The 284,863-nt window shown below is 49.1% G+C and overlaps 2 protein-coding genes and 4 pseudogenes across 2 annotated transcripts; 3 read left to right on the top strand and 3 right to left on the bottom strand.

Moving 5' to 3' along the window:
• Positions 1–44,235: 44,235 nt before the first annotated feature.
• On the bottom strand, positions 44,236–49,045 carry LOC127576555 (zinc finger protein 420-like; annotated as a pseudogene).
• Positions 49,046–49,549: 504 nt separating this feature from the next.
• On the top strand, positions 49,550–71,443 carry LOC127576614 (zinc finger protein 850-like; annotated as a pseudogene).
• Positions 60,041–62,102, bottom strand: LOC127576552 (zinc finger protein 420-like). Its single transcript, XM_052027090.1, has one exon. The coding sequence runs from the start codon at positions 61,823–61,825 to the stop codon at positions 60,275–60,277; it is 1,551 nt and encodes a 516-aa protein (XP_051883050.1). The 5' UTR covers positions 61,826–62,102; the 3' UTR covers positions 60,041–60,274.
• Positions 71,444–81,664: 10,221 nt separating the features above from the next.
• Positions 81,665–241,285, bottom strand: LOC127576405 (uncharacterized). The gene is made up of 36 exons (XM_052026915.1): positions 241,229–241,285; positions 234,419–234,585; positions 233,734–233,954; positions 228,605–228,868; positions 227,277–227,591; positions 207,646–207,960; positions 204,049–204,363; positions 202,722–203,036; positions 194,765–195,079; positions 180,796–181,110; positions 179,468–179,782; positions 156,267–156,322; positions 154,065–154,323; positions 151,485–151,799; positions 144,383–144,709; positions 142,659–142,973; positions 137,494–137,808; positions 135,768–136,082; positions 130,194–130,508; positions 128,860–129,174; positions 127,536–127,850; positions 126,199–126,513; positions 124,502–124,816; positions 122,871–123,185; positions 120,364–120,678; positions 117,017–117,331; positions 113,268–113,582; positions 112,219–112,533; positions 110,582–110,896; positions 106,211–106,525; positions 102,791–103,105; positions 99,912–100,226; positions 91,429–91,743; positions 87,322–87,366; positions 83,530–83,630; positions 81,665–83,203 (listed from the first exon to the last, which is right to left on the bottom strand). Exons 1-36 carry the CDS (start codon positions 241,283–241,285, stop codon positions 83,123–83,125), a joined length of 9,768 nt encoding a protein of 3,255 aa, XP_051882875.1. The 3' UTR covers positions 81,665–83,122.
• A 19,325-nt stretch (positions 241,286–260,610) lies between these two features.
• On the top strand, positions 260,611–273,403 carry LOC127576559 (zinc finger protein 229-like; annotated as a pseudogene).
• An 8,528-nt stretch (positions 273,404–281,931) lies between these two features.
• The window catches only part of LOC127576404 (zinc finger protein 850-like), a 41,335-nt pseudogene continuing 38,403 nt past the window's right edge, over positions 281,932–284,863 (top strand).

Here is a 284,863-nt window from a genome sequence, read left to right as displayed (position 1 = left end):
CGGTCAGTGTACAGATATCCCCCCGTGGGAGAGGGACTGAGGGACACCGGTGTACAGATTATCCCCCCGTGGGAGAGGGACTGAGGGACACCGGTCAGTGAACAGATATCCCCCCGTGGGAGAGGGACTGAGGGACACCGGTGTACAGATTATCCCCCCGAGGGAGAGGGACTGAGGGACACCGGTGAGTCCAGATATCCCCCTGAAGGAGAAGGACTGAGACACACCGGTCAGTGTACAGATATCCCCCTGAAGGAGAAGGATTGATACAGGCAGTTAGCAAAAGAGACTGAAATGACAAAATGAATCACCACATAATCTTGCTGCACCCATAGAATCAATGTGAAGCAGAGATTCCCGGGTGGAAGGAGGCCGAAACCAGGCCAGGAATATTCTCTCTCAGAGACCTGACAACAGGAGTTTCAGCTCTCAGTACTGGGCAGGTCTCCCCTCACCACTGTGAGAAAGTTCTTTGATCTGTGTCAGCCGGTGAGAGGAGCAAGACCTTGGATGCAAGGAGTTCAGGAACGGGAGCCAAACACCAGGAGAAACAGTTGTGCCTGGAAACGGGAGGCTGCTCAGTCAGCTGGGCAGCCAAGTGCTGTGGGCGGGTCAGTAACGACAGGAAACTCCAGGGAGAGATCGTCTGTGGAGCAGAGTCTGTTTGTGTCAAAATTACCCACCCTGGTGATGGCAGCACCGTGTGTCCCAAATCTGGTATCCTCACTCAGATATAAACTGCACTGTTTGAATTACAAATCAAACCAGAGCTCCCCTCCCCACCCCCGCTCACGGTGACTCAGCAGCTTTCATGACTTCAGGATAAACACAGTGTTTCTTGCAGACAATGCAGTACTTTTTGAAGTGGAGTCACTGTTGTCACAGAGGGAAGGTGGGACCCAAATTACACAGAGCAAACTCCCTGAAACATGAAATAAAGAGAGCAGACATTCTGTGTCATTGATGCTGGTTGAGGGATCAATGTTGGGGTGGTGAGTGGAGAACATGCAACTGAAAGGACAGACCTGTGAAAGGCAGCACCTCCCTCAGTGCTGCACCAGCAGGGCCAGCCTGTGACAGGGGCTGCAGTGGGACCTCAACCCACAACCAGTGTGACACAAAACTGACAGTGGTCCCACTGACCAAGGAGACAGTGATACAGGCAAGAACAACATGAGTGTCAGCAATGGTTCCCAGGATATCTCACTGCTACATCATCAGGTCTCACAGTGGGACAAGTCCATACAGGGCAGTGGGAGCTAGAAGAAATCGATGCAGGAGGGCGGCATTCGGCCCCTCTCACCTGCTCTATCATTCAATAAGATCATAGCTTCTATTTTAACTCAGTGTCACTCTCCTGCATTAAAACCATACCTCTTGAATCATTCAAGTCTAAAAATCGATTGGCTTGAAAGGCCATTCCTTCCTAATGATGCCTCACCTGTATGTTAACTTCAGTGATTCACGGACGAGGGACCCAGATCCCTCTGAACAACACCACCTTTCAGTCTCTCACTGTGTGAACAATAATATGGCTTTTTTTTTAACCAAGGTGGATGACTTCCCACTTTCTCACATTATATTCCATCTGCCACGTCTGGATCCATTCAGCTTTCAAGTCTGTCTCCTGAAGCCTCACTGCTCACTGCTCACAGTCCACACTGACTCCACCGTTTTATCGATCAATCCCCTCCCTTCTCCCTCATGTCTCTGTCCGATCTCCCCTTAAATCCATCTCTGTCATTCACTTCCGCACCTCCTGTGTAGCAAGTTCCACAATCTCATCACTCTCAGGGCCAGAACGGTCTTCAGCATTCCCTGTTACATTTCTTGCTGACTGTCTGATGTTGATTCACCAGTCAGGAGAACGAGTTCCCACTTCACTTCTTGAGCCTGCTCTGCCATTCCGTGTGATCACAGCTGATCTGACGATAACCTCAACCTGACATTCCCACCTGCCCTCAGTTACCTTTCAACGTTTGCTTTTCAGGAAACCATCTCCCTCTACCTGAAAACATATTCAAAGACTCTGCTTCCCCTGCGCTGCAAGGAAGACAGTTCCAAAGACTCATAACTCTCCAGGAGGAACATATTCAACTCATCTCGGTCTGAAAGGGCGGCCCCTTATTTTTAAACAGTGATACCTCGATTCTTCCACAGGAAGAAACACCCTCTTCACATCCACTCTCTCAAGACCTCTCAGGATGGTCTATGTTTCAATCAATTGATCCCACTGGCATGGCTCAGTCCTTGATGTATGGGTTTACCACAATGCTGTCAGGGAGAGTTCTAGGATTTTGACCCAGCGATGGTGGAGGAACAGTGATGTGTGGTGGATGGTTTGGAGGGGAACTTCCAGGTGGTGGTGTTCCCCCAGCTAAGGAGTCTTGGTGAGTTGCTGCAGTGCATCCTGTAGACGGTAGAAACTGCTGCTACTGTACATCAGTGAATGGTTGTGGATGGGGTGCCTATCGAGCAGGCTGCTATATCCTCTATGGTGTCGAGTGTTGTTGAAGCTGCACTAATCCAGCAAGCGGAGAGTTTTCCATCACACACCTGACTTCAGCCCTAGAGATGGTGGTCAGGCTTTGGGGAGTTAGGAGGTGAGTGACTTGTCACAAGATTCCTCGCCTCTGACCTGCTCTTACAGCCACTTTGTGTATCTGGCAACTCCAGTTCAGTTTCTGGTCAATGGTAACCCCCAGGATATTGATGATGGGGAATTCAGTGATGGTAATGCCACTGAATGCCAGGGGTGACAGCTGGATTTTCTCTTGTTGGATATCATCATGGCCTGGCATTGGATGGCATGAATGTTACTTGCCACCTATCAGCCCAGGCCTGGATCTTGTCCAGATCTTTCTGCATCTGTACGTGGACTGCTTCATTACATGGGGAAAGATGGAAAAACAGGGTTGTTGCAGTCAGAAAGTTTAATTTCCCCAATATTGAATGGGACTCCCTTTGTGCAAGTGGCTTAGATGGGGCAGAATTTGTTCGGTGCATCCATTTGGGCTTCTTGTAACAGGATGCAGATAGTCCAAACAGGGAAGGGGCCAGACCAGACCTTGTATTGGGAAATGAGCCTGGCCAGGTGATCAGACTTCCAGTGGAGCAGCATTTTGGGAACAATGATCATAACTTCGTAAGTTTTATGATAGTTGTGGATGAGGATAAGACTGGACCTCGGGGGAAAGTGCTAAATTGGGTGAGGGTTAATTACAACATGATTAGACAGGAACTGGGGAGAGGAGATTGGGAACAACTGTTATTGGGTAAATCCACATTTGACATGAAGGAGCATGTTAAAGACAAGCAGGTTAGAACTCAGGACCAGCGTGCTCCTGTGAAGAAGATCGGGATGGCAAGGTTTGGTAACCTTGGATAACAAGAAATGTTGTAAATTTAGTCACAAAGAAAAAGTAAGCACATATGTAAGCTTTTGGAAGCTGAAACTGGACAAGGGCTTGAGGAAGCAGGAAAGTCAGGAGAGCAAAAAGGGGCCATGAGACAGAACACAGAACTGTCGAACATAGAACAGTGCAGCACAGTACGGGCCCTTCAGCCCACGATGTTGTGTTGACTCATATAAACCTACTCCATGATCAATCTAACCCTTCCCTCCTACACAGCCCATAACCCTCCATTTTTCTTACATCCATATGCCTATTCAAGAGTGTTTTAAATGTCCCTATTGTGTTAGCCTCTACCACCACCCCTGCCAGTGCGTTCCAGGCACCCACCACTCTCTGTGTAAAAAAAAACCTACTTCTGACATCTCCCCTAAACTTTCTTCCACTCACCTTAAACGAATGTCCTCTGGTATTGGCCATTGTTGCCCTGGAAAAACGGTGCTGGCTGTCCACTCTATCTATGCCCCTCATAATCTTATACACCTCTATCAAGTCACCCCTCATCCTCCGTCACTCCAAAGAGAAAAGCCCGAGCTCGCTCAACCATTCCTCATGATATGTTCTCTAATCCAGGCAGCATCCTGGTACATCTCTTCTGCACCCTCTCTAAAGCTTCCATATCCTTCTTGTAATGAGGAGACCAGACCTGAACAAAATATTCCAAGTGTGGTCTGACCAGAGCTTTATAGAGCTACAACATTACCTTGCGGCTCTTGAACACAATCCCCCAACTAATGAAGGCCAGCACACCACACACCTTCTTAACCACCCTATCAAATTGCTCAGCAATCTTGAGGGATCTATAGACTTGGACCCCAAGATCCCTCTGTTCCTCCACACCGCAAAGAATCCTGCCATTAACCTTGTACTCTGCCTTCAAGTTCGATCTTCCAAAGTGTATCACTTCACACTTTTCCAGATTAAACTCCATCTGCCACTTCTCCGCCCAAATCTGCATCCTGTCGATATCCTGTTATAACCCATGACAACCTTCTGCACTATACACAACACCTCCAACCTTCCTGTCATCTGCAAACTTACTAACCCACCTGTCTAATTCCTCATACAAGCCATTTATAAAAGTCACAAAGAGCAGGGGTCCCAGAACGGATCCCTGTGGAACACCACTAGTCACTGACCCCCAGGCAGAATTCGCTCCATCTACTGCCACCCTCTGCCTCTGTGAGCAAGCTAATTCCAAATCCACGGAGCCAGGTTCCATGGATCCCATGCCTCATGACTTCCTGGATGAGCCTACCATGGGGAACGTTGTCAAATGCCTAAAATCTATACACACCACCACTCTACCGTCATCAATTTCCTTTGTCACCTCTTTGATAAACTCAGCGAGGCTCATGGGGCTTGACCTGCCCCTCACAAAGCTATGCTGACTATCCCTAATAACACTATGTTTCTCCAAACACTCGTAAATGCTATCCCAAAGAATCCTCTCCAATTGTTTGCCCTCCACTGACATAAGACTCGCTAGTCTGTAATTCCCAGCATTATCCCTATTACCTTTCTGGAACAACATCTGCCATCGTCCAATCCTCTGGTACCACTCCTGTGGCCAGGGAGGACGCAAAGTTCATCGTCAATGCCCCAGCAATCTTTTCCCTTGCTTGCCGTAGTAACTTGGGGTATATTTTTTTACGAATCGGGAATAGTGGGGCAAGACTGCGCAGGCGTGTGATGTCAGCGGGTAGCGCGCGAACAGTTTAAAAAGACAGCCATATCCAGCGGGTAGTGTTCTGAGTGGGCAGCAGAGTGAGAGGTAGCAGAGTGATTGGGCTTTGGCACAATGGGCTTAGGTGGTAACAGGGTGAGGCATGGTAGGTGCTAATTGAGGAAAGGAAGTAGTATGACTGCGGTTTTCTGTGTTCTGTGTCAGATGCGGGAGGTCCTGGAGTCTCCCAGCCTCCAGGACGGCTGCATCTGCACCCGGTGTGTCGAGCTGCAGCTCCTGAGAGACCGTGTTAGGGAACTGGAGAGGCAGCTCGATGACCTTCGTCTGGTCAGAGAGAATGAGGAGGTGATAGAAAGGAGTTATAGACAGGTGGTCACACCAGGGCCACGGGAGGCAGGCAAGTGGATCAGAGAGAGGAAGGTGAAGAGTCAGGTACCAGAGTACACCTGTGGCTATGCTCCTTGATAATAAGTGCTGCTGCTTGAGTACTGTTGGGGGAGACTGCCTACCTGGGGAAAGAAACAGTGGCAGTGCCTCTGGCACAAGAGTCCGGCCCTGTGGCTCAGAAGGGTAGGGGAAGTAAGAGAAGGGGGCAGAAGTGATAGGGGACTCTATAGTTAGGGGGTCAGATAGGCGATTCTGTGGACGTGAGCGAGAATCCCGGATGGTATGTTGCCTCCCAGGTGCCAGGGTCTGGGATGTCACTGATCGGGTCCACAGAATTCTTGAGCGGGAGGGAACGCAGCCAGAAGTTGTGGTACATGTTGGTACCAACGACATAGGTAGGAAGGAGGAAGAGGTCCTGAAAAGTGAGTTTAGGGAGCTAGGCAGAAGGCTGAAGAACAGGACCTCAAGAGTAGCAATCTCAGGATTGCTGCCAGTGCCATGTGATAATGAAGGTAAGAATAGGAGCATATGGCAGATGAATGTGTGGCTGAGGAGTTGGTGCAGGGGAAAGTTTAGGTTTTTGGATCATTGGGATCTCTTCTGGGGAAGGTGGGACCTGTACAGAGTGGATGCATTACACCTGAATTCGAGGGGGACCAATATCCTTGGAGGCAGGTTTGCTAGTGTGGTTCAGGAGGGTTTAAACTAGTTTGCAAGGGGCATGGGAACTGGAGGGATAGGTCAGTGGAAAAAGTGCATGGAGTAAAGTCAGATCTAACATACAGAGAGGCTTTGAGGAAGATAAGAGTTATCTTTATTAGTCACGTGTACATCAAAACACACAGTGAAATACATCTTTTTGCGTAGAGTGTTCTGCGGGCAGCCCACAAGTGTCGCCACGCTTCTGGCGCCAACATAGCATGCCCACAACTTCCTAACCTGTATGTCTTTGGAATGTGGGAGGAAACCAGAGCACCCAGAGGAAACCCACACAGACACGGGGAGAATGTACAAACTCCTTACAGATAGTGGCCAGATTTGAGCCCAGGTCGCTGGCGCTGTAAAGCATTACGCTAACCGCTACACTACCATGTGAGAAGCAGAGTATAGGGATAAAAGTAGTAAGGTAGATGGGCTAAAGTGCATTTACTTAAATGCAAGAAGTATCAGGAATAAGGGTGATGAACTGGGATAAGTACTTGGGACTATGATATTGTGGCTGTTGCAGAGACTTGGCTGTCACCAGGGCAGGAATGGATACTGAATATTCCCGGATTTCAGTATTTTAAAAGGGATAGGGAGAGGGGGAGAAGAGGAGGAGGGGTGGCGATACTGGTCAGGGATACTATTACAGCTGCAGAAAGGGCTGATAATGTAGCAGTATCCTCTCTATAGTCAGTATGGGTGGAAGTTAGGAACAAGAAAGGAGCAGTTACTCTACTGGGAGTATTCTATAGGCCCCCTGGTAGCAGCAAGGATACTGAGGAGCAGATTGGGAGGCAGATTTTGGAAAGGTGCAAAAATAAAAGGGTTGTTATCATGGGAGACTTCAACTTCCCAAATATTGATTGGCACCTGCTTAGTACCAAAAGTTTAGACGGGAAAGAGTTTGTAAAGTGTGTCCAGGATGGATTCCTGTCACAGTATGTTGACAGGCCGACTAGAGGTAATGCCATATTAGATCTAGTATTAGGTAATGAACCGGGTCAGGTTACAGATCTCTCAGAGGGTGAGCATTTGGGGGACAGTGACCACTGCTCCATAACCTTAACATTGTCATGGGCAAGGACAGGAGCAAAGAGGACAGGAAGGTATTTAATTGGGGAAGGGCAAATTATGAGGCTATAAGGCTCGAACTTGCGAGTGTAAATTGGGATGTCATTTTTGAAGGGAAATATACCTATGGAGATGTGGATGTTGTTCAGGGATCTCTTGCAGGATGTTAGGGATAAATTTGTCCCAGTGAGGCAGAGAAAGAATGGCAGGGTGAATGAACCATGGTTGACAAGAGAGGTGGAACATCTAGTTAGGAGGAACATCCAGTTAGGAGGAAGAAGGCAGCATACATAAGGTGTAGGCAGCAAGGATTAGATAGGGCTCTTGAGAGTAGCAAGGAAGGAACTTAAGGGGCTGAGGAGAGCAAGAAGGAGACATGAAAAAGGCCTTGGCAATTAGGGTTAAGGAAAACCCCAAGGCATTTTTCACTTATGTGAAGAGCAAAAGGATGACGAGCGTAAAGGTAGGACCGACTAGAGACATGGGAAGATGTGCCTGGAAGCTGTGGAAGTGGGTGAGGTCCTCAATGAATACTTCTCTTCAGTATTCACCAAGGAGAGGGACATTGATGACGCTGAGGACAGTGTTGGTAAGGTTAATGTTCTAGAGCATGTGCATATCAAGAAAGAGGATGTGTTGGAGCTGTTAGAAAATATTAGGACAGATAATTCCCTGGGGCCTGACGGAATATTCCCCAGGCTGCTCCGCGAGGTGAGGCAGGAGATTGCTGAGCCTTTGGCTAGGATATTTGAGTCATTGTCCATGGGAATGGTACCGGAGGATTGGAGGGTGGAAAATGTTGTCCCCTTATTCAAAAAAGGTAGTAGGGATAGTCCAGGGAATTATAGACCAGTGAGCCTTACGTCTGTGGTGGGCAAGCTGTTGGAAAGGATTCTTAGAGATAGGATCTATGGGCATTTAGAGAATCATGGTCTGATCAGGGACACCCAGCATGGCTTTGTGAAGGACAGATCGTCTCACAAGCCTGATAGTGTTCTTTGAGGAGGTGACCAGGCAGATTGATGAGGGTAGTGCAGTAGATGTGGTCAACATGGATTTTAGTAAGGCATTTGACAAGGTTCCACATGGTAGGCTTCTTCAGAAGGTCATGGGATCCAGGGAAGCTTGGCAATGTGGATTTAGAATTGTTTTGCCTGTAGAAAGCAAAGGGTCATGGTGGAGGGAGTGCATTCAGATTGGAGGGCTGCGACTAGCGGTGTCCCACAAGGATCGGTTCTGGGACCTCTGCTTTTCGTGATTTTTATTAATGACTTGGATGAGGGGGTAGAAGGGTGGGTTGGCAAGTTTGCAGATGACACAAAGGTTGGTGGTGTTGTGAATAGTATGGAGGATTGTCGAAGATTGCAGAGGGACATTGATAGGATGCAGAGCTGGGCTGAGAAGTGGCAGATGGAGTTCAATCTGGAGAAGTGTGAGGTGGTACACTTTGGAAGGACAAACTCCAAGGCAGAGTACAAAGTTAATGGCAGGATTTTGGATAGCGTGGAGGAGCAGAGGGACCTGGGGGTTCATATCCACAGATCCCTGAAAGTTTCCTCACAGTTGGATAGGGTAGTTAAGAAAGCTTATGGGGTGTTAGCATTTATACGTCGTGGGATCGAGTTTAAGAGCCACGATGTAATGATGCAGCTCTACAAAACTCTGGTTAGACCACACTTAGAGTACTGTGTCCAGTTCTGGTCGCCTCATTATAGGAAGTATGTGGAAGCATTGGAAAGGGTGCAGAGGAGATTTACCAGGATGCTGCCTGGTTTAGAGAGTATGCATTATGAGAAGAGACTAAGGGAGCTAGAGCTTTACTCTTTGGAGAGGAGGAGGATGAGAGGAGACATGATAGAGGTGTAAAAAATATTAAAAGGAATAGAATAGACAGCCAGCGCCTCTTTCTCAGGGCACCAATGCTCAATACAAGAGGGCATGGCTTTAAAGTAATGGGTGGGAAGTTCAAGGGAGATATCAGAGGAAGGTTTTTTACCCAGAGAGTGATTGGGGCATTGAATGCGCTGCCTGGGGTGCTGGTAGAGGCAGGTACATTGGTCAAATTCAAGAGATTGCTAGACCAGCATATGGAGGAACTTAAAATAGAGGGACACGTGGGAGGAAGGGGTTAGTTAGTCTCAGGTGAGGTTTAAAGATCAGCACGACATTATGGGCCAAAGGGCCTGTATTGTGCTGTACTGTCGTATGAGCTGTTATGATATCCTGTCTGGCTCTGGGGATTTATCTATCCTTCTGTAAAAATGTGCTTGGCAAGTGGGATTAAGAAAAATCCCAAGGTATTTTATACATTTATTATAAACAAGAGGGTTGCTGTGGAAAGGGTAGGTCCACTCAAGGACAAAGGAGGGAATTTACACCTGTAGCCAGAGGAAGATGGTGAGATACTAAGTGAATAATTCACATCAGTATTCACCAAGAAGGACAGAGATGATTGTGACATCGGAGGAGTATGTTGATATTCTGGGGCATTTTGATATTCAGAGTGAGGAGGTGCTAGGGCTCTTGAATGTCATTTAGGTGGATAAGTTCTCAACACTGGTGTCCCACAAGACTGTGTCCTCAACCCTCTGCTCTACTCCCTATATACTCATGACTGTGTGGCCAGATTCTCCTCCAACTCTATCTACAAGTTTGCAGATGATACCACCGTAGTGGGCCGTATCTCAAATAATAGTGAGTCGGAGTGAAGTAAGGAGATAGAGAGCTTAGTGACATGGTGTCATGACAATAACCTTTCCCTCAATGTCAGCAAAACAAAAGAGCTGGTCATTGACTTCAGGAAAGGGGGCAGTGTACATCCACCTGTCTACATCAATGGTGCGGAGGTCGAGAGGGTTGACCTCAAGTTCCTTGGAGTGAACATCACCAATAGTCTGTCCTGGTCCAACCACGTAGACGCCATGGCCATGAAAGTTCACAGCATCTCTGCTTTCTCAGGAGGCGAAAAAATCTTGGCATGTCCACTTTCACACTCACCAACTTTTATCAATGCACCATTGAAAGCATATCTATCCCATAGGATGTATATCTGGATGCATCATGGCTTGGTATGGCAACTGCTCTTCCCGGATCTGCAAGAAACTGCAGAGAGATGTGGACATAGCCCAGCACATCATGGTTACCAGCCTCCCCTCCATGGACTCTGTCTATACTTCTCACTGCCTTGATGAAGCAGCCAGCACAATCAAAGACTACACCTACCCAGGTCATTCTCTCTTCTCACATCAGGCAGAAGATACAGGAGCCTGAGGGCACATATCACCAGGCTCAAGGGCAGCTTCTACCCCACTGTTATAAGACTATTGTTTGGTTCCCTTATATGATGAGATGGACTCTTGACCTCACAATCTACCTTGTTATGACCTTGCACCTTATTGTCCACCTGCACTGCACTTCCCTGTAGCTGTTACATTTTACTCTGTATTCTGTTATTCTTTTTACCCTGTACTACCTCAATGCACTGTGTAATGAATTGATCTGTACGAACAGTATGCAAGACAAGTTTTTTACTGTACCTCGGTACAAGTGACAATAATACACCAATACCAATAAGTCCACTGGGCCTGATGGAATCTATCCAAGGGTACCAAGGGAGGAGATTGCTTGTGCCTTGGCCAAGATCTTTGTATCCTCTTTAGCCACAGGAGAATAGCTAATGTTGTTCCTTCTTTTAAGAAGGGCAATCAGGACAATCCAAGAAATTACATACCTGTGAGCTTATATCAGTGGTACGGAAATTATTGAAGAAGATTCTTAGTAATGGGATTTACTCACATCTGGAAAAGCAAGGCTTTGTGCAGGGAAGGTCTTGTCTCCCAAACATGATTGAGTTGTTTGAGGAGGTAATGAACATGATGGAAAAGGGTCGGGCAGTGGATATTGTCCATTTGGCATTTGACAAGATCCCTCATGGTCAGCTGATCTCAAAGATCATGGGATCCACAGTGCCTTGGAAGGTTAAATTCAAACCTGGTTTGGTCATAGAAGACCGAAGGTAATGGTGGAGGGATTTTATTCCGATTGGAGGTCTGTGACCAGTGGTATTCTGCAAGGATCAGTGCTGGGTCCGTTGATATTTGGAATATGTATTAATGAGTTGGTGAAAACTCTCAGTAGTCTGATTACTAAGTTCACAGAGAACACAATAAATGGTGGAATAATGAGGAAGGTCACCAAAGGATACAGCAGGATAGAGATCAGTTGGAAATTTGGGCGGAGAAATGACAGATGGAGTTTAACCCAGACCAATGGGAGGTGGTTCATTTTGGGAGATAAAATGCAAGAGGAAAGCACATCGTAAATGGCAGCACCCCCTTTGGGGCATTGAGATACAGCGGGGTCCTGGGCTGCAAGTCATTTGCCTGCTGAAAGTGGCAACTGAAGTGGATCGGATGGTAAAGAAAGTGGATAAGATGGTCCAGCATGGTTGCCTTCAGCAGTTGGGGCACTGAGTATAAAAGTTGGGAAGTCATGTTGCAGCTGTTTAAAACTTTGGTTCGGCCACATTTGCAGCACTGTGTGCAGTTCTGGTTGCTGCATTACAGGAAGGATGTGGAGGCTTTGGAGAGGGTGCAGAAGAGTTTAAAGGAGCTTTACGAGGCAAGATTGTGGTAGGTGCCTGGAACATGCTGCCAGGGGAATTGATAGAAGCAAATATGACAGCAACAGTTAAGAAGCATTCAGATCCACAATGACTTGGGAGGTTGAATTCAAAATAGGTTTTGAATTTAGACCCAGTGGGCCTAAGGTCTCGTGCCTGTGCTGCACTGTTCTATGTTCTCTGTAAGGCCTAGCAGGCAACATGAAAGGATAGATTCCACAGTAAGGGAGAGTGCACATGGAATGTGGAAGGAAATTAAATGGCTGGGTTGAGACTAGGACAGTGTAGGAGTCCACAGGCTGTGGAAGGAGATTTTCCAGGGTCTTGCTGTGAAGATTTCTGATAAGAAGGCAGTAAAAATGTGGACCTGGAAAGTGTGGGCTGTTTTCCATAACTCAGGAGTCACCTCTCAGCAGAGCCAGAGGTCAATGATGAAATTCACCATTGTCTGCAATGCACCAGCAGAGAGTTGGATTGATCAAGGAAAAGAGGGATTTCAAAATCTAACACAAAACTCTTGGTTTCTTGGGCTGGAGTGATCTCTGCCCTCCTGTATGTTTCTGAGATCTGGACTACCTTCATCACGCACTGAGTTTTTGTTCAATTTTGGGATCTGGGCATTGCTGGCAAGGCCAGCATTAATTGTCCATCCATAGATATCCTGGAGGTGGTGGCGAGCAGTCTTATTGAACTACTGCAGTTCTTCTGGTGAAAGTTCTCTCACAGTGCTGTTGGGCAGGGAATTCCAGGATTTAGACCCAGTGATGATGAAGCACTGATAAGATATTTCCAAGTCTGGTTCATGTCTGACTTGGAGGTGGTGATGTTCCATGCACCTTTCTCCTTGCTGATTCTGCTGTCTCTTGTTGGCGAGGCCCATTGCTTGGCACTTTTGTGGTGTGAATGTTGCTTGCTAATTGCTCATCCTGAATGCTGTCCAGATCTTGGTGCACACAGGGCAACTCATTCAAATGCTGCTTTCTTGCCAAAGGCTCAGTCTGACCTCATCTCTGGAATTCAGCTCTTTGATCCATGCTTGGTCCAAGGCTGTGTCAAGGTGAAGAACCAAGTGATCCTGGCAAAGGCTGAACTGGTCACTGATGATTAGGTTATTTGCTGAGGAAGTGCCACTTGCCAAAACTTTACCAAAGATGGAGTAGGCTGGTTGGACACTAATTAGCTGATTAAATTTGTCCTGTTTTTTGAGAATGAGGCACACATGGGCAATTTTTCACATTATTGCTGAGATGTCAGTGATGTATCTGTACTGGAACAGGTTAGCTGGAATATCCAGATCAATGGGATCGGGTCAGAACACAAAGTTCCTTTTTGCAGCATAATTAAGCACCACCTTTAATCTGAGCCAATCTCTGTTTTCTTCCCAACTGAATCCAATATTTTGGTTTGGTTGAAGGCAGTTTTGTGTTGTTTCTCTCCAAAGGACAGATGTTCTCCTTGCTTGCATGAAGCACGTGTCTTCATCCCATTCTCCCTTCAGACTCTCAATCCTGTTCATCAGTCCTGTTTTCGGTAACACAAGAATTGTTTCTTGGTGTTGGTCCCGAAATCAGAAACATATTTCCATACCTCAAGTAGCTGCTTATTCTCTTTAGTAAGTCTGTTCCCTCTGGGAGGCCCCCGGTTCAGATTAAGTCAAGCTGCCATCTCTTACAGGAAGTCTGAGAAGAAAATAGCCCCCAGATCACGGCACAGTTTCACACACCTGTCAACAATGAAAATATGAAACGCATTTCTGGTAGGTCGACAGCTGCACACAGAGATTCTGTTCAAATGTGTCCCATGCATCGAGTGTCAGAAGGAGGTTGTTCAGCCCTCCAATCTATTCCCACTGATGCTGACCTGCATCTGAGCTCCATTTACTCATCTTGGCTCCACATCCTTTAATAAATCCAACAAAATTCTATCAATGTAGAAATTTTCAACTGACTCCAGCCTTGACAGTTTTGCAGGGAGAGTTCCAGATTTTCAGTGTCCTGAACATCCTGGCTCTGGAATCCACAAGAGAGATAACAGATTCTCTCTGTTAGTCTTCTGCACTCTTCAATAACTTTAAACTCCTCAATTACACCAGCCTTCAATTTTCCCACACTTCAGGGAACATAAGACCAGACCTAATATTCTCACTGTTTGAGTCCCAGTGCCACTTTACTGGCACTGGGCCACACCCCCCTCCAAGGACAGCACATTGTCCTGAGGGGTGATGCCCAGAATCACAGCCAGTGCTCCAGATGTGGTCTAATCAGAGCTCTACACCATCTACTCTGTGTAATGTCCACCCCTTGGTATCCCTGTGTTCCCCACTAACTGATGCGCGTTGGGACCTTTGGTTTAAATTCATCTATAGGATTAATCAAATCCCAAACCTGCCAGTGGTCTCGCAACACAAAGCAAACCTTCCACCTTTCCTTGTGTCCGATGGGATTGGTCATTCCCTTATGGAATCTGTCAGTTAGTTGAGTGACTCAACAAACAACTACCTCTGTTACTGTGACTGTGGGCAGTTTCCCTCCTTATGCTTCTCGTCACAGATGAAACCTTTCAGACAAACCTGTCTACAGCTACCATGACAGGTTGTTTAAAACTATCTAGGCTGATGGCTGCAAGATAAAATTCTCACAGCTGACTGCCCCCTTCCAGCTGCCACTGCCTCTATCTCCCATTCTGAACTGAGACATGAGAGTGAAGGCAGAAGTTACCCGAGCCTGACGATCTGACATACCAGACCGCAGGTCACAGGTCTGGGCGCCAACTGCTGCCGCTGGGAAACAGCAGCTCCTGAGAGAGAATTTGGGAGTGGGTGATGGAGAGAAAAATGAAGGGAAAAAAAAGAGGAGAATATGCAGAGAGAGTGAAGAGCACAAGAGATGTGAAGTGGGAGAGAATGGAAAGGGGGAGGAAGAGAGGAGGCGGTGACAGAGGGGAAAGAGGAAATGAGAGAAAAATGAGGTGAATACACGAAGACCTGCGGAAGGTAGGAGAGAGAAAAGACTCAGGAAAATATAGAGAAGAGGGTGGAGGAGGAAAGGGAAGAGAGGGAAAGGAAGGAGAAAGATGAGAAGGAAAGTGGTGACTGAATGTATGATGGAGGGGGGGGGGAGAGTGAGCGCAAGATACAATGGAAGTCTGTGATAAAGCAGCACGACATCTCTGGGGCAAACAGTCCAGATTCAGCTCCTTTGATGCAAAGCTTGGTCTGTTTGATTCTCTGCACACTCTCTGGCAAAATGACTCCTCTTTTTCTCTCCTCCCTCTCTTTTCTCCCTACTCTCTCCTCTCCTTCCCTCAGACTTCACCCTATTTTCTCTCCTCCGCCCCCATTCTCCTTTCCGTTCCCTCAGACTCTTCCCGATCCTTCAAGAGGAAATTGTTTTCCTTTTAAACTCTTAAAAAAATTACCAGTACTGTATTCCATTGTTTCACAATGCAATTAAAACTGCAATTCTCCCAATAATCCTTTTAATTAATTCCACGTCACAATTAATGATTTCAATTATTCAGCAACCCAAATTATGTTATTAGTGAAATATGTTGATTGTTTTATGCTGTATCGATATAATGTGAACAATTAATACAGCAACTGATTAAATGCTTTGCAGGTTTCATTTTATGAACAAGGTTCTGAATATGTTTTCATTTCCGCACCATAAATTTACATTATTACCTTTCAACTGATGGATACATTTCTTAAGATCACTAAACATCCCTCACTGGTTTGAAAGCTCTCGTATACGTATTAAGATCAAAAGGGTTGACAGGTGTGTTCATATGATTGACCACACCATCTTTATCCAGTGTCCCCTGGTATGGGTCACCCCTTGCCTGGCTCCCTTCTTACCTATCCAGTCATAGCCAGGGTTCTGCTGCAGTGGCTCCCCTCCCACCTCTACATGGTTCCCTCTGCAGCCCCCAAGGCCCTGTTCTTGGCTCCCATCCATTTTTCATCCACAAGCATCCTCTCAATGAAATAATTTGAAGACATTACATCAGATTCTTACTTACCTTGTCAATATCCAAATCCACCTCATCGTCACCCGTTAACCCCATTTCTTTCAGCTTGTCCAGCTGATAGTTTCCAGGAGCATCTCAAACTAGAGATGTAGAGAAGTAGACAAATCCCTTTGGTCTAAAGCTAATGACCAGTCCTCTGGTCACAGCCCCTTCTGCCAGAGTTACAGTTTCAGCGTCAAAATGCCTCAGATGACTGAATAGTCCAGAGACTTCCTTCACACTCTCTGTAGTAAGGGAAATAATCTCAGCCTCTCCGCATACATCACCCCCAATTCCATTGTCTTCAGACCCACCACAATGTCTGTTCCCCAGGCACTGATTCCACCTCCATTCCCGTTATCTCTGGCTGCACCAGATTGCTCACAGTTTCAGCCTCCCACCTGAAATGCAGCTGACCTTCCAACCACAATCTCACTCCATCACAGTGACCAATCTTCACCTCCATAACACTACACATCTCTGCTCCTTTCTCTTCTTATATGGTAATTATACCATTACCCATGCTTACGTTGCCTCCAGACCCAACTACTCCAAAGGATTTTCAATCTGCCTCGTACTTTCTATTGATTTTATTTTGGCTCCAAAAGAACCAATGACTCTTCCCATAATTGAAATCCTCATATTGAGACCTAACTTTTCCATCCATGACCCAACTGCTGGCTCTGGAACTACCTCCAGCCCTACAACAATTCTGTGTTCTACCAGTGCTGATCTCTTGTGCACCCATCAATAGTAGCAGTTTTTCTGTCAACAACTGCTTCACTAGTTGAGGTTTGTTGTTGGGATGAGTAGTCCTGCTCTGATGAATAGTTCATCTACAACCGAGAAGTTCTCACAAAGACAAAAATCAGAATGGGTTCCCTTGACACTGCGATATCAAAACCTCTGCATGCACGTGGTTGGATAATCTCATGGCTTAGGGGTGGGGGATTCGTGGGTCTCAAACTAGTTTAACCAAGACTTCACAAGATCACAAGACAAGGGAGCAGAAATGGGGTGGGAAAGAAAAAAAAACTATTCTAATCCCATTTTCCAGCCTTATCCCCATATCCCTTGATACCCTGACTATTTAGATATCTGTCTATCTCCTCCTTGAACACCCCCACTGATCTGGCCTCCACTGCTGTGCGTGGCAAGGAGTTCCACAATTTCACCACCCTCTGGGTAAAGAAATTTCTCCTCATCTCTGTCTTGAAACTGTACCCTCTAATTCTAAGATTGTGCCCTCTGGTCCTGGACTCGCCCACCAAGGGAAACAGCCTAGCCACATCTACTCTATCCTTTCTTGTCAACATTTTAAATGTTGCTACGAGGTCCCCTCTCATCCTTCTGTACTCCAGTGAGTACAGTCCAAGAGCCGACAAACGCTCATCATACGTAAGCCCTTTCATTCCCGGAATCATTCTCGTAAATCTCCTCTGAACCCTCTCCAACGTCAGCACATCCTTCCTAAGATGTGGGGCCCAAAACTGCACACAGTATTCCAAATGAGGCCTCACTAGTGCCCCGTACAGCCTCATCAACACTTCCTTACTTTTATACACTATACCTCTCGAGATGAATGCCAACATAGCATTCGCTTTCTTAACCACCGATCCAACCTGGTGGTTAACTTTTAAGGTATCTTGTACGAGTACCCCCAAGTCCCTTTGTACTATCGTACTTTCAATCTTCTCTCCTTCTAGATAATAATCTACCCACTTATTTCTGCTTCCAAAGTGTACAACTGCACATTTCTCAACATTGAATCTCATCTGCCATTTCCTTGCCCATTCTCCTAAACTGTCTAGGTCCCTCTGCATCCTTTCTATTTCCTCTATGCTCCCTACTCCTCCACTTATCTTGGCGTCATTCGCAAACTTAGCCACACAACCATTTATTCCATCATCCAAATCATTGATGTACAAGGTAAAAAGGAGCGGTCCCAACACCGACCCCTGCGGCACACCACTAGTAACAGGTAACCAACCAGAACAAGATCCTTTTATTTCCATTCTTTGCTTCCTGCCAACCAGCCAATGCTCCACCCATTCTGTTATCCTACCCATAATTCCATGACCTCTCATCTTATTAATCAGTCTCTTGTGAGGCACCTTATCGAAGGCCTTTTGAAAGTCTAAATACACAACGTCTACCGCCTCTCCCTTATCCACCCTACCTGTAATTTCTTCAAAAAACTCCAATAGGTTGGTCAGACAGGACCTCCCCTTCACAAAACCATGTTGACTAGGTCCAATCTTGCCTTGTGCCTCTAGGTATTCGGTAACCTCCTCCTTGAGGATAGATTCCAATAACTTTCCCACCACTGACGTCAGACTAATAGGTCTGTAATTTCCTTTGTGCTGCCTCCCACCTTTCTTATACAACGGAACTACATTCACTACCCTCCAGTCCTCCGGAACCATGCCAGAATCTATCGATTCCTGGAAAATAATCGCCAATGCCTCCGCCATCTCTACAGCCACCTCCTTCAGAACCCGGGGATGCACCTCATCCGGTCCGGGAGACTTATCAGTCTTAAGCCCCTTTAGTTTTCCTAGCACCTTCTCCCTAGTAATCTCAACTGAACTCAGTTCCAATTCGTGAGACTCCTGACTAACCGGCACATTGCTTATGTCCTCCACGGTGAAGACCGATGCAAAATATTCATTCAATTCCCTTGCCATCTCACTATCGTCCATTATAATACCTCCTGCACCATTATCAATTGGTCCTATATCAACCCATGTCTCTCTTTTACTCCTTATGTATTTAAAAAAACTCTTAGTATCCTTTCGAATGTTATCCGCCAACTTCCTTTCATAATTCATCTTTTCTTTCCTAATGACCTTCTTAGTTTCTCTCTGCAGGTTTTTAAAAGCTTCCCAGTCTTCTGTTTTCCCACTAATTTTTGCTTCTTTGTACGCTGCCCCTTTTGCTTTTATTTTAGCCTTCACCTCTCTCGTTATCCACATTTGTGCCTTTTTTCCATTCAAAGCCTTCTTTTTTTCTTGGAATATATCTATCCTGCATTTTCCTTATTTCCTGTAGAAATTCCTTCCATTTTCTCCTCTGCTGTCCCTCCAGCCAGCTTACTCTTCCAATCAATTAGGGCCAACTCCTCTCTCATACCATTGTAATTTCCTTTGTTCGACTGAAATATTGATACACCAGTTATCAGCTTCTCCTTCTCAAACTTGAAACTGAACTCAATCATATTGTGATCACTGGTTCCCAGTGGTTCCTTTACCTTTAGTTCCCTAATCACCTCCGGTTCATTACACAGCACCCAATCCAAAACAGCCGATCCCCTGGTGGGCTCTTCAACAAGTTGCTCTAGAAAAACGTCCCTTAGACATTCCACAAACTTCCTCTCCTGAGTACTACTGCCATTCTGGTTTCCCCAGTCCACCTTCATGTTAAAATCCCCCATAATTATCTTCACATTGTCACTCTGGCATGCTTTTTCTATCTCAAACTGCAACTTATCGTCCACTTGCTGACTGCTATTAGGGGGCCTATATATGACTGCTACTATTGTTCTTTTACCCTTGCTATTTCTTAGCTCCACCCACAAGGATTCCACCTCCTCGGACCCAATATCCTTCCTTTCTATTGATTTTATATCATTACTAACCATCATGGCCACACCTCCCCCTCTGCCTACCCGCCTATCCTTCCTATACACTGTGTACCCCTGGACATTCAGTTCCCAATCACATCCATCATAAAGCCATGACTCGGTGATTGCCACAATGTCGTATTTATTAACCTGTAGTTGTGCCACTAGGTCATCTACTTTATTCCTAATGCTACGTGCATTTAAATATAGTACGTTTAGTCCGGTATCTGCTATTAATTTTGTTGTACTTCTATTGTTCAGCAGATTATCCTGGCTTTCCACCTGTCTATCCTTCTTACCATCTTCACTACATACTATCTTAGACATGTTCCTATATACCTCATCCCCTATCCTAACATTCTGTATCCTAACATCCTGACTTGTTGTACTTCTATTATTCAGCAAATTATCCTGACTTCTCACCTGCCTGTCCTTCTTGCCATCCTCATTGGACTTGTTTCTATAAACTTCCTCCCTTACCTTAGCATCTTGTAACCTAACATCCTGGTTTCCATCCCCCTGCCAGATCAGTTTAAACCCTCCCCTACAACTAAATTAAACATTCCCGCCAGGATGGAGACACAAGAGACTGCAGATACTAGAAATCCGAAGTAGTACATAATGGAGTTGGAGGAACTCAAAGTGGGTCAGGCAGCATCAATGGAGGGAAATGGACAGTCAATGTTTTGGGTCTTGGTGGTGTTGGACTTGGCGATCCCACTGGTGTTGGTTTATTATTGTCACTTGTACTGAGATACAGTGAAAAAATGTGTCTTGCATACCAAGCGTACAGGTCAATTCATTACACAGTGCGGTTACATTGAGTTAGTACAGAGTGCATTGTGGTAGTACAGGTAAAAACAATAACAGTACAAGTGAAGTGTCACAGCTACAGAGAAAGTGCAGTGCAGGGAGACAATAAGGTGCAAGGTCACAACAAGGTAGATCGCGAGGTCAGAGTCCATCGCATTGTATAAGGGAACCATTCAATCGTCTTATCACAGTGGGATAGAAGCTGTCCCTAAGCCTGGTGGTATGTGCCCTCAGGATCATTGAACGTGAAGGGTAGACAATTAGACTCACTTGTTGGAGATTGTCATTGTGTGGCAGTTTTGTGGTTCAAATGTTACTTGCCACTTAATATTCTAGAATAGAAGTGTTAGATACCATTCTATATCCAGACAGAATGGAACATGTTCTTAGGAGCAGAAGGAGCCGTGGACATTGAACATAATTGAGTTGTAAAATAATCATAAGTGAGAAGGATTTTTGTTCCTTCAGCACAGTGTTAACTGACACAATTTAGCCACATGGGTAAATTACTTTCACAATACGTTTTTTTTATTCACTGGGAGTTAGACTTAGTCTCTTTTTTTGACCTCATTCCCAACTATAGCTGTTATCTACAATGATTTGGACATCAGCAGTGTCTGGAGACAGGTCCCAATCTCAGTTTGCTCATCTGTGTTTCCAGACTGCCTGCAGAGCAAAGGCAAAGTGCTTTTTGCAGCAGAATTAGTGGTCGCATTTATACCCACAATCCCCAGGGCTACAGAAACGGTCCCAGCAAAACAGTCATTCACCAGCCGAGGCCTGGAGTATACCTTTGGCCTGGCCTGCAGAGAAAGCAGCAAAGTCAAAAAATCTGCAGCTACCGGAAATCTGAAATAAAAATAGAAAATGCTGGACATGGGTCAGACAGATCATGCTTCAGGTTGGAAACCCTTTGTCAGAACTGAGAAAGTGAGAAAACAAGTTTTAAATTGCAGAAAAGATGGGGAAGGGATAAATACACCATTAAACCCACAGGAAGTGGGAACAGGAGTAGAACAGTCAGCGTCTCAAGCCTGCTCTGCCATTCAGCAGGATCATGGCTGACTTTCCTGCTCTGTCCCCATAACCCTTCATTCCCCTACGGATTAGGGATCTATCCCAACCTGAAATATACCCAAGGACTCTGCCACACAATTCTCTGTAGCAAGATGTTGCAAAGACTCAAGCTTCTGAGAGAAGAAATTCCTCTTGTCTCACTTTTAAATGGGCAGTAGTAAATTTCTCTTTCATAAGGCTATGCTAACTCTGCTCAATAAGTTTTGATTTTTCAAACAATCAGTCAGATAAAAGGGCAGTCTCCAAACTAAAACATTAATTCTATTTCTCTTTCCTCAGATGCTGCCTGACCTGCTGAATTGTCCAGCAGTTTCTGGCACAGACCTGAGTTTTTACCTACAGCTGAATTTCACCACTGTAACATCACCTGACTACCACCGGCCCTGTTTATCTGCTGCTGAAAGCATCCTCTCTGCCCCTTGTTCATCCAGACATTTTTTTAGAGCATTACAGCACAGTACAGGCCCTTCCTGGCCCACAATGTTATGCCTACGCTTTATCCTACTCTAAGATCTATCTAACTCTTCCCTCCCACATAGCCTTCCATTGTTCTATCATTCTAGCCCATTTTTCTCTGAAAATTAAAATTTTCTAAATGCAAATAAAAAAATCTGCAGATGCTAGAAATCAGGAAAAAAGACACGAAATTGCCTGAAAAAACTCACCAATTCAGGATGTATCTGAGGAAAGAGAAACAGTTAATCTCAACACCAGAGACTGCAGATGCTGGAATCTAGAGCAGCAAACAATCTGCTGGAGGAACTCAGCAGGTCGAGCAGCATCTGTGGGGAAATAAATTGTTGACATTTTGGGTTAATACTTCAGGCCAAAGATTCTGTGCCTTCCCTATATTGAAGTACTGTCTGCCTTCTCAATGGATAACATGTGAGAGGGTGGTGCCAGGTCATTGCCCGAATACCTCTCTGGAACTGTGAACAGACCATGTTCAAGGCGACCAGTCTTACGTTACGTTTAACCCACGTTGGGCAGATGTTGCGCATTTTATCTTCCTTCCACCTGTTGCAGCGCAGATCCTGTCCAACCCTCACCCTCTCCACACGGGCTCCCAGCCACTGGGGGGAGGTGGGGAGTGCAGAGAGATCCCTCCCAGCTGAGGGGATCAGCCCCTCCCGGACCAGACTGCCCAGCTCCCACCTCCGCCTCCGGGCTGGGGGACATCATGTCATCGGCCGCCGGGCACCGCTCACTGTTCCCTTCCCTCATTCTCCCTCCCTCATTCTGTCCTCAACCCCTCCCCATTCCCCCAAACTCTGCCCCTTCCCCCCAATTCCTCGTCCCCATTCCCCCCTCTCCCCGCTCAATCTCCACTCCCCTCATTCCCCCTCCCACGTTTCCCCTCCCCTATTCTCCCCATCCCTCATTTCCCCACTCCATTCCCCCTCTTCTTCCCCATTTCCCCCTCCCACCTCCTCCCTCATTCCCCCTCCCTGTCCTCCCTGCTCCCTCCCTCCCCTCCTCCCTCATTCCCCTCCATTCCACTTCCCTCATTCCCCCTCCTACCTCCTCCCCTACCCCCTCCCCAATTCCCCAGCCCCTCAATCCCCCACCCCTCCCCTTCTCCCCCTCCCCCCTCCCCCTCCCCCCTCATAGTTAACAACAGCACATCCCTTCCTGATTAACAACGCATTCTATGCGCATTTTGGACAGAAGGGAAGTGGATTGTCATCATCCACTCTGACAGCCACCAATGCAGCTGAACCTGTGATCACAGTGGAGGACGTAAGTTCAGTCTTCCGGAGAGTGAACATGAGGAAAGCACCTGGTACAGATGGTGTCCCTGGCCGTGTGCTCAGATCTTGTGCTGATCAGCTGGCAGAAGTATTTGCGGACATATTCAACCTCCCCCTGCTTCAATCTCAGGTTCCCACCTGTTTTAAGAAGACCACTATCATCCCGATACTGAAGGAAAGCAAGGTATCATGCCTCAATGACTACCAACCAGTGGCTCTGACATCCAGCATCATGAAGTGCTTTGAGAGCTTGGTCGTGGCATGCATCAACTCCAGCCTCCCAGACAACCTGGACCCACTGCAATTCGCCTATTGCCAAAACAGGTCTACAGCGGATGCCATCTCCCTGGCCCTACACTCAGCTCTGGAGCATCTGGACAGTAAAGACACCTACGTTAGACTTCTGTTTATTGACTACAACTCTGCCTTCAATACAATAATCCCAAGCAAGCTTGTCACCAAACTCCGAGACCTAGGACTCAACACCTCCCTCTGCAACTGGTCCTTGATTCTCTAACAAACAGACCGCAATCAGTGAGGAAAGGCAGCAATACCTCCGGCACAATTATTCTCAACACTGGTGCCCCACAAGGCTGCATCCTCAGCGCCCGACTCTACTCCCTATACACTCATGACTGTGTGGCCAGATTCTGCTCTAACGCCAGCTACAAGTTTGCAGATGATACCACCGTTGCAGGCCGTATCTCAAACAGCGATGAGGCAGAGTCCAGGAAGGAGATAGAGAGCTTTGTGGAATGGTGTCATGGCAACAACCTTTCCCTCCTCAATGTCAACAAAATGAAAGAGCTGGTCATTGACTTCAGGAAAAGGAGCGGTGTTCATGCACCTGTCTGCATCAATGGTGCTGAGGTCCAGAGGTTTGAGAGCTTCAAGATCCTGGGAGTGAACATCACCAATAGCCTGTCCTGGTCAAATCACATCGACGCCATGGCCAAGAAAGCTCACCAGTGCCTCTACTTCCTCAGGAGGCTAAAGAAATTTGGCATGTCCCCTTTGACACTCACCTTTTATTGATGCACCATAGAAGGCATCCTATCCAGATGCAACACTGCTTGGTACGGCAACTGCTCTGCAGAGGACCACAAGAAACTGCAGAGAGTTGTGGACACAGCCCAGCGCATCACGGACACTGGCCTCCGCTCCTTGGACTCTGTCTTTACCTCTCGCTGCCTTGGTGAAGCAGCCAGCATAATCGAAGACCCACCCACCCGGGTCATTCCTTCTTCTCTCCTCTCCCATCGGGTGGAAGATACAGGAGCGTGAGGGCATGTACCACCAGGCTCAAGGACAGCTTCTACCCCACTGTGATAAGACTATAGAACGGTTCCCTGATACGATAAGATGAACTCTGACCACACGACCTACCTTGTTGTGACCTTGCATCTTATTGCACTGCACTTCCTCTCCCTCCTCCCCCCACCCCCCTCCCCATCCCCTCTCTCCCTCCTCCCCTCTCTCCCTCCTCCCCCTCCCTCCCTCCCTCTCCATCCCGCTCCCTCCCCCCTCTCTCCCCCTAACTCCCACTCCCCTTCCCCCTCTCCTCTGCCCTCCCCCTTCTGCCTTACCCCTTCCATCCCCCCTTCCCCCAGCCCTCCCCTCCTCTCTCTGCCCTCCCCCTTCCCTCTCAACTCCTCTCCCCTCTGCCCTCCCCCTGCTCCACCTCCCCCCCCCCTCCCCTCCAGATCTGGGTCCCGGGCCTTGAGCAAAATCTGACGCAGGGCCCGACATGATTTCCCCCTCTGCCGGGACTGCTGCTGCCTGCCCCGCTGTGCTCAGCCACTTGTCCCTCCTGCTCTGGGATTGTCCTGTTTTAATGCAGATGGGAGGTGCGGTTCTGCGGCGGGAGGAGCTGGTTCTGGGTTCCCAATGGAGGAGCCTTCAGTCGAGCTGGGTGAATGGAGTTTTCAGTTGTGCAGGGAGAGGAGGGTGGAGCGGGGGCAAAGGCGATGTCTCTGCCCGGGGGAAGGGCCACAGCGTTGCCGCCTGGTCGGGTGTTCGATCCAGCAGCCGGGAGAGCATTGGGAGAGAGAGGGGGAGACAGAGAGAGAGAGAGAAAACAAAGGAGATCTTGCAGCGCCAAAACGCTGGCACTGCCTTGGATTACTTTGCAAAAATATTTAAACCTTGTGTTCACTGGTCCCAGAGCCATCTCCTCGTTACTCTGCACACAAAACGATCTTTTTTATACTCTCCACTCCTCAGAAGCACTTCTCCCGTCAATATGTGAAGCTAAACCCGCCCCCGATCTCCGGAATCATTCGTATGTGTCCCCGAACATAAATTCCCAACTCTGCGTCCACTTGTGAGGTCCAAGCTGAGTGAATCTTGTTAAAAGGAGCTACTTACAAACAGTGAATGTCTCGGCACTGCATTGGGGCATTCGGCTTGGTATTTTGGTATTGGTTTATTATTGTAACTTATACCGAGGTACAGTGAAAAACCTGTCTTGCATACCGTTGGTACAGGTCAATTCATTACACAGTGCAGTTACATTGAGTTAGTACAGAGTGCATTGAGGTAGTACAGGTAAAAACAATAACAGTACAGAGTAAAGTGTCACAGCTACAGAGAAAGTGCAGTGCAATGAGGTTCAAGGTCACAACAAGGTAGATCTTGAGGTCAGAGTCCATCTTATGTGAGGGAACAATTCAATAGTCTCATCACAGTGGGGTAGTAGCTGTCCTTGAGCCTGGTGGTATGTGCCCTCAGGCTCCTGTATCTTCTGCCCGATGGGACAGGAGAGAAGAGAGAATGACCTGGGTGGGTGGGGTCTTTGATTATGCTGGCTGCTTCACCAAAGCAGCCAAGGAGTCCAAGGAGGGGAGGCTGGTGTCCGTGATGCGCTGGGTTGTGTCCACAACTCTCTGCAGTTTCTTGCGGTCCTGGGCAGAGCAATTGTCATACCAAGCCATGATGCATCCGGATAGGATGCTTTCTATGGTGCATCAATAAAAGTTGGTGAGTTTCATAGGGGTTATGCCAAATTTCTTTAGCCTCCTGAGGAAGTAGAGGCACTGATGAGGTTTCTTAGAACCATAGAAGAACCATAGAAAAACTACAGCGCAGAAAACAGGCCATTCGGCCCTTCTAGTCTGTGCCGAAACATTATTTGGCTAGTCCCATTTACCTGCCCCCAGTCCATACCCCTCCAGACCTCTCTCGTCCATGTATCTATCCAATTTACTCTTAAAAGTTAAGAGCGAGCCCGCATTTACCACATCAGATGGCAGCCCATTCCACACTCCCACCACTCTTTGAGTGAAGAAGTTCCCTCTGATGTTCCCCCTAAACCTTTCCCCTTCCACCCTAAAGTCATGTCCTCTCATACTTATCTCTCCGAATCTAGGTGGAAAGAGCCTACTTGCATTAACCCTGTCTATGCCCCTCATCATTTTATAAACCTCTGTCATATCTCCCCTCATTCTTCTCAACTCCAAGGAATAAAGTCCTAACATGCTCAATCTTTCCTTATAACTCAAATCCTGAAGACCCGGCAACATTCTTGTAAATCTCCTCTGCACTCTTTCAATCTTACTGACATCCTTCCTGTAGTTCGGTGACCAGAACTACACACAATATTCTAAATTTGGTCAAACCAATGACTTATACAACCTCACCAAAACATTCCAACTCCTATACTCAATACTTTGATTTATAAATGCCAGGATTCCAAAAGCCTTTTTTACAACCCTGTCTACCTGTGACTTTACTTTCAAGGAATTATGTATCTGAACTCCCAGATCCCTTTGTTCCTCCGCACTCCTCAGTGCCCTACCATTTACTGTGTATGTCCTCCCTTGATTTGTCCTTCCAAAATGCAATACCTCACACTTGTCTGCATTAAATTCCATCTGCCATTTTCTGGAACATTTTTCCATTTGGTCCAGATCCCTCTGCAAGCTTTGAAAGCCTTCCTCACTGTCCACTACACCTCCAGTCTTATTGTCATCCGCAAACTTACTAATTCAATTTACCACATTATCGTCTAGATCATTGATATATATAACAAACAACAATGGCCCCAACACAGATCCCTGAGGCACACCACTAGTCACAGGCCTCCAATCTGAGAAACGACCATCCACAACCACTCTCTGTCTTCTCCCACTCAGCCAATTTCGAATCCAGTTTACAACCTTTCCATGGATACCCATTGACTGAACCTTCTGAACTAATCTCCCATGTGGGACCTTGTCAAACGCCTTACTAAAGTCCATGTAGACAACATCCACAGCCTTACCTTCATCTAGTTTCTTAGTGACCTCCTCAAAAAACTCCACAAGGTTCATTAAACACGATCTACCACGCACAAAGCCATGCTGACTATCCTTAATCAACCCTTGGCTGTCCAAATACTTATATGTCCTATCTCTCACAACACCTTCCAATAATTTACCCACTACTGATGTCAGGCTCACTGGCCTGTAATTACCCGGTTTACTCTTCGAGCCTTTCTTAAACAATGGAACAACATGAGCTATCCTCCAGTCCTCTGGCACTGCACCCATGGCTAAGGATATTTTAAATATATCTGCCAGGGCCCCCGCAATTTCTACACTAGTCTCTCTCAAGGTCCGAGGAAATATCTTGTCAGGCCCTGGGGATTTATCTATTCGCTGTAAAGCATCAAGTACCTCCTCCTTTTTAATCTCTATATGTTCCATGACACTAGTGCTTGTTTCCCTTCCTTCCATATCCACGATGCCAGTTTCCTGAGTAAATACTGATGCAGAAAAACTGTTTAAGACCTCCCCCATCTCCTGAGGCTCCATGCATATACGACCACTCTGATCTTCTAGGGGACCAATTCTGTCTCTTACTATCCTTTTGCTCTTAATAGACCTGTAGAAACCCTTTGGGTTTACCTTCACATTATCTGCCAAAGCAGCCTCATGTCTTTTTTTTCCTTCCTGATTTCATTTTTTAGTATTTTCTTACATTTCCTGTGCTCTTCAAGTACCTCATCCGTTCCTAGTTGCCTATACCTGCTATACACCTCTCTCTTTTTCTTAACCAGTTCACCAATATCCCTTGAAAACCAAGGTTCCCTATGCTTGTTACCCTTGCCTTTAATCCTAACGGGAACATACAAACTCTGCACTCTCAAAATTTCATCTTTGAAGGCTTTCCATTTACTGAGCACATCCTTGCCAGAAAATAACTTATTCCAATCCACCCTACCTAGATCCTTTCTCATTTCCACAAAATTGGCCTTTCTCCGATTTAGAACCTCCACTCGAGGACCAGACCTATCCTTATCCATAATTATCTTGAAGCTAATTTCATTATGGTCACTGGACCCAAAATGCTCACCTACACATACTTCTGTCACCTGACCTGCCTGGTTCCCTAATAGGAGATCAAGTATTGCCTTCTCTCTCGTTGGTACCTCTATATATTGATTTAGAAAACTTTCCTGAACACATTTGACAAATTCCAAGCCATCCAACCCTTTCGCAGTGTAGGAGTCCCAGTCAATATGTGGAAAGTTAAAATCCCCAACTATTACAACTTTCTGTTTCTTACATCAGTCTGCTATCTCCCTACAGATTTGTTCCTCCAATTCTCTCTGACTATTGGGTGGTCTATAATACAACCCTATTAGTGTGGCCACGCCTTTCCTGTTCCTCAGCTCCACCCATATGGCCTCTGTAGATGAGCCCTCTGGGCTGTCCTATCTACGCACAGCCGTGATCTGTTCCCTGACCAGTAATGCCACTCCTCCCACTTTCATCCCTCCCCCTCTATCACGTCAGAAACAACGGAAGCCTGGAACATTAAGCTGCCAGTCCTGCCCCTCCTGCAACCATGTCTCACTAATAGCAATAACATCGTAATCCCACGTGCCAATCCACGCCCTAAACTCATCCGCTTTACCTACAATACTCCTTGCATTGAAATAGATGCACCTGAGAACATTACTATCATGTACAAACCTTTGATTTCTGTCCATACCTGCAGACCTCGCATGATAATTTTCCTCCTCACTTTCTACTCTAACACTCTGGTTCCCCTCCCTCTGCAAATCTAGCTTAAACCCACCGGAGCAGCACTAGCAAACCTACCTGCAAGTATGTTAGTCCTTCTTCAGACCGGAGCAGCACTAGCAAACCTACCTGCAAGTATGTTAGTCCCTCTTCAGACCAATTCTGTCTCTTACTATCCTTTTGCTCTTAATAGACCTGTAGAAACCCTTTGGGTTTACCTTCACATTATCTGCCAAAGCAGCCTCATGTCTTTTTTTTCCCTTCCTGATTTCCTTTTTTAATATTTTCTTACATTTCCTATACTCTTCAAGTACCTCATCCGTTCCTCATCCTCATCCTTCGGAACAGATCCCACCTTCCCTGGAACAAAGCCCAATTATCTAGAAACCTGAAGCCCTCCCTCCTGCACCAACTCCTTAGCCACGTATTTAGCTGCATGATCCTCCTATTTCTAGCCTCACTAGCACGTGGCACTGGTAGCAATCCTGAGATTGCAACCTTGGAGGTCCTGTCCTTCAACTTTGCACCTAATTCCCTAAACACTCTTTGCAGGACTTCTTCCTTCTTCCTATCCATGTCATTGGTCCCAACATGGACCACGACATCTGGCAGCTCACCCTCCCTCCTGAGAATATCAAGAACTCGATCTGAGATATCACAGACCCTGGCACCAGGGAGGCAACAGACCATCCGGGATTCTCGATCTATCCCACAGAATCTCCTATCTGTCCCCCTAACTATTGAATCCCCTATCACTACTGCTCTCCTCTTTTCCCTCCCTCCTATCTGAGTTGAGGGTCCCACCTCGGTGCTGGAGACTCGACCACTACAACTTGTCCCTGGTAAGTCGTCCCCACCAGCAGTATCCAGAACGGTATACTTATTGTTGATGGGAACGGCCACAGGGGTGCTCTGCTCCTTCTGTCTAATCCCCTTCGCTTTCCTAACTGTCACCCAGCTACCTGCCCCCTGACTTTTAGGTGTAACTATCTCCCTGAAACTCCTATCTATGTCTGCCTCTACCTCCCGAATGATCCGCAGTTCATCCAGCTCCAGCTCCAGTTCCCTAACATGGTTTGCCAGGAACTGCAGCTGGATGCACCTTGTGCAGATGTAGTCATCAGGGACAAGCGTGCTGTCCCTAACTTCCCACATACTGCATTCGGAGCACACAACTGCCCTAGCTGCTGCCTTCATTACCCAATCTGACTTTAATTAGCTTAAAGGAACTTACCGGCCTTACCTCTCAGGGTGCTAGCTCTTCCTCAGCCTCTGCTCACCGAAGCCTCTTGAGCCAAAGCCTCAAGGCTCCACTCCTACCCTGAGGTACTCACACACTGGCCGCTCCTCTAATTACCCCTCCTGATATTCTACTTAAATATTTATCACAGATAACAGGTAACCTTACCTTTGCCTACCTACCAGCTACTCAGCTGCCTTACCCCTTTTCGCCAAAGCCCCTTGAGCCAAAGCCCAGAACACTCTGCTCCCACTCACTCCGCTGCCCGCTCCAACGCTGCCCGCTCTATAGGCAGTTGGCTTTTTAAACTGCCGGCGCCGCGCCTGCGCAGTCCAGCCCCCACTCGACCACTAAAACCTTTTAAAACACTTATAAAAAATAAAAAATGCTAACCCTAGTAAATTCTAACCCTATTAAAAACTAAGCCTTATACTTAGTATAAGTATATCTGCTTATCTGCTTATCTGCTCCAAAGTGAAGCCCACGAAGCCTCCGTTTTTTCTCTTGGCTGTGGCGTCTATGTGATTTGACCAGGACAGGCTATTGGTGATGTTCACTCCCAGGAACTAGAAGCTCTCAACTCTCTCGACCTCATCACTTTTGATGTAGACATGTGCATCTACACCACCCCCTTTCCTGAAGTCAATGACCAGCTCTTTTGTTGACATTGAGGAAAAGGTTGTTGTCATGACACCATTCCACTAAGCTCTCTATCTCCTTCTTGTACTCCGCCTCATCGCTGTTTGAGATACGGCCTGCAACGGTGGTATCATCTGCAAACTTGTAGATGGAGTCAGAGTAGAATCTGGCCACACAGTCATGAGTCTGGCCACACAGTTAGAACAGAAGGCTAAGGACGCAGCCTTGTGGGGCACCAGTATTGAGAATAATCATGCCGGAGGTATTGCTGCCTATCCTCACTGACTGCAGTCTGTTTGTTAGAAAGTCAAGGATCCAGTTGCAGAGGGAGGTGTTGAGTCCTAGGTCTCGGAGTTTGGTGACAAGCTTGCTTGGGATTATTGTATTGAAGGCAGAGCTGTAGTCAATAAACAAAAGTCTAACATAGGTGTCTTTACTGTCCAGATGCTCCAGAGCTGAGTGTAGGGCCAGGGAGATGGCATCCGCTGTAGACCTGTTTGGTCGATAGGCAAATTGCAGTGGGTCCAGGTTGTCTGGGAGGCTGGAGTTGATGTATGCCATGACCAACCTCTCAAAGCACTTCATGATGGTGGATGTCAGAGCCACTGGTTGGTAGCCATTGAGGCACGTTACCTTGCTTTTCTTCGGTACTGGGATGATAGTGTCTTCTTAAAACAGGTGGGAACCTGAGATTGAAGCAGGGAGAGGTTGGATATGTCTGCAAATACTTCTGCCAGCTGATCAGCAGAACAGCTGAGCACACGGCCAGGGACACCACCTGGGCCAGGTGCTACCTCGTGTTCACTCTCCAGAAGACTGTGTCCTCCACTGTGATCACAGGTTCAGCTGCATTGGAGGCTGTCAGGATGGATGGTGACAATCCACTTCCCTTCAGTTCAAGACGCGCAAAGAATGCATTAAGTTCAGAAGGAATGGATGTGCTGTTGTTAGCTATGCAGCCCGACTTCGTCTTGTAGCCTGTTATGGCATGTAAGCCCTGCCATAACTGACGGCTGGTCAGGGACTCTATTTTGAGTCGGTATTGCCTCTTGGTATCCCTGATAGATTTCCAAAGGTCATACCTCGATTTCTTGTACAGATCAGGATCACCAGATCTGTGTGCAGCAGCAAATAAAAGTTCTTATTTTTCTTAAGAATGAGTGAAATAGAGGCTTCATAAAAAGATTGTGTTAACCTACCCAAATTAAAAGAGTCTGAAAAAACAGAACATAAATGAGGTACAAGCAAAGAGGAAAAGGCCTTATAAAATTCTCCAGGAAATCTCAGGACCCGGAGTCTTTCCAGAGTGTAAATATTGTACAACCTCGGTGATTTCCTCATGTGTAACAGATTGATCCAACTGTTTTTGGTTATCGATAGAAAGTGCAGGAACATTTAATTGGTCAAAGAAATTATTCATTACAGTGTCATCTTTAGGAAAATTAGAACTATAAAGCTTAGAATAGCATTTTCTAAAAGTATCATTTATTTCTAAAAGATCAGTTGTCCACTCACCATTGGTTTTGCAAATTTCTTTAATTTGCCGTCTAGCTTTGGAGGTTTTTAATTGGTTAGCCAGTAATTTACCTGTTTTATCTCCATGAATATGAAATTGACTTTTATCTTTTAACAGTTGACTTTCAATTAGATATGATAAAAGAAGATCATATTTAGTTTTAATTTCAACTCACCTTTTATATAAAGCTGGATCTAGATCCAAAGCTGAATGGCAGAGCAGGCTTGAGACGCGGAATGTTCTGTTCCTGTTCCCACTTCCTGTGGTTTTAATGGTGTATTTATCCCTTCCCCATCTTTTCTGCAATTTAAAACTTGTTTTCTCACTTCCTCGGTTCTGACAAGGGGTTTCCAACCTGAAACATTATTTGTTTCGCTTCCCATAGATGCTGTCTGACCCATGTCCAGCATTTTCGATTTTTTTTTCAGATTTCCGGCACCTGCAGATTTTTTGATTTTGCTGCTTTCTCTGCCGGCCTGGCCCAAGGTGTACTCCAGGCCTCGGCTGGTGAATGACTGTTTTGCTGGGACCGTTTCTGGAGCCCTGGGGATTGTAGGTATAAATGCGACCATTGATTCTGCTGCAAAAAAACACTTTGCCTTTGTTCTGCAGGCAGTCTGGAAACACAGATGAGCAAACAAAGATTGGGACCGATCTCCAGACACTGCTGATGTCCAAATCATTGTAGGTAACAGCTATGGTTGGGACTGAGGTCAAAAAAGGGACTAAGTCCAACTCCCAGTGAATATGAAAAAACATATATTACGAAAGTATTTTACCCATGTGGCTAAATTGTGTCAGTTAACACTGTGTTGAAGAAACAAAAATCCTTCTCACTTATGGTTATTTTACAACTTAATAATGTTCAATGTCCTCTGGTGCTGGCTCCTTCTGCCACTGAGAACATGTTCTATTCTGTCTGGATATAGAATGGTACCTAACACTTCTATTCTGGAATATTAAGTGGCAAATAACATTTGGACCACAAAACTGCCACACAATGACAATCTCCAACAAGTGAGTCTAATCGTCTACCCTTCACGTGCAATGATCCTGAGGGCACGTACCACCAGGCTCAAGGTGATAAGACAATTGAACGGTTCCCTTATACAATGAGATGGACTCTGACCTCATGATCTACCTTGTTGTGACCTTGCACCTTATTGTCTTCCTGCACTGCACTTTCTCTGTAGCTGTGACACCTTACTCTGTACTGTTATTGTTTTGCCTGTACTACCTCAATGGACTCTGTACTAACTCAATGTAACTGCACTGTGTAATGAATTAACCTGTACGGTCAGTATACAGGACATGTTTTTCACTGTACCTCAGTACAAGTGAGAATAATAAACCAATACCAATACAGTCGCCAAGTCCAACACCACCAAGAGCCAAAACATTCACTGTCCATTTCCCTCCATAGATGCTGCCTGACCCACTTTGAGTTCCTCCAGCTCTCTTATGTATTGCTTCAGATTTCCAGCATCTGCAGTCTCTTGTGTCTCCATCTGCAGAAAGAGGGAATGTTTTGGCTTTGATACCCCTTTTAACAGTGAAAGACAGAAAACACATTGAATTTCAGTGGCAGAGTAGGTGAGGGAGGCAACGGGTAGAACAAAGGGAAGTGGCAGAAATGGCCCATTCTGATTATAGATGGAAAGACAACCAGAGATGTTGATGCCAGTCTGGATGCTGCAATGTTCCCAGATGGAAGATGACATTGTTCCTCAAGCTTGTGTTTGTCATTATTATAACAGCTTGCTACAGAGACTAAAATCTTAGCTGAAATACTGTCCTGGACCTGTTGATGACTTTTATAAATTTCCTTTACAGGATACCACAAGCAGAGGATTTGTTTATGGGAATCTCAAACACAACATCAGCAAATGGACACTGGGGAGATGACATTCACCTGCTGTGAGTGTGAGAAGGGATTCACTTAATCATTCCAGTTGCTGATGCGCCAACAAATTCACAGAGAAGAGGCCATGTATCTGTACTGAGTGTGGGAAGGGCTTCCTTCAGTCAACCCTCCTGCTGACACACCGGCGTGTTCAAACTGGGGAGCAGCTGTTCTCCTCCTCAACGTTTGGGGAACGATTCACTCTGTCATCCAGCCTGATGAGGCACCAGCGGGTTAACACTGGGGAGAGGCCGTACATCTGCCCCGAGTGTGGGAAGGGATTCACTCGATCATCCTGTTTGCTAGAACACCAGCGAGTTCACACTAGGGAGAAGCCGTTCTCCTGCTCAACATGTGGGAAAGTATTCACTCTGTTATTCAGCCTGATGATACACCAGTGAGCTCACACTGGGGAGAGGCCATACACCTGCTCCGAGTGCAGGAAGGGATTCACTCAGTCATACTGCTTGCTGGAACAGCAGAGAGTTCACACTGGGGAGAAGCCATACACCTGCTCTGAGTTTGGGAAGGGATTCACTCAGTCGACCGATTTGCTGACGCACCAGAGAGTTCACACTGGGCAGAGACTGTTCATCCGCTCCGAGTGTGGGAAAGGATTCACTTGGTCGTCCCATTTGCTGAAACACCAGAGAGTTCACACCAGGGAGAGGCCGTACACCTGCTCCGAGTATGCGAAGGGATTCACTCAGTTGACGCATTTGCTGACACACCAGAGACTTCACACCGGGGAGAGGCCATTCATCTGCTCGACGTGCGGGAAGGGATTCCATCAGTCATCCAACGATGACACACCAGCGAGTTCACACTAGGGAGAGGCCCTTTGCCTGCCCTACATGTGGGAAGGGATACACTACATCATCCAGTCTGCTGAAGTACCAGTGAGTTCACACTGGGCAGAGGCCATTCACCTGCTCTGAGTGCGGGAAAGGATTCCCTTGGTCATTTAACCTGCTGCAACACCAGCGAATTCACACTGCAGAGAAAGATTAAACATGCTGTACGCTCAATATACAACCATCACTGCTACTGAAATCTAGCGCAAATTCACTCGTGTTGCAGATGTGCATGGGGTCGGCTTTTGTCGACACTGCTGATCTCGCCCAGGATTGAACCCTGGTCATTGGGCACGGTTGATTTTCTTTTGTAATCTCTTTAACTGAGTTAGAGTTCAATGTTCTGGATCTCTGATTAACATAAAGCAGTTCTGTTGGACTCACATTATCTCAGGCCCTTCCTGTCTCCGCAGTGCACACAATGAACAGTAGAAAGAGAGGCCATTCAGCCCATCTGGTGCCTTCCAGTGTTTCTGCTCCACACCAGCCTCCTCCCATCTCACCCAGTATGAATATTCAGAGGAATAGAGAGAGGCAGCACAGAAATGGGCCCTTTGACTCACTGAGTCTGCACTGACTATGCACAAGGCAGGGAAATTGCTGGACGTGGCATCAGTCAGGGGTCACTCATCTGAGATGCTGAAGAATGTCTTCCCTTGAGAACTGAGCATCTCTGGAATTCTCGGTGCCAGAGACTTGCAGAGACGGAGTTATTCAGTACATTCACGGTGGAGATGCACAAACATCTGAATGACAAGGGAGTTGCAGAGTGTGGGGAAAGAAGGGGAAAATGGTGTCTGAGGCCAGGGTCGGATCAGTGTGATCTTGGGTAATGGAGCGGCTGAAGTGGCCGACACTTCTGCTCCTGTTTCTTGTGGTTGTTCTGTTGTTGTTTTTGAGTATTACAACCTTATCAAGACTCAGGTCAGTCAAACTTGGTTTCCCTTTCATAATCATCTCTCTCTCTCCATTTCTATTATTAGACGACAAGATATCTTTATTAGTCACATGTACATTGAAACACAGTGAAATGCATCTTTTGCGCAGAGTGTTCTGGGGGCGGCCCACAAGTGTCACCACGCTTCCGGCACCAACATAGCATTGCCCACAACTTCCTAACCCGTACATCTTTGGAATGTGGGAGGTAACCGGAGCACCCAGAGGAAACCCATGCATACACATGCATAAACTCCTTGCAGACAGCGGCCGGAATTGAACCCGGGTCGCTGGCGCTGTAATAGCGTTACGCTAACCACTACATAGGTACCTTTAAGATTTTCCATTTGACTGATCTTACACTAACTGGCCTACAGTCATGTTTTCTCTTTCCCTCCTCAAATACTGGGGTGACACTTGCTGCCTTCCAAACTGTGGGAAATGTTCTCAAATCTGCAGAATGTTGGAAGATGACAAAACTGTTCGTCCACTGTTTCCCTCAGCACCTCATTCACACCCTGAGGACCCAGGTTATCAGGTCTGAATTTATCACCTTTACATTCCTATTAATTCCTCCAGATCTCATATTTTACTTATGATAATTTCATTGAGTTCCTCATTCAGTCTGGACCTGTCGTATTTCTGTGAGGCATTCTATGTCTTCTGTGAAGACAGACGGAAAATATTTGGTTAACTTCCCCGCCATTTCCTTACACATCAATATAATTTCTCCTGCGTCTCTGTAAGGGACCAACATTAACCTGAGCTCAGCTCTTTGTACACACATAGGGAAGCTCTTAGAATCTATTTTTATGTTTCTTGTCAGACAACTCTCATATTCCACTTTCCCTTTCTTTATCAATGCCTTGGCCCCCCTTTGCTGAAATCTAAAATTTTTCTAATCTGCAGGTTTACTGTGGTATCTTGGCAAAATTTTAAGCCTTTCCTTTTCTCTAACACTCTTTAACTTCTCTTGTTATTGACCACTTTTCCTTGTATTTTTTTTGCCTGTAAAGAATATATATTACATTTAAAGAATTAAAACTTAGTTTACATGTTGTCCCTGCTTGTTTGCCATCATGTCCTTTAATCTTGTTTCCCAAATTTTGCCCCTGGCTTCAGCAGTTAGATTTACGATTGTAGTTTCAGATTGAACTCAATCCCTTCCGAATTTTTATCAATCTGTCATAAAAACACCTTAACCACCAGATCACCAATTAACCCTCTCTCATAACGAAGTAAAGAATGTAAAATAACGTCCTCTCATTCGTTTCCCAACACACTGGTCTAGAAAACTATTTATTATAGACTTTATGAATCCATCCCTCACACTGTTGCTGTGATTTGCCGCGGCCCATCTATGGAGTCAGAGAGTTAGAAAGCACGGAAACAGGTCCTTTCACCCACCAAGTCCAAGCCGATCAAGATGCTCCCATTTGCCAGCATTTGGCCCAGAGCATTCTAAACCTTTCCAATCCATGGACCCATCCAACTGTCTTTTAACAGTTGTTACTGTACCTGGCTCAAGCACTTCCTCTGGCAGCTGATTCCACACAGATACCACCCTTTGTGGAAACAAAAAAAAGTTGCCCCTCAAGTTCCTGTTAAATCTTTCCCCTCTCATCTTAAACCCATGCCCTCTGGTTCTGGATTCCCCAACTCTGCAGAGGGGGGGGGGGGGGATGGTGGGGGTGGGGGGAAGACTGAGTGCAATCACCCTACCTATGCCCCTCATGATTTTATAAGATCTATGAGATCTCATAAAATCTCTATACCACCTATATAAGATCTTAAAACACCTCTATAAGATAATGCTCTAAGGAATAAAGTCCTGGCCTGTCCACAGTCCTCAGCCCACTGACTCAGCTGATAAAGATTCCCTTGTAATTTTTGATGACCTTCTTTATTGTCCACTCCAGCACCTACTTTCGTGTCATCTGTAAACTTACTCACCGTGCCCTGTGCTGTCGTATCCAAATCGTTGATGTAGATGACAAACAACAATGGGCCCAGCACCAAGCCCTGAGGCGCACCACGGGTCACGGGCCTCCAGTCCGAGAAACAACCTTCCACCATCACCCTCTGCTTTCTACCATCGAGCCAATTGTGTATCCAATGAGCCAGCTCTCCCTGGATCCCATGCCATCTAACTTTCCAGAGCAGCCTGCCATGTGGAACCTTCTCAAAGGCCTTACTGAAGTCCATATAAACCACATCTACCATCCTGGCCTCATCAACTTTCTTGGTCACATCATCAAAAAACTCAATCAGGTTCGTAAGACATGATCTCCCGTGCACAAAGCCGTGTGGAAATCCCCAAATCAACCCTGGAGACATAAGAGATTCTGCAGATGCTGGAATCTGGAGCGACACACACACACACCAAATGCTGGAGGAACTCAGCAGGTCAGGCAGCATCTGGGGAGGGAAATAAACAGTCGACGTTTCGGGTCGAGACCCTTCTTCAGGACTCAACCTGAAACGTGGACTGTTTATTTCCCTCCAGGGATGCTGCCTGACCTGCCGAGTTCCTCCAGCATTTGGTGTGTGTTGTCCCTAATCAATCCCTGTCTGTTCAGATGGACGTGTATCTGATCCCTCAGAATCCTTTCCAGTAACTTGCCTATCACAGATGTTAGACTTACTGGTCTGTAGTTCCCAGGTTTCTCTTTCCCACCCTTCTTAAATAAATACACCACATTCACTATCCTCCAGTCTACCAGTGCCTCACCTGTGGCTAACGATGATGCAAATATCTCAGCCAGGCCTCCCCCAACTTCTTCTCAAGCCTCCCACAGTGTTCTTGGATATACCTGGTCAGGCCCTGGAGATTTGTCAACCTTCATACCTTTTAAGACATCCAGCACCTCCTCTACTTTCATGTGGACTATCCCCAAGACCTCCCTATTTACTTTTCCTAGTTCTAAAGATTTCATGTCTTTCTCCACGGTTAACAACAGAGGAGAAATATTCATGAAGGACCTTGCCTATCTTCTGCAGCTCCACATAAAGATGTCCCTTTGGTCTTTGGGGGCTATATTCTCTCCAGTTAACTCTTTTCCCTTTTGTATAAAATCGCTTTGGATTCTCCTCAATCGTCTCTGCCCAAGCATCTCATGCCTCCTTTTTGCCCTCCTGATTTCCTTCCTGAGTACACTCCTGCATCCGCTATACTCCTCCAGGGATTCGCTTGATCTCAGCTTCCCGTACCTGACTCAAGTTGCCTCCTTTTTCCTGGACAGGGCCTTGTCATCCAGGGTTGCCTACTCCTACCAGCCTTACCCTTCACTCTAATAGGAACATGCAGACCTTGAGCTCCCAGTATCTCACCTTTCAAAGCCTCGCACTTGCCTGTGGTCTCTTTGCTTGCTAACAGCCAACTCTAATCAACCTTTGCAAGGTCCTGTCTCATACCGTCAAAATTCGCCCTGCCCCAATTTAGAACTTGAGCCTGTGGACCAGTTCTGTCCCTTTTCATGACTAGTTTAAAACTAACAGAACTATGGTCACTGGTGCCAAAGTGCTCCCCCACTGTCACCTCAGTCACCTGCCCTGCCCTATTCCCCAAGAGTAGGTCAAGCTTGTTACTAACCAACACCAGACTGGCTTGCTTTTCCTCTCTATTTACAGCCACTTCCTGTTCCCCATGTGACCCTTTGCATTGCCTACTGGGAACTGTAATTCTTTATTATAACTACAAAATAACACATAATAACACAGATGCATCACAGCTTAGTATGGCAATTGCTCTGCCCAGAACCACAAGAAACGGCAGAGGGTTGTGGACACAGCCCAGAGCGTCACAGAAACCAGCGTCCCCTCCTTGGACTCTGTCTTTACTTCTCGCTGCCTTGGTGAAGCAGCCAGCATAATCAGAGACCCCAACCACCCGGGTCATTCTCTCTCCTCTCCCATCAGGTAGAAGATACAGGAGCCTGACAGCACATACCACCAGGCTTAAGGACAGCTTCTATCCCACTGTGAAAAGACTACTGAACAGTTCCCTTATACAATGAGATGGACTCTTGACCTCACAATCTACCTTATTATGACCTTGCACCTTAATGTCCACCTGCAATGCACTTTCCTGTAGCTGTGACACTTTACTCTGCATTCTGTATTGTTTTACCCTTGTCCTACCTCAATGTATTGTGTAATGAATTAGCCTGGTCTGGAAGGCTGCAACGTGCCCAGAGGGAAGAGGTGGTGCTGTTCCTCAGGCTGGTGTCAGTTCTCGTTGTTACAGTGCAGGGGGTGGGGGTCGGGGTGGGGATGGGAGGGAGAATTAAAGTGACAGGTAACCGGGAGCTCAGGGTCTCTCCTGCGGACTGAACGCAGGTTGACCACAGAGCGGTGACCCAACCTGTGTTCGGTTCCTCCGTTGTAGAGGAGGCCACACTGTGAGCGCCCAGTGCAGTGAGTGGATTGGAAGAAGTGTAAGTGAATCGTGAATAAGAGGAAAAGGGCTTCCAGACCCCATATTAAGTTCAAGGCTCAGTAACTCATTCCCTCCGTTTGTATCAGAACTGGTCACTTCTGCTGTCGCTCATCTACCTGTAACATTGGAGAAACAAAAGACAGCAGATGCTGGAATCTGGATGAAAAACACGATGATGCTGGAGGAACTCAGCAGGCCAGGCAGCATCCGTGGAGAAAAGCAGGCGGTCAACGTTTCAGGGTCAGGACCCTTCTTCAGGACTGAAGATAGGAAAAGGGGAAGCCCAATATAGAGAATAGGTCCCTTTAGGCATCAATGCTGTCATCCGTGTGTGGAACCACAAGAGGGTCGAGATCTTAAGTAAATATTTCTCATCCATATTTGCACAGAGAAGGTCATGCAAGCTAAGGAATTAAGGGATACGAGTAGTGATATCTTGGGACATATCGTCATTACAAAAGAGGAGGTGCTGGCAGTCTGAAAGCATATTAGGGTGGACAAATCTTCAGGTCCTGACCAATTGCATCCCAAGACCTTGCAGGAAGAATAGGAAAGAAATTCCATGTGCCCTGGCAGAGTTATTCGCATCTTCCTTAGCCAGGGGTGAGATACCAGAAGTCTGGAGGGTGTGCCTTTATTTAAGAAGGGCTGCAAGGACAAGCCAGGGAACCACAGGCCAGTGAACCTAACATCACTGGTGGGAAATAACTGGAGGGGATACTGAGCGACAGGACCTACCAGCGTGTGGAAAGGCAAGGGCCGCTAAGGGACAGTCAGCACGGCTTTGTGAATGGGAAATCATGTCTCACAACCATCACAGTGTTTTTCATGACAGACGGAGGACTGTGCCGGGCTGCCGTGTGGGGAGCAGGTGCAGTCTGGGACTTTGGCAGTTGCAGACATGATAAGAATACAGATGCTGGAATCTGCCACAAAAAGACTGCTGGAGGAACTCGGCAGATCGAGCAGCATCTGTGGAGGCAGAGGGATGATTGGTGTTTCGGGTCAAGATACTGCATCAGGACTGAGTGTAGAGGGAAGACAGCCGGCATAAAGAGGTGAGAGGGAGGGGGGAGGCAGAGGTTGGGAGGTGGAACCAGGTGAGGTGGGAGATGATGGGCAGGTGGAGGCAGATGGGTTGGGGGTTGGGGGGAGGCAGAAGGTAGAGACATCGGCTGGAGCTGATGTGGAACCAGATAAGGGAGGGAACGTGAGCAGGTGGCAGCAGCTGGGGCAGGGGTAAGTAGACAGAGGCAGAGAGATGACAAGTGAAAGCTGGGAAGGGAGGAAGGATGATGAGCAGATGGAATCAGGGGCGGGAGGGGAACGGATCTCGGGAATGGGCGGTGGGGGAAAGAGGGAGGAGGAAAAGGTGAACAAAAGGAGAATCTGGGAGGAGTGGGAAAGGAACGAGAGTTGGTCGCCTGAAACTGTCAAATTCAACGTCCGTACCTTTGGGCTGTAGGCTCACCAAGTGGAATACAAAGTGCCCTTTTTCTAGTTTGTGTTTGGCCTCACCATGGCAGTGGAGAAGGCCGAGGACAAACAGGTCGGTGTGGAAATGAGGAGGGGAATTGAAATGAGCTGGAACCGGAAGCTCGAGGTGGCACATCATCCTTCACCATTTCTGCGTCAGGATCCCAGCACCAGTCACATCTTCCCCTCTTCCTCCACTTTCTTCCAAAGGACCACTCTCGGTGGTGGAGCAGCCGTCCAAAACTAGAGGCTCAATGTGAAAGGAGAAAGATTTCAAAATGATTGGATAGGGTGGAAGCTGAGGGAATGTTTCTTATGGGGGAAGAATCCAAATTTTCAGGAGCATGGTTTTGGGCTAAGGGGTCACCTGTTGGCGATGAGGAAGATTCAGTCACTTTTCTATCAATCAGAGAGACAGGGTGAGAGAAGCATCAACAAAATACATTGCAGTCACTGCCAGTTTTGAAAGCATCTCCTTATACTCTGATCACCAGGCACCAATCTCAGAAGGGCAGAATCTTTACCCATCCTGACTTGGGAGTGGTTCCTCAGTTATTGTATTCAGGACAGAAATCAATGAAGTTTGTTTGAGGTGGTGAATGGGGGAATCAGGTTGGACAATGAATGAGGCGCAGGATCTGGCAGGACACTCTTGTATTGCAGTGACTCAGTTGTGTGACATTCAGCCCATTGAGAACAGCCCCTTGTTGAAAAGAGCTGGGAGTAGCATGGTAGTGTAGCCATTAGCGTAAAGCTATTATAGCGCCAGTGATCCAGGTTCAATTCAGGCCGCTGTCTGTCAGGGGTTTGTACATTCTCCCTGTGTCTGCGTGGGTTTCCTCCGGGTGCTCCGATTTCCTCCCACATTCCAAAGACGTGTGGGTTGGGAAGTTGTGGGTGTACAATGTTGCCGCTGCAAGCGTGGAGACACTTGCGCGCTGCCCCAAGAACACTCTACGCAAAAGATGCATTTCACTGTGTGTTTTGATGTACATGTGACTGATAAAGATATCTTAAATCTTTACAAAAAAGTAGAGTTCAACACCATTACTTTCTCCCCGAGGCTCGATGGATAGGGAATGTCACAGAAAGACACATCACAGAAACAGGCCTACAGAGTCCACAACTCCACATTAATCTGACATTAATCCTTTTTTTAAGATTCTCCCGACATTCTTGTCAACTCTCCCCAACATTTTCCTACTCACCAAGGGCAATTTGCAGCAGCCAATTGACCTACCAACCAGCATGTCTTTGGGACATGGGAGGAAACTGGAGCTCCTGGAAGAAATTCCCAGTCACAGGGAGAACCCCCACACAGTCAGTACCCAAGATCTGGATTGAACCTGGGCTCCTGTCACTGCAAGGTAGCAGCTCTATTAGCTGTGCTGCTCTAATATCTGGGACAAGACCCCTGCTGAGCTCTTGTCTTTGCCAGCAATCTGCTGAAAGTCCTGCAGGAAATTCCATGGGAAGCTCTTCACCCACACAGTTCAACAATGTGGAACGTGTCACCACACGGAGGGATGGAGGTGAACGACAGCAATGCATTGAATGGGAAGCCGAATGAGCACGGAGCTCGTAGAGCTGCTGCCTCACGTTGACAATGTTCAATCCTGACCTCGGGTGTTGACTGTGTGGAGCTTGCACCTTCTCCCTGTGGCTGTGTGGGTTTCCTTCCATATCCCAAGAGGTGTGGGCTGAAATGTTATTAAAGTGCTGGAAATTGTCCCAGATGTGTGGGTGATTAGTGGAATCTGCTGGTGGTGGGGGTGAAGCAGGGTGTGGTCAATGCAAATGTTGACAGAATTTTAAAAATGTATTAATGTAGGATCAGAGTAAATGACTGGTTGACAATCAGTGCAGACTCAGTGAGTCAAAGGGCCCACTTCTGTGCTGCATCTCTCTACTCCTCTGAATATTCATACTGGGTGAGATGGGAGGAGGCTGGTGTGGAGCAGAAACATTGGAAGGCACCAGATGGGCTGAGTGGCCTCTCTTTCTACTGTTCATTGTGTGCATTGCAGAGACAGGAAGGGCCTTAGATAAAGTGTTTCAAACTTATCTGCTTTACTTTAATCAGAGATCCAGAACATTCACTCAGTTAAGGATATTACAAAAGAAAATCAATTGTGCCCAATGACAAGGGTTCAATCCTGGGTGAGATCCGCAACATCAACAGAATCTGATCCCCATGAACACCTCCAGCACTTGTGAATTTGTGCTCAATTTCAGAAGCAGTGATGGTTTGAAACTGAGCATAGAATATGGTTAATCTTTCTCCGCAGTGTGAATTCGCTGGTGTTTCAGCAGCTGAGATGACGAAGGGAATCCCTTCCCGCACTCAGAGCAGGTGAAAGGCCTCTCCCCGGTGTGAACTCGCTGGTGCATCATCAGGTTGGAAGAGTGAGTAAATCCTTTCCCACACTCGGAGCAGGTGTGCGGCTTCTCCCCAGTGTGAACTCTTTGGTGCGTTACCAGGTTAGATAACACTGTGAATCCCTTCCCGCACTCGGAGCAGGTGTACGGCCTCTCCCCTGTGTGACCTCGCTGGTGCGTCATCAGGCCAGATAACCGAGTGAATCCTTTTCCACACTCGGAGCAAGTGTATGGCTTCTCCCCGGTGTGAACTCTCTGATGTGTTATCAGGTTAGATAACACAGTGAATACCTTCCCGCACTCGGAGCAGGTGTACGGCTTCTCCCCAGTGTGAACACGCTGGTGATTCTTCAGGCTGGATAACACAGTGAATCCTTTCCCACACGTTGAGCAGGAGAACGGCCTCTCCCCAGTGTGACCTCGCTGGTGCGTCATCAGATTGGATAACTGAGTGAATTCTTTCCCACACTCAGAGCAGGTGTACGGCTTCTCCCCGGTGTGAACTCTCTGGTGCCTTATCAGGTTAGATGACACAGTGAATCCCTTACCGCACTCAGAGCAGGTGTACGGCCTCTCCCCAGTGTGACCTCGCTGGTGCGTTATCAGGTTAGATAACACAGTGAATCCCTTTCCGCACTCGGAGCAGGTGTACGGCTTCTCCCCGGTATGAACTCTCTGGTGTGTCAGCAAATCGAACGACCGAGTGTATCCCTTCCCACACTCGGAGCAGGTGTACGGCCTCTCCCCGGTGTGACCTCGCTGGTGCGTTATCAGGTTAGATAACACAGTGAATCCCTTCCCGCACTCGGAGCAGGTGTACGGCTTCTCCCCAGTGTGAACTCTCTGGTGATTCTTCAGGCTGGATAACACAGTGAAGCATTTCCCACATGTGGAGCAGGAGAACGGCCTCTCCCCGGTGTGACCTCGCTGGTACGTCATCAGGCCGGAAAACTGAGTGAATCCTTTCCCACACTCAGAGCAGGTGTACGGCCTCTCCCCAGTGTGAACTCGCTGGTGTGCTCAGGTTGAATAACCAAGTGAATCCTTTCCCACACGTTGAGCAGGAGAACAGCCTCTCCCCAGTGTGAACTCACTGATGCATTATCAGGCCAGATGACTGACTGAATCCTTTCCCACACTCGAAGCAGGTGTACGGCCTCTCCCCGGTGTGAACTCTCATGTGTTGTCAGGTTGGAGAACAGAGTGAATCCTTTCCCGCACGTTGAGCAGGAGAATGGCCGCTCCCCAGTGTGAACTCGCTGGTGTGCCTGCAAGTGGGTTGACTGAAGGAAGCCCTTCCCACACTCAGTGCAGATACACGGCCTCTTCTTTGTGAATTTGTTGGTGCATCAGCAACTGGAATGACCGAGTGACTCCCTTCCCACACTCAGAGCAGGAGAGCGGCCTCTCCCTAGTGTGAATTCGCTGATGTTGTGTTTGAGATTCCCATAAACAAGTCCTCTGCTTGTTGTACCCTGTAAAAGAAATTTACAGAAGTCATCAATAGGTACAGGACAGTATTTCATCTGAGATTTTAGTCTCTGTAGTGAGCTGTTATAATAATGACAAACACAAGCTTGAGGAACAACGTCATCTTCCATCTGGGAACATTGCAGCATCCAGACTGGCATCAAAATCTCTGGTTGTCTTTCCATCTATAATCAGAATGGGCCATTTCTGCCACTTCCTTTTGTTCTACCCGTTGCCTCCCTCACCTACTCTGCCACTGAAATTCAATGTGTTTTCTGTCTTTCACTGTTAAAAGGGGTATCAAAGCCAAAACATTCCCTCTTTCTGCAGATGGAGACACAAGAGACTGCAGATGCTGCAAATCTGAAGCAATACATTAGGGAGCTGGAGGAACACAAAGTGGGTCAGGCAACATCTCTGGAGCGAAATGGACAGTCAATGATTTGGGTCTTGATGGTGTTGGTCTTGGCGATTGTATTGGTTTATGATTGTCACTTGTACTGAGATATAGTGAGAAATGTGTCTTGCATATGATCGTACAGGTCAATTTATTACACAGTGCAGTTACATTGAGTTAGTACTGACTGCATTGAGGTAGTGCAGGTAAAAACAGTAACAGTACAAGTGAAGTGTCACAGCTACAGAGGAAGTGCAGTGCAATAAGGTGCAAGGTCACAAGATAGATCCTGAGGTCAGAGTCCATCTCATTATATCAGGGAACCGTTCAGTAGTCTGATCAGCGTGGGATAGAAGCTGTCCTTGAGCCTGGTGGTACGTGCCCTCAGGATCATTGAACGTGAAGGGTAGATGGTTAGACTCAATTGTTGGAGATTGTCATTGTGTGGCAGTTTTGTGGTCCAAATGTTATTTGTCACTTAATATTCCAGAATAGAAGTGTTAGATACCATTCTCTATCCAGACCAAATAGAACATGTTCTCAGTAGAAAAAGGAGACAGCAGCAGAGGACATTGAACATTGTTGAGTTGTAAAATAACCATAAGTGAGAACGATTTTTGTTTCTTCAACACAGTGTTAACTGACACAATTTCGCCACATAGGTAAATTACTTTCACAATACATGTTTTTTCTATTCACTCGGAGTTGGACTTCGTCCCTTTTTTGACCTCAGTCCCAACTATAGCTGTTACCTGCAATGATTTGGACATCAGCACTGTCTGGAGACCGGTCCCAATCTCAGTTTGCTCGTCTGTGTTTCCAGACTGCCTGCAGAGCAAAGGCAAAGTGCTTTTTGCAGCAGAATCAATGGCCGCATTTGTACCCGCAATCCCCAGGGCTCCAGAAATGGTCTCAGCAAAAGAGTCATTCACCAGCCTGGAGTACACCTTGGGCCGGGCTGGCAGAGAAAGCAGCAAAACCAACAAATCTGCAGGTGCCCGAAATCAGAAATAAAATTAGAAAATGGTGGACACGGGTCAGACAGCATCTGTGGGAAGAGAAACAAATAATGTTTCAGGTTGGAAACCCTTTGTCAGAAGCGAGAAAGTGAGAAAACAAGTTTTAAATTGCAGAAAAGATGGGGAAGGGATAAATACACCATTAAACCCACAGGAAGTGGGAACAGGAGTAGAACATTCAGCATCTCAAGCCTGCTCTGCCATTCAGCAGGATCATGGCTGACTTTCCTGCCCTGTCCCAAGAACCCTTGATTCCCCTACTGATTAGGAACCTATCCCAACTTGAAATATCCCCAAGGACTCTGCCACACAGTTCTCTGTCGCAAGACGTTGCGAAGACTCAAGCTTCTGAGAGAAGAAATTCCTCATCTCACTTTTAAATGGACACCACTAAATTTCTCTTTCATGAGGCTATGCTAACTCTGCTCAATGTTATGACTTTTCAAACAATCGATCAGATAAAAGTGTAGTCTCCAAACTAAAACATTAACTCTATTTCTCTTTCCACAGATGCTGCCTGACCTGCTGAATTGGCCAGCAGCTTCTGGTTTTACTTCAGATTCTGGCATCTGCAATCTCTTTCAGAACAGGGTAAAGAGAACATTTTTGATTGAGAATGCCTCAGCAACCCTGGCCTCACCCTTAGTTTACAAACCTGTCAGTGATCGAGATGAATGAGGGCAGGTAGAGAGAGAGAAATCAAACACAAAGAGATATTTTATTAACTGTGAAACACATGCTGCAGCTGTTGCTGGAACCACAGGCCTCGGCAACAGTTCTGGCCCACATTTTGCAGCGTGAACATTGCCTTGTCTCCAACTGCCTTTGTTAGTCTATTCACCAGAAAGGTCGATAAAACATAAGAGCGAGGCTGGGGTTGCCTAAATGAAGCCAATCAGAGATGCTCCTTTTTCCCTCATCTATCCCTCCCTCCCAACCCCCCATAACTCCCTCCCTTCCATCTATCCCTTCCTCCCAAATCCATCCCTCCCCAATCTAACCTTCCTCCCCTCAATCTATTCCTCTCCCACCCCAACATATCCCTCCATCCCTCACCCCAACCTATCCCCCGCACCCCCAACCCTCCCTCAACCCCCATCCCCCCCTCCCTCAACCCCCATCCCCATCCCTCCTTCAACCCCCATCCCTCCCTCCCTCCTTCACCCCCTATCCATCCCTCCCCCCTCCCATCCCTCCCCCCTCCCTCACCTCCCATCCCTCCCCCCCTCCCTCACCTCCCATCCCTCCCCCCCTCCCTCACCTCCCATCCCTCCCTCACCTCCCCCCCTCCCTCACCTCCCATCCCTCCCCCACCCAAACCTCTCTGCAAGTTCCTTTTGCTCTCTCCCAGGTCTAACGGAAGGGTCTCGGACTTGAAAACTTCCCTGTTTCTCTTTCCACAGACGCTGCCCTCACCTGCTGAGGGCTTCCCGCACTCACTGGGTTTGCTTTGATTTCAAGCAGGAAAGTGCCCGGGTCCCCCGTGTGGAGCGGGAGGGGGAAGGGGAGGGAAGGGCCGGGACTGCTCAGTGTGGCCGCCCGCAGTGATCCTGCAGCCCGCACGGATTCTTACCCCAACCGTGGGCCGGACCCCGGACTCGACCAAACTTCCTGGTCCAAGGTGGCGCGCAAATGACGTCACCTACATTGCGCGCCTGCGCTGTGGGGGTCGCTCACTGCAGCCAGAGCGCTTTCTCGGCCGCGGTGGCTCTTGGGTAAATTCGGCTGCCATGCGAACCAACCTGAACAGTGCCTTTAAATAGCTTCGTTCTCCACCGCAAATCATTCTGCCGACAATAACTGTGTGATGAGGGTGGGGACGGGACAGTGACCGTTGGGGGGCGGGTTGATGGGGGGCGAGGATGGGATCAATTGGGAGGAATGGAAGGATAGTTTGGGTGGGAAGGGATAGATGGGGGTTGGGGTCAAGGATAGATGAGGGGGACAAAGGTACATCTCTGATTGGCTTCACAGGCAACCCTTGCCTCGCTCTGCGAGGATCTCTTACGCAGCCGCAGAGGCGCGGCTTCGGTGTGGATGTGCGCAGGCGCAGTTGAGGCCGGGAAGCGGGGTGTGCAGGCGCAGTGACGCTGTTGTCCGCCGGGGGCCCGGTGAGTGGGGACCGGAGTGGGGTCCGGTCCGTTCCGGTCCAGTCCAGTCCAGTCCCGTAGGGGCTGATCCCCTCGGCTGGGAGGGATCTCTCTGCTCTCCCCACCTCCCCCCCAGTGGTTGGGAACCCGTGTGGGGAGGGTGAGGTTTGGACACCCCCGGTCCCTTCACCTCTCCCCCTGGTCAATGACAGGGTCCGCGCTGCAACAGCTGGAAGGAAGATAAAGTGCGCAACATCTGCCCAACGTGGGTTAAACGTAACGTGTGACTGGTCGCCCTGAACGTGGTCTGTCCACAGTTCCAGAGGGGTATTCGGGCAATGACCTGGCACCACCCTCTCACATGTTATTCATTGAGAAGGCAGACAGTACTTCAATATAGGGAAGGCAGAGGCTCTTTGGCCTGAAGTATTAACCCAAAACGTCGACAATTTCTTTCCCCACAGATGCTGCTCGACCTGCTGAATTCCTCCAGCAGGTTGTTTGCTGCTCCAGATTCCAGCGTCTTCAGTCTCTGGTGTCGAGATTAACTCTGTTTCTCTTTCCTCAGATGCTGCCTGAATTGGTGAGTTTTTCCCAGCAATTTCGTGTTTTTTTTTCCTGATTTCTAGCAGAATTTTTTATTTGCATTTATAAAATTTTAATTTTCAGGGGAAAATGGGCTAGAATGATAAAAAAAAATGGAAGGCTATGTGGGAGGGAAGGGTTAGATAGATCTTAGAGCAGGATAAAATGGAGGCTGAACATCGTGGGCCGAAGGGCCTGTACTGTGCTGTAATGTTCAAAAGAAAACACATCTGGATGAACGAGGGGCATAAATGATGCTTTCAGCAGCAGATAAACTGGGCTGGTGGTAGTCAGGTGATGTTACGGTGGTGAAATTCAGCCATAGGTAAAAACTCAGGTCTGTGCCAGACACAACATCAAGGCTGCGAACGGTCAGGCTCAGCTTCAGACGGTCTCCTGGGAATGGGACATCACCTGACTACCACCGGCCCAGCTGAGTGGTGGGGACCAAAGACACCGGCTTCAGGCTTCACACGGTTCACTTGCAGAACATTTCCGTGCGTTAAACATTGGGTGTTGGCTGAGCACTGTGATATATCTGGGACACCAGAGACATTGGAGAGGTAGAGCTGAATGTCATCAGCAGACACATGGAGCCTGATATTGTGTCTCCTGATGAGATAACTCAGGGACATCGTTTGTAAATCAGAGGATAGATCTCTGGAGCTTTCCGTGCACAGACTGACAACAGTGTTTCCTTCGTCACACGGTTATTGTCGGCAGAATGATTTGCAGTCGAGAATGAAGCTATTTAAAGGCGCTGTTTGGGTTGGTTTGTATGGCAGCCGAATTTACCCAAGAGCCACCACGGCCGAGAAAGAGCTCTGGCTGCAGTGAGCGAACCCACAGAACAGGCGTGCAGTGGAGGTGATGTCATTTGTGCACCACCTTGGACCAGGAATTTTTGTGGGTGTCGGCAGCAGGCAGGAGGGGAGCGCTGCAGCGTGGGTTTCATCAGGTCCGGGGTCTGGCCCACGGTTGGGGTAAGAATCTGTGCGGGCTGCAGGATCACTGCAGGCGGCCACACTGAGCAGTCCTGGCCTTTCTGTCCCCTTCCCCCTCCTGCTCCACACGTGGGATCCGGGCACTTTTCTGCTCTAAATCAAAGAAAACCCAGTGAATGTGGGAAGCCCTCAGCAGGTCAGGCAGCCTCTGTGGTAAGAGAAATAGAGTTAATGTTTTAGTTTGGACTGACCTTTTATCTAATTGATTGTTTGAAAAATCGTAACTTACTGAACAGAGTTCGCATAGCCTTGTGAAAGAGAAATTTACTAGTGCCCATTTAAAAGTGAGACGAGGAATTTCTTTTCTCAGAAGCTTGAGTCTTTGCAACATCTTGCAACAGAGAACTGTGTGGCAGTGTCCTTGGGTATATAACGGTATGCAGGACAGGTTTTTCACTGTACCTCGGTACAATCAACAATAATAAACCAATACCAGTACAATCACCAAGTCCAACACCATCAAAACCCAAAACATTGACTGTCCATTTCCCTCCATAAATGCTGCCTGACCTACTTTGAGTTCCTCCAGCTCCCTTATGTATTGCTTCAGATTTCCAGCATCTGCAGTCTCAGGTGTCTCCATCTGCAGAAAGAGTGGGTTTGATACCCCTTTTAACAGTGAAAGACAGAAAACACATTGAATTTGAGTGGCAGAGCAGGTGAGGGAGGCAACGGGTAGAACAAAGGGAAGTGGCAGAAATGGCCCATTCTGATTATAGATGGAAAGACAACCAGAGATTTTGATGCCAGTCTGGATGCTGCAATGTTCCCAGATGGAAGATGACGTTGTTCCTCAAGCTTGTGTTTGTCATTATTATAGCAGCTTGCTACAGAGACTAAAATCTCAGCTGAAATACTGTCCTGTACCTATTGATGACTTATGTAAATTTCTTTTACAGGATACAAGAAGCAGACGATTTGTTCATGTGAATCTCAAACACAACATCAGCGAATTCACACTGGGGAGAAGCCGTTCACCTGCTCTGAGTGTGGGAAGGGATTGTCTCAGTTAACTAGCCTGATGACGCACCAGCAAGTTCATGCCGGGAAAAGGCAATACACCTGCTCGGAGTGCGGGAAGGGCTTTGCTCTGTCGTGCAATTTGCTGACGCACCAGCGAGTTCACACTGGGGAGAGACCGTTCTCCTGCCCAACGTGTGGGAAAGCGTTCACTGTGTTATCCAGCCTAATGAGGCACCAGCGACTTCACACTGGGGAGAGGCCATTCTCCTGCTCAACATGTGGGAAACAATTCACTCAGTTATCCGGCCTGATGACCCACCAGCGAGTTCACACGGGGGAGAGGCCGTACACCTGCTCTGAGTGCGGGAAGGGATTCACTCAGTCGTCCGGTTTGCGGACACACCAGCGAGTTCACACTGGGGAGAAGCCGTACACCTGCTCCGAGTGTGCAAAGGGATTCACTCAGTTGTCCGGTTTGCTGACACACCAGCGAGTTCACACTGGGGAGACGCCATTCAACTGCTCCGAGTGCGGGAAGGGATTCACTCAGTCATCCCATTTGCTGAAACACCAGCGAGTTCACACCGGGGAGAGGCCATTCATCTGCTCGACATGTGGGAAGGGATTCACTCGGTCGTCCGATTTGCTGACACACCAGAGAGTTCACACTGGGGAGAGGCCATTCAACTGCCCTGAGTGTGGGAAGGGATTCACTCAGTCGTCTGAGCTGCTGATACACCAGCGGGTTCACACTGGGGAGACGCCGTACACCTGCTCCGAGTGCGGGAAGGGATTCACTCAGTCAACCCATTTGTTGATGCACCAGAGAGTTCACACTGGGGAGAGGCCGTTCATCTGCTCAACGTGTGGGAAGGGATTCACTGTTTCGTCCAATTTGGTGAGACACCAGCGGGTTCACACCGGGGAGAGGCCGTACACCTGCTCCGAGTGTGGGAAGGGATTCACTCGGTCGTCCTATTTGCTGACACACCAGCAAGTTCACACTGGGGAGAAGCCGTACACCTGCTCTGAGTGCGAGAAGGGATTCACTCAGTTGTCCCATTTGCTGACACACCAGCGAGTTCACGCCAGGGAGACGCCCTTTGCCTGCCCTACATGTGGGAAGGGATACACTACGTCATCCAGTCTGGTGATGCACCAGCGAGTTCACACCAGGGAGAGGCCGTTCACCTGCTCTGAGTGCAGGAAGGGATTCACTCGTTCATCTGACCTTCTGAAACACCAGCAAATTCACACTGTGGAGAAAGATTAAACATGCTGTCTGCTCAATATACAACCATCACTGTTGCTGAAATCTGGCGCAAATTCACAAGTGTTATAGGTGTTCACGGGGTCGGATTCTGTCGACGCTGCTGGTCTCACCCAGGATTGAACCCTGGTCATTGGGCACAGTTGATTTTCTTTTGTAATCTCTTTAACTGAGAGTAAAATGTTCTGGATCTGTGATTTTAAAATAAAGCAGTTCAGTTTGAAACACTTTATCAAAGGCCCTTCCTGTCTCTGCAATGCACACAATGAACAGTAGAAAGAGATGCCAGTCAGCCCATCTGGTGCCTTCTAGTGTTTCTGCTCCACACCAACCTCCTCCCATTTCATCCAGTGTGAATACTCAGACTAATCTCAGTATTGGCTTATTATTGTCACTTGTACCAAGGTACAGTGAACAACTTGTCTTGCATTCCGATTGTACAGGTCAATTCATTACACAGTGCAGTTACATTGGGTTAGTACAGAGTGCATTGAGGTAGTACAGGTAAAAACAATAACAGAATACAGAGTAAAGTGTCACAGCTACAGAGAAAGTGCAGTGCAATAAGGTGCAAGGTCACAACAAGGTAGATTGTGAGATCAGAGTCCATCTCATCGTTCAATAGTCTTATCGCAGTGGGATTGAAGCTGTCCTTAAGTCTGGTAGTACGTGCCTTCAGGCTCCTGTATCTTCTGCCTGATGGAAGAGGAGAGAAGAGAGAATGACCTGGGTGGGTGGGCTCTTTGATTATGAGTGACTGCCAGTGAACAGATTTGGAAGACCTGGAGTGGATTCTGCTGTCTTGTGAGGTAAGTTGTTGCTTCCACACAGGTTTAAGTGTCCTGAGGAGGATTCAGCTGCCTCAGCAGGTAAGTGGGTCGTCTAAGGGGTCCTCGGTGTCTGGACTCTGCCCCGGGTGCTCTGTAGGGTCGGCCTTCCAATCCGGTGGGGTCCTGGCGTTGTTCCCCAGATGGTTGAGCCTCGCGTCAGGTCAGGCCTCTCGCTGGGTCAGGCCTCAGAACTTGTCCTCCACAAGTCGGGTCTTGGCGTCGAGCGCTCTGGAAGGTCGGGTCTCGGCGTTGAGTGCTCCGGTGGGGTCTGGGAGTCAGGTCTCGGCAACGGGGGCTCTGTGGGGACGTCTCCTCGCCCTGCGGAGGCTTCCATATGGATGGAGCCCGTCCTAGGCAGTGTTGGTCGTTTCCCTCTGGGTCCGGGAGTCGGGTCCGCTTCATAATCGTTCCTGGAGGTCAGAAGATCGCCAGCCCTGTCAGAAGATTTAAAAGGACATTATCAGTAATAGTTAGTGACATAGAGTTTAAATTTCAAAGTGTAGAACGATTATAGTGAGGGTAATGAGTAGATCTGTAGAGAGCAGCTTGCAACGAGTCTCCATACTATGGCGCCACACTGCTTATAGAGAGATGCAGCACAGAAATGGGCCCTTTGACTCACTGAGTCTGCACTGATTATCAACCAGTCATTTACTCTGATCCTACATTAATACATCTTTAAAATTCTCTCCATATTTGCATTGACCACACCCTGCTTCACCCCCACCACCAGCAGATTCTACTAATCACCCACACATTGGGGACAATTTACAGTACTTTAATAACCTTTCAGCCCACACCTCTTGGGACGTGGGAGGAAACCCACACAGTCACAGGGAGAAGGTGCAAACTCCGTGCAGTCAACACCCCAGGTTGGGATTGAACCTGGTCAACCCAGGATGTTGGAATGTGAGGCAGCAGCTCTACGAGCCCTGTGCTCCTTCGGCTTCCCATTCAATGCATTCCTGTCTCTCCGTGTGGTGACACATTCCACGTTGTTGGACTCTGTGGGTGAAGACCTTCCCCCAGAATTTCCTGCGGACTTTTGCTGTTGAGCGATCCTCCACCTGTGGATGTGCACGGCAGGAATACGCACCGGCTCCCAGTTTAGCGACACCCTTCAGCGTGGTGATTAGTTGCAACACTCTTGCTCCTGGAGTACAAACGCTAACGATTACATCCCACACTGTACTCAGTCCTCGTTACCCACTGATCTGTGCCCTGAGAGGGCCTGAGTGGGATCCATAATTTTGGTTATTTGTGTGGAATCTAATCCGCTGTCCCTCATGGATAACGAGGACTAGGTGTACCTGAAAAAAGACATCCCTTTGGGATGCCTGTTGCTATGATTGGAACCTGGCACAAGTGCCAAATCTTGCAGCAATGCTCTTGCAACACTGCTGCTCATGCAGCAATAAATCACCCCACAGTTGCTATGGAGAGGCTGCCGGGGGCGCTGACGTTGAACAGGCTGGCTGAGTGGTGTGGCCCCTTGTCGCTGAGATGCGGGGTGTGGGCCACAGCTGGTGAGTCCAGCCCTTGCCAGGGACTAGCAGCACCTGCTCCATGTGTCGACAGACCCAACTGGATCTCACTGGTGTCCCTCGCCAACCTTCACAACTCCCCAGCCCGGGGATTTCTCAATGGTAACGAGCGCAAAGGCCCGCAGACCTCAGCAGTGGGTCACACTGGAGCACCACGTCCCAATGCTGTGTGGCTGCAACACTCAACCCAGCCCATTCAACACCAGCCCCATGGGCAGCATCTCAACACTGAGCCATTGTAACCCAAGGGTCCTTGACTTGAAATGTTAACCCTGCTTCCCTTTCCACAGATGCTCAGTGCTTCAGGCATTTTGTTTGACAGAAAATGCGAGAAATACTATTTTCATTTACCTTTGAATTTCCTGTCACATCTCTCTCAGCAATGCCAACCTTGAAGAAATTCTCCTCTGCTCTCTGGCAGTATTTCTGTCCGTCTCTTTTGCCCGTTCTGGTGAGAAAATGTAGAGAGAAAATAGAGAGATTACGAAATCCAAATGTTCCCCGATGGAACCCACACGACACCTCAATCACTGATGATCTCTACTCCTTTGTTCCGAAGTATCTGCCACCCTGAAAGGCATTCGAGACATGGCCGTCCATACAAATACCTGTTTCCCTCTACAGGTTAACGACAAAGTGGACTCCACCAGATGACTCCAAAAATCCATCCGTGGATTGTAGTGACAGACACGGTCATTGTTCTTCATCCATTGATACAGAGACCAGCAGGCAGGGTGTCTCTCTCCCCCTCTCTCTTTTCTGACATTTCTCTGACTGCCCGACCGAGCATCAAACATCAGCATGTTGTTATCTTCTGTTGTTGTCGTAATCACGTCACACACACACACGCACACAACTGTACTATGTCTTAAGGGGACATTCACCAAGTAGTAACCTAATCTGTAACATCGATCATCTACCTGTAACATTGGAGAAACAAAGGACGGCAGATGCTGGAATCTGGATGAAAAACACAATGATGCTGGAGGAACTAAGCAGGCCAGGCAGCATCCGTGGAGAAAAGCAGGCATTCAACGTTTCGGGGTCAGGACCCTTCTTCGGGACTGAAGATAGGAAAAGGGGAAGCCCAATATAGGGTAACTAAGGAGAGAATATGTCCTTTTAGGCATCAATGCTGTCATCTGTGTGTGGAACAAAAAGAGAGGGGCGAGAACTTAAGTGAGTATTTCTCATCTGTATTTCAACAGAAAAGGTCATGCAAGCTAAGGAATTAAGGGATACGAGTAGTGATGTCTTGGGACATATCGTCATTATAAAAGAGGAGGTGCTGGCAGTCTGAAAGCATATTAGGGTGAACAAATCTCCAGGGCCTGAACAATTGCATCCCAAGACCTTGCAGGAAGAATAGGAAAGAAATTCCATGGGCCTTGGCAGAGTTATTTGCATCTTCCTTAACCGGGGTGAGATACCAGAAGTCTGGAGGGTGTGCCTTTATTTAAGAAGGGCTGCAAGGACAAGACAGGGAACCACAGGCCAGTGAACCTAACTAACATCAGTGGTGGGAAATTACTGGAGGGGATTCTGAGGGACAGAACCTACCAGTGTGTGGAAAGGCAAGGACTTCTAAGGGACAGTCAGCACGGCTTTGTGAATGGGAAATCGTGTATCACAAACATCACAGTGTTTTCCATCACAGGTAGAGGACTGTGCCGGGCTGCCGTGTGGGGAGCAGGTGCAGTCTGGCTCTTTGGCAGTTGCAGACACGATAAGACTGCAGATGCTGGAATCTGCCGCAGAAAGCCTGCTGGAGGAACTCGGCAGATCGAGCAGCATCTGTGGAGGCAGAGGGATGATTGGTGTTTCGGGTGAAGATACTGCATCAGGACTGAGCGTAGAGGGAAGACAGCCGGCATAAAGAGGTGAGAGGGAGGGGGGAGGCAGAGGTTGGGAGGTGGAACCAGGTGAGGTGGGAGATGTTGGGCAGGTGGAGGCAGATGGGTTGGGGGTTGGGGGGAGGCAGAAGGTAGAGACATCGGCTGGAGCTGATGTGGAACCAGATAAGGGAGGGAACGTGAGCAGGTGGCAGCAGCTGGGGCAGGGGTAAGTAGACAGAGGCAGAGAGATGACAAGTGAAAGCTGGGAAGGGAGGAAGGATGATGAGCAGATGGAATCAGGGGCGGGAGGGGAACGGATCTCGGGAATGGGCGGTGGGGGAAAGAGGGAGGAGGAAAAGGTGAACAAAAGGAGAATCTGGGAGGAGTGGGAAAGGAACGAGAGTTGGTCGCCTGAAACTGTCAAATTCAACGTCCGTACCTTTGGGCTGTAGGCTCGCTAAGTGGAATACAAAGTGCCGTTTATCTAGTTTGTGTTTGGCCTCACCATGGCAGTGGAGAAGGCCGAGGACAAACAGGTCGGTGTGGAAATGAGGAGGGGAATTGAAATGAGCTGGAACCGGAAGCTCGAGGTGGCACATCATCCTTCACCATTTCTGCGTCAGGATCCCAGCACCAGTCACATCTTCCCCTCTTCCTCCACTTTCTTCCAAAGGACCACTCTCAGTGGTGGAGCAGCCGTCCAAAACTAGAGGCTCAAGGAGAAAGGAGAAAGATTTAAAAAGGATTGGATCGGGTGGCAGCTGAGGGAATGTTTCTCATGGGGGAGGAATCCAAATTTTCAGCGGCATGGTTTTGGGCTGAGGGGTCACCTGTTGGCGATAAGGAAGATTCTGTAACTTTTCTATCGATCAGAGAGACAGGGTGAGAGAAGCATCTACAAAATACATTGCAGTCATTCCCAGTTTTGAAAGCGTCTCCTTAAACTCTGATCATTGTACTCAGGACAGAATTCAGACATGTCCCTTCAAAAATGTCATCCCAATTCAATCTCACAAGTTCTAGCCTTATAGCCTCATAATTTGTCCTTCCCCAATTAAATATTTTCTTGTCCCCTTTGCTCTAATCCTTGTCCATGACAATACTAAAGGATAGGGAGCAGTGGTCACTGTCCCCCAAATGCTCACCCACTAAGAGATCTGTAACCTTACCCTCTTCATTACCTAATACTAGATATAAAATGGCTTTCCCTTTAGTCGGACTGTCAGCATACTGTGACAGGAATCCATCCTGGACACACTTAACAAACTCTGCCCCATCTAAACCTGTGTTTGTGTGGGTTTCCTCCGGGTGCTCCGGTTTCCTCCCACATTCCAAAGACGTACGGGTTGGGAAGTTGTGGGCGTTCTATGTTGGCACCGGAAGCGTGGCGACACTTGTGGGCTGCCCCCAGAACACTCTACGCAAAAGATGCATTTCACTGTGTGTTTCGATGTACATGTGACTAATAAAGATATCTTAAATCTTTAAAAAAAAGTAGAGTTTTTTCACCCCGAGGCTTGATGGACGGGGAATGTCACAGAAAGATACAGCACAGAAACAGGCCGACACAGTCCACAACTCCACACTGATCCCACATTAATCCTTTTTTTAAAATTCTCCCGACATTCTTGTCAACTCTCCCCAACTTCTCCCACTCATCAAGGGCAATTTACAGCAGCCAATTCACTTACCAACCAGCATGTCTTTGGGACGTGGGAGGAAACTGGAGCTCCTGGAAGAAATTCCCAGTCACAGGGAGAACCCCCACACAGCCTGTACCCAAGATCTGGATTGAACCTGGGCTCCTGTCACTGCAAGGTAGCAGCTCTATTAGCTGTGCTGCTCTAATATCTGGGACAAGACCCCTGCTGAGCTCTTGTCTTTGCCAGCAATCTGCTGAAAGTCCTGCAGGAAATTCCGGGGGAAGCTCTTCACCCACAGAGTTCAACAATGTGGAACGTGTCACCACACGGAGGGATGGAGGTGAACGACAGCAATGCATTGAATGGGAAGCCGAATGAGCACAGAGCTCGTAGAGCTGCTGCCTCACGTTGACAATGTTCAATCCCGACCTCGGGTGTTGACTGTGTGGAGTTTGCACCTTCTCCCTGTGACTGTGTGGGTTTCCTCCCACGTTCCAAGAGGTGTGGGCTGAAAGGTTGTTAAAGTACTGGAAATTGTCCCTAATGTGTGGGTGATCAGTAGAATCTGCTGGTGGTGGGGGTGAAGCAGGGTGTGGTCAATGCAAATGTGGGCAGAATTTTTAAAAGGTATTAATGTAGGATCAGAGTAAATGACTGGTTGATAATCAGTGCAGACTCAGTGAGTCAAAGGGCCCATTTCTGTGCTGCATCTCTCTATTTCTCTGAATATTCACACTGGGTGAGATGGGAGGAGGCTGGTGTGGAGCAGAAACACTGGAAGGCACCAGACAGGCTGAGTGGCCTCTCTTTCTACTGTTCATTGTGTGCATTGCAGAGACAGGAAGGGCCTCCAATTAGGTGTTTCAAACAGAACTGCTTTATTTTAATCAGAGATCCAGAACATTGAACTCAGTGAAAGAGATCACAAAAGAAAATCATCTGTGCCCAATGACCAGGGTTCAATCCTGGGCGAGATCAGCAGCATCGACAGAATCCGACCCCTGTGAACACCTGCAACACTTGTGAATTTGCGCTAGACTTCAGTAGCAGTGATGGTTGTATATTGAGCATACAGCATGTTTAATCTTTCTCCACAGTGTGAATTCGCTGGTGTTGCAGCAGCTCAGATGACCAAGGGAATCCCTTCCCACACACAGAGCAGGTGAACGGCCTCTCCCTGGTGTGAACTCGCTGGTGCGTCACCAGACTGCGTGATGTGGTGTATCCCTTCCCACATGTAGGGCAGGAAAAGGGCCTCTCCACAGTGTGAACTCGCTGGTGTGTCAGCAAACGGGATGACTGAGTGAATCCCTTCCCACACTCGGAGCAGGTGTATGGCTTCTCCCTGGTGTGAACTCGCTGGTGTGCCTGCAAGTGGGATGACTGAGCAAAGCCCTTCCCACACTCCGAGCAGGAGAACAGCCACTCCCCGGTGTGAACTCTCTGGTGTATCAGCAAATAGGACGACCGAGTGAATCCCTTCCCACACTCGGAACAGGTGTACGGCTTCTCCCCGGTGTGAACTCGCTGGTGTTTCATCAGGTTGGATATCTGAGTGAATCCTTTTCCACACATTGAGCAGGAGAATGGCCTCTCCCCAGTGTGAACTCTCTGGTGCGTCATGAGGTTGGATAACTGAGTGAATCCATTCCCACACTCAGAGCAGGTGTATGGCTTCTCCCCGGTGTGAACTCGCTTGTGTGTCATCAGGCTGGATAACACAGTGAATCCCTTCCCACACTCGGAGCAGGTGTACGGCTTCTCCCCGGTGTGAACTCGCCGGTGTATCAGCAAATAGGACGACCGAGTGAATCCCTTCCCGCACTCGGAGCAGGTGAACGGCTTCTCCCCGGTATGAACCCGCTGGTGTGTCATCAGGCTGGATAACCGAGTGAATCCCTTCGCACACTCGGAGCAGGTGTACGGCTTCTCCCCAGTGTGAACTCGTTGGTGCGTCATCAGGCTGGTTGACTGAGTGAATCCTTTCCCACACGTTGAGCAGGAGAACGGCCACTCCCCAGTGTGAACTCTCTGGTGTGTTAGCAAATGTGACAGCAGACTGAATCCCTTCCCGCACTTGGAGCAGGTGCACGGCCTCTCCCCAGTGTGAACTTGCTGGTGTCTCAACAAATGCGACGACTGAGTGAATCCCTTCCCACACTCGCAGCAGGTGTATGGCTTCTCGCCGGTGTGAACTCGCTGGTGTATCTTCAGGCTGGATAACTCAGTGAATCCCTTCCCACACATTGAGCAGGAGAATGGTCTCTCCCTAGTGTGAACTCGCTGATGGGTCATCAGGATGGATAACTGAGTGAATCCTTTCCCACACGTTGAGCAGGAGAATGGCCTTTCTCCAGTGTGAACTCTCTGGTGCCTCATCAGGTTGGATAACTGAGTGAATCCTTTCCCACATGTTGAGCAGGAGAATGGCCTCTCCCCAGTGTGAACTCGCTGGTGTGACTTCAGGCTGGATAACTCAGTGAATCCCTTCCCACACATTGAGCAGGAGAACGGTCTCTCCCCAGTATGAACTCGCTGGTGCCTCAGCAAACTGGTTGACTGAGCAAAGCCCTTCCCACATTCTGAGCAGGAGTATGGCCTTTCTCCGGCATGAACTCGCTGATGCATCATCAGGCTGGATAAATGAGCGAATCCCTGACCATACGTTGAGCAGGAGAACGGCCGCTCCCCAGTGTGAACACGCCAGTGTGTCAGCGGGTGGATTGACAGAAGGAAGCCCTTCCCACACTCAGTGCAGATACACAGCCTCTTCTCCGTGAATTTGTTGGTGCATCATCAACTGGAATGATCGAGTGAATCCCTTCCCACACTCAGAGCAGGTGAATGGCCTCTCCCCAGTGTGAATTTGCTGATGTTGTGTTTGAGATTCGCTTGAACAAATCCTCTGCTTGTTACGTCCTGTAAAAGAAATTTACAAAAGTTATCAATAGGTTCAGGACAGTATTTCAGCTGAGATTTTAGTCTAGTTCTACCCGTTGCCTCCCTCACCTACTCTGCCACTGAAATTCAATGTGTTTTCTGTCTTTCACTGTTAAAAGGGGTATCAAACCCAAAACATTCCCTCTTTCTGCAGATGGAGATACAAGCAACTGCAGATGCTGGAAATCTGAAGCAATACTAGTGACAATAATAAACCAATACCAATTTCCCCTCCCTCATTCATTGCCCCCTTCTGCCCATCCCCTCCCCCTCATTTACCCCTCATGACTCCCTCCACCCACATTAACCCCTCCTCCCCCTCCAACTCATTACCGCCTCCTGCCCCCTCGTTCCCCCTCCCAATCCCTGAACACAAGATGGACTCTTGACTTCACAATCTATCTCGTTTTGGCCTTGGACCTTATTGTCTGCCTGCACTGCACTTTCTCTGTAACTGTAACACTTTATTCTGTTATTATTTGCCCTTGTACTTCCTCAATGCACTGATGTGATGAAATGACCCATATGGATGGTCTGCAAAACAAAGTTTTTCACTGCCCATCGGTACATGTGACAATAATAAACCAATTTACCTGCTGTCCAGAAATCTATCGATCTTAATATGGGGCTGGAGGAGGTGGTGGAGATGTTGGGGGTGAGGATGGGGAAGGAACCACAGAACAACGGGTCTTTTAATACTGAGTGTCTGTAGCTGAGCCCAGTGTGGGTCAGCACACTCGGGGATGGGGCCGGTGCTAGTGGAATGTAGGGATGTGTCTTGGAGCCAAATAATCTTCTGGCAGCAGGTGTTAGCGGGGAGCCCAGAGGGGATGGGGTTGAAATGTTGGGCAGTGAGCCCAGGGCAGGACACAGTGAAGGGAGGGGGTAATGAGGTGTTGGAGGGGGGAGGAGGGGTTAATGTGGGTGGAGGGAATAATGAGGGGGGAATGAGGGAGGGGGAATGAGGGAGGGGGGAATGAGGGGGAGGGGATGGGCGGGAGGGGCAATGAATGAGGGGGAGGGGGAGCAGGGGAGGGAAAGGGGGAGGGGTGGGGAGCGGGGAATGATGGTGGGGAATTGGGGAGGGGGCGGGTGGAATGAGGGAGGAGGTGGGAGGGGATTGAGGGAAGTGGAATAGCGGGGAATGGAGGAGATGAGGGGCGGGGAGAGGGACAACAGAGAGACCCCGGGCCCCGGGGACACAGTTCCCTGGAGGCGGCCACACAGGTCGGCGGGGCGGGGAAGGCGGGCGGGCGGCGCGCTGGGCGCCGGGGACCAGGGGAGGGAGCTGGGACCGGGGTCCCGGGGAGCTCAGCCCACCGACCGGGGGCAGGACGGCCGCTGGGTCGGGCCGGGGCCGGGGGGAGGGGCGGCCCCTCCCCGGGGTTGCTCGGCAACGCCCGGCTCTGTGACGCAGGCGCGGTGCCGCGGCCGGGGGGGCGGGTGTGCGCAGGCGCACTGGGATGGCGGCGGCGCGGTCGATGTGGGTGACCCGGGGCCCGGCGGTCCGGGCGGGGTAATGGGGGAGGTTGGGGGGGGGGAAGGGGCAAGGGTGGGGGCACCGAGGGGCAGTGGGAGGGGGGAGGAGGCGGGAATGAGGTGTTGGAGGGGGGGGTTAATGTGGATTGAGGGAGGGAGGGTAATGAGGAGGGGGGGGAGGGGAGGGGGGAGGGGGGAAGGAGGGGGGAAGGAGGGGGGGAGGGGAGGGGGGAAGGAGGGGGGGAGGGGAGGGGGAGGGGGAAGGGAGGGGGGGGAGGGGGAGGGGAGGGGGGAAGGAGGGGGGGAGGGGAGGGGGGAAGGAGGGGGGGAGGGGAGGGGAGGGGGGAAGGAGGGGGGGGAGGGGAGGGGAGGGGGAAGGAGGGGGGGAGGGAGGGGGAAGGAGGGGGGGAGGGGAGGGGGGAAGGAGGGGGGAGGGAGGGGGAGGGGGGGGAGGGGGGGGAGGGGAGGGGGAAGGAGGGGGGGAGGGGAGGGGGGAAGGAGGGGGGGAGGGGAGGGGGGAAGGAGGGGGGGAGGGAGGGGGGAAGGAGGGGGGAGGGAGGGAGGGGGGAGGGAAGGAGGGGGGGGAGGGGAAGGAGGGGGGAGGGAGTGGGGAAGGAGGGGGGAGGGGAGGGGGGAAGGAGGGGGGGAGGGGAGGGGGGAAGGAGGGGGGAGGGGAGGGGGGAAGGAGGGGGGGAGGGGAGGGGGAGGGGAAGGAGGGGGGAGTGGGGAAGGAGGGGGGAGGGGAGGGGGAAGGATGGGAGGGGGGGAGGGGAGGGGAGGGGGGAAGGAGGGGAGGGGGAGGGGAGGGGGGAAGGAGGGGGGGAGGGAGGGGGAAGGAGGGGGGGGAGGGAGGGGGGAAGGAGGGGGGGAGGGAGGGGGGAAGGAGGGGAGGGAGGGGGGAAGGAGGGGGAGGGAGGGGGGAAGGAGGGGGGGAGGGAGGGGGGAAGGAGGGGAGGGAGGGGGGAAGGGGGGGGAGTGGGGAAGGAGGGGGGAGGGGAGGGGGGGAGGGGAGGGGAGGGGAGGGAGGGGGGAAGGAGGGGGGAGGGAGGGGGGAAGGAGGGGGGGAGGGAGGGGGGAAGGAGGGGAGGGAGGGGGGAAGGGGGGGGAGTGGGGAAGGAGGGGGGAGGGGAGGGGGGGAGGGGAGGGGAGGGGGGGAAGGAGGGGGGAAGGAGGGGGGGAGGGAGGGGGGCAGGAGGGGGGAAGGAGGGGGGGAGGGAGGGGGGAAGGAGGGGGGGGAGGGGAGGGGGGAAGGAGGGGACGGGACGGGGAAGGAGGGGACGGGACGGGGAAGGAGGGGGGGGAGGGGAGGGGGGAAGGAGGGGGGGGAGGGGAGGGGAGGGGGGGAGGGGAGGGGGAAGGAGGGGGGGAGGGGAGGGGGGAAGGAGGGGAGGGGAGGGGGGAAGGAGGGGAGGGGAGGGGGGAAGGAGGGGGGGGAGGGGAGGGGGGAAGGAGGGGGGGGAGGGAGGGGGAAGGAGGGGGAAGGAGGGAGGGGAGGGAGGGGGGAGGGGAGGGGGGGGGGAGGGAGGGGAGGGGGGGGGAGGGAGGGGAGGGGGAGGGGGAGGGAGGAGGGGAGGGGGAGGGAGGGGAGGGAGGAGGGGAGGGAGTGGGAGGAGGGGAGGGAGGGGGGAGGAGGGGGGGGAGGAGGAGGGGGAGGGGAGGAGGGATGGGGAGAGGGGGAGGGAGGGGATGGGGAGGGGGGGAGGGAGGGGATGGGGAGGGGGGGAGGGAGGGGATGGGGAGGGGGGGAGGGAGGGGAGGGAGAGGGGGGGGAGGGGAGGGGGAGGGGGGGGAGGGAGGGGAGGGGGAGGGGGAATGAGGGGGAGGGGGGAGGAGCAGGGAATGATGGTGGGGAATGGGGGAGGGGGCAGGGGGAATGAGGGAAGTGGAATGGAGGGGATGGGGGAGGGGGAATGAGGGGGAGGTGGGACGGGGAATGGGGAAGAGGAGGGGGGATGGAGTGGGGAAACAGGTGGAGGGGATGTGCAGGAGGGGGTAAGGAAGGAAGGGGAGAATCGGCAAGTCCAACACCACCAAGACTCAAAACATTGACTGTCCATTTCCCTCCATAGATGCTGCCTGACCCACTTTGAGTTCCTCCAGCTCCCTTATGTATTGCTTCAGATTTCCAGCATCTGCAGTCTCTTGTGTCTCCATCTGCAGAAGGAGGTAATGTTTTGGGTTTGATACCCCTTTTAACAGTGAAAGACAGAAAACACATTGAATTTCAGTGGCAGAGTAGGTGAGGGAGGCAACGGGTAGAACAAAGGGAAGTGGCAGAAATGGCCCATTCTGATTATCGATGGAAAGACAACCAGAGATTTTGATGCCAGTCTGGATGCTGCAATGTTCCCAGATGGAAGATGACGTTGTTCCTCAAGCTTGTGTTTGTCATTATTATAACAGCTCGCTACAGACACTAAAATCTCAGCTGAAATACTGTCCTGTACCTATTGATGACTTTTGTAAATTTCTCTTGCAGGATTAAACAAGCAGAGTATTTATTTATGGGAATCTCAAACACAGCATCATCAAATTGACACCGGGGAGAGGCCGTTCACCTGCTCTGAGTGTGGGAAGGGAGTAACTGGGTCATTCCAGTTACTGATGCACCAACAAATTCACAGAGAAGAGGCCGTGTATCTGCACTGAGTGTGGGAAGGGCTTCCTTCAGTCAACCCACCTGCTGACACACCGGCGTGTTCAAACTGGGGAGCGGCCGTTCTGCTCAACGTGTGGTAAGGGATTGTCTCAGTTCTCCAGCTTGATGACGCACCAGCGAGTTCATGCCGGGGAAAGGCCATTCTCCTGCTCAGAGTGTGGGAAGGGCTTTGCTCAGTCATCCAACTTGCAGGCACACCAGCGAGTTCACACGGGGGAGAGGCCGTTCTCCTGCTCAACATGTGGGAAAGGATTCAGTCAGTTATCCAGCCTGATGAGACACCAGCGGGTTCACACTGGGGAGAGGCCGTTCTCCTGCTCAACGTGTGGGAAAGGATTCAGTCAGTTATCCAGCCTGATGATCCACCAGCGGGTTCACACTGGGGAGAGGCCATTCTCCTGCTCAACGTGTAGTAAAGGATTCACTCATTTATCCAACCTGATGAGACACCAGCGAGTTCACACTGGGGAGAGGCCGTTCTCCTGCTCAACGTGTGGGAAGGGATTCACTCAGTTATCCAGCCTGACGACGCATCAGCGGGTTCACACTGGGGAGAGGCCGTTCTCTTGCTCAACCTGTGGAAAAGAATTTACTCAGTTATCCAGCCTGATGATACACCAGCGAATTCACACTGGGGAGAGGCCGTACACCTGCTCCGAGTGCGGGAAGGGATTCACTCGGTCATCCCATTTGCTGACGCACCAGAGAGTTCACACTGGGGAGAAGCCGTATACCTGCTCTGTCTGCGGGAAGGGATTCACTCGGTTGTCCAATTTGCTGACACACCAGATAGTTCACACTGGGGAGAGGCCATTCATCTGCTCGACGTGCGGGAAGGGATTCACTCAATTTTCCAGCTTGATGATACACCAGCGAGTTCACACTGGGGAGAGGCCGTTCTCCTGCTCAACGTGCGGGAAGGGATTCACTCAGTTATCCAGCCTGATGAAGCACCAGCGAGTTCATACTGGGGAGAGGCCATTCTCCTGCTCAACGTGTGGGAAAGGATTCACTCAGTTATCGAACCTGATGAGACACCAGCGAGTTCACACAGGGGAGAGGCTGTTCTCCTGCTCAGCGTATGGGAAAAGACGTATTCAGTTATCCAGCCTGATGAAACACCAGCGAGTTCACACTGGGGAGAGGCCGTACACCTGCTCCGAGTGCGGGAAGGGATTCACTCGGTCGTCCAGTTTGCTGACGCACCAGAGAGTTCACACTGGGGAAAGGCCATTCTCCTGCTTGGAGTGTGGGAAGGGCTTTGCTCAGTCATCCCACTTGCAGGTGCACCAGCGAATTCACACTGGGGAAAGACCGTTCTGCTCAACGTGTGGGAAAGGACTCACTACGTCATCCAGTCTGGTGATATACCAGCGAGTTCAAACTGGGGAGAGGCCATTTACCTGCTCTGAGTGCGGGAAGGGATTCCCTTAGTCATCTTACCTGCTGAAACACCAGCAGATTCACACTGCGGAGAAAGATTAAACATGCTGTATGCTCAATATACAACCATCACTGCTGCTGAAATCTAGAGCAAATTCACAAGTGTTGCAGCTGTTCACGGGGGTCGGATTCTGTCAACGCTGTTGATCTCGCCCAGGATTGAACCCTGGTCATTGGGCACAGTTGATTTTCTTTGTTGTGTCTATTAGTGTGGAGTTGTGGACTGTGTCGGCCTGTTTCTGTGCTGTATCTTTCTGTGACATTCCCCATCCGTCAAGCCTCGGGGAGAAAGTAATGGTGTTTAACTCTTTATTCGTCACATGTACATCGAAACACAGTGAAATGCATCTTTTGTGTAGAGTTTTCTGGGGCAGCCCGCAAGTGTTTCCACGCTTCTGGCACCAACACAGCATGCCCACAACTTCCCAACCCGTACGTCTTTGGAATGTGGGAGGAAACGCACGCAGACACGGGGAGAACGTAAAAACTCCTTGCTGATGGCGGCTGGAATTGAACCCGGGTCGCTGGCGCTGTAATAGCGTCACGCTAACTGCTACATTACTGTGCTACTCCCAGCTGTTCTCAATGGGCTGAATGTCACACAGTTGAGTCACTGTAATACAGGACTGTCCTGACAGATCCTGTGCCTCATTCATTGTCCTACCTGATTCCCCCATTCACCACCTCAAACAAACTTCATTGATTTCTGTCCTAAATACAGTAACTGAGGAACCGCTCCCAAGTCAGGTTGGGGAAAGATTCTACCCTTTTGAGATTGGTGCCTGGTGATCAGAGTTTAAGGAGATGCTTTCAAAACTGGCAGTGACTGCAATGCATTTTGTAGATGCTTCTCTCACCCTGTCTCTCTGATTGATAAAAAAGTGACAGAATCTTCCTTATCGTCAACAGGTGACCCCTCAGCCCAAAACCATGCTGCTGAAAATTTGGATTCTTCCCCCATGAGAAACATTCCCTCAGCTGCCACCCGATCCAATCCTTTTTAAATCTTTCTCCTTGAGCCTCTAGTTTTGGACGGCTGCTCCACCACTGAGAGTGGTCCTTTGGAAGAAAGTGGAGGAAGAGGGGAAGATGTGACTGGTACTGGGATCCTGACGCAGAAATGGTGAAGGATGATGTGCCACCTCGAGCTTCCGGTTCCAGCTCATTTCAATTCCCCTCCTCATTTCCACACCGACCTGTTTGTCCTCGGCCTTCTCCACTGCCATGGTGAGGCCAAACACAAACTAGAAAAGCGGCACTTTGTATTCCACTTGGTGAGCCTACAGCCCAAAGGTACGGACGTTGAATTTGACAGTTTCAGGCGACCAACTCTCGTTCCTTTCCCACTCCTCCCAGATTCTCCTTTTGTTCACCTTTTCCTCCTCCCTCTTTCCCCCACCGCCCATTCCCGAGATCCGTTCCCCTCCCGCCCCTGATTCCATCTGCTCATCATCCTTCCTCCCTTCCCAGCTTTCACTTGTCATCTCTCTGCCTCTGTCTACTTACCCCTGCCCCAGCTGCTGCCACCTGCTCACGTTCCCTCCCTTATCTGGTTCCACATCAGCTCCAGCCGATGTCTCTACCTTCTGCCTCCCCCCAACCCCCAACCCATCTGCCTCCACCTGCCCATCATCTCCCACCTCACCTGGTTCCACCTCCCAACCTCTGCCTCCCCCCTCCCTCTCACCTCTTTATGCCGGCTGTCTTCCCTCTACGCTCAGTCCTGATGCAGTATCTTCACCCGAAACACCAATCATTCCTCTGCCTCCACAGATGCTGCTCGATCTGCCGAGTTCCTCCAGCAGTCTTTTCTCGGCAGATTCCAGCATCTGCAGTCTTATCGTGTCTGCAACTGCCAAAGAGCCAGACTGCGCCTGCTCCCCACACGGCAGCCCGGCACAGTCCTCCTCCTGTGATGAAAAACACTGTGACGTTTGTGAGACACGATTTCCCATTCACAAAGCCGTGCTGACTGTCCCTTAGCAGTCCTTGCCTTTCCACACGCTGGTAGGTCCTGTCGCTCAGAATCCCCTCCAGTAATTTCCCACCACTGATGTTAGGTTCACTGGCCTGTGGTTCCCTGGCTTGTCCTTGCAGCCCTTCTGAAATAAAGGCACACCCTCCAGACTTCTGATATCTCAGCCCTGGCTAAGGAAGATGCAAATAACTGCCAGGGCCCATGGAATTTCTTTCCTATTCTTCCTGCAAGGTCTTGGTCAGGCCCTGGAGATTTGTCCATCCGAATATGCTTTCAGACTGCCAGCACCTCCTCTTTTGTAATGACGATATGTCCCAAGACATCACTACTTGCATGCCTTAATTCCTTAGCTTGCATGACCTCTCTGTGCAAATACAGATGAGAAATATTCATTTAAGATCTCGCCCCTCTTGTGGTTCCACACACAGATGACTATTGATGCCTAAAGGGACCTGTTCTCTCCCTAGTTACCCTATATTGGGCTTCCCCTTTTCCTATCTTCAGTCCTGAACACAGCCCTGACCCCGAAACGTTGACCGCCTGCTTTTCTCCACGGATGCTGCTTGGCCTGCTGAGTTCCTCCAGCATCATCGTGTTTTTCATCCAGATTCCAGCATCTGCCGTCCTTTGTTTCTCCAATGTTACAGGTAGATGATCGACAGCAGAAGTGACCATTTCTGATACAAACAGAGGGAATGAGTTACCGAGCATTGAATTTAATATGGGGTCTGGAAACCCTTTTCCTCTTATTCACGATTCACTTGCACTTCTTCCCATCCACTCACTGCATTGGGTGCTTACAGTGTGGCCTCGTCTGCACCAGAGGAATCGAACACAGTTTGGATCACCGCTTCGTGGGGAACCTGCGTTCAGTCCGCAGGAGAGACCCTGAGCTCCCAGTTACCTGTCACTTTAATTCTCCCTCCCACGCCCACCCCGACCCCCACCCCTTGCACTGTTGCAACGAGGACTGACACCATCTTGAGGAACAGCACCTCCTCTTCCCTCTGGGCACATTGCAGCCTTCCAGACCCGGGACAAATTTCTACAGATGTGTGTTGGATAGCATTCTGACTGGTTGCATCACCGCCTGGTACAGAGGCTCCAATGCACAAGATCGCAAGAGGCTGCAGAGGGTTGTAGACTCAGCCAGCTCCATCACGGGCACAACCCTCCCCACCATCAAGGACATCTTGAAGAGGCGGTGCCTCAAGAAGGCAGCATCCATCATTAAGAAGCCTCACCACCCGGGACATGCCCTCTTCTCATCACTACCATTGGGGAGGAGGTCCAGGAGCCTGAAGACCCACACTCAGCCATTCAGGAACAGCTTCTTCCCCTCCGCCATCAGATTTCTGTACAGTCCATGAACCCATGTGAGGGAGTAAACGGTTAAGAAATTGTGACTGTACATATAACTAATGGAAAAATACCATGCATGCATTCCCGACTCAGGACTAGGTGGTGATTACTGTGTGTGGGACTTGATGTAAGCCAATTATATTAAACAATAAGTGTGAGGTTTGTCGTGAACAATAAGTGTGAGGTTTGTTGTAAACAATGAGTGTGATGGTTGTCTTTTATCTTAGGTTCCCCAGTTGTAATCGGTGTAGTCGCATTGTTTAAGTGTGTGACAAGGACTGTAGAAATTACTGTCTGTCCCTCTGTATTGTGGAGACCTCTGATAAAGACACTAACTGAGAGTCAGGAGAATTCTCCCTGGCAGTATACTGCTAATAAATGCATTTTAATGGAATGAATTTGTGGCACTGTGTGATTTTTTTGCAGCAGGCAGGAGTGGGAACTTAAAATTGGGATGACAATTTGGCGAGCCAGCCGGGTGTCCAAGACGTCTCAGAAACGGTGTGAGCGATCAACAGGGATAACGACTACCTGAAAAGGAAGGGCCCACAAGGTACGATTCACCTTGATCCCTCTCAGGGAGTCGGACACCTGATCGATCCCTTCGCTTGTCGAATATCCTCTGACGGACTCCTTGCGAACCTGTCGGAGTGCCACAGGTAATGGGAGGTTCGAGTCCTCGGAGTAATAACGGTAAGGGGTTTGAGTCGCCAGTTTGGGTTTGAGTCCCTGGTTAGTTTTGCATTTGTGGTTTGAGTCCCCAGTTTTGGGTTTTAAGGTGAATTTCAAGGTTTTGAGTTTTAAGTTTTGAGATCGGTTCTCTAGTGCTACCACCCTGCCTCAGACTGGTTCTTAAGAGGGGAAATCCCCCACGGGAAGGTCAGGAACCTGAAGTGGGTGAAGGAAAGAAACCAATCTTATAGATAATTGTAGCAATTTGTACCGTACAGTCGAAAAATGGGGCAAACTCTCTGGGTCCAATACCCCACTATCTAAATTATGTAAAGACGACCCAAAAAATGAGAATAACCAGTAAATTATCGGCATGCCTCAGTAAGAAATTGGGAAATGAAATATGGGCATTAGGTGGAATTTGGGATGTGGATAAGTGCCTAAAGGCAGAAAAGGTGATTTGGGAGCGCAATACAGGGGGAGAAATGGAAAATATTAATGTCAACTTGGAGAAAAATGGCCGAAGACCTAACAAATAGATCTAAACAGAGTGGTTGGGAACATAAGGCACGTAGAAGGGGGATTAGTGTATGTGATGAAAAAGGAAATCCCAAGAGTTGGGAAGTTCTGAAGTCTCAGTGCAGAGACCACAATGCTGAGAGGAACAGAAGGGTGAGGGAAGATGTAGATCAGAAGAATAAGGAAAAAACGTAGGAATAAAAATGTCAGGAGGTACCTCCACTTTATCCTTATTTTCTCTAAGTGGAGGTACCTCCCGACATGTCTGGTGTGCCCCTGTTGTTCCAAAGTAATGATACGGATGAAAATGAGGATTGGATGGTCCGACCCACAGCCCCTACCTACCCCCCCAGTTTCACTGCCACCCCCATATAATCTAACTAGTCCGCGAACCGTTCCGCTCTCACCACCAGCGACTGCTAACCAAATCCTTCCCCCAGGGCAAGTCCATGGCCCTATTGCATCCTGAACTAGAAATCAGCTTAGACAGAGAAAGCCATCCTCCTCCCTGATAAATTGGCCATCATTAAATGCTCAGCTCACCTCTCAGATGCCTCCATAGTAACACAGGGCAATAAACAGGGCAGACACAGAGGCTAAATTGGCAGCACACCAGGGAACTAATATCGTTTCGACTGTGGAAAAACAGGCAGTTGCTTGTAAGCCAACAATAACGCAGGGCACTCCAGACATGGTCACTGTGCAGCACTTACAGGGGGATGCCCCTGACTCAGAAAAACAAGTATGGAAGGCGCAGGGGTGTACACATTCTGCGCCACACGGCCTCTGGACTACTCCAGTCGGTCAAGTATGTATACCTGATTCCTTGTTACCAATGCTTATTGACTGCCTGCATTCTGACACCCACCTTGGCAAGGAGGGAATGAGTAACATTTTACTACGTACCTGGCGGCACCCCGGATTGGAGGAAGCAGCACAAGGCAAAATACGATCGTGTTTAATATGCCAGCAAACCAATGCTGGGAAAGGGGTGAAGTGCACCCCAGGCAAAACCCCCTTGCCAGGGGGTCCTTTTGAATGTATACAACTTGATTTTATTGAATTACTGCGTGTACATTGTTACAAGTACTGTCTCATTATTGTTGATGTATTTAGTAGGTGGACTGAAGCTTTTCCAACCACCAACAATAAGGCCTCAACGGTGGTGAAGTTATTGCTTACAGAGATCATACCAAGGTTTGGGGGTACCCCAACAGATAAGTTCAGACAATGGTCCCCACTTCATAGGGAGAATAAATAAGGAATTGTGCGAGGAACTTCATATCGAACAACAGTTCCATTGCACCTACCACCCTCAGCCAAGTATAGTAGAATGAGCTAATGGCACCCTGAAGAATAAATTAACTAACCTAGTATCAGAGACAGGTCTAAATTGGCTGAAGGTTCTTCCCTTAGCATTATACCACATGAGAATTACCCCCCACTCGGCCACTGGGGTGGTGGCTGCCGAAATTGTCTATGGACGTCCGGGAAGAACCCCATGGGACGCTGACACCCAGCCCCCCCACTAACATCATGGGGGATGAACTACAAAGGTATTACAGACAGCTTACATCCTCTTTAAAGTTTCTTCATTCACAGGTGGAGAGTGCCTTTAAACCACTGGAAGGACAGGATGCGGAGTTGCCTGACCTGGAAACTGGAGATTTGGTACTGATAAGAGATTTGGAATGCCCTAAATTGGGAACTCAGTGGAAAGGCCCCTCCAGATACTACTCCAAACTCCCACAGCTGTGTAAGTACAGGGCCAGGAACACTGGATTCATCTGAGTGACTGCAAACGATGGCCACCGGAAGGAAAATGATGTTTCTTAGATTTGGACTTCTTACCATTACTGGTACTCTTGCATTGGCATTAGAAGAAAATTTGTTTTACAAAGCACATATGCAACTACATGGAAATCGCACCGTTTGCTACCCCCTGGCAGAATCAGTGGAAGGTCTTTTTGTAGCCACACCAAGTTGGAGCCCCAGGTCTCTCTTAAAATACGAATATTCAGAAACAAAGTGTATTGGGCAGAAGGGAACTTACGGGAGGGTGTTGCCAGGTAAATATTTGCAAAGAACGATAACAGATCCTAGCAGCACAACTAACCACCAGTCCTTCCCCCACTGCTTCACCGGTAAAGGATAGGGTTGTGGGATAGCGATTGTACAGCACACGATATCATGTGCCACCACCACTTGTACAGAGAGAATATGTGAATTTAGGGGAGGATGGTTTAGGTATGAGTGTGCCACCACCAGGTGTATTAAATTACTTGCAGGGGAGCAATGGGTTTGTGGGGAAGGGAACGGAACCCATGTGAAATTGTCTGATGTCTCTTTGGAATGGCTAACCAGGGAAAATTATCTGAAAAATCATGGAAGGAATATTGCTGGAATCTCTTGGTATTCTCAGATGCCCAGTCCACAGCAAACGGGTAATGTAACCTGTTACTGGGCCAAGGAGAGGTACGTGTTCCTTTTCAATGGTACTTATACTACTGCCAGCCCCCACTCTGCCAGCCTGGTTTGCAATAGAAACGATTTGGCCGGTCACGGTCCCCTGTCCCCAGAAGGCTCATGTCCGACGAAGACTCGTGGCGCAGTCAGTAAGTGGAGTTCTGTGAAGAATGGAGGGATCCTGTTACAATGGCCTCCCCCCTATCGTCGTTAAGCTATGGGCTTCTGAGTACTCTCTCTCTTGGGGGGGGGGGGGGGGGGGTGTGGTTCGGCAGGAACTATAGCCACAAAAAAAAAGGAACTACCTTATTTGTGGACTGACCGTGCTAGGAAACAGTACCATAAAGGGCCTGGAGGCAGTGAACCAGGAACTGGCGGAGCTTCAACTTTATGCCCAGCAGACCCAGTATGCTGTGGACTACCAGTTGGCTCAGCAAGGAGGAGTATGTGCCATAGTAGGGGACAAATGTGTCACCAATGTTAGGAATGAGTACTACAACATTTCCCATGCCATTCAGGACATTCAGAAGCAAGTAGATAGATAGCTTTAGGCAGGGACTTGCAGGAGGGGTGGTTTGGGTGGGGTGGCTACTAGGAGGATCATGGACATTATACCTGCTGCATGGAGCAGTAGGGCTAATCGTTATTATAGTAGGCTGTGTGGTGCTGGCCTGTTTAAATACCTGTTGCAAGGTCTTTATTAATAAGCTCTTGGCCCTGTTCTCAGCGCCTCTCTAGTTTATCATGATATGATAACAGGAGGGAATGAGGAAGTGAAGGGTTAAGAAATTGTGACTGTACATATAACTAACGAAAAAATACCACGCAGGCAAACCCCTGACTCAGGATGAGGTGGTAATTACTGTGTTCAGCACTTGATTGCCAGCCAATTATACTAAACAATAAGGGTGATGGTTGTATTAAACAGTAGGTGTGAGGTTTGTCCAAAACAATGAGTGTGATACCTGTCTTTGAATCTCTTGATTGTAAATCAATTATACTGAACAATGAAGGCGATGTCTGTCTTTGAATTTCAGGAGCCTGATCGAAACTTGTGGAGCCACATTCATTAAGTGTGTGTGACCAGGACGGTATAAATTGATGTCTGCCCCTCTGTATTGTGCAGACCTCTGATAAAGACTCTACATGAGAGGCAGGAGAATTCTTCCTGGCAGTATACTGCTAATAAACGTGGTTTAGCAGAATTAATCTGTGGCACAGTGTGATTTTTGCAGCTGTCACAAAATCAGCAACAAAAGAAACACACTGAGCATGATTCAGTGTTAAAAACTATTTTATTAATCACTACTATTGATAATACGTAAAATAAAAGTAAAAATGTTAGTATGTTAGAATTCAAGAATGTTAAACCTCGAACGTTAACCCCAAACTAAACTCGTCGTGTGTGTGTGTGACAAAGTCCAAAACTCCCAGTTCCTGAATGGTTCTTAAAGTTCAGTTCCGCAAGCCATAAGGTGAAACATGAGCAAGGGCTTCTTCAACAACTACCGTTGTCTGAAGATAAGATGTAGATGTAGAAAAACATAGAGAGAGTACATACGAAATCCAAATGTTCCACGATGGAACCCAAACGACACTTCAGTGTTTACTCGGTAGTGACTTCCTCACCCCGAAAAGCATCCGAAATACCTGTTTCCTTCTACAGGTCAGCAACAAAGTGAACTCCACCGGATTACTTCCAACTTCCATACATGGATTTCAGTGGCAAACACAGTTATTGTTTCTCATCCATCGATAGAGAAAACAAGCAGGCTGGTGTCTCTCCCTTCTCTCTCTCTCTCCTTCTTCTTCTAACTTCTTCAACAACGTCATTACGTCCTTTATCTTCTATTGACGTAAGCACGCCCCACACACACATACACACACACTCTCTAAAAGGGACTTTCACTGAGTCCGTAACACCTCCCACCTAAAAAAAAATTTTCCCAAGAAAATTTTAACCGCGCATACAGTTAGTAATGTTAATAATTATCATGCTACACAACTACAGACTATCAGATTAGTACAGATACATGTTTCCCATTTAACATCGGGAAAGACAATCAGCAATCACATTATCTTTGCCTTTAATGTGAGTTATCATGAGATCAAACTCTTGCAAAATTAAACTCCAGTTTAACAGCCTTCTGTTCTTGTTTTTGACTCGGCTCAGAAACACCAATGGGTTATGATCTGTATACACAGTCAATGGTTTCTGAGCGGTGCAAACATATACACTGAAATGTTGCAAGGCTAAAACAAGCGACAGTAATTCTTTCTCTATGGTGGAATAATTCTTTTGATGCTCATTAAATTTCTTTGAAAAGTAAGCTACAGGATGGTCAATATCATCAAGGTCACCCTTCTGCAACAACACAGCTCCTGCAGCTTCATCACTGGCATCTACTGCTAATGAAAATGGCTTTTCAAAGTCAGGTGTTCTGAGCACAGGATGGTAGCATAAAATGGCTTTCAGCTTCTCAAATGCTTCTTGACAAGAATCTGTCCAAACAAACTTTACTCCCTTCTTCAGAAGATTAGTTAGGGGAAGAGCAATATCAGCAAAATTTTTACAAAATTTTCGGTAATATCCAACCATTCCCAAAAATCTTCTAACAGTCCTCGTACCTGTGGGAATAGGGAACTCAGATATTGCTTGAACTTTTGCCTGAACAGGAGCTTGCTTGCCTTGACCTACAACATAACCAAGATACGTCACAGTGGCATGGCCAAATTCACTTTTAGCCAAGTTAACTGTAAGGTTAGCCTTGGAAAGTCTTTCAAACAACCTTTCTAACGCAGAGATGTGATCTTCCCAAGTATCATTCCCAGTCACTAAGTCGTCAATGTAGGCATCTGTATGTTTTAACCCATGAATCACTGAATTAATCATTCTTTGAAATGTTGCCGGAGCATTTTTCATTCCAAATGGTAAAACATTGTATTCATACAATCCAGAAGGGGTTACAAAGGCTGAAATCTCCCTTCCTCTATCTGTTAATGGAACACACCAGTACCCTTTTAATAGGTCAATCTTTGTAAGAAATTTTGCCTTTCCCACTCTGTCTATGCAATCATCCACCCTAGGAATAGGGTAAGCATCCGACTTTGTTACAGCATTCACTTTCCTGTAATCTGTGCAAAATCTAACAGTTCCATCAGGTTTAGGTACAATAACACAGGGCGAACTCCAATTTGAAGTAGAATGTCTAATAATATCATTTTCCAACATGTATTTTATTTCCTGATCAACAAGTTTACTTTTTTCCACATTCATTCGATATGGGTGTTGTTTGATTGGTTTTGCATCCCCAACATCAACATCATGGGTAATTATCGATGTTCTGTTTGGAACATCTGGGAACAGATTTTTAAATTTTAAAATTAATTCTCTCATCTGTTGTTTTTGTGAAACTTGTAAATGGTCCAACTTCGTTTCAAGGTTCTCCAGGATATTTTGGTTTTTCAGTTTCGATGGAACAATATTTGGTCTAAATTGGCCTTCCTCAACATCAACATCAGGCATTCTAGAAACAACCTTTACATCATCCACCAAGGCCACAACTGAATCCCTCTCATAATAAGGTTTTAGCATGTTTACATGACAGAGTTGTGTTTTCTTGCGTCTATCTGGTGTTTTGATTATATATGTTAGATCAGTCACTCGAGATTCAATAACATAGGGTCCAGAAAAACGAGCTTGCAAGGGATTATTTTGGCTAGGGAAAAATACCAACACCTTTTGCCCCACTGCGAATGTCCTAGGCCGAGCACGTCTATCAAAATATGTCTTCATTCTTATCTGGCTTGTTTTCAAATTCTCTCTCGCTAGCTGGCAGACTCTCTCCAACCGAGTTTTAAATTTTTGGACATAGTCCAACAGACTCAAGTGAACTTCCTCATTAACCCATTGCTCTCTCAACAACTCCAAAGGTCCTCTCACCCGATGTCCAAACACAAGCTCAAACGGACTAAATCCTATTGACTCCTGGATCGATTCTCTAACGGCAAACAAAAGTAAATGGATACCTTCGTCCCAATCCTTGGTGTTTTCAAAGCAATAAGTCTTCAGCATATTTTTGAGAGTAGAATGAAATCTCTCCAGAGCTCCTTGAGATTCTGGGTGATATGCAGATGATACAATCTGCTTTGCTCCCAGCTTATAGACTATTTGTTGAAAAATTTTTGACATAAAATTACTACCTTGATCAGATTGGATTTCTTTTGGCAAACCAAACAAGGTAAAAAATTTTACAAGAGCCTTTGACACCGTCTTGGCCTTAATATTTCTAAGGGATATTGCCTCTGGAAATCTAGAAGTGGCACACATGATGGTTAACAAATACTGATTTCCAGTCTTAGACTTTGGTAAGGGGCCAACACAGTCCACAATCACCTTCGAAAAGGGCTCCTCAAAAGCAGGAATTGGTTTCAATGGAGCCACAGGGGGTTTTTGATTTGGTTTACCTACCATCTGACATGTGTGGCAGGTTCGACAAAACATCACCACATCTTTTCTCAAACCCGGCCAATAGAATTGTTTCAAGATCTTCCCTACAGTTTTATTCACACCAAAATGACCACCCAAAGGCATACTATGGGCCAGGTTTAAAATCTCATCCCTATAAACTTTTGGAACAACAACCTGATGAATAACTTCCCATTCCTCAGTAACAGGAACATGAGGAGGTCTCCATTTCCTCATTAACACTCCATTTTTGACATAGTATCCAGTTGGCACTTTTTCAATCTCCTCACATGAGAGTGCTTTTTCTTTCAATTCTGTCAACTCAGGGTCCTTTGTCTGTTCCACCATAAAATCCTTCCTGGACAAAGACAAATCTTTAAATTCAGGCTCACTATAAGGATGTTGATCCTCCAGTGAAGACAGAAAAGTCTCAGATAAGGCATCATAATTTTCTTCCTGTTTAGGACTGTCACAAGGAACTACATCAGACTGCACCGGACTGTCTGTCTTGGCTAATTCTCTAGCTCTAGCTCGAGTCACCGCACATGATGGGTAAACATCTGGATCATCCTCAGACTCATCAATCCTTGGTTTGGTTGTTAACCGTACCACAGGATCACTTTCTCCATCTGCAAGGTCATTTCCCAATAACAAAGAAACTCCTTCCACTGGCAAACTAGGTCTTATCCCTATCTCGACTGGTCCTTCTACGAACTTTGACTTTAAAATCACCCTGTGAAAAGGGACAGACATGGTCTCACCTGTAACGCCTCGTACTAGATTTACTTCACCAGTGTCACTTTCTTCACCAAAATTTAAAACACTGTCCAGCAAGAGAGATTGACTAGCCCCAGTATCTCTAAGAATTTTCACTGGCACCTGGGGTGACTCATCATTCAGTGAAACAAAACCCTCTGATACATACGAACGGAATTCTTTTCTCACCTCCTCCAACTTTTCCGCTTTTCCCTCTTGCAAGGACTGATCTTTAACAGCATCTCCTAAACCTTTTTGATTTTTAATTGCCTGAAAGCAAGCATTGGGCCCAGCTTCCTTCTTTTTCTTCAAAAGGGCACAATTAGATATCACGTGGCCAGGTTTCCTACAGTAATAACAAGTACGCTCAACAGGTTTCTCCAGCCCTGGCTTCTTTTCATCCTTTCCTTTTTTTGATTACCTCCCAACTTAATCTCCAGTTTCCCTGGATTGTCTTTGTAACTCCTTTGAAAGGTTTTAGGTTGTCCCCATTTGGATTTATGGGTTAAAGCATAATCATCTGCCAACCTAGCAGTTTCTTGTAAAGTTTCCACTGCCTTTTCATTTAAATATGTTGTTAATTCAGCTGGAACACATCTTTTAAAGTCTTCCACTAGTATCAATTCTGTCAATTTATCATAATCCCCATCTACATTTTTAGCCAGGCACCATCGTTCAAAACATATTCTCTTTCCATTGGCAAATTCCATATAAGTCTGATCTGCAGATTTCCTCAAGTCTCTGAATTTTTGTCTATAAGCCTCAGGGACCAATTCATAGGCCTTCAATATAGCTTGTTTTACCTTGGTATAATCAGCTGCATCCTCAGCAGACAAAGCAGAATAAGCTTTTTGAGCTTTACCTTTAATCACACTCTGTACCATAAGAGCCCATCCTTTCCTTGGCCAGTTTGAACTCACAGCAACCTTTTCAAAATGTTGGAAATACTGATCAACCTGATCTTCTTCAAACGGAGGGACTAATCGAACCTCCCTGCTGGCTGAAAAACCATCTTCAGAATCAGATTCCAAACTCCTACGCTTCATTTGTAACTCATGCTGCCTCTGTTTTTCCTTCTCCTCTGCCTCAAACTTTAACCGAATTAGTTCCCGTTCCCGTTCAGCCTCTAACTTCATCTGAGTTAGCTTTTGTTCGGCCTCTAACTTTAACTGGGTTTGATCTCGTTCAGCGTCTAATCTCTTTTCCTCTTGTTCGGCCTCTAATTTCTTCTGTTCTCGTTCAGCCTCTATCTTTAACTGGGTTTGCTCTCGTTCAGCCTCTATCTTTGCCAGCTGCACCTGTGCCTCAGAAATTGCTATTTCACTGCCAGGAAACTGTTTTAACACTTCCTTCTCAAACACCTTCTTTTCCACATAATGGCCAGCTATCAGTCTCTGAATATCTGCCTTTCTCATAGACTGCTTTACTTCTGTAAGGTTTAGCCTTGTAGCAATCTTTATCAAATCATCCTTTTTCGCCACCTCCAATCCCTTTTGGGTTGGTGACTCCAAAAATGCCTTAATATCCATTGCTGCTGGTTTCCACACACACAAGCCAATTAAAAGGAATTTATCAGACCTCCCTCAACAATCTTTGGATTGAATCCCGAACAAATCTCGTCAATCTGGGGTACAATCCCAGACGACACTCGTTAACCTTGGGAACTATCCCGGACGAGCCCCCAATTTTGTCACAAAATCAGCAACAAAAGAAACACACTGAGCATGATTCAGTGTTAAAAACTATTTTATTAATCACTACTATTGATAATACGTAAAATAAAAGTAAAAATGTTAGTATGTTAGAATTCAAGAATGTTAAACCTCAAACGTTAACCCCAAAACTAAACTCTTCGTGTGTGTGTGTGACAAAGTCCAAAACTCCCAGTTCCTGAATGGTTTTTAAAGTTCAGTTCCGCAAGCCATAAGGTGAAACATGAGCAAGGGCTTCTTCAACAACCACCGTTGTCTGAAGATAAGATGTAGATGTAGAAAAACATAGAGAGAGTACATACGAAATCCAAATGTTCCACGATGGAACCCAAACGACACTTCAGTGTTTACTCGGTAGTGACTTCCTCACCCCGAAAAGCATCCGAACCGTGGTCGTCCACACACAAATACCTGTTTCCTTCTACAGGTCAGCAACAAAGTGAACTCCACCGGATTACTTCCAACTTCCATACATGGATTTCAGTGGCAAACACAGTTATTGTTTCTCATCCATCGATAGAGAAAACAAGCAGGCTGGTGTCTCTCTCCCTTCTCTCTCTCTCTTTCTTCTTCTAACTTCTTCAACAACGTCATTACGTCCTTTATCTTCTATTGACGTAAGCACGCCCCACACACACATACACACACACTCTCTAAAAGGGACTTTCACTGAGTCCGTAACACAGCAGGCAGGAGTGGGAACTTAAAATGGGGATAACACCCGGGGAGTCTGTTAATGTTCGCAGGGGATCCCCGAGGAATGTGTTAATGTTTACAGGGGGTCCCTGGAGTGTGTGTTAATAATTTCAGGGGTTCCTGGGAGTGTGTTACTGTTACAGGGGTCCCTGAGGAGTGTGTTAATGTTTACAGAGGGTCCGAGGGAGTGTGTTAAAATTCACAGGGGGTCCACAGGGATGTTTTAATATCTGCAGAGGGACCCCGGAGTTGTATTAATATTTACGGGCGGTCCCCGGGGAGTGTGTTACTGTTCACAGGGGTCCCCGGGGAGTGTGTTAATATTTACAGGGGGTCCCTGGGGTGTAATATCTACAGGGGGTCTGCGGCAGTGTTTACATTCTCGGTGAGTCTGTCAGTCCTGCTGTGGATTCGGTTTCCCGTTCTCTCCCGTTACCCTCCACATCCACCCGCGCTCCATAACCACCCCGTGATTTCGCTGTGAATGTGCACTCCTGCTGATGTCGGGAGGACCACAATATATCGTGCAGATGATCTCTGGACAGACGAAGCCTTGGTAAATGACTCTGCGGGTGTTTGCCCTCAGGCTGCAGATAAATTGGACATTATTAAACTTTATTTGTTTGATGTTTATTTCCAAGTTGCTGTTTGCTGCACATTTAGTGTCACCTGTAGCTCAGCACAGGTCTGTCGCTGTGTAACGCCGGGGTACAGTGTGTGTGTCTCTGTGACGCAGGGGGCAGATGGTTCCCACAGTCCCACGGAGATCGGCTTCCACTCACACACCTCTCTTCCGTTGTGGGTTGATGTTGACGTTGAGGACACTGTTTCCCGGGATGGAGGAGAGCAGGGATTTAATCTGTGGATGGGGAAGGAAGGAGGGGGGGGGGGGGGAAGGAAGGGGGGGGGGGGAGGAGGGAGGGGGGGAGCAGAAATATTTACACTTTAATATTGGACTGGTCACATCTCAGCTTCAAGACCAATACATCTCGGGTATCTGGGGGTACTGGGAGGGAGAGAGAGAGACACACACATACACATTGAGAGAGAGAGAGAGAGAGAGAGAGAGAGGAACTGAGAGTGGGTGACGGTGTCAGTGACCAATCGATAACACTCAGTCCGTCCCCAGTACCTCACGGGTAGAGAGAGTGGGTCACGGTGTCAGGGGCCGATGAGTTTACTCACCAGCTTTTCCAAAGCCCTTGTGATTTCAATATCGGCCGGACAAAGTTCGCTGCCAATCAAGGTAAACTCGACTATTCCAGCAACCCGTGTTCTCTGGAGATCTGTGTGAAGGGGAAGAGAGTTGATGTACAAGCAGCAAAGACGAGAAGCCTGGACTGTGGGCTCTGGACACGGGCAGTGACCCTGAGAGTCTCCGCACCTCTGATGATCTTTGGCTCCTTCAGGCCTTCACTCTCCATTGCCCCCGTGCTCATCGCCTCCGATCAGCCCTGGACTGCTTTCCCTGCCCACCGACTCCTCAGGTAAATCCCCGGCCTCATCCCCCCACTCCCCCTCCCCTCCGCGTCCCTTTGAATCCCCTGCCACAGCCGCCACGCTCGGCGCCAACCTCCCGGCCCCTGTGCTGCAGGACTCCGGTTTGATCTGCCTGCTCCACAACGTGCGGTTGTGTGAGCCCGCTGAGGGTTTACACGGCTGCAACACCACTTCCTGACTTTCGTGCCCCGTCCCCGACCGATGAAGGCAAGTGTGCCCGATTGGTGACCCATAGAACATCGAACACTACAGCACAGCACAGGCCCTTCGGCCCACAATGTTGTGCCGACATTTTATCCTGTTCTAAGATCTATCTAACCCTTCCCTCCCACAGAGCCCCCCATTTCTCTATCAGTCATGTGTGTATCTAAGAGTCTCTCAAATGTCCCTAATGTATCTGCTCCCACAACCTCTGCCGGCAGTGCGTTCCACGCAGCCACCGCTCTCTGTGTAAAAAACTTACCCCTGACATCCCTCTTACACCTTCCTCCAATCACCTTAAAATTATGTCCCCTCGTGTTAGCCGTTGTCACCCTGGGAAAAAGTCTCTGTCCACTCGATCTATGCCTCTTATCATCTTGTTCACCTCTATCAATTCACCTCTCATCCTCCTCTTCTCCAAAGAGAAAAGCCCAAGCTCACTCAACCTATCCTCATGACATGCTTTCCAATCCAGGCAGCGTCTTGGTAAATCTCCTCTGCACCCTCTCTAAAGCTTCCACATCCTTCCCATAATGAGGCGACCAGAACTGAACACAATACTCCAAGTGTGGTCTGACCAGAGTTCTATAAAGCTGCAACATCACCTCATGGCTCTTGAACTCAGCACCCTGACTAATGAAGGCCGACACTCCATACACCTTCTTAACAACCCTGCCGACCTCGCTGGGGTCCCAGCACTGATCCCCAATGACGTCAGGCTAACTGGTCCACAAACCCCTCAATTTTCTCTGATGGGGAACAGATCCGAATGCAGAACAGGACGAGGCCCTTTGGCCCACCCAGTCTGTGCTGATGACGAACCAATCAGACAAATCCCATCCGCCTGCACCCGATCCAGATCCCTGCAATACCTGCCTGTTCACGTGTCTGTCTAAATGTCTTTTAAGCACACACAGGAGCCTGAGGGCACGTACCACCAGGCTCAAGGACAGCTTCTATCCCACGGTGATAAGACTACTGAACGGTTCCCTTATATGATGAGATGGACTCTGACCTCACGATCTACTTTCTTGTGACCTTGCACCTTATTGTTTGCCTGCACTGCACTTTCTCTGCAGCTGTGACACTTTACTCTGCATTCTGTTATTGTTTTTACCCTGTACTACCTCAATGCACTGTGTAATGAATTGATCTGTATGAACAATATGCAAGACAAGTTTTTCACTGGACCTCAGTACAAGTGACAATAATAAACCAGATAAGATATCTTTGTTAGTCACATGTACATCGAAACACACAGTGAAATGCATCTTTTGTGTAGAGTGTTCTGGGGGCAGCCCACAAGTGTCGCTACACTTCCGGGACCAACGTAGCATGCCTACAACTTCCCAACCCGTACATCTTTGGAATGTGGGAGGAAACCCACGCATACACACGGGGAGAACATACAAACTCCTTACAGACAGTGGCCGGAATTGAAACTGGGTCACTGGCTAACCGCTACGCTACCAATACCAACAGACACAAAACTGGACGAACTCAGTGGGACAGGCAGCACCTTCGGAGGGAAATGGACAGTCGATGTTTCGGGTCGAGACCCTTCATCGCAATCCTGAGATTACAACCCTGGAAGTCCTGCTTCAGAACGTAGATTACAGCACAGTACAGGCCCTTTGGCCACGATGTTGTGCCGACGTTTTATCCTGCTCTAAGATCTATCTCACCCTTCCCTCCCACATACCCCTCAGGCATGGTAGTGTAGCGGTTGGCGTGATGCTATTACAGCACCAGCGCCCCGGGTTCAATTCCAGCCGCTGTCTGCAAGGAGTTTGTGTGTTCTCCCCGTGTGTCTGCGTGGGTTTCCTCCGGGTGCTCCGGTTTAATAGAACATAGAACAGTACAGTACAAAACAGGCCCTTTGGCGCACAATGTTGTACCAACCTTTACACTTCACCTAAGACTATCTAACCCCTTCCTCCCACATATCCCTCTATTTTAAATTCCTCCATATGCTTATCTAGCAATCTTTTGAAGTTGCCCAATGTACCTGCCTCCACCACCGCCCCAGGCAGCGCATTCCATGCCCCAACCACTCTCTGGGTAAAAAAACTCCCTTGAACCTCCCACCCATTAACTTAAAGCCATTCCCTCTTGTATTGAGCATTGGTGCCCTGGGAAAGAGGCGCTGGCTGTCCACTCTATCTATTCCTCTTCACATTTTGTACACCTCTATCATGTTTCCTCTCATCCTCCTCCTCTCCAAAGAGTAAAGGCCTAGTTCCCTTAGTCTCTCCTCATAATGCATACTCTCGAAACCAGGTGTACAGGTTGGGAAGTTGTGGGCAATGCTACGTTGGTGCTGGAAGCGTGACGACACTTGCGGGCTGCCCCCAGAACACTCTACGCAAAAGATGCATTTCACTGTGTGTTTTGATGTACATTTGACTGATAAAAAAGATATCTGATCTGATATCGTATCTGTTTTCACTGAGGCACCGCTGTGTAAAAAATAACTTGACCTGAACATCTCCTTTAAACTTTCCCCTCTCACAAGCCCACGCCTTCTCGAATTTGACATTTAGCAGTTAGCATAACGCTATTACAGTGGCAGCAACACAGTTTCAATTCCGGCCACTGTCTGTAAGGAGTTTGTACATTCTCCCCGTGTGTCTGCGTGGGTTTCCTCCGGGTGCGCCAGTTTCTTCCCACATTCCAAAGACGTACGGGTTGGGAAGTTGTGGGCGTGCTGTGTTGGCGCCGGAAGCGTGGCGACACTTGTGGGCTGCCCCCCCAGAACACTCTACACAAAAGATGCATTTCACTGTGTGCTTCGACGTACATGTGACTAATAAAGAGATCTTATCTATGCCTCTCGTAATCTTATAAACATCTATCAGCCTCCGCCACTCCAGAGAGAACAACCCAAGTCTGTCCGACCTCTCTTCACAGCTGATGCCTTCCAATCCAGGCAGACTCTTTTCCCCCAAGCCTCCACATCCCTCCTGTAACAGGGCGACCAGAGTTGCAGCCAAATCTCCAGACGTGGCCTGACCCAACTTCGATGCCTCCAGATTTTTGTACTCAACGCCCCCACCAATGGGGGCAGGCGTGTTGACTCGCGAACAGCTGGGGTTCCCGCCGCTCATCCAATCCCCACCAGTGTCAGGGTCACCGGCCGATAAATCCCTGGTCGGTACCGCGCAGGGGAAACGGTCAGCAGGCTCGAGAGGCACCCACCCCTCCCCTTCTCTTTGGTTTTCTGACTTGGTCTTTGTGCGCCCCCCCCCCCCCCCCCCCACCCCTCCCCGCACTCACCTTGATCCATGAGACAGGTTTTCCCAGATTTGTTTCTGCTGCGCCCTGGAAATAAAGAGGGAGAAGTTGTAAGAGCGTCCACAGCCTGCCTCGCCGCAAGGTCCTGGGCCCCGCCCCACCCCCGGCACAGCTCGAGGGACAGCGCCTCCCCTCCTGACAGGCTTCGCTGCAGCCCACACCACTCAATGCACCGAGCCGGCGGTTTCAGATAACCTGCCCCTCCAGTTTGCGTCGGAACTGGCCAGACCCGAGGGAAGGTCAGCAGCCTGTAATATTAACTCTGTGTTTTTCTCTCTCTCCCCCATGGACGCTGCCCAACCTGTGGGGACTTCCCAGCAATCTCTTTTACTTCAGGTTTCCGGCCACTGCCGGATTTCGTGCCCCAGGGTTCTGGCCCTCTCCTCAGCTCCCTCGCACGCACCTCCCTCAGACACAAGCCTCCACTGCCTTCCCCCGCTTCCCCCCCCCCACTTCCCCTCCTCCCATTACCCTTTCCTCCCTCCTCTGACCTCAGACTGGTCATTGACTTCAGGAAAGGGGGCGGTGTACACGCACCCATCTACACCAACGGTGCTGAGGTCAAGAGGGTTGAGAGCTTCAAGTTCCTGGGAGTGAACATCACCAACAGCCTGTCCTGGTCAAATCACGTGGATGCGACGGCCAAGAAAGCTCACCAGCGCCTCTACTTCCTCAGGAGGCTGAAGAAATTTGGCATGTCCCCTTTGACACTCACCAACTTTTATCGATGGACCATAGAAAGCATCCTACCCGGATGCATCATGGCAACTGCTCTGTCCAGGACCGCAAGAAGCCGCAAAGAGTCGTGGACATAGCCCAGCGCATCACGGACACCAGCCTCCCCTCCTTGGACTGTCTTTACCTCTCGCTGCCTTGGTGAAGCAGCCAGCATAATCAAAGACCCCACCCACCCGGGTCATTCTCTCTTCTCTCCTCTCCCATCGGGCAGAAGATACAGGAGCCTGAGGGCACGTACCACCAGGCTCAAGGACAGCTTCTATCCCACTGTGGGAAGACTATTGAACGGTTCCCTTATACAATGAGATGGACTGACCTCATGATCTACCTTGTTGTGACCTTGCACCTTATTGCACTGCACTTTCTCTGTAGCTGTGACACTTTACTCTGTACTGTTATTGTTTTTACCTGTACAACCTCAATGCACTTTGTAATGAATTGACCTGTACGAACGGTTAGCAAGACAAGTTTTTCACTGGACCTCGGTACAAGTGACAATAATAAACCAATACAAATAAACTATCAGAATGAGCATCCCCTTATTTCTAAGTCCCACCCATACAGCCTCACTGGACGACCCCCAAGTACTGCAGTGATGTTCTCCCCAATCAGAAACGCAGCCCCCACCCCCCTCTCCTACCTCCTGTTCCATCACGTCTGCAGCACCTGTACCCCAGGATGTCGAGCAGCCAGTCCTAACCCTCCCTCCACCACGTTTCGGCTATGACCACGATATCCCAGTCCCCCATGTCCTGAGTCCCTCTGCCTTACCTGACTGGCTTCTTGCCTTTGAGCAGTTTAGTCTATCGGACCTTCCTGGTTCCCTGCCCAGCCCCTGCCTGTCCTCTCCACTGAACTTGCTCGCTTTAACATTTATATTTGTCTCAGCTTTCCCAACTGCTTTGGGTCGCACCCCTATGCCAGACTAGTTCAAACCCTCCTGAGCGAATCTCCCCGCCAGGATATTGGTTCCCCTCCAGTTCGGGTGCGACCCGTCTGTCTTGTACGGGTCCCACCTGCCCTGGAAGAGAGCCCAATGATCCACAAACCTGAAGCCCTCCCTCCTGCACCAGCTCCTTCGCCACGCATTGAACTGCACCACCTTCCTATTTCCTGCCTCGCCAGCTCGTGACATGGGGAGTAATCCTGAGATTAAGTAAGCCTGTGATGCTGCTGCAAGTAAGTTTTTGCATTGCACCCAGGCACACACGGACTTGTGTGTGTGACAAACTTGACGTCGAGATTACAACCCTGGAGGTCCTGTTTTACAATCTGTCTAAAGAGTGCAAATAGGATTTACAAGAATGTTGCCAGGACTTGAGGAACTGAGTTATCAGGAGAGGTTGGACAGGCTGGGACTTTATGCCCCAGGGTTGGGAAATCAAGAACTAGAGGGCACAGGTTTAAGGTCAGAGGGGAGAGATTTAATGGCGACTTGAGGGGCAATTTTTTTTTACACACACAAAGGGTGGTGTCTATGTGGAACGAGCTACTAGAGGAAGTGGCTGAGGCAGCTACAACAACAACTTTTAAAAGACAGTCAGGTACGTGGACAGGAATGGTTTAGAGGGATACGGGCCAAACGCAGGCAACTGGGACCAGCTTGGATGGGACATCTTGGTCGGCACGGACCGGTTGGGCCAAAGGGCCTATCTCCGTGCTATAACTGTCTGAATTTTCTTTGCAGGACCTCACCTCCCTTCCTATGTTGTTAGTAGCGATATGGACCACAACCTCTGCCTGCTCACCCACCCTCCTTTGGCCTGACCATAGAGCCAATACAGCGGGGATACAGGCCCCTCGGCCTGACCAGTCCATGCCGACCATGGTGCCCACCAAGCTAGTCCCAATTTCCTGCGTTCGGCCCATCTCCCTCCAGGCCCCGCCCCTCCATGTATCTGTCTGAGTGCTCCTTCGATGATGCTGTTGTACCCGCCTCACCCACTTCCTCTGGCAGCTCGTTCCACACACTCACCACCCCCGCGTGAAAAAGTTGCCCCTCAGGTCCCTTTCCCCTCTCACCCTAACCCTGTGCCCCCCTAGTGTTGGACTCCCTCAACCTGGGGAAAAGACTGTTACCGTCCACCTTATCTATGCCCCTCGTAATTTTAAACACTTCTATAAGGTCTCCCCTCGTTCTCCTATGCTCCAAGTTCCAAGGAACAATGACCAACCTCTCCCTGTAACTTGGGCCCTCTGGTGCTGGTAACATCCTCCCTCTGCACTCCTTCCAGTTTAACCATGTCGTTCTTATAACAGGGTGACCAAAAACTGTACACAGAACTGCAGCCTATCCAGATGCATCGTGGCTTGGTCCGGCAACTGCTCTGCCCGGGACCGCAAGAAACCGCAGAGAGCTGTGAACACAGCCCAGTGCATCATGGAAACCAGCCTCCCCTCTGTGGTTTCGTCGACACTTCTCACAGCCTCAGTGAAGCAGCCAGCGCAATCAAAGACCCCACCCACCGGGGTCATTCTCTCTTCTCCCCTCTCCTATCAGGCAGAAGATACAGGAGCCTGAGGGCACGTACCACCAGGTTCAAGGACAGCTTCTATCACACAGTGATAAGACTATTGAATGGTTCCCTTATACGATGAGATGGACTCTGACCTCATGATCTACCTTGTTGTGACCTTGCACTTTATTGTCCACCTGCACTGCACTTTCTCTGTAGCTGTGATACTTTACCCTGTTTTCTGTTGCTGTTTTTACCCTGTACTACCTCAGTGCACCCTATATTACCTCAATGTAACTGCACTGTGTAATGAATTGACCTGTTCGATTGGTATGCAAGACAAGTTTTTCACTGTACCTCGGTGCAAGTGACAATAATAAACCAATTCCAATACCAGGTGCGGCCTCAGCAATGACTTGAATACTCTTGCTCCTGATCTAGCTGTGGAATGTCACGGGATTCTCCTCCTGCCAGGGAATATTTCGTGGTCCCCTTTTCGTTCTCCTGAAAGGCACTTGGATGGGTACATGGATAGGAGAGGTGTAGAGGGAAATGGGACTAGCTTAGACGGGCATCTTGGTCGGCATGAACCAGTTGGGCCAAAGGTCCTGGTTCCGTGCTCCACGTCTCTGATTGTTTAAGCTCTCTCTTACACCCTCTGCACTCCTCGAGAGCCCACACCCGCCACGCGCTTCCTCAATATCCCACCTGAACAGACCTTGAATATCCTTTGTCGTGCAAGGTTCCCTGTAAGGAGGATCACTCCGGATCATCCGGATGGCAGGCCTTGTGCTGGGGAAACTGGCTCAGACCGTCACTGTTTGAGAACCGTGCAGACACAAGCTGGAGGTCGAACCCACCCACCCAAGGGGGTGACAGCCCCACCCACACTCACCTGTACAGGAGACTCCAGCGTCCTCTCTGTGTGTGCAGTTGTTCACCCCCAATGGGCTGGCAGGGCACTGGTCGAGGGCAGGCTCTGTCCCGTTACACTTCACCTCATCCAGCCAGATGTCCCTAGTGCCCTCTCCGTAGGAGGCATCTCCTGTCACTGACCGGGCCGTCCCACAGTTCAACACCCTGCAGACCACATTCCCATCATTCGTGTCCCAGCTCCTGCCGCAGACGGTGCCCCAGGTGGAGTTGTGATAGACCTCGACTCTCCCAGAGCACGTGTTGTTCCCCTTCACCAGCCGGACGGGCACTGGGCCTGCAACAGAGGAGGGTTCCCGGTTAGTGCCACCCTGGGATTATGCCTGTCTCTTTCTTTCTTTTTCAATCTTTTTATTAGTTTTCAAATTAATACAGATTAATCTATCAATGTTTATACATGTAATACAAAGAGATCGGGAGAACAATCATGACATGGATAATCATAAAGAACAATAGAGTATAAAAAAAATCTGTAGATCCAACGATCTCTTAGTGAATGAATATAATAGAAAAGAAAAAGATTTATTATAGAATATAAAAAAGAAAAAAACCCAAAACAATAAGAAAAATTATAAACAATATATCAAACCAAACTAAGCTAAAGAAAAAAAAATTCAAAAAAAAACCTGAACTAAAATTTCTCAATAGAAACAGAGCAATATTATGTCATCAACTCTGTTCCTCTAAATTGAAAGGTTATTACAAGGGGATCTATATCATGTGAAAATATTGAATAAATGGACTCCAAACTTCCTCAAATTTAAGTGAAGGATCAACAGTACCACTCCCAATTTTTTCCAAGTTTAAACATGATATAGTTTGAGATAACCATTGAAAAGTAGTAGGGGGTCTTGGATCCTTCCATTTAAGCAAAATGGATCGTTTGGCCATTAATGTAACAAAGGCAATCATACGGTTAGCGGAGGCACATAGATGGCCAGATTCTATCCTTGGTAAACCAAAAATTGCAGTGATAGGATGAGGTTGTAAATCAATCTTCAATACATTTGAAATAATGTTAAAAATATATTTCCAATATTTTTCCAAGTGAGGACAAGACCAAAACATATGTGTCAGAGAAGCCACATTCGATTTACATCTGTCACATATAGGATTTATATGTTGATAAAAACGAGCTAGCTTATCTTTTGACATATGGGTCCTGTGAACTACCTTAAACTGTATCAAACAGTGTCTGGCACACATTGAAGATGTATTAACTAAATGAAGAATTTTCTTCCAAGTCTCTGTAGGTAAAGATGTCTGGAGTTCACTTTCCCATTTATTCTTAATTTTGTCCTGTGGTTCTGAACAAATTTTCATAATTAAATCATAAATTATTGCTATCAAGCCTTTCTGACAAGGATTAAAACCAAAAATTTTTTCCATAATTTCAGTTTTGTAAGGTGTGGAAAAAGAGGGTATAGTAGCTTTTAAAAAATTTCTAATTTGCAAATATCGAAAAAAGTGTGATCTAGGCAAATTGTATTTGTTAGACAATTGTTCAAAAGATGAAAAACAGTTATCAATGAACAAATCACGAAAACATACTATTCCCTTCGTTTTCCATATGGAAAAAGCTGAGTCAACTCTGGATGGATAAAAGAAAAAATTAGATTGAATGGGACTTGATAGATTAAATTTATTCAATCCAAAAGATTTACTAAATTGAAACCATATTCGTATTGTATGTTTAACAATTGGGTTAATCATATGTTTACTTAATTTGGTAAGTGCAGAAGGGAGTGGAGCTCCTAAAATAGAAACTAATGAAAATTCAAGTACTGATTGGGATTCAAGGTGTACCCATTTGGGGCATTGAATTACATCTGAATCTTGTGTCCAAAAAATTAAATATCTAATATTGATTGCCCAATAATATAATCTAAAGTTAGGTAAGGCCATACCACCATCCTTTTTTAGTTTTTGTAAATATTTCTTACTTAGCCTGGGGTTTTTAATCTGCCAAATATATGAAAGAATTTTAGAATCAATAGTGTGACAAGAAGATTTTGGAACAAAAGTTGGAATCGCTTGAAATAAATATAAAAATTTTGGTAAAATAGTCACCTTAACTGCATTAATTCGGCCAACCAATGATAGAGACAGTGGGGACCATTTAGTAAATAATTGTTTAACATGGTCAATTAAAGGCAGTAGATTAGCTTTAAATAAGTCCTTATGTCTCTTAGTAATTTTAACACCTAAATACATAAAATAGCTACCAATCTAAAAGATTGGTATAAATTGGAATTTGCATATTTAATGGAAAAAGTTCACCTGTTTTCCACCGGAGTAACCAACACGTTATTGGCCCCTCCTCATGGTGCAGAGGCAGGAGGAGGCCGCTGCGCAAGAGCCCACCAACAAAACCCGGCAGCCCCACAAAGCTCGGCTCCCACCATCGTCAAACGGCACGGAAGCAGGCCCTTCGGTCCAACTGGTCCACGTTGACCTGAGCTCATCCCGTTTGCCCCATATCCCCCAAAACCTTTCCTATCCCCGTCCAAATGTGTTTCGCATTCAGTTCTGGCCACCCCGTTACAGGGAGGGCGCGGGGGGGGGGGGGGGCTTCGGAGAGGGTGCAGGCAGCGTCCCGGTGAACTTACCTCTTCTCACCTTAAATGCATGCCCTCTATATTAGACATTTCGACCCTGGGGGGAGAAAGATCCCGGCTGTCTACTCCATCTCTGCCTCTCGTCATCTTACAAACCTCTATCGGGACTCCCCTCAGCCTCCGACGCTCCAGAGAAAACAACCCAAGTCTGTCCGACCTCTCCTGGAGTGCGTCACGGAAACCAGCCTCCCCTCTGTGGTTCCATCTACACTTCCCACTGCCTCGGTGAAGCAGACCTCACCCACTGGGGTCATTCTCTCTTCTCCCCTCTCCTATCAGGCATTTAAGGTGAGAGGGAAAGTTCACAGGAGATGTGCGGGGCAAGTTTTTTTTTTACACAGAAAGCAGTGGGTGCCTGGAATGTGCTGCCAGGGGTGGGGGTGGAGGCAGATATGATAGAGGCCTTCAAGAGGTTCTTAGATAAGCAATAGAGGGATACGGACAAGGGAGTAGTTGGACACGATCACTAGTTTAATTGGTTCAGCACAACATCGTGGGCTGAAGGGCCTGTTCCTGTGCTGTACTGTTCTTTGTTCTAAGTGTATCCACCTGGACCACTTCCTTTGGCAGCTCGTTCCATATCCCCACCACCCTCTGTGTGAAGAAGTTGCCCCTCAGGTCCCCCTTTAAATCTTTTCCCCTCTCACCTTAAACCTGCGCCCTCTAGTTTCAGACTCCCCTACCCTGAGGCATAAAAGACCATCCACCTTATCTGTGCCCCTCATGGTTTTATAAACCTCTAAAGGTCCCCCCCTCAGCCTCCTTCGCTCCGGGGAAAACAGTCCTGGCCTGTCCGGTCTCTCCTTATGACTCGAGCCCTCTGATCTCAGAGTCTACTGTCACCCAACTCCCAGTGGGCACGTGCATCCTCCAGGCTGGCAGAGGAGTGGCAGACGCAATTTAATACACAGAGCTTGGAAGTAACAGGACACGAGGGGATGCGGACAGGCCAGTCAACAGGGCAGTGAAGAGGCAGCTGAGCCTTAGTACAGGCAGTCCCCAGGTTATGAAAGGGTTCCCGTTCCTGGGAAATGTTCGTAACCCCGAAGTGGGAAATGAACAAATAGAATCAAATACAAAAGCCAGGATGTAATGCTGAGCCTTTATAAGGCGTTGGTCAGGCAGTGACTGGGGTTGTGCCAGTCGGTTCAAGAACCGAATGGTTGAAGGGAAGTCGCTGTTCCTGAACCTGGGGGTGTGGGACTTCAGGCTTCTGCACCTCCTGCTTGATGGGAGCTGCAAGAAGATGGCACGGCCCAGATGGTGGGGGGATCTTTGATGATGGATGTTGCCTTCTTGAGGCAGCGCCTCCTGTAGATACCACCGATGGTGGGGGAGGGATGTGCCCGTGATGTACTGGGGCAGAGTCCACTGCTCTCTGCAGCCCCTTGCGTTCCTGCGCGTTCCAGCTGCCCTCCCAGACCGTGACGCAACCGGTCAGGCCACTTCCAACAGCACGCCTGCAGAAGTTTGTTGGAGCGTTCGGTGACGAGCTGAACCTCCTTAACCTTCTAAGGAAGGAAAGACGTTGACGCGCCTTCCTTGTGATTCCATCTATGTGCTGGGCCCAGGACAGGTCGTCTGATATGTTAATGCCCAGGAGTTTAAAGGTGCTGACCCTCCCCACTGCCAATCCCCCAGTGTAGACTAGTGCAACACTCAGGGAAAAACATAAAGTAATCATAAATTATACAAGAAAGAACAATTAGAAGGATAAAAAATTCCTTCGCAGTGCAAAGTGGTCCCAGTGTTGCTGTACTGAGGGAGTGATTAGGGTTGTGCCGGTCGTTCAAGAACTGACTCTCCTGTGGATTCCACCGACGGTGGGGAGGGATGTATTGGGCCAAGTCCACTGCAGTCCCACAGCAGCCAGCTCATCCATCTCCAGCCCACCAGTCTCCCAGATGCTCACTCGCATGTACGGGGCCGTCCACAAGTCGGGCGCTTGTAACCCAGGGAGGGCCAGGATGGGGAACTGCAAGGTTTCCCTACCTCTACCCATCCTTTACAACGATACCGTGTGTGGTAAAATTCAGATTAAGCAGGAGAGGGTGCGGGAAAGATTCACGGGGACGTCACTGGGACTGGAGGGCTTGAGTTACAAGGAGATGCTGGACAGGCTGGGACTGTTTTCCCCGGAGTGAAGGAGGCTGAAGGGTGACCTGATAGAGGTTTATAAAAACGAGGGGCGTAGGGAAGGTGGGTGGTCACTGTCTCTCTCACCCCAGGGTAGGAGTTCAAGGTTTAAGGTGACAGGGAGGAGGTTTAGAGGAGATCAAAGGGGTCAATCTTTCACACAAAGTAGCTGGGATCTGGAACGAGCTGCCAGAGGAGGCGGTGGAGGCAGGGACAGGAACGATATTGAAACGCCATCTGGACAGGTACTGGAATGAGCAGGGCAGAGAGGGATGTGCCGGCAAGTGAGCAGGGGGCCGAAGGGCCTGTTTGCATGCTGTACTTCTCTGTTGCTTGATAGCTGGAACACAGACCAGTAACAGCACAGGAACAGGCCCTTCGGCCCACCATGTCTGTGCAGACCCTGATGCCAATCTAACTAATACAATGTTGTGCCCAACTAATTAAGCTAATGGCACCTAATTACACTATCCCTTCTGCCTGCACATGGTCCATCTCCCTCCATTCCCTGCACATCCATGTGTCCGTCTAACAGCCTCCTAAACCCCTCTATCGTACCTGCCTCCACCCCCACCCCTGGCAGCACATTCCAGGCACCCACCGCTCTCTGTGTAAAAAAATTTGCCCCGCACATCTCCTGTGGACATTCCTCCTCTCACCTTAAACACACGCCCTCAGGTATCAGATATTTCAACCCTGGGGGAGGGGTGGAAGACATCGGCTGTCTACTCTAATCTATGCCTCTCGTAATCTTATAAACCTCTGTCAGGTCTCCCCTCCGCCTCCGCCGCTCCAGAGAAAACAACCCAAGTCTGTCCACCACCTCCTTGTTGCACGTGCACTCTAATCCAGGCAGCATGCTGGTGAACCTCTCCTGCACCCTCTCCAAAGCCCCCCACACCCTTCCTGTAATGGGGCGACCAGAACTGAATGCAATACTCCAGATGTGGCACAACAAGGGTTTCATAAAGCTGTGATGTAACTTCCTGACTCTTGAACTCAGTGCCTTGACTAATAAAGGCTGACGTACCTTTACCTCCCTGTCGACCTGTGCGGCCACTTTCAGGAAGCTGTGGGCTTGGACCCCAAGATCCCTCTGTACGTCAATGCTGTTGAGGGTCCTGCCATTAACAGTCCCCTGTCCCTGCACATTTGACCTCCCAAAGTGCAACTCCTCCCTCTCCACCATCAGGAGTATCCACAGGAGGCGCTGCCTCAAGAAGGCAACTTCCATCAAAGATCCCTCCACCTCCCAGGCCGTGCCATCTTCTCGCAGCTCCCATCGGGCAGGAGGTACAGAAGTACTTGTGCATATGGCAGTAAACTCGACTTTGACTTCACACTTGGCCACATTAAACTCCAACTTCCTTTGGGTAGGAAAGCAGTAAAGGACACAGGACTAATGCAGACAAGTGGGATTAGGACCGATGCACACCACAGTCGGCGTGGATGGGGTGAGCCATGAGGCCCGTCTCTGTGTGGTACCTTCTGTGACCAACTCCAGGGCACTTTTTTTGCCCTGCTCGGTTCAACGCTCCGCAAAAGTCTGCCAACCTGACCCCCGACACTCCCCGGGCCCCCGATATTCCCCGGGACCCCAATGACTCCCAACGTTCCCTGGGGCCCCGATACTCCCCGAGCCCCCGATGTCCCCCAGGCCCCCAATGACCCCTGACGCTCCCCGGGGCCCCGATACTCCCCGAGCCCCCGACGATCCCCGGGCCCCCGACGACCCCCGACACTCCCCGGGCTCCTGACGTTCCCACGGTGTCGAGGGAGCGTCCCTGTCAGGAGGAACTGCCTCCCTCGGGGCCTCTGAAGACCTCAGAGCCGCAGGCGAAGGGTAAAGCTTCCAAACGTGCAGAGGAGGCGCAGAGATCTCAGGCGTGAAGAGAAGGTGTGAGGTGGGCTGACAGGAGTGGAGGAAGCAGTTGGATGGAGACAACTGGGGAGCGATAACGCTTCGGTGGGAAGAACGGAGACAAGGTCAGGTTCGAGAGGGTGGACGGGGCAGTGCAGGCAGGACTGTTTGAGGGTGGGGCCGGTGACCTACCAGAGACCGCCAGCTTTGCAAAAGAAACGGCAAAAGAAACGTTCAGAACCAGGGGGTGTAATTCCCCCTCCTCTTCCCCCGTCAGGCAGAAGATACAAAAGCCTGAGAGCAGGCACCACCAGGCTCGAGGACAGCTTCTGTCCTGCTGAGGTCAGACTCTTGAACAGAGCTCTTGTACACTAAAGATGAACTCTTGATCTCCGAATCTACCTCATCATGGCCCTTGCACCTTATTTGTCTACCTGCACTGCACTTTCTCTGTAATGAAACACTATACTCTGCGTTCTACACCACTTGGTTTACCACTTTAAACATTGAATGTTTACCACTTTAAACATTGGTAAGTTACCATTTTAAACAGTGGTAAACAGTTTTCTTTTTACCACTTCAACGTACTTCTGTCTGGCCTGATCTGACTGGAAAGCAGGCAAACAAAAGCTTTTCAATGTATCTCAGTGCACGTGACAGTAATAAACCAATACCAATAGTGCCAACACATATAACTCTGATTTAAACTTTCCCCCTCTCACATTGAACCCATACCCTCTAGTATTTCACATTTACACCCTGGGAAAAAAACTCTGTCTACCCTGTCTGTGCCTCCCATAATTTCATAAACCTCGAGCAGGTCTCCCCTCAACCTCTGCCACTCCAGAGAAAACAACACAAGTCTGTCCAACCTCTCCTGACAGCTAATACTCTCTAATCCGGGCAGCATCCTGGTGAACCGCTCCTGAAGCTTCTCCAAAGCCTCCACACCCTTCCTGTAACGGGGGCAACCAGCCCAATCCCCAAATCTGTATAAAACTTTGGTGAGGCCGCACTTGGAGTATTGTGACCCCATTACAGGAAGGGTGTGGGGGCTTTGGAGAGGGTGCAGGAGAGGTTCACCAGGACGCTGCCCAGATTGGAATGTATTAGTTTAATTTAATTAGTTCGGCACAACATTGTGGGCCGAAGGGCCTCGATCCTGTGGCGTACTGTTTCATGTTCGATGGAGTATTGTGTGCAGTTCTGGTCGCCCCCGTTACAGGAAGGGTGTGGGGGCTTTGGAGAGGGTGCAGGAGAGGTTCACCAGGACGCTGCCCAGATTGGAATGTATTAGTTTAATTTAATTAGTTCGGCACAACATTGTGGGCCGAAGGGCCTCGATCCTGTGGCGTACTGTTTCATGTTCGATGGAGTATTGTGTGCAGTTCTGGTCGCCCCCGTTACAGGAAGGGTGTGGGGGCTTTGGAGAGGGTGCAGTAGAGGTTCACCGGAATGCTGCCTGGATTAGAGAGTATTCGCTGTCAGGAGAGGTTGGACAGACTTGGGTTGTTTTCTCCAGAGCAGCGGAGGCTGAAAGAAGACCTGATCGAGGTTTATGAAATTATGGGAGGCACAGACTGGTAGACAGTCAGAGTTTTTTCCCTGGGGTGTAAACGTGAAATTCTGGAGTTCAATGCGACAAGGGGAAAGTTTAAATGAAATCTACAAGGCAAGTTTTTGTTTATATACGGAGTGGTGGGTACCTGGAAAACACTGACAAAACAAGGTGCTCAGACTGGAAGTCAGAGAGGTGTAAACATATGCCCGAGGATTCAGTTTAACGCTCGCACTTGAAGGGAGAACCCTCGTTGCCCCTCCCACACTCACCTGTGCAGAAGACTCCAGCGTCCTCTCCGTGTGTGCAGTTGTTCACCCCCCATGGGCTGGCAGGGCACTGGTCCAGGGCAGGCTCTGTCCCGTTACACTTCACCCCATCCAGCCAGATGTCCCCAGTGCCCTCTCCGTAGAAAGCACCTATTCTCAATGACCAGGCCTTCCCACAGTTCAACGCCCTGCAGACCATGTCCGCCGCATTCATATCCCAGCTCCTGCCGCAGACGGTGCCCCAGGTGGAGTTATGATAGACCTCGACTCTCCCGGAGCACATGTTGGTCCCCTTCACCAGCCGGACGGGCACTGGGCCTGCAACAGAGGCGGGAAGGTGGTTAAAATTAGGCTCAAGTTACCGACAGGTGCCGAGAGTGAAGGGAGAGAAGGATTAGACTGTGCGATGTGAAATGGTGCCGGGAGTGAGGGGGGAGTGGGGTTAGACTGAGTGGGACTTTAATGGTCGAGGGAAGGAACACAGAACACAGAACAGTACAGCACAGAAACAGGCCCTTCGGCCCACCATGTCTGTGCCGACCGTGATGCCAATCTAACCAATCCCATCTGCCTGCACATGGTCTGAATCCCTCCATTCCGAGCCTGTTCCCGTGTCTGTCTAAACACCTCTTATACGTTGCTATTGTATCTGCTTCCTCCACCTCCCCTGGAAGCTCGTTCCAGGCACCCACCACTCTCTTGCCTCATAAATCCCCTTTAAACATTCCCCCTCTCACCTTAAACCCATGCCCCCTGGTATTTCACATTTGTACCCAGGTAAAAGGACTCTGACTGCCCACCCTATCCATGCATCTCGTAATTTAATAAGCTACTATCGGGTTTCCCATCTGCCTCTGACATCTCAGAGAAAACAACCCAGGTTCATTCCATTTCTGCAGCAAGTTAATACTCTTTAGTCCAGGCAACATCCCAGTAAACCTCGTTCAAACCCTCTCCAAAGCTTCCACATCCCAGACTCGAACTATACACTCCTGTACTCTCAGGAGTTGGGATGTTATGCTGCAGTTTTACAAGACGTTGGTGAGGCTGCACTTGGAATATTGTAGAAAGCGACCTGCATCTCAACTCCCCCTCGCACACCATCAGATATGTCAGTCCTCAGCCTCCTCCACTGCCGGGAGAATTCCAAGTGCAAACTGGAGGAGCAGCACTTCGTTTTCCGTCTTGGAACCTTGCAGCCTAAGAGCATGAACACTCAATTCTCCCACTTTAAGTAATCCCCTCAAACCCACCACACACCCCCCCAACATGCTTCTTCCCTTTCCTAGCCAATCTCTGTTTTTTCTACCCACCCCCCTCCTTTTTCCCTCCTTACCTTTGACCCATCCCCTGGTGGATCTGCTCTCCCCTCCTCCCCCGCACCTGTCTATCACTGTCTCTTACCTGCATCTACCTATCACCACCCTGTGCCCACCCTGCCTCCCCTCCTTTGTCCACCTATCACTGCTCTGCTTTTCCCTCCTATGCTGTTTATCAGGCTTCCCCCTTTCCCCATCTTCAGTCCTGAAGAAGGGTCCTGACCCGAAACGTTGACCGCCTGCTTTTCTCCACAGATGCTGCCCGGCCTGCTGAGTTCCTCCAGCATCATCGTGTTTTTCATCTAGATTCCAGCATCTATTCTCAAACCATATCATGTTTAAACTTGGAAAAAATTAGGAGTGGTACTGTTGATCCTTCACTTAAATTTGAGGAAGTTTAGAGTCCATTTATTCAATATTTTCACATGATATAGATCCCCTTATAATAACCTTTCAATTTAGAGGAACGGAGTTGACGACATAATATTGCTCTATTTCTATTGAGAAATTTTAGTCCAGGTTTTTTTTTGTTTTTTTTTAAATTTAAAAAAAAATTTTTTTTTTCTTTAGCTTAGTTTGGTTTGATATATTGTTTATAATTTTTCTTATTGTTTTGGGGATTTTTTTTCTTTCTTTTATATTTTGTAATAAATCTTTTTCCTTTATATTATATTCATTCACTAACAGATCGTTGAATCTACAGATTTTTTTTATACTTTATTGTTCTTTATGATTATCCATGTCATGATTGTTCTCCTGGTCTCTTTGTATTACATGTATAAACATTGATATATTAATCTGTATTAATTTGAAAACTAATAAAAAGATTGAAAAAGAAAAGATTCCAGCATCTACAGTCCTTTGTTTCGCAAGGAATATGCAAGTTGTTGATCATTTAATGGCGGCGGGATTGCCCAGAGCGCACTGCAGGGGGGGAGTCCACCCTACCTCCTGAACTCAGCGGGTTGGGCAGCATCTACAGAGGGAAATAAACAGTCGACATTCCGGGCCAAGACCCTTCTTCGGGACTGGAAAGGAAGAGGGAAGGGGGTCGGATGCGGGCAGATAGGATAAGCGCAGCTAAGTCTCGTGGTCAGCGCGACAGGGTTGGGTCAGAGGGACCGTTTCTGTGCCGTACAACTCTGTGACTACCTGATCATCGTTAATATCAACGCAGGATTTAACGGTCTGTAGACTGCTTATTTACGGAAGATGGTTCAAAAGTCTATCATTGGCTGCATTATTGTTACGGATCCTCAAGGCACCATCCTTGGAATAAGAACTGGTGGCATAACAGAGTCACAAAAGAGCAAATTTGACCTCCCAGAGTCACTTGTCCAGGTTAAACTCCATCTGCCACTTCTCTGCCCAAATATCCAACTGATCCTTATCTTATTATATCCTTTCACAACCTATCCACAATTCCACCAATCTTCGTGTCATCTGAAAGCAGTTTCTGGGAAAGTGCTCAACAACCACTGAAACATAAGTTTAAGGTTAAAATCCCTGACCCCAGTGCGGAAACCCACTCACCGAGGGGGTAACAGCCCCACCCACACTCACCTGTGCAGGAGACTCCAGCGTCATCACCATGTGTGCAGTTGTTCACCCCCCATGGGCTGGCAGGGCACTGGTCGAGGGCAGGCTCTGTCCCATTACACTTCACCCCATCCAGCCAGATGTTCCCAGTTCCCTCTCCGTAGGAGGCATCTCTTGTTACTGACCGGGCTGTCCCACAGTTCAACGCCCTGCAGGTCACGTCCGCTGCATTCATATCCCAGCTCCTGCCGCAGATGGTGCCCCAGGTGGAGTTGTGATAGACCTCGACTCTCCCGGAGCACATGTTGTTCCCCTTCACCAGCCGGACCGGCACTGGGCCTGCAACAGAGGCGGGAAGGTGGTTAAAATTAGGGTCACGTTATCACCAGGTGCCAAGAGTGATGGGAGAGAAGGATTAGACTGTGCAACGTGAAATGGTGCCGGGAGTGAGGGGGGAGTGGGGTTAGACTGGGTGGGATGTTAATGGTCGAGGAAAGGAGTGTGGAACATGGAACACTGCAGCACAGGAACAGGCCCTTCGGCCCACCACAGCTGTGCAGACCGTGATGCCAATCTAACTATTCCCATCTGCCCACAGAGGGTCCACATCCCTCCATTCCCAGCCTGTTCATGTGTCTGTCCAACACCTGTTGTAGTCTAACATTGCTATCGTACTTTCCATCAACGTTGCTTCCACCATCTCCTCTGGCAGCACGTTCCAGGCACCTACCGCTCACCTTGTCAAAAAGTTTGCCTTCAACTTTTCCCTTCTCACCTCAGTTGCTCTCAGATGGAGTGACATTTAGGTGTCAAAATTGTTCTGTGTATGCCGAGGTTTACCATGGGTGATGGAGCAGTGAAACAGCCTGTAGCCAGTACCCTGGTTCCAACATGGCTTCAGCACATTACGGAAACCAGCCTCCCCTCCGTGGACTCTGTCCACACTTCCCGCTGCCTCAGGAAAGCAGCCGGCATAATCAAAGACCCCAGCCACCGCGGACATTCTCTATTCTCCCCCCTCCCATCGGGCAGAAGATACAAAACCTGAAAGCACATACCACCAGGCTCAAGGACAGCTTCTACTCCGCTGTTATAAGACTATTGAACGACAAGATGGACTCTTGACCTCACAATCTACCTCGTCATGGCCCTTGCACTTTACTGTCTGCCTGCACTGCACTTTCTCTGTAGCTGTAACACTTGATTCTGCAATCTGTTATTGTTTTCTCTTGTACTACCTCGATGTACTGAAGTAATGAAATGATCTGTATAAGTGGCATGCAAAACAAAGTTTTTTTTAACTGTACCTTGGTACATGTGACCAATTTACCAACTTAAATTTGGGGATGTGAACTCAGCAGGATAACCGGTTTGGTTTGCATGGTCTTTGTGAATTTTAAGAAAAAAGTCTCACAGCTGCAGTGAGCGGACTGATTGTGATCTCTGGTGCTGTCTGTATTGACTTTACATGTTCTTTCGGTGACTGCATGGATCTCCTCTGGTGCCTCTGGTCTTCTTCCAAATTCCAAAGACCAGCCGGTTGTTATGCGGGATGGTTACTGTAGGTTGTTGGAATTGGCAGATTGGTTCATTATTGTCACTTGCACTGAGGTCTGGCAAAAAACTTTGTTTTGCATGCCATCCGTACAGATCATTTCACCGCATCAGTACATCAAGGAGGTTCAAGGGAAAACAACAACAGAATATTTGTCCAGCAATTGATTATGGGATCGTGTGCACAGACTGATGACCAGTGTTTCCCATCATTACAGATGACGCCAAGATTGGTGTCTCGTGGATGATGCAGCTTGTCCAAGGTTACAGCAGGATATTGATTAACTGGGGAAGTGGGCAAAGGAATGGTACATACAATTCAAAGTTGAGTTTATTGTCACACACACAAGTCCACGTGTGCACAGGTGCAATAAAAACCTGACTTGCAGCAGCAGCACAGGCACATGGCAACAGATACGCAATGTTCACAAGAAAAATATAAATTAGACATAAATTATACACAATTTTTACAAGAAAGAACAATTAGAACAAAAAAAAAGTCCACTGTAGTGCAAAGTGGTCCCAGTGTTGCTGTACTGAGGGAGTGATTAGGGTTGCGCCGGTCAGTTCAAGAACCGAATGGTTGAAGGGGAAGTCGCTGTTCCTGAACCTGGCGCTGTGGGGACTTCAGGCTTCTGTACCTCCTGCTGTGAGAAGAGGTTTCCTCTGGAGTGTTGGAGGCTGAGGGGCAACCCAGTGGAAATTTGTACAATTTTGAGAGGCATCCATAGGGTAGGCAGTCAGAGTCCTTTCCCTCAAGTAATATCATATTACTACCGATGGTGCAATTTAATTTGGACAAGGGTGAAGTCATGTATTTTGAGAAGTTAAACCACAGCAGTGCATACACAGTGAACGGCAGGGCCCTGGGGAGTGTAGAACAGAGAGATCTGGGGGGTACTAGTACATAGTTCCTTGAAAGAAGCCGCACGTACACAGTGATGAAGAAGGCGGATGGTGTGCTTGCCTTCATCGGCCGAGGCGTTGAGTGCAAGAGTTGGCACGTTGTGTTGCAGTTGTACAAAACATGAGTTAGGCTGGACTGGGAGTATTGTCTGCAGTTCTGGTCACCACACTACAGGAAAGATGTGATTAAGCTCAAGAGGGTGCAGCAAGCATGGTTAGTGTGGCAGTTAGCGTAACGCTATTACAGCGCCAGAGACCCGGGTTCAATACCAGCCACTGTCTGCCAGGAGTTTCTACATTCTCCCCGTGTGTCTGCGTGAGTTTCCTCCAGGTGCTCTGGTTCCCTCCCACATTCTAAAGACGTACGGGTTTGGAAGTTGGGGGCGTGATATGTTGGAGCCAGAAGCATGGCGACACTTGCGGGCTGCCCCCAGAACACTCTACGCGAAAGATGTATTTCACTGTGTGTTTCGACATACATGTGACTAATAAAGGTATCTCTGTCCATCTCTAAAAAAGATTCATGAAAATGTTGCCTGGATTGCAGAACTTGAGTTACAAGAATAAAGATAAGATGAGAGATCTTAATTAGTCACATGTACATCGAAAAACACAGTGAAATACATCTTTTGCGTAAAGTGTTCTGGGGGCAGCCCGCAAGGGTCCCCACGCTTCCGGCACCAACATAGCACGCCCACAACTTCCTAACCCATACATCTTTGGAAAGCTGGAGGAAACCAGAGCACCCGGAGGAAACCCATGCAGACACACTAGGAGAACGTACAAATTTCTTACAGACAGTGGCCGGAATCGAACCCGGGTCGCTAGCGATGTAATAGCTTTACACTAATGATTGGATGGGCTGATTTTTCTGGAACAATGCAGACGGACATGACAGGGGATGTAAAAATATGAGAGGCAGAGATAGGGTAGATACCTAGCATCTGTTTCAGCCGAGGGGGTAATAGCCCCACCCTCACTCACCTGTGCAGGAGACTCCAGCGTCCTCTCTGTGTGTGCAATTGTTCACCCCCCATGGGCTGGCAGGGCACTGGTCGAGGGCAGGCTCTGTCCCGTTACACTTCACCCCATCCAGCCAGATGTTCCCAGTGCCCTCTCCATAGGAGGCATCTCTTGTTACTGACCGGGCCGTCCCACAGTTCAACAACCTGCAGACCACGTCTGCCGCATTCGTGTCCCAGCTCCTGCCGCAGACGGTGCCCCAGGTGGAGTTGTGATAGACCTCGACTCTCCCGGAGCACATGTTGTTCCCCTTCACCAGCCGGACCGGCACCGGGCCTGGAACAGTGGCAGGAATACAGTTAAAATTAGACATGTAGATCCTCCCTCTCTCAGAATTCCCTCCAATACCTTACCCACCACTGACATTTAGGTCAGCGGTCACTAGTTCCCAAGCTTTTCCATGATAGCCAAAATACTAGCAAACCAACCAGTTTTACACCACCTCACCTGTGGTATCGACAATACAAATATCCCCACAAGGGCCCCTACAAGTTCTTACCTTGCCTCCTGCAGTGACCAAGGATACACTTGATCAGGTCATGCCAAATTTCTTTAGCCTCCTGAGGAAGTAGAGGCACTGGTGAGCTTACTTGGCCATGGCATCTCCGTGGTTGGACCAGGATTGGCTATTGGTGATGTTCACTCAAGGAACTTGAAGCTCTCAACCCTCTCGACCTCAGCACCATTGAGGAAGACAGGTGCTTGTACACAGCCCCTGTCCTGAAGTCAATCACCAGCTCTTTTTTTTGCTTACATTGTGGGAACGGTTGTTGTCATGGCACCACATCACTAAGCTCTCTATCTCCTTCCTGTACTCTGACACATCATTATTTGAGATACCGCCTACAACGGTGGTATCATAAATGTATTTTAAACTTTCCCACATTCCCACCTTAAATCTGTACCCTCTCGTACTGGACATTTCCATCCAGGGGTAAAAAAAATTGAACGTTTACCCCATTGATGCCTCTCATAATTTGATCTACTTATACCGACTGGTTCTTCAGCCACCGCTGCTCCAGTGACAACACACCAGTGCTGTCCAACCTCTCCTTTAGCTGATACACTCCAATCCAGACAACATCCCGGTGAACCACTTCTGCACCCTCTCCAAAGCCCTCCACATCTTTCCAGAAGTGCAGTAATCAGAACTGCACACAATACTGCAAACGTGGCCCAACGAAAAGTTCATTGAGCTGCCCGTGACACCGTGACTCAAGGCCCCCAAACAATGAGGGCACACAGAACAAATGTCTTCCTTAACAACCCTACACTCTTGTGTTGGCATTTTCAGGGAGCTGTGGACTTCACGTCCCCTGGATCCGTTCTGAGAGACCAAGATCCCTCTGTACATCAGTGCTCCTTAGGGTCCTGCCATATGCTGTGAACTTTCCTCTCGAACTTGACCTCTCCAAATGCAACACCTCACATTGATGCAGATTAATCTCCATCTGCCACATCTTCACCCAGATATCCAACTCATCGATATCCTGCTGGAGACATTCACACCCTTCCTCACTGTCCACAACTCAACCAACTTACATGTATTCTTCAGTTTGTGGGCAAGTAGAAGCAGAAGTTTGAGGTTAAAATCACTGACACCACCGTGGACACCAACTCACAGGAGGGCTTAACAACCTCTCCCACAATCACCTGTGCAGAAGACTCCAGCGTCATCACTGTGTGTGCAGTTGTTCACCCCCCATGGGCTGGCAGGACACTGGTCAAGGGCAGGCTCTGTCCCGTTACACTTCACTCCATCCAGCCAGATGTCCCCAGTACCCTCTCCGTAGGATGCATCTGCTGTCACTGACTGGGCCGTCCCACAGTTCAACACCCTGCAGACCACGTCCGCCGCATTCGTGTCCCAGCTCCTGCCGCAGACGGTGCCCCAGGTGGAGTTGTGATAGACCTCGACTCTCCCAGAGCACATGTTGTTCCCCTTCACCAGCCGGACCGGCACCGGGCCTGCAACAGAGGCGGGAAGGTGGTTAAAATTAGGCTTTAGTTATCACCAGGTGCTGAGAGTGATGGAAGAGAAGGATTAGACCGACATGAAATGGTGCCGGGAGTGAGGGGGGGAGTGGGGTTAGACTGGGTGGGATATTAATGGTCGGGGGAAGGAACACAGAACACAGAACAGTACAGCACAGGAACAGGCCCTTCGGCCCACCATGTCTGTGCGGACCGTGATTTAAACCTAACCAATCCCACCAACCTACACATGATCCATATCCCACTATCCCTGCCTGTTCCTGTGTCTGTCGAAATGCCTCTCACATGTTGCTGTTGTAACTGCTGCCGCCACCACCCCTGGGATCACATTCTTGGCACGTGCCATCCTCTGTGTACAAAAACTGCGCAACTAATCCCAGCTGCCTGCATCGAGTCGGTAGCCGTCAATGCCCTGCCTGTTCCTTGCCTCTTAAACCTTTCTACCGAATCTCCTTCCTCCCACTCCCCCTGCAGTGGGCTCCAGGCACCTACCACTCTCTGACTGAAAAGAAATTGTCTCTCATCTTGCATCTATGCCCCATTGTAGTCGATCTTTCTACCCTGTGAAAAAGACTGATTATAACCCAAGCTGTACCTGTCGTAGTTTTACACACTTCCATCAGATCCCTGCTCAGCTTCCAACGTTCCAGAGAACATCATCCATGTTTGTCCAAACTCTCCTTGCAGCTAATACTCTCCAATCCAGGCAACATCCTGGCGAACCTCTTCTGCACCCTATCCAAAGCCTGCGCACCCTTCCAGAAGTACGGCGACCAGGACTGCACACAACACTCCAAATGTGGCCGAACTAAAATTTTATACAGGTGCTCATGACATCCTCACTTTTATACTCAGTGCCCCCAACCAATGAAGGACAAGCATGCCATACGCCTTCTTTAACTCCCTATCCTCTTGAGTTGCCACATGCTGGGAGCTATGGACATGGGGTTTCTCTGGATCTCTCTTGAGAGACCAAAATCCTTTGTACTTCGACGTTACTTTGGGATCAGCCATTTACTGTAAACTTTCCTCTTGCCCTTGACCTCTCAAAACACAACACCTCACACTTGTCCTGGTTCAACTCCATCTGCCCAAAGGTCAGACTGATATATATCCTGCTGTATCCTTTCACAACTCTCCTCACTATCCACAACTTCGCCAATTTTGATATTGTCTTCAAACAGTTTCACGGCAAGTACTCAACAACCAAAAGCACACAAGGATTAGGTTAAAGCCCTGATCCCAACACTGAAACTGACTCACCCGAGGGAGTAACAACCCCTCCCACACTCACCTGTGCAGGAGACTCCAGCGTCCTCTCCGTGTGTGCAGTTGTTCACCCCCCATGGGCTGGCAGGGCACTGGTCCAGGGCAGGCTCTGTCCCGTTACACTTCACCCCATCCACCCAGATGTCCCCAGTGCCCTCTCCGTAGGAGGCATCTCTTGTTACTGACTGGGCCGCCCCACAGCTCAACGCCCTGCAGACCACGTCCGCCGCATTCGTGTCCCAGCTCCTGCCGCAGACGGTGCCCCAGGTGGAGTTGTGATAGACCTCGACTCTCCCGGAGCACATGTTGTTCCCCTTCACCAGCCGGACCGGCACCGGGCCTGGAACAGGAATGAGGTTAAATTTAGGCATGTAGATCCTGCCTCTCAGAATCCCCTCAAATACCTTACATTAAGGTCACCGGTCTCCAGTGACAACAAACCAGGTGTGTCCAACCTCTCCTTTAGCTAATACACTCCAATCCAGGTAACATCCCGGTGAACCACTCCTGCACCCTCTACAAAGCTCCCACATCCTCCCAGATGTGTGGCGACCAGAACTGCACACAATACTCCAAAAGTGGCTGAATTAAAATTTCATCCAGCTGCCTGTGAGATGCTGACTTCAGTACTCAAGGCCCCCAAACAATGAAGGCACACAGAACAAATTTCTTCCTTAACACCCCTACACTCTTTTGTTGGCATTTTCAGGGAGCTGTGGACTTCAGGTCCCCTGGATCCGTTCTGAGGAAGTGAGATCCCTCTGTACATTAGTGCTCCTTATGGTCCTGCCATATGCTGTGAACTTTCCTATCAAACTTGACCTCTCCAAATGCAACATCTCACATTGATGCAGATTAATCTTCATCTGCCACATCTTCACCCAGATGTCCAACTCATCGATATCCTGCTGGAGACATTCACACCCTTCCTCACTGTCCACAACTCAACCAACTTACATGTATTCTTCAGTTTGTGGGCAAGGAGGAGCAGAAGTTTGAGGTTAAAATCACTGACACCACTGTGGACACCAACTCACAGGAGGGCTGAACAACCCCTCCCACACTCACCTGTGCAGGAGACTCCAGCGTCCTCTCCATGCGTGCAGTTGTTCACCCCCCATGGGCTGGCAGGGCACTGGTCAAGGGCAGTCTCTGTCCCGTTACACTTCACCCCATCCAGCCAGATGTCCCCAGTACCCTCTCCATAGGAGGCATCTCTTGTCACTGACCGGGCCATCCCACAGTTCAACGCCCTGCAGACCACGTCCGCAGCATTCCTATCCCAGCTCCTGCCGCAGACGGTGCCCCACGTGGAGTTGTGATAGACCTCGACTCTCCCGGAGCACATGTTGTTCCCCTTCACCAGCCGGACAGGCACCGGACCTGCAACAGAGGCGGGAAGGTAGTTAAAATTAGGCTTTAGTTATCACAAAGTGCCAAGACTGATGGGAGAGAAGGATTAGACTGTGCGACGTGAAATGGTGCCGGGAGTGAGGGGGGTGGGGTTAGACTGGGTGGGATATTAATGGTCGGGGGAAGGAACACAGAACACAGAACAGTACAGCACAGGAACAGGCCCTTCGGCCCACCATGTCTGTGCGGACCGTGATGCCAACCTAACCAATCCCACCAACCTACACGTGATCCATATCCCACTATCCCTGCCTGTTGCTGTGTCTGTCGAAATGCCTCTCACATGTTGCTGTTGTAACTGCTGCCACCACCACCCCTGGGATCGCATTCTTGGCACGTGCCATCCTCTGTGTACAAAAACTGCGCAACTAATCCCAGCTGCCTGCATCGAGTCGGTAGCCGTCTATGCCCTGCCTGTTCCTTGCCTCTTAAACCTTTCTACCAAATCTCCTTCCTCCCACACCCCCTGCAGTGGTCTCCAGGCACCTACCACTCTCTAACTGAAAAGAAATTGTCTCTCATCTTGCATCTATGCCCCATTGTAGTCGATCTTTCCACCCTGTGAAAAAGACTCATTATAACCCAAGCTGTACCTGTCGTAGTTTTACACACTTCCATCAGATCCCTGCTCAGCTTCCAACGTTCCAGAGAACATCATCCATGTTTGTCCAAACTCTCCTTGCAGCTAATACTCTCCAATCCAGGCAACATCCTGGTGAACCTCTTCTGCACCCTATCCAAAGCCTGCGCACCCTTCCAGAAGTACGGCGACCAGGACTGCACACAACACTCCAAATGTGGCCGAACTAAAATTTTATACAGGTGCTCATGACATCCTCACTTTTATACTCAGTGCCCCCAACCAATGAAGGACAAGCATGCCATACGCCTTCTTTAACTCCCTATCCTCTTGAGTTGCCACATGCTGGGAGCTATGGACATGGGGTTTCTCTGGATCTCACCTAAGGGACCAAAATCCTTTGTACTTCAACGTCACTTTGGGATCTGCCATTTACTGTAAACTTTCCTCTTGCCCTTGACCTCTCAAAACACAACACCTCACACTTGTCCTGGTTCAACTCCATCTGCCCAAAGGTCGGACTGATATATATCCTGCTGTATCCTTTCACAACTCTCCTCACTATCCACAACTTCGCCAATTTTGATATTGTCTTCAAACAGTTTCATGGCAAGTACTCAACAACCAAAAGCACACAAGGATTAGGTTAAAGCCCTGATCCCAACACTGAAACTGACTCACCCGAGGGGGTAACAACCCCTCCCACACTCACCTGTGCAGGAGACTCCAGCGTCCTCTCCGTGTGTGCAGTTGTTCACCCCCCATGGGCTGGCAGGGCACTGGTCCAGGGCAGGCTCTGTCCCGTTACACTTCACCACATCCAGCCAGATGTTCCCAGTGCCCTCTCCGTAGGAGGCATCTCTTGTTACTGACTGGGCCGCCCCACAGTTCAACGCCTTGCAGACCACATCTGCTGCATTCGTGTCCCAGCTCCTGCCGCAGACGGTGCCCCAGGTGGAGTTGTGATAGACCTCGACTCTCCCGGAGCACATGTTGTTCCCCTTCACCAGCCGGACAGGTACCGGGCCTGGAACAGAGGCAGGAATGAGGTTAAAATTTGGCATGTAGATCCTGTCTCGCAGAACCCCTTCCAATACCTTACATTAAGGTCACCAGTCTCCAGTGACAACAAACCAGGTCTATCCAACCTCTCCTTTAGCTAATACACTTCAATCCAGGCAACATCCCAGTGAACCACTTCTGCACCCTCTCCCAAGCCCCCCACATCCTTCCAGAAGTGCGGTGACCAGAACTGCCACAATACTCCAAAAGTGGCTGAATTAAAATTTCATCCAGCTACCCGTGAGATGCTGACTTCAGTACTCAAGGCCCCCAAACAATGAAGGTACACAGAACAAATGTCTTCCTTAACACCCCTACACTCTTTTGTTGGCATTTTCAGGGAGCTGTGGACTTCACGTCCCCTGGATCCATTCTGAGGGAGTGAGATCCGTCTGTACATCAGTGCTGCTTAGGGTCCTGCCACATGCTGCGAACTTTCCTCTCGAACTTGACCTCTCCAAATGCAACACCTCACATTGATGCAGATAAATCTCCATCTGCCACATCTTCACCCAGACATCCAACTGATCGATATCCTGTTGGAGACATTCACACCCTTCCTCATTGTCCACAACTCAACCACCTTTCATGCATTCTTCAGTTTGTGGGCAAGTAGAAGCAGAAGTTTAAGGTAAAAATCACTGACCCCACCGTGGACACCAACCCACAGGAGGGCTTAACAACCCCACCCACACTCACCTGTGCAGGAGACTCCAGCGTCCTCTCCGTGTGTACAGTTGTTCACCCCCCATGGGCTGGCAGGGCACTGGTTGAGGGCAGTCTCTGTCCCGTTACACTTCACCCCATCCAGCCAGATGTCCCCAGTGCCCTCTCCGTAGGAGGCATCTCTTGTCACTGACCGGGCCGTCCCACAGTTCAATGCCCTGCAGGCCACGTCCGCCGCATTCATATCCCAGCTCCTGCCGCAGACGGTGCCCCAGGCAGAGTTGTGATAGACCTCGACTCTCCCGGAGCACATGTTGTTCCCCTTCACCAGCCGGACCGGCACCGGGCCTGCAACAGAGGTGGGAAGGTAGGTATAATTAGGCTTTAGTTATCACAAGGTGCCGAGAGTGATGGGAGAGAAGGATTAGACTGTGAGACGTGAAATGGTGCCGGGAGTGAGGGGGGAGTGGGGTTAGACTGGGTGGGATATTAATGGTCGAGGAAAGGAGTGTGGAACATGGAACACTGCAGCACAGGAACAGGCCCTTTGGCCCACCACAGCTGTGCAGACCGTGATGCCAATCTAACAAATCCCATCTGCCCACAGAGGGTCCATATCCCTCCATTCCCAGCCTGTTCATGTGTCTGTCCAACACCTGTTGTAGTCCAACATTGCTATCGTACTTTCCATCAACGTTGCTTCCACCATCTCCTCTGGCAGCGCGTTCCAGGCACCTACCACTCACCGTGTCAAAAAGTTTGCCTTCAACTTTTCCCTTCTCACCTCAGTTGCTCTCAGATGGAGTGACAGGTGTCAAAATTGTTCTGTGTATGCCGAGGTTTACCGTGGGTGGTGGAGCAGTGAAACAGCCTGTAGCCAGTACCCTGGTTCCAACATGGCTTCAGCACATCACGGAAACCAGACTCCCTTCTGCGGACTCTGTCCACACTTCCCACTGCCTCGGGAAAGCAGCCGGCATAATCAAAGACCCCAGCCACCGCGGACATTCTTCCTTCTCCCCCCTCCCATCGGGCAGAAGATACAAAACCTGAAAGCACGTATCACCAGGCTCAAGGACAGCTTCTACTCCGCTGTTATAAGACTATTGAACGATAAGATGGACTCTTGACCTCACAATCTACCTCGTCGTGGCCCTTGAACTTTACTGTCTGCCTGCACTGCACTTTCTCTGTAGCTGTAACACTTGATTCTGCAATCTGTTATTGTTTTCTCTTGTACTACCTCGATGTACTGATGTAATGAAATGATCTGTATGGATGGCATGCAAAACAAAGTTTTTTTTAAACTGTTCTTTGTTACATGTGAGCAATTTACGAACTAAAAGTTGAGGATATGAACTCAGCAGGATAATGGGTTTGGTTTGCATGGTCTTTGTGAATCTTAAGAAAATGGTCTCACAGCTGCAGGGAGCTGACTGATTGTGATCTCTGGTGCTGTCTGTATTGACTTTACACGTTCTTTCGGTGACTGCATGGGTCTCCGCTGGTGCCTCTGGTTTTCTTCCAAATCCCAAAGACCAGCCGATTGTTATGCAGGATGATTACTGTAGGTTATTGGAATTGGCAGATTGGTTCATTATTGTCACGTGCACCGAGGTCTGGTAAAAAAAAACTTTGTTTTGCATGCCATCCATACAGATCATTTCATTCCATCAGTACATCAAGGTAGTACAAGGGAAAACAATAACAGAATGCAGAATAAAGTGTCACAGCTACAGAGAAAGTGCAGTGCAGGCAGACAATAAGGTCGATGGGCCGCAACGAGTTAGATTGTGAGGTCAAGACTCCATCTTATCATTCAATAGATTTATAACAGCGGGGTAGAAGCTTTCAGGCTTTTGTATCTTCTGCCCGATGGCAGGGGGGAGAATAGAGAATGCCCAGGGTGGGTGGGGTCTTTGATTATGCCGGCTGCTTTACCGAGGCAGCGGGAAGTGTAGACAGAGTCCACAGAGGGGAGGCTGGTTTCCGTGAGGTGCTGAGCTGTGTCCACAACTCTCTGCAGTTTCTTGAGGTCCTGGGCATAGCAGTTACCATACCAAGCCGTGATGGATCCGGATAGGATGCTTTCTGTGGTTCATTGATAAAAGTTGGTGAGTGTCAAAGGGGACATGCCAAATTTCTTTAGCCTCCTGAAGAAGGAGAGTTGCTGGTGAGCTTTTTTGGCCGTGACATCTATATGGTTGGACTAGTACAGGCTGTTGGTGATGTTCACTCCTAGAAACTTAAACATTACTGAAAAATATTTATCCAGCAATTGATTATGGAATCGTGTGTACAGATTGACGACCAGTGTTTCCCTTCATTACAGATGACGCCAAGATTGGTGTCTCGTGGATGGTGCAGCTTGTCCAAGGTTACAGCAGGATATTGATTAAATGGGGAAGTGGGCAAAGGAATGGTAGAGAGAATTCAAAGTCAAAGTTGAGTTTATTGTCACACACACAAGTTCACGTGTGCACAGGTGCAATAAAAACCTGACTTGCAGCAGCAGCAGCACAGGCACATAGCAACAGATACGCAACATTCACAAGAAAAACATAAATTAGACATAGATTATACACAATTTTTACAAGAAAGAACAATTAGAACAAAAAAAAAGTCCACTATAGTGCAAAGTGGTCCCAGTGTTGCTGTACTGATGGAGTGATTAGGGTTGCACCGGTCGCTTCAAGAACCGAATGGTTGAAGGGGAAGTCGCTGTTCCTGAACCTGGTGCTGTGGGGACTTCAGGCTTCTGTACCTCTTGCTGTGAGAATAAGTTTTCTCTGGAGCGTTGGAGGGTGAGGGGGCGACCCGATGGAAATCTGTGCAATTTGGAGAGGCATTGAAAGGGTCGGCAGTCAGAGTCCTATCCCTCAGGGCGGAAATATCACCTTTGCTGAGAGACGTTGCCTTCCTGAGGCAGTGCCTCCTGTAGTTACTACCGATGGTGCAATTTAATTCGGTCAAGTGTGAAGTGATGTATTTTGAGAAGGTAAACCACGGCAGTGCATACACAGTGAATGGCAGGGCCCTGGGGAGTGTTGAACAGAGTGATCTGGGGGTACAAGTACATAGTTCCTTGAAAGTAGCTGCACGTATACAGTGACGAAGAAGGCGGATGGTGTGCTTGCCTTCATCGGCCGAGGCGTTGAGTGCAAGAGTCGAGACCTTGTGTTGCAGTTGTACAAAACATGAGTTAGGCTGGACTGGGAGTATTGTCTGCAGTTCTGGTCACCACACTGCAGGAAAGATGTCATTAAGCTCAAGAGGGTGCAGCAAGCATGGTTAGTGTGGCAGTTAGCGTAACGCTATTACAGCGCCAGCAACCCGGGTTCAATTCCAGCCGCCGTCTATAAGGAGTTTTTACATTCTCCCTGTGTATCTGTGTGGGTTTCCTCCGGGTTCTCCGGTTTCCTCCCACATTTGAAAGACGTACGGATTAGGAAGTTGTGGGCATGCTATGTTGGCGCCGGAAGCGTGGCAACACTTGCGAGCTGCCCCCAGAACACACTACCCGAAAGACGCATTTCACTGTGTTTCGACGTACATGTGACTAATAAAGGTATCTCTCTCCATCTACAAAAGGATTCAGAAGGATGTAGCCTGGATTGGAGGGCTTGAGTTACAAGGAGAGATTGGATGGGCTGATTTTCCCGTGGGACAAAGCAAGCTGAAAGGTGACATGACAGGGGTATGTAAAAATATGAGAGGCAGCGATAGGGGAGATACCTAGTATCTGTTTCAGCCGAGGGGGTAACAGCCCCACCCACACTCACCTGTGCAGGAAACTCCAGCGTCCTCTCCGTGTGTGCAGTTGTTCACCCCCCATGGGCTGGCAGGGCACTGGTTGAGGGCAGTCTCTGTCCCGTTACACTTCACCCCATCCAGCCAGATGTCCCCAGTGCCCTCTCCATAGGAGGCATCTCTTGTCACTGACCGGGCCGTCCCACAGTTCAACGCCCTGCAGACCACGTCCGCCGCATTCGTATCCCAGCTCCTGCCACAGACGGTGCCCCAGGTGGAGTTGTGATAGACCTCGACTCTCCCGGAGCACATGTTGTTCCCCTTCACCAGCCGGACGGGCACCGGGCCTGCAACAGAGGCAGGAATGAGGTTAAAATTAGGCTCAAGTTATCATCAGGTGCCGAGAGTGATGGGAGAGAAGGATTAGACTGTGCAATGTGAAATAGTGCCGGGAGTGACGGGGAGTGGGGTTAGACTGGGTGGGATATTAATGGTCGAGGAAAGGAGTGTGGAACATGGAACACTGCAGCACAGGAACAGGCCCTTCGGCCCACCACAGCTGTGCAGACCGTGATGTCAATCTAACTAATCCCATCTGCCCACAGAGGGTCCATATCCCTCCATTCCCAGCCTGTTCATGTGTCTGTCCAACACCTGTTGTAGTCCAACATTGCTATCGTACTTTCCATCAACGTTGCTTCCACCATCTCCTCTGGCAGCGCGTTCCAGGCACTTACCACTCACCGTGTCAAAAAGTTTGCCTTCAACTTTTCCCTTCTCACCTCAGTTGCTCTCAGATGGAGTGACATTTAGGTGTCAAAATTGTTCTGTGTATGCCAAGGTTTACCGTGGGTGATGGAGCAGTGAAACAGCCTGTAGCCAGTACCCTGGTTCCAACATGGCTTCAGCACATCACAGAAACCAGACTCCCTTCTGTGGATTCTGTTCACACTTCCCGCTGCCTCGGGAAAGCAGCCGGCATAATCAAAGACCCCAGCCACCGCGGACATTCTTCCTTCTCCCCCCTCCCAGCGGGCAGAAGATACAAAACCTGAAAGCACGTATCACCAAGCTCAAGGACAGCTTCTATCCCGCTGTTATAAGACTATTGAATGATAAGATGGACTCTTGACCTCACAATCTACCTCGTTGTGGCCCTTGCACTTTACTGTCTGCCTGCACTGCACTTTCTCTGTAGCTGTAACACTTTATTCTGCATTCTGTTATTGTTTTGTGGGTTGGGTCTTTGATTATGCTGGCTGCTTTACCGAGGCAGCGGGAAGTGTAGACAGAGTCCACGGAGGGGAGGCTGGTGTCCGTGACGTGCTCCACTGTGTCCACAACTCTCTGCAGTTTCTTTCGATCCCTGGCAGAGCAGTTGCTGTACCAAGCTGTAATGCATTCGGATAGGATGCCTTCTATGGTGCAGTGATTAAAATTGATGATGGTCATAGAGGACATGCTGAATTTCTTTAGCCTCCTGAAGAAGTAAAGGTGCTGGTGAGCTTTCTTGGCCGTGGCGTCTATATGGTTGGACCAGGACAGCCTATTGGTGATGTTCACTCCTAGAAACTTGAAACATTACTGAAAAATATTTATCCAGCAACTGATTATGGGATTGTGTGCACAGATTGACGACCAGTGTTTCCCTTCATTACAGATGACGCCAAGATTGGTGTCTCGTGGATGGTGCAGCTTGTCCAAGGTTACAGCAGGATATTGATTAAATGGGGAAGTGGGCAACGGAATGGTAGAGAGAATTCAAAGTCAAAGTTGAGTTTATTGTTCACAACACACAAGTTCACGTGTGCACAGGTGCAATAAAAACCTGACTTGCAGCAGCAGCAGCACAGGCACATAGCAACAGATACGCAACATTCACAAGAAAAACATAAATTAGACATAAATTATACACAATTTTTACAAGAAAGAACAATTAGAACAAAAAAAAAGTCCACTATAGTGCAAAGTGGTCCCAGTGTTGCTTGTACTGATGGAGTGATTAGGGTTTGCACCCGGTCGCTTCAAGAACCGAATGGTTGAAGGGGAAGTCGCTGTTCCTGAACCTGGTGCTGTGGGGACTTCAGGCTTCTGTACCTCCTGCCATGAGAAGAGGTTTTCTCTGGAGCGTTGCAGGCTGAGGGGGCGACCCGATAGGAGTAGGTACAATTTTCAGAGGCATCCATAGGGTCGGCAGTAGGAGTCCTTTCCCCCAGGGTGGAAATATCATCTTTGGTGATAGACATTGCCTTCCTGAGGCAGCGTCTCCTGTGGTTACTACCGATAGTGCAATTTAATTTGGACAAGTGTGTAGTGATATATTTTGAGAAGGTAAACCACGGCAGTGCATTAACAGTGAAGGCAGGGCCCTGGGGAGTGTTGAACAGAGAGATCTGGGGGCACAAGTACATAGTTCCTTGAAAGTAGCCGCACATACACAGTGATGAAGAAGGCGGATGGTACGCTTGACTTCAATGGCCAAGGCATTGAGGTGCAAGAAGTTGGTATGTGTTGTTGCAGTTGTACAAAACAAGAGTTAGGCTGGACTGGGAGTATTGTCTGTAGTTCTGGTCACCACACTACAGGAAAGATGTGATTAAGCTCAAGGGGGTGCAGCAAGCATGGTTAGTGCAGCGCCATTACAGCGCCAGTGACACGGATTCAATTCCGGCCGCTGTCTGTGGGAGTTTGTACGTTCTCCCCGTGCGTCTGCGTGGGTTTCCTCCAGATTCTCCGGTTTCCTCGCACATCCTAAACACATACGGGTTAGGAGGTTGTGGGCATGCTACGTTGGTGTCGGAAGCGTGGCGACACTTGCGGGCTGCACCCAGAACACTCTACACGAAAATGCACTTCACTGTGTGTTTCGATGCACATGTGACGAATAAAGGTATCTCTCTCCATCTCTAAAAAGATTCAGAAGGATGTTGCCTAGATTGGAGAGCTTGAGTTACAAGAATAAATATAAGATAAGAAATCTTAATTAGAGACATATACAGGGAAACACACAGTGAAATGCACCTTTTTGTGTAGAATGTTCCGGGGACAGCCCACAAGTGTCGCCACACTTCTGGTGCCAACATAGCATGCCCACAACTTTCTAACCCGTACGCCTTTGGAATGTGGGAGGAAACTGGAGCACCCGGAGGAAACCCACGCAGACACGGGGGGAATGCCCAAACTCCTTACAGACAGCGGCCGGAATCGAACCCAGGTTGCTGGCAATGTAATAGCGTTACGCTAACAATTGGATGGACTGATTTTCCTGGAACAATACAGACTGACATGACAGGAGTATGTAAAAATATGAGAGGTAGAGATAGGGGAGATACCTGGTATCTGTTTCAGCTGAGGGGGTAACAGCCCCACCCACACTCACCTGTGCAGGAGACTCCAGCGTCCTCTCCATGTGTGCAGTTGTTCACCCCCCATGGGCTGGCAGGGCACTGGTCCAGGGCAGGCTCTGTCCCGTTACACTTCACCCCATCCAGCCAGATGTCCCCAGTGCCCTCTCCATAGGAGGCATCTCTTGTCACTGACCGGGCCGTCCCACAGTTCAACACCCTGCAGACCACGTCCGCCGCGTTCGTGTCCCAGCTCCTGCCGCAGACGGTGCCCCAGGTGGAGTTGTGATAGACCTCGACTCTCCCGGAGCACATGTTGTTCCCCTTCACCAGCCGGATGGGCACAGGGCCTGCAACAGAGACAGGAAGGTGGTTAAAATTAGGCTCAAGTTATCACTAAGTGCTGAGAGTGATGGGAGAGAAGGATGAGACTGTGCAGCATGAAATGGTGCCAGGAGTGAGGGGGGAGCACGTTCCAGGCACCTACCGCTCACCATGTCAAAATGTTTGCCTTCAGCTTCTCCCTTCTCACCTCAGTTGCTCTCAGATAGAGTGACAGTTAGGTTGCCAAAATTGTTCTGTGCATGCCAAGGCTTACCATGGGTGATGGAGCAGTGAAACAGCCTGTAGCCAGTGCCCTGGTTCCAACATGGCTTCAGCACATCACGGAAACCAGACTCCCCTCTGCAGAATCAGTCCACATCTCTCACTGCCTCAGGAATGCAGCCGGCATAATCAAAGACCACATCCTCCGCAGACATTCTCTCTTCTCCCCCCTCCCATTGGGCAGAAGATACAAAACCTGAAAGCACGTATCACCAAGCTCAAGGACAGCTTCTACCCCGCTGTTATAAGACTATTGAACGATAAGATGGCTCTTGACCTCATAATCTACCTTGTTGTGGCCCTTGCACCTTATTGTCTGCCTGAACTGCACTTTCTCTGCAGCTGTAACACTTGATTCTGCATTCTGGTGAAGAACTTTGTATTGCATGCCATCCATACAGATCATTTCACCACATCAGTACATCGAGGTAGCACAAGAGAAAACAATAACAGAAATGCAGAATAAAGTGTCACAGCAACAGAGAAAATGCAGTGCAGGCAGACAATAAGGTGCAAGGGCCACAACGAGGTACATTGTGAGGTCAAGAGTCGATCTTATCATTCAACGGTCTTATAACAGCAGGGTACAAGCTGTCCTTGAGCCTGGTGGTACGTACTTTCAGGCTTTTGTATCTTCTGCCCGATGGCAGGGGGGAAAAGAGAGAATGCCCGGGGTGGGGTCTTTGATTATGCTGGCTGCTTTACGGAGGCAGCGGGAAGTGTAGACAGAGTCCACAGAGGGGAGGCTGGTTTCCATGACATGCTGGGCTGTGTCCACACCTCTGCAGTTTCTTGCAGTCCCAGGCAGAGCAGCTGCCGTACCAAGCTGCGATGCATCCCGATAGGATGTTTTCTGTGGTGCATCGATAAAAGTTCGTGAGTGTCATAGAGGACATGCTGAATTTCTTTAGCCTCCTGAGGAAGTGGAGGTGCTGCTGAGCTTTCTTGGCCGTAGCGTCTACGTGGTTGGGCCAGGACAGCCTATTGGTGATGTTCACTCCTAGAAACTTGAAACATTACTGAAAAATATTTATCCAGCAATTGATTATGGAATCGTGTGCACAGATTGATGACCAGCGTTTCCCATCATTACAGATGACGCCAAGATTGGTGTCTCGTGGATGGTGCAGCTTGTCCAAGGTTACAGCAGGATATTGATTAACTGGGGAAGTGGGCAAAGGAATGGTAGAGAGAATTCAAAGTGAAAGTTGAATTTATTGTCACACACACAAGTCCATGTGTGCACAGGCACAAAGCAAGAGATACACAACATTCACAAGAAAGACATAAATTATACACAATTTTTAGAAGAAAGTACAATTGGAACAAAAACAAAAGTCCACTGTAGTGCAATATAGTCCCAGTGTTGCTGTACTGAGGGAGTGCTTAGGTTTGTGCCAGTCGGTTCAAGAACCAAATGGTTGAAGGGGAAGTCGCTATTCCTGAACCTGGTGCTGTGGGGACTTCAGGCTTCTGTACCTCCTGCCGTGAGAAGGTGTTCTCTCGGGAGCATTGGAGGCTGAGGGGCGACCCAATGGGAGTAGGTACAATGTTGAGATGCATCAATAGGGTAGGCAGTCAGAGTCCTTTCCCTCAGGGTGGAGATATCATCTTTGGTGATGGACGTGGCCTTCCTGAGGCAGCGTCTCTGGTAGTTACTACCGATGGTGCAGTTTAATTCGCACAAGGGTGAAGTCATGCATTTTGAGAAGTTAAACCACAGCAGTGTGTACACAGTGAATTTGCTGGGCCCTGGGGAGTGTAGAACAGAGAGACCTGGGGGTACTAGTACATAGTTCCTTGAAAGTAGCCGCACGTCCACAGTGATGAAGAAGGCGGATGGTACACTTGCCCTGTAAAAATATGAGAGGCAGAGATAGGGGAGATAACTAGCATCTGTTTCAGCCAAGGGGGAAACAGCCTCACCCACACTCACCTGTGCAGGAGACTCCAGCGTCCTCTCTGTGTGTGCAGTTGTTCACCCCCCATGGGCTGGCAGGGCACTGGTCGAGGGCAGGCTCTGTCCCGTTACATTTCACCCCATTCAGCCAGAAGTCGCCAGTGCCCTCTCTGTAGGAGGCATCTCTTGTCACTGACCAGGCCGTCCCACAATTCAACACCCTGCAGACCACGTCCGCTGAATTCATATCCCAGCTCCTGCCGCAGACGGTGCCCCAGGTGGAGTTGTGATAGACCTCGACTCTCCCGGAGCAAATGTTGTTCCCCTTCACCAGCCGGACGGGCACAGGGCCTGCAACAGAGGCGGGAAGGTAGTTAAAATTCGGCTCAAGTTATTACAAGGTGCCGAGAGTGATGGGCGAGAAGGATTAGACTGTGCGACGTGAAATGGTGCCGGGAGTGACGGGGGAGTGGGGTTAGACTGGGTGGGATATTAATGGTCGAGGGAAGGAACACAGAACACAGAACAGTACAGCACAGGAACAGGCCCTTCGGCCCACCATCTCTGTGCGGACCGTGGTGGCAACCTAACCAATCCCAATAACATACACATGATCCATATCCCACTATCCCTGCCTGTTCCTGTGTCTGTCGAAATGCCTCTCACATGTTGCTGTTGTAACTGCTGCCACCACCACCCCTGGGATCGCATTCTTGGCACGTGCCATCCTCTGTGTACAAAAACTGCGCAACTAATCCCAGCTGCCTGCATTGAGTCGGTAGCCGTCTATGTCCTGCCTGTTCCTTGCCTCTTAAACCTTTCTACCAAATCTCCTTCCTCCCACATCACTTGCCGTAGGCTCCAGGCACCTACCACTCTCTGACTGAAAAGAAATTGTCTCTCACCTTGCATCCATGCTTCGTTGTAGTCGATCTTTCTACCTTGTGAAAAAGACTCATTATCACTATATCTGTGCCTGTCGTAGTGTTACATACTTCCATCAGATCCCTGCTCAGCTTCCAGAGAAAACCATCCATGTTTGTCCAAACTCTCATTGCAGCTGATACTCTCCAATCCAGGCAACATCCTGGCGAACCTCTTCTGCACCCTATCCAAAGCCTGCACACCCTTCCAGAAGTGTGGCGACCAGATCTGCACACAACACTCCAAATGTGGCCGAACTAAAATTTTATACAGGTGCTCATGACATCCTCACTTTTATACTCAGTGCCCCCAACCAATGAAGGACAAGCATGCCATACGCCTTCTTTAACTCCCTATCCTCTTGAGTTGCCACTTTTTGGGAGCTATGGACACGGGGTCTCTCTGGATCTCTCCTAAGGGACCAAAATCCTTTGTACTTCAACGTCACTTTGGGATCAGCCATTTACTGTAAACTTTACTCTTGCCCTTGACCTCTCAAAACACAACACCTCACACTTGTCCTGGTTCAACTCCATCTGCCCAAAGGTCGGACTGATATATATCCTGCTGTATCCTTTCACAACTCTCCTCACTATCCACAACTTCGCCAATTTTGAAATTGTCTTCAAACAGTTTCACGGCAAGTACTCAACAACCAAAAGCACATAAGGTTTAGGTTAAAGCCCTGATCCCAACACTGAAACTGACTCACCCGAGGGGGTAACAGTCCCATCCACACTCACCTGTGCAGGAGACTCCAGCGTCCTCTCCGTGTGTGCAGTTATTCACCCCCCATGGGCTGGCAGGGCACTGGTCGAGGGCAGGCTCTGTCCCATTACACTTCACCCCATCCACCCAGATGTTCCCAGTGCCCTCTCCATAGGAGGCATCTCTTGTTACTGACCGGGCTGTCCCACAGTTCAACGCCCTGCAGACCATGTCCGCCGCATTCATGTCCCAGCTCCTGCCGCAGACGGTGCCCCAGGTGGAGTTGTGATAGACCTCGACTCTCCCGGAGCACATGTTGTTCCCCTTCACCAGCCGGACGGGCACTGGGCCTGCAACAAAAGCAGGAATACGGCTAAAATTAGGTATGTAGATCCTGTCCCTCAGAATCCCCTCCAATACCTTACCCAGCACATTCATTAAGGTCACCAGTCTCTAGTTCCCGAGCTTTTCCATGAAAGTCAAACTATCAGCACCCAACCAGTATTACAGCACCTCACCTGTGGTATTGACGATACAAATATCCCAGCAAGGGCCCCTACAAGTTCTTCCCTTGCCTCCTGCAGTGACCAAGGATACACTTGATCAGGTCATGCCAAATTTCTTTAGCCTCCTGAGGAAGTAGAGGCACTGGTGAGCTTTCTTGGACATGGCATCTCCGTGGTTGGACCAGGACAGACATTGATGTTCACTCAAGGAACTTGAAGCTCTCAACCCTCTCGACCTCAGCACCATTGAGGTGGACAGCTGCTTGTACACAGCCCCTGTCCTGAAGTCAATCACCAGCTCTTTACTTTGCTGACATTGAGGGAAAGGTTGTTGTCATGACACAATGTCACTAAGCTCCTTGTCTCTTTCCTGTACTCTGACACATCATTATTTGAGATACGGCCTACAACGGTGGTATCATAAATCTACTTTAAACTTTCCCACATTCCCACCTTAAATCTGTACCCTCTCGTACTGGACATTTCCATCCAGGGGTAAAAAAAATTGAACGTTTACCCCATTGATGCCTCTCATAATTTGATCTACTCATACCGACTGGTTCTTCAGCCTCCGCTGCTCCAGTGACAACACACCAGTGCTGTCCAACCTCTCCTTTAGCTGATACACTCCAATCCAGACAACATCCCGGTGAACCACTTCTGCACCCTCTCCAAAGCCCTCCACATCTTTCCAGAAGTGCAGTGATCAGAACTGCACACAATACTGCAAACGTGGCCCAACGAAAAGTTCATTGAGCTGCCCGTGACATCCTGACTTCAGTACTCCAGGCCCCAAAACAACGAGGGCACACAGAACAAATGTCTTCCTTAACAACCCTACACTCTTGTGTTGGCATTTTCAGGGAGCTGTGGACTTCAGGTATCCTGGATCCGTTCTGAGGGACCGAGATCCCCCTGTACATCAGTGCTCCTTAGGGTCCTGCCATATGCTGTGAACTTTCCTCTCGCACTTAACCTCTCCAAATGCAACACCTCACATTGATGCAGATTAAACTCCATCTGCCACATCATCACCCAGATGTCCAACTCATCGATATCCTGCTGGAGACATTCACACCGTTATTCACTGTCCACAACTCAACCACCTTTCACGTATTCTTCAAACAGTTTGTGGGCAAGTAGGAGCAGAAGTTTAAGGTTAAAATCACTGACCCCACCGTGGACACCAACTCACATGAAGGCTTAACGACCCAACCCACACTCACCTGTGCAGGAGACTCCAGCGTCCTCTCCGTGTGTGCAATTGTTCATCCCCCATGGGCTGGCAGGGCACTGGTCGAGGGCAGGCTCTGTCCCGTTACACTTCACCCATTCCAGCCAGATGTTCCCAGTGCCCTCTCCGTAGGAGGAATCTCTTGTCACTGACCAGGCTGTCCCACAGTTCAGCACCCTGCAGACCACGTCCGCCGAATTCGTATCCCAGCTCCTGCCGCAGACGGTGCCCCAGGTGGAGTTGTGATAGACCTCGACTCTCCCGGAGCACATGTTGTTCCCCTTCACCAGCCGGACGGGCACCGGGCCTGGAACGGGCAGGAATGTGGTTAAAATTAGGCTCAAGTTACCGACAGGTGCCAAGAGTGATGGGAGAGAAGGATTAGACTGTGTAACGTGAAATGGTGCCGTAAGTGAGGGGGAAATGATGTTAGATTGGGTTGGAAACTAATGGTCGAGGGAAGGAACACAGAACACAGGATAGTACAGCACAGGAACAGGCCCTTCAGCCCACCATGTCTCTGCCAACCGTGATGCCAATCTAATTATTCGATCCTCAAATGGTCTGTCTCCCTCTGTTCAATGTCTGTTCACTTGTCTTTCTAAATGCCTCTTGAACATTGTTAGCGTATCTGCTTCCACTGCCTCCCCTGTAATGCTTTTCACCCACCTAACAGCCTCTGCATAAGAAAATCATGCCTCATTAATCTCTTTTAAACTTCTACAGGCAACTTAAGCCGTCCGTTCTTTGATATTTACACCCTGAGAAAATAATGTGACCGTCAACCCTCTTCAGAATTTTATGTCCGATTGTCCCTCAGCCCCCGATGAACTTCAGACAACTTCTCTTGTTTTCCTGACTTTTCTACTCAATGCCCCCAAACAGTGATGGCAAACATGCCACATGCCTTCTTTAACACCCGCTCCTCTTGTGTTATGGACTTGAGGTCCCTCTGGATCTCTCCTAAGGAAACAAGATGCCTTAGTATTCAGAGCTCCTTTGGATTGGTATTGGCATTGAGATTGGTGTTGGATATTCCCATTTACTGAAAATTTTTTGATCTTGCACGTTATAAACTCTCAAAGCCCAACACCTCACATTTGTCCAGATTAAACTTCATCTCCCATTTCACCACTCAAATGTCCGACTGACCTGTATCTTTTCACAACCTTCTCCAGTGTCCACAATTCTGCCAATCTTTGTTGTACCATGAAACAATTTCAAAGCAAGTATTCAACAATCATTGGAAAACAATTTTAAGGTTAAAGTCACTGATGCCAGTGCAGAAACCCACCCACCCGAGGGCGTGACAGCCCCACCCACACTCACCTGTGCAGGAGACTCCAGCGTCCTCTCCGTGTGTGCAGTTATTCACCCCCATTGGGCTGGCAGGGCACTGGTCCAGGGCAGTCTCTGTCCCGTTACACTTCAACCCATCCACCCAGATATTCCCAGTGCCCTCTCCGTAGGAGGCATCTCTTGTCACTGACCGGGCCGTCCCACAGTTCAATGCTCTGCAGACCACGTCCGCCGCATTCGTGTCCCAGCTCCTGCCACAGATGGTGCCCCAGGCGGAGTTGTGATAGACCTCGACTCTCCCAGAGCACATGTTGTTCCCCTTCACCAGCCGGACTGGCACCGGGCCTGCAACAGAAGAAGGAAGGCGGTTAAAATTAGGCTCGTTACCAAAAGGTACCGAGAGTGCTGGCAGAGAAGGATTAGTCTGTACGATGTGAAATGGTGCCGGGAGTGAGTGGGGAGTGGGGTTAGACTGGCTGGGATATTAATGGTTGAGGAAAAGAACACTACAGCACAGGAACAGGCCCTTTGGCCCACCATGTCTCTGCTGACCGTGTTGCCAATCTAACTATTCCCACCTCACATGGTGTGACTCCCTCTGTTCACTATCTGTTCACTTGTCTTTCTAAACGCCTCTTAAACATTGTTAGCGTATCTGCTTCCACTGCCTCCCCTGTAATGATTTTCACCCACCTACCAGCCTCTGCATAAAGAATCATGCCTCATTAATCTCCTTTAAACTCTCCCACTTTCACCAGCAACTTACGTCGTCTGGTTTGTGATATTTACACCCTGATAAAATAATGTGATCATTAAGCCCCTTCAGAACTTTATATCCGATTGCCCCTCAGCCCCGATGAACTTCAGACAACTTCTCTTGATTTCCTGGCTTCTCTACTCAATGACCCCAAACAGTGATGGCAAACATGCCACATGCCTTCTTTAACACCCGATCCTCTTGTGTTATGGACTTGAGGTCCCTCTGGATCTCTCCTAAGGAAACAAGATGCTTCAGTATCCAGAGCTCCTTAGGATTGGTATTGGCATTGGGATTTGTGTTGGATCTTCCCATTTACTGCACATTTTCATCTTACACCTTAAACTCTCAAAACCCATCACCTCTCACTTGTCCACTTTAAACTCCATCTCCAATCTCTCCAGCCAAATGTCCGACTGATCTGTATCTTTTCACAACCTACCCCAGTGTCCACAATTCTGCCAATCTTTGTTGCACAATGAAATGATTTCAAAGCAAGTATTCAAGAATAATCGGAAAACAAGTTTAAGGTTAAAGTCACTGATCCCAGTGCAGAAACCCACTCAACGAGGGGGTAACAGCCCCACCCACATTCACCTGTGCAGGAGATTCCAGCGTCCTCTCCGTGTGTGCAGTTGTTCACCCCCCATGGGCTGGCAGGGCACTGGTCCAGGGCAGGCTCTGTCCCATTACACTTCACCCCATCCACCCAGATGTCACCAGTGCCCTCTCCATAGGAAGCATTTGTTGTTACTGACCGGGCCGTCCCACAGTTCAACGCCCTGCAGACCACGTCCGCCGCATTCGTGTCCCAGCTCCTGCCGCAGACGGTGCCCCAGGTGGAGTTGTGATAGACCTCGACTCTCCCGGAGCACATGTTGTTCCCCTTCACCAGCCGGACGGGCACCGGGCCTGGAACGGGCAGGAATTTGGTTAAAATTAGGCTCAAGTTACCGACAGGTTCCAAGAGTGATGGGAGAGAAGGATTAGACTGTGTGACGTGAAATGGTGCCAGGAGTGAGGGGGGAGTGGGGTTAGACTGGGTGGGACATTAATGGTCAAGAAAAAGAACATAGAACACAGAATAGTACAGCACAGGAACAGGCCCTTCGGCCCACCATGTCTGTGCCGACCGTGATGCCAATCTAACTATTCCCACCTCACATGGTCTGTCTCCCTCTGTTCAATGTCTGTTCACTTGTCTTTCTAAATGCCTCTTGAACATTGTTAGCGTACCTGCTTCCACGGCTTCCCCTGTAATGCTTTTCACCCACCTACCAGCCTCTGCATCAAAAAGTCATGCCTCATTAATCTCTTTTAAACTTCTACAGGCAACTTAAGCCGTCCATTCTTTGATATTTACACCCTGAGAAAATAATGTGACTGTCAACCCTCTTCAGAATTTTATGTCCTATTGTCCCTCAGTCCCCGATGAACTTCAGACAACTTCTCTTTGTTTCCCGACTTCTCTCCTCAATGCCCCCAAACAGTGATGGCAAACATGCCACATGCCTTCTTTAACACCCAATCCTCTTGTGTTATGGACTTGAGGTCCCTCTGGATCTCTCCTAAGGAAACAAGATGCCTGAGTATTCAGGCTCCTTCGGATTGGTATTGGCATTGGGATTGGTGTTGGATCTTCCCATATACTGAAAATTTTTTGATCTTCCACCTTAATCTCTCCAAACCCAACACCTCACATTTACCCAGATTAAACTCCATCTCCCATTTCTCCACCCAAATGTCCGACTGATCTGTATCTTTTCACAACCTTCCCCAGTGTCCACAATTCTGCCAATCTTTGTTGTACCATGAAACAATTTCAAAGTAAGTATTCAACAATCATTGGAAAACAAGTTTGAGCTTGAAGTCACTGATGCCAGTGCAGACACCCACCCACCCGAGGGGGTAACAGCCCCACCCACACTCACCTGTGCAGGAGACTCCAGCGTCCTCTCCGTGTGTGCAGTTGTTCACTCCCCATGGGCTGGCAGGGCACTGGTCGAGGGCAGTCTCTGTCCCATTACACTTCACCCCGTCCACCCAGATGTCCCCAGTGCCCTCTCCGTAGGAGGCATCTCTCGTCACTGACCGGGCCGTCCCACAGTTCAACGCCCTGCAGACCACGTGCGCCGCATTCGTGTCCCAGTTCCTGCCGCAGACGGTGCCCCAGGTGGAGTTGTGATAGACCTCGACTCTCCCGGAGCACATGTTGTTCCCCTTCACCAGCCGGACCGGCACCGGGCCTGGAACAGTGGCAGGAAAGTGATCGAGTTAAGTGTTAGGATAGGTATGGAGATAGTTTGGGAATGGGGGACTTCACATGGCAGGCAGGAAGAGGAGGGTGAGTGGGATTTGGCGCAGTCGGACATGCAAGGTGCGATGGGTGAGAGGGGAGTCATTATCAGATAGGGCGGCATCCGCAAGGGTCTGGGGAGTGCATGTCGAGATTGGATATGCAGCGTGGGACATTGAAGGGTGCGGGGAAATGGGAGATTTGGGTTGGATTGAGTGGGACATTGAAGTGTGTACAGCACGTTTGGTGAGACGCTCTTGGACATTAAAGGGTGCAGGGAGTGGGGTCAGTTTTGTTGGTCAGTGTGGGACATTAAAGGGTGCGGGGAATGAGGGAGCAGCCTGAGACTGGAATAGGCACTGAAGTTTCTGCAATTCTGGTCATCTCACCATAGGAAGGATGTCAAGGCTTTAGAGAAGGTGCACGGGAGGTTTACCAGGATGCTACCTGGATTAGAGGGCATGTGCTATCAGGAGAGGCTGGACAAACTTGATCTCTTCTCTCTGGAGCGGCGGGGTCTGAGTGATGATCTTCTGGAAGTGTATAACATTATGAGGGGAATAGATAGGGCGGACAAGCAATATCTTTTTCCCGTTATTTAGAGATCCCATTATTGAGATATTGGGAATTATAGACAACAGCTCTGCGTTCAACACTACAATCCCAAACAGGCTCATCACCAAACTCCAAGACCTAGGACTCAACATCTCCCTCTGTAATTGGATCCTTGACTTTCTGACCAACAGACCGCAATCAGTGAGGGTAGGCAGCAATACCGCCGGCACGATTATTCTCAACACTGGTGCCCACCAGGCTGCGTCCTCAGCCCTCTACTCTACTCCCTATACACTCATGACTGTGTGCCCAGTTTCTGCTCTAACTCCTTCTACAAGTTTTCAGATGACACCAGCGTTGTAGGGCATATGTCAAACAGTGATGAGACGGAGTACAGGAAGGAGACAGAGAGCTTAGTGACATGGTGTCATGACAACAACCTTTCCTTCAATATCAACAAAAGAGCTGGTCATTGACTTCAGGAAAGGGGGCGGTGTACATACACCTGACTACATCAACGGTGCTGAGGTCGAGAGGATTGAGAGTTTCAAGTTCCTGGGACTGAACATCAGCAATAGCCTGTCCTGGTCAAATCACAGAGATGCCACAGCCAAGAAAGCTCACCAGTGCCTCTACGTCCTCACAAGGCTAAAGAAATTCGGTCTGTCCCTTTGACACTCACCAACTTTTATCGATGCACCATAGAAAGCATTCTATCTGGATGCATCACAGCTTGGTACAGCAACTGCTCTGCCCAGGACCGCAAGAAACTGCAGAGATTTGTGGACACAGTCCAGCGCATCATGGAAACCAGACTCCCCTCCTTGGACTCTGTCTTTACCTCTCGCTGCCTTGGTGAAGCAGCCAGCATAATCAAAGAACCCACCCACCCGGGTCATTCTCTCTTCTCCCCTCTCCCATCAGGCAGAAGATACAGGAGTCTGAGGGCACGTACCACCAGGCTCAAGGACAGCTTCTATCCCACTGTGGGAAGACTATTGAACGGTTCCCTTATACGATGAGATGGACTCGGACTGCACAATCTACCTTGTTGTGACCTTGCACCTTATTGCACTGCACTTCCTCTGTAGCTGTGACACTTTACTCTGTACTGTTATTGTTTTTACCTGTACTACATGAATGCACTCTGTACTTACTCAATGTAACTGCACTGTGTAATGAATTAACCTGTACGATTGGTCTGCAAGACACGTTTTTCATTGTACGTCGGTACAAGTGACAATAGTAAACTAATACCAATGCCAATACCAACACCATTACCAGAGGGCATGCATTTAAGGTGAGAGGGGGTAGGTTCAGAACAGACGCGAGAGGTACGTTTTTGACTGAGAGAGTGGTGGATGCCTGGAATGCGTTGCCAGATTGGGTGCTGGAGGCAAATTCATTGGTGGCTTTTCAGAGGGGCTTGGATGAGCACATGAATGAGAGGAAAGCGGAGGGATATGGGCATTCTGTTGATAGAGGGAATAGATACGTCGGCACAGCATTGTGGGCCGAAGGGCCCGTTCTGTGCTGTCCTGTTCTATGTTCTATGAAGTCAGAGGGAAGGTGGAGTTGGGTTGGAATACATGGCACGTTGACGTGTGTGAAGATTGAGTGTAGACTGCATGTATCGTTGCGTGTATCGTGGCCTTCAGTGGTTGTAGTTTAGAAATCAGGAAGTTTTGAAACAAACACTCAAGAACATTTGGAACACAAGTTTCAGGTTACAACCCCTGACCCCAGCGTCGAAACCCACCCACCGAGGGGTAACAGCCCCACTTACTCTCACCTGTGCAGGAGACTCCAGCGTCCTCTCCGTGTGTGCAGTTGTTCACCCCCCATGGGCTGGCAGGGCACTGGTCCAGGGCAGGCTCTGTCCTGCTACACTTCACCCCATCCAGCCAGATGTCACCAGTGCCCTCTCCATAGGAAGCATTTGTTGTCACTGACTGGGCCGTCCCACAGTTCAACGTCCTGCAGACCACGTCCGCTGCATTCGTGTCCCAGCTCCTGCCGCAGACGGTGCCCCAGGTGGAGTTGTGATAGACCTCGACTCTCCCGGAGCACATGTTGTTCCCCTTCACCAGCCGGACGGGCACTGGGCCTGGAACAGAGGCAGGAAGGTTATTGAATTTAGGATTTGGATCATAAGGGAGGTGAGAAATTAGGAGGGAGCACGTTCCCACTTATTGGGACATTGATTGGATCTGGGTAGGTGTGGAGATGGGTTTGGAATGGGGGAATCACATCGGGTTCAGGTCGAAGACGGTGAGTGGGATCTGGCTGTCTGGGACGTGGAAGGTGAAATGAGGGAGAGGGGAGTCAGGATTAGACAAGGCGGCATCTACAAGGGTTCGGGAACTGGGAAGGGTTGTGTTGGACTATGTGGGACATTAAAAGGTGACATGAAAGAGTGTGGGGAACGAGGGAGAGCAGCCTCAGACTGGAATGTGCATTGAAGGCAGAGAAACGTAATGTTGGGTTTGAATTCATGGGATGTTGTCGTATGTGGGGAATGAGTGGAGACTGAGTGGAGACTGAGTGGAGACGGGTTTCGTGGCCTTTAGTGGTATAGTGGAGCTTTTAACTTGGACTCCAAGATACCTCTGCAAATCAACTCTCCCAAGGGTCCTGCCATTTATTTTGTAATTTCCCTTTACGCTTAATTTCCCAAAGTGAATCACCTCACACTTGCCTGGATTAAATTCCATTCGCCTTTCTCTGCCCAGATGTGCAACTGATCTATATCCTGTTGTATCGTTTGACAACCTGCTCCACCAGTCTCCGTGTCGTCTTCAAACTTTGAAATCAGCCCATTGACATTTTATTCTGAGTCACTTATATATATATATATATATATATATATATATATCACAAACAACAGAGGTCCCATCACCGAACCCTGTAGATCACCCCGGTCACAGACCTCCAGTCGGAAATACACTCCACCACCACGAACCTCTTGTCTTCTACGGCCAAGCCAATATTGACTCACTGTGAATCCTGTGCATTTTCATCTCCTGGATCAGCCAACCATGAGGGACCTGGTCACATGCCTCACTAAGGTCCAAGTGGACAACATCCAGTGCCCTACCACCATCCATCATCTTCGTCACCTCCTCAATAAACTCAATCGCTTGGGAGATGTGACCTGCTCCGCACAAAGCCATGCCGACCATCCCTGATAACACGTGCTTTTCCAACTGCAAGTTAATCTGATCTGTCACAATCCACTCGAATAGCTTCTCTACCACTGATGTGAAGATCACTGGCCGATAATTTCCTGAATTATCCCAATTGCACTTCTTAAACAAAGGAACAATATTGGCCACTCTCCAGTCCTCTGGCACCTGACCAGTACCTACAAAGATCCTGCAAACTGTTTTGTTCCACTTACCTAAGGAAGGATAGAGTGGCATTGAAGGCAGTCCACAAGAGATTTAGAAGGTTTAATTCCTGGGAGGAAATGGTGGAGCCTGGGTGAATGCAGGGATTGATGGGAAAGTGATCTTATAGAGAGTGGGATAGTAAGTGGTGGGCTATGGTAGGGAATCAGCTTCAAGGCAAGTACTCAACAACCATTGGAACATATGTGTCAGGTTTAAGTCCCGATCACCAACGTGGAATCCCACTTACCTGAGAGGGTAACACTCACCTGTGCAGGAGACTCCAGCGTCTTCTCCGTGCGTGCAGTTGTTCACCCCCCATGGGCTGGCAGGGCACTGGTCGAGGGCAGTCTCTGTCCCGTTACACTTCACCCCATCCAGCCAGATGTCCCCAGTGCCCTCTCCGTAAGAGGCACCTCTTGTCACTGACCGGGCAGTCCCACAGTTCAACACCTTGCAGACCACGTTCGCCGCGTTCGTATCCCAGCTCCTGCCGCAGACGGTGCCCCAGGTGGAGTTGTGATAGACCTCGACTCTCCCGGAGCACATGTTGTTCCCCTTCACCAGCCGGACCGGCACCGGGCCTGCAACAGAGTTGGGAATGTTATTGAGTTTAAGGTCAGGATAATGAAGGACGTGGGAAATCAGGAGGGAGCAGGATTCAACATTTTCTGATATTGAAGGGATCTGGGAAGGTGTGGAGATGTTGGGAGGGGGGGAAGTCACATTGGGGGCAGGTAAGAGAGGGCGAGTGGGATCAGGCTGTGTCAGGCATGGAAGTTGAATAGGGTGAGAGAGGAGTCAGCATTCGACAGAGCAGCATCTGCACGGGTGTGTGAAGTGGGAGTCATGTTTGGTACAACAGTGTGCAACATTAAAGGGAGCAGGGAGTGCTTTGGGTTAGACTGAGGGACATTGAAGAGGATACGGAGTGTTTGGTTAGACTATCTGGGACCTTCAAGAGTGCATGGAGTGGGGAAAGTTGGCTTTCACTGTGCGGGACATGAAAGGGTGAGGGGAATGAGGGAGCAGCCTTAGACTGGGATGTACATTGAAGGCAGAGGCAAGGTGGAGTTGGGTTAGAATGCATGGCATGCCGTCGTGTGTGGAGAATGAGTGGAGACTGGGGTGTCGTGACCTTCAGTGGTTGTAGTTTAGAAACCGGGAAGTTTTGTTACAAACACTCAACAAACTTTAGAACCTCAGTTTCAGGTTGCAATCCCTGACCCCAGCATGAGGGGGGTAACAGCCCAACCCACACTCACCTGTGCAGGAGACTCCAGCGTCCTCACCGTGTGTGCAGTTGTTCACCCCCCATGGGCTGGCAGGGCACTGGTTGAGGGCAGTCTCTGTCCCGTTACACTGCACCCCATCCAGCCAGATGTCCCCAGTGCCCTCTCCGTAGGAGGCATCTCTTGTCACTGACCGGGCCGTCCCACAGTTCAACGCCTTGCAGACCACGTCCGCCGTGTTCGTGTCCCAGCTCCTGCCGCAGACGGTGCCCCAGGTGGAGTTGTGATAGACCTCGACTCTCCCAGAGCACATGTTGTTCCCCTTCACCAGCCGGACCAGCACCGGGCCTGCAACAGCAGTGGGAAGGTGACTGATTTAACAGTTGGGACAATGAAGGATGTGGGAAATAAGGAGGGAACGGGATTCAACTTTTTTTGATATTGATGGGATCTGGGAAGGTGTGGAGATAGGCAGGGAGTGGGGGAAACCACATGGGGGGCAGGTAGGGGAGGGCGAGTGGGATCAGGCTGTGTGGGATATGGAAGGTGAAATGGGTGAGAGGGGAGTCAGGATTAGACAGGGTGGCATCTGCAAGAGTCTGGGGGTGAGGAAGCAAAGGATTAATAAACTATAACTGTATTCATATCTTATAATTGATGAGAACTGTGGCTGCATGAAAAGGTGGTTGGCAGGCCAGAGCAGCAAAACCACTGTTTCTGGGTTGGGTGCTGAGTGATAATTGCTGTGTCCGGGAGTTGATTGGCTTGCAATCAAGTTAAACTATAAGGATGATGGTTGCACTTAATGGGAAATGGGAAGACTGTCCCAAACAATGAGTGTGGTACCTGTCTTTGTGTCTCTTGATTGCAAACCGATGAACTGAACCTTAGGTGCGATGCCATTCTTTGTTTCTCTGCAGCTGTCCTTTGGTTCTTTGCTGCTCAGCCCAGAACCATGGCGCCTGGCTCATTAGTGTGCGTGACAATGCTTGTATAAATTACTGTCTGCCCCCTCTGTACCTCAGAGAACCCCGCTGCAGACTCTACTTGAGAGTAAGGAGATTTCTCCTAGCAACATATTGCTAAATAAACGCCTTTGAATTAACCTGTGGCACTGTGTGATTTACAGCAGACGGAAGTGGGACTTCAAAATTGGGTTAACAGGGAGGGTGTGTCAGTGTGTCAATTTGGACAGTGTGGGACATTGAAGGGTGCGGGGACTAGAGAGACTTGGGTTGGTGTGTGTGGGACATTAAAGGGCACGGGGAATGAGGGAGAGCACCATTAGACGGGAATGGGTCCTGAATTCAGAGGGAAGGTAGAATTGGGTTGGAATACATGGGGCGTTGACATGTATGGAGAAGGGTTAGACACTGGGATATCGTGGGCTAAATGGGGGAGAGGGGAGTCAGAATTAGACAGGGCAGCATCGACTAGGATGTGGGGAGTGGGAGTCAAGTTTGGTTAGACAGTGTGAGACATTAAAGGGTGTGGCGAATGACGAAGCAGCCTTAGCCTGAGATGTGCATTGGAGGCAGAGGGAAGGTGGAGTTGGGTAGAATACATGGGATGTCGACATGTGTAAAGAAAGAGTGCAGACTGGGGTGTCGTGGACTTTAGTGGTTGTAGTTCAGAAATCAGGAAGTTTTGTAAAAACAAACACTCACCAAGCGAAAAAGCATAAGAGTCAGCTTAAAATCCCCAATCCCAGTGGGGAACTCCATCCACCCGAGGGGGTAACAGCCCCACCCACACTCACCTGTGCAGGAGACTCCAGCGTCCTCTCCGTGTGTGCAGTTGTTCACCCCCCATGGGCTGGCAGGGCACTGGTCCAGGGCAGGCTCTGTCCCGTTACACTTCGCCCCATCCACCCAGATGTCCCCAGTGCCCTCTCCGTAGGAGGCATCTCTTGTCACTGACTGGGCCGTCCCACAGTTCAACACCCTGCAGACCACGTCCGCCGCATTCGTGTCCCAGCTCCTGCCGCAGACGGTGCCCCAGGTGGAGTTGTGATAGACCTCGACTCTCCCGGAGCACATGTTGTTCCCCTTCACCAGCCGGACCGGCACCGGGCCTGCAACAGTGGCGGGAACGTTATTGAGTTTAAGGTCAGGATAATGAAGGACGTGGGAAATAAGGAGGGAGCAGGATTCAACATTTTCTGATAAGGATCTGGGAAGGTGTGGAGATGAGTTGGGAGTGGGGGATATCACATGGGGGGCAGGTGGGGAGGGTGAGTGGGATTTGGCTGTGTCAGACATGCAAGGTGAAATGGGTGAGAGGGGAGTCAGTATCAGACAGTATCCACAAGGGTCTGGGGAGTGTGTGTTGAGTTTGGATATGCAGTGTGGGACATCGAAGGGCGCAGGGAAATGGGAGAGTTGGATTGGATTGTGTGGGACATTGAAGTGTGTACAGAGTGCTCGGTGAGACTATCTGGGACATTAAAGGGTGCAGGGAGTGGGGACAGTTGGGTTGGACAGTGTGAGACATTAAAGGGTGCGGAGAAATGTGGGAGCAGCCTTACACTGGAATTTGCACTGAAGTTTCTGCAGTTCTGGTCACCTCACTATAGGAAGGATGTCAAGGCTTTAGAGAGGGTGCAGAGGAGGTTTACCAGGATGCTGCCTGGATTAGAGGGCATGTGCTATCAGGAGAGGCTGGACAAACTTGGTCTCTTCTCCCTGGAGCGGTACAGGCTGTTAGAAGTGTATAAATTTATGAGGGGAATAGATAGGGTCGACAAGCAATATCTTTTTCCCATTATTGAGTGATCCAATTATTGAGAGATTGAGATTTATTGACAACAGCTCTGCCTTCAATACTATAATCCCAAGCAGAGGTGTCACCAGACTCCAAGACCTAGGACTCAACACCTCCCTCTATAACTGGATCCTTGACTTTCTGACCAACAGACCGCAGTCAGTGAGGATAGGCAGCAACAGCTCCGGCACAATTATTCTCAACACTTGGTGCCCCACAAGGCTGCGTCCTCAGCCCTCTACTCTACTCCCTATACACTCATGACTGTGTGGCCAGATTCTGCTCCTTCTACAAGATGCAGATGACACCACCGTTGTAGGCCATATCTCAAACAGCGATGAGTCGGAGAACAGGAAGGAGATATAAAGCTTAGTGGAATGGTGTCATGACAACAACCTCTCCCTCAATGTGAACAAAAGAGGGGGCGGTGTACATGCACCTGTCTACATCGACAATGCTGAGGTCGAGTGTTGAGAGCTTCAAGTTCCTGGGAGTGAACATCACCAATAGCCTGTCCTGGTCAAATCACATCGATGCCATGGCCAAGAAAGCTCACCAGTGCCTCCACTTCCTCACAAGGCTAAAGAAATTTGGTATGTCCCTTTGACACTCACCAACTTTTATCGATGCACCATAGAAAGCATCCTATCCGGATGCATCACGGCTTGGTACGGCAACTACTCATCTCAGGACTGCAAAAAACTGCAGAGAGTTGTGGACACAGCCCAGCGCATCACGGACACCAGCCTCCCCTCTTTGGACTCTGTCTTTACCTCTAGCTGCCTTGGTGAAGCAGCCAGCGTAATCAAAGACCCCACCCACCCGGGTCATTCTCTCTTCTCTCCTCTCCCATCGGGCAGAAGATACAGGAGCCTGAGGGCACGTACCACCAGGCTCAAGGACAGCTTCTTTTCTTTTTTTCTTTCTTTTTTCTTTTTCAATCTTTTTATTAGTTTCCAAATTAATACAGATTAATATATAACATCGAAGACTGTACGTGTAATACAAAGAGATCAAGAGAACAATCATGGCATAGATAATCATAAGGAATAATAAAATATTAAAAAAATCTTTAGATCTCACAATCTCTTAGAAGATGAATATAACATAAAAGAAGGGAAAGAAAAAGATTTATTGTGTATATAAAAGAACAGAAAAAAAATCCCCAAATCAATATAAAATTGTAAATAATACAACAAACCAAACTAAAAAGAAAATTTCAAAAAAAGACAAAAAAAAGGAAAAAAAACTGGACTGAAATTTCTCAGTAGAATCAGAGCAATATTATGTCATCAACTCCATTCCTCTAAATTGAAAAGTTATTGAACGGGGATCTATATCATATGAAAGTATTGAATAAATGGACTCCAAGTATCTTCAAATTTAAGCGAAGGATCAACAGTACCACTCCTAATTTTTTCCAAGTTTAAATATGATATAGTTTGAGAGAACCATTGAAAAGTAGTAGGAGGTATTGGATCCTTCCATTTAAGCAAAATGGATTGTTTGGCCATTAATGTGACAAAGGCAATCATACAGTAAGTAGAAGCAGATAAATGGCCAGTCTGTATCCTTGGTAATCCAAAAATTGCAGTGATAGGGTGAGGTTGTAAATCAATATTCAATACCGTTGAGATAATGTTAAAAATGTCTTTCAATATTTTTCCAAAAGAGGACAGGACCAAAACATATGTGTCAGAGGAGCCACATTCGATTTACATCTGTCACATATAGGATTTATATGTTGATAAAAACGGGCTAGCTTATCTTTTGACATATGGATCCTGTGAACTACCTTAAACTGTATCAAACAGTGCCTGGCACACATTGAAGATGTATTAACTAAATGAAGAATTTTCTTCCATGTCTCTGTAGGTAAAGATGTCTGGAGTTCACTTTCCCATTCATTCTTAATCTTGTCCAGTGATTCTCAACGTATTTTCATAATTAAATCATAGATTATTGCTATCAAGCCCTTCTGATAAGGATTAAGACAAATTTTTTTCTGTAATTTCAGTTTTATATGGTGTTGGAAAAGAGGGTATAGTAGCTTTAAAAAAATTTCTAATATGCAATATCGAAAAAAGTGTGATCTAGGCAAATTGTATTTGTTAGACAATTGTTCAAAAGATGAAAAACAGTTATCAATGAACAAATCCCAAAAACATATTATTCCCTTCCTTTTCCATATGAAAAAAGCTGAGTCAATCTGAATGGATGAAAGAAAAAATTAGATTGAATGGGACTTGACAGGTTAAATTTATTCAATCCAAAAAATTTATGAAATTGAAACCATATTCGTATTGGGTTAACTATTGGGTTAATCATATGTTTACTTAATCTGGTAAGTGCAAAAGGGAGTGAAGCTCCTAAAATAGAAACTAATGGAAAATCCGTGTACTGATTGATGCTCAAGGTGTACCCATTTGGGACATTGAATAACATCTAAATCTTGTATCCAAAAAATTAAATATCTGATATTAATTGCCCAATAGTATAATCTAAAGTTAGGCAGGGCCATACCACCACCCTTTTTCAGTTTTTGTAAATATTTCTTACTTAACCTTGGGTTTTTATTCTGCCAAATATATGAAAGAATTTTAGAATCAATAGTGTCAAAAAAAGATTTCGGGACAAAGGTTAGAATCGCTTGAAATAAATATAAAAATTTTGGTAAAATAGTCATCTTAACCGCATTAATTCGGCCTACCAATGATAAAGACAGTGGGGACCATTTAGTAAATAATTGTTTAACATGGTCAATTAAAGTCAGTAAATTAACTTTAAATAAGTCCTTTATGTTTCTTGGTAATTTTAACACCTAAATACATAAAATAGTCAGTTACTAATCTAAAAGGTAATTGCCTGTAAATTGGGGTTTGCATATTTAATGGAAAAAGTTCACTCTTATTGAGATTTAATCTATAGCCAGAAAAAACACTAAACTGATCTAGTTGTGATAGTACTGTGGGGATAGGTTCCTCTGGATTAGAAACATAAATTAATAGGTCATCTGTGAAAAGAGATATCTTATGAATCTTCTGTCTGCGAGAAATACCACATATGTTTGAAGAATCCCGGAATGCAAAAGCCAAGGGTTCCAAAGCAATATCAAATAATGAAGGACTTATAGGGCAACCTTGTCTAGTACCTCAAAAAAAGCCTAAACAAAGGGGATCTTTGATTATTAGTAAGCATTGAAGCCATAGGTGTATAATAAATCAGTTTGATCGCAGATATAAATTTAGGGCTAGAATTACATTTTTGAAGTGTAATGAATAGATATTCCCATTCGACTCTGTCAAACACCTTTTCAGCATCTTGTGAGACAACACATTCTGGAATTTGGGACTGCTTCTATCTCTCTGTGACAAGACTACTGAACAGTTCCCTTATACGATGAAATGGACTCTGACCTCATGCTCTAACTTGTTGTGACCTTGCATCTTAATGCACTGCACTTTCTCTGTAGCTGTGACACTTTACTCTGTACTGTTATTGTTTTTACCTGCACTACCTCAATGTACTCTGTACTAACTCAATTTAACTGCACTGTGCAATGAATTGACCTGTATGAACGGTATGCAAGACAAGTTTTTCACTGTATGTCGGTACAAGTGACAATAATAATGCAATACCAACGCCAATACCAACACCATTACCAGAGGGCATGCATTTAAGGTGAGAGGGGTAAGTTCAGAACAGATGTGAGGGGTACGTTTTTTACTGAGAAAGTGGTGGATGCCTGGAATGCGTTGCCAGATAGGGTGCTGGAGGCAAATTCATTGGTGGCTTTTCAGAGGGGCTTGGATGAGCACATGAATCAGAAGAAAATAGAGGGATATGGGCATTCTGTAGATAGAAGGAATAGATACGTCGGCACAACATTGTGGGCCGAAGGGTCTGTTCTGTGCTGTCCTGTTCTATGTTCTATGAACTCAGAGGGAAGGTAGAGCTGGGTTGGAATACATGGCATGTTGTCGTGTGTGGAGATTGAGTGTAGACTGTGGTATCGTGGCCTTCAGTGGCTGTAGTTTAGAAATAGGGAAGTTTTGAAACAAACACTCAACAAGCGAAAAAGCATAAGAGTCAGCTTAAAATCCCCGATCCCAGTGTGGAACCCCACCCACCCGAGGGGGTGATAGCCCCACCCACACTCACCTGTACAGGAGACTCCAGCGTCCTCTCCGTGTGTGCAGTTGTTCACCCCCCATGGGCTGGCAGGGCACTGGTCCAGGGCAGGCTCTGTCCCGTTACACTTTACCCCATCCAGCCAGATGTCCCCAGTACCCTCTCCGTAGGAAGCATTTGTTGTCACTAACCGGGCCGTCCCACAGTTCAACGCCCTGCAGACCACGTGCGCCGCATTCGTGTCCCAGCTCCTGCCGCAGACGGTGCCCCAGGTGGAGTTGTGATAGACCTCGACTCTCCCGGAGCACATGTTGTTCCCCTTCACCAGCCGGATGGGCACCGGGCCTGGAACAGTGGCGGGAACGTTATTGAGTTTAAGGTGAGGATGATGAAGAATGTGGGAAATAAGGAGGGAGCAGGATTCAACTTTTTGCGATATTGATGGGATCTGGGAAGGTGTGGAGATGTGTTGGGAGTTGGGGAAATCACATGGGGGGCAGGTAGGGGAGGGCGAGTGGGATCAGGCTGTGTGGGACGTGGAAGGTGAAACGTGTGAGAGGGGAGCCAGGATTAGACAGGGCGGCATCTACACGAGTTTCGGGAGTGGGTGTCGAGTTTGGTTAGAATGTGTCAGATAGTAAAGGGTGCGGGGAGTGGGTATATTTGGGTTAGACTCTGTAGGTGATTGAAGTGTACACAGAGTGTTCAGTAAGACTATCTGGGAAACTAAAGGGTGCAGGATTGGGGAGAGTTGGGTTGAACAGTGTGGGACGTGAAAGGGTGTGGGGTATGAGCGATGTTACGAGCAAGGTTGCCATTTGGCCATTTGGTGAATGTCCCTTTAAGGCATCTGGACAGTAGAGTAGTTGTGTGTCTATGGTGGCATCAAGATAGCAACGTACTGGCTGTTTTGCTCAGTGAGTCAGAGAGAGCGAGGGAGCGAGAGAGAGAGCGAGAGAGAGCGAGAAACTGACTGCCAGTCTCTGTATTGATGGATGAAGAACAATAGCTGTGTCTGTCACAACAATCCATGTATGGATTTTTGGAGCAAACAAGTGGAGTCCACTTTCTCGTTAACCTGTACTGGAAAGCAGGTATTTCTGTGGAGATCCACGTATCGAATGCCTTCGGGGTGGCAGATACTTTGCAACAAAGCAGTGGAGATCTTCAGAGATTGAGGTGTCGTCTGGGTTCCATCGTGGAACATGTCGATTTCGTAAAGTGTCTCTACATTCTCTCTACATTTTCTCCAGTCAACAGTGGTTTTGCAAAAGCCATTGCTCACGCCTCACCTGATGACTTGCTGAACTGAACTTTGAGAACTATTCCGTGACTTCGGGAATTTGCCACACACACACCTTGAGTTTATACTTGTGGGATCAATGTTTAATAACTAACGTTTTTACTTTTCTTATTATTGCAAGTAGTTATTAATAAAATAGTTTCTAATACTGAGACATCACTTGGTGTGTTTCTGTTGTTGCTGCTATGTAACAGGGAGAGCAGTCCTGGAGAGGGATGTACATTGACGGCAGAGGGAAGCAAGAGTTGGGATAGAATACATGGGATGTAGTCTTGTGTGGAGAACGAGTGGAGTCTGCGATTTTGTGTGCTGTAGTCATTGTAGTTTAGAAATCGGGAAGTTTTGGAACAAACAGTGAACAACCTTCACAACATAAGTTTCTGATAACAACCCCTGAACCCAGTGTGGAAAACCACCCACCCAAGAGGGTAACAGCCCCACCCACACTCACCTGTGCAGGAGACTCCAGCGTCCTCTCCGTGTGTGCAGTTATTCACCCCCATTGGGCTGGCACGGCACTGGTCGAGGGCAGTCTCTGTCCCGATACACTTCACCCCATCAAGCCAGATGTTCCCAGTGCCCTTTCCGTAAGAGGCATCGCTTGTCACTAACCGGGCCGTCCCACAGTTCAACACCCTGCAGACGACGTCTGCCGCATTCGTATCCCAGCTCCTTCCGCAGACGGTGCCCCAGGTGGAGTTGCGATAGACCTCGACTCTCCCGGAGCACATGTTGTTCCCCTTCACCAGCCGGACAGGCACCGGGCCTGCAACAGAGGCTGGAAAGTGATTGAGTTAAGTGTTAGGGAAGGTATGGAGATAGTTTGGGAATGGGGGATTTCACACAGGAGGCAGGAAGAGGAAGGCGAGTGAGATTTGGCTGTGTCGGACCTGCAAGGTGCAATGGGTGAGAGGGGAGACAATATGAGAGGGCAGCATCCACAGGTGTCTGGGGAGTGCGTGTTGAGTTTGGATATGCAGTGTGGGACATTGAAGGGTGCGGGGAATTGGGAGAGTTGGATTGGATTGTGTGGGACATTGAAGTGTGTACAAAGTGTTCGGGGAGACTATCTGGGACATTAAAGGGTGCAGGGAGTGGGGACAGTTCAGTTGGAGAGTGTGGGACATTAAAGGGTGCAGGGAGTGGGGACAGTTTTGTTGAACAGTGTGGGACAGTAAAGGGTGCGGAGAATGAGGGAGCAGCCTTAGACTGGAAAACGCACTGAAGCTTCTGCAATTCTGGTCACCTCACTATAGGAAGGACGTCGAGGCTTTAGAGAGGGGGCAGGGAAGGTTTACCAGGATGCTGCCTGGAATAGAGGACATGTGCTATCAGGAGAGGCTGGACAAAATTGGTCTCTTCTCTCTGGAACGGCGGGGGCTGCGGGGAGGATCTGTTGGAAGTGTATAAATTTATGAGGGGAGTAGATAGGGCGGACAAGCAATATCTTTTTCCTATTATTGAGAGATCCCATTATAAAGAGATTGAGATTTATTGACTACAGTTCTGCCTTCAATACTATAATACCAAGCAGACAACGCCAAACTCCAAGACCTAGGACTCAACACCACCCTCTAACTGGATCCTTGACTTTCTGCCCGACAGACCGCAATCAGTGAGGATAGGCAGCAATACCTCCAGTACGATTATTCTCAACACTGGTGCCCCACAAGGCTGTGTCCTCAGCCCTCTACTCTACTCCCTATACACTCATGACTGTGTGGCCAGATTCTGCTCTAACTCCATCTACAAGTTTGCAGATGACACCACCGTTGTAGGCCGTATCTCAAACAGCGACGAGTCGGAGAACAGGAAGGAGAAAGAGAGCTTAGTGGCATGGTGTCATGACAACAACCTTTCCCTCAATGTCAACAAAAGAGCTGGTCATTGACTTCAGGAAAGGGGGTGGTGTACATGCACCTGACGACATCAACAGTACTGAGGTCGAGACGGTCAAGTTCCTGGGAGTGAACATCACCAATAGCCTGTCCTGGTCAAATCACATAGATGCCACAGCCAAGAAAGCTCACCAGAGCCTCCACTTCCTCACGAGGCTAAAGAAATACATGGGATGTTGACGTGTGTGGAGATTGAGTGCAGATTGCGGTATTGTGGCCTTCAGTGGTTGTAGTTTAGAAATCGGGAAGTTTTGAAACAAACACTCAAGAACATTTGGAACACCACCGTCGAAACCCACCCACCCAAGGGGGTAACAGCCCCACCCACATTCACCTGTGCAGGAGACTCCAGCGTCCTCTCCGTGTGTGCAGTTGTTCACCCCCCATGGGCTGGCAGGGCACTGGTCCAGGGCAGGCTCTGTCCCGTTACACTTTACCCCATCCAGCCAGATGTCCCCAGTGCCCTCTCCGTAGGAAGCATTTGTTGTCACTGACCGGGCCGTCCCACAGTTCAACGCCCTGCAGACCACATCTGCCGCATTCATGTCCCAGCTCCTGCCGCAGACAGTGGCCCAGGTGGAGTTGTGATAGACCTCGACTCTCCCGGAGCACATGTTGTTCCCCTTCACCAGCCGGACCGGCACCGGGCCTGCAACAGAGGCGGGAAAGTTATTGAGTTTAAGGTCAGGATAATGAAGGACGTGGGAAATACGGAGGGAGCAGGATTCCACATTATGTGATATTCATGGGATCTGGGAAGCTGTGGGGATGAGTTGGGAGTGGGGGAAATCACGTGGGGGACAGGTAGGGGAGGACAAGTGGGATCAGGCTGTGTCGGACAGGGATGGTGAAATGGGGGAGAGGGGAGTCAGGATTAGACACAGCGGCATCGACAAGGGTGTCTTGAGTGGGTGTTGGGTTTGGTTAGACTGTGTGCGACATTGAAGTGTGTACGGTGTGTTCGGTTGGACTATCTGTGTCATTGAAGGGTGCAGGGAGTGGGGAGAGTTGGGTTGGTGTGTGTGTGACATTAAAAGGTGCGGGTAAGGAGGGAGAGCAGCCTCACACTGGGATGTACATTGAAGTGAGAGGGAAGGTGGAATTGGGACAGAATACATGGGATGTCGACATGTGTGGAGAACGAGTGGACACAGGGGTATAGTGGGCTTTAGTTGTTGCAGTTTAGATATCGGGAAGTTTTGCAACAAACACTGAACAACCTTTAGAATTTAAGTTCAGGGTTGCAATCTCTGACCCCAGTGTCAAAACCCACTCACTGAGGGGGTAACAGCCCCACCCACACACCTGTGCAGGAGATTCCAGCGTCCTCTCCGTGTGTGCAGTTGTTCACCCCCCATGGGCTGGCAGGGCACTGGTCGAGGGCAGGCTCTGTCCCATTACACTTCACCCCATCCAGCCAGATGTCCCCAGTGCCCTCTCCGTAGGAGGCATCTCTTGTCACTGACCGGGCCGTCCCACAGTTCAACACCCTGCAGACCACGTGCGCCGCATTCGTGTCCCAGCTCCTGCCGCAGACGGTGCCCCAGGTGGAGTTGTGATAGACCTCGACTCTCCCGGAGCACATGTTGTTCCCCTTCACCAGCCGGACCGGCACCGGGCCTGGAACAGAGTCGGGAAAGTTATTGATTTTGTTAGGATAATGAAGGACGTGGTAAATAAGGAGGGAGCAGGATTCAACATTTTCTGATAAGGATCTGGGAAGGTGTGGAGATGAGTTGGGAGTGGGGGATATCACATGGGGGGCAGGTGGGGAGGGTGAGTGGGATTTGGCTGTGTCGGACATGCAAGGTGAAATGGGTGAGAGGGGAGTCAGTATCAGACAGTATCCACAAGGGTCTGGGGAGTGTGTGTTGAGTTTGGATATGCAGTGTGGGACATTGAAGGGCGCAAGGAAATGGGAGAGTTGGATTGGATTGTGTGGGACTGAAGTGTGTACAGAGTGCTCGGTGAGACTATCTGAGACACTAAAGGGTGCAGGGAGTTGGGACAGTGGGGTTGGACAGTGTGAGACATTAAAGGCTGCGGAGAATGTGGGAGTAGCCTTACACTGGAATTTGCACTGAGGTTTCTGCAATTCTGGTCACCTCACGATAGGAAGGATGTTGAGGCTTTAAGAGAGGGTGCAGAGGAGGTTTACCAGGATGCTCCCTAGATTAGAGGGCATGTGCTATCAGGAGAGGCTGGACAAACTTAGTCTCTTCTCCCTGAAGCAGCAGAGGCTGTTAGAAGTGTATAAATTTATGAGGGGAATAGATCAGGCGGACAAGCAATATCTTTTTCCCATTATTGAGTGATTCAATTATCGGTCTGCAAGACATGTTTTTCATCGTACCTCGGTACAAGTGACAATAATAAACCAATACCAATGCCAATACCAACACCATTACCAGAGGGCAAGCATTTAAGGTGAGAGGGGGTAGGCTCAGAACAGACCTGAGGGGTACGTTTTGCACTGAGAAAGTGGTGGATGCCTGGAGTGCGTTGCCAGATTGGGTGCTGGAGGCAAATTCATTGGTGGCTTTTCGGAGGGGCTTGGATGAGCACATGAATGAGGGTAAAATGGAGGCATATGGGCATTCTGTAAATAGGGGGAATACATATGTCGGCACAACATTGTCGGCCAAAGGGTCTGTTCTGTGCTGTCCTGTTTTATGAAGTGAGAGGGAAGGTGGAATTGGGTTGGAATACATGGGATGTCGACATATGTGGAAAAAGAGTGGAGACTGGGGTGTCGTGGGTTTTCGTGGTTGTAGTTCAGAAATTGGGAAGTTTTGCAATGAACACTGAATAACCTTTAGAATATGAGTTCCAGGTTGCAGTTCCTGACCCCAGCGTCGAAACCCACTCACCGAGGGGGTAACAGCCCTACACACACTACCTGTGCAGGAGACTCCAGCGTCCTCTCCGTGTGTGCAGTTGTTCACCCCCCATGGGCTGGCAGGGCACTGGTCGAGGGAAGTCTCTGTCCCGTTACACTTCACCCCATCCAGCCATATGTCCCCAGTGCCCTCTCCGTAGGAGGCATCCCTTGTCACTGTCCGGGCCATCCCACAGTTCAACGCACTGCAGACCACGTCCGCCGCATTCGTGTCCCAGCTCCTGCCGCAGACGGTGCCCCAGGTGGAGTTGTGATAGACCTCGACTCTCCCGGAGCACATGTTGTTCCCCTTCACCAGCCGGACCGGCACCGGGCCTGCAACAGAGGCAGGAAGGTAATTGAGTTTAATATCAGGATAATGAAAGACGTGGGAAATAAGGAGGCAGCAGGTTTCAACATTTTATGATATAGCTGGGATTTGAGTAGTGTGGAGCTGTGTTGGGAGTGGGGGAAATCACACTGGGGGCTGGTAGGGGAGGGCAAGTGGGATCAGGCTGTGTGGGACGTGGAAGGTGAAATGGGTGAGAGGGGAGTCAGGATTAGACAGGGCGGCATCTACACTGGTGTGAGGAGTGGAAGTCGAGTTCGGTTAGACTATGAGGGACATTGAAGTGTACACGGAGTGTTAGGTTAGACGATCTGGGACACTAAAGGGAGCATGGAGTGGGGAGAGTTGGGTTGAACAGTGTGGGAGAATAAAGGGTGTGGGAAATGAGGGAGAGCAGCCTTAGCCTGGGATGTACATTGAAGGCAGAGGGAAGCAACAGTTGGGATAGAATACATGTGATGTAGTCTTGTGTGGAGAATGAGTAGAGACTGGGGTATCGTGGGCTTTAGTCATTATAATTTAGAAAATCGGGAAGTTTTGCAACAAACGCTGAACAACCTTTAGAATATAAATTTCAATTTACAATCCCTGACCCCAGCATCGAAACCCACTCACCGAGTGGGTGACAGCCCCACCCACACTCACCTGTGCAGGAGACTCCAGCGTCCTCTCTGTGTGTGCAGCTGTTCACCCCCCATGGGCTGGCAGGGCACTGGTCGAGGGCAGGCTCTGTCCCGATACACTTCACCCCATCCAGCCAGATGTTCCCAGTGCCCTTTCCGTAAGAGGCATCGCTTGTCACTAACCGGGCCGTCCCACAGTTCAACACCCTGCAGACGACGTCTGCCGCATTCGTATCCCAGCTCCTTCCGCAGACGGTGCCCCAGGTGGAGTTGTGATAGACCTCGACTCTCCCGGAGCACATGTTGTTCCCCTTCACCAGCCGGACAGGCACTGGGCCTGGAACAGAGGCTGGAAAGTGATTGAGTTAAGTGTTAGGGAAGGTATGGAGATAGTTTGGGAATGGGGGAGTTCACATAGGAGGCAGGAAGAGGAGGTCGAGTGAGATTTGGCTGTGTCGGACCTGCAAGGTGCAATGGGTGAGAGGGGAGACAATATGAGAGGGCAGCATCCACAAGTGTCTGGGGAGTGCGTGTTGAGTTTGGATATGCAGTGTGGGACATTGAAGGGTGCGGGGAATTGGGAGAGTTGGATTGGATTGTGTGGGACATTGAAGTGTGTACAAAGTGTTCGGGGAGACTATCTGGGACATTAAAGGGTGCAGGGAGTGGGGACAGTTCAGTTGGAGAGTGTGGGACATTAAAGGGTGCAGGGAGTGGGGACAGTTTTGTTGAACAGTGTGGGACAGTAAAGGGTGCGGAGAATGAGGGAGCAGCCTTAGACTGGAAAACGCACTGAAGCTTCTGCAATTCTGGTCACCTCACTATAGGAAGGATGTCGAGGCTTTAGAGAGGGGGCAGGGAAGGTTTACCAGGATGCTGCCTGGAATAGAGGACATGTGCTATCAGGAGAGGCTGGACAAAATTGGTCTCTTCTCTCTGGAACGGCGGGGGCTGCGGGGAGGATCTGTTGGAAGTGTATAAATTTATGAGGGGAGTAGATAGGGCGGACAAGCAATATCTTTTTCCTATTATTGAGAGATCCCATTATAAAGAGATTGAGATTTATTGACTACAGTTCTGCCTTCAATACTATAATACCAAGCAGACAACGCCAAACTCCAAGACCTAGGACTCAACACCACCCTCTGTAACTGGATCCTTGACTTTCTGCCCGACAGACCGCAATCAGTGAGGATAGGCAGCAATACCTCCAGTACGATTATTCTCAACACTGGTGCCCCACAAGGCTGTGTCCTCAGCCCTCTACTCTACTCCCTATACACTCATGACTGTGTGGCCAGATTCTGCTCTAACTCCATCTACAGGTTTGCAGATGACACCACCGTTGTAGGCCGTATCTCAAACAGCGACGAGTCGGAGAACAGGAAGGAGAAAGAGAGCTTAGTGGCACGGTGTCATGACAACAACCTTTCCCTCAATGTCAACAAAAGAGCTGGTCATTGACTTCAGGAAAGGGGGTGGCGTACATGCACCTGACGACATCAACAGTACTGAGGTCGAGACGGTCAAGTTCCTGGGAGTGAACATCACCAATATCCTGTCCTGGTCAAATCACATAGATGCCACAGCCAAGAAAGCTCACCAGCGCCTCCACTTCCTCACGAGGCTAAAGAAATACATGGGATGTTGACGTGTGTGGAGATTGAGTGCAGATTGCGGTATCGTGGCCTTCAGCGGTTGTAGTTTAGAAATCGGGAAGTTTTGAAACAAACACTCAAGAACATTTGGAACACCACCGTCGAAACCCACCCACCCAAGGGGGTAACAGCCCCACCCACACTCACCTGTGCAGGAGACTCCAGCGTCCTCTCCGTGTGTGCAGTTGTTCACCCCCCATGGGCTGGCAGGGCACTGGTCCAGGGCAGGCTCTGTCCCGTTACACTTTACCCCATCCAGCCAGATGTCCCCAGTGCCCTCTCCGTAGGAAGCATTTGTTGTCACTGACCGGGCCGTCCCACAGTTCAACGCACTGCAGACCACATCTGCTGCATTCATGTCCCAGCTCCTGCCGCAGACGGTGCCCCAGGTGGAGTTGTGATAGACCTCGACTCTCCCGGAACACGTGTCGTTCCCCTTCACCAGCCGGACGGGCACTGGGCCTGCAACAGAGGTGGGAAAGTTATTGATTTTAAGATCAGGATAATGAAGGACGTGGGAAATAAGGAGGAAGCAGGATTCAACATTTTGTGATATTGATGGGATCTGGGAAGCTGTGGGGATGAGTTGGGAGTGGGGGAAATCACATGGGGGACAGGTAGGGGAGGACAAGTGGGATCAGGCTGTGTCGGACAGGGATGGTGAAATGGGGGAGAGGGGAGTCAGGATTAGACACAGCGGCATCGACAAGGGTGTCTTGAGTGAGTGTTGAGTTGGGTGAGACCGTGTGCGACACTGAAGTGTGTACGGTGTGTTCAGTTAGACTATCTGTGTCATTGAAGACTGCAGTGAGTGGGGAGAGTTGGGTTGGTGTGTGTGTGACATTAAAGGGTGCGGGTAAGGAGTGAGAGCAGCCTCACACTGGGATGTACATTGAAGTGAGAGGGAAGGTGGAGCTGGGACAGAATACATGGGACGTCGATATGTGTGGAGAATGAGTGGACACAGGGGTATCGTGGGCTTTAGTTGTTGCAGTTTAGATATCGGGAAGTTTTGCAACAAACACTGAACAACCTTTAGAATTTAAGTTCCGGGTTGCAATCTCTGACCCCAGTGTCAAAACCCACTCACTGAGGGGGTAACAGCCCCACCCACACACCTGTGCAGGAGATTCCAGCGTCCTCTCCGTGTGTGCAGCTGTTCACCCCCCATGGGCTGGTAGGGCACTGGTCGAGGGCAGGCTCTGTCCCATTACACTTCACCCCATCCAGCCAGATGTCACCAGTGCCCTCTCTGTAGGAGGCATCTCTTGTCACTGACCGGGCCATCCCACAGTTCAGCACCCTGCAGACCACGTCCGCTGCATTCATATCCCAGCTCCTGCCGCAGACGGTGCCCCAGGTGGAGTTGTGATAGACCTCGACTCTCCCGGAGCACATGTTGTTCCCCTTCACCAGCCGGACCGGCACCGGGCCTGGAACAGAGTCGGGAAAGTTATTGATTTTAAGGTCAGGATAATGAAGGACGTGGTAAATAAGGAGGGAGCAGGATTCAACATTTTCTGGTAAGGATCTGGGAAGGTGTGGAGATGAGTTGGGAGTGGGGGAAATCACATGGGGGGCAGGTAGGGGAGGGTGAGTGGGATTTGGCTGTGTCGGACATGCAAGGTGAAATGGGTGAGAGGGGAGTCAGTATCAGACAGTATCCACAAGGGTCTGGGGAGTGTGTGTTGAGTTTGGATATGCAGTGTGGGACATTGAAGGGCGCAAGGAAATGGGAGAGTTGGATTGGATTGTGTGGGACATTGAAGTGTGTACAGAGTGCTCGGTGAGACTATCTGAGACACTAAAGGGTGCAGGGAGTTGGGACAGTTGGGTTGGACAGTGTGAGACATTAAAGGCTGCGGAGAATGTGGGAGTAGCCTTACACTGGAATTTGCACTGAAGTTTCTGCAATTCTGGTCACCTCACGATAGGAAGGATGTTGAGGCTTTAAGAGAGGGTGCAGAGGAGGTTTACCAGGATGCTCCCTGGATTAGAGGGCATGTGCTATCAGGAGAGGCTGGACAAACTTGGTCTCTTCTCCCTGAAGCAGCAGAGGCTGTTAGAAGTGTATAAATTTATGAGGGGAATAGATCAGGCGGACAAGCAATATCTTTTTACCATTATTGAGTGATCCAATTATCGGTCTGCAAGACATGTTTTTCACTGTACCTCGGTACAAGTGACAATAATAAACCAATACCAATGCCAATACCAACACCATTACCAGAGGGAAAGCATTTAAGGTGAGAGGGGGTAGGCTCAGAACAGACCTGAGGGGGTACGTTTTGCACTGAGAAAGTGGTGGATGCCTGGAGTGCGTTGCCAGATTGGGTGCTGGAGGCAAATTCATTGGTGGCTTTTCGGAGGGGCTTGGATGAGCACATGAATGAGAGGAAAATGGAGGCATATGGGCATTCTGTAAATAGGGGGAATACATATGTCAGCACAACATTGTTGGCCAAAGGGTCTGTTCTGTGCTGTCGTGTTCTATGTTTTATGAAGTGAGAGGGAAGGTGGAATTGGGCTGGAATACATGGGATGTCGACGTATGTGGAAAAAGAGTGGAGACTGGGGTGTCGTGGGTTTTTGTGGTTGTAGTTCAGAAATTGGGAAGTTTTGCAATGAACACTGAACAACCCTTAGAATATAAGTTTCAAGTTACAATCCCTGACCCCAGCATCGAAACCCACTCACCGAGTGGGTGACAGCCCCACCCACACTCACCTGTGCAGGAGACTCCAGCATCCTCTCCATGTGTGCAGTTGTTCACCCCCCATGGGCTGGCAGAGCACTGGTCGAGGGCAGTGTCTGTCCCGATACACTTCACCCCATCCAGCCAGATGTTCCCAGTGCCCTCTCCGTAGGAGGCATCTCTTGTCACTGTCCGGGCCGTCCCACAGTTCAACGCACTGCAGACCACGTCCGCCGCATTCGTGTCCCAGCTCCTGCCACAGACGGTGCCCCAGGTGGAGTTGTGATAGACCTCGACTCTCCCGGAGCACATGTTGTTCCCCTTCACCAGCCGGACGGGCACCGGGCCTGGAACAGAGTCAGGAAAGCTTTTGATTTTAAGGTTAGGACAATGAAGGACGTGGGAAATAAGGAGGGAGCAGGATTCAACATTTTCTGATATTCATGGGATTTGAGAAGGTGTGGAGCTGTGTTGGGAGTGGGGGAAATCACACTGGGGGTTGGGGGGGCGGGCAAGTGGGATCCGGCTGTGTGGGACATGCAACGTGAAATGGGTGAGAGGGGAGTCACGATTAGACAGGGCGGCATCTACACTGGTGTGAGGAGTGGTAGTCGAGTTCGGTTAGACTGTGAGGGACATTGACGAGTACACGGTGTGTTAGGTTAGAGGATCTGGGACACTAAAGGGAGCATGGAGTGGGGAGAGTTGGGTTGAAGAGTGTGGGAGAATAAAGGGTGTGGGAAATTAGGGAGAGCAGCCTTAGCCTGGGATGTACATTGAAGACAGAAGGAAGCTAGAGTGGGGATACAATACATGGGACATCGACGTGTGTGGAGACCGAGTGGAGACTGCGGCGTCGTGGCCTTTTGTGGTTGTCGTTGAGAAATCGGAAAGTTTTGTCACAAACACTGAACAATCTTTAGAACTTTAGTTTCAGGTTACAATCCCCGAACCCAGCATGGAAACCCATCCAAAAGGTGTAAGAGCCCCACCCACACTCACCTGTGCAGGAGACTCCAGCGTCCTCTCCGTGTGTGCAGTTGTTCACCCCCCATGGGCTGGCAGGGCACTGGTCCAGGACAGTCTCTGTCCCGTTACACTTTACCCCATCCACCCAGATGTCCCCTGTGCCCTCTCCGTAGGAGGCATCTCTTGTCACTGACTGGGCCGTCCCACAGTTCAATGCCCTGCAGACCACGTCCGCCGCATTCGTGTCCCAGCTCCTGCCGCAGACGGTGCCCCAGGTGGAGTTGTGATAGACCTCGACTCTCCCGGAGCACATGTTGTTCCCCTTCACCAGCCGGACCGGCACCGGGCCTGCAACAGAGGCAGGAAGGTAATTGAGTTTAATATCAGGATAATGAAAGACGTGGGAAATAAGGAGGCAGCAGGTTTCAACATTTTATGATATAGCTGGGATTTGAGAAGTGTGGAGCTGTGTTGGGAGTGGGGGAAATCACATTGGGGGCTGGTAGGGGAGGGCGAGTGGGATCAGGCTGTGTGGGACGTGGAAGGTGAAATGGGTGAGAGGGGAGTCAGGATTAGACAGGGCGGCATCTACACTGGTGTGAGGAGTGGAAGTCGAGTTCGGTTAGACTGTGTGGGACATTGAAGTGTACACGGAGTGTTAGGTTAGACGATCTGGGACACTAAAGGGAGCATGGAGTGGGGAGAGTTGGGTTGAACAGTGTGGGAGAATAAAGGGTGTGGGAAATGAGGGAGAGCAGCCTTAGCCTGGGATGTACATTGAAGGCAGAGGGAAGCAACAGTTGGGATAGAATACATGTGATGTAGTCTTGTGTGGAAAATGAGTGGAGACTGGGGTATCGTGGGCTTTAGTCATTATAGTTTAGAAAATTGGGAAGTTTTGCAACAAACGCTGAACAACCCTTAGAATATAAGTTTCAAGTTACAGTCCCTGGCCCCAGCATCGAAACCCACTCACCGAGTGGGTGACAGCCCCACCCACACTCACCTGTGCAGGAGACTCCAGCGTCCTCTCTGTGTGTGCAGCTGTTCACCCCCCATGGGCTGGCAGAGCACTGGTCAAGGGCAGGCTCTGTCCCGATACACTTCACCCCATCCAGCCAGATGTTCCCAGTGCCCTCTCCGTAGGAGGCATCTCTTGTCACTGTCCGGGCCGTCCCACAGTTCAACGTCCTGCAGACCACGTCCGCCGCATTCGTGTCCCAGTTCCTGCCACAGACGGTGCCCCAGGTGGAGTTGTGATAGACCTCGACTCTCCCGGAGCACATGTTGTTCCCCTTCACCAGCCGGACCGGCACCGGGCCTGGAACAGACACAGGAACATTATTAGTTTAAGGTCAGGATAATGAAGGACGTGGGAAATGAGGAGGGAGCAGGATTCCACATTTTGTGATATTCATGGGATCTGGGAAGGTGTGGAGATGTGTTGGGGTGGGGGGGGGCGGAATCCCATGGGGGACAGGTAGAGGAGTGTGAGTGGGATTAGGCTGCGTAGGACATGGAAGGTAAAATGGGGGAGAGGTGAGTCAGCTTTTGACATGGCGGCATCTAGAAGGGTGTGGGGATTGGGTGTCGAGTTTGGTTGGACTGTGTGGGACATGGAAGTGTGTACAGAGTGTTTAGCTTGACTTTCTGGGACATTAAAGGATGCAGGGAGTGGGGAGAGTTGGGCTGGACAGTGTGAGACCTTAAAGAGTGCAGGAAGTGGGGACAGTTTTGTTGGACAGTGTGGGACATGAAAAGGTGCGGGGAATGAGGGAGCAGACTTTGAGTGGAATACGCACTGAAGTTTCTGCAATTCTGGTCACCTCACTATAGGAAGGATGTCGAGGCTTTAGAGAGGGTGCAGGGGAGGTTTACCAGGATGCTGACTGGATTAGAGGGCATGTGCTATCAGGACAGGCTGGACAAATTTGGTCTCTTCTCTCAGGAGCGTCGGGGGCTGAGGGGGATCTGTTGGAAGTGTATAAATTTATGAGGGGAATAGATAGGGCGGACGAGCAATATCTTTTTCCCATTATTGAGAGATCCCATTATTGAGAGATTGAGATTTATTGACTGCAGCTCTGCATTCAATATTATAATCCCAAGCAAGCTTGTCACCAAACTCCAAGACCTAGGACTCAACACCACCCTCTGTAACTGGATCCTTGACTTTCTGACCAACAGACCACAATCAATGAGGATAGGCAGCAATAGCTCCGGCACGATTATTCTCAACACTGGTGCCCCACAAGGCTGCGTCCTCAGTCCTCGACTCTACTCCCTATACACTCATGACTGTGTGGCCAGATTCTGCTCTATCTCCATCTGCAAGTTTGCAGATGACACCATTATTGTGGTCCGTATCTCACACAGCGATGAGTTGGAGAATAGGAAGGAGATAGAGAACTTAGTGACATGGTGTCATGACAACAACCTTTCCTTCAATATCAAGAAAGGGGGCGGTGTACATGCACCTGACTACATCAACAGTGCTGAGGTCGAGACGGTTGAGAGTTTCAAGTTCCTGGGAGTGAACATCACCAATAGCCTGTCCTGATCAAATCACATAGATGCCACAGCCAAGAAAGCTCACCAGCGCCTCCACTTCCTCACGAGGCTAAAGAAATTCGATACGTCCTTTTGACACTCACCAACTTTTATCGATGTACCATAGAAAGCATCTTATCTAGATGCATCACAGCTTGGTACAGCAACTGCTCAGCCCAGGATCACAAGAAACTGCAGAGAGTTGTGGGCACAGCCCAGCTCGTCACATAAACCAGCCTCCCCTCCTTGGACACTGTCTTTACTTCTCGCTGCCTTGGTGAAGCAGCCAGCATAATCAAAGACCCCACCCACTTGGGTCATTCTCTCTTCTCTCCTCTCAAATCAGGCAGAAGATACTGGAGCTTGAGGGCACATACAACCAGGATCAAGGAGAGCTTCCATCCCACTGTGATAACACGATTGAACGGTTCCCTTGGACGATGAGATAGACTCTGACCTCACGATCTACTTTGTTGTGACCTTGCACCTGAAAGCACTGCACTTTCTCTGTAGCTGTGACACTTTACTCTGTGCTTTTGTTGTTTTTACCTGCACTACCTCAATGCAGTCTGTACTAACTCAATGTAACTGCGCTGTGTATTGAATTGGCCTATACAATCAGTCTGCAAGACATGTATTTCACTGTACCTAGGTACAAGTGACAATAATAAACTAATACCAATGCCAATACCAACACCATTACCAGAGGGCAAGCATGTAAGGTGAGAGGGGGTAGGCTCAGAACAGACGTAAGGGGTACATTTTGTACTGAGAGAGTAGTGGATGCCTGGAATGTGTTGCCAGATTGGGTGCTGGAGGCAAATTCATTGGTGGCTTTTCAGAGGGGCTTGGATGAGCACATGAATGAGAGGAAAATGGAGGGATATGGGCATTCTGTAGATAGGGGGAATACATATGTCGGCACAACTTTGTGGGCCGAAGGATCTGTTCTGTGCTGTCCTGTTCTATGTTTTATGAAGTCAGAGGGAAGTTGGAGTTGAGTTGGAATACGTGGGATGTTGACGTGTGTGGAGATTGAGTGTAGACTGCGGTATCGTGGCCTTCAGTGGTTGTAGTTGAGAAAACGGGAAGTTTTGAAACGAACACGCGAGAACATATGGAACACAAGTTTCAGATTACAATCCCTGACCCCAGCGTTGAAACCCACTCACCGAGGGGGTGACAGCCCCACCCACACTCACCTGTGCAGGAGACTCCAGCGTCATCTCCGTGTGTGCAGTTATTCACCCCCCATGGGCTGGCAGGGCACTGGTCCAGGGCAGGCTCTGTCCCGTTACACTTCACCCCATCCAGCCAGATGTCCCCAGTGCCCTCTCCGTAGGAGGCATCTCCTGTCACTGACCGGGCCGTCCCACAGTTCAATGCCCTGCAGACCACGTCCGCTGCATTCGTATCCCAGTTCCTGCTGCAGACGGTGCCCCAGGTGGAGTTGTGATAGACCTCGACTCTCCCGGAGCACATGTTGTTCCCCTTCACCAGTCGGACAGGCACAGGGCCTGCAACAGAGGCAGGAAGGTTATTGAGTTTCAGGTCAGGATAATGAAAGACGTGGGAAATAAGGAGGGAGCAGGATTCAACATTTTCTGATGCTGATGGGATTTGGGAAGGTGTGGAGATGAGTTGGGAGTGCGGGAAATGGGGGGCAGGAAGGGGAGGGCGAGTGGGATCAGGCTGTGTCGGACATGGAAGGTGGAATGGGTGAGAAGGGATCGGGATTAGACAGGGCGGCATCTACCCGGGAGTGAGGAGTGGAAGTCAAGTTTGGTTAGACTGTGTGGGACATTAAAGGGTGCGGGGAGTGGGTATATTTTGGTTAGAACCATAGAACAATATAGCACAATACAGGCCCTTCAGCCCACCACGTTGTGCCGACCTTCAAACCACACCTACAAATATCTAACCCCTTCCTCCCACATAACCCTCTATCTTAAATTCCTCCATTTGCTTATCTAACAATCTCTTGAACTTGACCAACATATCAGCCTCCACCACCATCCCCGGCAGCGCATTCCATGCACCAACCACTCTCTGGGTGAAAAACCTCCCTCTGACATCTGCCTTGAACTTCCCACCCAATACCTTAAAGCCATGCCCTCTTGTATTGAGCGTTGGTGCCCTGGGAAAGAGGCGCTGGCTGTCCACTCTATCTATTCTTATTAATATTTTGTACACCTCTATCATGTCTCCTCTCATCCTCCTTCTCTCCAATGAATAAAGCCGAAGCTCCTTTCATCTCTCCTCATAATGCATACTCTCTAATCCAGGCAGCATCCTGGTAAACCTCCTTTGCACCCTTTCCAACGCCTCCACATCCTTCCTATAATGAGGCGACCAGAACTGGACACAGTACTCTAAGTGTGGTCTAACCAGCGTTTTGTAAAGCTGCATCATTACTTTGCGGTTCTTAAACTAGATCCCACGACTTATGAAAGCTAACATCCCATAAGCTTTCTTAACTACCCTATCCACCTGCAGGGCAACTTTCAGTGATCTGTGGATATGAACTCCCAGATTCCTCTGCTCCTCTACACTGCCCAGAATCCTGCCATTTACCTTGTACTCTGCCTTGGAGTTTGTCCTTCCAAAGTGTACCACCTCGCACTACTCCAGATTGATCTCCATCTGCCACTCGTCAGCCCAGCTCTGCATCCTATCAATATCCCTCTGTAAGCTTCGACAGCCCTCCACACTATCCACAACACCACTGATCTTTGTGTCATCTGCAAATTTGCTAACCCACCATTCCACCCCCTCATCTAAGTCATTAATAAATATCACAAAGAGGTCCTAGAACCGATCCCTGTGGGAAACCACTAGTCACAGCCCTCCAATCCAAATGCACTCCCTCCACTACAACCCTCTGCTCTCTACAGGCAATCCAATTCTGAATCCACACAGCCAAGCCTCCCTGGATCCCTTGGCCTCTGACCTTCTGAAGCATCCTACCATGCGGAACCTTGTCAAATGCCTTATTGAAATCCATGTGGACCACATCTACTGCACTACCCTCATCAATCTTCCTGGTCACCTCCTCAAAGAACCCCATCAGGCTTGTGAGGCAAGATCTTCCCTTCACAGAGCCATGCTGGCTGTCCCTGATCAGACCATGATTTTCTAAATGCCCATAGATCCTATCTCTTAGAATCCTTTCTGACAGCTTACCCACCACAGACGTAAGGCTCACTGGTCTGTAATCCCATGGACTATCCCTACTACCTTTTTGAATAAGAGGACAACATTCGCCACCCTCCAATCCTGCGGTACCATCCCCGTGGACAACGAGGACACAAAGATCCTAGCCAACGGCTCAGCAATCTCCTCCCTCGCCTCACGCAGCAGCCTGGGGAATATTGCATCAGGCCCTAGGGACTTATCTATCCTAATATTTTCTAACAGCTCCAACACATCCTCTCTCTTGATATCTACATACTCTAGAACATTACCCTTACCAACACTGTCCTCAGCGTTATCAAGACCCCTCGCCTTGGTGAATACTGAGGAGAAGTATTCACTGAGAACCTCACCCACTTCCACAGCTTCCAGGCACATCTTCCCACCTTTGTCTCTAATTGGACCTACCTTTACTCCTGTCATCCTTCTGCTCTTCACGTACAAGGAAAAAGCCTTGGGATTCTCCTACTTGCCAAAGCCTTTTCATGTCCCCTTCTCGCTCTCCTCAGCCCCTTCTTAAGTTCCTTCCTTGCTACTCTATATTCCTCACAAGCCCTATCTGATCCTTGCTGCTTACACCTTATGTATGCTGCCTTCTTCTTCCTAACTAGTTGTTCCACCTCTCATCACCCACAGTTCCTTCACCCTGCCATTCCTTCTCTACCTCACCGGGACAAATTTATCCCTAACATCCTGCAACAGATCCCTAAACATCGACCATATCTCCATAGTACATTTCCCTTCAAAAATGTCATCCCAATTTACACTCTCAAGTTCTCGCCTTATAGCCTCATAATTCGCCTTTCCCCAATTAAATATCTTCCCGTCCTCTTTCCTCCTATCCCTGTCCATGACAATTCTAAAGGTTAGGGAGCACCCCCAAATGCTCACCCACCGATAGATCTGTCACCTGACCCAGTTCATTACCGAAAACTAGCTCTAATATGGCATTCCCTCCAGTCAGCCTGTCAACATACTGTGTCAGGAATCCGTCCTGGACACACTTAACAAACTCCGCCTCGTCTCAACCTTTGGCACTAAGCAGGTGCCAATCAATATTTGGGAAGTTGAAGTCTCCCACTATAAAACCCTCTTATTTTCGCACCTTTCCAAAATCTGCCTCCCAATCTGCTCCTCAGTATCCCGACTGCTACCAGGGAGCCTAGGGAATACTCCCAGTAGACTGCTGCTTTCTTGTTCCTAACTTCCACCTATATTGACTCTAGCGAGGATCCTTCCACATTATGCCCCTTCCTGCAGCTGTAATAGTGTCCCTGACCAGTAACACCACCCCTCATCCTCTTCTCCCCACCTCCCTACCCCTTTTAAAACACTGAAAACCAGGAATATTCAATATCCATTCCTGCCCTGATGTCAGCCATGTCTCTGTAATAGCCACAATATTGTAGTCCCATGTACTTATTCAAGCTCTCAGTTCATCTCCCTTATTCCCAATGCTTCTTGAATTTAAGAAAATGCACTTTAGCCCATCCACCTTACGACTTTTATAGCCTGTACTCTGCTTCTCCTTCCTCAAAGCCTCTCAACCTGTCAGATCTGATTCTCCCCATCCGCTTCTTCCTCTGACCTACTCCTCTGGTTCCTGTGAGACGGGCAGGGACACTGAAGTGTACACAGAGTGTTAGGTGAGACTATCTGGGACACCAGTAGGTGCATGGAGTAAGGAGAGTTGGGTTGAAGAGTGTGGGAGAATGAAGGGTGTGGGAAATGCAGGAGAGCAGCCTTAGCCTGGGATGTACATTTAAGTGAGAGGAAAGCTAGACTGGGGATAGAATACATGGGATGTCACGTGTGTGGAGTATGAGTGGAGACTGCGGTGTTGTGGGAGATAGCGGTTGTAGTTGAGAAATAGGGAAGTTTTGTCACAAATACTGAACAATAGTTAGAACATGATTTTCAGGTTACAATCCCTGACGCCAGCGTCGAAACCCACCCACCCGAGGGGGTAACAGCCGCACCCACACTCACCTGAGCAGGAGACTCCAGCATCCTCTCCGTGTGTGCAGTTGTTCACCCCCCATGGGCTGGCAGGGCACTGGTCCAGGGCAGTCTCTGTTCCGTTACATTTCATCCCATCCAGCCAGATGTCCCCAGTGCCCTCTCCATAGGAAGAATCTCTTGTGACTGACTGGGACGTCCCACAATTCAACACCCTGCAGACCACGTGCGCCGCATTCGTATCCCAGCTCCTGCCACAGACGGTGCCCCAGGTGGAGTTGTGATAGACCTCGACTCTCCCAGAACACATGTTGTTCCCCTTCACCAGCCGGACGGGCACCGGGCCTGCAACAGAGGCGGGAAAGTTATTGAGTTTAAGGTTAGGACAATGAAGGACGTGGGAAATAAGGAGAGAGCAGGATTCAACATTTTCCGATATGGATGGGATTTGAGAAGGTGTGGAGCTGTGTTGGGCGTGGGGGAAATCACACTGGGGGCTGGGAGGGGAGGGCAAGTGGGATCAGGCTGTGTGGGACGTGGAAGGTGAAATGGGTGAGAGGGGAGTCAGGATTAGACAGGGCGACATCCACACAGGTGTGAGGAGTGGAAATCGAGTTCGGTTAGACTGTGAGGGACATTGAAGTGTACACTGAGTGTTAGGTTAGACGATCTGGGACACTAAAGGGTGCATGCAGTGGGGAGAGTTGGGTTGAACAGTGGGGGAGAATAAAGGGTGTGGGAAATGAGGGAGAGCAGCCTTAGCCTGGGATGTAGATTGAAGGCAGAGGGAAGCTAGAGTGGGGATACAATACATGGGACGTCGACGTGTGTGGAGACCGAGTGGAGACTGGGGTGTTGTGGCCTTTAGTGGTTGTTGTTAAGAAGTCGGAAAGTTTTGCAACAAACACTGAACAATCTTTAGAATATGAGTTTCAGGTGACAATCCCCGAACCCAGCATGGAAACCCATCGACGAGGGGGTAAGAGCCCCACCCACAATCACCTGTACAGGAGACTCCAGCATCCTCTCCGTGTGTGCAGTTATTCACTCCCCATGGGCTGGCAGGGCACTGGTCGAGGGCAGTCTCTGTCCCGTGACACTTCACCCCATCCAGCCAGATGTACCCAGTGCCCTCTCCGTAGGAGGCATCTCTTGTCACTGACCGGGCCGTCCCACAGTTCAATGCCCTGCAGACCACATCCGCCGCATTCGTGTCCCAGCTCCAGCCGCAGACGGTGCCCCAGGTGGAGTTGTGATAGACCTCGACTCTCCCGGAGCACATGTTGTTCCCCTTCACCAGCCGGACGGGCACCGGGCCTGGAACGGGCAGGAATGTGGTGAAAATTAGGCTCAAGTTACCGACAGGTGCCGAGAGTCAAGGGAGAGAAGGATCAGACTGTGTGACGTGAAATGGTGCCAGGAGTGAGGGGGGAGTGGGGTTAGACTGGGTGGGACATTAATGGTCAAGGAAAAGAACACAGAACACAGGATAGTACAGCACAGGAACAGGCCCTTCGGCCCACCATGTCTGTGCCAACCGTGATGCCAATCTAACTCTTCCCACCTCACATGGTCTGTCTCCCTCTGTTCAATGTCTGCTCACTTGTCTTTCTCAATGCCTCTTGAACATTGTTAGCGTATCTGCTTCCACTGCCTCCCCTGTAATGCTTTTCACCCACCTAACAGCCTCTGCATAAAAAAATCATGCCTCATCAATCTCTTTTAAACTTCTACAGGCAACTTAAGCCGTCCGTTCTTTGATATTTACACCCTGAGAAAATAATGTGACCGTCAACCCTCTTCAGAATTTTATGTCCGATTGTCCCTCAGCCCCCGATGAACTTCAGACAACTTCTCTTGATTTCCTACCTTCTCTACTCAATGCCCCCAAACAGTGATGGCAAACATGCCACATGCCTTCTTTAACACCCGATCCTCTTGTGTTATGGACTTGAGGTCCCTCCGGATCTCTCCTAAGGAAACAAGATGTCTGAGTATTCAGAGCTCCTTAGGATTGGTATTGGCATTGGGATTGCTGTTGGATCTTCCCATATACTGAAAATTTTTTGATCTTACACCTTAATCTCTCCAAACCCAACACCTCACATTTGCCCAGATTAAACTCCATCTTCCATTTCTCCACCCAAATGTCCAACTGTTTTCACAACCTTCCCCAGTGTCCACAATTCTGCCAATCTTTGTTGTACCATGAAACAATTTCAAAGTAAGTATTCAACAATCATTGGAAAACAAGTTTGAGCTTAAAGTCACTGATGTCAGCCACACCCACACTCACCTGTGCAGGAGACTCCAGCGTCCTCTCCGTGTGTGCAGTTGTTCACCCCCCATGGGCTGGCAGGGCACTGGTCCAGGGCAGGCTCTGTCCCGTTACACTTTACCCCATCCAGCCAGATATCCCCAGTGCCCTCTCCGTAGGAGGCATCTCTTGTCACTGACCGGGCCGTCCCACAGTTCAATGCCCTGCAGACCACGTCCGCCGCATTCGTGTCCCAGCTCCTGCCGCAGACCGTGCCCCAGGTGGAGTTATGATAGACCTCGACTCTCCCGGAGCACATGTTGTTCCCCTTCACCAGCCGGACGGGCACCGGGCCTGGAACAGAGTCAGGAAAGCTTTTGATTTTAAGGTTAGGACAATGAAGGACGTGGGAAATAAGGAGGGAGCAGGATTCAACATTTTCTGATATTCATGGGATTTGAGAAGGTGTGGAGCTGTGTTGGGAGTGGGGGAAATCACACTGGGGGTTGGGGGGGAGGGCAAGTGGGATCCGGCTGTGTGGGACATGCAACGTGAAATGGGTGAGAGGGGAGTCACAATTAGACAGGGCGGCATCTACACTGGTGTGAGGAGTGGTAGTCGAGTTCGGTTAGACTGTGAGGGACATTGACGAGTACACGGAGTGTTAGGTTAGAGGATCTGGGACACTAAAGGGAGCATGGAGTGGGGAGAGTTGGGTTGAAGAGTGTGGGAGAATAAAGGGTGTGGGAAATTAGGGAGAGCAGCCTTAGCCTGGGATGTACATTGAAGACAGAAGGAAGCTAGAGTGGGGATACAATACATGGGACATCGACGTGTGTGGAGACCGAGTGGAGACTGCGGCGTCGTGGCCTTTTGTGGTTGTCGTTGAGAAATCGGAAAGTTTTGTCACAAACACTGAACAATCTTTAGAACTTTAGTTTCAGGTTACAATCCCCGAACCCAGCATGGAAACCCATCCAAAAGGTGTAAGAGCCCCACCCACACTCACCTGTGCAGGAGACTCCAGCGTCCTCTCCGTGTGTGCAGTTGTTCACCCCCCATGGGCTGGCAGGGCACTGGTCCAGGACAGTCTCTGTCCCGTTACACTTTACCCCATCCACCCAGATGTCCCCTGTGCCCTCTCCGTAGGAGGCATCTCTTGTCACTGACTGGGCCGTCCCACAGTTCAATGCCCTGCAGACCACGTCCGCCGCATTCGTGTCCCAGCTCCTGCCGCAGACGGTGCCCCAGGTGGAGTTGTGATAGACCTCGACTCTCCCGGAGCACATGTTGTTCCCCTTCACCAGCCGGACCGGCACCGGGCCTGGAACAGAGGCAGGAAGGTGGTTACAATTAGGCTCAAGTTACCAAAAGGTACCGAGAGTGCTGGCAGAGAAGAATTAGTCTGTGCGACGTGAAATGGCGCTGGGAGTGCGGGGGGATTGGGGTTAGACTGGCTGGGATATTAATGGTCGAGGAAAAGAACACAGAACATAGAACAGTACAGCACAGGAACAGGCCCTTCGGCCCACCATGTCTCTGTCGACCGTGTTGCCAATCTAACTATTCCCACCTCACATGGTCTGTCTCCCTCTGTTCACTATCTGTTCACCTGTCTTTCTAAACGCCTCTTGAACATTGTTAGCGTATCTGCTTCCACTGCCTCCCCTGTAATGCTTTTCACCCACCTACCAGCCTCTGCGTAAGGAATCAAGCCTCATCAATCTCCTTTAAACTCTCCCACTTTCAGCAGCAACTCACGTCATCTGGTTTGTGATATTTACACCCTGATAAAATAATGCGATCATTAAGCCCCTTCAGAACTTTATATCCCATTGCCCCTCAGCCCCGATGAACTTCACACAACTTCTCTTGATTTCCTGGCTTCTCTACTCAATGCCCCCAAACAGTGATGGCAAACATGCCACATGCCTTCTTTAACACCCGATCCTCTTGCGTGATGGACTTGAGGTCCCTCTGGATCTCTCCTAAGGAAACAAGATGCCTTAGTATTCAGAGCTCCTTAGGATTGGTATTGGCATTGGTGTTGGATCTTCCCATATACTGAAAACTTTCATCTTACACCTTAAACTCTCAAAACCCATCACCTCTCACGTGTCCACTTTAAACTCCATCTCCAATCTCTCCACCCAAATGTCCGACTGATCTGTATCTTTTAACAACCGTCCCCAGTGTCCACAATTCTGCCAATCTTTGTTGCACAATGAAATGATTTCAAAGTAAGTACTCAAGAATAATCGGAAAACAAGTTTAAGGTTAAAGTCACTGATCCCAGTGTAGAAACCCACTCAACGAGGGGGTAACAGCCCCACCCACATTCACCTGTGCAGGAGACTCCAGCGTCCTCTCCGTGTGTGCAGTTGTTCACCCCCAATGGGCTGGCAGGGCACTGGTCCAGGGCAGGCTCTGTCCTGTTACACTTCACCCCATCCAGCCAGATGTCACCAGTGCCCTCTCCATAGGAAGCATTTGTTGTCACGGACCGGGCCGTCCCACAGTTCAATGCCCTGCAGACCACATCCGCCGCATTCGTGTCCCAGCTCCTGCCGCAGACGGTGCCCCAGGTGGAGTTGTGATAGACCTCGACTCTCCCGGAGCACATGTTGTTCCCCTTCACCAGCCGGACGGGCACCGGGCCTGCAACAGAGGCGGGAAAGTTATTGAGTTTAAGGTTAGGACAATGAAGGACGTGGGAAATAAGGAGAGAGCAGGATTCAACATTTTCCGATATGGATGGGATTTGAGAAGGTGTGGAGCTGTGTTGGGCGTGGGGGAAATCACACTGGGGGCTGGGAGGGGAGGGCAAGTGGGATCAGGCTGTGTGGGACGTGGAAGGTGAAATGGGTGAGAGGGGAGTCAGGATTAGACAGGGCGACATCCACACAGGTGTGAGGAGTGGAAATCGAGTTCGGTTAGACTGTGAGGGACATTGAAGTGTACACTGAGTGTTAGGTTAGACGATCTGGGACACTAAAGGGTGCATGCAGTGGGGAGAGTTGGGTTGAACAGTGGGGGAGAATAAAGGGTGTGGGAAATGAGGGAGAGCAGCCTTAGCCTGGGATGTAGATTGAAGGCAGAGGGAAGCTAGAGTGGGGATACAATACATGGGACGTCGACGTGTGTGGAGACCGAGTGGAGACTGGGGTGTTGTGGCCTTTAGTGGTTGTTGTTAAGAAGTCGGAAAGTTTTGCAACAAACACTGAACAATCTTTAGAATATGAGTTTCAGGTGACAATCCCCGAACCCAGCATGGAAACCCATCGACGAGGGGGTAAGAGCCCCACCCACAATCACCTGTACAGGAGACTCCAGCATCCTCTCCGTGTGTGCAGTTATTCACTCCCCATGGGCTGGCAGGGCACTGGTCGAGGGCAGTCTCTGTCCCGTGACACTTCACCCCATCCAGCCAGATGTACCCAGTGCCCTCTCCGTAGGAGGCATCTCTTGTCACTGACCGGGCCGTCCCACAGTTCAATGCCCTGCAGACCACATCCGCCGCATTCGTGTCCCAGCTCCTGCCGCAGACGGTGCCCCAGGTGGAGTTGTGATAGACCTCGACTCTCCCGGAGCACATGTTGTTCCCCTTCACCAGCCGGACGGGCACCGGGCCTGGAACGGGCAGGAATGTGGTGAAAATTAGGCTCAAGTTACCGACAGGTGCCGAGAGTCAAGGGAGAGAAGGATCAGACTGTGTGACGTGAAATGGTGCCAGGAGTGAGGGGGGAGTGGGGTTAGACTGGGTGGGACATTAATGGTCAAGGAAAAGAACACAGAACACAGGATAGTACAGCACAGGAACAGGCCCTTCGGCCCACCATGTCTGTGCCAACCGTGATGCCAATCTAACTCTTCCCACCTCACATGGTCTGTCTCCCTCTGTTCAATGTCTGCTCACTTGTCTTTCTCAATGCCTCTTGAACATTGTTAGCGTATCTGCTTCCACTGCCTCCCCTGTAATGCTTTTCACCCACCTAACAGCCTCTGCATAAAAAAATCATGCCTCATCAATCTCTTTTAAACTTCTACAGGCAACTTAAGCCGTCCGTTCTTTGATATTTACACCCTGAGAAAATAATGTGACCGTCAACCCTCTTCAGAATTTTATGTCCGATTGTCCCTCAGCCCCCGATGAACTTCAGACAACTTCTCTTGATCTCCTACCTTCTCTACTCAATGCCCCCAAACAGTGATGGCAAACATGCCACATGCCTTCTTTAACACCCGATCCTCTTGTGTTATGGACTTGAGGTCCCTCCGGATCTCTCCTAAGGAAACAAGATGTCTGAGTATTCAGAGCTCCTTAGGATTGGTATTGGCGTTGGGATTGCTGTTGGATCTTCCCATATACTGAAAATTTTTTGATCTTAACCCTTAATCTCTCCAAACCCAACACCTCACATTTGCCCAGATTAAACTCCATCTTCCATTTCTCCACCCAAATGTCCAACTGTTTTCACAACCTTCCCCAGTGTCCACAATTCTGCCAATCTTTGTTGTACCATGAAACAATTTCAAAGTAAGTATTCAACAATCATTGGAAAACAAGTTTGAGCTTAAAGTCACTGATGTCAGCCACACCCACACTCACCTGTGCAGGAGACTCCAGCGTCCTCTCCGTGTGTGCAGTTGTTCACCCCCCATGGGCTGGCAGGGCACTGGTCCAGGGCAGGCTCTGTCCCGTTACACTTTACCCCATCCAGCCAGATATCCCCAGTGCCCTCTCCGTAGGAGGCATCTCTTGTCACTGACCGGGCCGTCCCACAGTTCAATGCCCTGCAGACCACGTCCGCCGCATTCGTGTCCCAGCTCCTGCCGCAGACCGTGCCCCAGGTGGAGTTATGATAGACCTCGACTCTCCCGGAGCACATGTTGTTCCCCTTCACCAGCCGGACGGGCACCGGGCCTGGAACAGAGTCAGGAAAGCTTTTGATTTTAAGGTTAGGACAATGAAGGACGTGGGAAATAAGGAGGGAGCAGGATTCAACATTTTCTGATATTCATGGGATTTGAGAAGGTGTGGAGCTGTGTTGGGAGTGGGGGAAATCACACTGGGGGTTGGGGGGGAGGGCAAGTGGGATCCGGCTGTGTGGGACATGCAACGTGAAATGGGTGAGAGGGGAGTCACGATTAGACAGGGCGGCATCTACACTGGTGTGAGGAGTGGTAGTCGAGTTCGGTTAGACTGTGAGGGACATTGACGAGTACACGGTGTGTTAGGTTAGAGGATCTGGGACACTAAAGGGAGCATGGAGTGGGGAGAGTTGGGTTGAAGAGTGTGGGAGAATAAAGGGTGTGGGAAATTAGGGAGAGCAGCCTTAGCCTGGGATGTACATTGAAGACAGAAGGAAGCTAGAGTGGGGATACAATACATGGGACATCGACGTGTGTGGAGACCGAGTGGAGACTGCGGCGTCGTGGCCTTTTGTGGTTGTCGTTGAGAAATCGGAAAGTTTTGTCACAAACACTGAACAATCTTTAGAACTTTAGTTTCAGGTTACAATCCCCGAACCCAGCATGGAAACCCATCCAAAAGGTGTAAGAGCCCCACCCACACTCACCTGTGCAGGAGACTCCAGCGTCCTCTCCGTGTGTGCAGTTGTTCACCCCCCATGGGCTGGCAGGGCACTGGTCCAGGACAGTCTCTGTCCCGTTACACTTTACCCCATCCACCCAGATGTCCCCTGTGCCCTCTCCGTAGGAGGCATCTCTTGTCACTGACTGGGCCGTCCCACAGTTCAATGCCCTGCAGACCACGTCCGCCGCATTCGTGTCCCAGCTCCTGCCGCAGACGGTGCCCCAGGTGGAGTTGTGATAGACCTCGACTCTCCCGGAGCACATGTTGTTCCCCTTCACCAGCCGGACCGGCACCGGGCCTGGAACAGAGGCAGGAAGGTGGTTACAATTAGGCTCAAGTTACCAAAAGGTACCGAGAGTGCTGGCAGAGAAGAATTAGTCTGTGCGACGTGAAATGGCGCTGGGAGTGCGGGGGGATTGGGGTTAGACTGGCTGGGATATTAATGGTCGAGGAAAAGAACACAGAACATAGAACAGTACAGCACAGGAACAGGCCCTTCGGCCCACCATGTCTCTGTCGACCGTGTTGCCAATCTAACTATTCCCACCTCACATGGTCTGTCTCCCTCTGTTCACTATCTGTTCACCTGTCTTTCTAAACGCCTCTTGAACATTGTTAGCGTATCTGCTTCCACTGCCTCCCCTGTAATGCTTTTCACCCACCTACCAGCCTCTGCGTAAGGAATCAAGCCTCATCAATCTCCTTTAAACTCTCCCACTTTCAGCAGCAACTCACGTCATCTGGTTTGTGATATTTACACCCTGATAAAATAATGCGATCATTAAGCCCCTTCAGAACTTTATATCCCATTGCCCCTCAGCCCCGATGAACTTCACACAACTTCTCTTGATTTCCTGGCTTCTCTACTCAATGCCCCCAAACAGTGATGGCAAACATGCCACATGCCTTCTTTAACACCCGATCCTCTTGCGTGATGGACTTGAGGTCCCTCTGGATCTCTCCTAAGGAAACAAGATGCCTTAGTATTCAGAGCTCCTTAGGATTGGTATTGGCATTGGTGTTGGATCTTCCCATATACTGAAAACTTTCATCTTACACCTTAAACTCTCAAAACCCATCACCTCTCACGTGTCCACTTTAAACTCCATCTCCAATCTCTCCACCCAAATGTCCGACTGATCTGTATCTTTTAACAACCGTCCCCAGTGTCCACAATTCTGCCAATCTTTGTTGCACAATGAAATGATTTCAAAGTAAGTACTCAAGAATAATCGGAAAACAAGTTTAAGGTTAAAGTCACTGATCCCAGTGTAGAAACCCACTCAACGAGGGGGTAACAGCCCCACCCACATTCACCTGTGCAGGAGACTCCAGCGTCCTCTCCGTGTGTGCAGTTGTTCACCCCCAATGGGCTGGCAGGGCACTGGTCCAGGGCAGGCTCTGTCCTGTTACACTTCACCCCATCCAGCCAGATGTCACCAGTGCCCTCTCCATAGGAAGCATTTGTTGTCACGGACCGGGCCGTCCCACAGTTCAATGCCCTGCAGACCACATCCGCCGCATTCGTGTCCCAGCTCCTGCCGCAGACGGTGCCCCAGGTGGAGTTGTGATAGACCTCGACTCTCCCGGAGCACATGTTGTTCCCCTTCACCAGCCGGACGGGCACCGGGCCTGCAACAGAGGCGGGAAAGTTATTGAGTTTAAGGTTAGGACAATGAAGGACGTGGGAAATAAGGAGAGAGCAGGATTCAACATTTTCCGATATGGATGGGATTTGAGAAGGTGTGGAGCTGTGTTGGGCGTGGGGGAAATCACACTGGGGGCTGGGAGGGGAGGGCAAGTGGGATCAGGCTGTGTGGGACGTGGAAGGTGAAATGGGTGAGAGGGGAGTCAGGATTAGACAGGGCGACATCCACACAGGTGTGAGGAGTGGAAATCGAGTTCGGTTAGACTGTGAGGGACATTGAAGTGTACACTGAGTGTTAGGTTAGACGATCTGGGACACTAAAGGGTGCATGCAGTGGGGAGAGTTGGGTTGAACAGTGGGGGAGAATAAAGGGTGTGGGAAATGAGGGAGAGCAGCCTTAGCCTGGGATGTAGATTGAAGGCAGAGGGAAGCTAGAGTGGGGATACAATACATGGGACGTCGACGTGTGTGGAGACCGAGTGGAGACTGGGGTGTTGTGGCCTTTAGTGGTTGTTGTTAAGAAGTCGGAAAGTTTTGCAACAAACACTGAACAATCTTTAGAATATGAGTTTCAGGTGACAATCCCCGAACCCAGCATGGAAACCCATCGACGAGGGGGTAAGAGCCCCACCCACAATCACCTGTACAGGAGACTCCAGCATCCTCTCCGTGTGTGCAGTTATTCACCCCCCATGGGCTGGCAGGGCACTGGTCGAGGGCAGTCTCTGTCCCGTGACACTTCACCCCATCCAGCCAGATGTACCCAGTGCCCTCTCCGTAGGAGGCATCTCTTGTCACTGACCGGGCCGTCCCACAGTTCAATGCCCTGCAGACCACATCCGCCGCATTCGTGTCCCAGCTCCTGCCGCAGACGGTGCCCCAGGTGGAGTTGTGATAGACCTCGACTCTCCCGGAGCACATGTTGTTCCCCTTCACCAGCCGGACGGGCACCGGGCCTGGAACGGGCAGGAATGTGGTGAAAATTAGGCTCAAGTTACCGACAGGTGCCGAGAGTCAAGGGAGAGAAGGATTAGACTGTGTGACGTGAAATGGTGCCAGGAGTGAGGGGGGAGTGGGGTTAGACTGGGTGGGACATTAATGGTCAAGGAAAAGAACACAGAACACAGGATAGTACAGCACAGGAACAGGCCCTTCGGCCCACCATGTCTCTGCCAACTGTGATGCCAATCTAACTATTCCCACCTCACATGGTCTGTCTCCCTCTGTTCAATGTCTGTTCACTTGTCTTTCTCAATGCCTCTTGAACATTGTTAGCGTATCTGCTTCCACTGCCTCCCCTGTAATGCTTTTCACCCACCTACCAACCTCTGCATCAAAAAATCATGCCTCATTAATCTCTTTTAAACTTCTACAGGCAACTTAAGCCGTCCGTTCTTTGATATTTACACCCTGAGAAAATAATGTGACCGTCAACCCTCTTCAGAATTTTATGTCCGATTGTCCCTCAGCCCCCGATGAACTTCAGACAACTTCTCTTGATTTCCTACCTTCTCTACTCAATGCCCCCAAACAGTGATGGCAAACATGCCACATGCCTTCTTTAACACCCGATCCTCTTGTGTTATGGACTTGAGGTCCCTCCGGATCTCTCCTAAGGAAACAAGATGCCTGAGTATTCAGAGCTCCTTAGGATTGGTATTGGCATTGGGATTGCTGTTGGATCTTCCCATATACTGAAAATTTTTTGATCTTAACCCTTAATCTCTCCAAACCCAACACCTCACATTTGCCCAGATTAAACTCCATCTTCCATTTCTCCACCCAAATGTCCAACTGTTTTCACAACCTTCCCCAGTGTCCACAATTCTGCCAATCTTTGTTGTACCATGAAACAATTTCAAAGTAAGTATTCAACAGTCATTGGAAAACAAGTTTGAGCTTAAAGTCACTGATGCCAGTGCAGACACCCACCCACCCGAGGGGGTGTCAGCCCCACCCACACTCACCTGTGCAGGAGACTCCAGCGTCCTCTCCGTGTGTGCAGTTGTTCACCCCCCATGGGCTGGCAGGGCACTGGTCCAGGGCAGGCTCTGTCCCGTTACACTTTACCCCATCCAGCCAGATATCCCCAGTGCCCTCTCCGTAGGAGGCATCTCTTGTCACTGACCGGGCCGTCCCACAGTTCAATGCCCTGCAGACCACGTCCGCCGCATTCGTGTCCCAGCTCCTGCCACAGACGGTGCCCCAGGTGGAGTTGTGATAGACCTCGACTCTCCCGGAGCACATGTTGTTCCCCTTCACCAGCCGGACCGGCACCGGGCCTGGAACAGTGGCGGGAACGTCAGTGAGTTTAAGGTCAGGATAATGAAGGACGTGGGAAATAAGGAGGGAGCAGGATTCCACATTTTGTGATATTCATCGGATCTGGGAAGGTGTGGAGATGTGTTGGGGTGGGGGGGGGGTGCGGAATCCCATGGGGGACAGGTAGAGGAGGGCCAGTGGGATTAGGTTGCGTAGGACATGAAAGGTGAAATGTGGGAGAGGGACGGCAGGATTTGACATGGCGGATTCTTGAAGGGTGTGGGGAGTGTGTGTCGAGTTTGGTTGGACTGTGTGGGACATTGAAGGGTGGAGGGAGTGAGGACAGTTTGGTTGGACTGTGTGTGTCATGAAAGTGTGTACGGAGTGTTGAGCTTGTCTTTCTGGGACACGAAAGGGTGCAGGCAATGGGGAGAGTTGGGTTGAACAGTGTCGGACACAAAAGGGTGCCGGGAAAGAGGGAAATCAGCCTTAGAGTGGGATGTACATTGAAGGCAGAGGCAAGGTGGAGTTGGGTTGGAATGCACGGGGTGTGTTCGTGTGTGGAGAACGAGTGGAGACTGGGGTGTCGTGGCCTTCAGTGGTTGTCGTTTAGAATTTGGGAATTTTTGTAACAAACACGTAACAAATTTTGGAACCTCGATATAGAAACACAGAAAAACTACAGCACAATTCAGGACATTCGACCCACAAAGCTGTGCCGAACACGTCGCTACCCTAGATTTTACTACGCTTACACATAGCCCTCTATTTCACTCAGCTCCACGTACCTATCTAACAGTCTCTTGAAAGACCCTATCGTATCTGCCTCCGCCACCGTTTCCGGCAGCCCATTCCACGCACTCACCACTCTCTGAGTAAAAAACTTACCCCTGACACCTCCTCTATATCTACTCCCCAGCACCTTAAACCTACGTCCTCTTGTGGCCACCATTTCAGCTCTGGGGAAAAGCCGCTGACTATCTGCCCAAGCAATACCTCTCATATGACATCGTTGCAATCACTGAGTCGTGGCTTCATGATGGATGTGATTGGGAACTGAATGTCAAGGGGTATACAGTATATAGGAAGGATAGGAGGGTAGGCGGAGGGGGAGGTGTGGCCATGATGGTTAGTAGCGATATAAAATCAATAGAAAGGAAGGACATTGGGTCAGAGGAGGTGGAATCCTTATGGGTGGAGCTGAGAAATAGCAAGGGTAAAAGAACAATAATAGCAGTCATATATAGGCCCCCGAACAGCAGTCAGGAAGTGGACCATAAGTTGCAGATTGAGATAGAAAAAGCATGTCAGAGTGACAATGTGAAGATAATTATGGGGGATTTTAACATGAAGGTGGACTGGGAAATGCAGCAAGGTGGTAGTACTCAGGAGAGTGAGTTTGTGGAATGTCTAAGGGATGTTTTTCTGGAGCAACTTATTGAGGAGCCCACCAGGGGATCGGCTGTTTTGGATTGGGTGCTGTGTAGTGAGCCCGAGGTGATTAGGGAACTAAAGGTAAAGGAACCACTGGGAACAAGTGATCACAATATGATTGAGTTTAGTTTCAAGTTTGAGAAGGAGAAGCTGATAACTGGTGTATCGATATTTCAGTGGAATAAGGGAAATTACAAAGGTATGAGAGATGAGTTGGCCCAAATTGATTGGAGGAGTAAGTTAGCTGAAGGGACGGCAGAGGAAAAATGGAAGAAATTTCTACAGGAAATAAGGACAATGCAGGACAGATATATTCCAAGAAAAAAGAAGGTTTTGAATGGAAAAAAGGCACAGATGTGGATAACGAGGGAGGTGAAGGATAAAATAAAAGCAAAAGGGGCGGCGTACAAAGTAGCAAAAATTAGTGGGAAAACAGAAGATTGGAACGATTTTAAAAATCTGCAGAGAGAAACTAAGAAGGTCATTAGGAAAGCAAAGATGAGTTACGAAAGGAAGCTGGCGGACAACATTCGGAAGGATTCTAAGAGTTTTTTTAAATACATAAGGAATAAAAGAGAGACACGGGTTGACATAGGACCAATTGATAACGGTGCAGGAGGTATTATAATGGATGATAGTGAGATGGCAAGGGAATTGAATGAATATTTTGCATCGGTCTTCACCGTGGAGGACATAAGCAATGTGCCCATTAGTCAGGAGTCTCACGAATTGGAGCTGAGTTCAATTGAGATTAATAGGGAGAAGGTGCTTGGAAAACTAAAGGGGCTTAAGGCTGATAAGTCTCCCGGACCGGATGAGGTGCATCCCCGGGTTCTGAAGGAGGTGGCTGTGGAGATAGCGGAGGCATTGGCGATTATTTTTCAGGAATCGATGGATTCTGGCATGGTTCCGGAGGACTGGAGGGTAGCGAATGTAGTTCCGTTGTATAAGAAAGGTGGGAGGCAGCACAAAGGCAATTACAGACCTATTAGTCTGACGTCAGTGGTGGGAAAATTATTGGAGTCTATCCTCAAGGAGGAGGTTACGGAATACCTAGAGGCGCAAGGCAAGATAGGACCTAGTCAACATGGTTTTGTGAAGGGGAGGTCCTGTCTGACCAACCTATTGGAGTTTTTTGAAGAAATCACAGGTAGGGTGGATAAGGGAGAGGCGGTAGATGTTGTGTATTTAGACTTTCAAAAGGCCTTCGATAAGGTGCCTCACAAGAGACTGATTAATAAGATGAGAGGTCATGGAATTATGGGCAGGGTAGCAAAATGGGTGGAGAATTGGCTGGTTGGCAGGAAGCAAAGGGTGGAAATAAAAGGATCTCGTTCTGGTTGGTTACCGGTTACTAGTGGTGTGCCGCAAGGGTCGGTGTTGGGGCCTCTCCTTTTCACCTTGTACATCAATGATTTGGATGATGGAATAAATGGTTGTGTGGCTAAGTTTGCGGATGACACCAAGATAAGTGGAGGAGTAGGGAGCATAGAGGAAATAGAAAGAATGCAGAGGGACCTAGACAGTTTAGGAGAATGGGCAAGGAAATGGCAGATGAGATTCAATGTTGAGAAATGTGCAGTTGTACACTTTGGAAGTAGAAATAAGCGGGTAGATTATTATCTAGAAGGAGAGAAGATTGATAGTGCGGTAGTACAAAGGGACTTGGGGGTACTCGTACAAGATACCTTAAAAGTTAACCACCAGGTTGGATCGGTGGTTAAGAAAGCGAATGCTATGTTGGCATTCATCTCGAGAGGTATAGTGTATAAAAGTAAGGACGTGTTGATGAGGCTCTACGCGGCGCTAGTGAGGCCTCATTTGGAATACTGTGCGCAGTTTTGGGCCCCGCATCTTAGGAAGGATGTGCTGACGTTGGAGAGGGTTCAGAGGAGATTTACGAGAATGATTCCAGGAATGAAAGGGCTTAAGTATGATGAGCGTTTGTCGGCTCTTGGACTGTACTCGCTGGAGTACAGAAGGATGAGAGGGGACCTCGTAGCGACATTTAAAAAGTTGACAGGTAAGGATAGAGTAGATGTGGCTAGGCTGTTTCCCTTGGTGGGCGTGTCCAGGACCAGAGGGCACAATCTTAGAATCAGAGGGTACAGTTTCAAGACAGAGATGAGGAGAAGTTTCTTTACCCAGAGGGTGGTGAAATTGTGGAACTCCTTGCCACGCACAGCAGTGGAGGCCAGATCAGTGGGGGTATTCAACGAGGAGATAGACAGATATCTAAATAGTCAGGGTATCAAGGGATATGGGGTTAAGGCTGGCAAATGGGATTAGAATAGTTTTTTTTTCTCTCTCTTTTTTCCAACCCCATTTCTTTTTCCCTTTTCCTTGGAGCAGACTCGATGGGCCGAATGGCCTGCTTCTGCTCCATTATCTTGTGATCTTGTGATCTTGTGATCATCTTATACACCTCTATCAGGTCCCCCCTCATCCTCCATCTCTCCAAGGAGAAAAGGCCGAGTTCCCTCAGCCTGCTTTCATTCCGCATTCCAGGCAGCATCCTTGTAAATTTCCTCTGCACCCTCTCTATGGCTTCCACATCTTTCCTGTAGTGAGGCGACCAGAACTGAGCACAATAGTCCAAGTGGGATCTGACCAGGGACCTATATAGCAGCAACAATACCTCGCGGCTCCTAAATTCAATTTCCCGATTGATGAAGGACAAGACACCATATGTCTTCTTAACCACAGAGTCAACCTGCGCAGCCGCTTTGAGGCTCCTATGGACTCGGACCCCAAGATCCCTCTGATCCTCCACACTGCCAAGAGTCCTACCGTTAATATTATATTCCGCCAACATACTTGACCTACCACAATGAACCTCTTCACACTTATCTGGGTTGAACTGCATCTGCCACTTCTCAGCCCAAATCTGCATCCGATCTATGTCCCTCTGTAACCTCTGACAGCCCTCCAAACTATCTGCAACACCCCCAACCTCCCTGTCATCTGCAAACTTACTAACCCACCCCTCCACTTCCTCATCCAGGTCGTTTATAAAAATCACAAACAGTAAGGGTCCCAGTACAGATCCCTGAGGTACACCACTGGTCACCGACCTCCACTCAGAATAAGACCCTTCAACAACCACTCTATGCCTTCTGTGGGCCAGCCAGTTCTGGATCCACACCGCAACGTCCCCTTGCATCCTATGTCTCCTCACCTTCTCCATAAGCCTTGCATGGGGTACCTTATCAAACTCCCTGCTGAAATCCACATACACTACATCTACTGCTCTCCCTTCATCGATGTGCTTACTCACATCCTCAAAAAATTCAATCAGGCTCGTAAGGCAGCACCTGCCCTTGACAAAGCCATGCTGGCTATTCCTAATCATATTATACCTCTCCAAATGTTCATAAATCCTGCCACTAAGGATCTTCACCGTCAGCTTACCAACGACTGAGGTAAGACTCACCGGTCTATAATGCCCTGGGCTATCCCTTTCTTGAAAAACGGAACAACATCAGCAACCCATGTTTCAGGTTGCAATCCCTGACTGCAGTGGGGAACCCCACCCACCCGACGGGGTGACGGCCCCACCCACACTCACCTGTGCAGGAGACTCCAGCGTCCTCTCCGTGTGTGCAGCTGTTCACCCCCCATGGGCTGGCAGGGCACTGGTCCAGGGCAGGCTCTGTCCCGTTACATTTCACCCCATCCAGCCAGATGTCCCCAGTGCCCTCCCCGAAGGAGGCATCTCTTGTCACCGACTGGGCCGTCCCACAGTTCAACGCCCTGCAGACCACGTCCGCGTCATTCGTGTCCCAGCTCCTGCCGCAGACGGTGCCCCAGGTGGAGTTGTGATACACCTCGACTCTCCCGGAGCACATGTTGTGCCCCTTCACCAGCCGGACGGGCACCGGGCCTGGAACGGGCAGGAATGTGGTGAAAATTAGGCTCAAGTTACCGAAAGGTGCCGGTACTGCTGGGACAGAAGGATTAGACTGTGTAACGTGAAATGGTGCCGGAAGTGAGGGGGAAATTATGTTAGATTGGGTTCGATATTAATGGTCGAGGAAAGGAACACAGAACAGTACAGCACAGGAACAGGCCCTTCGGCCCACCATGTCTCTGCCAACCGTGATGCCAATCTAACTATTCCCACCTCACATGGTCTGTCTCCCTCTGTTCAATGTCTGCTCACTTGTCTTTCTCAATGCCTCTTGAACATTGTTAGCGTATCTGCTTCCACTGCCTCCCCTGTAATGCTTTTCACCCACCTAACAGCCTCTGCATAAGAAAATCATGACTCATTAAACTCTTTTAAACTTCTACAGGCAACTTAAGCCGTCCGTTCTTTGATATTTACACCCTGAGAAAATAATGTGGCTGTCAACCCTCTTCAGAATTTTATGTCCGATTGTCCCTCAGCCCCCGAGGAACTTCAGACAACTTCTCTTGACTTCCTGGCTTCTCTACTCAATGCCCCCAAACAGTGATGGCAAACATGCCACATGCCTTCTTTAACACCCGATCCTCTTGTGTTATGGACTTGAGGTCCTTCTGGATTTCTCCTAAGGAAACAAGATGCCTTAGTATTCAGAGCTCCTTAGGACTGGTCTTGGCATTGGGATTGGTTTTGGATCTTCCCATTTACTGAAAATTTTTTGATCTTGTACGTTAAACTCTCAAAGCCCAACAACTCACATTTGCCCAGATTAAACTCCATCTCCCATTTCTCCACCCAAATTTCCGACTGATCTGTATCTTTTCACAACCTTCTCCAGTGTCCACAATTCTGCCAATCTTTGTTGTACCATGAAACAATTTCAAACCAAGTATTCAACAATCATTGGAAAACAATTTTAAGGTTACAGTCACTGATGCCAGTGCAGAAACACACCCACCCGAGGGGGTAACAGCCCCACCCACATTCACCTGTGCAGGAGGCTCCAGCATCCTCTCCGTGTGTGCAGTTATTCACCCCCCATGGGCTGGCAGGGCACTGGTCCAGGGCAGTCTCTGTCCCGTTACACTTCAACCCATCCACCCAGATGTCCCCTGTGCCCTCTCCGTAGGAGGCATCTCTTGTCACTGACCGGGCCGTCCCACAGTTCAATGCCCTGCAGACCACGTCCGCCGCATTCGTGTCCCAGTTCCTGCCACAGACGGTGCCCCAGGCGGAGTTGTGATAGACCTCGACTCTCCCGGAGCACATGTTGTTCCCCTTCACCAGCCGGACCGACACCGGGCCTGGAACAGAGGCAGGAAGGTGGTTACAATTAGGCTCAAGTTACCAAAAGGTACCGAGAGTGCTGGCAGAGAAGAATCAGTCTGTGCGACGTGAAATGGCGCTGGCAGTGCGGGGGGATTGGGGTTAGACTGGCTGGGATATTAATGGTCGAGGAAAAGAACACAGAACATAGAACAGTACAGCACAGGAACAGGCCCTTCGGCCCACCATGTCTCTGTCGACCGTGTTGCCAATCTAACTATTCCCACCTCACATGGTCTGTCTCCCTCTGTTCACTATCTGTTCACCTGTCTTTCTAAACGCCTCTTGAACATTGTTAGCGTATCTGCTTCCACTGCCTCCCCTGTAATGCTTTTCACCCACCTACCAGCCTCTGCGTAAGGAATCAAGCCTCATCAATCTCCTTTAAACTCTCCCACTTTCAGCAGCAACTCACGTCATCTGGTTTGTGATATTTACACCCTGATAAAATAATGCGATCATTAAGCCCCTTCAGAACTTTATATCCCATTGCCCCTCAGCCCCGATGAACTTCACACAACTTCTCTTGATTTCCTGGCTTCTCTACTCACTGACCCCAAACAGTGATGGCAAACATGCCACATGCCTTCTTTAACACCCGATCCTCTTGCGTTATGGACTTGAGGTCCCTTTGGATCTCTCCTAAGGAAACAAGATGCCTTAGTGTTCAGAGCACCTTAGGATTGGTATTGGCATTGGTGTTGGATCTTCCCATATACTGAAAACTTTCATCTTACACCTTAAACTCTCAAAACCCATCACCTCTCACGTGTCCACTTTAAACTCCATCTCCAATCTCTCCACCCAAATGTCCGACTGATCTGTATCTTTTAACAACCGTCCCCAGTGTCCACAATTCTGCCAATCTTTGTTGCACAATGAAATGATTTCAAAGCAAGTACTCAAGAATAATCGGAAAACAAGTTTAAGGTTAAAGTCACTGATCCCAGTGTAGAAACCCACTCAACGAGGGGGTAAGAGCCCCACCCACATTCACCTGTGCAGGAGACTCCAGCGTCCTCTCCGTGTGTGCAGTTGTTCACCCCCCATGGGCTGGCAGGGCACTGGTCCAGGGCAGGCTCTGTCCTGTTACACTTCACCCCATCCAGCCAGATGTCACCAGTGCCCTCTCCATAGGAAGCATTTGTTGTCACGGACCGGGCCGTCCCACAGTTCAATGCCCTGCAGACCACATCCGCCGCATTCGTGTCCCAGCTCCTGCCGCAGACGGTGCCCCAGGTGGAGTTGTGATAGACCTCGACTCTCCCGGAGCACATGTTGTTCCCCTTCACCAGCCGGACGGGCACCGGGCCTGGAACGGGCAGGAATGTGGTGAAAATTAGGCTCAAGTTAACGACAGGTGCCGAGAGTCAAGGGAGAGAAGGATTAGACTGTGTGACGTGAAATGGTGCCAGGAGTGAGGGGGGAGTGGGGTTAGACTGGGTGGGACATTAATGGTCAAGGAAAAGAACACAGAACACAGGATAGTACAGCACAGGAACAGGCCCTTCGGCCCACCATGTCTCTGCCAACTGTGATGCCAATCTAACTATTCCCACCTCACATGGTCTGTCTCCCTCTGTTCAATGTCTGCTCACTTGTCTTTCTAAATGCCTCTTGAACATTGTTAGCGTATCTGCTTCCACTGCCTCCCCTGTAATGCTTTTCACCCACCTACCAACCTCTGCATAAAAAAGTCATGCCTCATTAATCTCTTTTAAACTTCTACAGGCAACTTAAGCCGTCCGTTCTTTGATATTTACACCCTGAGAAAATAATGTGACCGTCAACCCTCTTCAGAATTTTATGTCCGATTGTCCCTCAGCCCCCGATGAACTTCAGACAACTTCTCTTGATCTCCTACCTTCTCTACTCAATGCCCCCAAACAGTGATGGCAAACATGCCACATGCCTTCTTTAACACCCGATCCTCTTGTGTTATGGACTTGAGGTCCCTCCGGATCTCTCCTAAGGAAACAAGATGTCTGAGTATTCAGAGCTCCTTAGGATTGGTATTGGCGTTGGGATTGCTGTTGGATCTTCCCATATACTGAAAATTTTTTGATCTTACACCTTAATCTCTCCAAACCCAACACCTCACATTTGCCCAGATTAAACTCCATCTTCCATTTCTCCACCCAAATGTCCAACTGTTTTCACAACCTTCCCCAGTGTCCACAATTCTGCCAATCTTTGTTGTACCATGAAACAATTTCAAAGTAAGTATTCAACAATCATTGGAAAACAAGTTTGAGCTTAAAGTCACTGATGTCAGCCACACCCACACTCACCTGTGCAGGAGACTCCAGCGTCCTCTCCGTGTGTGCAGTTGTTCACCCCCCATGGGCTGGCAGGGCACTGGTCCAGGGCAGGCTCTGTCCCGTTACACTTTACCCCATCCAGCCAGATATCCCCAGTGCCCTCTCCGTAGGAGGCATCTCTTGTCACTGACCGGGCCGTCCCACATTTCAATGCCCTGCAGACCACGTCCGCCGCATTCGTGTCCCAGCTCCTGCCGCAGACCGTGCCCCAGGTGGAGTTATGATAGACCTCGACTCTCCCGGAGCACATGTTGTTCCCCTTCACCAGCCGGACGGGCACCGGGCCTGGAACAGAGTCAGGAAAGCTTTTGATTTTAAGGTTAGGACAATGAAGGACGTGGGAAATAAGGAGGGAGCAGGATTCAACATTTTCTGATATTCATGGGATTTGAGAAGGTGTGGAGCTGTGTTGGGAGTGGGGGAAATCACACTGGGGGTTGGGGGGGAGGGCAAGTGGGATCCGGCTGTGTGGGACATGCAACGTGAAATGGGTGAGAGGGGAGTCACGATTAGACAGGGCGGCATCTACACTGGTGTGAGGAGTGGTAGTCGAGTTCGGTTAGACTGTGAGGGACATTGACGAGTACACGGTGTGTTAGGTTAGAGGATCTGGGACACTAAAGGGAGCATGGAGTGGGGAGAGTTGGGTTGAAGAGTGTGGGAGAATAAAGGGTGTGGGAAATTAGGGAGAGCAGCCTTAGCCTGGGATGTACATTGAAGACAGAAGGAAGCTAGAGTGGGGATACAATACATGGGACATCGACGTGTGTGGAGACCGAGTGGAGACTGCGGCGTCGTGGCCTTTTGTGGTTGTCGTTGAGAAATCGGAAAGTTTTGTCACAAACACTGAACAATCTTTAGAACTTTAGTTTCAGGTTACAATCCCCGAACCCAGCATGGAAACCCATCCAAAAGGTGTAAGAGCCCCACCCACACTCACCTGTGCAGGAGACTCCAGCGTCCTCTCCGTGTGTGCAGTTGTTCACCCCCCATGGGCTGGCAGGGCACTGGTCCAGGACAGTCTCTGTCCCGTTACACTTTACCCCATCCACCCAGATGTCCCCTGTGCCCTCTCCGTAGGAGGCATCTCTTGTCACTGACTGGGCCGTCCCACAGTTCAATGCCCTGCAGACCACGTCCGCCGCATTCGTGTCCCAGCTCCTGCCGCAGACGGTGCCCCAGGTGGAGTTGTGATAGACCTCGACTCTCCCGGAGCACATGTTGTTCCCCTTCACCAGCCGGACCGGCACCGGGCCTGGAACAGAGGCAGGAAGGTGGTTACAATTAGGCTCAAGTTACCAAAAGGTACCGAGAGTGCTGGCAGAGAAGAATTAGTCTGTGCGACGTGAAATGGCGCTGGGAGTGCGGGGGGATTGGGGTTAGACTGGCTGGGATATTAATGGTCGAGGAAAAGAACACAGAACATAGAACAGTACAGCACAGGAACAGGCCCTTCGGCCCACCATGTCTCTGTCGACCGTGTTGCCAATCTAACTATTCCCACCTCACATGGTCTGTCTCCCTCTGTTCACTATCTGTTCACCTGTCTTTCTAAACGCCTCTTGAACATTGTTAGCGTATCTGCTTCCACTGCCTCCCCTGTAATGCTTTTCACCCACCTACCAGCCTCTGCGTAAGGAATCAAGCCTCATCAATCTCCTTTAAACTCTCCCACTTTCAGCAGCAACTCACGTCATCTGGTTTGTGATATTTACACCCTGATAAAATAATAATAAAATAAAAAAATAATAATAAAAATAAAAAAATAAAATAAAATAAACCTCTGCATCAAAAAATCATGCCTCATTAATCTCTTTTAAACTTCTACAGGCAACTTAAGCCGTCCGTTCTTTGATATTTACACCCTGAGAAAATAATGTGACCGTCAACCCTCTTCAGAATTTTATGTCCGATTGTCCCTCAGCCCCCGATGAACTTCAGACAACTTCTCTTGATTTCCTACCTTCTCTACTCAATGCCCCCAAACAGTGATGGCAAACATGCCACATGCCTTCTTTAACACCCGATCCTCTTGTGTTATGGACTTGAGGTCCCTCCGGATCTCTCCTAAGGAAACAAGATGCCTGAGTATTCAGAGCTCCTTAGGATTGGTATTGGCATTGGGATTGCTGTTGGATCTTCCCATATACTGAAAATTTTTTGATCTTAACCCTTAATCTCTCCAAACCCAACACCTCACATTTGCCCAGATTAAACTCCATCTTCCATTTCTCCACCCAAATGTCCAACTGTTTTCACAACCTTCCCCAGTGTCCACAATTCTGCCAATCTTTGTTGTACCATGAAACAATTTCAAAGTAAGTATTCAACAGTCATTGGAAAACAAGTTTGAGCTTAAAGTCACTGATGCCAGTGCAGACACCCACCCACCCGAGGGGGTGTCAGCCCCACCCACACTCACCTGTGCAGGAGACTCCAGCGTCCTCTCCGTGTGTGCAGTTGTTCACCCCCCATGGGCTGGCAGGGCACTGGTCCAGGGCAGGCTCTGTCCCGTTACACTTTACCCCATCCAGCCAGATATCCCCAGTGCCCTCTCCGTAGGAGGCATCTCTTGTCACTGACCGGGCCGTCCCACAGTTCAATGCCCTGCAGGCCACGTCCGCCGCATTCGTGTCCCAGCTCCTGCCACAGACGGTGCCCCAGGTGGAGTTGTGATAGACCTCGACTCTCCCGGAGCACATGTTGTTCCCCTTCACCAGCCGGACCGGCACCGGGCCTGGAACAGTGGCGGGAACGTCAGTGAGTTTAAGGTCAGGATAATGAAGGACGTGGGAAATAAGGAGGGAGCAGGATTCCACATTTTGTGATATTCATCGGATCTGGGAAGGTGTGGAGATGTGTTGGGGTGGGGGGGGGGTGCGGAATCCCATGGGGGACAGGTAGAGGAGGGCCAGTGGGATTAGGTTGCGTAGGACATGAAAGGTGAAATGTGGGAGAGGGACGGCAGGATTTGACATGGCGGATTCTTGAAGGGTGTGGGGAGTGTGTGTCGAGTTTGGTTGGACTGTGTGGGACATTGAAGGGTGGAGGGAGTGAGGACAGTTTGGTTGGACTGTGTGTGTCATGAAAGTGTGTACGGAGTGTTGAGCTTGTCTTTCTGGGACACGAAAGGGTGCAGGCAATGGGGAGAGTTGGGTTGAACAGTGTCGGACACAAAAGGGTGCCGGGAAAGAGGGAAATCAGCCTTAGAGTGGGATGTACATTGAAGGCAGAGGCAAGGTGGAGTTGGGTTGGAATGCACGGGGTGTGTTCGTGTGTGGAGAACGAGTGGAGACTGGGGTGTCGTGGCCTTCAGTGGTTGTCGTTTAGAATTTGGGAATTTTTGTAACAAACACGTAACAAATTTTGGAACCTCGATATAGAAACACAGAAAAACTACAGCACAATTCAGGACATTCGACCCACAAAGCTGTGCCGAACACGTCGCTACCCTAGATTTTACTACGCTTACACATAGCCCTCTATTTCACTCAGCTCCACGTACCTATCTAACAGTCTCTTGAAAGACCCTATCGTATCTGCCTCCGCCACCGTTTCCGGCAGCCCATTCCACGCACTCACCACTCTCTGAGTAAAAAACTTACCCCTGACACCTCCTCTATATCTACTCCCCAGCACCTTAAACCTACGTCCTCTTGTGGCCACCATTTCAGCTCTGGGGAAAAGCCGCTGACTATCTGCCCAAGCAATACCTCTCATATGACATCGTTGCAATCACTGAGTCGTGGCTTCATGATGGATGTGATTGGGAACTGAATGTCAAGGGGTATACAGTATATAGGAAGGATAGGAGGGTAGGCGGAGGGGGAGGTGTGGCCATGATGGTTAGTAGCGATATAAAATCAATAGAAAGGAAGGACATTGGGTCAGAGGAGGTGGAATCCTTATGGGTGGAGCTGAGAAATAGCAAGGGTAAAAGAACAATAATAGCAGTCATATATAGGCCCCCGAACAGCAGTCAGGAAGTGGACCATAAGTTGCAGATTGAGATAGAAAAAGCATGTCAGAGTGACAATGTGAAGATAATTATGGGGGATTTTAACATGAAGGTGGACTGGGAAATGCAGCAAGGTGGTAGTACTCAGGAGAGTGAGTTTGTGGAATGTCTAAGGGATGTTTTTCTGGAGCAACTTATTGAGGAGCCCACCAGGGGATCGGCTGTTTTGGATTGGGTGCTGTGTAGTGAGCCCGAGGTGATTAGGGAACTAAAGGTAAAGGAACCACTGGGAACAAGTGATCACAATATGATTGAGTTTAGTTTCAAGTTTGAGAAGGAGAAGCTGATAACTGGTGTATCGATATTTCAGTGGAATAAGGGAAATTACAAAGGTATGAGAGATGAGTTGGCCCAAATTGATTGGAGGAGTAAGTTAGCTGAAGGGACGGCAGAGGAAAAATGGAAGAAATTTCTACAGGAAATAAGGACAATGCAGGACAGATATATTCCAAGAAAAAAGAAGGTTTTGAATGGAAAAAAGGCACAGATGTGGATAACGAGGGAGGTGAAGGATAAAATAAAAGCAAAAGGGGCGGCGTACAAAGTAGCAAAAATTAGTGGGAAAACAGAAGATTGGAACGATTTTAAAAATCTGCAGAGAGAAACTAAGAAGGTCATTAGGAAAGCAAAGATGAGTTACGAAAGGAAGCTGGCGGACAACATTCGGAAGGATTCTAAGAGTTTTTTTAAATACATAAGGAATAAAAGAGAGACACGGGTTGACATAGGACCAATTGATAACGGTGCAGGAGGTATTATAATGGATGATAGTGAGATGGCAAGGGAATTGAATGAATATTTTGCATCGGTCTTCACCGTGGAGGACATAAGCAATGTGCCCATTAGTCAGGAGTCTCACGAATTGGAGCTGAGTTCAATTGAGATTAATAGGGAGAAGGTGCTTGGAAAACTAAAGGGGCTTAAGGCTGATAAGTCTCCCGGACCGGATGAGGTGCATCCCCGGGTTCTGAAGGAGGTGGCTGTGGAGATAGCGGAGGCATTGGCGATTATTTTTCAGGAATCGATGGATTCTGGCATGGTTCCGGAGGACTGGAGGGTAGCGAATGTAGTTCCGTTGTATAAGAAAGGTGGGAGGCAGCACAAAGGCAATTACAGACCTATTAGTCTGACGTCAGTGGTGGGAAAATTATTGGAGTCTATCCTCAAGGAGGAGGTTACGGAATACCTAGAGGCGCAAGGCAAGATAGGACCTAGTCAACATGGTTTTGTGAAGGGGAGGTCCTGTCTGACCAACCTATTGGAGTTTTTTGAAGAAATCACAGGTAGGGTGGATAAGGGAGAGGCGGTAGATGTTGTGTATTTAGACTTTCAAAAGGCCTTCGATAAGGTGCCTCACAAGAGACTGATTAATAAGATGAGAGGTCATGGAATTATGGGCAGGGTAGCAAAATGGGTGGAGAATTGGCTGGTTGGCAGGAAGCAAAGGGTGGAAATAAAAGGATCTCGTTCTGGTTGGTTACCGGTTACTAGTGGTGTGCCGCAAGGGTCGGTGTTGGGGCCTCTCCTTTTCACCTTGTACATCAATGATTTGGATGATGGAATAAATGGTTGTGTGGCTAAGTTTGCGGATGACACCAAGATAAGTGGAGGAGTAGGGAGCATAGAGGAAATAGAAAGAATGCAGAGGGACCTAGACAGTTTAGGAGAATGGGCAAGGAAATGGCAGATGAGATTCAATGTTGAGAAATGTGCAGTTGTACACTTTGGAAGTAGAAATAAGCGGGTAGATTATTATCTAGAAGGAGAGAAGATTGATAGTGCGGTAGTACAAAGGGACTTGGGGGTACTCGTACAAGATACCTTAAAAGTTAACCACCAGGTTGGATCGGTGGTTAAGAAAGCGAATGCTATGTTGGCATTCATCTCGAGAGGTATAGTGTATAAAAGTAAGGACGTGTTGATGAGGCTCTACGCGGCGCTAGTGAGGCCTCATTTGGAATACTGTGCGCAGTTTTGGGCCCCGCATCTTAGGAAGGATGTGCTGACGTTGGAGAGGGTTCAGAGGAGATTTACGAGAATGATTCCAGGAATGAAAGGGCTTAAGTATGATGAGCGTTTGTCGGCTCTTGGACTGTACTCGCTGGAGTACAGAAGGATGAGAGGGGACCTCGTAGCGACATTTAAAATGTTGACAGGTAAGGATAGAGTAGATGTGGCTAGGCTGTTTCCCTTGGTGGGCGTGTCCAGGACCAGAGGGCACAATCTTAGAATCAGAGGGTACAGTTTCAAGACAGAGATGAGGAGAAGTTTCTTTACCCAGAGGGTGGTGAAATTGTGGAACTCCTTGCCACGCACAGCAGTGGAGGCCAGATCAGTGGGGGTATTCAACGAGGAGATAGACAGATATCTAAATAGTCAGGGTATCAAGGGATATGGGGATAAGGCTGGCAAATGGGATTAGAATAGTTTTTTTTTCTCTCTCTTTTTTCCAACCCCATTTCTTTTTCCCTTTTCCTTGGAGCAGACTCGATGGGCCGAATGGCCTGCTTCTGCTCCCTTATCTTGTGATCTTGTGATCTTGTGATCATCTTATACACCTCTATCAGGTCCCCCCTCATCCTCCATCTCTCCAAGGAGAAAAGGCCGAGTTCCCTCAGCCTGCTTTCATTCCGCATTCCAGGCAGCATCCTTGTAAATTTCCTCTGCACCCTCTCTATGGCTTCCACATCTTTCCTGTAGTGAGGCGACCAGAACTGAGCACAATAGTCCAAGTGGGATCTGACCAGGGACCTATATAGCAGCAACAATACCTCGCGGCTCCTAAATTCAATTTCCCGATTGATGAAGGACAAGACACCATATGTCTTCTTAACCACAGAGTCAACCTGCGCAGCCGCTTTGAGGCTCCTATGGACTCGGACCCCAAGATCCCTCTGATCCTCCACACTGCCAAGAGTCCTACCGTTAATATTATATTCCGCCAACATACTTGACCTACCACAATGAACCTCTTCACACTTATCTGGGTTGAACTGCATCTGCCACTTCTCAGCCCAAATCTGCATCCGATCTATGTCCCTCTGTAACCTCTGACAGCCCTCCAAACTATCTGCAACACCCCCAACCTCCCTGTCATCTGCAAACTTACTAACCCACCCCTCCACTTCCTCATCCAGGTCGTTTATAAAAATCACAAACAGTAAGGGTCCCAGTACAGATCCCTGAGGTACACCACTGGTCACCGACCTCCACTCAGAATAAGACCCTTCAACAACCACTCTATGCCTTCTGTGGGCCAGCCAGTTCTGGATCCACACCGCAACGTCCCCTTGCATCCTATGTCTCCTCACCTTCTCCATAAGCCTTGCATGGGGTACCTTATCAAACTCCCTGCTGAAATCCACATACACTACATCTACTGCTCTCCCTTCATCGATGTGCTTACTCACATCCTCAAAAAATTCAATCAGGCTCGTAAGGCAGCACCTGCCCTTGACAAAGCCATGCTGGCTATTCCTAATCATATTATACCTCTCCAAATGTTCATAAATCCTGCCACTAAGGATCTTCACCGTCAGCTTACCAACGACTGAGGTAAGACTCACTGGTCTATAAATCCCTGGGCTATCCCTTTCTTGAAAAACGGAACAACATCAGCAACCCATGTTTCAGGTTGCAATCCCTGACTGCAGTGGGGAACCCCACCCACCCGACGGGGTGACGGCCCCACCCACACTCACCTGTGCAGGAGACTCCAGCGTCCTCTCCGTGTGTGCAGCTGTTCACCCCCCATGGGCTGGCAGGGCACTGGTCCAGGGCAGGCTCTGTCCCGTTACATTTCACCCCATCCAGCCAGATGTCCCCAGTGCCCTCCCCGAAGGAGGCATCTCTTGTCACCGACTGGGCCGTCCCACAGTTCAACGCCCTGCAGACCACGTCCGCGTCATTCGTATCCCAGCTCCTGCCGCAGACGGTGCCCCAGGTGGAGTTGTGATACACCTCGACTCTCCCGGAGCACATGTTGTGCCCCTTCACCAGCCGGACGGGCACCGGGCCTGGAACGGGCAGGAATGTGGTGAAAATTAGGCTCAAGTTACCGAAAGGTGCCGGTACTGCTGGGACAGAAGGATTAGACTGTGTAACGTGAAATGGTGCCGGAAGTGAGGGGGAAATTATGTTAGATTGGGTTCGATATTAATGGTCGAGGAAAGGAACACAGAACAGTACAGCACAGGAACAGGCCCTTCGGCCCACCATGTCTCTGCCAACCGTGATGCCAATCTAACTATTCCCACCTCACATGGTCTGCCTCCCTCTGTTCAATGTCTGCTCACTTGTCTTTCTCAATGCCTCTTGAACATTGTTAGCGTACCTGCTTCCACTGCCTCCCCTGTAATGCTTTTCACCCACCTAACAGCCTCTGCATAAGAAAATCATGACTCATTAAACTCTTTTAAACTTCTACAGGCAACTTAAGCCGTCCGTTCTTTGATATTTACACCCTGAGAAAATAATGTGGCTGTCAACCCTCTTCAGAATTTTATGTCCGATTGTCCCTCAGCCCCCGAGGAACTTCAGACAACTTCTCTTGACTTCCTGGCTTCTCTACTCAATGCCCCCAAACAGTGATGGCAAACATGCCACATGCCTTCTTTAACACCCGATCCTCTTGTGTTATGGACTTGAGATCCTTCTGGATTTCTCCTAAGGAAACAAGATGCCTTAGTTTTCAGAGCTCCTTAGGACTGGTATTGGCATTGGGATTGGTTTTGGATCTTCCCATTTACTGAAAATTTTTTGATCTTGTACGTTAAACTCTCAAAGCCCAACAACTCACATTTGCCCAGATTAAACTCCATCTCCCATTTCTCCACCCAAATTTCCGACTGATCTGTATCTTTTCACAACCTTCTCCAGTGTCCACAATTCTGCCAATCTTTGTTGTACCATGAAACAATTTCAAACCAAGTATTCGACAATCATTGGAAAACAATTTTAAGGTTACAGTCACTGATGCCAGTGCAGAAACACACCCACCCGAGGGGGTAACAGCCCCACCCACATTCACCTGCGCAGGAGGCTCCAGCATCCTCTCCGTGTGTGCAGTTATTCACCCCCCATGGGCTGGCAGGGCACTGGTCCAGGGCAGTCTCTGTCCCGTTACACTTCAACCCATCCACCCAGATGTCCCCTGTGCCCTCTCCGTAGGAGGCATCTCTTGTCACTGACCGGGCCGTCCCACAGTTCAATGCCCTGCAGACCACATCCGCCGCATTCGTGTCCCAGCTCCTGCCGCAGACGGTGCCCCAGGTGGAGTTGTGATAGACCTCGACTCTCCCGGAGCACATGTTGTTCCCCTTCACCAGCCGGACGGGCACCGGGCCTGGAACGGGCAGGAATGTGGTGAAAATTAGGCTCAAGTTACCGACAGGTGCCGAGAGTCAAGGGAGAGAAGGATCAGACTGTGTGACGTGAAATGGTGCCAGGAGTGAGGGGGGAGTGGGGTTAGACTGGGTGGGACATTAATGGTCAAGGAAAAGAACACAGAACACAGGATAGTACAGCACAGGAACAGGCCCTTCGGCCCACCATGTCTGTGCCAACCGTGATGCCAATCTAACTCTTCCCACCTCACATGGTCTGTCTCCCTCTGTTCAATGTCTGCTCACTTGTCTTTCTCAATGCCTCTTGAACATTGTTAGCGTATCTGCTTCCACTGCCTCCCCTGTAATGCTTTTCACCCACCTAACAGCCTCTGCATAAAAAAATCATGCCTCATCAATCTCTTTTAAACTTCTACAGGCAACTTAAGCCGTCCGTTCTTTGATATTTACACCCTGAGAAAATAATGTGACCGTCAACCCTCTTCAGAATTTTATGTCCGATTGTCCCTCAGCCCCCGATGAACTTCAGACAACTTCTCTTGATCTCCTACCTTCTCTACTCAATGCCCCCAAACAGTGATGGCAAACATGCCACATGCCTTCTTTAACACCCGATCCTCTTGTGTTATGGACTTGAGGTCCCTCCGGATCTCTCCTAAGGAAACAAGATGTCTGAGTATTCAGAGCTCCTTAGGATTGGTATTGGCGTTGGGATTGCTGTTGGATCTTCCCATATACTGAAAATTTTTTGATCTTACACCTTAATCTCTCCAAACCCAACACCTCACATTTGCCCAGATTAAACTCCATCTTCCATTTCTCCACCCAAATGTCCAACTGTTTTCACAACCTTCCCCAGTGTCCACAATTCTGCCAATCTTTGTTGTACCATGAAACAATTTCAAAGTAAGTATTCAACAATCATTGGAAAACAAGTTTGAGCTTAAAGTCACTGATGTCAGCCACACCCACACTCACCTGTGCAGGAGACTCCAGCGTCCTCTCCGTGTGTGCAGTTGTTCACCCCCCATGGGCTGGCAGGGCACTGGTCCAGGGCAGGCTCTGTCCCGTTACACTTTACCCCATCCAGCCAGATATCCCCAGTGCCCTCTCCGTAGGAGGCATCTCTTGTCACTGACCGGGCCGTCCCACAGTTCAATGCCCTGCAGACCACGTCCGCCGCATTCGTGTCCCAGCTCCTGCCGCAGACCGTGCCCCAGGTGGAGTTATGATAGACCTCGACTCTCCCGGAGCACATGTTGTTCCCCTTCACCAGCCGGACGGGCACCGGGCCTGGAACAGAGTCAGGAAAGCTTTTGATTTTAAGGTTAGGACAATGAAGGACGTGGGAAATAAGGAGGGAGCAGGATTCAACATTTTCTGATATTCATGGGATTTGAGAAGGTGTGGAGCTGTGTTGGGAGTGGGGGAAATCACACTGGGGGTTGGGGGGGAGGGCAAGTGGGATCCGGCTGTGTGGGACATGCAACGTGAAATGGGTGAGAGGGGAGTCACGATTAGACAGGGCGGCATCTACACTGGTGTGAGGAGTGGTAGTCGAGTTCGGTTAGACTGTGAGGGACATTGACGAGTACACGGTGTGTTAGGTTAGAGGATCTGGGACACTAAAGGGAGCATGGAGTGGGGAGAGTTGGGTTGAAGAGTGTGGGAGAATAAAGGGTGTGGGAAATTAGGGAGAGCAGCCTTAGCCTGGGATGTACATTGAAGACAGAAGGAAGCTAGAGTGGGGATACAATACATGGGACATCGACGTGTGTGGAGACCGAGTGGAGACTGCGGCGTCGTGGCCTTTTGTGGTTGTCGTTGAGAAATCGGAAAGTTTTGTCACAAACACTGAACAATCTTTAGAACTTTAGTTTCAGGTTACAATCCCCGAACCCAGCATGGAAACCCATCCAAAAGGTGTAAGAGCCCCACCCACACTCACCTGTGCAGGAGACTCCAGCGTCCTCTCCGTGTGTGCAGTTGTTCACCCCCCATGGGCTGGCAGGGCACTGGTCCAGGACAGTCTCTGTCCCGTTACACTTTACCCCATCCACCCAGATGTCCCCTGTGCCCTCTCCGTAGGAGGCATCTCTTGTCACTGACTGGGCCGTCCCACAGTTCAATGCCCTGCAGACCACGTCCGCCGCATTCGTGTCCCAGCTCCTGCCGCAGACGGTGCCCCAGGTGGAGTTGTGATAGACCTCGACTCTCCCGGAGCACATGTTGTTCCCCTTCACCAGCCGGACCGGCACCGGGCCTGGAACAGAGGCAGGAAGGTGGTTACAATTAGGCTCAAGTTACCAAAAGGTACCGAGAGTGCTGGCAGAGAAGAATTAGTCTGTGCGACGTGAAATGGCGATGGCAGTGCGGGGGGATTGGGGTTAGACTGGCTGGGATATTAATGGTCGAGGAAAAGAACACAGAACATAGAACAGTACAGCACAGGAACAGGCCCTTCGGCCCACCATGTCTCTGTCGACCGTGTTGCCAATCTAACTATTCCCACCTCACATGGTCTGTCTCCCTCTGTTCACTATCTGTTCACCTGTCTTTCTAAACGCCTCTTGAACATTGTTAGCGTATCTGCTTCCACTGCCTCCCCTGTAATGCTTTTCACCCACCTACCAGCCTCTGCGTAAGGAATCAAGCCTCATCAATCTCCTTTAAACTCTCCCACTTTCAGCAGCAACTCACGTCATCTGGTTTGTGATATTTACACCCTGATAAAATAATGCGATCATTAAGCCCCTTCAGAACTTTATATCCCATTGCCCCTCAGCCCCGATGAACTTCACACAACTTCTCTTGATTTCCTGGCTTCTCTACTCAATGCCCCCAAACAGTGATGGCAAACATGCCACATGCCTTCTTTAACACCCGATCCTCTTGCGTTATGGACTTGAGGTCCCTCTGGATCTCTCCTAAGGAAACAAGATGCCTTAGTATTCAGAGCTCCTTAGGATTGGTATTGGCATTGGTGTTGGATCTTCCCATATACTGAAAACTTTCATCTTACACCTTAAACTCTCAAAACCCATCACCTCTCACGTGTCCACTTTAAACTCCATCTCCAATCTCTCCACCCAAATGTCCGACTGATCTGTATCTTTTAACAACCGTCCCCAGTGTCCACAATTCTGCCAATCTTTGTTGCACAATGAAATGATTTCAAAGCAAGTATTCAAGAATAATCGGAAAACAAGTTTAAGGTTAAAGTCACTGATCCCAGTGCAGAAACCCACTCAACGAGGGGGTAACAGCCCCACCCACATTCACCTGTGCAGGAGACTCCAGCGTCCTCTCCGTGTGTGCAGTTGTTCACCCCCCATGGGCTGGCAGGGCACTGGTCCAGGGCAGGCTCTGTCCTGTTACACTTCACCCCATCCAGCCAGATGTCACCAGTGCCCTCTCCATAGGAAGCATTTGTTGTCACGGACCGGGCCGTCCCACAGTTCAATGCCCTGCAGACCACATCCGCCGCATTCGTGTCCCAGCTCCTGCCGCAGACGGTGCCCCAGGTGGAGTTGTGATAGACCTCGACTCTCCCGGAGCACATGTTGTTCCCCTTCACCAGCCGGACGGGCACCGGGCCTGGAACGGGCAGGAATGTGGTGAAAATTAGGCTCAAGTTACCGACAGGTGCCGAGAGTCAAGGGAGAGAAGGATTAGACTGTGTGACGTGAAATGGTGCCAGGAGTGAGGGGGGAGTGGGGTTAGACTGGGTGGGACATTAATGGTCAAGGAAAAGAACACAGAACACAGGATAGTACAGCACAGGAACAGGCCCTTCGGCCCACCATGTCTCTGCCAACTGTGATGCCAATCTAACTATTCCCACCTCACATGGTCTGTCTCCCTCTGTTCAATGTCTGTTCACTTGTCTTTCTCAATGCCTCTTGAACATTGTTAGCGTATCTGCTTCCACTGCCTCCCCTGTAATGCTTTTCACCCACCTACCAACCTCTGCATCAAAAAATCATGCCTCATTAATCTCTTTTAAACTTCTACAGGCAACTTAAGCCGTCCGTTCTTTGATATTTACACCCTGAGAAAATAATGTGACCGTCAACCCTCTTCAGAATTTTATGTCCGATTGTCCCTCAGCCCCCGATGAACTTCAGACAACTTCTCTTGATTTCCTACCTTCTCTACTCAATGCCCCCAAACAGTGATGGCAAACATGCCACATGCCTTCTTTAACACCCGATCCTCTTGTGTTATGGACTTGAGGTCCCTCCGGATCTCTCCTAAGGAAACAAGATGCCTGAGTATTCAGAGCTCCTTAGGATTGGTATTGGCATTGGGATTGCTGTTGGATCTTCCCATATACTGAAAATTTTTTGATCTTAACCCTTAATCTCTCCAAACCCAACACCTCACATTTGCCCAGATTAAACTCCATCTTCCATTTCTCCACCCAAATGTCCAACTGTTTTCACAACCTTCCCCAGTGTCCACAATTCTGCCAATCTTTGTTGTACCATGAAACAATTTCAAAGTAAGTATTCAACAGTCATTGGAAAACAAGTTTGAGCTTAAAGTCACTGATGCCAGTGCAGACACCCACCCACCCGAGGGGGTGTCAGCCCCACCCACACTCACCTGTGCAGGAGACTCCAGCGTCCTCTCCGTGTGTGCAGTTGTTCACCCCCCATGGGCTGGCAGGGCACTGGTCCAGGGCAGGCTCTGTCCCGTTACACTTTACCCCATCCAGCCAGATATCCCCAGTGCCCTCTCCGTAGGAGGCATCTCTTGTCACTGACCGGGCCGTCCCACAGTTCAATGCCCTGCAGGCCACGTCCGCCGCATTCGTGTCCCAGCTCCTGCCACAGACGGTGCCCCAGGTGGAGTTGTGATAGACCTCGACTCTCCCGGAGCACATGTTGTTCCCCTTCACCAGCCGGACCGGCACCGGGCCTGGAACAGTGGCGGGAACGTCAGTGAGTTTAAGGTCAGGATAATGAAGGACGTGGGAAATAAGGAGGGAGCAGGATTCCACATTTTGTGATATTCATCGGATCTGGGAAGGTGTGGAGATGTGTTGGGGTGGGGGGGGGGTGCGGAATCCCATGGGGGACAGGTAGAGGAGGGCCAGTGGGATTAGGTTGCGTAGGACATGAAAGGTGAAATGTGGGAGAGGGACGGCAGGATTTGACATGGCGGATTCTTGAAGGGTGTGGGGAGTGTGTGTCGAGTTTGGTTGGACTGTGTGGGACATTGAAGGGTGGAGGGAGTGAGGACAGTTTGGTTGGACTGTGTGTGTCATGAAAGTGTGTACGGAGTGTTGAGCTTGTCTTTCTGGGACACGAAAGGGTGCAGGCAATGGGGAGAGTTGGGTTGAACAGTGTCGGACACAAAAGGGTGCCGGGAAAGAGGGAAATCAGCCTTAGAGTGGGATGTACATTGAAGGCAGAGGCAAGGTGGAGTTGGGTTGGAATGCACGGGGTGTGTTCGTGTGTGGAGAACGAGTGGAGACTGGGGTGTCGTGGCCTTCAGTGGTTGTCGTTTAGAATTTGGGAATTTTTGTAACAAACACGTAACAAATTTTGGAACCTCGATATAGAAACACAGAAAAACTACAGCACAATTCAGGACATTCGACCCACAAAGCTGTGCCGAACACGTCGCTACCCTAGATTTTACTACGCTTACACATAGCCCTCTATTTCACTCAGCTCCACGTACCTATCTAACAGTCTCTTGAAAGACCCTATCGTATCTGCCTCCGCCACCGTTTCCGGCAGCCCATTCCACGCACTCACCACTCTCTGAGTAAAAAACTTACCCCTGACACCTCCTCTATATCTACTCCCCAGCACCTTAAACCTACGTCCTCTTGTGGCCACCATTTCAGCTCTGGGGAAAAGCCGCTGACTATCTGCCCAAGCAATACCTCTCATATGACATCGTTGCAATCACTGAGTCGTGGCTTCATGATGGATGTGATTGGGAACTGAATGTCAAGGGGTATACAGTATATAGGAAGGATAGGAGGGTAGGCGGAGGGGGAGGTGTGGCCATGATGGTTAGTAGCGATATAAAATCAATAGAAAGGAAGGACATTGGGTCAGAGGAGGTGGAATCCTTATGGGTGGAGCTGAGAAATAGCAAGGGTAAAAGAACAATAATAGCAGTCATATATAGGCCCCCGAACAGCAGTCAGGAAGTGGACCATAAGTTGCAGATTGAGATAGAAAAAGCATGTCAGAGTGACAATGTGAAGATAATTATGGGGGATTTTAACATGAAGGTGGACTGGGAAATGCAGCAAGGTGGTAGTACTCAGGAGAGTGAGTTTGTGGAATGTCTAAGGGATGTTTTTCTGGAGCAACTTATTGAGGAGCCCACCAGGGGATCGGCTGTTTTGGATTGGGTGCTGTGTAGTGAGCCCGAGGTGATTAGGGAACTAAAGGTAAAGGAACCACTGGGAACAAGTGATCACAATATGATTGAGTTTAGTTTCAAGTTTGAGAAGGAGAAGCTGATAACTGGTGTATCGATATTTCAGTGGAATAAGGGAAATTACAAAGGTATGAGAGATGAGTTGGCCCAAATTGATTGGAGGAGTAAGTTAGCTGAAGGGACGGCAGAGGAAAAATGGAAGAAATTTCTACAGGAAATAAGGACAATGCAGGACAGATATATTCCAAGAAAAAAGAAGGTTTTGAATGGAAAAAAGGCACAGATGTGGATAACGAGGGAGGTGAAGGATAAAATAAAAGCAAAAGGGGCGGCGTACAAAGTAGCAAAAATTAGTGGGAAAACAGAAGATTGGAACGATTTTAAAAATCTGCAGAGAGAAACTAAGAAGGTCATTAGGAAAGCAAAGATGAGTTACGAAAGGAAGCTGGCGGACAACATTCGGAAGGATTCTAAGAGTTTTTTTAAATACATAAGGAATAAAAGAGAGACACGGGTTGACATAGGACCAATTGATAACGGTGCAGGAGGTATTATAATGGATGATAGTGAGATGGCAAGGGAATTGAATGAATATTTTGCATCGGTCTTCACCGTGGAGGACATAAGCAATGTGCCCATTAGTCAGGAGTCTCACGAATTGGAGCTGAGTTCAATTGAGATTAATAGGGAGAAGGTGCTTGGAAAACTAAAGGGGCTTAAGGCTGATAAGTCTCCCGGACCGGATGAGGTGCATCCCCGGGTTCTGAAGGAGGTGGCTGTGGAGATAGCGGAGGCATTGGCGATTATTTTTCAGGAATCGATGGATTCTGGCATGGTTCCGGAGGACTGGAGGGTAGCGAATGTAGTTCCGTTGTATAAGAAAGGTGGGAGGCAGCACAAAGGCAATTACAGACCTATTAGTCTGACGTCAGTGGTGGGAAAATTATTGGAGTCTATCCTCAAGGAGGAGGTTACGGAATACCTAGAGGCGCAAGGCAAGATAGGACCTAGTCAACATGGTTTTGTGAAGGGGAGGTCCTGTCTGACCAACCTATTGGAGTTTTTTGAAGAAATCACAGGTAGGGTGGATAAGGGAGAGGCGGTAGATGTTGTGTATTTAGACTTTCAAAAGGCCTTCGATAAGGTGCCTCACAAGAGACTGATTAATAAGATGAGAGGTCATGGAATTATGGGCAGGGTAGCAAAATGGGTGGAGAATTGGCTGGTTGGCAGGAAGCAAAGGGTGGAAATAAAAGGATCTCGTTCTGGTTGGTTACCGGTTACTAGTGGTGTGCCGCAAGGGTCGGTGTTGGGGCCTCTCCTTTTCACCTTGTACATCAATGATTTGGATGATGGAATAAATGGTTGTGTGGCTAAGTTTGCGGATGACACCAAGATAAGTGGAGGAGTAGGGAGCATAGAGGAAATAGAAAGAATGCAGAGGGACCTAGACAGTTTAGGAGAATGGGCAAGGAAATGGCAGATGAGATTCAATGTTGAGAAATGTGCAGTTGTACACTTTGGAAGTAGAAATAAGCGGGTAGATTATTATCTAGAAGGAGAGAAGATTGATAGTGCGGTAGTACAAAGGGACTTGGGGGTACTCGTACAAGATACCTTAAAAGTTAACCACCAGGTTGGATCGGTGGTTAAGAAAGCGAATGCTATGTTGGCATTCATCTCGAGAGGTATAGTGTATAAAAGTAAGGACGTGTTGATGAGGCTCTACGCGGCGCTAGTGAGGCCTCATTTGGAATACTGTGCGCAGTTTTGGGCCCCGCATCTTAGGAAGGATGTGCTGACGTTGGAGAGGGTTCAGAGGAGATTTACGAGAATGATTCCAGGAATGAAAGGGCTTAAGTATGATGAGCGTTTGTCGGCTCTTGGACTGTACTCGCTGGAGTACAGAAGGATGAGAGGGGACCTCGTAGCGACATTTAAAAAGTTGACAGGTAAGGATAGAGTAGATGTGGCTAGGCTGTTTCCCTTGGTGGGCGTGTCCAGGACCAGAGGGCACAATCTTAGAATCAGAGGGTACAGTTTCAAGACAGAGATGAGGAGAAGTTTCTTTACCCAGAGGGTGGTGAAATTGTGGAACTCCTTGCCACGCACAGCAGTGGAGGCCAGATCAGTGGGGGTATTCAACGAGGAGATAGACAGATATCTAAATAGTCAGGGTATCAAGGGATATGGGGTTAAGGCTGGCAAATGGGATTAGAATAGTTTTTTTTTCTCTCTCTTTTTTCCAACCCCATTTCTTTTTCCCTTTTCCTTGGAGCAGACTCGATGGGCCGAATGGCCTGCTTCTGCTCCATTATCTTGTGATCTTGTGATCTTGTGATCATCTTATACACCTCTATCAGGTCCCCCCTCATCCTCCATCTCTCCAAGGAGAAAAGGCCGAGTTCCCTCAGCCTGCTTTCATTCCGCATTCCAGGCAGCATCCTTGTAAATTTCCTCTGCACCCTCTCTATGGCTTCCACATCTTTCCTGTAGTGAGGCGACCAGAACTGAGCACAATAGTCCAAGTGGGATCTGACCAGGGACCTATATAGCAGCAACAATACCTCGCGGCTCCTAAATTCAATTTCCCGATTGATGAAGGACAAGACACCATATGTCTTCTTAACCACAGAGTCAACCTGCGCAGCCGCTTTGAGGCTCCTATGGACTCGGACCCCAAGATCCCTCTGATCCTCCACACTGCCAAGAGTCCTACCGTTAATATTATATTCCGCCAACATACTTGACCTACCACAATGAACCTCTTCACACTTATCTGGGTTGAACTGCATCTGCCACTTCTCAGCCCAAATCTGCATCCGATCTATGTCCCTCTGTAACCTCTGACAGCCCTCCAAACTATCTGCAACACCCCCAACCTCCCTGTCATCTGCAAACTTACTAACCCACCCCTCCACTTCCTCATCCAGGTCGTTTATAAAAATCACAAACAGTAAGGGTCCCAGTACAGATCCCTGAGGTACACCACTGGTCACCGACCTCCACTCAGAATAAGACCCTTCAACAACCACTCTATGCCTTCTGTGGGCCAGCCAGTTCTGGATCCACACCGCAACGTCCCCTTGCATCCTATGTCTCCTCACCTTCTCCATAAGCCTTGCATGGGGTACCTTATCAAACTCCCTGCTGAAATCCACATACACTACATCTACTGCTCTCCCTTCATCGATGTGCTTACTCACATCCTCAAAAAATTCAATCAGGCTCGTAAGGCAGCACCTGCCCTTGACAAAGCCATGCTGGCTATTCCTAATCATATTATACCTCTCCAAATGTTCATAAATCCTGCCACTAAGGATCTTCACCGTCAGCTTACCAACGACTGAGGTAAGACTCACCGGTCTATAATGCCCTGGGCTATCCCTTTCTTGAAAAACGGAACAACATCAGCAACCCATGTTTCAGGTTGCAATCCCTGACTGCAGTGGGGAACCCCACCCACCCGACGGGGTGACGGCCCCACCCACACTCACCTGTGCAGGAGACTCCAGCGTCCTCTCCGTGTGTGCAGCTGTTCACCCCCCATGGGCTGGCAGGGCACTGGTCCAGGGCAGGCTCTGTCCCGTTACATTTCACCCCATCCAGCCAGATGTCCCCAGTGCCCTCCCCGAAGGAGGCATCTCTTGTCACCGACTGGGCCGTCCCACAGTTCAACGCCCTGCAGACCACGTCCGCGTCATTCGTGTCCCAGCTCCTGCCGCAGACGGTGCCCCAGGTGGAGTTGTGATACACCTCGACTCTCCCGGAGCACATGTTGTGCCCCTTCACCAGCCGGACGGGCACCGGGCCTGGAACGGGCAGGAATGTGGTGAAAATTAGGCTCAAGTTACCGAAAGGTGCCGGTACTGCTGGGACAGAAGGATTAGACTGTGTAACGTGAAATGGTGCCGGAAGTGAGGGGGAAATTATGTTAGATTGGGTTCGATATTAATGGTCGAGGAAAGGAACACAGAACAGTACAGCACAGGAACAGGCCCTTCGGCCCACCATGTCTCTGCCAACCGTGATGCCAATCTAACTATTCCCACCTCACATGGTCTGTCTCCCTCTGTTCAATGTCTGCTCACTTGTCTTTCTCAATGCCTCTTGAACATTGTTAGCGTATCTGCTTCCACTGCCTCCCCTGTAATGCTTTTCACCCACCTAACAGCCTCTGCATAAGAAAATCATGACTCATTAAACTCTTTTAAACTTCTACAGGCAACTTAAGCCGTCCGTTCTTTGATATTTACACCCTGAGAAAATAATGTGGCTGTCAACCCTCTTCAGAATTTTATGTCCGATTGTCCCTCAGCCCCCGAGGAACTTCAGACAACTTCTCTTGACTTCCTGGCTTCTCTACTCAATGCCCCAAACAGTGATGGCAAACATGCCACATGCCTTCTTTAACACCCGATCCTCTTGTGTTATGGACTTGAGGTCCTTCTGGATTTCTCCTAAGGAAACAAGATGCCTTAGTATTCAGAGCTCCTTAGGACTGGTCTTGGCATTGGGATTGGTTTTGGATCTTCCCATTTACTGAAAATTTTTTGATCTTGTACGTTAAACTCTCAAAGCCCAACAACTCACATTTGCCCAGATTAAACTCCATCTCCCATTTCTCCACCCAAATTTCCGACTGATCTGTATCTTTTCACAACCTTCTCCAGTGTCCACAATTCTGCCAATCTTTGTTGTACCATGAAACAATTTCAAACCAAGTATTCAACAATCATTGGAAAACAATTTTAAGGTTACAGTCACTGATGCCAGTGCAGAAACACACCCACCCGAGGGGGTAACAGCCCCACCCACATTCACCTGTGCAGGAGGCTCCAGCATCCTCTCCGTGTGTGCAGTTATTCACCCCCCATGGGCTGGCAGGGCACTGGTCCAGGGCAGTCTCTGTCCCGTTACACTTCAACCCATCCACCCAGATGTCCCCTGTGCCCTCTCCGTAGGAGGCATCTCTTGTCACTGACCGGGCCGTCCCACAGTTCAATGCCCTGCAGACCACGTCCGCCGCATTCGTGTCCCAGTTCCTGCCACAGACGGTGCCCCAGGCGGAGTTGTGATAGACCTCGACTCTCCCGGAGCACATGTTGTTCCCCTTCACCAGCCGGACCGACACCGGGCCTGGAACAGAGGCAGGAAGGTGGTTACAATTAGGCTCAAGTTACCAAAAGGTACCGAGAGTGCTGGCAGAGAAGAATCAGTCTGTGCGACGTGAAATGGCGCTGGCAGTGCGGGGGGATTGGGGTTAGACTGGCTGGGATATTAATGGTCGAGGAAAAGAACACAGAACATAGAACAGTACAGCACAGGAACAGGCCCTTCGGCCCACCATGTCTCTGTCGACCGTGTTGCCAATCTAACTATTCCCACCTCACATGGTCTGTCTCCCTCTGTTCACTATCTGTTCACCTGTCTTTCTAAACGCCTCTTGAACATTGTTAGCGTATCTGCTTCCACTGCCTCCCCTGTAATGCTTTTCACCCACCTACCAGCCTCTGCGTAAGGAATCAAGCCTCATCAATCTCCTTTAAACTCTCCCACTTTCAGCAGCAACTCACGTCATCTGGTTTGTGATATTTACACCCTGATAAAATAATGCGATCATTAAGCCCCTTCAGAACTTTATATCCCATTGCCCCTCAGCCCCGATGAACTTCACACAACTTCTCTTGATTTCCTGGCTTCTCTACTCACTGACCCAAACAGTGATGGCAAACATGCCACATGCCTTCTTTAACACCCGATCCTCTTGCGTTATGGACTTGAGGTCCCTTTGGATCTCTCCTAAGGAAACAAGATGCCTTAGTGTTCAGAGCACCTTAGGATTGGTATTGGCATTGGTGTTGGATCTTCCCATATACTGAAAACTTTCATCTTACACCTTAAACTCTCAAAACCCATCACCTCTCACGTGTCCACTTTAAACTCCATCTCCAATCTCTCCACCCAAATGTCCGACTGATCTGTATCTTTTAACAACCGTCCCCAGTGTCCACAATTCTGCCAATCTTTGTTGCACAATGAAATGATTTCAAAGCAAGTACTCAAGAATAATCGGAAAACAAGTTTAAGGTTAAAGTCACTGATCCCAGTGTAGAAACCCACTCAACGAGGGGGTAAGAGCCCCACCCACATTCACCTGTGCAGGAGACTCCAGCGTCCTCTCCGTGTGTGCAGTTGTTCACCCCCCATGGGCTGGCAGGGCACTGGTCCAGGCAGGCTCTGTCCTGTTACACTTCACCCCATCCAGCCAGATGTCACCAGTGCCCTCTCCATAGGAAGCATTTGTTGTCACGGACCGGGCCGTCCCACAGTTCAATGCCCTGCAGACCACATCCGCCGCAATTCGTGTCCCAGCTCCTGCCGCAGACGGTGCCCCAGGTGGAGTTGTGATAGACCTCGACTCTCCCGGAGCACATGTTGTTCCCCTTCACCAGCCGGACGGGCACCGGGCCTGGAACGGGCAGGAATGTGGTGAAAATTAGGCTCAAGTTAACGACAGGTGCCGAGAGTCAAGGGAGAGAAGGATTAGACTGTGTGACGTGAAATGGTGCCAGGAGTGAGGGGGGAGTGGGGTTAGACTGGGTGGGACATTAATGGTCAAGGAAAAGAACACAGAACACAGGATAGTACAGCACAGGAACAGGCCCTTCGGCCCACCATGTCTCTGCCAACTGTGATGCCAATCTAACTATTCCCACCTCACATGGTCTGTCTCCCTCTGTTCAATGTCTGCTCACTTGTCTTTCTAAATGCCTCTTGAACATTGTTAGCGTATCTGCTTCCACTGCCTCCCCTGTAATGCTTTTCACCCACCTACCAACCTCTGCATAAAAAAGTCATGCCTCATTAATCTCTTTTAAACTTCTACAGGCAACTTAAGCCGTCCGTTCTTTGATATTTACACCCTGAGAAAATAATGTGACCGTCAACCCTCTTCAGAATTTTATGTCCGATTGTCCCTCAGCCCCCGATGAACTTCAGACAACTTCTCTTGATCTCCTACCTTCTCTACTCAATGCCCCCAAACAGTGATGGCAAACATGCCACATGCCTTCTTTAACACCCGATCCTCTTGTGTTATGGACTTGAGGTCCCTCCGGATCTCTCCTAAGGAAACAAGATGTCTGAGTATTCAGAGCTCCTTAGGATTGGTATTGGCGTTGGGATTGCTGTTGGATCTTCCCATATACTGAAAATTTTTTGATCTTACACCTTAATCTCTCCAAACCCAACACCTCACATTTGCCCAGATTAAACTCCATCTTCCATTTCTCCACCCAAATGTCCAACTGTTTTCACAACCTTCCCCAGTGTCCACAATTCTGCCAATCTTTGTTGTACCATGAAACAATTTCAAAGTAAGTATTCAACAATCATTGGAAAACAAGTTTGAGCTTAAAGTCACTGATGTCAGCCACACCCACACTCACCTGTGCAGGAGACTCCAGCGTCCTCTCCGTGTGTGCAGTTGTTCACCCCCCATGGGCTGGCAGGGCACTGGTCCAGGGCAGGCTCTGTCCCGTTACACTTTACCCCATCCAGCCAGATATCCCCAGTGCCCTCTCCGTAGGAGGCATCTCTTGTCACTGACCGGGCCGTCCCACATTTCAATGCCCTGCAGACCACGTCCGCCGCATTCGTGTCCCAGCTCCTGCCGCAGACCGTGCCCCAGGTGGAGTTATGATAGACCTCGACTCTCCCGGAGCACATGTTGTTCCCCTTCACCAGCCGGACGGGCACCGGGCCTGGAACAGAGTCAGGAAAGCTTTTGATTTTAAGGTTAGGACAATGAAGGACGTGGGAAATAAGGAGGGAGCAGGATTCAACATTTTCTGATATTCATGGGATTTGAGAAGGTGTGGAGCTGTGTTGGGAGTGGGGGAAATCACACTGGGGGTTGGGGGGGAGGGCAAGTGGGATCCGGCTGTGTGGGACATGCAACGTGAAATGGGTGAGAGGGGAGTCACGATTAGACAGGGCGGCATCTACACTGGTGTGAGGAGTGGTAGTCGAGTTCGGTTAGACTGTGAGGGACATTGACGAGTACACGGTGTGTTAGGTTAGAGGATCTGGGACACTAAAGGGAGCATGGAGTGGGGAGAGTTGGGTTGAAGAGTGTGGGAGAATAAAGGGTGTGGGAAATTAGGGAGAGCAGCCTTAGCCTGGGATGTACATTGAAGACAGAAGGAAGCTAGAGTGGGGATACAATACATGGGACATCGACGTGTGTGGAGACCGAGTGGAGACTGCGGCGTCGTGGCCTTTTGTGGTTGTCGTTGAGAAATCGGAAAGTTTTGTCACAAACACTGAACAATCTTTAGAACTTTAGTTTCAGGTTACAATCCCCGAACCCAGCATGGAAACCCATCCAAAAGGTGTAAGAGCCCCACCCACACTCACCTGTGCAGGAGACTCCAGCGTCCTCTCCGTGTGTGCAGTTGTTCACCCCCCATGGGCTGGCAGGGCACTGGTCCAGGACAGTCTCTGTCCCGTTACACTTTACCCCATCCACCCAGATGTCCCCTGTGCCCTCTCCGTAGGAGGCATCTCTTGTCACTGACTGGGCCGTCCCACAGTTCAATGCCCTGCAGACCACGTCCGCCGCATTCGTGTCCCAGCTCCTGCCGCAGACGGTGCCCCAGGTGGAGTTGTGATAGACCTCGACTCTCCCGGAGCACATGTTGTTCCCCTTCACCAGCCGGACCGGCACCGGGCCTGGAACAGAGGCAGGAAGGTGGTTACAATTAGGCTCAAGTTACCAAAAGGTACCGAGAGTGCTGGCAGAGAAGAATTAGTCTGTGCGACGTGAAATGGCGCTGGGAGTGCGGGGGGATTGGGGTTAGACTGGCTGGGATATTAATGGTCGAGGAAAAGAACACAGAACATAGAACAGTACAGCACAGGAACAGGCCCTTCGGCCCACCATGTCTCTGTCGACCGTGTTGCCAATCTAACTATTCCCACCTCACATGGTCTGTCTCCCTCTGTTCACTATCTGTTCACCTGTCTTTCTAAACGCCTCTTGAACATTGTTAGCGTATCTGCTTCCACTGCCTCCCCTGTAATGCTTTTCACCCACCTACCAGCCTCTGCGTAAGGAATCAAGCCTCATCAATCTCCTTTAAACTCTCCCACTTTCAGCAGCAACTCACGTCATCTGGTTTGTGATATTTACACCCTGATAAAATAATAATAAAATAAAAAAATAATAATAAAAATAAAAAAATAAAATAAAATAAACCTCTGCATCAAAAAATCATGCCTCATTAATCTCTTTTAAACTTCTACAGGCAACTTAAGCCGTCCGTTCTTTGATATTTACACCCTGAGAAAATAATGTGACCGTCAACCCTCTTCAGAATTTTATGTCCGATTGTCCCTCAGCCCCCGATGAACTTCAGACAACTTCTCTTGATTTCCTACCTTCTCTACTCAATGCCCCCAAACAGTGATGGCAAACATGCCACATGCCTTCTTTAACACCCGATCCTCTTGTGTTATGGACTTGAGGTCCCTCCGGATCTCTCCTAAGGAAACAAGATGCCTGAGTATTCAGAGCTCCTTAGGATTGGTATTGGCATTGGGATTGCTGTTGGATCTTCCCATATACTGAAAATTTTTTGATCTTAACCCTTAATCTCTCCAAACCCAACACCTCACATTTGCCCAGATTAAACTCCATCTTCCATTTCTCCACCCAAATGTCCAACTGTTTTCACAACCTTCCCCAGTGTCCACAATTCTGCCAATCTTTGTTGTACCATGAAACAATTTCAAAGTAAGTATTCAACAGTCATTGGAAAACAAGTTTGAGCTTAAAGTCACTGATGCCAGTGCAGACACCCACCCACCCGAGGGGGTGTCAGCCCCACCCACACTCACCTGTGCAGGAGACTCCAGCGTCCTCTCCGTGTGTGCAGTTGTTCACCCCCCATGGGCTGGCAGGGCACTGGTCCAGGGCAGGCTCTGTCCCGTTACACTTTACCCCATCCAGCCAGATATCCCCAGTGCCCTCTCCGTAGGAGGCATCTCTTGTCACTGACCGGGCCGTCCCACAGTTCAATGCCCTGCAGGCCACGTCCGCCGCATTCGTGTCCCAGCTCCTGCCACAGACGGTGCCCCAGGTGGAGTTGTGATAGACCTCGACTCTCCCGGAGCACATGTTGTTCCCCTTCACCAGCCGGACCGGCACCGGGCCTGGAACAGTGGCGGGAACGTCAGTGAGTTTAAGGTCAGGATAATGAAGGACGTGGGAAATAAGGAGGGAGCAGGATTCCACATTTTGTGATATTCATCGGATCTGGGAAGGTGTGGAGATGTGTTGGGGTGGGGGGGGGGTGCGGAATCCCATGGGGGACAGGTAGAGGAGGGCCAGTGGGATTAGGTTGCATAGGACATGAAAGGTGAAATGTGGGAGAGGGACGGCAGGATTTGACATGGCGGATTCTTGAAGGGTGTGGGGAGTGTGTGTCGAGTTTGGTTGGACTGTGTGGGACATTGAAGGGTGGAGGGAGTGAGGACAGTTTGGTTGGACTGTGTGTGTCATGAAAGTGTGTACGGAGTGTTGAGCTTGTCTTTCTGGGACACGAAAGGGTGCAGGCAATGGGGAGAGTTGGGTTGAACAGTGTCGGACACAAAAGGGTGCCGGGAAAGAGGGAAATCAGCCTTAGAGTGGGATGTACATTGAAGGCAGAGGCAAGGTGGAGTTGGGTTGGAATGCACGGGGTGTGTTCGTGTGTGGAGAACGAGTGGAGACTGGGGTGTCGTGGCCTTCAGTGGTTGTCGTTTAGAATTTGGGAATTTTTGTAACAAACACGTAACAAATTTTGGAACCTCGATATAGAAACACAGAAAAACTACAGCACAATTCAGGACATTCGACCCACAAAGCTGTGCCGAACACGTCGCTACCCTAGATTTTACTACGCTTACACATAGCCCTCTATTTCACTCAGCTCCACGTACCTATCTAACAGTCTCTTGAAAGACCCTATCGTATCTGCCTCCGCCACCGTTTCCGGCAGCCCATTCCACGCACTCACCACTCTCTGAGTAAAAAACTTACCCCTGACACCTCCTCTATATCTACTCCCCAGCACCTTAAACCTACGTCCTCTTGTGGCCACCATTTCAGCTCTGGGGAAAAGCCGCTGACTATCTGCCCAAGCAATACCTCTCATATGACATCGTTGCAATCACTGAGTCGTGGCTTCATGATGGATGTGATTGGGAACTGAATGTCAAGGGGTATACAGTATATAGGAAGGATAGGAGGGTAGGCGGAGGGGGAGGTGTTGGCCATGATGGTTAGTAGCGATATAAAATCAATAGAAAGGAAGGACATTGGGTCAGAGGAGGTGGAATCCTTATGGGTGGAGCTGAGAAATAGCAAGGGTAAAAGAACAATAATAGCAGTCATATATAGGCCCCCGAACAGCAGTCAGGAAGTGGACCATAAGTTGCAGATTGAGATAGAAAAAGCATGTCAGAGTGACAATGTGAAGATAATTATGGGGGATTTTAACATGAAGGTGGACTGGGAAATGCAGCAAGGTGGTAGTACTCAGGAGAGTGAGTTTGTGGAATGTCTAAGGGATGTTTTTCTGGAGCAACTTATTGAGGAGCCCACCAGGGGATCGGCTGTTTTGGATTGGGTGCTGTGTAGTGAGCCCGAGGTGATTAGGGAACTAAAGGTAAAGGAACCACTGGGAACAAGTGATCACAATATGATTGAGTTTAGTTTCAAGTTTGAGAAGGAGAAGCTGATAACTGGTGTATCGATATTTCAGTGGAATAAGGGAAATTACAAAGGTATGAGAGATGAGTTGGCCCAAATTGATTGGAGGAGTAAGTTAGCTGAAGGGACGGCAGAGGAAAAATGGAAGAATTTCTACAGGAAATAAGGACAATGCAGGACAGATATATTCCAAGAAAAAAGAAGGTTTTGAATGGAAAAAAGGCACAGATGTGGATAACGAGGGAGGTGAAGGATAAAATAAAAGCAAAAGGGGCGGCGTACAAAGTAGCAAAAATTAGTGGGAAAACAGAAGATTGGAACGATTTTAAAAATCTGCAGAGAGAAACTAAGAAGGTCATTAGGAAAGCAAAGATGAGTTACGAAAGGAAGCTGGCGGACAACATTCGGAAGGATTCTAAGAGTTTTTTTAAATACATAAGGAATAAAAGAGAGACACGGGTTGACATAGGACCAATTGATAACGGTGCAGGAGGTATTATAATGGATGATAGTGAGATGGCAAGGGAATTGAATGAATATTTTGCATCGGTCTTCACCGTGGAGGACATAAGCAATGTGCCCATTAGTCAGGAGTCTCACGAATTGGAGCTGAGTTCAATTGAGATTAATAGGGAGAAGGTGCTTGGAAAACTAAAGGGGCTTAAGGCTGATAAGTCTCCCGGACCGGATGAGGTGCATCCCCGGGTTCTGAAGGAGGTGGCTGTGGAGATAGCGGAGGCATTGGCGATTATTTTTCAGGAATCGATGGATTCTGGCATGGTTCCGGAGGACTGGAGGGTAGCGAATGTAGTTCCGTTGTATAAGAAAGGTGGGAGGCAGCACAAAGGCAATTACAGACCTATTAGTCTGACGTCAGTGGTGGGAAAATTATTGGAGTCTATCCTCAAGGAGGAGGTTACGGAATACCTAGAGGCGCAAGGCAAGATAGGACCTAGTCAACATGGTTTTGTGAAGGGGAGGTCCTGTCTGACCAACCTATTGGAGTTTTTTGAAGAAATCACAGGTAGGGTGGATAAGGGAGAGGCGGTAGATGTTGTGTATTTAGACTTTCAAAAGGCCTTCGATAAGGTGCCTCACAAGAGACTGATTAATAAGATGAGAGGTCATGGAATTATGGGCAGGGTAGCAAAATGGGTGGAGAATTGGCTGGTTGGCAGGAAGCAAAGGGTGGAAATAAAAGGATCTCGTTCTGGTTGGTTACCGGTTACTAGTGGTGTGCCGCAAGGGTCGGTGTTGGGGCCTCTCCTTTTCACCTTGTACATCAATGATTTGGATGATGGAATAAATGGTTGTGTGGCTAAGTTTGCGGATGACACCAAGATAAGTGGAGGAGTAGGGAGCATAGAGGAAATAGAAAGAATGCAGAGGGACCTAGACAGTTTAGGAGAATGGGCAAGGAAATGGCAGATGAGATTCAATGTTGAGAAATGTGCAGTTGTACACTTTGGAAGTAGAAATAAGCGGGTAGATTATTATCTAGAAGGAGAGAAGATTGATAGTGCGGTAGTACAAAGGGACTTGGGGGTACTCGTACAAGATACCTTAAAAGTTAACCACCAGGTTGGATCGGTGGTTAAGAAAGCGAATGCTATGTTGGCATTCATCTCGAGAGGTATAGTGTATAAAAGTAAGGACGTGTTGATGAGGCTCTACGCGGCGCTAGTGAGGCCTCATTTGGAATACTGTGCGCAGTTTTGGGCCCCGCATCTTAGGAAGGATGTGCTGACGTTGGAGAGGGTTCAGAGGAGATTTACGAGAATGATTCCAGGAATGAAAGGGCTTAAGTATGATGAGCGTTTGTCGGCTCTTGGACTGTACTCGCTGGAGTACAGAAGGATGAGAGGGGACCTCGTAGCGACATTTAAAAAGTTGACAGCTAAGGATAGAGTAGATGTGGCTAGGCTGTTTCCCTTGGTGGGCGTGTCCAGGACCAGAGGGCACAATCTTAGAATCAGAGGGTACAGTTTCAAGACAGAGATGAGGAGAAGTTTCTTTACCCAGAGGGTGGTGAAATTGTGGAACTCCTTGCCACGCACAGCAGTGGAGGCCAGATCAGTGGGGGTATTCAACGAGGAGATAGACAGATATCTAAATAGTCAGGGTATCAAGGGATATGGGGTTAAGGCTGGCAAATGGGATTAGAATAGTTTTTTTTTCTCTCTCTTTTTTCCAACCCCATTTCTTTTTCCCTTTTCCTTGGAGCAGACTCGATGGGCCGAATGGCCTGCTTCTGCTCCATTATCTTGTGATCTTGTGATCTTGTGATCATCTTATACACCTCTATCAGGTCCCCCCTCATCCTCCATCTCTCCAAGGAGAAAAGGCCGAGTTCCCTCAGCCTGCTTTCATTCCGCATTCCAGGCAGCATCCTTGTAAATTTCCTCTGCACCCTCTCTATGGCTTCCACATCTTTCCTGTAGTGAGGCGACCAGAACTGAGCACAATAGTCCAAGTGGGATCTGACCAGGGACCTATATAGCAGCAACAATACCTCGCGGCTCCTAAATTCAATTTCCCGATTGATGAAGGACAAGACACCATATGTCTTCTTAACCACAGAGTCAACCTGCGCAGCCGCTTTGAGGCTCCTATGGACTCGGACCCCAAGATCCCTCTGATCCTCCACACTGCCAAGAGTCCTACCGTTAATATTATATTCCGCCAACATACTTGACCTACCACAATGAACCTCTTCACACTTATCTGGGTTGAACTGCATCTGCCACTTCTCAGCCCAAATCTGCATCCGATCTATGTCCCTCTGTAACCTCTGACAGCCCTCCAAACTATCTGCAACACCCCCAACCTCCCTGTCATCTGCAAACTTACTAACCCACCCCTCCACTTCCTCATCCAGGTCGTTTATAAAAATCACAAACAGTAAGGGTCCCAGTACAGATCCCTGAGGTACACCACTGGTCACCGACCTCCACTCAGAATAAGACCCTTCAACAACCACTCTATGCCTTCTGTGGGCCAGCCAGTTCTGGATCCACACCGCAACGTCCCCTTGCATCCTATGTCTCCTCACCTTCTCCATAAGCCTTGCATGGGGTACCTTATCAAACTCCCTGCTGAAATCCACATACACTACATCTACTGCTCTCCCTTCATCGATGTGCTTACTCACATCCTCAAAAAATTCAATCAGGCTCGTAAGGCAGCACCTGCCCTTGACAAAGCCATGCTGGCTATTCCTAATCATATTATACCTCTCAAATGTTCATAAATCCTGCCACTAAGGATCTTCACCGTCAGCTTACCAACGACTGAGGTAAGACTCACCGGTCTATAATGCCCTGGGCTATCCCTTTCTTGAAAAACGGAACAACATCAGCAACCCATGTTTCAGGTTGCAATCCCTGACTGCAGTGGGGAACCCCACCCACCCGACGGGGTGACGGCCCCACCCACACTCACCTGTGCAGGAGACTCCAGCGTCCTCTCCGTCGTGTGCAGCTGTTCACCCCCCATGGGCTGGCAGGGCACTGGTCCAGGGCAGGCTCTGTCCCGTTACATTTCACCCCATCCAGCCAGATGTCCCCAGTGCCCTCCCCGAAGGAGGCATCTCTTGTCACCGACTGGGCCGTCCCACAGTTCAACGCCCTGCAGACCACGTCCGCGTCATTCGTGTCCCAGCTCCTGCCGCAGACGGTGCCCCAGGTGGAGTTGTGATACACCTCGACTCTCCCGGAGCACATGTTGTGCCCCTTCACCAGCCGGACGGGCACCGGGCCTGGAACGGGCAGGAATGTGGTGAAAATTAGGCTCAAGTTACCGAAAGGTGCCGGTACTGCTGGGACAGAAGGATTAGACTGTTGTAACGTGAAATGGTGCCGGAAGTGAGGGGGAAATTATGTTAGATTGGGTTCGATATTAATGGTCGAGGAAAGGAACACAGAACAGTACAGCACAGGAACAGGCCCTTCGGCCCACCATGTCTCTGCCAACCGTGATGCCAATCTAACTATTCCCACCTCACATGGTCTGTCTCCCTCTGTTCAATGTCTGCTCACTTGTCTTTCTCAATGCCTCTTGAACATTGTTAGCGTATCTGCTTCCACTGCCTCCCCTGTAATGCTTTTCACCCACCTAACAGCCTCTGCATAAGAAAATCATGACTCATTAAACTCTTTTAAACTTCTACAGGCAACTTAAGCCGTCCGTTCTTTGATATTTACACCCTGAGAAAATAATGTGGCTGTCAACCCTCTTCAGAATTTTATGTCCGATTGTCCCTCAGCCCCCGAGGAACTTCAGACAACTTCTCTTGACTTCCTGGCTTCTCTACTCAATGCCCCCAAACAGTGATGGCAAACATGCCACATGCCTTCTTTAACACCCGATCCTCTTGTGTTATGGACTTGAGGTCCTTCTGGATTTCTCCTAAGGAAACAAGATGCCTTAGTATTCAGAGCTCCTTAGGACTGGTCTTGGCATTGGGATTGGTTTTGGATCTTCCCATTTACTGAAAATTTTTTGATCTTGTACGTTAAACTCTCAAAGCCCAACAACTCACATTTGCCCAGATTAAACTCCATCTCCCATTTCTCCACCCAAATTTCCGACTGATCTGTATCTTTTCACAACCTTCTCCAGTGTCCACAATTCTGCCAATCTTTGTTGTACCATGAAACAATTTCAAACCAAGTATTCGACAATCATTGGAAAACAATTTTAAGGTTACAGTCACTGATGCCAGTGCAGAAACACACCCACCCGAGGGGGTAACAGCCCCACCCACATTCACCTGTGCAGGAGGCTCCAGCATCCTCTCCGTGTGTGCAGTTATTCACCCCCCATGGGCTGGCAGGGCACTGGTCCAGGGCAGTCTCTGTCCCGTTACACTTCAACCCATCCACCCAGATGTCCCCTGTGCCCTCTCCGTAGGAGGCATCTCTTGTCACTGACGGGCCGTCCCACAGTTCAATGCCCTGCAGACCACGTCCGCCGCATTTCGTTGTCCCAGTTCCTGCCACAGACGGTGCCCCAGGCGGAGTTGTGATAGACCTCGACTCTCCCGGAGCACATGTTGTTCCCCTTCACCAGCCGGACCGACACCGGGCCTGGAACAGAGGCAGGAAGGTGGTTACAATTAGGCTCAAGTTACCAAAAGGTACCGAGAGTGCTGGCAGAGAAGAATCAGTCTGTGCGACGTGAAATGGCGCTGGCAGTGCGGGGGGATTGGGGTTAGACTGGCTGGGATATTAATGGTCGAGGAAAAGAACACAGAACATAGAACAGTACAGCACAGGAACAGGCCCTTCGGCCCACCATGTCTCTGTCGACCGTGTTGCCAATCTAACTATTCCCACCTCACATGGTCTGTCTCCCTCTGTTCACTATCTGTTCACCTGTCTTTCTAAACGCCTCTTGAACATTGTTAGCGTATCTGCTTCCACTGCCTCCCCTGTAATGCTTTTCACCCACCTACCAGCCTCTGCGTAAGGAATCAAGCCTCATCAATCTCCTTTAAACTCTCCCACTTTCAGCAGCAACTCACGTCATCTGGTTTGTGATATTTACACCCTGATAAAATAATGCGATCATTAAGCCCCTTCAGAACTTTATATCCCATTGCCCCTCAGCCCCGATGAACTTCACACAACTTCTCTTGATTTCCTGGCTTCTCTACTCACTGACCCCAAACAGTGATGGCAAACATGCCACATGCCTTCTTTAACACCCGATCCTCTTGCGTTATGGACTTGAGGTCCCTTTGGATCTCTCCTAAGGAAACAAGATGCCTTAGTGTTCAGAGCACCTTAGGATTGGTATTGGCATTGGTGTTGGATCTTCCCATATACTGAAAACTTTCATCTTACACCTTAAACTCTCAAAACCCATCACCTCTCACGTGTCCACTTTAAACTCCATCTCCAATCTCTCCACCCAAATGTCCGACTGATCTGTATCTTTTAACAACCGTCCCCAGTGTCCACAATTCTGCCAATCTTTGTTGCACAATGAAATGATTTCAAAGCAAGTACTCAAGAATAATCGGAAAACAAGTTTAAGGTTAAAGTCACTGATCCCAGTGTAGAAACCCACTCAACGAGGGGGTAAGAGCCCCACCCACATTCACCTGTGCAGGAGACTCCAGCGTCCTCTCCGTGTGTGCAGTTGTTCACCCCCCATGGGCTGGCAGGGCACTGGTCCAGGGCAGGCTCTGTCCTGTTACACTTCACCCCCATCCAGCCAGATGTCACCAGTGCCCTCTCCATAGGAAGCATTTGTTGTCACGGACCGGGCCGTCCCACAGTTCAATGCCCTGCAGACCACATCCGCCGCATTCGTGTCCCAGCTCCTGCCGCAGAACGGTGCCCCAGGTGGAGTTGTGATAGACCTCGACTCTCCCGGAGCACATGTTGTTCCCCTTCACCAGCCGGACGGGCACCGGGCCTGGAACGGGCAGGAATGTGGTGAAAATTAGGCTCAAGTTAACGACAGGTGCCGAGAGTCAAGGGAGAGAAGGATTAGACTGTGTGACGTGAAATGGTGCCAGGAGTGAGGGGGAGTGGGGTTAGACTGGGTGGGACATTAATGGTCAAGGAAAAGAACACAGAACACAGGATAGTACAGCACAGGAACAGGCCCTTCGGCCCACCATGTCTCTGCCAACTGTGATGCCAATCTAACTATTCCCACCTCACATGGTCTGTCTCCCTCTGTTCAATGTCTGCTCACTTGTCTTTCTAAATGCCTCTTGAACATTGTTAGCGTATCTGCTTCCACTGCCTCCCCTGTAATGCTTTTCACCCACCTACCAACCTCTGCATAAAAAAGTCATGCCTCATTAATCTCTTTTAAACTTCTACAGGCAACTTAAGCCGTCCGTCTTGATATTACACCCTGAGAAAATAATGTGACCGTCAACCCTCTTCAGAATTTTATGTCCGATTGTCCCTCAGCCCCGATGAACTTCAGACAACTTCTCTTGATCTCCTACCTTCTCTACTCAATGCCCCCAAACAGTGATGGCAAACATGCCACATGCCTTCTTTAACACCCGATCCTCTTGTGTTATGGACTTGAGGTCCCTCCGGATCTCTCCTAAGGAAACAAGATGTCTGAGTATCAGAGCTCCTTAGATTGGTATTGGCGTTGGGATTGCTGTTGGATCTTCCCATATACTGAAAATTTTTTGATCTTAACCCTTAATCTCTCAAACCCAACACCTCACATTTGCCCAGATTAAACTCCATCTTCCATTCTCCACCCAAATGTCCAACTGTTTTCACAACCTTCCCCAGTGTCCACAATTCTGCCAATCTTTGTTGTACCATGAAACAATTTCAAAGTAAGTATTCAAACAGTCATTGGAAAACAAGTTGGAGCTTAAAGTCACTGATGCCAGTGCAGACACCCACCCACCCGAGGGGTGTCAGCCCCACCCACACTCACCTGTGCAGGAGACTCCAGCGTCCTCTCCGTGTGTGCAGTGTTCACCCCCCATGGGCTGGCAGGGCACTGGTCCAGGGCAGGCTCTGTCCCGTACACTTTACCCCATCCAGCCAGATATCCCAGTGCCCTCTCCGTAGGAGGCATCTCTTGTCACTGACCGGGCCGTCCCACAGTTCAATGCCCTGCAGACCACGTCCGCCGCATTCGTGTCCCAGCTCCTGCCACAGACGGTGCCCCAGGTGGAGTTGTGATAGACCTCGACTCTCCCGGAGCACATGTTGTTCCCCTTCACCAGCCGGACCGGCACCGGGCCTGGAACAGTGGCGGGAACGTCAGTGAGTTTAAGGTCAGGATAATGAAGGACGTGGGAAATAAGGAGGGAGCAGGATTCCACATTTTGTGATATTCATCGGATCTGGGAAGGTGTGGAGATGTGTTGGGGTGGGGGGGGGGGCGGAATCCCATGGGGGACAGGTAGAGGAGGGCGAGTGGGATTAGGTTGCGTAGGACATGAAAGGTGAAATGTGGGAGAGGGACGGCAGGATTTGACATGGCGGATTCTTGAAGGGTGTGGGGAGTGTGTGTCCAGTTTGGTTGGACTGTGTGGGACATTGAAGGGTGGAGGGAGTGAGGACAGTTTGGTTGGACTGTGTGTGTCATGAAAGTGTGTACGGAGTGTTGAGCTTGTCTTTCTGGGACACGAAAGGGTGCAGGCAATGGGGAGAGTTGGGTTGAACAGTGTCGGACACAAAAGGGTGCCAGGAAAGAGGGAAATCAGCCTTAGAGTGGGATGTACATTGAAGGCAGAGGCAAGGTGGAGTTGGGTTGGAATGCACGGGGTGTGTTCGTGTGTGGAGGACGAGTGGAGACTGGGGTGTCGTGGCCTTCAGTGGTTGTCGTTTAGAATTTGGGAATTTTTGTAACAAACACGTAACAAACTTTGGAACCTCGATATAGAAACACAGAAAAACTACAGCACAATTCAGGACATTCGACCCACAAAGCTGTGCCGAACACGTCGCTACCCTAGATTTTACTACGCTTACACATAGCCCTCTATTTCACTCAGCTCCACGTACCTATCTAACAGTCTCTTGAAAGACCCTATCGTATCTGCCTCCGCCACCGTTTCCGGCAGCCCATTCCACGCACTCACCACTCTCTGAGGAAAAAACTTACCCATGACACCTCCTCTATATCTACTCCCCAGCACCTTAAACCTACGTCCTCTTGTCGCCACCATTTCAGCTCTGGGGAAAAGCCACTGACTATCTGCCCAAGCAATACCTCTCATCATCTTATACACCTCTATCAGGTCCCCCCTCATCCTCCATCTCTCCAAGGAGAAAAGGCCGAGTTCCCTCAGCCTGCTTTCATTCCGCATTCCAGGCAGCATCCTTGTAAATTTCCTCTGCACCCTCTCTATGGCTTCCACATCTTTCCTGTAGTGAGGCGACCAGAACTGAGCACAATACTCCAAGTGGGATCTGACCAGGGACCTATATAGCAGCAACAATACCTCGCGGCTCCTAAATTCAATTTCCCGATTGATGAAGGACAAGACACCATATGTCTTCTTAACCACAGAGTCAACCTGCGCAGCCGCTTTGAGGCTCCTATGGACTCGGACCCCAAGATCCCTCTGATCCTCCACACTGCCAAGAGTCCTACCATTAATATTATATTCCGCCAACATACTTGACCTACCACAATGAACCTCTTCACACTTATCTGGGTTGAACTGCATCTGCCACTTCTCAGCCCAAATCTGCATCCGATCTATGTCCCTCTGTAACCTCTGACAGCCCTCCAAACTATCTGCAACACCCCCAACCTCCCTGTCATCTGCAAACTTACTAACCCACCCCTCCACTTCCTCATCCAGGTCGTTTATAAAAATCACAAACAGTAAGGGTCCCAGTACAGATCCCTGAGGTACACCACTGGTCACCGACCTCCACTCAGAATAAGACCCTTCAACAACCACTCTATGCCTTCTGTGGGCCAGCCAGTTCTGGATCCACACCGCAACGTCCCCTTGCATCCTATGTCTCCTCACCTTCTCCATAAGCCTTGCATGGGGTACCTTATCAAACTCCCTGCTGAAATCCACATACACTACATCTACTGCTCTCCCTTCATCGATGTGCTTACTCACATCCTCAAAAAATTCAATCAGGCTCGTAAGGCAGCACCTGCCCTTGACAAAGCCATGCTGGCTATTCCTAATCATATTATACCTCTCCAAATGTTCATAAATCCTGCCACTAAGGATCTTCACCGCTCAGCTTACCAACGACTGAGGTAAGACTCACCGGTCTATAATGCCCTGGGCTATCCCTTTCTTGAAAAACGGAACAACATCAGCAACCCATGTTTCAGGTTGCAATCCCTGACTGCAGTGGGGAACCCCACCCACCCGACGGGGTGACGGCCCCACCCACACTCACCTGTGCAGGAGACTCCAGCGTCCTCTCCGTGTGTGCAGCTGTTCACCCCCCATGGGCTGGCAGGGCACTGGTCCAGGGCAGGCTCTGTCCCGTTACATTTCACCCCATCCAGCCAGATGTCCCCAGTGCCCTCCCCGAAGGAGGCATCTCTTGTCACCGACTGGGCCGTCCCACAGTTCAACGCCCTGCAGACCACGTCCGCGTCATTCGTATCCCAGCTCCTGCCGCAGACGGTGCCCCAGGTGGAGTTGTGATACACCTCGACTCTCCCGGAGCACATGTTGTGCCCCTTCACCAGCCGGACGGGCACCGGGCCTGGAACGGGCAGGAATGTGGTGAAAATTAGGCTCAAGTTACCGAAAGGTGCCGGTACTGCTGGGACAGAAGGATTAGACTGTGTAACGTGAAATGGTGCCGGAAGTGAGGGGGAAATTATGTTAGATTGGGTTCGATATTAATGGTCGAGGAAAGGAACACAGAACAGTACAGCACAGGAACAGGCCCTTCGGCCCACCATGTCTCTGCCAACCGTGATGCCAATCTAACTATTCCCACCTCACATGGTCTGTCTCCCTCTGTTCAATGTCTGCTCACTTGTCTTTCTCAATGCCTCTTGAACATTGTTAGCGTATCTGCTTCCACTGCCTCCCCTGTAATGCTTTTCACCCACCTAACAGCCTCTGCATAAGAAAATCATGACTCATTAAACTCTTTTAAACTTCTACAGGCAACTTAAGCCGTCCGTTCTTTGATATTTACACCCTGAGAAAATAATGTGGCTGTCAACCCTCTTCAGAATTTTATGTCCGATTGTCCCTCAGCCCCCGAGGAACTTCAGACAACTTCTCTTGACTTCCTGGCTTCTCTACTCAATGCCCCCAAACAGTGATGGCAAACATGCCACATGCCTTCTTTAACACCCGATCCTCTTGTGTTATGGACTTGAGGTCCTTCTGGATTTCTCCTAAGGAAACAAGATGCCTTAGTATTCAGAGCTCCTTAGGACTGGTATTGGCATTGGGATTGGTTTTGGATCTTCCCATTTACTGAAAATTTTTTGATCTTGTACGTTAAACTCTCAAAGCCCAACAACTCACATTTGCCCAGATTAAACTCCATCTCCCATTTCTCCACCCAAATTTCCGACTGATCTGTATCTTTTCACAACCTTCTCCAGTGTCCACAATTCTGCCAATCTTTGTTGTACCATGAAACAATTTCAAACCAAGTATTCAACAATCATTGGAAAACAATTTTAAGGTTACAGTCACTGATGCCAGTGCAGAAACACACCCACCCGAGGGGGTAACAGCCCCACCCACATTCACCTGTGCAGGAGGCTCCAGCATCCTCTCCGTGTGTGCAGTTATTCACCCCCCATGGGCTGGCAGGGCACTGGTCCAGGGCAGTCTCTGTCCCGTTACACTTCAACCCATCCACCCAGATGTCCCCTGTGCCCTCTCCGTAGGAGGCATCTCTTGTCACTGACCGGGCCCGTCCCACAGTTCAATGCCCTGCAGACCACGTCCGCCGCATTCGTGTCCCAGTTCCTGCCACAGACGGTGCCCCAGGCGGAGTTGTGATAGACCTCGACTCTCCCGGAGCACATGTTGTTCCCCTTCACCAGCCGGACCGGCACCGGGCCTGGAACAGAGGCAGGAAGGTGGTTACAATTAGGCTCAAGTTACCAAAAGGTACCGAGAGTGCTGGCAGAGAAGAATCAGTCCTGTGCGACGTGAAATGGCGCTGGCAGTGCGGGGGGATTGGGGTTAGACTGGCTGGGATATTAATGGTCGAGGAAAAGAACACAGAACATAGAACAGTACAGCACAGGAACAGGCCCTTCGGCCCACCATGTCTCTGTCGACCGTGTTGCCAATCTAACTATTCCCACCTCACATGGTCTGTCTCCCTCTGTTCACTATCTGTTCACCTGTCTTTCTAAACGCCTCTTGAACATTGTTAGCGTATCTGCTTCCACTGCCTCCCCTGTAATGCTTTTCACCCACCTACCAGCCTCTGCGTAAGGAATCAAGCCTCATCAATCTCCTTTAAACTCTCCCACTTTCAGCAGCAACTCACGTCATCTGGTTTGTGATATTTACACCCTGATAAAATAATGCGATCATTAAGCCCCTTCAGAACTTTATATCCCATTGCCCCTCAGCCCCGATGAACTTCACACAACTTCTCTTGATTTCCTGGCTTCTCTACTCAATGAACCCAAACAGTGATGGCAAACATGCCACATGCCTTCTTTAACACCCGATCCTCTTGCGTTATGGACTTGAGGTCCCTCTGGATCTCTCCTAAGGAAACAAGATGCCTTAGTGTTCAGAGCACCTTAGGATTGGTATTGGCATTGGTGTTGGATCTTCCCATATACTGAAAACTTTCATCTTACACCTTAAACTCTCAAAACCCATCACCTCTCACGTGTCCACTTTAAACTCCATCTCCAATCTCTCCACCCAAATGTCCGACTGATCTGTATCTTTTAACAACCGTCCCCAGTGTCCACAATTCTGCCAATCTTTGTTGCACAATGAAATGATTTCAAAGCAAGTACTCAAGAATAATCGGAAAACAAGTTTAAGGTTAAAGTCACTGATCCCAGTGCAGAAACCCACTCAACGAGGGGGTAACAGCCCCACCCACATTCACCTGTGCAGGAGACTCCAGCGTCCTCTCCGTGTGTGCAGTTGTTCACCCCCCATGGGCTGGCAGGGCACTGGTCCAGGGCAGGAACTGTCCTGTTACACTTCACCCCATCCAGCCAGATGTCACCAGTGCCCTCTCCATAGGAAGCATTTGTTGTCACGGACCGGGCCGTCCCACAGTTCAATGCCCTGCAGACCACATCCGCCGCATTCGTGTCCCAGCTCCTGCCGCAGACGGTGCCCCAGGTGGAGTTGTGATAGACCTCGACTCTCCCGGAGCACATGTTGTTCCCCTTCACCAGCCGGACGGGCACCGGGCCTGGAACGGGCAGGAATGTGGTGAAAATTAGGGTCAAGTTAACGACAGGTGCCGAGAGTCAAGGGAGAGGATTAGACTGTGTGACGTGAAATGGTGCCAGGAGTGAGGGGGGAGTGGGGTTAGACTGGGTGGGACATTAATGGTCAAGGAAAAGAACACAGAACACAGGACAGTACAGCACAGGAACAGGCCCTTCGGCCCACCATGTCTCTGCCAACTGTGATGCCAATCTAACTATTCCCACCTCACATGGTCTGTCTCCCTCTGTTCAATGTCTGCTCACTTGTCTTTCTCAATGCCTCTTGAACATTGTTAGCGTATCTGCTTCCACTGCCTCCCCTGTAATGCTTTTCACCCACCTACCAACCTCTGCATAAAAAAGTCATGCCTCATTAATCTCTTTTAAACTTCTACAGGCAACTTAAGCCGTCCGTTCTTTGATATTTACACCCTGAGAAAATAATGTGACCGTCAACCCTCTTCAGAATTTTATGTCCGATTGTCCCTCAGCCCCCGATGAACTTCAGACAACTTCTCTTGATTTCCTACCTTCTCTACTCAATGCCCCCAAACAGTGATGACAAACATGCCACATGCCTTCTTTAACACCCGATCCTCTTGTGTTATGGACTTGAGGTCCCTCCGGATCTCTCCTAAGGAAACAAGATGCCTGAGTATTCAGAGCTCCTTAGGATTGGTATTGGCATTGGGATTGCTGTTGGATCTTCCCATATACTGAAAATTTTTTGATCTTAACCCTTAATCTCTCCAAACCCAACACCTCACATTTGCCCAGATTAAACTCCATCTTCCATTTCTCCACCCAAATGTCCAACTGTTTTCACAACCTTCCCAGTGTCCACAATTCTGCCAATCTTTGTTGTACCATGAAACAATTTCAAAGTAAGTATTCAACAGTCATTGGAAAACAAGTTTGAGCTTAAAGTCACTGATGCCAGTGCAGACACCCACCCACCCGAGGGGGTGTCAGCCCCACCCACACTCACCTGTGCAGGAGACTCCAGCGTCCTCTCCGTGTGTGCAGTTGTTCACCCCCCATGGGCTGGCAGGGCACTGGTCCAGGGCAGGCTCTGTCCCGTTACACTTTACCCCATCCAGCCAGATATCCCCAGTGCCCTCTCCGTTGGAGGCATCTCTTGTCACTGACCGGGCCGTCCCACAGTTCAATGCCCTGCAGACCACGTCCGCCGCATTCGTGTCCCAGCTCCTGCCACAGACGGTGCCCCAGGTGGAGTTGTGATAGACCTCGACTCTCCCGGAGCACATGTTGTTCCCCTTCACCAGCCGGACCGGCACCGGGCCTGGAACAGTGGCGGGAACGTCAGTGAGTTTAAGGTCAGGATAATGAAGGACGTGGGAAATAAGGAGGGAGCAGGATTCCACATTTTGTGATATTCATCGGATCTGGGAAGGTGTGGAGATGTGTTGGGGTGGGGGGGGGGGCGGAATCCCATGGGGGACAGGTAGAGGAGGGCGAGTGGGATTAGGTTGCGTAGGACATGTAAGGTGAAATGTGGGAGAGGGACGGCAGGATTTGACATGGCGGATTCTTGAAGGGTGTGGGGAGTGTGTGTCGAGTTTGGTTGGACTGTGTGGGACATTGAAGGGTGGAGGGAGTGAGGACAGTTTGGTTGGACTGTGTGTGTCATGAAAGTGTGTACGGAGTGTTCAGCTTGTCTTTCTGGGACACGAAAGGGTGCAGGCAATGGGGAGAGTTGGGTTGAACAGTGTCGGACACAAAAGGGTGCCGGGAAAGAGGGAAATCAGCCTTAGAGTGGGATGTACATTGAAGGCAGAGGCAAGGTGGAGTTGGGTTGGAATGCACGGGGTGTGTTCGTGTGTGGAGGACGAGTGGAGACTGGGGTGTCGTGGCCTTCAGTGGTTGTCGTTTAGAATTTGGGAATTTTTGTAACAAACACGTAACAAACTTTGGAACCTCGATATAGAAACACAGAAAAACTACAGCACAATTCAGGACATTCGACCCACAAAGCTGTGCCGAACACGTCGCTACCCTAGATTTTACTACGCTTACACATAGCCCTCTATTTCACTCAGCTCCACGTACCTATCTAACAGTCTCTTGAAAGACCCTATCGTATCTGCCTCCGCCACCGTTTCCGGCAGCCCATTCCACGCACTCACCACTCTCTGAGGAAAAAACTTACCCATGACACCTCCTCTATATCTACTCCCCAGCACCTTAAACCTACGTCCTCTTGTCGCCACCATTTCAGCTCTGGGGAAAAGCCACTGACTATCTGCCCAAGCAATACCTCTCATCATCTTATACACCTCTATCAGGTCCCCCCTCATCCTCCATCTCTCCAAGGAGAAAAGGCCGAGTTCCCTCAGCCTGCTTTCATTCCGCATTCCAGGCAGCATCCTTGTAAATTTCCTCTGCACCCTCTCTATGGCTTCCACATCTTTCCTGTAGTGAGGCGAGCAGAACTGAGCACAATACTCCAAGTGGGATCTGACCAGGGACCTATATAGCAGCAACAATACCTCGCGGCTCCTAAATTCAATTTCCCGATTGATGTCTTCTTAACCACAGAGTCAACCTGCGCAGCCGCTTTGAGGCTCCTATGGACTCGGACCCCAAGATCCCTCTGATCCTCCACACTGCCAAGAGTCCTACCATTAATATTATATTCCGCCAACATACTTGACCTACCACAATGAACCTCTTCACACTTATCTGGGTTGAACTGCATCTGCCACTTCTCAGCCCAAATCTGCATCCGATCTATGTCCCTCTGTAACCTCTGACAGCCCTCCAAACTATCTGCAACACCCCCAACCTCCCTGTCATCTGCAAACTTACTAACCCACCCCTCCACTTCCTCATCCAGGTCGTTTATAAAAATCACAAACAGTAAGGGTCCCAGTACAGATCCCTGAGGTACACCACTGGTCACCGACCTCCACTCAGAATAAGACCCTTCAACAACCACTCTATGCCTTCTGTGGGCCAGCCAGTTCTGGATCCACACCGCAACGTCCCCTTGCATCCTATGTCTCCTCACCTTCTCCATAAGCCTTGCATGGGGTACCTTATCAAACTCCCTGCTGAAATCCACATACACTACATCTACTGCTCTCCCTTCATCGATGTGCTTACTCACATCCTCAAAAAATTCAATCAGGCTCGTAAGGCAGCACCTGCCCTTGACAAAGCCATGCTGGCTATTCCTAATCATATTATACCTCTCCAAATGTTCATAAATCCTGCCACTAAGGATCTTCACCGTCAGCTTACCAACGACTGAGGTACGACTCACTGGTCTATAAATCCCTGGGCTATCCCTTTCTTGAAAAACGGAACAACATCAGCAACCCATGTCTCAGGTTGCAATCCCTGACTGCAGTGGGGAACCCCACCCACCCGACGGGGTGACGGCCCCACCCACACTCACCTGTGCAGGAGACTCCAGCGTCCTCTCCGTGTGTGCAGCTGTTCACCCCCCATGGGCTGGCAGGGCACTGGTCCAGGGCAGGCTCTGTCCCGTTACATTTCACCCCATCCAGCCAGATGTCCCCAGTGCCCTCCCCGAAGGAGGCATCTCTTGTCACCGACTGGGCCGTCCCACAGTTCAACGCCCTGCAGACCACGTCCGCGTCATTCGTATCCCAGCTCCTGCCGCAGACGGTGCCCCAGGTGGAGTTGTGATACACCTCGACTCTCCCGGAGCACATGTTGTGCCCCTTCACCAGCCGGACGGGCACCGGGCCTGGAACGGGCAGGAATGTGGTGAAAATTAGGCTCAAGTTACCGAAAGGTGCCGGTACTGCTGGGACAGAAGGATTAGACTGTGTAACGTGAAATGGTGCCGGAAGTGAGGGGGAAATTATGTTAGATTGGGTTCGATATTAATGGTCGAGGAAAGGAACACAGAACAGTACAGCACAGGAACAGGCCCTTCGGCCCACCATGTCTCTGCCAACCGTGATGCCAATCTAACTATTCCCACCTCACATGGTCTGTCTCCCTCTGTTCAATGTCTGCTCACTTGCCTTTCTCAATGCCTCTTGAACACTGTTAGCGTACCTGCTTCCACTGCCTCCCCTGTAATGCTTTTCACCCACCTAACAGCCTCTGCATAAGAAAATCATGACTCATTAAACTCTTTTAAACTTCTACAGGCAACTTAAGCCGTCCGTTCTTTGATATTTACACCCTGAGAAAATAATGTGGCTGTCAACCCTCTTCAGAATTTTATGTCCGATTGTCCCTCAGCCCCCGAGGAACTTCAGACAACTTCTCTTGACTTCCTGGCTTCTCTACTCAATGCCCCCAAACAGTGATGGCAAACATGCCACATGCCTTCTTTAACACCCGATCCTCTTGTGTTATGGACTTGAGGTCCTTCTGGATTTCTCCTAAGGAAACAAGATGCCTTAGTATTCAGAGCTCCTTAGGACTGGTATTGGCATTGGGATTGGTTTTGGATCTTCCCATTTACTGAAAATTTTTTGATCTTGTACGTTAAACTCTCAAAGCCCAACACCTCACATTTGCCCAGATTAAACTCCATCTCCCATTTCTCCACCCAAATTTCCGACTGATCTGTATCTTTTCACAACCTTCTCCAGTGTCCACAATTCTGCCAATCTTTGTTGTACCATGAAACAATTTCAAACCAAGTATTCAACAATCATTGGAAAACAATTTTAAGGTTACAGTCACTGATGCCAGTGCAGAAACACACCCACCCGAGGAGGTAACAGCCCCACCCACATTCACCTGTGCAGGAGGCTCCAGCATCCTCTCCGTGTGTGCAGTTATTCACCCCCCATGGGCTGGCAGGGCACTGGTCCAGGGCAGTCTCTGTCCCGTTACACTTCAACCCATCCACCCAGATGTCCCCTGTGCCCTCTCCGTAGGAGGCATCTCTTGTCACTGACCGGGCCGTCCCACAGTTCAATGCCCTGCAGACCACGTCCGCCGCATTCGTGTCCCAGTTCCTGCCACAGACGGTGCCCCAGGCAGAGTTGTGATAGACCTCGACTCTCCCGGAGCACATGTTGTTCCCCTTCACCAGCCGGACCGGCACCGGGCCTGGAACAGAGGCAGGAAGGTGGTTACAATTAGGCTCAAGTTACCAAAAGGTACCGAGAGTGCTGGCAGAGAAGAATTAGTCTGTGCGACGTGAAATGGCGATGGCAGTGCGGGGGGATTGGGGTTAGACTGGCTGGGATATTAATGGTCGAGGAAAAGAACACAGAACATAGAACAGTACAGCACAGGAACAGGCCCTTCGGCCCACCATGTCTCTGTCGACCGTGTTGCCAATCTAACTATTCCCACCTCACATGGTCTGTCTCCCTCTGTTCACTATCTGTTCACCTGTCTTTCTAAACGCCTCTTGAACATTGTTAGCGTATCTGCTTCCACTGCCTCCCCTGTAATGCTTTTCACCCACCTACCAGCCTCTGCGTAAGGAATCAAGCCTCATCAATCTCCTTTAAACTCTCCCACTTTCAGCAGCAACTCACGTCATCTGGTTTGTGACATTTACACCCTGATAAAATAATGCGATCATTAAGCCCCTTCAGAACTTTATAATCCGATTGCCCCTCAGCCCCGATGAACTTCAGACAACTTCTCTTGATTTCCTGGCTTCTCTACTCAATGACCCCAAACAGTGATGGCAAACATGCCACATGCCTTCTTTAACACCCAATCCTCTTGCGTTATGGACTTGAGGTCCCTCTGGATCTCTCCTAAGGAAACAAGATGCCTTAGTAGTTCACGAGCTCCTTAGGATTGGTATTGGCATTGGATGTTGGATCTTCCCATATACTGAAAACTTTCATCTTACACCTTAAACTCTCAAAACCCATCACCTCTCACGTCTCCACTTTAAACTCCATCTCCAATCTCTCCACCCAAATGTCCGACTGATCTGTATCTTTTAAACAACCGTCCCCAGTGTCCACAATTCTGCCAATCTTTGTTGCACAATGAAATGATTTCAAAGCAAGTACTTCAAGAATAATCGGAAAACAAGTTTAAGGTTAAAGTCACTGATCCCAGTGCTAGAAACCCACTCAACGAGGGGGTAAGAGCCCCACCCACATTCATCTGTGCAGGAGACTCCAGCGTCCTCTCCGTGTGTGCAGTTGTTCACCCCCCATGGGCTGGCAGGGCACTGGTCCAGGGCAGGCTCTGTCCTGTTACACTTCACCCCATCCAGCCAGATGTCACCAGTGCCCTCTCCATAGGAAGCATTTGTTGTCACGGACCGGGCCGTCCCACAGTTCAATGCCCTGCAGACCACATCCGCCGCATTCGTGTCCCAGCTCCTGCCGCAGACGGTGCCCCAGGTGGAGTTGTGATAGACCTCGACTCTCCCGGAGCACATGTTGTTCCCCTTCACCAGCCGGACGGGCACCGGGCCTGGAACGGGCAGGGAATGTGGTGAAAATTAGGCTCAAGTTAACGACAGGTGCCGAGAGTCAAGGGAGAGAAGGATTAGACTGTGTGACGTGAAATGGTGCCAGGAGTGATCGGGGGAGTGGGGTTAGACTGGGTGGGACATTAATGGTCAAGGAAAAGAACACAGAACACAGGATAGTACAGCACAGGAACAGGCCCTTCGGCCCACCATGTCTCTGCCAACTGTGATGCCAATCTAACTATTCCCACCTCACATGGTCTGTCTCCCTCTGTTCAATGTCTGCTCACTTGTCTTTCTAAATGCCTCTTGAACATTGTTAGCGTATCTGCTTCCACTGCCTCCCCTGTAATGCTTTTCACCCACCTACCAACCTCTGCATCAAAAAAGTCATGCCTCATTAATCTCTTTTAAACTTCTACAGGCAACTTAAGCCGTCCGTTCTTTGATATTTACACCCTGAGAAAATAATGTGACCGTCAACCCTCTTCAGAATTTTATGTCCGATTGTCCCTCAGCCCCCGATGAACTTCAGACAACTTCTCTTGATTTCCTACCTTCTCTACTCAATGCCCCCAAACAGTGATGACAAACATGCCACATGCCTTCTTTAACACCCGATCCTCTTGTGTTATGGACTTGAGGTCCCTCCGGATCTCTCCTAAGGAAACAAGATGCCTGAGTATTCAGAGCTCCTTAGGATTGGTATTGGCATTGGGATTGCTGTTGGATCTTCCCATATACTGAAAATTTTTTGATCTTAACCCTTAATCTCTCCAAACCCAACACCTCACATTTGCCCAGATTAAACTCCATCTTCCATTTCTCCACCCAAATGTCCAACTGTTTTCACAACCTTCCCCAGTGTCCACAATTCTGCCAATCTTTGTTGTACCATGAAACAATTTCAAAGTAAGTATTCAACAGTCATTGGAAAACAAGTCTGAGCTTAAAGTCACTGATGCCAGTGCAGACACCCACCCACCCGAGGGGGTGTCAGCCCCACCCACACTCACCTGTGCAGGAGACTCCAGCGTCCTCTCCGTGTGTGCAGTTGTTCACCCCCCATGGGCTGGCAGGGCACTGGTCCAGGGCAGGCTCTGTCCCGTTACACTTTACCCCATCCAGCCAGATATCCCCAGTGCCCTCTCCGTAGGAGGCATCTCTTGTCACTGACCGGGCCGTCCCACAGTTCAATGCCCTGCAGACCACGTCCGCCGCATTCGTGTCCCAGCTCCTGCCACAGACGGTGCCCCAGGTGGAGTTGTGATAGACCTCGACTCTCCCGGAGCACATGTTGTTCCCCTTCACCAGCCGGACCGGCACCGGGCCTGGAACAGTGGCGGGAACGTCAGTGAGTTTAAGGTCAGGATAATGAAGGACGTGGGAAATAAGGAGGGAGCAGGATTCCACATTTTGTGATATTCATCGGATCTGGGAAGGTGTGGAGATGTGTTGGGGTTGGGGGGGGGGCGGAATCCCATGGGGGACAGATAGAGGAGGGCGAGTGGGATTAGGTTGCGTAGGACATGAAAGGTGAAATGTGGGAGAGGGACGGCAGGATTTGACATGGCGGATTCTTGAAGGGTGTGGGGAGTGTGTGTCGAGTTTGGTTGGACTGTGTGGGACATTGAAGGGTGGAGGGAGTGAGGACAGTTTGGTTGGACTGTGTGTGTCATGAAAGTGTGTACGGAGTGTTGAGCTTGTCTTTCTGGGACACGAAAGGGTGCAGGCAATGGGGAGAGTTGGGTTGAACAGTGTCGGACACAAAAGGGTGCCAGGAAGAGGGAAATCAGCCTTAGAGTGGGATGTACATTGAAGGCAGAGGCAAGGTGGAGTTGGGTTGGAATGCACGGGGTGTGTTCGTGTGTGGAGGACGAGTGGAGACTGGGGTGTCGTGGCCTTCAGTGGTTGTCGTTTAGAATTTGGGAATTTTGTAACAAACACGTAACAAACTTTGGAACCTCGATATAGGAAACACAGAAAAACTACAGCACAATTCAGACATTCGAGCCCACAAAGCTGTGCCGAACACGTTGCACCTAGATTTACTACGCTTACACATAGCCCTCTATTTCACTCAGCTCCCACGTACCTATCATAACAGTCTCTTGGAAGACCCTATCGTATCTGCCTCCGCCACCGTTTCCGGCAACCCATTCCACGCACTCACCACTCTCTGAGTAAAAAAACTTACCCCTGACACCTCCTCTATATCTACTCCCCAGCACTTAAACCTACGTCCTCTTGTGGCCACCATTTCAGCTCTGGGAAAAGCCCTGACTATCTGCCCAAGCATACCTCTCATCATCTTATACACCTCTATCAGGTCCCCCCTCATCCTCATCTCTCCAAGGAGAAAAGGACGAGTTCCCTCAGCCTGCTTTCATTTCCGCATTTCAGGCAGCATCCTTGTAAATTTCCTCTGCACCCTCTCTATGGCTTCCACATCTTCCTGTAGTGAGGCGACCAGAACTGAGGCACAATACTCCAAGTGGGATCTGACCAGGGACCTATAGAGCAGCAACAATACCTCGGCGGCTCCTAAATTCAATTCCCTGATTGATGAAGGACAAGACACCATATGTCTTCTTAACCACAGAGTCAACCTGCGCAGCCGCTTTCAGCGTCCTATGGACTCGGACCCCATGATCCCTCTGACCCTCCACACTGCCAAGAGTCCTACCATTAATATTATATTCCGCCAACATACTTGACCTACCACAATGAACATCTTCACAGTTATCTGGGTTGAACTGCATCTGCCACTTCTCAGCCCAACTCTGGCATCCGATCTATGTCCCTCTGTACCTTTGACAAGCCCTCCAAACTATCCGCAACACCCCCAACCTCCGTGTCATCCGCAAACTTACTAACCCTCTCCTCCAGTTCCTCATCCAGGTCCGTTTATAAAAATCACAAAGCAGTAAGGGTCCCAGTACAGATCCCTGAGGTACACCACTGGTCACCGACACTCCACTCAGAATAAGACCCTTCAACAACCACTCTATGCCTTCTGTGGGCCAGCCAGTTCTGGATCCACACCGCAACGTCCCCTTGCATCCTATGTCTCCTCACCTTCTCCATAAGCCTTGCATGGGGTACCTTATCAAACACCCTGCTGAAATCCACATACACTACATCTACTGCTCTCCCCTCATCGATGTGCTCAGTCACATCCTCAAAAAATTCAATCAGGCTCGTAAGGCAGCACCTGCCCTTGACAAAGCCATGCTGGCTATTCCCAATCATATCATACCTCTCCAAATGTTCATAAATCCTGCCTCTCAGGATCTTCTCCGTCAGCTTACCAACCACTGAGGTAAGACTCACCGGTCTATAATTCCCAGGGCTTTACCTACTCCCTTTCTTGAAAAAGGGAACAACATCTGCAACCCATGTTTCAGGTGGCAATCCCTGACTGCAGTGGGGAACCCCACCCACCCGAGGGGGTGACAACCCCACCCACACTCACCTGTGCAGGAGACTCCAGCGTCCTCTCCGTGTGTGCAGTTGTTCACCCCCCATGGGCTAGCAGGGCACTGGTCGAGGGCAGTCTCTGTCCCGTTACACTTAACCCCATCCAGCCAGATATCCCCAGTGCCCACTCCGTATGAGGCATCTCTTGTCACTGACTGGGCCGTCCCACAGTTCAACACCCTGCAGACCACGTGCGCCGCATTTGTGTCCCAGCTCCTGCCGCAGACGGTGCCCCAGGTGGAGTTGTGATAGACCTCGACTCTCCCGGAGCACATGTTGTTCCCCTTCACCAGCCGGACGGGCACTGGGCAAGGAAAAGAGACCAAAACATCCCGAGGAGGTCAGCAATATTTCAACTCTCGATGACGGCAAAGATTCAGAGACGTGCAGCACAGAAACAGGTTCTTTGCCCACCTTCTCCATCTCCACCTTCAAGTGGCCTTGCATATATCAATTACCCTCCTATTTACCAGCATTCAGCTTTTGCCTTCTCTTCCGTGAGGATTGAAGTGCTCATCTACAGAATTATTTTATGTTGTTCGAGTCCCTGCCTCCCCCCTACCCCAGCCAGGCCCTGCTCTCCAGAACCCACCCACACGGTGAGTGAATATTTCTATCTGTGAATCCCTGTGCACCTCCTCGTCCCTCACCCTCAACCTGTGCTGTCTGATTTCAAACACCCATGTGCCTTCTCATTGTCTGCCCTCTTCCTGCCCCTCATCATCTCACATACCTCCTTCAGTTCCCCCTTGGCTTCTCCCACGCCCGGGAAACCAACCGCACGTCTGTACGGTCGCTCCTCACTGGTGAAATGCTCCACCCCAGACAGTATCGTGGCGTACGTCCTCTGCATTGCATTCAAGGCATTTCAGGTGTGTTGAGCAGAAATGTGCTCAATCTGTTCATGAAGCTGTACTATAACCTCCCTCCTCTTATATACCATGCCTCAGCAAATGAAGACCAGCATCCCTGTTATAAGACTATTTCCCACTACTTTTCAATGGTTTCCTCAAACTTTATCATGTTTAAACTTAGAAAAAATTAGGAGTGGCTCTGTGGATTCTTTGCTTAAATTTGAGGAAGTTTGGAGTCCATTCATTCAATATTTTCATATGATAGATCCCTTTTCAATAATCCTTGAACTTAGAGGTGCGGAGTTGACGACATAATAATGCTCTTTGTTTATCGAGAAATGTCAGTCCAGTTTTTTTTCTTCTGAAATTTATTTTGTTTTGTTTTATTACTTTTTGTTTCAATTTGGGTTTTTTTTAATATAATGTCTTTTTCTTTCTCATTTTGATTTTTTTTTGTAACATATTCATTTACTAAGAAATCGTGGGGCTTAGAATATACCTTTCTTTTATTCTTTATGACTATATATGTCATGATTGTCCTCCCGATCTCTTTGTATTACATGTATAATTACCGATGTTATATGTATTATTCTGTATTTATTTGAAAATTAATAAAAAGATTGAAAAAGAAAGACTATTGAACGGTCCCCAAGATAGGATGAACCTTTGACCTCACAATCTATGTCGGTATGGCCCTTGCACCTTATTGTCTGCCTGCACTGCACTTTCTCTGTAACTGTGACTTAGGGAAAACGTCCCATCTGGATGCATCACGGCTTACAAGGGGAGGTTACGTAGACAAGGACTTTATTTCCTGGAACACAGGAGATTGAGGGGTGACCTGATAGAGGTGTATGAGGGGCATAGACAGGGTGAAAGCACACAGTCTTTTTCCCAGAGAGGAAGGGAGCTAAAAACAAGAGGCCACAGGATTAGGAACAGAGGCAAGAGATTTAAAAGGGATGTCAGGAACAGCTTCTTCACACAAGGGGTGGTGCATATTTGGAACGAGCTGCCAGAAACAGTGGGTGAGCCGAGCACATTAGCAACAGTTAAAAGCCGTCAGGATAAGTCGATGGAGAGAAGGGGTTCAGAGGGCTGTGGGCCAAACGCGGGCAGCTGGGACTAGCTCGCTGGGCAACACAGTTGGCACGGACCAGTTGAGCTGAAGGGCCTGCCTGCTCGCTGTCGGACTCTCACAGAGTTTCCTCAACCAATATATAGAGGGCCCTATGAAGAGGAGGTAACACTGGGTAAGTGATTGAAATGTGGCGGGGGAGCAGTTTGTGACCAGAAGTTGTAAAACAGCAATGGGGAGCGGTGGGAATGGGTCCACCAGTTACAGTCCTGAACTGGGGCCCAAATCCAACGTGGATGGCTTCCAACAGGAACTTGCAGAAGGTCAATCGGGAGAGGCTGTCTGCAGATGGAGGGACCCCTGGTAGGTGGGAGGCTCAGGGACGGCAGGTCCCCCTCGGGAGTAGGGAACCCTGGGCGGTGAGGGAGATCCCATTCCAATGCATCCTGGCTTGGTACGGCAACTGCTCTTCCCGGGACCGCGAGAAACTGCAGAGAGTTGTGGACACGGCTCAGCACATCACGGAAACCAGCCTCCCCCCTGTGGACTCTGTCTACACTTCCCGCTGCCTTCGTAAAGCAGCCAGTATAATCAAAGACTCCACCCACCCTGGACATCCTCTCTTCTGCCCCCTCCCGTCGGGCAGAAGATACAAAAGCCTGAGGGCACATACCACCAGGCTCAAGGACAACTTCTATCCCACTGTTATAAGACTATTGAATGGTCCCCTCATACTATAAGATGAAGAAGAAGATATCTTTATTAGTCACATGTACATCGAAACACACAGTGAAATGCATCTTCCTGCGTAGAGTGTTCTGGGGGCAGCCAGCAACTGGCTCCACGCTTTCTACGCCAACATAGAACGCCCACAACTTTCTAACCCGTACGTCTTTGGAATATGGGAGGAAACCGGAGCACCTGGAGGAAACCCACGCAGACACGGGGAGAACGTACAAATTCTTGACAGACAGTGGCCGGATTTGAATCCGGGTCACTAGCGCTGTAAAGCGTTATGCTAACCACTACACTACCGTGCCTGGACCTTTGACCTTACAATCTACCTCATCGTGGCCCTTGCACCTTATTGTCTGCCTGCACTGCACCTTCTGTGCAACTGCGACACTTTATTCTGCATTCCATAGCAACACACACAAAATGTTGGAGGAACTCAGCAGGTCAGGCAGCATCTATGGAGGGAAAGGAACAGACAATGTTTCGGGCCGAGACCCTCCATCAGGGACTGGAAAGGAAGAGGCCAGATGCCAGCGTGAAAGGGTGGGTGGAGAGGGGAGGAGCATGAGCTGGGGGTGATGGGCGAGTGTGATCGTCTGCCCTCTTTCTTTCCGGTCCTGATGAAGGGTCTCAGCCCAAAATGTCAACTGTTCATTTCCCTCCGCAGACGCTGCCTGGCCCGCTGAGTTCCTCCAGCATTTTGTGCGTGTCGCTCCAGATTTCCAGCATCTGTTGTCTCTCTGGTATCTCCATTCCGCACTCTGTTATTGTTTCCCCTTGCACTACCTTAATGCACTGTTGTCATGAAATGATCTGTCCGGATGGCATGCAAAACAAGTACCTCGGCACGTGTGACAATAACAAACCAATTTAGAGTCATACAGTCATAGAGCCAACACAGCACAGAAACAGGCCCTTCGGCCCATCTAGTCCATGCCGACCACGGTGCCCCACCAGCTAGTCCCAATTTCCTGCGTTCGGCTCATCTCCCTCCAGGCCCTGTCCCTCCCTGTACCTATCCAAGTGCTTCTTAAATGACACTGTTGTACCTGCCTCACCCACTTCCTTCGGCAGCTTGTTTTACACACTCTCCACCCTCTGGGTGAAACAGTTGCCCCTTGGGTCCCTTTCCCCTCTCACCCTAAAACTATGGCCCTCAAGTTTTGGAGACCCCTACCCTGGGGAAAAGACTGTCACCATCCACCTCATCTATTCCCCTCATAATCTTAAACACTTAAGGTCGCCCCTTCATTCTCCGATGTTCCGAGGAATAAAGACCTAGCCTGGCCAACCTCTCCCTGTAACTCAAGCCCTCGAGGCCCGGCAACATCTTCGTAAACCTTTTCTGCACTCTCTCCAGTTTAACCATCTCTTCCCTACAACAGGGTGACCAAAACTGTACGCAGTACAAGCGCGGTCTCACCAACAACTTATACAAGATAAGATGAGATAACTGCAACATAACATCCCAGCTCCTGTACTCAGTGCCCTGACTGATGAAGGCCAGCATGCTAAACGCCTTTTTCACCACCCTGTCTACCTGTGACTCCGCTTTCAACGAACTATGCACTTGTACTCCTGGGTCCCTCTGTTCTATTACACTCCCTAGTGCCCTGCCATTCATACTACAAGTCCTACTCTGGTTTGACTTTCAAAACACATCACCTCACACTTATCTGTATTGAAATCCATTTGCCACTCCTCGGCCCAATAAATTTACCAATTTACCATCTGCCTTCCTCACTACCTTATACCTAGGCTGATGCCTTCAGAGATCTTTGAACTTAGAACATGGAACATAGAACACTACAGCACAGTACAGGCCCTTCGGCCCACAATGTTGTGCCAACATTTTATCCTGCTCTAAGATCTATCTAACCCTTCCTTCCCACATCGCCCCCCCATTGCTCTATCATTCATGTGTCTAAGAGTCTCTTAAATGTCCCTAATGTATCTGCCCCCACAACCTCTGCCAGCAGTGTTCCACGCACCCACCACTCTGTGTGAAAAAAGTTACCTCTGACATCCCCCTTATACCTTCCTCCAATCACCTTAAAATTCTGCCCCCTCGTGTTAGCCATTGTCGCTAACTGGGAAAAAGTCTCTGACTGTCCACTTGATCTATGCCTCTCATCATCTTGCACACCTCTATCCTGTGACGGAAATGTCAAATACATCAATACTTAAATCATAGCTTTAAGTGAGACGGGAGAAGCTTGAAGGAGATTTACTGTGCAAGTTTCTTATTCCCCACACAGAGGGTGTGCTGGGTGCCTCCCCAGTGAGCTGCCAGGAGAAGTGCTGCAATCAGATACAACAGCATGATTTCGAGAGGCACATGGACAGGCAGAGAAAGGATGGAGATAGACCACGCGCAGGGAGATGCGCAGATTAAATTGGCATTGTGGTCAGCACAAACAGAGTGGGACAAAGGGCCTGTAACTGCTACACTCATCTCAGTTCTGAGCTCTCACGGGGGGGTGGGGGGGGGAGGGGGAGAAGGGGGGAGAGGGAGAGGGGGAGGAGGGCGAGAGGGGGGGAGGGCGAGAGAGGGGGGAGGGTGAGGGGCGAGGGGGGAGGGGCGAGAGAAATGAGGGCAAGGGGAAGAGAGAATCGGAGTCATACAGAAAGGAAGCAGATCCTTCAGCCCAACTTGTCCATGCCAACCAAAGTGCCTTCCTGAGCTCGCCCCATTTGCTGAGTTTGGACCAGATCCCTCTAAGCCTTTCCTTGTCCGTGATTCTGTCCAAATGTCCTTTAAACTGTAATTGTACCTGCCTCTCCCACTTCCTCTGGCAGCTCGTTCCATATCAGCCAGGGTTCCTGCTCCTCATCACTGCCCAATGACGCCTGGGTGAGAGGGGGAGGGGGAGGGGGAGGGGGAGAGATCAGCCAGGGGTCCTGCTCCCCGTCACTGCCCGGTGCAGCATACAGGTCCTTGAAGCTGGGTTGCAGTAAAATGTCAAGGAGAAGCATTGGAAGGTGACTTACGATTCGCAGTAACACAGGCATGGAGCAGGAGAAGGGAAAGACAAGCCACCAGCTTGATGAGCTGCAGTCCCACCACGTCTGCCATTGTCACTGGAATTTGCAGTTGCTTGAATGTGGGGGCTGAAGCACCTTTTATCGCAGTCAACCCAAGACATTTGCATGGATGTGTCATATGCTGGCTCCTCCCAGGCGCCTCAGCACAGCCACTCACACAAATGGGAGCGGGCAGTGTTACTGCTTGTCTGTTGAGGGGGCAGTGATCAGCAGCAACAACCCTGGCTGATTCCCCCCCTCACTCTAACGTTGGGGTCACTGGGCAGTGATCGGGAGCAGCAACCCTGGCTGATTCCCCCCCTCACTCTAACGTTGGGGTCACTGGGCAGTGATCGGGAGCAGCAACCCTGGCTGATTCCCCCCCTCACTCTAACGTTGGGGTCACTGGGCAGTGATCGGGAGCAGCAACCCTGGCTGATTCCCCCCCTCACTCTAACGTTGGGGTCACTGGGCAGTGATCGGGAGCAGCAAACCCTGGCTGATTTCCCCCCTCACTCTAACGTTGGGGTCACTGGGCAGTGATCGGGAGCAGCAACCCTGGCTGATTCCCCCCCTCACTCTAACGTTGGGGTCACTGGGCAGTGATCGGGAGCAGGAACACTGGCTGATTCCCCCTCTCTCTCTAACCCAGGGGTCACTGGGCAGTGATGGGGAACAGGTACCCTGCCTGATGCCCACTCTCCCTCTAACCCTAGGGTCAGTGAGCAGTGATCTGGAACAGGAACCTTACATTTGTGGATGTACACAATGCCCCCGAATGTAGCAGCTCTCCCTTTGTACTGGCACTGGGGATTATGCCTCTCCAGTTCTAGAATAAATACATCTCCACCCGCAGTCCAGTGCTCCATCGGTACTGGCACCTAGTTCAGGATTCTCTTGTTAATATACTGAGCATAGAACATGGAACAGTACAGCACAAGGAAAGGCCTTTCGGCCCACCATGTCTGTGCCGAACACAATGACAAATTAAACTAATCCCTTCTGCCTGCACATGATCCATGTCCCTGTCTTCATGTGCCTGCCTAAAAGCCTTTTAACTGCCACTATAGTATCTGCTTTCACCACTACCCCTGGTAATGCAGGGGCAGGCACAGTAGTGTAGCGATTAGCGTAACACTATTGCAGCGCCAGCGACCCGGGTTCAATTCCAGCCACTGTCTGTAAGGAGTTTGTACGTTCTCCCCGTGTCTGCGTGGGTTTCCTCTGGGTGCTCCAGTTTCCTCCCACATTCCAGAGACGTACAGGTTGTGGGCATGCTGTGTTGGCCCTGCACATCTCCTTTAAGTTTTCCCCTTCTCATCTTAAAGCCATGCCCTCTAGTATTTGACGTTTCTCCCCTTGGGAAAAGATTCTGACTGTTTACCCTTTCTATGCCTCCATAATTTTTTTGCAAACTTCTCTCAGGTCTCCCCTCAGCCTCTGATGCTGCAGAGAAAACAATGTGGGTTCATCCAAACTCTCCCAATAGCTATCACCCTTGAATCCAGGCAGCCTGCAGGTACAACGGCAGTGCTGTTTTAGTCTGGCGGACAGACCTCTACCTTGCAGAAGCGAGACAGCAGCTCTCGGACACCTCCTCCAGCTCACCCCTGGACCAGGACCCCACGGACTATCATCAAACCTCTGTCTCCCCATACCGTCACAGATCCTTGAGATGTCCCCTCCACAGCCTCCAACCTGATCCTTCCCCGACCCCGCCATCTCCCACCTGAGATTCACCAACAAGACCACCCTATTCGGCCCATTGTTTCTGCCTGCTCTTGCCCTACTGAACTCACCTCCACGTATCGCAACTCCATCTTGTTCCCCTTGGTCCAGTCCCCACCTACACCCATGGTGGCCCGCGTGCTCTCCACCGCATTGACAACTTTCAGTACCCTGGCACCACCCCCCCCCCCCCCCAACTACCTCACGGAACATGGAACAGTACAGCACAGGAACAGACCCTTCGGCCCACAATGCTGTGCTCAACTAATTAAGGCAATGATGTCTAATTAAACTAATCCCTTCTGCCTGCACATGGTCCATATCCCTCCATTCTCTGCATATTCATGTACCTTTCTAGAGCCTTTCAAACACCTCTATCATATCTGCCTCCACCACACCCCTGGCAGTGTATTCCAGGCACCCACTACTCTCTATGTAAAATATACACAGAGTATAAACATCTATCCATATCCAGAGTATATACAATGCAGCACTCTCTCAGCACCAGGATGTATTAGAGTACATGGAAAATAAAACAGTACAATAGGTCCCCTCACACTCCCCCCTGCCAGCAGTGAACCTGATCCATTTCCTTGTGCTTGGGAAAACAATGAGCCTGTATCCCAATGATGCAAATACACAGCTCACAAGTGTCTTACTTTACCCATAGAGCACCAGATTGAATTATTCTGATGATAAATGACTAAGGAGTGAAGGGCAGGAATATATTAAAACTTGGTCCATTTGCCTGAAGCTGCGGGGGGGTGAGAGCTGATTGAGCAGTAACTGAGAGCAGGAACCCTGGCTGATTACTCCCCTCTCTCTCTAACACAGGGATCGCTGGGCAATGACAGGGAGCAGGAACCCTGGCTGATTCCCCCTCTCTCTCTCACCAAGGGGACAGACACAGGACTGTGAGGAGAGAGTGGGGCAGTGGGATTAGTTTGGAGACTGACACAGGGCTGTGGGGAGAGTGCGGGGCAATGGGAATAGTTTGGGGACTGACACAGGGCTGTGGGGAGAGAGCAGGGCAGTGGGATTAGTTTGGGGACAGACACAGGACTGTTTGGAGAGCAGGGAAGTGAGATTAGTTTGGGACTGACACAGGGCTGTGGGGAGAGAGAGGGGCAATGAGATTAGTTTGGGGACTGACTTGGGGACTGACACAGGGCTGTGGGGAGAGTGCGGGGCAGTGGGATTAGTCTGGGGACTGAAACAGGGCTGTGGGGAGAGAGAGGGGCAATGGGATTAGTCTGGGGACTGACTTGGGGACTGACACAGGGCTGTGGGGAGAGTGCGGGGCAGTGGGATTAGTCTGGGGACTGAAACAGGGCTTTGGGGGAGAGAGCGGGGCAGTGGTTTTAGTTTGTGATTGGTACAGTGCTCTTGAGCTAAAGGTAGAACAGTTGGATTAGTTTGGGACATACAGGAGTGTGGAGAGAGAGTGGGGCAGTGTGATTAGCTGGGATTGAGAAGAGCTCGAGGGAGAGCGGGGCATTGGGATTAATTCACAGATTAATGCAGGTCTGTGGGGGCTGAGCAGAACAGTGGGATTATTTTTTGGACAAACACAGGGAGAGAGCGGGGCAATGGGATTGATTTGGGTATTGTTGCAATGGTAACAGTAGTGGTATTGTATATAGTGCTCTTCGTGGTATATAACAACTGTGGCATTGTATTGTGTCACAGTTCTGTGTATAAATAGTGGTGTGTACAGAATGTCCCGTCACCACCCACTTTCAACCGTTCCTCATCAAAGGAACTAACTTGCTTCCTTGTGCTTGGGGCAACAAAGACCCACTATCCCCAGGATGCAAATACACAGCAGGCACTCATTTTGGCTTTACCCACTGATCACAAGGTTAACTTGCTCCAGGACAGGGGGTTGGGCAGGAATACATCAAAAGACGACCTGCTTGCTCTACTCCAGGGTGACTGCACCGTGGTTGGGAATAGAATGCCTCATTGATTTCCCCCCCCCAACTCAGGGGTCATTGGGCAGTGATGGGGAGCAGGAACCCTGGCCGACTCCCCTTCTCCCTAACTCAGGGGTCACTGGACAGCGACGGGGAGCAGGAAACATGGCCGATTCCCCCTCTTGCTCTCACCCAGGGGTCATTGGGCAGTGATGGGGAGCAGGAAACATGTCTCCCTCTAACCCAGATTGATAACAGGACGGTGGGGAGACTGCGGGGCTGTTGGATTAGTTTGGTATTGATACAGTGCTATCGGGAGAGAGTGCGGCAGTGAGTTTAGTTTGGAATGATACACGTCTGTGGGGCAGAGAGTGGGGCAGTGGGATTAGCTTGGGGATTGTTACAAGGCTCTGGGGAGAGCGCGAGGAAGTGGAATTACTTTGTGGGATTGATGCAGGGCTGCAGGGAGAGAGAGGGATAGTGGGATTAGTTTGTGATTGGTACAGGGTTGTGGGGTGAAAGTGGGACAGTGGGATTAGAACATGGATCTGTACAGCACAGGAACAGGCCCTTCGGTCCACAATGTTGTACCGAACCAATTATACTAGTAATAAAATGCCCAACTAAACCAATCCCTTCTACACAATGTCCATCTTCCTCCATTTCCCTCACATACATTCACCTATCTAAGAGCTTCTTAAATGCCTCTATCGTATCTGCCTCCGCCCCCACCCCAGCAGCACATTCCAGGCACCCACCGCTCTCTTTGTAAAAAAGCTTGCCCCGTACATATCCTTTGAACTTACCCCATATCACCATAAATGCATGCCCTCTGGTATTAGACATTTCAACCCTGGGGAAAAGATACCGGCTGTCTATGCCTCTCATAGTCTTATAACTTCTATCAGGTCTCCTCTCAGCCTCTGCCACTCCACAGAGAACCACCCAAGTTTGTCCAACCTGTCCTCATAGCACATGCCCTCTAATCCAGGCAGCATTTTGGTAAACCTATTCTGCACCCTCTCCAAAGCCTCGACATCCTTCCCATAATGGGGCAACCAGAACTGAATGCAATACTCCATATGCGGCCTAACCAGAGTTTTATAAAGCTGCAGCATAACTTCCTGACTCTTGAACTCAATGCCTCAACTAATAAAAGGCAAGCATGCCATAATCCATCTTTACCACCCTATCAACCTGTATAGCCACTTTCAGGGAGCTATGAACTTGGACCCCAAGATCGCTCTGCTCATCAACACTGTTAAGGGTCCTGCATTAACACTATATTGTCTCTTGATCCCCCAAAGTGCAACACTTCACATTGGGGCGAGTTGAACTCCATCTGCCATTTCTCTGCCCATATCTGCAACTGATCTATATCCTGCTGTACCCTTTGCCGGTCTTCTACACTATTCACAACACCACCAATCTTCATATCGTCTGCAAACTTACTAACCCACCCATGTACATTTTCATCCAGGTCATTTATATACATCACAAACAGCACAGGTCCCAGTACAGATCCCCGAGGAACATCACTAGTCACAGACCTCCAGCTAGAATAAGTCCCATGGACCACTACCCTCTGTCTTCTATGAGAAAGCCAGTTCTGAATCCAAACGGCCTATTCATCATAGATCCCATGCATCTTAATCTCCTGGATGAACCTCCCATGAGGGACTATGTCAAACACCTTATTAAAATCCATGAAGACAACATCCACAGCTCTACCTTCATCAATCACCCTTGTCACCTCCTCAAAAAACTCATTCAAGTTAGCAAGGCACAACTTACCCTGCACAAAGCCATGCTGACTGTCCCTAATTAGTCTGTGGTTTTCCAAATGCTCATAAATCCTCACTCTAAGAATCCTCTCCAGTAACTTCCCTACCACTGACGTGAGACTCACCGGTCCAGAGTTACCAGGATTATCACAAGATCACAAGACAAGGGAGCAGAAGTAGGCCATTCGGCTCATCAAGTCTGCTCCATGAGCTAAGAAAAAGAAAAAGGAAAAAAGGAAACAAAAAACTATTCCTTTCTAGCCCCAATTCCTGGCCTTATCCCCATATCCCTTGATACCTTGACTAATTAGATACCTATCAATCTCCTCCTTAAACCCCTCCAATAATCGGGCCTCCACTGCTGTATGTGGCAAAGAATTCCATAATTTCACTACCCTCTGGCTAAAGAAATTTCTCCTCATTTCTGTTTTAAACCAGTACCCTCTAATTCTAAGATTGTGCCCTCTGGTCCTGGACCCACCCACCGAGGGAAACGGCCACATCTACTCTGTCCAGTCCTTTCAACATTCTAAATGCTTCTATGAGGTCCCCTCTCATTCTTCTGTACTCCAGTGAGTACAGTCCAAGAGCCGACAAACGCTCATCATATGTAAGCCCTTTCATTCTGGGAATCATCCTCGTAAATCTCCTCTGAACCCTCTCCAACTTTAGCACATCCTTCCTAAGATATGGGGCCCAAAACTGCACACTGTATTCCAAATGAGGCCTCTCGTGCCCCGCAGAGCCTCATCAACACTTCCCTACTTTTATACACTATACGTCTCGAAGTGAATGCCAACATAGCATCCGCTTTCCTTACTGCCGATCCGACCTGGTGGTTAACCTTTAGGGTATCCTGCACAAGTACCCCCAAGTCCCTTTGTACTTCTGTACTTTGAATTTTTCTCCCCTTCTAGATAATAATCTGCCCCTTTATTTCTTTTCCAAAGTGTACAACCGCACATTTCTTAACATTGAATCTCATCTGCCATTTCCTTGCCCATTCTCCTAAACTATCTAGGTCTCTCTGCAACCTTCCTGTTTCTTCAATACTCCCTACTCCTCCACATATCTTGGTGTCGTCTGCAAACTTAGCCACAAAACCATTTACTCCATTATCCAAATCATCAATGTACAAAGTAAAAAGAAGCGGCCCCAACACCGACCCCTGCGGAACACCACTGGTAACCGCAGCCAACCAGAACAGGATCCCTTTATTCCCACCCTTCACTTTCTGCCTATCAGCCAATGCTCCACCCATTCCAATATCCGACCTGTAATTCCATGAGCTCTCATCTCATTAATCAGCCTCTTGTGCAGCACCTTGTCGAAGGCCTTTTGAACGTCTAAATACACAACATCCACAGCCTCTCCGTTATCCACCCAATCTGAGATTTCCTCAAAAAACTCAAATAGGTTGGTCAGGCAGGATCTTCCCCTCATGAAACCATGCTGGCTTGGACTTATCTTGCCTTGTACCTCTAGGTATTCCATAACCTCATCCTTGAGGATCGATTCCAATAACTTTCCCACCACTGACGTCAGACTAATAGGTCTGTAATTCCCTCAATGCTGCCTCCCACCTTTCTTATACAGCAGAACTACATTTGCATCCCTCCAGTCCTCCGGAACCGTGCCGGAGTCTATTGATTCCTGGAAAATTATCACCAATGCCTCTGCTATCTCTAAAGCCACCTCCTTCAGAACCCAGGGGTGCACCTCATCCGGTCCGGGAGACTTAGCTGTCTTTAGTCCATTTAGCTTTCCTAGCACCTTCTCTCTAGTAATCTCAACTGAACTCAGTTCCATCCCTTGAGACCCCTGACTATCCGGTATATTGCTGATGTCCTCCACAGTGAAGACCGATGCAAAATACTCATTTAGTTCCTCTGCTATCTCTTTATCCTCCATTATAATCTCTCCCGCACCGTTTTCAATTGGTCCTATATCAACCTGTGTCTCTCTTTTGCTCTTCATATATTTAAAAAAACTCTTAATATCCTTCGAATGTTATCTGCCAAATTCCTTTCATAATTCATCTTTTCTTTCCTAATGACCTCCTTAGTTTCTTTCTGCAGGTTTTTAAAAGTTTCCCAGTGTTCTGTTTTTCCACTAATTCTTGCTTCCTTGTATGCCCTCCCTTTTGCTCTTATTTTAGCCTTAACCTCTCGTTATCCAAATTTGTGTCATATTTTCATTCATAATCTTTTTTCTTGGAATATATCTATCCTGCATTTTCCTGATTTCTTGTAGAAATTCTATCCATTTCTGCTCTGCCGTCCCTCCAGCTAGCTTACTCTTCCAATCAATTTGGGCCAGTTTCCTCTCTCATGCCACTGTAATGTCCTTTGTTCCACTGAAATATCGATACACCAGTTATCAGCTTCTCCTTTTCAAATTTGAAACTGAACTCAATCATATTGTGATCACTAGTTTCTAATGGTTCCTTACCTTTAGTTCCCTAATCACCTCCAGTTCGTTACACAGCACCCAATCCAAAACAGCCGATCCCCTGGTGGGCTCATCAACAAGTTGCTCCAAAAAGCCATCCCGTAGACATTCCACAAACTCGCTCTCCGGAGATCCACTGCGTTGCTGATTTCCCAGTCCACCTTCACGTTAAAATCCCCCATAATTATCTTAACGTTATCTCTCTGACACGTTTTTTCTATTCTAACTGTAACTTATAGTCCACAACCTGACTGCTGTTCGGGGGCCTATATATCACTGCTACTATTGTCCTTTTACCCTTGCTATTTCTTAGCTCCACCCATAAGAATTCCACTTCTTCTGAGCCAATGTCCTTCCTTTCTATTGATTTTATATCATCACTAACCATCAGGGCCACACCACCCCCTCTGCCTACCCACCTATCCTTCCTATACACTGTGTACCCCTGAACATTCAGTTCCCAATCACATCCATCATAAAGCCATGACTCGGTGATTGCCACAATGTCATATTTATTAATCTGTAGTTGCGCCACTTTATTCCTAATGCTACGTGCATTTAAATATAGTACATTTAGGCCAGTATCTGCTACTGATTTTGTTGTACTTCTTTTGTTCAGCAAATTATCCTGACTTTTCTCCTGCCTGTCCTTCTTATCATCCTCACTGCACACTATCTTGGACTTATTTCTATATACCTCCTCCTCTATCCTAACATCCTGCATCCTAACATCCTGGTTTCCATCCCCCTGCCAGATTAGTTAAAACCCTCCCCAACAGCTAAATTAAATATTCCCGCCAGGATATTGGACCCCTTGGAGTTTAGGTGTAACCCATCCTTTGTGAATAGGTCATAACTCTCCCCTCATGTACCAAGACTTCTGGCTGATCACCCTCTCCCCTCAGAATATTCTGGACCCGGTCCATGACATCCCATACCCTGGCACCAGGGAGGCAACATACCATCCGGGATTCATTGTCAGGTTCACAGAATCCCTCACTATAGAATCCCCAATAACCACTGCATTACTCCTTCCCCGCTGGACCACAGCCAAAGTCCCGGTTGCTGTGGTCTTCCTTTGTCGGGTCATCCTCTCCAACAGAATCTAAAATGAGATACCGATTTTTGAGGGGGACCGCCACAGAGGTACTCTCTACAAATTCTTTATAGCTTCTGTCTGTCTCCTCCTCACTCTCCCTAATCAGCCAAAGGTCATCGAGCTGCTGCTCCAGACTCTCAACATGTTCCTTGAGGAGCCGCATCTCGATACACTTTGTGCAGATATAGTCATTGGGGAGGCTGGTAGTCTCCCAGGGTCCCCACATCTGGCACTCCAAACTAATCCCAGATGCATACTGCTATGGCACTGTCCAATACTATACTACGTAGATAAATACACCAGTGACTTACATCCGCTCTATAAATCTCACCTCTTACCCGATCTTGTCGAAGCCCATTGAGCCAAAGCCCAACCACTCTGCTCCCTCTCACTCCACTGCCCGCTGGATATGGCAGTCTTCTTTTTAAATTGCCCTCACACTACCGAGTGACGTCACGCGCCTGCGCAGTCACTTGTCGCTATCCCAAACACTAAGGGAAAAAAAACACTCGCACTTCATTAATTACCAGCTCTCTCGCCACCGATCAGAACGCTGAAGGTACTGCTGTAACTTTTAAATTGCCCACGCTACCAAGTGACGTCACGCGCCTACGCAGTCACTCGCCGCTATCCCGAACGCTGAGAAAAAAACACTCGCACTTTGTTAATTACTGGCTCTCTCGCCGCTGATTATCTGTTCTTGAATAATGGGACAACATTAGCTACTCGCTAGTCCTCTAGGACCTCGCCTATCTAAAGACGACACAAAGGTATTGGTCAGGCTCCAGAAATCTCATCTCTTGCCTCTCTCAATAACCTGGGGTATATCCCATCAGGCCCCGGGGACTTATCCACCTTAATGCTCTTTAAGAGACCCAACACTACCTCCTCCTTTATCTCGTATGCCGTAGCATATTAGCGTGGTCCACACTGATCTCCCCATCCTCCACATCCTTCTCCTTGGTAAATACTGATGCAAAGTACTCATTAAGGACCTCACCCACATCCTCCACTTCCAAGCACATGTTCCCTCCTTTATCCTTGAGTGGTCCTACCCTCTCCCTAGTTATCCTCTTGCTCTTGATGTATCTATAGAACGCCTTGGGATTCCCTTTAATCCTATTTGCCAATGACTTTTCATGGCCTCTCCTGGCTTTCCTAATTCCCTTCTTGAGTTCCTTTCTGGCTTCTTTATAATCCTGAAGGGCTCTGTTTGATCCTAGCTTCCTAAGCTTTGCATGCTTTCCCTTTTTCTTCTTGACTAAATTCACCACCTCTCTCGACGTCGTGCTTCCTTCTTACTGGAACATCCCGGTCCTGTACTCTGTAACACCCTCCACATGTCAGATGTGGACTAGCCCAAAAACAGCTGTTCCAAATTAATTCTCCCTAGTTCCTGCCTGATACTCTCGTAATTTGCCCTGCTCCAATTTAATACTCTCCTGCAACGTCCATACTTATCTATAGCTATCTTAAGACTTAAGTAGTTGAGGTCACTGTTTCCTAACTGTTCTCCCGCTGAAAGGTCGTTCACATGGCCAGGCTTGTTACCCAACACCAGGTCCAGAACGGCCCCTCTTCTCATTGGACTATCTACATATTGATTTAAGAAACCCTTCTGGATGCACCTAACAAATTCTGTCCCATCTAAACCTCTTACACTAAGGAGGTCCCAGTTTATATTGGGGAAGTTGAAGTCCCCCGTGACAACAACCCTATCAGTTTTACACATTTCCCTAATCTGCCTGCATATCTGTTCCTCAACGTCCCGGTGGCCATTGGGGGGAATGTAGTATAATCCTATCAGAGTGATTGCACCTTTCTCATTTTTGAGTTCCACCCATGTAGGCTCAGTGGATGAGCCCTCCATTATGTCCCCCCTGAGTGCAGCTGTGATATTGTCCCCAGTTTGTGTTTGGTACAGGGGTCCAAGGAAAGAGAGTGAGGCAGTGGGATTAGTCTGGGATTCATAAAGCAGTGTGCGGAGAGAGTGGGTCAGTGCAATTAGTCTGGTTTCAAGAAGGGCTCTGGAGAGAGAGCAGGGCATTGGGATCAATTTGCAGATTGATGCAGGACTGTGAGGAGAGAGTACAGCAGTGGGATCAGTTTGGGGACATACAGGAGTGTGGGGAGAGAGTGGGGCAGTGGAATTAGTTTGGGGACTGATGCAGGACTATGGGGAGGGAGCGATGCAGGGGGATTGATTTGAGTATTGTTTCATGAAGGGATATAGAGAACATCCCTTCACACACACACCTTCAACCAATACCAGACTAATTGCACTGCCCCACTCTCTCCCCACACCGCTGTATGCCCCAAGCACAAAGAAGCAAAATAGTTTCTTTGATGAGGAACATTTGAAGGGATGTTCTCTACGTACCTTCACGCAACAGTACTCAAACTAATCCCACTGCCCCGCTCTCTCCCCACAGCCCTGTGTGTCCCCAAACTCAGCCCACTGCCCCGCTCTCCCCACAGCCCTGCATCAGTCCCCAAACTACTCCCACTGCCCTGCCGTCTCCCCACAGCCCAGTGTCTGTCCCCAAACTCAGCCCACCGCTCCGCTCTCTCCCCACAGCCCTGTATCAGTCCCCAAACTAATCCAACTGCTTGGGGCAACAAAGACCCACTATCCCCATGATGAAAATACACAGCAGGCACTCGTTTTGGTTTCACCCAATGATCACAAGGTTAGCGTCCCGGGACAGGGGGTTTGGCAGGAATATATTGAAAGGTGACCTGCTCGCTCTACTCCAGGGGTGACTGCACCATAGTTGGGAATAGAATGCCTCGCTGATTCCCCCTCTCGCTCTCTCTCTAACCCAGGGGTCACTGGGTAGTGATGGGGAGCTGGAACCCCGGCAGATTCCCTTGTCTCTAGCCCAGGGGAGGGGGGAGGGGTGGAGGGGAGAGTAGGGGAGGTGTGGGGGAGGGGACGGGGGAGGGGGAGGGAGGGGGGTCTTTAAACAGGCCTTCAGCGAGAAGGCACAGGTAAGAACAGGTAAGATCTTTATTTTGTTGTCTGTAAGTCCTTAGCCCTTGACTCAGAGTGGGCAGGGTGGCAGTTAGGGCTGTGGGACTCTCCTCCTGCGAGATGTGGGATGTCAGGGAACCTCACCGTCTCCATGATGACTACATCTTCAGGAAGTGCACCCAGATGCAGCTCCTGACTGACCAGATCAAGGAAATGGAGCTGGAGTTGGATGTCAGGACCACCTGGGAAGCTGAGAGCCTCACGGATGAGACCTTTACCGAGGTGGTCACACCCAGGCTACAGGCTTCAGAGAATTGGGAGACCACCAGGAGAAGCAAGGGGAGTAAGCAGTCAGTGCAGGGTTCCCCTGTGGCCATTCCCCTCAGCAACAGGTATACCCCTTTGGATACTGCTGGGGGGTGGGGAGGGGGGCGGTGTAGGTGAAGATGACCTATCAGGGCACAGCAGCAGCAGCCAGGTCAGTGGCACCGAGGCTGCCTCTGAAGCTCAGCAGGGAAGGGTAAAGTCAGGCAGAGCAATAGTGATAGGAGACTCGATAGTTAGGGGGACAGACAGGAGATTCTGTGGCTGCAAAAGAGACGCCAGCATGGTACGTTGCCTCCCAGGTGCTCGGGTCGAGGGTGTCTCTGAGCGGCTGCAGAACCCTCTCAAGGTGGAGGGTGAGCAACCAGAGGTCGTGGTGCACGTTGGCACCAACAACACAGGTAGAAAGGGAGAAGAGGTCCTGCTCAGTGAGTACAGGGAGTTAGGAAAGAGGCTGAAGAGTAGGACCTCCAAGGTTGTAATCTCTGGATTACTCCCAGTGCCACATGCTAGTCAGGGCAGGTAGAATAGTTAAATGATTGGCAAAGGAACTGATGCAGGGGACAGGGTTTCAGGTTCTTGGATCATTGGAACCTCTTCTGGGGCAGGGGTGACCAGTACAAGAAGGACGGGTTGCACCTCAACTGGAGGGGAACCAATATCCTGGCCGGGAGATTCGCTGGTGCTACTCAGGAGGGTTTAAACAAGTTTGGTAGGGGGACGAGAACCAGAGCACCGGGTCAGAAAGTGGAGGGATTCAAAAGGAAGCAGAAGTCAGGACCAGTATAAACAGGCAGAAGCAAAGTCATCGATGGGACGGAGGGGGTGGTGTGCGTATTTTAATGCTAGGAGTATAATGGGTAAGGATGATGAGGAATGGATCAGTACATGGAACGATGATGTTGTGGCCATTAGATAAGACTTGGGTGAGAGAGGGACAGGAATGGGTGCTTAATGTTCCAGGGTTTTGATGTTTTAGAAACAAAAGAAAAAGAGGTAAGGGCGGGCAGGGGGGCAGGGAGGGTGGTAGTTGCACTACTCATCAGGGACAATATCACAGCTGCACTCAGAGGGGACATAATGGAGGGCTCATCCACCAAGTCTATGTGGGGAGAACTCAAAAACAAGAAAGGTGCAATCACTCTGATGGGATTATACTACAGACCCCCCCCCCCCACCAAATAGCCAGGAACCTTGGCTGATTTCGCCCTCTCCCTCTGACCCAGATTGATAGGGGACAGTGGGGGGACAGCAGAGCAGTGAGGTTATTTTTGGGGACTGACACAGGGCTGTGGGGAGAGAGCCGGGGAGAGGGATTCATTTGGATACTGTTGCAGGAAGGGAGGTAGAGAATAACTAATTTGCTTCTTTGCACTTGGAGCAACAAAGAGCTTTTATCCCAATGATGCAAATACAAAGCAGACACACTCTCAGTTTCACCCACAGATCACAAGGTGAACTTATTCTGTGACAAGGGATGGGCAGGAATACATAGTCACAGAGCACTACAGCACAGAAACAGGCCCTTCGGTCTATCCAGTCCACGTCGACCTGATCTTCTGCCTGGTCCCATCTCCCTGCACCCGGACCATATCCCTCCAAACCCCTCCCATCCATGTACCCATCCAAACCTCTCTTCAATATTACAATTGAACCCACATCCACCACTTCCGCTGGCAGCTCGTTCCACACTCGCACCACCCTCTGAGTGAGGAACTTCCCCCTCAGATTCCCCTTAAATGTTTCACCTTTCACCCTAAACCCATGCCCTCTAGTTCCAGTCTGAGGGGAAAATGCCGCATGCATTCACCATATCTATACCCCTCATCATTTTGTATACCTCTAGAAAATCTCCTCTCTTTCTCCAGCGCTCTAGGGAATAAAGTCTTAACCTATTCAGCTTTTCCCCATAACTCAGGTCCTCAAGCCCTGGCCACATCCTTGTAAATTTTGCCTGCACCTTTTCAAACTTATTGGTATCTTTCCTGTAGGTAGGTGACCAGAACTGCACATAATACTCCAAATTCAGCCTTGTGCAACTTCAACATCCCAACTCCTGCATTCATTGCCCTGATTTATGAAGGCCAAAGTGCCAAAAGCCCTCTTTATGAGCGTATCTACCTGTGATGCCACTTCCAAGGAACTATGGATCTGTATCCCCAGGTCCCTTTGTTCCACTGCACACCTCAGAGCCCCAACATTCTCTGTGCAAATCCTACCCTGGTTCATCCTCCCAAAGTGCAACACCTCGCACTAGCCCACTTATTTGGAAAAACAGCCTGCTGTTTGTAACCTAGGAGGTGAATGCACCTTGATTTCCCCCTCCCGCTTTCATCCAGGGGTCACTGGGTGATGATCGGGAGCAGGAACATGGGCGGATCCCCTCTCCATCTCTAACACTGGAGTCACTGGACCGTCACTAAGATCAGGAACCCTGGCCCATTCTGTAACTCTTATCTAACCCAGCGGTCACTGGGCAGCGTGGGGGAGCAGGAGCCCCAGCTGATTAAAAGGAGACACAAGAAATTCTGCAGAGGCTGGAATCTGGATCAACACACAAAAAGTGCTGGAGGAACTCAGCAGGTCAGGCAGCATTCGTGGAGGGAAATAAACAGTCTACGTTTCAGGCCGAGGCCCTTCATCAGGATTAAAGGGACATCCCATTAGAGCTGAAATAGCACATAGAACAGTACAGGCCCTTCGGCCCACGATGTTGTGCTGACCTATAGAAACAGCTACTCCCTGATCAATCTAACCCTTCCATCCTACACAGCCCATAAACCTAGATGTGCCTATCTAAGTCTTCTAAATGTCCCTATTGCATCAACTGCTACTACCACCCCTGGCAGTGCGTTCCAGGCACCCACCACTCTGTTTTTTAATAAAAAATAAACCTCTGACATCTCCCTTCAGCCTTCCTCCTCTGACATTAAACTGATGTCCTCTGGTATTGGCCATTGCTGCCCTGGGGAAAAGGTGCTGGCTGTCCACTCTGTCTATGCCTCTCATAATCCTGTACACCTCTATAATCACCTCTCATCCTCTGTTGCTCCAAAGAGGAAAGCCCCAGCTCAGTCATAAGACATGTTCTCTAATCCAGGCAGCATCCTGGTAAATCTCCTCTGCACTCTCTCTAAAGCTCCCACATGCTTCCTATAATGAGGTGACCAGAACTGAACACAATACTCCAAGTGTGGTCTAACCAGAGTTCTACAGAGCTGCAACATTACCTCGTGGCTCTTGAACTCAATCCCCCGACTAATGAAGGCCAACACACCATACGCCTTCTTAACCACTCTATATCAACTTGAGTGGCAACTTTGAGGGATCTATGGACTTGGACCCCAAGATCCCTCTGTTCCTCCACACTGCAAAGAATCCTGCCATTAAGCTTGTACTCTGCCTTCAAGTTCATTCTTCCAAAGTGTATCACTTCACACTTCTCCAGATTGAACTCCATCTGCCACTTCTCTGCCCAACTCAGCATCCTGTCTATATCCCGTTATAACCCATGACAACCTTCTACGCTATCCACAACACCACGAACATTCGTGTCATCTGCAAACCTATTAACCCATCCTCATCCAAGTCATTTATAAAAATCACAAAGAGCAGGGGTCCCAGAACAGATTCACAAGTCACCGACTTTCAGGCAGAATACTCTTCATCTTCTACCACCCTCTGCCTTCTGTGGGCAAGCCAATTCCAAATCCACACAGCCAAGTCTCCATGGATCCCATACGTCATGACTTTCTGAATGAGCCAACCATGGAAAGCCTTGCTAAAATCCATATATACCATATCCACTGCACTACCTTCATCAATTTGTCATCACTTCCTCAAAAAACTCTAAGTTCATGAGGTACGACCTGCCCCTCACAAAGCCATGTTAACTATCCCTAATAAGACCATGCTTCTCCAAATGCTCATAAATCCTGTCCCTAAGAATCCTCTCCAATAGTTTGCCCACCACTGACGCAAGACTCACTGGTCTTAATTCCTGGGATTATCCCTTTTACCTTTCCTGAACAATGGAACAATGTTTGCCACCCTCCAGTCCTCAGGTACCACTCCTGTCGCCAGGGAGGACTCAAGAGATCATTGTTAATGTTCCAGCAATCTCTTCCCTCACTTCCCATAGTCACCTGGGGTATATCCTGTCCAACCCTGGGGACTTATCTATCCTAAAGATTTTTAGTAGCTCCAACCCTGCTTCTTTCTTAACCTCGACTTGCTCCAACACATTTGCCTGTTCTACGCTAACCTCACATTTGTCTAAGTCCCACTCACTGGTGAACACTGAAGCAAAATATTCATTTAGGACCTTCCCTACCTCCTTCGCCTCCAGAAACATTTTGCCCCCTTATCCCTGAGCGGTCCTACCCTCACCCTAATCACCCTCTTGTTCCTCACGTGTAGAATACCTCAGAGTTTTCCTTAACCCTACTTGCCTTCTCATGTCCCCTTCTAGCTCTCCTAAGTCCCTTCTTAAGCTTCTTCCTGGCTACTTTATAACCCTCAAAAGCCCTTTCTGATTTTTGCTTCTGAAACCTTAAATATGCTTCCTTCTTCCTCTTGACTAAATCTCCCACCTCTCTTGTTAACAACAGTTCCTTCACCCTACCATCCTTTCCTTGTCTTAGTGGGACAAACCTATCTAGAACCCTATGCAAATGGTCCTTAAATAACCTCCACATTTCTGCGGTGCATTTACCAGAGAACATCTGTTCCCAGTTTACGCTCCCAAGTACTTGTCTAATACCATTGTAATTTGCCCTCCCCCAATTAAATACTTTCCCATAATGTCTACCCCTATCTTCGTCCATGGCTATGCGGAAGGTCAGGGAATGGTCGCTGTCCCTGATATGCTCATCCACCGAGAAGTCTTTCACCTTACTAGGTTGGTATTGGTTTATTATTGTCACTTGTACCAAGGTACAGTGAAAAGCTTGTCTTGCATACCGATCGTACAGGTCAATTCATTGCACAATGCAGTTATATTGAGTTAGTACAGAGTCCATTGATGTAGTACAGGTAAAAACAATAACAGTACAGAGTAAAGTGTCACAGCTACAGAGAAAGTGCAGTGCAATAAGGTGCAAGGTCACAACAAGGTAGATTGTGAGGTCAGAGTCCATCTCATTGTATAAGCGAACCGTTCAACAGTCTTATCACAGTGGGGTAGAAGCTGTCCTTAAGTCTGGTGGTACATGCCCTCAGGCTCCTGTATCTTCTACCCGATGGAAGAGGAGAGAAGAGAGAATGACCCAGGTGGGTGGGGTCTTTGATTATGCCTAATACCAGATCTGTTATTTAAGGGAGAGATTGATAGGTTCTTGACCGGTAAGGGGGTTAAGGGTTACAGGGAGGAAACAGGGGAATGAGGTTGAGAAAGAAAATCAGTCATGATTGAGTGGCGGAGCAGATTCGATGGGCCAAATGGCCTAATTCTGCTCCTATATCTTACGGTCTAAGACATGGATTCTGTATCTGGGTGTGGAACGGGGCACCTGATTCGTTTAATTGCACTCTCTGTTACATTTGCAAATCTGCTCTTGACACAAAACACTGAAGATGATGTTGGTGAGACCACATCTGGAATATCGTGTGCCTTCCTGGTTTCCATTAAGCTGGAGAGGGTGCAGAAAAGATTCACCAGCATGTCACCGAGCCTGGAGGCCTTGAGTTCCAAGGAAAGGCTGGGACTATTGTCCCCGGAGTGAAGGAGGCTGAGGGATGACCTTATAGAGGTTAATAAAACCGTGAGGGGCGTAGATAAGGTGGACTGTCACAGGCACAGCTATTACAGTGCCAGCGACCCAGGTTCAATTTCGGCTGCTGTCTGTACGTTCTCCCTACGTCTGTGTGGGTTTCCTCCGGGTGCTCCGGTTTCCTCCCACATTCCAAAGACGTACGGGTTAGGAAATTGTGGGCGTGCTATGTCGGCGCCGCAAGTGTGCGAACACTTGTGGGCTGCCCCCAGAACACGCTAAGCAAAAGATGCATTTCACTGTGTGTTTCGATGTACATGTAACAAATAAAGATATCTTTTCTCCCCAGGGTTGGAGAGTCTAAAACTAGAGGGCACAGGTTTAAGGTGAGAGGGGAGAGATGTAAAGGGGACCTAAGGGGCAAGTTTGTGTAATGAATCAATCTGTGCGAACGGTACAAGTGACAATAATAAACCAGTTCCAATACCAAGTTTTTCCACACGGAGCTCTATGGGTAACGGACTGAGCTGCCAGAGAAAGTGGCAGAGGTGGGTAGAACTACAACGTTTAAGGAAGTGGGTGAAGCAGGTACATTAACAACATTTAAAAGACACTTGGACAGGTCCATGGGCGGGAAGGTTTGGGGGATACGGGCCAAACGCGGGCAAATGGGACGAATTAGGGAAGGCACGTTAGTTAGTATGGACCAGTTGGGCCGAAGGGCCTGTTTCCGTGCTGTACTTCTTCTATGACCCTAAGAGCAGGTGGCACCACGTTTGGGGAACGATAGAGTGGGGGGGCGGGGCAGACGGGCTGAACGGCCTCAGAGGACTGTCCTGGCAAACCTGCTGTGACCGTTTGAACAACCGGAAGTCTTCGTCCTCCACGTCACCTGGACGGACCGGAAAGGCGGGAAGATCGAGCCGCTGCCAGGAGTAAAGATGGCGTCGGTCGCCTTGGCAACGGCGGTGTCCCTCGCCGCCGCCGCCGCAATTTCTCTCTCGCTCCGCTCCCGGGCCTCCGCCAGCGGTGGTGGCGACGCTTCCCCTTCCTTCTAGCCTTGTTTTGAGCCACCAGTCCCGACTCCATCTCCCTCCTCCTTCTTCCTCTTGCTCCGCCTTCCCCGCCGCCACCGTCCGCCCACCCGCATGCGCACTGGCTGCCCCGGCCCAAGAGCGCGCGAGGAGCCGGACTGCGCCGGCGTACGACGGTCTTGCTGATTGGTTGTCGTTTGATGGCGGACTGACGTCACGGCGAAGAGGAGAGCGTGCCGCCGGACCTGGAGTGCAGACTGTGCCCTGCTGCCATCTTTGTGAGGGGCAGGCGGCCGATCGCCATCTTTGTGAGGGGGCAGTCGGCCGATCGCCATCTTTGTGAGGGGGCAGTCGGCCGGCCCGCGATCTCTGTGAAGGGTTGGGGGTTGGGGGTGGTGGGGGCAGTCGGCCGACCGCCATCTTAGTGAGGGGCCGTCGGCCGGCCCGCCATCTTAGTGAGGGGCCGTCGGCCGGCCCGCCATCTTAGTGAGGGGCCGTCGGCCGGCCCGCCATCTTTGTGAGGGGCTAGCGACCGGCCGCCATCTTCGGAGAGGGTGCAGAAGAGGTTCAGCGGGACCCCGCCTGGAGTGGAGGGGACGAGCTAGCATCAGAATCAGGTTCATTATCACTGACATATGTTGTGAAATTTGTTGTTTTGTGGCAACAGTACGGTGCAAAACATAAAAATGACTGTAAGTCACAAAACTAAACAAATAGTGCAAAAGAGGAATAAGGAGGTTAGTGTTCATGGACCGTTCAGAAATCTGATGGCGGAGGGGAAGGAGCTGTTCCCGAGTCACTGAGTGCGGGTCTTTAGGCTCCTGGACCTCCTCCCCGATGGTGGTAACAAGAAGAGGGCATGTCCCGGGTGGTGAGGGTCCTTAATGATGGATGCCAACTTCTTGAGGCACCGCCTCTTGAAGATGTCCTGGATGGTGGGGAGGGTTGTGCCCGTGATGGAGATGGCTGAGTCTACAGCCCTGTGCAGCCTCTTGCAATCCTGCGCGTTGGAGCCTCCGTACCAGGTGGTAATGAGAGGGAGGGTGGGATCGGGGTGTGATAAGGTGGTTAATTAAAACTGTAAAGTGCAGCTCAGTAGTATCAGAATCAGGATTATTATCACTGACGTATGTTGTGAAATTTGCTGTTCTGCAGCACTACAGAGCAAGACATAAAGACATAAAAGTTACCATAAGTCACAAAAATACATAAAAAGTGCAAAAGAGGAATAACGAGGTAGTGTTCGTGGGTTCATGGACAGTTCAGAAATCTGATGGTGGAGGGGAAGAAGCTGTTCCTGAAAGGAGAAGTTGGACAAACGTGGGTTGTTTTCTCCGGAGCGGCGGAGGCTGAGGGCAGACCTGATGGAGGTTTATAAAATTATGAGACACAGTCAGAGCTAGGCTAGATAGAAATATCAAGTACTAGAGGGTATTGGTTTAAGGTGAAAGGGGGAAAGTTTAAAGGAGGTATTTTGTTTTACACAGAGCGCAGTGGGTGCCTGGAATGTGCTGGCAGGGGTGGGGGTGGAGGCAGATATGATGGAGGAGTTTAAGAGGCTGTTAGACACATCAATATGCAGGGAATGGAGTGAGATGGATCATGTGCAGGCAGAAGGGATTTAGTTTAATCCGACATCGTGTCTGGCACAGACATGGTGGGCCGAAGGGCCTGTTCTTCTGCGGTACTATTCCATGTTCTATCCTGGTGAAGGAATCTCCATCAGGGTCACAGTGTGATTCTCATGGTGTGATAGTGAACGGTTGAGGACCCCATCTTGATCATGGGATATTGAAGGGATTGGGTGCCATCTTCGTAAAGGACCCCTGCCCCCCACCCAATCCAGGCTGGGGTGTCATTTTGATAAAGGCAGCTTCCCCTATCCAGGGAGGGACGGTGAAGTATTCCCATCCAGGGTGGGACGGTGAAGGGCGGGCAGGGTGCACCATCTTGGTGCAGAGTTGACCACTTTGCCCATCACCGGTGACAACGGAGATCCCCAGATGTCCAACGCTGAGGGTTTGTGGAAGGAAACGTCCCGTAAGAGGCACCCCGACCACCCGCGACCCCCCCCCCCCCAAATTCCCACCCTCTCCGGCAATCTCTCAACTCTTCCCCCTCCACCTCTTCGCCTTGTCGAGAATCAATCTGCCTCTGCCTTACAACCATCTGCCAACTCTGCCTCCAATGGGGACCAGGGAATGAGAGTGAAATAAAATGCTGCAGATGGTGGAGATCCGAGACAAAAACAGGAAACGCTCCGCACCTCGTTCAGCGTATGTGGAGAGAGAAATGGCCAACGATTCAGGTCAGAGATGTCTGTGTGATCTGGGAAAAGGGAGAAACACGGCAGGAGAGGAGGTGGGCGGGGGGGAATGGGAAGAACGAGGGAAATATCTCTGCTGGGCAAGACCAGATGGCACAGTTAGCCTGTTTGTTTGTCCAATGCCATTAAGAGTCGTACAGCAAGGAGACAGGCCCTTCAGCCCAACTACTCCATGCCGACCAAGGGGCTTTCCTGAGCCAATCCCATCTGCCCACGTTTGGCCCATATCCCTCTAAACCTTTCCTATCCATGTACCTGTCCAAGTGCCTTTTAAACATTGTTAATGTACCTGCCTCAACCACTTCCTCTGGCAGCTCGTTCCACGTACAGACCACCCTCCGGGTGGAAAAAAAAACTTGCCCCTTGGGTCCCCTTTAAATCTCTCCCCGCTCACTGTAAACCTGTGCCCCCTAGTTTTGGACACCCCTACCCTGGGGGGGAGAGAGACTGTGACCGTCCGCCTTATCTACGCCCCTCGTGGTTTTCTAAGCCTCGATTAGGTCACCCCCTCGGCCTCCTTCGCTCCGGGGAAAACAGTCCCAGCCTATCCAGCCTCTCCTTGTAACTCAAGCCCTCCAGTCCCGGTGAAATCCCCGTGGATCTTTTCTGCACCCTCTCCAGTTTAATCACTTCCTTCCTTACAATGTGGCGAGCAGAACCACACACAGTACTCCAGGTCCTGGCAGCATCCTCGTAAATCTCTCCTGCACTCCTTCCAGTGGCATCTTTCCTATAGCAGGGCAAGCAGAACCATACACCGTACACCAAGTGCAGTCTCACCGACGTCCCGACTCCTGTACTCAGTGCCCTGACCCGATGAAGGCCAGCGTGCCGAACGCCTTCTTCACTGCCCTGTCTGCCTGTGACGCCGTTTTCAGGGAACCATGTACCTGTACCCTGAAGTCCTTCTGTTCAACAACAATCCCCAGGGTCTTGTTATTCACCGTATGTGTCCTGACCTGGTTTAACTTCCCAAAGTGCGACTCTAAAACTTAAATAAGGGCAATTAAAAGATATGAAAGTAGAGTTGACCAGCGTGATCGGGGAAAATTGGGCTGGTGGTGGGGCTGTGGGTGACCAGTGGCAGATGTTTAAACAGCTAGTTCACAACGCTCAGCAGAAATTTATCCAAGTCACATAGAAGGAGCCCACATCTTGATCAGCCTGGGTAAGTGGGCAGAGGAGTGGCAAATGGAGTTTAAGAACATAGAACATTACAGCACAGTACAGGCCCCTGAGCCCATGATGTTGTGCCGACATTTTATCCTGCTCCAGATCTATCTAACCCTTCCCTCCCACATAGCCCCCCATTTCTCTATCATTCTTGTGATTATCTAAGAGTCTCTTAAATATCCCTAATGTATCTGCCCCCACAACCTCTACCGGCAGTGCGTTCCATGCACCCACCACTCTCTGTGTAAAAAAAACTTACCCCTGACATCCCCCTTATAGCTTCCGCCAATCACCTTAATATTATGTTCCTTATTGTCGCAGTTTAATTTGGATAAATGCATGGTGTTGCATTTTGGAAAGTCAAATACAGGTAGGACTTTCGCAGTAAGCAGCCGGGCCCTGGGGAGTGTTTTAGAACAGAGGGGCCTTGAAGTACAGGTACACAGTTTCCTGAAAGTGGCGTCACAGGTAGACAGGGTGGTGAAGAAGGCATTTGGCATGCTGGCCTTCGTCGGTCAGGGCACTGAGTATAAAAGTTGGGACGTCTCAGTGCGGTTGTACGGGACGCTGGTATTGGTATTGGTGAGGCTGCACTTGGAATATTGTGTTTAGTTTTGGTCGCCCTGCTGTAGGAAGGGTGGGAATAAAGCAGGAGAGGGGGCAGAAAAGATCCACGAGGATGTCACCGGGACTGGAGGTCTCAAGTTATAAGGAGAGGCTGGATAGGCTGGGACTTTCCCCGGAGCAAAGGAGGCTGAGGGCGGGACCTTATCAAGGTTTATAAAACCACGAGGGGCATAGATAAGGTAGACAGTCATAGTCTCTCTCCCCCTGCAGGGTAGGGGAGTCTAAAACTAGAGAGCACAGGTTTAAAGTGAGAGGGGAAAGATTTAAGGGCAACTTTTTCACCCAGAGTGTGGTCCGTATGTGGAAAGAGCTGCCAGAGGAAGTGGTTGAGGCAGGTACATTAACAGGTCCATGGATAGGAAAGGTTTAGAGGGACATGGGCCAAACACAGGTAAATGGGACTCGCTTGGATGGGAATCTTGGTCGGCACGGACCAGTTGGGCCGAAGGGCCTGTTTCCCTGCTGTGTGACTCTGTGACTCTATACTCTTTGATTGAACCCTGTAAATCCAGATGGGACTTTCACAGTGAACGGCAGGGCCCTGGGGAGTGTTGTAGAACAGAGGGACCTCGGGGTACAGGTACATGGTTCCCTGAAAGTGGCGTCACAGGCAGACAGGGCGGTGAAGAAGGCATTTGGCACGGTGGCCTTCATCAGTCAGGGCATTGAGTATAAAAGTTGGGAGGTCACGGTGCAGTTGTACGGGACACTGGTGAGGCCACACTTGGAGTATTGCGCTCAGTTCTGGTCGCCCTGCTGCAGGAAAGATGTTATTTAACCGGAAAGAGTGCAGGAAAGGTTTACAAGTATGTTGGCAGGACTTGAAGGACTGAGTTACAGGGAGAGCTGGGCAGGCTGGGACCTTATTCCTTGGAGCATAGGAGGTGTATAAAACCACGAGGGGCATAGGCAGGATGAATGCGCACAGTCTTTTTCCCCCAGGGTTGGGGAATCAAGAAGTAGAGGGCACAGGTTTAAGGCGAAAGGAGAGAGATTGAGTAGGAACCTGAGGCGCAACTCAAGTTGTATCTATATCTGTAAGATATCTTTATAGGTCACGTGTACATCGAAACACACAGTGAAATGCATCTTTTCCATCAAGTGTTCTGGGGGCAGCCCACAAGTGTCGCCACACTTCCACGCCAACATAGCACGCCCACAACTTCCTAACCCGTACGTCTTTGGAATGTGGGAGGAAACCGGAGCACCCGGAGGAAACCCACGCAGACACGGGGAGAACGTACAAACTCCTTACAGACAGTGGCTGGAATTGAACCTGGGTCACTGGCACTGTGATAGTGTTACGCTACATTAACTGTCGTCCCGATTTTAAATTCCCACTTCTGTCCGCTGCAAAGCAACACAGTGCCGCAAGGTTGATTCGATAAAACGCGTTTATTAGCAGGTCTCTTCAGCACTCGTTGAGAGTCACTTCCCAAGGTCTCTCTCGTACAAAGGAGCAGACAGAAATTTATACAGATATCGTCACACACACTTAATGAATTCGGCTTCATGAGTTTTGGTCAGGCCTATTTATACAGACATCGCACCTATTGTCCAACATAATTGAGTTATATTCAAGAGATTCAAAGACAGGTATCACCCCTCATTGTTTAGGACAAGCTTCCCACTCGCTGTTTATTGCACCCAGCACCCTTTTTGTCCAGCATAACTGGTCCGCAACCAAGGTTCCGGACACAGTAATTATCACTTATCCATGAGTCAGTAGCTTGCGTGCTCTTGCTTGCGAGGTATTTTTCCATCAGCTATATGTATAGTTACAGTCAGTCACAGCTTCTTAACCCTTTACTCCCTCATAACAACATTTAAAAGGTACTTGGACAGGTCCATGGATAGGAAAGGTTTAGAGGGATACAGGCCAAATGCAGGCAAATGGGACCGTCTTGGTCGGCAAGGACCGGTTGGGCTGAAGGGCCTGTTTTCGTGCTGTGTGACTCTAAGGCAGAGGAACCATCCAAAGGAGGTCAAGGAAAATATGAAATCAAAGATTAGAGGGTACAAAGTTTTAGAGCAGAGGACTGGGAATTTCACCAGAGCCAGCAGCAAGAGACTGAAAAGTTAATGAGGATGGAAGGGAAAATCAGGCAAGTCATCTCAAAATGAGCAGCAAAGACCTCTGTGGATTGAACATAGAACAGTACAGCACAGAACAGGCCCTTCGGCCCACAATGTTGTGCCTACATAGCTAATCCCTCCTACCTACACAATGCCCATATCCCTCCATTTTCCTCTCACTCACGTGCCCATCCAAGCCCCTCTGAAAAGCCTACAGTGAATTTGCCTCCACCACCCCATCAGGCAATGTGTTCCAGGCATCCACCAATCTCTGAGTAAAACTTACCCCTCACGTCTGTTCTGAACCTACCCCCTCTCACCTTAAATGCATGCCCTCTGGTATTGGATTGCTCAACAATGGAAAAAAGATATTGCTTGTCTATGCCCTATCTATGCCCCTCGTAATTTTATACACCTCCAACAAATCACCCCTCAGCCTCTGCTGCCCCAGAGAAAAGAGCCCAAGTGTGTCCAGCCTCTCCTGATAGCACATGCCCTCTAATCCAGGCATCATGCTAGTAAACTTCCTCTCCACCCTCTCTGGAGCCTTGACATCCTTCCTGTAGGGGGGGGTGACCAGAATTGCAGGCGATACTTTGGAAAGAGCGAGCTGGGGTCAAGTGAGGGAGACTGGGGAGTTAATAATGGGGAAGAAGGAAATGTTAAATCAAACCAACTCAATCAGAAGATAAAGATGAAGGGAGCTATGGTGACTTGGTAGATTGGATTCAAATTTGGCTTGACCATAGAGGACAGAGGGGAGAGGTGGAGGGGTGTCATTCTGAGTGGAGGTCTGTAACCAGTGGTGTTCCACAGGGATCAGTGCTGGGACCTCTGTTGTTTGTGACTGTATATAAAATGACTTGACAGCACGGTAGTGTAGCGGTTAGCGTAACGCTGTTACAGCGCCAGCAACCCGGGTTCAATTCCGCCCGCTGTCTGTACGGAGTTTGTACGTTCTCCCCGTGTGCCTGTGTGGGTTTCCTCCGCGTGCTCCAGTTTCTTCCCACATTCCAAAGACGTACAGATTGGGAAGTTGTGGGTGCGCTATGTTGGCGCCAGAAGCGTGGCGACACTTGCGGGCTGCCCCCAGAACACTCTACGCAAAAAGATGCATTTCACCGTGTTTCGATATACATGTGACTAATAAATAAATATCTAAAATACCTAAATATTGGACGAAAATGTAGGTGGCTGATTATTAAATTTGCAGACAAGGCAAAGATTGCAGGAGTTGTGGATGGTGTAGAAGGTCGTCGAAGGTGACCGCGGGATATCGATCAGTTGCAGATACGGGCAGAGAAATGGCATGTGGAGTTTAATCCGGGCAAGTGTGAGGTGTTGCACTCTGGGAGGTCAAATCACAGGGGAAAGCACACAGTTAGTGGCAGGACCCTGGGAAGCATTGATGTACAGAGGAATCTTGGGGTCCAAGTCCACAGCTCCCTGAAAGTAGCAACACAAGTGGATTGTAGAGAAGGCATATGTCATTAGTCAGGGCGTTGAGTCTAAGAGTAAGGAAATCGTGTTGCAGCTCTATAAAACATTGGTAAGGCGATATGGTGTGTTGGCCTTCATTAGTCAGGGTACTGAGTTCAAGGGCCTTTGTGGTTGGACAAGGACAGGCTATTGGTAATATTCACTGCTAGGAACTTAAAGCTCTCAACCCTCTCGACCTCAGCACTATTGATGTAAACTGGAGCGTGTGCACCTCTCCTTTCCTGAAGTCAATGACCAGTTCTTCTGTTTTGCTGACATTGAGGGCAGGGTTGTTGTTATGACACCACGGGACTAGGCTCTCTATCTCCTTCCTGCCCTCCCACTCATCGTTATTTGAGATCTGGCCCACAGTGGTGTCATCCGCAAACTTGCAGATGGAGTTAGAGCAGAATCTGGCCACACAGTTCTGAGTTAATAGGGAGTAGAGTCAGGGGCTGAGGATGTAGCCTTGTGGGGCACCAGTGTTGAGAATAATCGTGCTGGAGGTATTGCTGCCTATCCTCACTGATTGCGGTCTGTTGGTCAGAAAGTCAAGAATCCAGTTGCAAAGGAAGGTGTTGAGTCCCGGATTTAGAAGTTTGGAGATGAGTTTGCATGGAATTACAGTATTGAAGGCGGAACTGTGGTCAATAACAATAGTCTGATGCAGGTGAATCAAGGGAATGTGAGGTTAGTGAAAAAATCTGGTGCAGAAGTAAAAGATCAGTCAAGATCAGAATCAGGTTTATCATCACTGACGTACGTCATGAAATGTGTTGTTTCATGGTAGCAGTACAGTGCAAGACATAAAAATTACTATGTTACAAAACTAAATAAATAGTACAAAAGAGGAATAACGAGGTAGTGTTCATGGACCGTTCAGAAAACTGATGGTGGAGGGGAAGAAGCTGTTCCCGAATCATTGAGTGCGGGTCTTCAGGCTCCTGTACCTCCTCCCTGATGGTAGTAACGTGAAGAGGGCATGTCCCGGATGGTGAGGGTCCTTAGTGATGGATGCCGCCTTCTTGAGGCACCGCCTCTTGAAGATGTCGTCGATGGCAGGGAGGGTTGTGCCTGTAATGGAGCTGGCTGAGTCTACAACCCTGTGCAACCTCTTGCGATCCTGTGCATTGGAGCGTCCGTACCAGGCGGTGATGCAACCAGTCAGAATGCTCTCCACCATAGATCTGTAGAAATTTGCAAGACCCTTTGGTGACACCCCAAATCTCTTCAAACTCCAAACGAAATAGAGCCGCTGGCGTGCCTTCTTCGTGATTGAATCTATGTGTTGGGCCCAGGATAGATCCTCCGAGATGGTGACGCCCAGGAACTAAAAGCTGCTCACCCTTCCCAGCGCAGACCCGTCTTGACGACTAGTGTGTGTTCTCCAGACTTCCCCTTCCTGAAGTCCACAATCAATTCCTCGGTCTTACTGACGTTGAGTGTGAGGTTGTTGTTGCGACACCACTCAACCAGATGATTCATCTCACTCCTGTACACCTCCTCATCGCCATCTGAGATCTTACCTCAGTCCTTACCCCACTGATCAGCAGGAGTTTTGCCCTCCCTGTCCTACCAAACATGTGCACACTGAGAGCAATGTATGCATTGTTCTGCTGCACGCCATTAATGTGTGTTTCATGATCAGCTCTGCAAAGTGGCAGGTAATGAAACACACAGTGTGCGTCCGGATGTGGTCTTTGAAGAAATATAAACAGTGACTCAACAACCACATGGGTGAGAGAGTGCCAACCAAGCCTTTGGATTAGTTTGGAAGTGAGGCTGGTGATTGCTATTTAATCTAACAATGGTCATTTAGATAATACACTGACTATAAGGGAAGGTGGTTAAAGTGGAGAATAAAACAGGGTTGAGTCTGGGAAGATGAAAGATCTCAACCTGAAACGTTGACTGTCCATTTGCCCCACAGATGCTGCCTGACCCGCTGAGTTCCTCCAGCATTCTGTGTGTTGTTCCAGGTTTCAGTAGCTGCAGAGTCTGGGAAAGACCACTTGTTGCCTTATGACAGGAGCATTTTCATTGGCAGCGTGCCTTCAACATCCAGATTCAAGAGCTCAAATTCCCACCTGAACTGTCCCTTTTTTTATACATCTGTTTTTACTGAGAACTTATGTACCAGCATCTGACCAGCTGAGTGCCAGTTCAACAAAATGCTTTGCAAGTCAGACTAAGAGATTGTCAAAGATTTAGTGCACCTTAGTTTTCTGGCCTATAACTTAATTATCTTAACTGTCCGGATCAGTTGTGGCAAGTTTCTGTCAACTGCTGATGTATTCCAAGGCAAAGTTGGCCACCACAACAGTGAGCATCTTTGATTTTGAGCTCAGGATGGTGTGCAACTTGGAGGGGATTCTGCAGGTAATCGTGTTCCCTTGCACCAGCTGACCTGGTCCTCAAGGACAAGGTCGCATGTTGAGGCAATGCTGTCAGAGTAGCCTGCGTAAGTAACTACAGTGCATCTTGTAATGGTGCACACTGCAGCCACTGTGCACTGTTGGTGGAGGCAATGACTGTTCAGGGGGGTTGATGGGGAGCTGATCAAGCAGGCTACTTTGTCTTGGGTGGCACGAGGTCCCTTGAGAATTATTAGAGCTTCAGTCAACCAGGAAACGTGGGGAATAGTCCATTACGCTCTTACCTTCTTGCTCGCAGATGTTGAGAAGGCTTAGGGCAATCTGGATGCAAGTCAGAATGTACAAAGCATGGTGAGTACATTTGCAAATGACAGGAAGATAGATGGTGTCATAGACAGGAAGATTGTTATCAGGATTCACAGAGGGACCTTGATCGTCTGGGTAAGTGGGCCAAGGAGTGGCAAATGGAGTTCAATTTGGATAAGTGCGAAGTGTTGCATTTAGGGAAGACAAACCAGTGTAGGATTTTCACAGTGAAAATCCCACAGGGCCCTGGGGGTGTTGCAGATCAGAGGGATTAGGAGTACAGGTACATGGTTACCTGAAAGTGGCATCACAGGTAAACAGGGTGCTGAAGAAGGCTTTTAGCACGCTGGCCTTCATCAATCAGGGCATTGAGTATAGAAATTGGGATGTTACGTCGCAGTTGTACAAACTTTGATAAGGCCGCTTTGGGAATATTGTGTTAAGTCTTGGTCATGTTGCTATTAGGAAAGATGCCAGGTTTTTATTTCAGATTTCCAGCAACTGCAGGTTTTTTGATTTTGCTGCTTTCTCTGCCGGCCCGACCCAAGGTGGACTCCAGGCCTCGGCTGGTGAATGACTGTTTTGCTGAGACCGGTTTCTGGAGCCCTGGGGATTGTGGGTATAAATGCGACCGTTGATTCTGCTGCAAAAAGCACTTTGCCTTTGCTCTGCAGGCAGTCTGGAAACACAGATGAGCAAACTGAGATTGGAACCGGTCTCCAGACACTGCTGATGTCCAAATCATTGGAGGTAACAGCTATACTTGGGACTGAGGTCAAAAAGGGGACAAAGTCCAACTCCCAGTGAATAAAAAAACATGTTTTGTGAAAGTAATTTACACATGTGGCTAAACTGTGTCAGTTAACACTGTTGAAGAAACAAAAATCCTTGTCACTTTTGGTTACTTTACAACTCAATGATGTTCAATATCCTCGGCTCCTTCTGCTGCTGAGAACATGTTCTATTCTGTCTGGATATACAGTAGAATGGTATCTAACACTTCTATTCTGGAATATTAAGTGGCAAGTAACATTTGGACCACAAAACTGCCACACAATGACAATCTCCAACAAGTGAGTCTAATCGTCTACCCTTCATGTTCAAACCCTGAGGGCAGGTACCACCAGGCTCAAGGACAGCTTCTATCCCACGGTGATAAGACTATTGAACGGTTCCCTGATACGATGAGGTGGACTCTGACCTCACGATCTACCTTGTGACCTTGCACCTTATTGTCTACCTGCACTGCACTTTCTCTGTAGCTGTGACACTTTACTCTGTACTGTTATTGTTTTTACCTGTACTACCACAGTGCACTCTGTACTAACTCCAGGTAACTGCACTGTGTAATGAATGAACCTGTACGATCAGTATGCAAGACATGTTTTTCACTATACCTCGGTATGTGACAAGAATAAACCAATACCAATACAATCGCCAACACCATCAAGACCCGAAATATTGACTCTCCATTTCCCTCCATAGACGCTGCCTGACCCACTTCGAGTTCATCGAGCTCCCTTATGTATTTCTTCAGATTTCCATCATCTGCAGTCTCTTATGTCTCCATCTGCAGAAAGAGGGAATGTTTTGGGTTTGATACCCCTTTTAACAGTGAAAGACAGAAAACACATTGAATTTCAGTGGCAGAGCAGGTGAGGGAGGCAACGGGTAGAACAAAGGGAAGTGGCAGAAATGGCCCATTCTGATATCTATAATAATATATAATATATCTATAAAGACAACCAGAGATGTTGATGCCAGTCTGGATGCTGCAATGTTCCCAGATGGAAGATGACGTTGTTCCTCAAGCTTGTGTTTGTCATTATTATAACAGCTCGCTACAGAGACTAAAATCTCAGCTGAAATACTGTCCTGTACCTATTGATGACTTTTGTAAATTTCTTTTACAGGATACAACCAGCAGAGGATTTGTTCATGCAAATATCAAACACAACATCAGCAAATTCACACTGGGGAGAGGCCGTTCACCTGCTCTGAGTGTGGGAAGGGATTCACTCGGTCATTCCAGTTGCTGATGCACCAACAAATTCCCAGAGAAGAGGCCGTGTATCTGCACTGAGTGTGGGAAGGGCTTCCTTCAGTCATCCCTCCTGCTGACACACCGGTGTGTTCACACTGGGGAGCGGCCGTTCTCCTGCTCAACGTGTGATAAGGCATTCACTCAGTTATCCAGCCCAATGACACATCAGCGAGTTCGTGCCGGGGAAAGGCCATTCTCCTGCTCGGAGTGTGGGAAGGGCTTTGCTCGGTTATCCCACTTGCAGGCACACCAGCGAGTTCACACTGGGGAGAGGCCATTCTCCTGCTCAACGTGTGGGAAAGGATTCACTCTGTTATCCAGCCTGATGAGGCACCATCGAGTTCACACTGGGGAGAGGCCGTTCTCCTGCTCAATGTGTGGGAATGGATTCACTGTGTTATCCAGCCTGATGACACACCAGCGAGTTCACACTGGGGAGAAGCCATACACCTGCTCCGAGTGTGGGAAGGGATTCATTCAGTCGTCCCATTTGCTGACGCACCAGAGGGTTCACACCGGGGAGAGGCCGTTCAACTGCCCTGAGTGTGGGAAGGGATTCGCTCAGTCGTCTGACCTGCTGATACACCAGCGGGTTCACACTGGGGAGAAGCCGTACACCTGCTCCGAGTGCGGGAAGGGATTCACTCGGTCGTCCTATTTGCTGATGCACCAGAGAGTTCACACTGAGGAGAGGCCGTTCATCTGCTCGACATGCGGGAAGGGATTCACTGAGTCGTCTGAGCTGCAAAAACACCAGCGGGTTCACACCGGGGAGAGGCCATTCTCCTGCTTAACATGTGGGAAAGGATTCACTCAGTTTTCCAGCCTGATGAGACACCAGAGAGTTCACACTGGGGAGAGGCCATTCAACTGCGCTGAGTGCGGGAAGGGATTCACTCAGTCATCCCATTTGCTGAGACACCAGCGAGTTCACACTGGGGAGAGGCCATTCATCTGCCCTGAGTGCGGGAAGGGATTCACTCAGTCGTCCCATTTGCTGACACACCAGACAGTTCACAGTGGGGAGAGGCCGTTCACCTGCTCAACATGCGGGAAGGGATTCACTGATTCGTCTGAGCTGCTGAAACACCAGCGGGTTCACACCGGGGAGAGGCCGTTCACCTGTTCAACGTGTGGGAAAGGATTCACTCAATTATCCAGCCTGATGAGACACCAGCGAGTTCACACTGGGGAGAGGCCGTACTCCTGCTCCAAGTGCGGGAAGGGATTCAGTCGGTCATCCCATTTGCTGAGACACCAGCGGGTTCACACCGGGGGAGGCCGTTCATCTGCTCGATGTGTGGGAAGGGATTCCGTCAGTCATCCTACTTGACGACACACCAGCGAGTTCACACTGGGGAGAGGCCATTCACTTGCTCTGAGTGCGGGAAGGGATTCCATTGGTGGTCATCTTGCCTGCTGAAACACCAGCGAATTCACACTGCGGAGCAAGATTAAACATGCTGTATGCTCAATATACAACCATCACTGCAACTGAAATCTAGCACAAATTCACAAGTGTTGCAGGTGTTCACGGGGATCGGATTCTGTCGATGATGCTGATCTTGCCCAGGATTGAACCCTGGTCATTGGGCACAGTTGATTTTCTTTTGTAATCTCTTTCACTGAGTTCAATATTCTGGATCTCTGATTAAAATAAAGCAGTTCTGTTTGACACACTTTTTCTAAAGCCCTTCCTGTCTCTGCAATGCACACAATGACAGGAGAAAGAGAGGCCATTCAGCCCATCTGGTACTTCCAATGTTTCTGCTCCACACCAGCCTCCTCCCATCTCACCCAGTATGAATATTCAGAGGAATAGAGAGATGCAACACAGAAATGGGCCCTTTGACTCACTGAGTCTGCACTGATTATCAACCAGTCATTTACTCTGATCCTACATTAATACACTTTTAAAATTCCGCCCACATTTGCATTGACCACACCCTGCTTCACCCTTACCACCAGCAGATTCTACTAATCACCCACACATTAGGGACACTTTACAGATTGCAGCCTTCCAGACCTGGGACAAATTTCTATAGATGTGCAGTGGAGAGCATTCTGACTGGTTGCATTGCCACCTGATACGGAGGCTCCAATGTGCAGGATTGCAAGAGGCTGCAGAGGGTTGTAGACTCAGCCAGCTCCACCACGGGCACAACCCTCCCCGCCATCGAGGACATCTTCAAGAGGCGGTGCCTCAAGAAGGCAGCATCCATCATTAAGGACCCTCACCACCCGGGACATGCCCTCTTCACATTACTACCATCGGGGAGGGGGTACAGGAGCCTGAAGACCCACACTCAGCCATTCAGGAACAGCTTCTTCCCCTCCGCCATCAGATTTCTGAACAGTCCATGAACACTATCTTGTTATTCCTTTTTTGCACTATTTGTGTGCTTTTGTGACTTATATTAATTTTATGTCTTTATGTCTTGCACTGTACTGCTGCCGCAAAACAACAAATTTCACGACATACGTCAGTGATAATAAACCTGATTCAGATTCAGCTCTAAGCTGCACTTCACAGTTTTAATTAACCATTCTATCACACCCGGATCCCACCCTCCTCCTCCCCTACCCGCTCTCCCTCCCCTTCCTCCCTTCCTCTCCTCCTCCCCTTCCCCCCACCTCCCCTCTTTCCTCCCACCTCCCCTCTTTCCTCCCCTCCTCTATCCTCCCTTCCCCTCCACTCTCCTACGCTCTCCTATACTCCCCATTAATGTGAGAAGTTGCAGGATTGTGCCAATGTGGATCATCATTTTGTCCCTTCATTCCTAGTTTTTGGCAGATTACTCTTCCGATGTCCTGTGAAGTGTTTGCAGTTGTTGTAATGCCCCCTTATTGGAGGTTGTTGTAGTACGCAGCTCACACGAGTCGATGCTGTTGTGTGAAAGCACCATTGAAGTAAATGCCTGAAGCCCAGTCAGTGCAATTGTTTCTTTAATGACCATCTGTGCCCCGTCGTTGTAAAGTGTGCTAAGTTTTGTTGTTGTCATAGAGCAATACAGCACGGATACAGGCCCTTCGGCCCAACCAGTCCATGCCAACCACGGTGCCCACCCAGCTAGTCCCAATTTCCTGCATTTGGCCGATATCCCTCTAAGCCCCGCCCCTCCATGTACCTGTCCAAGTGCTTCTTAAATGATGCTGTTGTACCTGCCTCACCCACTTCCTCTGGCAGCTCGTTCCACACACTCACCACCCCCTGCATGAAAAAGTTGCCCCTCAGGTCCCTTTTAACTCTTTACCCTCTTGCTCTGCCCCTAGTTTTGGATTCCCCTACATAGAACATACAGCACAGTACAGGCCCTTCGGCCCACAATGTTGTGCCAACATTTTATTCTGCTCTAAGATCCATTGAACCTTTCCCTCCCACATTGCCCCCCCATTTCTCTATCATTTATGTGTCTATCTAAGAGTCTCTTAAATGTCCCCAATGTACCTGCCCCCACAACCTCTGCAGGCAGTGCGTTCCACACACCCACCACTCTCTGTGTAAAAAACTTACCCCGATATCCCCCTTATACCTTCCTCCAATCACCTTAAAATGATGTCCCCTCGTGTCAGCCATTGTCACCCTGGGGAAAAGACTGTTACCGTCCACCTTATCTCTGCCTCTCAGAATTTTAAACATTTCTATAAGGTTGTCCCTCATTCTCCTACGCTCCAAGGACTAAAGTCCTAGCCTGGCCAACCTCTCCCTATAACTCAGGCCCTCAAGTCCTGGCAACGTCCTCCTAAATCTATTCTGCTCTCTTTCCAGTTTAACCACATCTTTCCTATAACAGGGTGACCAACACTGTACACAGTGCTCCAAGTGTGGCCTCACTGACAACTTGTACAACTGCAACATAGTGTCCCAGCTCCTGTACTCAGTGCCCTGACAGATGAAGGCCTGCGTGCTGAACGCCTTTTTCACCACCTTGTCCACCCATGACGCCGCTTTCAACGAGCTGTGCACTTGTCCTCCTGGGTCCCTCTGTTCCATTACACTCCCTGCCATTCTCAGTACAAGTCCTCCTGGGCCCACTTCCCCAACTGATCAGATACGCCATGTCCTGTCAAAGCCAAGGGCTGCCCTCGGTGTAGACGGGAGGACGGTCTCGGGCACGTCTTTTAACCAATAAAGGGGAGTTCCCTGGTTCGGGGAACAGTTCTGGGCACTTTGGCTCCACAGTCGCTGCTCCCCCTGCAACCACCCCTCGGGCCGCCCTCACCGGCCCCCCTGCGACCCCCCCTCGGGCCGCCCCCACCTGCCCCCCTGCAACCCCCCCTCGGGCCGCCCTCACCGCTCCCAGCACGCCCATCCTGCACTGCGGCAGACCACACCCCCAACATGCCGTAGATAGAGACATTTCTGAAGCGTCTCATTCCATATACTGACCGCCCTCTGGGTGAAAATGTTGCCCCTCAGTTTCCTATTAAATGTCTCCCCTCTCACCTTAAACCTGTGCCCTCTAGTTCTTTACTCCCCAGCCCTAGGAGAAACTCTGCACATTGAGCCTCTCTATGCCCCTCATGAATGTATACACCTCTATCAGATCACCCCTCATTCTCCTGTGCTCAATGAATGAAGTCCCAAACTGCTCAACCTCTCTCCATAATTTAGTCCCCCGACTCCCAGCATCATCCTTGGAAATCTCCTCTGCACTCTTTCCAGCTGAATGGCATCTATCCTATAGCAACATGATCAAAACTGAACACGATATTCCCAATGCGGCCACACCAATGTTTGTACAACTGCAACGTAACATCCCAATTTCTATACTCAATGCCCTGACTGATGAAGGCCAACGTGCCAAAAGCTTTCTTCACCACCCTATTTACCTATGATGCCACCTTCAGGTAACCATGTACCTGTACTGCCAGGTCCCTCTGTTATACAACACTCCCCAGGGCCCTGTGGGATTTTCACTGTGAAAATCCTACACTGGTTTGTCTTCCCTAAATGCAACACTTCGCACTTATCCAAATTGAACTCCATTTGCCACTCCTTGGCCCACTTACCCAGACGATCAAGGTCCCTCTGTGAATCCTGATAACAATCTTCCTGTCTATGACACCATCTATCTTCCTGTCATTTGCAAATGTACTCACCATGCTTTGTACATTCTGACTTGCATCCAGATTGCCCTAAGCCTTCTCAACATCTGCGAGCAAGAAGGTAAGAGCGTAATGGACTATTCCCCACGTTTCCTGGTTGACTGAAGCTCTAATAATTCTCAAGGGACCTCGTGCCACCCAAGACAAAATAGCCTGCTTGGTCAGCTCCCCATCAACCCCCCTGAACAGTTATTGCCTCCACCAACAGTGCACAGTGGCTGCAGTGTGCACCATTACAAGATGCACTGTAGTTACTTACGCAGGCTACTCTGACAGCACCGCCTAAACATGCGACCTTGTCCTTGAGGACAAGGTCAGCTGGTGCAAGGGAACACGATTACCTGCAGAATCCCCTCCAAGTTGCACACCATCCTGAGCTCAAAATCAAAGATGCTCACTGTTGTGGTGGCCAACTTTGCCTTGGAATACATCAGCAGTTGACAGAAACTTGCCACAACTGATCCGGACAGTTAAGATAATTAAGTTATAGGCCAGAAGACTAAGGTGCACTAAATCTTCGACAACCTCTTAGTCTGACTTGCAAAGCATTTTGTTGAACTGGCACTCAGCTGGTCAGATGCTGGTACATAAGTTCTCAGTAAAAACAGATGTACAAAAAAAAGGGACAGTTCAGGTGGGGATTTGAGCTCTTGAATTGGATGTTGAAGGCACGCTGCCAATGAAAATGCTCCTGTCATAAGGCAACAAGTGGTCTTTCCCAGACTCTGCAGCTACTGATACCTGGAGCAACACACAGAATGCTGGAGGAACTCAGCGGGTCAGGCAGCATCTGTGGAGGCAAATGGACAGTCAACGTTTCAGGTTGAGATCTTTCATCTTCCTAGACTCGACCCTGTTTTATTCTCCACTTTAACCACCTTCCCTTCAAGTCTGTGTGTTATCTAAATGACCATTTTTAGATTAAATAGCAATCACCAGTCTCACTTCCAAATTAATCCAAAGGGTTGGCTGGCACTCTCTCACTCATATGTTTGTTGAGTCACTGTTTATTTTTCTTCAAAGACCATTTCCGGGCACACACTGTGTGTTTCATTACCTGCCACTTTGCAGAGCAGATAATGAAACACACATTAATGGTGTGCAGTAGAACAATGCATACATTGCTCTCAGTGTGCATACGTTTGGTGGGGGGGAGGGCAAAACGACTGCTGATCAGCGGGTCAGGACTGAGGCAAGATCTCGGATGGTGACGAGGAGGCGTACAGGAGTGAGATAGATCATCTGGTTGAGTGGTGTCGCAACAACAACATCACACTCAACATCAGCAAGACCGAGGAATTGTGGACTTCAGGAAGGGGAAGTCGGGAGAACACACACTAGTCCTCATTGAGGGGTCAGTGGTGGGAAGGGGGAGCAGCTTCAAGTTCCTGGGCATCAACATCTCGGAGGATCTATCCTGGGCCCAACACATAGATTCAATCATGAAGAAGGCACGCCAGTGGCTCTACTTCATGAGGAGTTTGAGGAAATTTGGTATGTCACCCAAGGCTCTTGTTTGCAGATGACACCACAGTGGGCCAGATCTCAAGTAACGATGAGTGGGAGCACAGGAAGGAGTTAGAGACCCTCGTGCCATGATGTCCTGACAACAACCTTTCCCTCAATGTCAACAAAACAAAAGAACTGGTCATTGACTTCAGGAAAGGAGAGGTGCACACGCTCCACTTTACATCAATGGTGCTGAGGTCAACAGGGTTGAGAGCTTTAAGTTGCTGGCAGTGAACATTACCAATAGCCTGTCCTGGTCCAACCACGTAGATGCCACGGCCAAGAAAGCTCACCAGCGCCTCTACTTCCTCAGGAGGCTAAAGAAACTTGGCATGTCCCCTTTGGCCTTCACCACATTTTATAGGTGCACCAGAGAAAGCATTGTTATGGCAACTACTCCACCCAAGACTGCAAGAAACTGCTGACAGTTGTGGACACAGCTCAGCACATCACGGAAACCAGCCTCTCCTCCACGGACTCTGTCTACACTTCCTGATGTCTCAGTAAAGCAGCCAGTATAATCAAAGACCCCACCCACCCCAGACATTCTCTCTTCTCCCCCCTCCCATCGGGCAGAAGATACAAAAAAGCCTGAAAGCACATACCACCAAGCTCTAGAACAGCTTCTATCCTGCGGTTATAAGGCTATTGAATGATCCCCAAGTACAAGATGGACTCTTCACAATCTATCTCGTTATGGCCTTGGACCTTATTGTCTGCCTGAACTGCACTTTCTCTGCCAGTGGTAGTCGGGTGATGTTACGGTGGTGAAATTCAGCCGCAGGTAAAAACTCAGGTCTGTGCCAGACACAACATCAAGGCTGCGAATGGCCAGGCTCAGCTTCAGACGATCTCCTGGGAATGGGACCAGTGAGCTGACTGGCGGAGACCAAAGACAACAGCTTCAGGCTTCACACAGTTCGCTTGTAGAACATTTCCGCACGTTAAATGTTGGGTGTTGGTTGAACACTGTGATAGATCTGGGACACCGGAGACGTTGGGGAGGTAGAGCTGAATGTCATCAGCAGACACGTGGAGCAATCGACCCTCATTGAAGTTAGTCTCATGACAAAATTAGTTTATGGACCATTCTCAGGAATGGAACCCTTGCATAACCCCGGGACTGCCTGTCCAGAATTCTATTTGACATCAATGATGTGTGTGTTTTAATGTGGTGAAATTCTTCAGGTGTCACAATTTAGGCTCTGGACTTTACATTTGGTGTTGATGAAAATGAGAGTAACAGACACCATTGGCTGCAATTCGCGTTCTAGTGAAGTTGTTGAGCTCCATTTAGATGGCACATTTAACTTTATTGCTGAATAGTCAGTTACAATGAAGCAAATCCTTAAAGAGTTCACTGTATACCCTTGTCTTTTAGGTGTCTGGAAGCATCCTGTAGCTTGTGTTTGAGATAATGTAGAATACACAGCAGCTTGAACAAATGATGTTGAATGACCAGATGATCTATTTCTGCTGTTTTTGAATGAGGGGTACACGTTGTCCTGTAGAAGTGGTGCCTACGGGGTCTTTTGCATACAAGAGGCAAAGCGGAGTCTGAATTTAACATTTCAGATGAAATCTGGCATCTGCAACAGTGCAGCACTCTGTCAGAACTGAACTGGTGTCAGCTTAACCATGTTTATGCTGTAGTCTTGCTACTTGATCTTGAACTCGAGTGATCTAAGTGAGTGCTACCCTCTAAGCTGTGCCTGACCTTCTGCATGTCATCTTTCTGTACAGGAAGGATGCCCTTAAAGGGCACTTTTTTTTTAAACTTTGGCACTTGTCAAAGCATCTCACAGCCAGTGGCAAACTTAAAGCATAAATCACTGGGCAAAGGTTAAGCTCAATTTGTGCACCCTAATCCAAACATTTCCATGTTGTTACTCATATGGTGCATCATAAAATAGTACGAAAGCAATCTGTCCCAACAACTTACTTGTACCAGCACATGTTTACTGAATAACATCACTGTACTTCATTGGAGGGTTGATAACACCAGAATAATTGCTGCTTGCCAAAGAATCCCTGTTTCAGCAATAACTACTTGAGCCAGCAACTGTCCATATTCTTGATGTCGCTGGACTTTATTGGCTGGGTTGAAATTACCAGTATGGTTGCTCCTTTGAAAAGAATATCTGTAATAGCTGATTTCTTTTTTCTGCACTAAAGAGGTCCTATCCATGTATATAAAAAATCCTGTCATTGAAATGTATTATGTGGCTGGTGCAGAATTTATCCCCAAGAGACCCTACACTCAATGTAATTGTGTTGATTAGCAATGGCAATAAGAGAATGAACTTTAAACTTATGTGCTGAATTCTGGTCACATTTTGCAAAATTAAATCCTCTGCTGCCTGCAGGTGTTTGTGAAGATATCTGGAACCATTGCTCTGCCCTGCAATTAAGATTTATCTACATCCACTGCAAGCTTCTGCTGGTTTTAATTTTGAAGTATGCACTAATGACAAACTAAACTCCTTGTTAGCAAAGCCGGAGGTGTGTTCTTCATTAATCAAACTAATTTTAAGTTGTGTACTTGTGAGAAAAGCTATGCTAATCTTTAACTTCTTTATTTTCAAAGTCAGGAAGGGAAATTTCTTTCTGGAATGCTAAATTCCAAATATTTTGTTTGGGTGTCATTCCAATGTCAGTTGAAGAGGCTGTCAGATGTTAAACTGTGCTGGTCTATATGGTTTGAGCATTTCCCTAAGCTGTTTTTGTTATCAGTGTGTTCTTCAAAGAACGTAGGTTGGCATCTTCTGAACTGGTGATTAGATGCTGATTTGGTACTGTGACACCTGTTATATTGGTGCCTTTCCAGTTTCTAATATTGCAGTTAAACTGTATTTTGGTGCACACAGCTGTACATTACTCTGAACCCACAAGCATAAGTTGTGGGAGCTGGAAATGCCCAGGTTATGTTGGGAATACCCAAGGTAGTTGAAAGCCATTGTACAGAAGGCACTGACAGAAGTTCAGGATACAGACACAAGGTGCACCATTTTCCAAAAGATGCCAAATAGCTTGAAGTAACACAATATCTTCAAAGATTTTGTATTCTGCATCTTTTGTTCCTGAATCATGTCAGATCTTGTTTAAAACAGTACTGCAACCCAATGTTGGTGTGGTATCTGATGTTAACAGTCGAGAGGTGCGGTTACCGGTAGCTGGGGAAAACCCACAGTACAGCTGCTGTTTACAGTGAAAGTAATGAGTGCCAACTGTCGATGCATGAGTGGAAATTCGGATGCAATGTTTGGACTTTCACTTATCATTAAATTGTTTTTGTTCACAATGTGTGTAATTTTCCTCATGTATATGGAAAAAGTCATTAAATTTAAACTAATTCTGAAGTGTTTATGCAGTTTCATTAGAAGTAGAGGTGAAGGTAATTTGATATGGAGGACCAGTATGAAAGTAGCCAATGTAATTAGTACAATCTTAGCACGATGAAAAAAATCTATTTTCACCTCTTAAGTCAAAGCTATATTTTGAGAGGTAAGAGATGAACATGTCTTTAGGCACAATGTATGAGTTGTTACATTTGTGTTTTCAGGTTCTAGTTCTGGGAAATAAGAGAGATCTACCAATGCTTTGGATGAAAAACTGCTCATTGAGAAAATGTAAGTCATTGTTCTGAATAATGGCACACCTTTTCTTGTGATTCTTCACAGAACTTCAAAGTTGTGTGATTAATGGTGCCAGGGAATTAAACCTGGAATATAAAGAATTATTTTTTTAATCTCTGAGTAAAATGCTTCCAAGGATATAGAAACTTTAGATATCTCAGTTATGCCAGCACTTTCATTAGATTGTAAATAAATGGCAGAAACAAGTATAGTGAAACAAGGCAAGGGGACAAGTTATAGTTGCAGCTTTTTAGGAGCACTTCTAGATATTTCTTATTTTCAAATATATACTGCAAATGTTACATGGCCACTTTCAATCTTTTAAGGGTTCAGGAAATAATTCAGGGAAGGGTTTTAAATATGACAGGTTAACATGCCTGTTGATTTTGATCTGATTTCTGAGAACAAACTCTCTTGGATTTGGCATTTTTGGAGTATTTTCTTAGAGGAACCATATTTAATTTGGAGATATTATCTAAGGCATTTTCTGCTTTGTTGGTCTGAATAGGTTGCCTGATATTGTGTCTCCTGATGAGATAACTCAGGGACATCGTTTGTAAATCAGAGGATAGATCTCTGGAGCTTTCCGTGCATAGACTGACAACAGTGTTTCTTCATCACACAGTTCTCGTCGGCAGAATGATTTGCGGTGGAGAACGAAGCTATTTAAAGGCGCTGTTCAGGTTGGTTCGCATGGCAGCCGAATTTACCCAAGGGCCACCGCGGCCGAGAAAGCGCTCTGGCTGCAGCGAGCGAGCCCACAGCGCAGGCGCGAAATGCAAGTGACGTCATTTGCGCGCCATCTTGCACCCGGAAGTTTTGTGGGTGTCAGCAGCAGGCAGGAGGGGAGCGCTGCAGCGCGGGTTTCATCGGCCGGGGTCCGGCCCACGGTTGGGGTAAGAATCCGTGCGGGCTGCAGGATCACTGCGGGCGGCCACACTGAGCAGTCCCGGCCTTTCTCTCCCCTTCCCCCTCCCGCTCCACACGGGGGACCCGGGCACTTTCCTGGTCGAAATCAAAGCAAACCCTCGTGCGGGAAGCCCTCAGCAGGTGAGGGGAGGGACAGATGGGGGCAGGGTGTGAGGGGGGAGGGACAGATGGGGGGGAGGGTGTGAGGGGGGAGGGACAGATGGGGGGAGGGTGGGGGAGGGATAGATGGGGGTGAGGGTGGGGGAGGGATAGATGGGGGTGAGGGTGGGGGAGGGATAGATGGAGGACAATTTATTTGGGGCAGGGATAGATTGGGGGAGGAGGGATAGATGGGAGGAGGGGGTGGATGGGGGAAGGATAGATGGGGGGGGGGGAAAGGAGCATCTCTGATTGGCTTCACTTAGGCAACCTTAGCCACACTTGATGTTTTGTAGAACTTTCTGGTGAATAGACTAACAAAGGCAGTTGGAGACAAGGCAATGTTCACGCTGTGAAATGTGGGCCAGAACTGTTGCCGAGGCCTGTGGTTCCAGCAACAGCTGCAGCATGTGTTTCACAGTTAATGAAATATCTCTTTGTGTTTGATTTCTCTCTCTCTACCTGCCCTCATTCATCTCGATCACTGACAGGTTTGTAAACTAAGGGTGAGGCCAGGGTTGCTGAGGCATTCTCAATCAGAAATGTTCTCTTTACCCTGTTTTTACAGAGAAATTGCAGATGCCAGAATCTGAAGTAAAACCAGAAACTGCTGAATAATTCAGCAGGTCAGGCAGCTTCTATGGAAAGAGAAATAGAGTTAATGTTTTAGTTTGGAGACTACACTTTTATCTGATTGATTGAAAAATCATAACATTGAGCAGAGTTAGCATAGCCTCATGAAAGAGAAATTTAGTGGTGCCCAATTAAAAGTGAGACAAGGAATTTCTTCTCTCAGAAGCTTGAGTCTTTGCATCATCTTGCTACAGAGAACAGTGTGGCAGAGTCCTTGGGTATATTTCAGGTTGGGATGGATTCCTAATCAGTCAGGGAATCAAGAGTTCTGGAGACAAGGGCAGGAAAGTCAGCCATGATCCTGCTGAATGGCAGAGCAGGCTTGAGACGCTGAATGTTCTACTCCTGTTCCCACTTCCTGTGGGTTTAATGGTGTATTTATCCCTTCCCCATCTTTTCTGCAATTTAAAACTTGTTTTCTCACTTTCTCGGTTCTGACAAAGGGTTTCCAACCTGAAACATTGTTTGTTTCTCTTCCCACAGATGCTGGCTGATCCTTGTCCAGCATTTTCTATTTGTATTTTAGATTTCCAACACCTGCAGAGTTTTTGATTTTGCTGCTTTCTCTGCCGGCCCGGCCCAAGGTGTACTTCAGGCCCTGGCTGGTGAATGACTGTTTTCCTGGGACCGTTTCTGGAGCCCTAGGGATTGTGGGTACAAATGCGGCCATTGATTCTGCTGTTAGAAGTACTTTGCCTTTGCTCTGCAGGCAGTCTGGACACACAGATGAGCAAACTGAGATTAGGACCGGTCTCCAGACACATTGTAGATAACAGCTATAGTTGGGACTGAGGTCAAAAAAGGGACAAAGTCCAACTCCCAGTGAATAAAAAAAAGCATGTACTGTGAAAGTAATTTACCCATGTGGCTAAACTGTGTCAGTTAACACTGTGTTGAAGAAACAAAAATCCTTGCCATTTCTGATTATTTTACAACTCAGCTATGTTCAATGTCCTCGACTACTTCTGCTACTGAGAACATGTTCTATTCTGTCTGGATATAGAATGGTATTGAACACTTCTATTCTGTAATATTACGCAGCAAATAACATTTGAGGGCATGTAGCAACAGGCTCTAGGACAACTTCTATCCCACAGTGATAAGACTATTGAACGGTTCCTTTATACAATGAGATGGACTCTGACCTCACGATCTACCTTGTTGTGACCTTGCACCTTATTGTCTACCTGCACTGCACTTTCTCTGTAGCTGTGACACTTTACTCTGTACTGTTATTGTTTTTACCTGTACTACCTCAATGCAGTCTGTACTAACTCAATGCAACTGCACAGTGTAATGAATTGACCTGTCTGATCGGTTTGCAAGACACGTTTTTCACTGTACCTTGGTACGTGACAATAATAAACCAACACCAATACAATCACCAAGTCCAACACCACCAAGACCCAAAACATTGACTGTCCATTTCCCTCCATAGATGCTGCCTGACCCACTTTGAGTTCCTCCAGCTCCCTTATGTATTGCTTCAGATTTGCAGCATCTGCAGTCTCTTGTGTCTCCATCTGCAGAAAGAGGGAATGTTTTGGGTTTGACACCCCTTTTAACAGTGAAAGACAGAAAACACATTGAATTTCAGTGGCAGAGCAGGTGAGGGAGGCAACGTGTAGAACAAAGGGAAGTGGCAGAAATGGCCCATTCTGATTATAGATGGAAAGACAACCAGAGATTTTGATGCCAGTCTGGATGCTGCAATGTTCCCAGATGGAAGATGACGTTGTTCCTCAAGCTTGTGTTTGTCATTATTATAACAGCTCGCTACAGAGACTAAAATCTCAGCTGAAATACTGTCCTGTACCTATTGATGACTTTTGTAAATTTCTTTTACAGGATACAACAAGCAGAGGAATTGTTTATGGGAATCTCAAACACAACATCAGCAAATTCACACTAGGGAGAGGCCATTCACCTGCTCTGAGTGTGGGAAGGGATTCACTCAGTCAACCCACCTGCTGACATAGCAGCGTGTTCATACTGGGGAGCAGCCGTTCTCCTGCTCAACGTGTGGTAAGGGATTGGCTCAGTTATCCAGCCT

The sequence above is a fragment of the Pristis pectinata genome, chromosome 12, assembly GCF_009764475.1.
Source record: "Pristis pectinata isolate sPriPec2 chromosome 12, sPriPec2.1.pri, whole genome shotgun sequence".
NCBI lineage: Eukaryota > Metazoa > Chordata > Chondrichthyes > Rhinopristiformes > Pristidae > Pristis > Pristis pectinata.
Note: the sequence above shows the minus strand (reverse complement) of the source record. Positions and strands in the feature narration are given on the sequence as shown.

Coding starts and splice junctions, on each gene's coding strand:
- LOC127576552 (XM_052027090.1), bottom strand. CDS start 61,825: ATGATGCATCAGCGAGTTCATGCCGGAGAAAGGCCATACTCCTGCTCA.
- LOC127576405 (XM_052026915.1), bottom strand. CDS start 241,285: ATGGGTGTAGGTGGGGACTGGACCAAGGGGAACAAGATGGAGTTGCGA. Junction 154,324..156,266: donor TGTGCTCCGGGAGAGTCGAG/GTCTATCACAAC, acceptor GGGAGAGTCGAG/GTCTATCACAACTCCACCTG. Junction 100,227..102,790: donor CGCTGGAGTCTCCTGCACAG/GTGAGTGTGGGT, acceptor CCTCTGTTGCAG/GCCCAGTGCCCGTCCGGCTG.